The sequence below is a fragment of the Mytilus californianus genome, unplaced genomic scaffold, assembly GCF_021869535.1.
Source record: "Mytilus californianus isolate M0D057914Y unplaced genomic scaffold, xbMytCali1.0.p SCAF_7, whole genome shotgun sequence".
Taxonomy (NCBI): Eukaryota; Metazoa; Mollusca; class Bivalvia; order Mytilida; family Mytilidae; genus Mytilus; species Mytilus californianus.
Window position 1 is genome coordinate 27,481,645 of NW_026262723.1, and position 288,358 is coordinate 27,770,002.

The window sequence follows — 288,358 nt, forward strand, 5'->3', positions numbered from 1 at the left end:
TCATCATAGTTCATTCAAATTGACTTTTGGAACTTTTAAATTATAAATTAAAGTTGGTGTCTGTCCCCTCAGTCATGATCTATTGACTTCAAATGTGTTGCATAGTTTACATGTTAAAGTTTTTGTTTAGAAAAAGGGAACTACTTATAATAAGTGAATGGTATTTGGTATGCAGATGTATTGACATTTGCAAGTTTCATTTTCATGGAGATTATATGGTCCCAACCCCCTCATCATGGTTCATTGACTTTGAAACTTTTAAATCATAAATTAAAGTTTGTGTCTGCCCCCTCAGTCATGATCTATTGACTTCAAATGTGTTGCATAGTTTACATGTTAAAGTTTTTGTTTAGAAAAAGGGAACTACTTATAAGTGAATGGCATTTGGTATGCAGATGTATTGGCATTTGCAAGTTTCATTTCCATGGAGATTATATGGTCCCAACCCCCTCATCATGGTTCATTGACTTTGAAACTTTTAAATTATAAATTAAAATGTGTGTTTAGGTTTGATTAAAGTGAACGAATTATGATAAGTCAATGGTATTTGGCATGTAGTTAGATAATCATTTACCTTTCTTATTTCCATGGAGGGTATTTGGCTTTGTCCCTTCAGTCATGGTTCATTGACTTTGAATGGTTTGCATAGTTTACATGTTTAAATATTGCCATATTCAGTTATTTTCAACATTATTTTTTTTTTATCTATTTCTGAGGGTGAAGAATGCCCTTTACCGTCAGGCGTCAAACTGCAATTTTCGGCTACCGTTAGCGTCAAATTAGTTACAATTTTTGGAGAGAATTTAATCGTTGCAATGATTCGTCAAAATCAGTCGATTTTTTTTTATCGTCATAAAGAACATGTACATTTTATCGTCATGCACCAAAAATTACCGTAAACGTCTTTTGGCAAGAATTTTTTTACCGTTCTCCGTCATGAAGGTACCCCCATTACGACCCTCTTATCTGGGACTAGTATAATAGATTAGTCCCAGCTGTTATTAAGTTTTTTTCAATACAGAAATATCTTCAATTTGAAATTCCCAAAACATTATTGAAAAACTTACATATCACTAAGAGTTAATGGTTAAGGAATCTTATCTATATGTCTGAAAAGAGTGTGTTGAAGTTCCGAATTCACTTACGACGAGACAAATATACTTTTTCGTGGTCCATGTTTTATAGACGCCTTTTCATCGATTTACGTCTGTCCGTGTTTTACAGATTCCATTTTTCAAGATCATGTGACATCAATATTTTGAACAAGATGGCGGCAGAGTGTGATATTCGTCTGTACAACATTGTTATGCTAGGAATAGCATTCATGTTACTTTTCACAGCTTTTCAAACCAGCTCAATGGCTGAAGTAAGAATATTATATTTTGGGGAATTTATAAACTCCGTAAAATAACAAACAGACACACGAAATAGAACGAAAACAAACAAAACACATCGAATCGAATGCTGGCTTTTAAAAGTTCATCACAAGGTATCGAGTCAACAGCCTTTTGATGAACTTTTAAAAGCCAAGTTGCGCGACGAATTTTTTTAAAAATATATGTATATGTAACATAAAATATTGTCCCCCGTGAAATTTTGTCCGTCGGACAAAATTTCATACAAAATATTGTCTGCGGACACTATTTCATAATGAGACAAAAATTCATGAAAATCTGTGTATGAAATATTGCCCAATACCTGTGAAATATACACCACAAAATGTATTCTGAGTACAGCTAGAAAAGTTTTAAGACAGACTGGCCATGGCTAGATACAACAGAAGGTGCCAAGTTATCAAGTCTGTTGTCACCAGGGATGGGGTAATTGAAAATGTAATTGTAATTAAGTGTAATGCACTACAATTTTCCATGTAATTGAATGTAATGTGTAATTGAGCATTTTTTAAATTACATGTAATGGTAATTTAATTAATTACATTGAAAAAAGCATGTAATGCTAAATTACTTTTCAATTACATTTCAATTACAGCTGCATGTAATTTTTGATGTTAACCATTAGAAATTATGTTAATATTAATTGTAAAATAATATTTAATTCACATGAATTAATGAGAAACCAACAAGTCCTAATGAAACTTTTAGAGCAAATTGCCATCAATGTACTTCTAAAATATCTGGAAGTTTGACTTTGTGACTTACATAAATGTTTTAAATCCTTGCACACACTAATTTTGTCAAATTAGTATGTATATATACACAATAAGTTTATAGAAATAAAATTATCAGCTGTAAAAACAAATGGCAATTAGTCTAATTAATATGTGTGTAAAACAGCCTAGGGACAATGTAAACTATTACATGTATTTTATCTAATTAGCAGATGTATACAAATATATGAAGCATTAAACTTCAATTATTTTCAATGTTATGACAACTATATTTCTTTTGAAATTTTTAAAGAACAAAATAACCTAAGTTGGCTACCTTAATTAAAGAAATTCAATGGTATTTGACCAAATGCAAAAAAAAAAAACAGATGCCATAGTGATGTTTGTTGCCTTTGACATATATTTAGCTTGGCAATAGTTAAAATTGAAAAGTTTAGAAATTTAATGACAATCATGACAATAGACAATAGCTGACAAAAAATACCAGTTATCAATTAAATGAAAACACTTTACGTCCAAATTGTCACATAACATGCATAAGCTTACAACAGATATAAGATGTGGTATGAGTGCCAATGAGACAACTCTCCATCCAAGTCACAATTTATAAAAGTAAACCATTATAGGTCAAAGTACGGTCTTCAACACGGAGCTTTGGCTCATGCAATATATATATAAAGAATCAAGAGGTCAAATTCAGCTGAGGGAAGAAGATGTTAACATTGTTGGGCTAAATTTGAGACAAGTTATATATATTTACATTGTACATAACATATTGGTTTATACAATTCTGATAAAATGTAATGTGTAATTTAATTAATTACTTTGGTAAAGTAATTGTAATTTAATTAATTACATTGCCAAAACTGTGTAATGGTAATTAGTGTAATTGATCATTTTTGCAATGTAATGTGTAATTCAATTAATTACATTCCAATGTAATTGACCCCAAGTCTGGTTGTCACATGTACATTGTGAAGGCATATTTATACTTCTACTCTGAAGGATGCCTGGATACTATTTTATTCCGGTTTGACCATATGCCCATCCTTACATGTATGTCTGGCTGTCTCATGAAATTTCCTCCATATTTTAATTTGATCAGAGCTTCATGTTATCAAGCTTTATGTGAACATGCTTTATAATGTCATGCATGTTCAGATTCATCCCTCATCATCTGCCTCTTTAATTACCAAATACTTGGATTTTCTAACCCATAATGGCCACCTATGAAATTTCTGTCACATTTTCTGGAGGACTACAAGTAAGAGCTTCCGAAAATTTGTTTCCAGGTTTAATGTTAATATTATATACTGTGTAATCAATGTGTTTTCAAATTCATTGATCTTACAGAATAAATTATATTGTACTTAGGGAGATACCATTTGATTTTTATGGGGGGGGGGGGGCTAGGATGAAAAATTTTGTCCTGCATTTTTTTTTAGCTGTAATCTCTGTCCTGCATTTTTATTTTTCACTCTATTCGGTCCTGCCTTTTTTTTTTTTAGTTTATCCTGACTTTTTTTTACCTAAATTGTCGTCCTGACTTTTTTTTTGCAAGTGTCTCATCCTGCCTTTTTTTTTACTCAAAACTCCAGTCCGGGTGTATCCTTAGTGAGCATTAGCTCGCAGTTGCACTTGTTAAAAAACCAACATACATTTTGTATATATATATATATATATAAACAAGTCTAAATTGAAAACAATATATATATAACTGTCATTCAACATGGTCCGTAGATAGAACAATCAAAATAAGGTCGAAAAAAATAACAACCTGTGTTTCCTCTAACACTATACCTACCCTTATTTTCTATGCCTACCCTTAAGATTTTTTCATCATTTTTGAACAAGCACTAATTAAGTCAGACTGTTTCCCATTTTTAAACCAGTCAAAAACTTTAGTTAAAATAAAATCATTTGCCTACCTGCATGTACATGTGCCTTTCCAAATTGTTAACAGCATGTTAGCAGACTCACATGTATTATTTTTGAGGCCTTTATAAGCAATTTTTCATATAACTTAGATCTTAATATTCAAAACAACTGGTGTAATAACAACTGGTTTCATATATAACTTGTATAAGCTGATGCAAAAAGCTTTCTTACTTGATAAAATTTTTAAAAAACTACCATAAATGTCTTTTGATTTGACTCATACTACCATAAAAGAGGAGATAGAATTGAGGTTCCTATTATCTCACGAGGGAGAGATATAATAAGATATAATATTTCTGTATCATCATTTACCTGACAAAACTTGAAATATATTTTTACTTTGCATTAACAAAATTTGGGTGTCACAAAAATTCTGCAATTGATTCCACTGCTCTGGAAGGGTTTGAAGATCTTGCTCCAAATGTGGCACCTGTTGTTTTACAAATTCAGTTAGTTCAGGAAAAGAGCACAGTATTGTGACTATGACAACTCCATTGGAACATACACGAAATATTTGTGGTTATCTTTAACACAGATATCCTTAAGCATGAAATGGTAAAACAAGTCATTATTCATGTTATTGAGTCTGTAAAACTTTTGTTACATAGTTTTTCATAATTGTTCACATTTTTGTCTTTTGGTCTTTAATGCACAGTAAATAGGCTCATTGGGAATCACACCACGTCTTTCAATTATTTTAACATTATTTATGAATCTTTTTGCAGCAAAGTGTTATATCCAGTGCAAAAGCTGATTCAAAAGGGACTTTTAATGGAGATGGTTACACTAGGTAAGAACAATTATATATGGCAAGGAACACATGTACATACAAGTTTTATGTCACTCCCAAATCCATGTTAATTTTTTCTTACAACTAATGAAAATTTTCAACGCTCTTTTGGATTTAGGAAATTGAAATTAAGAAGACAATTAACAATGAGGCACATTTGAATAAATAAGACAGATGACAGACTTAAGAATAAACAAGAAAACAAACTTGTCTTGAGGTTTTTGTGTTTTTTTGGTTGTCATATCATTCACTCACTCACACACTTATTTACTGTACTGTATACCTATAACTCATTATTCAATCTTATCCAAATGTGTCTGTATAAAACAATTGCCCATATCTGCTTATGAGTCGAAAACGGTCAATAAAGTAGAAAAAAAGCTAACTCGATCTGTAAGTCATCTTATACTGATCTACCTTAAATTAGCTTCATGGACTCTTTTAACAAAAAATCTTACGACTTAAATTTATCGTAAGTTATACTGAAATGTTAATGGCTTACAAGTACTTTTTCTCGTAAGATTTTTTGTGAAATGAGTTGCAGAGCTGCAACCTTTACAAAAAACATCAAGATAAGTGTAATTTTCATAAAATTTTCTACAATGTTTTATATATGAAACAATCCACTACCATGACTACAGGGGTATTAATAAATATGTATGATGTATCAATAAAACATTGTAATACTTAGCATTTAGTTAATTAAAAAGAGTAAAAAAATAATAAGAGCTTAAGGGCATATGATACAGTTTTGATCCCATGATGAAATTTTGATGAAAATTTGCATATAGGCTATTTTTTACCTGATTAAATCAAATATGTAATAAAAAAAATACCATCATGTGCTACTTTTTGAGTAAATTGAGGTTGAGATTTCAGATATTTCCTCAAAATTCGGATTTGTGGACGTTTTTTTCTTTTCGATAGAAATACATAACATTTTTGTTTTAAAAGATAAACACAAGCTGTTTTTTGTTAAATTATTTGTAATTTCTGTTTTATATAAATGTTCTATAAATTTGTACATTTCATTTTTACAAATAACTCATATTATTCAAATGATCATGATTGTAGAAAAAAAAAACGTCTTTTTTTGCTGTATATTTATCAAATTTAAAAAAATTGCACTATTGACTTTTTCATGAAAATTGGTAAACATAATCTTCATACGTAATCAAACCAAATGTCATTTTAAAAAAGAGGGGTCCATGCACTCGTTTTCAAGTTAAATCAGTTTGAATGATAAAAATCAGTCGAAAACTGCATCTTTTCCCGATAAGTCACAGTTTGACGTCGCGAAAATAACAATTTACGTTAGCAACGTCAATACCTCTCCTGTAACTGTATCGTATGCCCTTAATATGTTTGTACTATATTATGTGAACTGAATCAAAATAAAACTTTCATATACACGTAGACATAAAAGATCCATGCAAAAAATCCCAAAAGAAGCACACTCCATAAAAAATATTTCTTATTTATTTCAGTTTATGTATAATTTATGTTGTGTTCTCCCTGGGTAATTGGATAGCGCCACCTGTTGTTGATGCTATTGGGCCAAAAATTACAATGTTAATAGGAGCTGTTATGTATTGGTAAGTATCATATGTATTCTTAACATTGTATTTTACAAATATTTCCTGTATGATGGGTCTTTTTTTTCTGGTGAAGAAACTAATCTTAGAAAAGAAGGAAGATATCAGAAGTTAAAAAAAACTGATATCTTGCAGAAAATTAATAGTACTGGCTGACAAACAAAAATTTAGGGAAACACATTGAAACAGTGTCCTGAAAATTAAATTGTGGAAAACAAATCCAACCAAAAAGTGGGGTGAACTTAATGTGATTCAGATGGCAAATCAGTTGTTGCTACACTTGTGGCCCTGTGTGTTGCTCATGAATGATAATCAAATCTAGTAATAAGTCAAAATTGGTGATGTCAGTTTATACTTATAGTGGTAAATAGAACGTAAAAAAGGTTTACTGCAAGTGGAGCATATCTGTAATCATATTTTGATTTATTTTGATATTCGTTGCCTACAAATATAGTCCCTTTTGTGGACAGTGTATAACTTTTTTTTCATACCCTTTTTGTATTAAACATAATTTATTTATGATTTTATCATGCTGATTTCATATGAATATGTAAAACAAAATATGTTTAATTATCATGATTATTTTCCAGTCTTTTTATATTGCAATTTTTGAAGCCAATGACATGGGCCCTGTATCTGGGATCTGTTCTTGTTGGATTTGGTGCAGCAAGTAAGTGATCATATATTAATTAGACACTGTATCACCAATCTGTTGGTTAACTCTTGCCACATTTAATTCTGTATGTATGTGTCTGTCCCAAGTCAGGAGCCTGTAATTCAGTGGTTGTCGTTTGTTTATGTGTTACATATTTGTTATTCGTTCATTTTTTGTACATAAATTAGGCCGTTTGTTTTCTCGTTTGAATTGTTTTACATTGTCATTTCGGGGCCTTTTATAGCTGACTGTGCGGTATTGGCTTTGCTCATTGTTGAAGGCCGTACTGTGACCTATAGTTGTTAATTTCTGTGTCATGTAGTCTCTTGTGGAGAGTTGTCTCATTGGCAATCATACCACATCTTCTTTTTTATATTATTTAATTTGAACTGAAAATAGATTTTGTTTGGATTTGTCCTGCATGGTAAACAAGCATTAACTTTTCACAAAAATCTTACAATTGAAATTGATTTCAAGCTATACTGTAACTACCTTAGGGTCTAAAGGTTTAAATACAGTACTTGTCTTTTATACCATTTCTGCCCTATTTCAATGGCAGTACAAATTTCCCTCCCTTCATTACAGATAACCATCCTCTCTGATTTATTGTAAATTTTTGGTCATGCTAGAATATGCATGAAATATTTTACACTGGCTGTAAGGCAACAATCAATTATTCATGCCAATGCAAGATCAGAATATAATCATGACAACAGGAAGCTTTAAATTCATAATGATTGTAACAAAGCAAGGAAAACAAGGTAGCATAGATGCACACAACACAAAATTGCACAAAATCATTGAGTAAAATCTCAAGTAAAAAAAAAATAGAAAGTTTTATTCCATATATGTATATGAAAATAAGTTGTATACAATTAAATTTAAAGGGTTATATATTTTATATTGCCAGCTGAATCGAAGTCTGTCTCTTGAACAGAGATTTTATTGATGTGTTGAAAACCCATTGGTGGCCTTGGACTGTTTTCTGCTCCTTGGTCAGATTGTTGACTCTGACACATTCCCTGTTTCCATTTTTAATATTATCATATTCCACCCAACAGCTTTTTCTCAAGTTCTACTGAACAAAATCAATCAATTTAGGCACTGATGGACAGTGATTGAACAAAATCAATCAATTTAGGCACAGATGGACAGTGATGAGTTGTAACCTGTGAGTGCTTTTTAGCTCACCTGGCTCCTCTCCTCTGAAACTACTCTGCCAAATTTAACAAAACTTGGCCACAACCATCATTAAGGTATATAGTTCAATAAATGTGTTTGATGATCCTGCCCGCCAACCAAGATGGCCGACATGGCTAAAAATAGAACATATGGATAAAATGCAGTTTTTGGCTTATATCTCTGAAACCAAAGCATATAGAGCAAATTTGACATTGGTTAAAACGTTAATCAAGTTGAGATCTATCCACCCTGAAATTTTCAGACGAATCAGTCAACCGGTTGTTTGGTTGCTGCCCCTGAATTGGTAATTTAAAGGAAATTTTGCAGTTTTTGGTTATCATCTTAAATATTATTATAGTATCTAATAATATCTAATATCTAATAATCTATAATATCTAATACTATTAATAATTATGATTTTAACCTTATTTTACATGATTTCCAAAACAACAGTAAATACAGGTGAGCGACACAGGCTCTTGAGAGCCTCTAGTTGTATAGCTGTCGAAACAACTTCTTTCTTCTTTTCTGATACTTAAAGTCTTTGTATTACAAGTGGGTGTAAACTAAGCACAACCACATATGTAATCTTGTTTAAAATGTTAAACCTATTGTATTTTACAGTTCTTTGGACAGCACAGGGAAATTTCCTAACAATTAATTCTGACTCAGACACTGTAGCTAGAAACAGTGGAATATTTTGGGCACTTTTACAATGTAGGTATGTATTATTGATCTCTATTCTTTATATTTCAGCCCCTATTATTCTCTATTCTTTATATTTCAGCCCCTATTATTCTCTATTCTTTATATTTCAGCCCCTATTATTCTCTATTCATTACTTATGTACCAAATTTTTTGTAATTTTTTTTATTTGTTTTGCCCATCATCGGGGGTCTCATTGGGGGGTTCTGATCCCAGATCCCGCTTACTGTTTTGTCAGATTCCCGTATCCCGCTTACACTATGTATGTAAGCAATTCTCATTTTTTTGTAATTTCCTGTGTCCCGCTAGACTTCATTTCCCATTTCACGGCACAATAATTTGACTTTCACGTGTCACGCTTACAAAAAATTGGCAATCCTGCGTCACGCTTAGACCCCGATGAGACCCACATCATCATGATCATTCTCTACATTTGACCATAATCCACTTTCTGTAAATCCAATTTACACTAATGAATTATAAGAAATGGCGTCTCAATGAAGAAGTTCAGGACCCACCCAAAAAGGTGTCAACCCCAAAAATCAGGTGTGTCATCACTAATCAGTAATAAGGTACATGTATTTTTATATGCCTTTATACTATTTAAAAAAAAATATTTTTCAGTTTATTATTTGGAAACATATACAGTTATTTTGTGTTGAAAGGAAGTGCCAACATAACATCAGGGGAGAGAACTAAGTTGTATACAGCTTTAAGTGGAGCTGCAGTCGCTGGAACCTTGTGTTTCTTGTTTTTACGGAACAAAAGGACCTCAGATGTGAATGATTTGGTTAATCTTCCTAAATCTACAGAATCGTCGGACCCTAGTTTAAATACAGAATCCAGTTTAAATATAGAGTATGTTATATAAAAATATGTAATATAAAAATAAGCTTATGTGGTATCATTGCCAATTCACCAGAGACTAAATAACTTAGATTTAAGTATCTATAGGAAAGTAAATGGTCTTCAACAATGAGCAGATCCCATACTATATATTAAGCTGCAGAACAAAATGAAAATATTTCAAATGAAAAAATCATTTATTTACTTATTTATGTACAAACTAATAAAATAAAAACAAACATGATAGACAACGACCAAAACCAACAACTGAATTATAGGTTCTGACTTAGGACAGGCACATTCTGAATGTGACAGGGTTAAACCTGTCAGCAAGTTTTCAATCCTCATCTATTCTGGGACAGTGGTGTTAACAGCACAACATTGGAACAAACAATAATAATCTGTTGAAAAAGGCTTGACTCATCAGATCAACATAAAGCACCGAAAAAAAAATTAACAGAAAGACTAAGTAAGGATTTCAGAGTACTCACAGTTACATAAAGCTAGTTGAAAGCCAATAACAACTAATGAATAAATAGATGAGTAAATAAATTGAGGGGGTGGGAGGGGGTAATGAAAGAATTTAGTACCCTAATGAATTTGATTACCCATATAGTTTATACCTATTGTAATCATTGTAAATTTTTAGTTAAATTTACTTATTTCTCTTTTCTTTGTAGTAAGAATGTTAAAAAGGACAGCCCACTGCAGTCAATAGGTAAGTTTTTGTTGCAACAGCTTACTAGCAGGGCTTCCAAAAAATATTTGAGCCAATCCAGGCATTTTTGTCTTATATCGATATTAATCCTTTAAGACTTAGTAACAAAAGACAATCATGGTAATCAGTTGGACATCATATTAACAATGATTGACATAAATTCAATGTTCTGACCTAAACTGTTAAATTGACAGTGCATCATTTGAAGTGTGCAACATTAATGTACTAGTATCTGCCTTAGAATCTTTATTGGTGCAAAATTATGTTGACAAAACTTAACTTTAGCTTTTAAAATGTACATATCTTAAAACTTGATGTTGACTTGGCAATGGTAAAACATGGACCATAGAATTCGAAGGATATATAAAATCCATGTACTGTTGAAGCCCAATTGATTTTAAGTATATGTAGTAGCTCTTTCAACGTTATTACTTCAAAAAAACCAAACTCACAATGAATGTTAGATAAAGGTATCAATGATAATTTCAGCATTTTTTAAAAGTTTGGAAGTATAATTAATTAAATCTTGCACATGCACACATGTGTACTAGTCCAAACAACGAGGTTTTGACGATATTTTGCTGAAAACTTTTATTTCCACCTTTTTAAATTTATCCTCAAAATGACATCAAATCATATTTATATTAGGGATGTCAACTCGGTGAAGATTTACTAATTGAGTACTCGTTGGATTTACAGAGTGATACTTGAGTACTCGCTCGGAAAAAAACATCTACAAAATGGAAACACAAAATTATACCCATTTTACGTATTGTGGGACGTTGTCTAATGGACGTAAAACCATCAACATTATTACCCAAGACTAGATAATAGTCCAAGGAATTTTATACCATAACTAATAGCTTAGTTACCACATGTACTAATTATGTAAACTGGCAATGATCTAATCAATTAATAAATAAATATCTATAGAAAAATGATTACTCAAACAATAGAATTGGGGAATCGTAAAAAAACACAATTAATGATCAACAAAGGGGTGATGATTAGAACTTACTGATGCCTTTAACCATTTTCTGAGGGTCGACACAGGCTGCAACGAATTTGTTCTTGTTTAGAAATATTATATTGTCAACTTTTTCTGTGACGAGTCGATTTCTTAACTTTATTACGTAACTAACCGTCCTGCTGATGAAAATATTTGCTCTGACGGTACAGAGGTGGTGGAATGACTAAGACACGATTAGCTAAAAGTGTAAGCCTTGGAAAGGTGCTTTTGTTCATAGCCTACCTACGTTCGGAGGAATTTTAAATGACAATTAAACGCAAGCATTCGAAAGTTCAAACGTATTTTAATTTTGATCAATTTTGATTAGTATTTAATTTCCTGGGAGGCACTCTTGATAAAAATATTATTTCTTTAAAAAGGCAACAACATTCTAACAGGAAACCGATAAGTCGAGTATCATTTTGGTATTCGATACTCGGTACTACCGAGTGATACTCGAGTACTCGAGTACTTGTTGACATCCCTTATTTATATACATATTTTTGATAATCTAAGTATTTTTGACTCATTTGAACAGATGTAAACTGCTGAAATTCATGAAAATAACTTAAATTGACCGATCAAATGTCCAGTATGAATAGCTTACCTGTCATCTGAACAGGTAAATTTCAGCTGTCAGACAACTAAGTAACCTTAATTATAATGAGAGGTAGTAAGAAGGTTTTGTTCTATAGAAATTATTCACCATGTCACTTTTATGACCGGTAATGCATGGCTGTTCAAGAAAAATGTCAGGTCAAAAAGATCGAATAAACTTCAATTTTTTTTCTGAATTACCCGGTAGGTTAAAATGGAAAACCCATGTTAAATGTCCAGTTAAGGCTTGGCTCAACAAGTCAACATTATAATCTAACGGTCAAGTCCAGACAATTCACCCATTATGTAATCCCTGCTTACTAGATATATTTTTTTTAATGTAAATAGAAGCAGATACAGGATATACTTTAATAAGACAGCACCAATCAACACTAAATTAACAAAACCAAATTTGCTGATGAACTTCATTTTTGTATATTCAACATGTACATTATAATTTGATAACAATAAATTATTATTTAAAAAGCATATGCAAAGTGTATAAAAATGAGGAGATGTGGTATGATTGCCAATGAGACAACTATCCTCCAGAAATAAAATGAAGTGGTAATAAGGGCTATTCCATTAAAATGTATGTGGGAGGGTAGGAAGGGAAGTTTAATTATTGAATGTGGGTCATGGGTCTTTTTTCAGTATGCGTCTATTCCATTATGCAAAATTATCTAAAAATGGTTCTTGGTTGTAGGGATATTTTGAAAGTCCCTACCTAACTTCCCACATACATTTTAATGGAATAGCCCTAAGCAATTATAGTATATATTTTTAGAAACCCTACAATATTTTGTAAACTGTGAATCAACCTTCTAATTAAAAACTGTTATGACACAACATTAAACAACATAACTGAAAGTGTATTTATGACTGACAGACGTCTGAGATGACTGTCATTGTTGAATATAGTTTGACTTGGTGTCTGTAGGTTGTATGGTGCAGTCCATGAGTGCCTATATTTGTGACTAACAAACATCCAAGATGGCTGTCACTATGGAATATAGTTTGACTTGATGTCTTTAGGTTGAATTCTTCAATCTTTGAGTGCCTATATTTAAAAATTAATAGCCTTAATTGATTCCCTACTCAGTTAATGATTGGTCACTAATTTTATTGATTTTTGTCCGTTCTTTTGCAGTCAGATCATTTCACTTATTAAAGACCAGGGAAATGTTATTGCTAAGTGTAGCAATAGCTTACACAGGTTAGTATAAAGAGTTGACGTAGATATTGTCTATTTAAAACTGGGCAGCCATTACAAATTCCCCTTTTTAATGAGAAAATGATATGCCGATCTAAAATTTAACATGAAAAACAGGAAAAATGTGAAGGCTAGACAAAAACAGAAAAATATGAAGGCTAGACAAAAACAGAAAAATATGAAGGCTAGACAAAAACAGAAAAATATGAAGGCTAGACAGAAACAGAAAAATATGAAGGCCAGACAAAAACAGAAAAATGTGAAGGCTAGACAAAAACATACATCCTAAACCCCTTTTAAAATTTGAAACTAACTATTGTAAAAAGATACTGTTTGAAGTATTGACTTTTAAATTGTATAACTTAAAACCAGTATGTGTGTAAATAGGACATGATGCACTATATTGTCCATGAAAATTAGTGAAGGGAAAGTTAACACTTTTATCTTCTTTTAGGAATAGAGTTGACATTTTTTAGTGGTGTCTATGGAACATGTATATCAAACAATGCTCATTTTGGAGATGAAGCGAAAGGCCTGCTGGGAATTTCAGGCATGTTTATTGGTGCTGGAGAAATTCTAGGTGAGTATGTATATATATATGTCTCGTGAGAGTATTGAATCCTCATACCCATATATTTTATACATTGGATGCCTCCTTCAATCCCCTCCCCCACCTAAAAAAAAAAGACCAGAATAGAAAAAAACACCACCACCACCATACGGCCCTTTATAGCTTGCTGTTCTGTGTGAGCCAATGGTCCGTGTTGAAGGCCGTACCTTGACCTATAATGGTTTACTTTTATAAATTGTAACTTGGATGGAGAGTTGTCTCATTGGCACTCATACCACATCTTCCTAAAAAAAGCCATCATTTAATGCTGGACAATATGATAATACAAAATAGAAACAATACAATATTGTTAAATTTGGACCTTTGGTTAAATCAGAATTTCTGCGAAGCTGAACACTAGATGTTTTGTAAACATTTGTGTCAGAATTCTGATGCAAAACCTGGCTACTGAAATCTATAGCTTGGCATCAAGGGTACACATATTTTTATAACAAAATGGCAGGGGAGATAATCTGACAAATTTATAATAAAATATTTGGTTTTTTTTCAGGTGGAGGTATATTTGGTTTATTTGGAAAAAGGACAAACAGACATGGTAGAGATCCAATAGTGGTATTAGGATATATTCTACACATGGCCGCCTTTTTTCTGATATTTATAAACCTTCCTAGTGAATCGCCATTAAAGTTATCAAATGAAGCTACATATTTAGTATCAAAGTAAGTTTATGAAATAAAGGCCCTAAAATTACAAATGTAGAATAATTCAAGCTAAAATAAACCTAATTACTGATTTGAATGTAAAAAACAAGAAATGAAAAACAAATATGATAAACAGTAACAAATGACAACCACTGAATTACAGGCTCCTGATGTGGGACAGGCACGTAAAGAATGTTGCAGAGTTAAACATTCTTAATTTTTCATTGAGAACAGTTTATAATCATGTTTGAAATAACTTCAGACAGTTTTAAGCTATTGAAGTGTAATAATTTCTGACTTGGAAAATTTTAAAAGAATAATTAAAACTTCTTTAAATTGCTTTAAATTCATTTGAACTTATCAATACTTAGCAATTTCACATAATTTTTTTCTTCATCCATTCTTCTTTTAAGTGATTTCATTTGCTTAATCAGTCTGCATCTCATTTACATAACTTAACATGTAAAAAGTAAATAAATGGCAAAGTTTATTTTATTTTACTATATCATGTTTTATTTCAGTAAATATATTGCCATTTTGTGTTCATTTCTACTGGGTTTTGGAGACAGTAGTTTTAATACCCAGGTAAGAACTTAAACATTTAATAGCAATTAATATAATCTTAGAGTATTAAAAATAAAAACATTTCTGAGTAGGACTTTTTTTTGCCCCATTTATGGGGCATTATGTTTTCTGGTCAGTGCGTCCATTTGTCTGTCCGTCAACTGTCTGTCCTACTTCAGGTTAAAGATTTTGGTCAAGGTAATTTTTATACGACTGCAAAAATTTTGTGGTCGTATATTGGTATCACATCGTTGTTGTCATCATCGTCCTCGTCATCCGAAGACATTTGGTTTCCGGACAATAACTTTAGTATAAGTAAATAGAAATCTATGAAATTTAAACACAAGGTTTATGACCACAAAAGGAAGGTTAGGATTGATTTGGGGGGTTATGATCCCATCAGTTTAGGAATTAGGGGCCAAAAAGGGGCCCAAATAAGCATTTTTCTAGTTTCCAGACAATAACTTGTGGAATGGTGTATGGATCTCTCTGAAATTATACCACAAGTTTCCATATAACAAAGGGATGGTAAGAATTGGCTTTGGGGGGTTATGGCTCAAACCGTTTAGGAATTAGGGGCAAAGGGGGGAAACAAGGGTTTCCAGGTTAATGGACAATTATTTAAGTACAAAACATAATTTAAAAGCAGTGTAAGGGAGTATTTAAACACAACATTGACAACATTGTGTTTGAAGTACCTCCCTTACACTGCTTTTAAATTATGTTTAAAGAAATGTTGTATTGTCTTGAGCTGATTAGCTGTCAATTTATTTTTAGAAGTTACTATTTTAAAAATGCTGATAAAGGTAATTTAATTTTAGCCATGATTATGTATGTCATTTTCTGTTTTAAGACTTTTATGATGTATTTAAATGGGTTATTATGGTTGCCATTGGAAATTTGAATTGAGATTATGACCATATCTTGAGGGAAAGAATTTTTTGGGGGAAAAGGGAGGGGAGGTAAAAAAAAAATGGGGGGGGGGGACAATTTGTTCTCAAGATTTCAGAAATTAAAAAGAAAATTTCTTAAAATATTATTTTATTTTTGCAAAAAAAAGGGGGGGAGTAAAAATTTGAGGGGAGGGGGGTCCATTCACAACAGCATAGTGTATTGCACAAAAGCAAAAAAATGAATATAAATTCAAATCACATAACGAATTCAAGTTCTTTGACTATAGTTATTCTATCTGTGTCAGAAACCTATTATGTGTCAAATATTTAATTACAATCCAAATTCAGACCTGTATCAAGTGCGAATATTGTGTCCATTTTTGCCCCAACTGTTCAGGGTTGGACCTCTGCGGTCGTATCCAGCTGCGCTTGGAGAAGCAATTTATTTATGAAGTTGAAGTCCAGTCAACTTGAAACTTAGAACACATGTTCCCTATGATATGATCTTTGTAATTTTAATTTAGTTTTGACCCCAATTTCACAGTCCACTAAACATAGAAAATAATAGTGTGAGTGGAGCATCCATGTACTATGGACACATTCTTGTTGGTGAATCATTTAATCATACTTAAAGCCAAACAATAATTTTTAGAACTGGTAAATTTTATGTTGTGGTTACTAATACTGGTAGCTGCAGAACCGTAGCATTTAGGTCCTTATGATATTTTTTGACTAAGTCATATCCTAGAAAAATATCTAACAAAACGAAATATATACATTGACAAGCTATGCACTGACGATAAACAATACATTTTTGGGAAATAAGTGTAACCTGAACCTGGGTCGCAATTCAGAACGTTTTGAAATAGGAAAAATCGGTAGCTCTATGGTCCGCAAATAGTCAAAAAATATCATAAGGACCTAAGAGCTACGGTTTAGCAGCTATAATACCGGTAGATCAAAACTTAGATTGTATGCTTGTTGCTAACTTAAAGCTCAGTAGCAACAATTTTAAATTCATGCATCAGGGTCAACTAGCTCATGAAGGCATCTGTAAAACATTATAAAGGATGCCTTCACATTTTCCACGTAGAACCCATGATTTGATAGCTTCCTTGTAAGCGGCAATCTTCTATCAAAGAAATCATGATAGAAAATACAAGATGTAAAATAATGTATCAACTGAGACATAAATACTCCATATGCATGCACTGATCAAATGTTTGCTTCAAAGAAATAGAATGCTCTCAATTAGAAAGCTGAAATCCTCCCTTTTATTGTTTTTAAAACAGGATGAATAATTTGTCATAGTGAAATCACATTGAGAGGAAAAGTTCCAATATGTCAAGCTCTAGATATTCATGATTCTCTATAAGATGTGAATATAAATTAAATCATCAAAATGTATCAAAGATCTGCCATTACTGTAACACAGAGTTCTAAAAATAACTTTATGTAGTAATAGCAGGAATGCTTCCCTCTTAACATCTTTTCATTCTTTATGTTAACAGGTCTCATCTGAGTATGCCCCAAATGTCCTTTTATTGATAACTAAGATTGAGTTCTAAATTTTTCTATTTTTCAATGTGTTTGAGATTTTATTAAGATAAATTGATATCATGTTCTGCTCAGAACCAAATCACTTCTCTATTTTAGATATTTTCTTTATTAATGTTTAAGTATTCGGAAGACAGTTCACCACCTTTTGCATTATTTTATTTTATTCAAGTAAGTTACAATTTTCACACATGAAGGCTGAGCTTAACAATATGCATTGTAAGGGCCATTTCAAAATATTAAATTTCCCAAATGAATATGTTTTTAAAGCCCTATCCTGACCTACTTTGATGAAAGATAAACAAAAGTAGATATGGATATATTTCAGTATCAATAGTTTGACACAGTTTTAATATCAAACAAACACTAGATATAACCTATTTATTTGATTAGATAGTATTTTGAGATGGTCCCTAAGATTCATCCCACAATTCTCTGAAATGTCAAAACCAATCCATTGCATTTAACACTTTTCACATTTCCTTTTTAGCTTTATTCCATACTTGGCTTCATGTTTCCAGAAGACAGCTCTCCTGCTTTTGCCTTATTTAAATTTGTACAAGTAAGTTTTTCAACTTGCAACATTAATACCTCAAATTCAGAAATTATTTTGATTTTTAAAGAATGGACATAAATGCTAGATTAATTATTGCAATTTCTGGAAAAATGCATACAGATATGTGTATCAGATATCAGAATGTGTGTTCTTATTATTGCAATACTCACCCAGTTGCATTATTCGCAATGATGAAGACCTTGTAATAATTTTTGAATTTACAGTACACTGTAAAATTTCAAAGGTATTCTAAATTTAACTTGAGATCTTCTTTGATTTTGATAGGGATAAGCATGAGAAATTTTCAGACATACATATTTACAAACATCCTGGCTTTTTAAATTTTGGTCAGATTCTCTGGGTTTTACCTCAAACTGTATATGAATTTAAAATTTTTAAATATGATTTAAAAAAAAAAAATGGTTTTAACATTTTTTACCCATTTATACTAATATGATCAGGAAAATTGCAAAATTGATCTTTAAAACTTATTGATTCAACAAAAAATCGAATTGATTTTTTTTAATTTGTGCTATTTAATATATTGTAAAACCTGAGAATTTGTCACTGCTTCAACTCTGCTATTTGAATAGATAAACTTAATCAAATTATCTGATTGGTCAATCTACATCTGTGATGTAAGAATGAAATTATATAAAGAATTGAAAACAATTATTCATTGGCATTTGATGTATATGATGGCATATTCAAGATCATAAGGCTATAAATACAGGATCCTGTTTTTTCTTTAACAAAAAAATCCATATATTTCATCTGCATTAAACATGCAGAAACTTTTCCAAAGTTTACTTTTATGATGTAGTTATACAAAATCCATGAAAACAATCTGGGTACCAATTATTCATGGGTTACGGAAAACTTGCCTTTTCATGGATATGTGATTTCTTGCTTTTGCTTAAGTCTGCTTACAACCTTGTAAAATTTATAAAATTTGTAATTATTGAAGATTTAAATTTGTGGTTCACCTGTACCCAAGAAAACCTAAAAAAATTAGTATTTTTAAAACAAATACTGTTAACCAACTAATTTTCACGACTTTTGCCAGTAGAAAAATAACGCGAATATAAATCGTCGCTAACTTGTAAAACTTGGATCTTTCCTTATAACACTACATCAAGTAAATTTGAAAATCGCAAAATTAAATTGCCGTGAAATGGGCATGAGAGGACTTAACGTGTAATAAAGTATCCGTGAAAATAAGTTGGTTTAGAGTAATGATGAAACTAAATGAAATTAATTTATTTTTTCAGTCAATAGCAGCAGCTGCTGGCTTTTTCTACAGTGACTACCTCATACTACAGTGGCAGTTATTAATTCTAGTAGTCTTAGGAACTGTAGGGACTTATTGTTTCTGTCTTGTTGAGTGGGGTAGCAATAAGGCAGTCAGAGAAGGGTACCAGACTATTTGAGGTAAGGTTTAGGAGATAAACAGGGACACAGTGTTTCTGTCTTGTTTAGTGGAGTAGCAACAAGGCGTTCAGAGAAGGGTATCAGACTATTAGAGGTAAGGTTGGTGATATCAGGAGGGACACAGTGTTTCTGTCTTGTTGAGTGGAGTAGCTACAAGGCATTCATAGAAGGATACCAGAATATTTGAGGTAAGGTTTTGAAGATAAGCAGGGACACAGTGATTCTGTCTTGTTGAGTAGCATAGCAACAAGGCAGTCAGAGAAAGGTACCAGACTATCTGAGGTAAGGATTGGGAGATTAGCAGGGATACAGTGTATCTGTCTTGTTGAGTGGAGTAGCAACAAGGCAGTCAGAAAAGGGTACCAGACTATTTGAGGTAAGGTTTGGGACATCAATAGGGACACAGTGTCTCTGCCTTGATGAGTGGAGTAGCAACAAGGCAGTCAGAGAAGGGTACCAGACTATTTGAGGTAAGGTTTGGGGGATCTGCAGGGACACAGTGATTCTGTCTTGTTGAGTAGCAACAAGGCAGTCAGAGAAGGATACCAGACTTTTTGAGGTAAGGTTTGGGTGATCAGCAGGGATATAGTGTGTATGTCTTGTTGAGTGGAGTAGCAACAAATCAGTCAGAAAAGGGTACCAGACTTTTTGAGGTAAAGTTTGGGAGATCAGCATGGTCACAGTGTTTCTGTCTTGTTCAGTGGAGTACCAATAGTCAGAGAACTTAGTTTTTGTTTGAAATTCACAAATTTTGACTTTTTTTGTTGTTGTTAGGATTAAAAAAATAATTGAAATGTGCAGTGTTCTCCCCAGATAGCATCACATTTGGCGTAAAAAAAATTGTATTTTTTTTCAATGTCATTTGTCGTGTCACGGCGATGCTCTATTTCCCATTAAGTAATGTTTATATTGTTCAATTCATAACTGAGAATACAATTAAAGTATAACAGTTGTTTCAGTTTATGTCTTCAATATTCATTTATAGTTACAGAATTATATTTTTCCTCTTGTCAGAAACTATTTACTAAATATCTAGTACAAAAAAGAACTTTTTTTATATCAAAAAGAAAAAGAAAGTATCATGTAGTATAAAATTTCAATTAAAAAACTATTCTGTGTATCATGTTTATGAAATTCATTGTTTCCTGGGACTCAATGTATTAGTCCCAGTTGTTTCTTATCAAAAAGATGTATATATTTAGCAAAGTTAAGCTAATTTAATCAGTAAATTGAAACAATGCATTTACATAGAAATAAATACATTTAGCTAGGAAATCTAACAAATAGTCTGTTAATGTGTGTGGAATGCGTAGTTTTCCCTTTTGGGATCATTATTATTCTGTCAGCTGTGCCATTTGTGCGTCTGTAGTTATTATCATAAAAATGCGGATTTTGGTCATAGCTGGTCCGCATCGATGAATCCCGCATCCGATCCATAGTTTGTACAAATATTTCAATGGAGGTCTAATTCTAATGAAGTATCTTATTTTGCCGAAAATCAAAATGTTTAATGTACGCTCTCGAGTAACAAGTACTGGAAGGGAAAGAAAATACTTCTTTAAAAGTTGTTAGTTTGAAATAACATAAGACCAATCTGTAAAGTCAGTGCTTTCACCTCTTTTCTAAAGAAATAAATTGTGAATTTCTTTACTTATAAATGAAAAATTGCTGTGTAATCGACATGAAAAAAATTGCGTTTGGTCAGCCATTTTGTTAACATCGAGGTACCCCACGTAGGTTTTTTCTTATCTTAGGAGATGGTTATGCCATGATGAAAACGTAGATTTCGAATTGTTTATGATTTTCTGATTCCATTTTCTCGATGTCAAAATTTACGATTGGACCACGTGTTATTAGTCATGCCAAAAGTGTCAGCTTGGGATATTTGTATCCAATCAGTTATCGCCCAAAGGGCAATTAACACCTATTTAATCACTCTTAATTGCCTCTATTGTCCGACTTGAAGGGATTACAATTAAATGTGATATATTTTTTATGATCACAAGCGGTAATTAGATGAAAGTTCAAAAATTAGGAAATCTATTTTGCGGCAATGTATAGAGACAGGAAAAAAATGCATCCTCAAAATAATCATGCATATTATTATAGCGTCACGGAAAAAAATTATAGCGTCGCGGTGCTGCGACACTTAAACAGCCTGGGGAGGTCACTGATGTGGAAATAAAACTTTTATTCAAAATGAATTTAAAAAATAAATTTTGAAATTTTGAAAATGTGTGGAAAAAAAATATATTTATTTTGAAATTCTATTCTTTAGTTTCTTTATATTCTTACAAAAGATTTTTTTTCCATGTAAAATCCTTACAAAATAATTTTCTATTGACATTTTGAAACATTTGCTAAGTTTAGATGTTAAACTTTGTGACAAGGTTAGTTTGAAATAAATCATGACTGCAGGGTTGAGCCCATATGATCTCCAATTGCAAATGCTAATACATCTGCACACCAAATATTTTTTCTTACCCCCTCAAATTTACATAATCAGCAGCTCACCTCCTCAAGAGATGCTGAGTAAAAGTCAAAAGTCAGAATCAAGTTTAGTTGATTAATTTAACAAAAATATATTAAAATTATCTGGAATAAGGATATGGTTACACTTTTATTGTTGTGCCTTAGTTCTTGTTTTTTTACAGCAGGCAATTTAGATGATTTGATGTTTTCAATCAAACAAGGAATTATTTGAAATCTGAAAAATTGAAGAGAAATGTTTGATGAATACTAACCCAATTTAAGAGGGTTAGCCATGCCTGCATGGCATTAACGGGAATAAGTTAGTTCATACTGAACTATTAGTGAAAGTAACCTGAACCTTAGCCATGCAGACATGGCTAACCCTATTTAGTTGGGTTAGTTTTCATTATACAATTCTAATCAATTTTCCAGAATTCAAAATTATTCCAGATTCAAATAATTCCTTGTTGTCTATAGACTTTACAACTTTTGCCTCATTTAACTGGTAAAGTTTATATGTAAATCAGCTTTTCCAACCACAAAAATGATATCAAAATATATGAATACACAGTACTTAATTGAATATTTCCACTTTTTCAGAATTGTGGAACCATGGCAACTATACTTACATTGTGCCTTATGTGACTGTGATATTTATATTGTTTGGCTGTGGATGTATATTGGTTGAGATATGTATAAAATGTGTCTGTGCAATAAATACATTGGTGCAATAAGTACAATGGAAACATATATAGTGGACCTTGATATACATTTTTATCATATACTTAGAGTAGATAACTTTTAAATTTTTACTGTATAATAATAGCATTAAATTTACGTGAATTCCATATTTTCCGAAATGGTGTTTAGCAGGCTGATATGAAAAATTTATCACATTCTTCCAAATATTATCACAAGCCTTTCAGTTACGTTATCGCATGGCATTCAGGCATTACTCGGCAAATTCCGGAAATACACCTTAATGGTAAGTTGTCAGTGAAAAACATAACAAAGGAGTGTACAAAACAATTTTTAGGAAACAGGAAAATATATTACGTAAAATGCAAAAAAAAAACCAAATGATACAATAAATGCATTCTTCAAAGTTTCCAGCATAATTTAGCAAGTTACTTTACAAATGTTGACTTTTCCAAACAGTGTTCATTATGTTTTGTTGGTTTTTTTTTTATCATCAATATAAAAATATATTATACTGTTTTTCTCCTCTGTTGAGGCATTTGATAGAAAGATTTCATATCGGATGTATTACATTTGCCGTCCGACGTCTGTAAACTTTTCACTTTTGAACTTCAACTTGAGAACCACTTAAAAAGGATGAGTATATTAAATTGTTATTTTTCTTTATTGTTGAAGCATATGATAAAAAGATAATAACATGTCATTTTTCATATCAGATGTATTATCAGACCTTGGTCAATATCAGCCCTCGAGCCTTCGGCTCTAGGTCTGATATTGAACCTTGGGCTGATAATACATCTGATATGAAAATGCAATGTAATAATCTGATAGATAGTATTACTATGATTATTGAATTTTACATAAACATGACATAAATTCCAAATATTGTGAATTTTCCATAATGAAAATGAAATTTTAACAAAAATTGATGTTATTATGGTTAAACGTATATTATTGTAATATATTATAATTATTTCTTGTTGTCAGTTTAAAAATGTTTTCCTATGTAATATATAGTTCGGAATAATTTTAATTGTTCATTCCTTGTTACTATGATGTAATACTACAGATTCCTTTATTTTCCTTTATTATGCCTGTACCAAGTAAGGAATATGACAGTTGTTTTCCCTTTGTTTGATGTGTTTGGAGCTTTTGATTTTGCCATTTGATAAGGGACTTTCTGTTTTGAATTTTCCTTGGAGTTCAGTTTTTTTGTTATTTTACTTTTTTTTCATGGGTACCAATTATCATGTCTGTACTTCATGAACTCTTGTTTAGTGGTTTTGACAAATTCTGTTTACAAGTCTTTAGGAAATTTGTTTTATATAGAAAAGTGAAATTCAAGAAAATAAGAACCCCAACTAATAAAATGAAGCCACAGTATTATGGATCTTTGATGCTGAAGTTTATTATAACAACATTACCATAAATTATGACCTTTTAGAAAAGTGGATCTTATTGGGGTCTAAGCATGACGTGTGATCGGGCGATTTTTTGTAAGCCGGACACGTGAAAGTCAAATTATTGTGCTTGAAAACGGGGAACAAAGTCAGGCGGGACAGGTGAAATTACAAGCGTTATTATTACAGTGGTAAACGGGATACAGGAAAATGACAAAACAATCAGCGGGATCTGGGATCAGACCCCCCCCCCCAGAGAGACCTGTTGAAAATGTTTAGGTCCTTGTGCTAGCTTTTTGAGAAACAAGCATTTGATGAATAAGATTTTGCAGGAAAAAGCTGTCTTTTAATTTTATATGAACTATATTAATATCAAACTATATATTTCGATGATCATTTATTTTATTTTTAAAATTGAGAATGGAAATGGGGAATGTGTCAAAGAGACAAAAACCTGACCAAAAATCAGAAAACAGCCCAAGGCCACCAATGGGTCTTCAACACAGCGAAAAAATCCTTACTGGAGGCGGGCTTCAGCTGGCCCCTCAACAATAATGTATTCTAGTTCAGCAAAAATGGACATCACACTAAACTCCGAAACATATAGATGAACCAAAATTAAAAAACATACAAGACTAACAAAGGCAAGCGGTTTCTGACTTGGGACAGGCGCAAAAATGCGGCTGGGTTAAACATGTTTTGTGAGATCTCAACCCTCTCCCTATACATCTAGCCAATGTGGAATAAACAAACACACAGCAATACTGTACTTTTGCTGTGTTTAATGGTATTGATTACTGTGTAAGTTATTTGATTTATTGGGGACCAATTTTGTTAATGTTGTGATTGTTTAAAACATTTGAATTTTCTTTTGATATGTCATTATGTTTTCAGTTAACTTGTACTTGATTTTTTAACTACTGTGGATTCATGGGGTACCAGTTTTCATAGATTTCAAGGGTATATGTGAACCAAAAATTTGAACGAATGTTCGAGGGAGTACAAATTTTCTATAGTCTTGTATGCTGACTTTGGCAAATCCATGAAATCAAATATACACGAAAAACGAAAATACAATTTTTCTACAATCCACGAAAATTGGAACCTATGAAAATGAATGAATCCACAGTAATGAATTATCCTAGAAAAGAAATGTATATTTGTTGAAGCAAGGGTGCTTTTTGTAAATATAATTTATTGCAAGTGACAATTTTTTCATAAACAACATTTCATTAATGAATTACCAGGTTAACAGAGTGTACAAAATTTTCTAATTTTGTATTAAAAAACTCAGATTAAATTTTCATGTACATATTAATTATATGATATAGGTCAATAATATTTGGTATGTTGATGTATTGTAATGAGTGTATACCTAATTACCATGATCACTTAATAACATTCTAGTATCTAGGTAATATAAATCATCAGAATTTCATCAAGATAATAAGTCAGCAAGTTTGGTACTATCAAATTTTTGCAATGTTTATTTATGCGAAAACTGCCATGAGTTAGGTTTCACTAAAACGAAAACTCATATTTTAAATTTTAAAAGCATTATTTGTATGCAGCAATTCCTTGTGTTGTTTGTCCATTGTTGTACAAAAACAAGAATGAATACACAAATTTCTTAATATACAGTACTTGGATTTATTGTGTGAAGTATTTAGAGTATATACAGAATAATGGCATTTTCACTTTTGATACTGACTTTATCAGCAAGAACAATAGGGCGAGCTGATATTCAAGATGATGAAGTCAATATCAAAACATAAAATGCCATTATTCTGTAATTTAACTTAGCTGTATGTTGTTTTTGGTTGAAAATATGAAGTTAAATGAAATATTAAATTGAGCGCTCACAAACATGTTTATCCCCACCCCATTTTTTATGTGCCTGTCCCCAAGTCAGGAGCCTGTAGTTCAGTGGTTGTTGTTGTTTCATGTCTGTCTTATTTGTTTTGTTACAAATTAGGCCTTTGGTTGTCTTTATTGAATTGTTTCATATTTTTCATGCCAGGGCCTTTTATAGTCAACTATATGGTATTGGTTTTTCTCATTGTTGAAGGCCGTATGGTTGCCTATAATTGCTTACATCCACTTTATTTGAACTTTGGTGGATAGTTGTCTCATTGGCAATCATACCTCATCTCCTTATTTTTATAACTACTTTTATGTGTACAAAACATTTGGATAGTTGTTCGGTTGCATAAATGAAGTTGCATGCATTTCATTCATAAATGGACACAGATGGACTTGAGCATGTGAAGTTGCTGCGCTGTTACATGACATCATTGACTAATATTTTCAAGTAACAAGTCCTGCCCATGATCTTAAAAATATTAGTCAGTTAGATCAAAGGGAAAAAGTGCAAATTCCTGATAAAAGAGTGTATTAGACATGTCTTTAGACCATGACATCATTTTGTTTCATTGACAAGATTTGTTTGTTAATCAGTTATGCTTTTCAGAAATAAGGCAGTATAGATAAAGTTTTTTTTGTATCATTAAAAACAAGAGAAAAAAAAAACAATCGTACAAAGGCTCTGAATCATTAGAGGTGCAGGAACTGTTGAACCTTCTGGAGTATGTGAGTTCATCTCTGTTTTTTAGTGAGGTGGTTAGTTATTAATTTTTATGTGTCATTTGGTCTCTTTTGAAGAGTTGTCTCATTGGCAATCTTACCACATCTTCTTTTTTATAATTCATGCTGCCTAATCTTAATTTAAACGTAGTGTGTTTTGAACAATTGAATCTGCTTGTACAATTTTTTTTGCCAAGAGTGTGGTCTATTTTTCTTTGATTTATGGTTTTTGATATTTTTTATATTAGCTACGTTTTTTTTAAAGAGCAGAAATATCTCATACTTCAATGTCCAACAAGGAAATTATACACCACCTTTGGATAACTAAAACCAATGTTTTAATAGTAATTTTATATGATTATCATACAAGTTACTATTAGAACAGGCTGTGATCGAACCTTATGGGTAGTAATGATTTTCAGACACTCCATAGCAGTAGTGGCAGTGGAAAGTATGGGGTTGATCAAATTAGAAAATGTTAACTTTCTGCAGTATCTTTATGCATGAATGAGTTGAGCTTTTAAAATTTAGAAAAAGCAAACTGCAACTTGTCCTAGCAATATATTCGACTATCAAACCGGGAATTTGTTAGACAATTAAACCCATTGTTAGAATGAATTGTATTTTCAAATTAAACTTTTGTTTTGTGTCTAACTTTTAATATATTATCTAATTCAATCAGAGCTCTTGCAGTCTTTTTCCCCTAGTGGCTCTTGAAGAAATCTGCTGGTCCTCACTATTATTTCTATTGCAAAATACTAAAACTGTTTGTTCTTTAAAAAATTTGGTGGTCAAAACCTTCGGACGACTGCTTTTCAAGAACTCTGATTAAATTTGTCAATACGTGTGTGTAAATTTAAGTTGGAAATCCGAAAATGTAAAAATCATGTTTACATATAACTATGTTGAGAAATCAGAAAAATATTGTGGATTACTTTTGATATATATAAAATACTATACTTAGTCGTAAACATTCCTATAACCTTGTCAATAAAATATTTGAAAAATATAGCTTTTTAAAATTTTGTATGAGTTTGCTTAACAAGGTCAGTAACTGTTATGATATGAAATATCCATAAAATTATGCTAATTAATGGATGATATTGATTCAACCTATTTGAACCATTCTCATCAAGCCTGCAACATTTTGCTACAGAAGCCAACCGTAGCAATTTTACATCCAGTCATCTCTTTAAACTCCACATTTAGGTGCAGTCTGTGGTTTACGTTTTTTATAACATCAATAACTTTTTCAAACCTATTGATAAAAAAAAAAGAATGCAGAGCAAAATTTTGAAAATATCGTTTTCATTTTCTTCTATTTTACTAATGAATGGAATAATTTTTGTTCAGTTAACATGAAGATACAGTCTGAGATTAAAGTTTTTCAGACACCAATAAGTAGGTGAAACCGTCATTGATTTATCAAAGGACAGTATCTAGAGCAAAAGTTTTCAAACAATTATATTAAAGGGTCCTACTTAATTGCAGTTAACATTTAATTAGCAGTCTTGTGTTAAAGTTGTTTAGACAACAACATTATTGTGTCAAAACTTCATAGAAATTCATGAAATTTTGTCAGAAGCTTTTTTATGATTAAGAAATTATGTCTGATGCAAATTTTGAATAAAAAAAAGTAATTCCATTTTAAAGTGCTTTACTGATAGATGGTTTTAAGTAGAGTACATATAGCTCAATCTAGTTAGCTCACCTGACCTGAAAGGTCAAGTGAGCTTTTCTCATCACTTTGCGTCCGTCGTCCGTCGTCCGTCGTCCGTAAACTTTTACAAAAATCTTCTCCTCTGAAACTACTGGGCCAAATTTGACCAAACTTGGCCACAATCATCATTGGGGTATCTAGTTTAAAAAATGTGTCCGGTGACCCGGCCAACCAACCAAGATGGCCGCCATGGCTAAAAATAGAACATAGGGGTAAAATGTAGATTTTGGCTTATATCTCTGAAACCAAAGCATTTAGAGCAAATCTGACAAGGGGTAAAATTGTTTATTAGGTCAAGATCTATCTGCCCTGAAATTTTCAGATGAATCAGACAACCCGTTGTTGGGTTGCTGCCCCTGAATTGGTAATTTTAAGGAAATTTTGCCGTTTTTGGTTATCATCTTGAATATTATTATAGATAGAGATAAACTGTAAACAGCAATAATGTTCAGCAAAGTAAGATCTACAAATAAGTCAACTTGACCAAAATCTTTTACAAAAATCTTCTCCTCTGAAACTACTAAGACAAATTTAACCAAACTTGTCCACAATCATCATTAGGGTATCTAGTTTAAAAAATGTGTCCGATGACCCCGCCCGTGAACCAAGATGGCCGACATGGCTAAAAAATAGTACATAGGGTAAAATGCAGTTTTTGGCTCATATCGCTGAAACCAAAGCATTTAGAGCAAATCTGATGAGTATTAAATTGTTCATTAGGTCAAGATCTATCTGCCCTGAAATTTTCTTACCAATCAGGCAACCCGTTGTTGGGTTGCTGCCCCTGAATTGGTAATTTTAAGGAAATTTTGCCGTTTTTGGTTATTATCTTGAATATTATTATAGATAGAGATAAACTGTAAACAGCAATAATGTTCAGCAAAGTAAGATCTACAAATTAGGCAACATGACCAAAATTGTAAGTTGACCCCTTAAGGAGTTATTGCCCTTTATAGTCAATTTTTAACCATTTTTCGTAAATTTTTGTAATTTTTTACAAAAATCTTTTCCTCTGAAACTACTAAGACAAATTTAACCAAACTTGTCCACAATCATCATTAGGGTATCTAGTTTAAAAAATGTGTCCGGTGACCCCCCCTCGAACTAAGATGGCCGACATGGCTAAAAAAATAGTACATAGGGTAAAATGCAGTTTTTGGCTCATATCTCTGAAACCAAAGCATTTAGAGCAAATCTGACATGGGGGTAAAATTGTTCATTAGGTCAAGATCTATCTGCCCTGAAATTTTCAGACCAATCAGGCAACACATTGTTGGGTTGCTGCCCCTGAATTGGTAATTTTAAGAAAATTTTGCAGCTTTTGGTTATTATCTTGAATATTATTATAGATAGAGATAAACTGTAAACAGCAATAATGTACAGCAAAGTTAGATCTACAAATAAGGCAACATGACCAAAATTGTCAATTGACCCCTTAAGGAGTTATTGCCCTTTATAGTCAATTTTTTACAATTTTCATAAATTTTGTAAATTTTTGTTAATTTTTACAAAGTATTTTCCACTGTATCTACCGGGCCAAGTTCATTATAGATAGAGATAATAGTAAGGAGCAAGAATGTTCAGTAAAGTAAGATCTACAAACACATCACCATCACCAAAACACAATTTTGTCATGAATCCATCTGTGTCCTTTGTTTAATATGCACATAGACCAAGGTGAGCGACACAGGCTCTTTAGAGCCTCTAGTTTTTTTTATGTTGTCGTTTTTGTCTCATTCACGACAAAGTCGAGGAAAGCGAGAGGAATGGATTGCTTTTTCGGCGACGGCGTCAACAATTGTAGTGTGATAGGAACTACTTGTGATAGATCATTGATATTCAATATAAAGTAGCATTACTATCAGTACATATCAGTTTGACCACTGTATTGAGGCCCTCCCCCCTAGGACATGGTCCAGTGACTTTGAATTAAAATGCAATTTTCAATGTTAAGTTTTCTGCTTAAGTTAGTTTGATAGGATCAACTTGTGATAGATCAATGATATTTTGTATGAAGTTGCATTAGCATTACAATCAGTACATATCAGTTTGGTGACTATCTTAAGACCCTGCCCCCTAGGACATGGTCCAGTGACTTTGAATTAATAAGCTATTTTAAATGTGAAGTTTTCTGCAAAAGTTAGTTTGATAGGATCTACTTGAGATAAATCAATGATATTTTATAAGAAGTCGCATTACTATCAGAGCATTTCAGCGTGGAGACTTTTGAAGCCCTGTACAGTTTATTCTATTTGGCAATGGTATTCTGTTTTCAGCTCACGTGGCTATTTACATCAGTTGGTGTCTTTCGTCGTCAATTGTCTGTTATCTTTAACAAAAGCTGTCTCCTCTGACTCAACCATTCGTTTGGTTGCATAGATTAAAAAAAATCTGATGATGCCACCCGCAAATAAACATCACATGGCAGGACAGATATGATTTTAAGATACTGCATTATATACTGCCAAAAAAAAAATCATTTCTTTAAAACCTTTAAATAATGTTGTTTAAAAGTTATGTTACGTACTGCTATGAATTTTTCCGTTTTCATACGGCCGCAAAAAAATTTCGTTGTCTGTGGCGTCTTCGTCGTCCGAAGACACATTGGTTTTCGCACAATAACTTTAGTTTAAGTCAATGGATCTCAATGAAATTTAATCTTAAGGTTCAATACCACAAAAGGAAGGTTGGGATTGATTTTGGGGGTTATGGTACCAAGAGTTAAGGAATTAGGGGCCATTAAGTCAATGGATCTCAATGAAATTTAATCTTAAGGTTCAATACCACAAAAGGAAGGTTGGGATTGATTTTGGGGGTTATGGTACCAAGAGTTAAGGAATTAGGGGCCAAAAAGGGGCAAAAAAAAAAGCATTTTTGTAACTCCCAGACAATAACTTGTGTGTTAGTGTATGGATCTCTCTGACATTGTACCACAAGGTTCCATATCACAAAGGAATGCTGGATTGATTTTGGGGATAATTGCCTCAAAATTTTAGGAATTAGGGGCCAAAAAAGGGGCAAAAACAAGCATTTTTCTAGTTTCATGACAATATCTTCTGTGTAAGTGTATGGATCTTTCTGAAATTGTACTACAAGGTTCCATATCAAAAAGGGAAAGCTGGAATTGAGTTTGGGGGTAATTGCCCAAAACGTTTAGGAATAAGGGGCCAAAAATAAGCATTTTTTCTAGTTTCCAGACAATAACTTGTGTTCAAGTTTATGGATCTCTCTGAAATTGTACTGCAAGGTACCATACCACAGAGGGAAGGCTGGGATTGATTTTGGTAGTAATTGCCTTAAAATTTTAGGAATTAGGGGCCAAAAAGGGGCAAAAACAAGCATTTTTCTAGTTTCAGGATCTTTATGAAATTGTGGGATTGATTTTGGGGGTAATTACCTTAAAGGTTTAGGAATTTGGGGCCAAAAAGGGGCAAAAAAAACCAAGCATTTTTCTAGTTTCCAGACAATAACTTGTGTTCAAGTGTATGGATCTCTCTGAAATTGTACTGCAAGGTACCATACCACAAAGGGAAGGCTGGGATTGAGTTTGGGGTGATGAATCATAGGTCCAAAATTAAACTTAATTTGATTTCAACAAAAAATGAATATATGGGGTTCTTTGATATGCTGAATCTAAACATGTATTTAAATTTTTGATTTTGGGCCCAGTTTTCAAGTTGGTCCAAATATGGGTCCAAAATTAAACTTTGTTTGATTTCAACAAAAAAATGAATATATGGGGTTCTTTGATATGCTGAATCTAACCATGTATTTAGATTTTTTATTTGTTGTCCATGCTATCAAATTGGTTCATATTGAGGTCAAAAGGTTCCAAAATTAAACTTTGTTTGATTTCAACAAAATTTGAATTAATGGGGTTCTTTGTTATGCCAAATCTAACCGTGTATTTAGATTTTTAATATTTGGTCCCATTTTTAGTCCCCTACTGACGAAGTCGAAGTGGACTTTAGGTAGTCACTCCGTCTGTTCATCTGTCCGTCTGTCGATCCTTCAGTCCGGCAAATCAGCTTTCCATACTTTTTTCTTCGTTCCTGAAGATATTGATTTGATATTTGGTATATAGTTTTATCATGAAAAGTTATAGATCAAGTTCGAATTTTGTTCCGATCTGGTGATTAAGTCCAGAGTTATGGACCAAAACATAATTAGATAATAATTTATTTTTATTAATGTAACTATATATTTCAATACATTACATTGTGTAGATAAAAGTTGTTGACATTTTATAGATAAGTTACAAATCTATATTAGTTTGTGAGAAATGAAAGAAAAAATATTTGGAATTATTAATTATATTTGATTATAATTTGAAAATAGATATACACTGTATTACATTATATCTAATTTTAGAGAACTATTAATCATATCTTATGTTTTTTTCATCATGCTTATAAGATATTGATTGATAATTGGTATATAGTATTATCATGAAAAGTTACAGATCAAGTTCAAATTTTTGTTTCGGTCTAATAATTTTGTGCAGAGTTATGGTCCTTAGACTTGACAAATTCACTCATATAATCAGTTTTCCACACTGTTTTTAGTCATGTTTGAAGATATTGACATGCTATTTACTTTTTGTTTACACCATGACAAGTTATAGAACAAGTTAGCATTTTGTTCCAGTATAATGAATTTTTACCCTGAGGGGGGCTATGTAATGCCATGCAATACTCTCATAAAGCTTGTTTAAAGTGGTCTACATTAAGGTCCAAAGGGTCCAAAATTTAACATAGTTTGATTTTCATCAAATATTGAATTCTTTGGATTCTTTGATATGCTGAATCTAACCATGTATTTAAATTTTGGATATTGGACCATAATAGGTAAATTAAAAAAAATTAAGTTCTTAAGACCACATTCATTCTGTGTCAGAAACCTATGCTGTGTCAAATATTTAATCACAATTCAAATTCAGAGCTGTATCAAGCTTGAATGTTGTGTCCATACTTGCCCCAACTGTTCAGGGTTCGACCTCTGCGGTCGTATCAAGCTGCGCCCAGCGGAGCATTTTATTATGATATAGTATATATGGAGTCATCAGAATCATTTTTAAGTAGTAAGTCTCATAAGTAGAGTTAAATGGCGTTTGCAAGACATTAAGAAATGTTATTTGTCAGTAAACACATCATGTATGTTTGTTATCCATTCGTTTGATGTGTTTGAGCTTTTGATTTTGCCAGTTGATTAGGGACTTTCCGTTTTGAATTTCCCTCGGAGTTCGATATTTTTGTGATTTTTTTTAGTATACACAGAAAGTTGTGCCATTTCGTTTTTCTTTGTTGGCATAGTTGTTTTTGTTTTAATTTTTTATAGTGATTGAGATTATAACACAATGTTAACTGTTGTATCCCAATTTTTGACATTTTTACCAATTAAGTCTGTTTGTTTTTTTACACATTGTTGTAAATATAATGGAATTCTTTTAGACTTTCATACAAGTGAGAAGTTTAGCTAGTTTTAAAACCAGGTTTGATCCACCATTTTCTACATAAGGAATGTTTTCCATTCGATTGATATCTCTGAGCTTTTGATTTTGCAATTTGATAAGGGACTTTGCCTTTTAAATTTTCCGTGGAGTGTTATTTTTGTTATGTTACTTTTTATAAGTACTTAAATACTAAACTAGTAATTTTGCAAACTAATGAAGATCTTAATCTAACTAAGACGCAACAGCATTTTACCAATTTGTTATGAATATGCAAATCAAGACAAAAAACCGCAGGTATTTATTGAGTGATCATGAACAAGGTAAGTCCCTTCTATGCGTGTGAAATCCGCCATGCCAATTCAGGCTTTAAAAAAACCATTTGATATCCGTAAAATAACAGACAAGAGAAAATCAAGTTTTTTTTTAAATCTAATACCGCGAAAAGATGTCATTCGGTAATTGATAAAGACGGGCTGTATAGCTCAACTTATTAATGATTGTAACTATGAAACTTGCGTAATCTGAATTTTCAGTAACTCCTTCTCATGACCCTGGCAAGAGGAGTTTGGATGATAATCATCATATGACAGAATATATGTTACTGCTGTTTAGAAATCGGAAAATGATATTGAGAAAAAGTGAACAAGAGCCAATTCTAAGATAGCAAAAGAAAAATAAAAAAAAATATCGATTTCCAAGGAAAATTCAAAACGGAAAGTCCCTTTCTTTTCATAGGACAACATCAAAAGCTCGAACACACCAAACGAATGGAAAACAACTGTCATATTCTTGACTTGACAACAAAAAATAAATATCCGATGAAAACAACACTATGGTAAGAAATATTTAAGACAAGACAGACTACAGACATCAAACGAAAGACTGAGCAAGTTAAACTCCAATTAAAAAAACAGGGGTGTTCTCAGGTACTATGGATGGGAAAGCAGAATCCTGTTCCACAAGTGGCATTCGTCGTGTTGCGCTTGACAAGTATAATATAAGATCACAGATTCAATTGTGAATTCGGCCATCTGTTTCAATTTCCAGGGAAGTATTCAAATACTAAGTAAACTTTAAGTTGAAGTATAAAATAGTCACTAATATTTAAAAAAAAGTTCCCTGGAATGGAGTATTCTTGTCAAAGAGAATCATAACTACTTGAATATCTGAATATAAAATAATAAGAATTTTGCAAGATGCCTTTTCCATCTGTCCATCAGAAAGTTTTGTATTATATAAAAAAAAAAGAAGATGTGGTATGATTGCCAATGAGACAACTCTCCACAAGAGACCAAATGACACAGAAATTAACAACTATAGGTCACCGTACGGCCTTCAACAATGAGCAAAGCCCATACCGCACAGTCAGCTATAAAAGGCCCCGAAATGACAATGTAAAACAATTCAAACGAGAAAACTAACGGCCTAATTTATGTACAAAAAATGAACGAAAAACAAATATGTAAAATGACAATGTAAAACAATTCAAACGAGAAAACTAACGGCCTAATTTATGTACAAAAAATGAACGAAAAACAAATATGTAACACATAAAAAAACGACAACCACTGAATTACAGGCTCCTGACTTGGGACAGGCACATACATACAGAATGTGGCGGGGTTAAACATGTTAGCAGGATCCTAACCCTCCCCTAACCTGGGACAGTGGTGTAACAGTACAACATAAGAACGAAATACAAAAATCAGTTGAAAGAGGCTTAACTCGTCAGATGGATAAAAATTCAAATACTACAAATACAAGTGGACGTTTATCTGCTTTATACGAATACAATAAACGAGCTTGCAAGATATCTTTCTTTAGACAATTTATGCTAAGGTTTGGTTTCCAATATACTGATTGAAGAATTTCATTGCCCCTTTATACATGTTATAGATTACTGCAAACAGAGAGAAGAACAGATAAGCAACTTTCTAAACCTGTCATGAATGTTGTAGGTGTGTTATATTGATTTCTAGATTTTCTGTAAATATCATGCAGCAACAGTAGTTTACATTATTGTTCAAATATCATCAAAATATTCAGAAGACAACTAAGGTTACAAACAAAAACTAGGGGATTGCACGAACATCAACAAAATGTTCCCTTCAAATCAACGGTAATACACTCATCATAGATACCAGTAGCAAAATTTGTGGAACAGACGCGTATTTCGTCTACTTAAGACTTACCAGTGAAAGTAGAATATATTTAGTTAAAAGGCCAAATGAAGATATAGAGAATTGAAGGCTAAAAGTTCCGAAAGATTCCCCAAATACAGCTAAGTTAATCTATTTGTATAATAGAACATAACTAGTTTAAAAAAAAACTCAAAGCTTTGTTAAAAGTTAATTTATCTACATGACCATATCAATGTTAATTAATGGCAACATAGAAGTGCTGACTACTGGGTCGATGATAAACCTCAACCAGCAGTGGCATCGTCACAGAAGTTGTATTTGAAGTCATTAAGATACCAGGATTAAATTTTTGTAAGCCAGAGAGGTTTCATCTACAAAAAGTACATGATATAAAAATCAAAGGCCAGGAATCCTTGAATTTTCAAACACAAAATCCAGATCTAAATATGAAATTTCTTAATTCCCTCAAGTGAAAATTTGAAGCTTTTCTATCTTGATTCAATTTATTTAGAACAATCACAACAATTTACAAATCTCCAATAAAACAATTATATAATATAAATGTTCAATTCAAAATGTCAAATTGTCAATCTTATATCTTATTTGACTACATATTTACAAATAAAACAGCAGGATGTCTTCATCCAATAAAACAATACAATTATATTTTAGAAATTCATTGTTAAACACGGAGAGTATGTTTGTATATTTACAATATGTATAGAAGTAGCTTATATAATGTTTCACAGTATATATGCCACCATATATACACTTTTTACATTGGTTTTTATCATTTGTCTCTGTTTCATAGTACAACATTTTGCAACAGAAAGGATAGAATTAACAAAATGAATATTTACACCTTCTACTTTTCCTGTCATTCCAAGAAGGAAAATCCTCTTGTAAGTATACTTTTGAAATAAATCGATTTCAGACTTTACGAACAACTCAAAAAGTATATTGAATATATACTCATGACATTCTTTCCACTTTTCATATGTTAGAAAAATATGAAATAAATCTTCTTTATCATTAGTACAGTTTGACATAAATCACTGTCTAATATACTCATTTCTTTAATTTGAAGCTCATCAATACAGTATTGATTAGAAATAATTACACCAGGCCCTTAAGCATGCATGTTAAGAAAATACAATACAGCTTTGGTCTTACAATGAATTTTTGACGAAAGTTTACAAACCAGCTATGTTTCACATATTCGGTTCAAACGTGTAATAAAAAATATAACCTTCATGTGATACTTTTAGAGATAAATTTAGTTGAATTTTAGACATTTACTGGATATTTCGATTTTTCGGAAATTTCTATCCAATGTTAGACGTCATAACCTCCCCTGTACTTGTATCGTATGCCCTTAAAGTTTTGCACGAAATGTAAGTTTTGAAAATTGTATATTTATCTTATTTTTGATACTTTGCATTTTGTTTTTACATATGTGTGTAAATATCACAAACGGTCAAAGTTTAAGTGGCAATTAATGTTTGAATTGAATATAATTAGTGCTTATGTCCTGTGCGTTAATATCAGGATGTTGTTTGAATTAATTGTTTCTCTCTCTCTCCCCCCCCCCCCCCCCCCCCCCCCCCCCCCCGTATTCTCATCTCTGTAATTCAAACAGAGAAATCAGGTTTTTAACAGCACAGTAGAACATGTAGAACGTTTACAGAGGCGTAAACTTGGACGTAGGTTAGTTATATGCCCAAAATATTACATAAAAATAAAGTTGTGATTATACTAATCTTTCCTTTTCTTCGTTAATTCCTCCGCATTGGAGCACCCGTGTCATAAGGTAGTAAATATATAAACCTTATCTATAAAATATTGAAATAATATAAAGGAAAGGTGGTAAGGGTGTATACTTACAGCCGGCCATTATTTATCATTTTAAACGCTGAAAAGTAATCACAAAAAAACTGAACCCCGTGGAAAATTCAAAAAGGAAAGTCCCTAATCAAATGGCAAAATCAAAAGCTCAAACACATCAAACGAATGGATAACAACTGTTACATTCCTGACTTGGTACACAAAGACACTAGCTATGGTAAGAACCTTTAAATCTGCTAAACTAACAAACATAAGTAAAATTTGTGCTAAAAAAATGATTGTGTAAATATATACATCAGTAGATTTAATTGCTATATAGTAACTTTTAAAGTAACTCAACCCCTAAAATTATCATGTGAAGATGTAAAAAAAACAGTAACTTCTACAGGTTTATACATGATACATGTGATAGTGTTCTCAACCTGTGGTCCTACTCTTGATTTAGATACGCAACCCTTATCTGATATGTAATCTAAATATCAAATTTATTTAAATTGAAAATAAAACGTAGAATATGCAGCCAGAAGAATTTGTGCCCATTGGAACTTAAGATCATTCCCATATAGTCTTTTGTATCAAATTGAATACTCTCTGAGTATGGAGTTCACATCACTATGGTTATGAGACCCTTTAATTATGCATTATGCTAAAACGTCAGTTTTTGGTCCAACTTTTATAATTTACAACAGTTGTTTGTATAGGTATCTTTAGCCATAACCACTGATCCAGGTTGTTGGTTTTTTTTTATGCCTGTAAGGATTTGATATAGACGTTAGTACTTTTTAGTAACAGGCCATTTGGAATCATGGTTGGGGGAAGGGTTTTCTGACGTATTCAAAAACCACAAACTGTTTGTGTTTTGACATTTCATACGAAATGTTCTGATTTTGGAGCACGTCATGTACTCTTATGAAGAAAAACAGCGAGGTCTTTAATGTGTTGACATTTAATGATAAAGTTGTATTCAAGGCCCAATCTTGGAAAACGTAATCCTGATCCACACGATGTGTAAAAGAAAGTATCATAAAAATACCAAGCTCCAAGCACTTGCTTCTAAAGGTAATGTAATGAATAGAGATGTTATCAGATTTTAAAAAAGATTTGATATCTGCACTACAGGATTGTTTATCGTCATAGACACTTATACACTCTGTTTATAATGCGATTCTTAGCTTTGAACATCGGTAAGCAACTGTCGCCTTGATTTAGCATACTAGTAACTTGCCAATCGAAATACTTTATCGTCAATGAATTTGACAGATACTTCGGTACTACTCATCAATGGTTACTCATCAATGGTTAACTGCATGAATCAATGCCATATTGTCAGAAGAACTATGCTGTCAATCATATATTTAGTAGAACATCATATGTCTCGCTTGGGCGTTGTCGTTAATTGAAAGAAAAAACACCGCTTATATATGCCTTGTGACAGAGAAAAAAAAAGAAGATGAATGCTATTTCTTTTCCCACTGTCCATGCTATGTCTGGATAAGAGGTATCTATATTAGAAAGTAAAAACATATTTAAACTGAAACTGAATCCTATGTCCACATTGTTGAGCAGTAGTTCGCCAGTCATTATATAAATTACTGCAAAATACATTAATCATTGACTTTCTTTAAGAAAAGTGTGTCAAGTATGTACATTATAATTAATCGAATAAAACAGGTTGATAAGCCAAATAAAAAAAAGTAACTGTCTTTCTTCTTTAACTGTACAATTGTCTGTTTTAGGGTTTGTATTTGATCATGCAAGAACCATTTTGTAACCCTCTTATATTTTCAAATTATGAGATTAGTTTCCTGTTATCTAACTCTTTGGCTTTGACAGATATAACAACAAGGATGACTAAGATACCCGTATGTTTAAGGGGGAGAAACAGCCTAGGTACTAAGTTTTTATTAACAAATCTCTTTATTCTTGAAAATAATTTTTAAAAGATATATTTTACATATATATATAACTGGTAAAATATTGGATTTTTTTTCTTTAGTTTAGCATTTATTTTAATACATAGAGACAGTTAGAGACATGTTTTTTTCTTCAAAATTCCAAACCAAACACATTGAGCCACCTCCAATCTTAGAAAACTTTGTAAATTGTATACTTTCAACCCAAACATATAATAAAATTGAAATATATAAATATATGATATATTAAAAGTATGTATGTTGCGAAAAAATAATAATAAATCACTTATTTCTATTCCTCGGAAGCCCTCAGCGTGAATCTATTTTTAAATTTGTGACTATGTGTCTTGTTTTTATTCGCGTGTGTTCAAGTCACAAACTGTCAAAGTTAAAGTGAAAACAAAAATTTGAATTGAATATGATTGCTTGTGTCCGGTGATTGATGGTCAGGGTATTGTTTGTTTACACTGAGGACACTCAATTCAAGTAAAATAAAAATTTGAATTGAATATTATTGCTAGTGTCCGGTGATTGATAGTCAGTGTATTGTTTGTATCTAATGAGGACACTCAGTTTTCGGACGATAAAGAAATGACAATGGAGTTTAACAATTTCCTCAATTGAATTAATAATTTCCTTTTCATTAATTAGTTTTAGATTCCCATTGACATATTACAATTTCTATATAAAAACGAACTTAAAAATCAAATTTAAGGAAGTGGAGATGAGTCATGCATATCATGCTCATGCGCAAATCGTGTTTAAACATTTTAATAAGGTTCATCTAAATAATGGAAATGCAGCGTTCGTTTTCACCTAAAATGAATTATTACGGAGTAGTGTTCCTCGTCTTCTTAAACGTTGCATTAGGTATCAATTCGTCTCATACATTGAAGGATTTATGTATTAATACAGATTATCAACATACTATACGATCGACCATCCTAAAAAGTAACGAACCGGTTCAAAAACGAATAATAAGAGTTTTGAAATACAAATACCGTCGAAATTCTCCAAAAAACAATGAATCCGAATTTCATAAAAATAAAATTTTCAGCTGTTGTCAAACGTGCAGCATGTGTAGAAATGGTGTCTTTCAGATTGATGCCAAAGGCAAAAATTGGCGCAAACATGCGTTTACTATTTGCTCGGATTATACATGTCATAGGAATGCATATTATGATTATTCGTTCCGGTATAAGGTTCCTTGCAAAAATGAAGAGCTTCAAGAACTTTTTAATGACCCTTTGGAAGTGTATAACATAACGTACGAAGAAAAGGCTGCAATTCCTTTCATTTCCGGTATTAATATATATTTTTACCCAGACAAAGAACACAAATGCCTGAAGTTATTTTCTGAATCCATGGATTCAAAGGTCGGAATTACGAACAGAGATGTTAATAGATTCTTCCTGAGATTTGAAAGCTGCGCTACTACTGTTCGCTTTATGACCGAGTACAACATACTAATATATGCATCATATGAATCATATGTTACCGCTCAGTTCGATAGGATTTTAATCAAACCTTCATTTATTGCAGAATTTAAGAATAGTGATTGTATGAAACAATTTTTCCAATTTAAACTGAAAAATAGTTTAAATGGTTTCTTATCAGCCTCGGATATTAATAATTTTTCGTTAGAAAAGCAGTGTCTTGTCAGGTTCCGATTTTTTACCGGCTATTTATTTAATGTACGCGTTAGTTCATCCGAATCTGTTTACATATCAACTGCATTTACAGGAATATTAGTCGTAGTAAACATAGGTGTATTGTCCGTGTTTCTGAAGAAAGAAAATCGTTCTCCGGTCACAATTTTACTATCATTTCTTGCAATATCCGATACTTTAACAGCTATTACGGGGATACTACTAACGTTGGTAGCTTATATGTTTTATGCGGACTATGTCATCAAAACTGAGGTTAAGGAATGGTACTTAGATTACCCAAATTGCATTGTATATAGATGTTTTTTAATTCAAAGAGAGGCTTTCAATTTCATGTCAGCGTTAACCACTACGTTATTGTGCATTCAAAAGTCCCTTTCATTTATGTTCCCTGTGTGGAGTAAAGAGCATCTTCAAATTAAATTCTGGACCATCTTTGCGGTTTCAGAAATGGTATTTACACAAATATTTTTTATACCCTTTATAGATGGCGAACGCAAATCATTACGGAATGACAACGGTATTTGTGTACATGACATGGATGGAGGTCGCAATCTTGCAAACATTTTTAAATATTATGCATGGACAGTTTCAGTCATTTACTGTTTATCCATTGTCGTTATACTAACATGTGTCGTCTATATCACATGCAAACTCAAACGTCATAGAATGTGTCATCGGCAGACTGACTCGTCAGTGATTTGGTCAAAATATCGACGATCTGCAATGACGGTTATAATAATTGGCATAATATTTATAATTTCAGACTTATTACATATTTTTAGTTGGTTGGTGGATGCAATTTCAGTTAGTCTACCACAAACAATTCGATCATTTGCACGTGTATACTTTAATTTATCAAATATTTTAGACTTGACATTACTTTGTTTATTGAGCGGATTTTTACTAAACTTTGCGGTGTATATTTTAATGAGTGAGCAGTTGAGGAGAATACTGTATAAACGTGTTGTAGTCGTCATCCAGAAATGTAGATGTCGTCAGTAACTAAATTGTGAAAAAGAACTATCATAATCCAACCAAAAATTGTAAACAACGCGTTACATCTTTACATCTAATTTGTATGTGTGTGTGTGTGAGAATAGAAACTTTGGAGAAAGTGAAGATCTTGAGAACATGTTAATGTTAAAATTACATATATGGATGGCAAAGTCTGCAAACGTCTACATTAGCTCATTATATCGATAAGGGAGCAACCATTTAACTTCAAGGGGTGTGGGGGGGGGGGGGGTATGCTTTTTTTTGTCTGAGTCGGAGTATTTTTTCCTTGTTTTTTTTTCGACGCCATCAATCAAACTATTTTTTTTCAAAATTTTACACTTATAAGTAGGGAGAAAATCTGGATTCAGAATGTTTTTTTTTGTCATCTGAGTCACCACAATATTTTTTTTCATCAAATTGGGGATCCGCATTTTTTTAAGGAAAAACTATACCCCCCTCCCTATTCTTTGAAGTTAAATGGTCGTTCCCTAATTTTTGGTGAACAAAAAGGAATCTCGGGAGTATAAGGAACATAAAAAAAGTGATTTCTGGACAATCTGAAAGGTTTTTATTTTGTTTGAAATCAATGAATCTATTAACATGATTAACATTGTAAATGAATGTAAATATATTTTTATGGTATTCAAGACGTCTTGTTATTTTTCTTTAGCCATTAAATACAGCTGAGAGCTATGACATAAAAGTAGAAATAATTGAAAATATCGATTCTTTCACATATCTTAAGGAGACTGCAAGACAACTTGTATTCACAATAATATACTTTTAGAACGTTGATGTGATTTTTTTTAAGTGAGACAGTAGTGTAACATGGCAACATAAAAAGATACACTATTAAATATCAATTGAAATGGCTTAACTCGATCAAAACGACATTTAAACAAAAACAAGTAAACATGCACTGAACGAATAAGTTTGATCTATGACACAATATAAATACAATATTAATAAAAAAAGATGTAGGAACAGTGTCAAAAAGACAACTTTAACCTAGGACAAAATGACGTTAAATAAAACAACGTACAGGTAAATTTTAATAGAATAATTTTGTTGTTAGGAGTACGGAAGTAAACATTTTTTTACAAAATTAATAAATTTGTTGTTCACAGTACGAGTACGAAGTGCAAAATTATCGTCATATTAAATACTTATCAAAGGTGGTACATTTTAAAAAATAGTCAGACGAAATGTAACACAAAAAAGTGAACATTGAATTACAGAAATACATTACAAATTGTGTCAACATATCAAATTAACACGAAAGTACAATTTAAGAGTACTCGCAGTTACTGAAAGCTAGTTAAATAAGACAAAAACAATTAATAATAAAAAAAAATCATGCATCAGAGACTAAAATCAATTAAACACATCCCAGGGATTTAGTGTTTTAACGCCATGGACAGTCAAAGAAGACATTATTTGTACAATGCCAAAATAAAAGTATCGACAGACAGTAGGATCGTTAGGATGTAACCTTATAATAAATATGTACCATGTTATATATAGATGAGCAATCTCTAAGTAGAAAAAAAACGTGAATGTGTATTCATACATCCCAAAAACCATTCGAAAAGAATACAAATGTATGCATGTTTAATCCGCCATTCGAATCCAGACTCTGTAAAAAAACCCGATGCAATCTGTAAATTAACAGACAAGAGAAAGTTCATGTGTCCTAAAATTTAATACCGTGAAATGATGTCTTTCGGGAATTGAAACTGTATCGCTAAACTTATTCATGATTGTAACCAAGAAAATTTCGTAATCTGAATTTTCAGTAATTCCTACTCATGACCCTAGCAAGAGAAGTTTGGATACTAATCATCATAGTTTGGGACATAATATATAATGCTGCTGTTAAAAAATCGAAAAATGATACTGAGAAAAAGGGGACAAGGGCCACTTCCAAGATATGAAACAGACAATCTTAAATAAATATACGAAGAAAAACAACACTATGGTAACAAATAAATAAGACAACAAGACAAACAACAGACATCAAACTAAAGACTAAGCAAATTGAACCCCAACCAAATAACAGGGGTATTCTCCGGTGCTCCGGGAGGAAAAGCAGAATCCTGCTCCACAAGTGACAGTCGTCGTGCTGCGCATGGCAAGTAAAATTGAAGATCGTTACAGATTCAATTGTGAATTCGACCATCTGTTTCAATTTCCATGGAAGTTGTCAAATATAAAGAAGTAGACCTTTACTTGTAGTTTAAAAAGTGTCACTATTATATAAAAAGAAATAAGTACTCCCTGGACTGTAGTACTAACATCAAAAAGACATCATAACTACTTGAATGTCTGAATATGAAACTAAAGAATTTGGCAAGATGCCTTTTCTATCTGTTCTGTATCAATTCTGCTTCATACGAATACAATAAACAGTGTGACCAGTTTAAGTACCCTGTGGAAATACCAACTGTTTGATGAAATATTAATCTACTAGACTCCTGAACAAATACGCTGTCCATAAAAAAAAAGTCCATCGTTTTCAAAGTATCTTCTATGGTATGTTTGCTATTCCATATCAGAGTGTTTCTACACAAATCTAGATTTTTTCTTGACATGAAGAAGAACTATATTTCTACCATTTCAATTTTTATATAAAAGACTTGTTAAATTGGAAGATGTACTCAATCCCTCAACTGTGCACTGAGAGTAATATTGTAGAGTGTGGAAAAATAAAAAGTTTTGATATTGTTGTAAATTGTGAATGAAAATTTTAGATAATTATGTAATTAGAATTTTCAAGAATCCTCATCTGATCAAATTTTACATAGACGCTTACTTGAAACAACTTTGACAAGCTTGCTAGATATCTTTCGTTAGACAATTTATGTTAAAGTTTGGTTTCCAATATACACATGGACGATTTCATTGCCCCTTTATAGATTAATGCAAAAAGAGAGAAGAACAGTAAATTTCTAAAACCTCCCCTGTCATGAATGATGTAGGTGTATATTATTGATTTCCAAGTTTTCTGTAAATATCATGTAGCAACAGTAGTTTACAAATGTTCAAATATCATCAACATATTAAAAAGACAACTAAGGTTACAAACAAAACCTCCAACTAAGATGTTCTCTTCAAATCAATAATGATAAACTCATCATAGATACCAGGATTAAAATGTGTACGCCAGACGCGTGTTTCGTCTACTAAAGACTCATCAGTGAAGCTCGAATAAAAAAAATTAAAAGGCAAAATGAAGTAGGAAGTTAAAGAGCTTTAAGGGCTAAAAATTCCGAAAGATTTGCCAAATAAAGCTAAAGTAATCTATCATCTGTAGTAGAACATCCTTAGTATTTCAAAAAAACTCAATGTTTTGTTAAAAGTTAATTCATAATCATGACCATATCAATGATGACTAATGTCAACACAAAAGTGCTGACTACTGGGTTTGTGTTAAACCTCAACCAGCTGTGGCATCGACACAGTGGTTGTAAATGTAGTCATTAAAATACCAGGATTAAATGTGTGTAAGCCAGAGACGTTTAATCTACAAAAGACCCATTAATGACCCTCGAATCAAAAAAGGTAAGAAGGCCAGATAAAGAATAAAGTTGAAGAGCATTGAGGACTCAAAATTCCGAAAGGTTTTGCTGAATACAGCTAAGGTAATCTATTCCTGGGGTAGAAAATCCTTAGTATTTCAAAAAAACTCAAAATACCTACATAAAAAAGTATATACACATTAAACAACAAAAGTTAGCTCACTTGGTAGGAAATATCCATATAGATCGTAATAAATGAGAGCTTGACATCCAGAAATGATAAAATGTTAAATCTGAACGAATAATATTATTCAAACACACTCTTAGAAAATTTTCCACGAAAATACATATTCAATATATTAGTATTAAAAAATGAGATATTTAAAATTCCAAGAAAGAAAAAAAGTATGGACAGGCAAAAGGCAAGAGTAGCACACCGATTTTCAAAACTCGCAAATTCCTATTGAACACACAAACTAGAAAAAAAAACCTAGATGGATTCGCATGATTTTTAAATGGTGCGGAACAAGGCTCATCGTCAGGGCAAACGTCTCCAGCTTTATCTTGTTGTTCTATTGAAGATGAACGCAAATGTTTCTCTATTCGTTTTCAACCAGTATTCTCTTTGCTGTAACTCTCTATGGGGCGTACGTTATCGTAAATTGAAAGAAAATAACGCTTATATGTACTACTTCAGTGAAAATGGATGTCACACTTAACTCCGAAACATATAAATGAATGAATTAAAATTTTAAAAAAACATACGAGACTAAGAAATTGTCTGTTTTAATGTTTGTATTTAATCTTGCCTTAAACATTTAATGTAAAATTTTATGTGTTCGGGGTAATAAATATGCCTGTATTGTTCTAGGTTTATAATTTTTGTCTCCTCTATTTTTCAAATTATTCATAACATGATATCGTATCACATGACTTTTTCAGGATGATTGATTTTTCATGTTTGTTACTTTTCCTTAATATTTTGTAACACCTCTGATCTTTTCAAATTATAAGACTGGTTCCCTGTCATCTATCTGTTTTGCTTTGACAGATATAACAACAAGGATGGCTCAGATACTCGTATGTTTTAGGAGGATAAAGATTCTAAGGACTTAAATTTATACTAGCAAATCTCTTTTTACTTCAAAATGATTTTTGAAAGATATTCATCATATATATATAACTGGTAAAATATTTGATTTTTTTTTAATTTTCATTTCTCGAAAGCCATCAGCGTGAATCTATTTTTAAATTCGTTACTATGTGTCTTGTTTTTATTCGCGTGTGTTCATTTTACAAACTGTCAAAGTTCAAGTGAACATAAAAGTTTGAATTGAATATAATTGCTAATGTCCGGTGCCAGATGGTCACGGTATTGTTTGAATCTAATGAGGACACTCAGTTTCCGGACGATAAAGAAATGACAATGGAGTTAATCAATTTCCTCAATTGAAATTATAAATTTCCTTTTCATTAATTAGTTTGAGATTTCCATTGACATATCACTTTCTATGTAAAATAGAACGGCATAGTGCATATTGTACTCATGCACAAATCCCGTTAAAACGGTTAATAAGGTCTAACTAAATAATGAAAATGCAGCGTTTGTTTTTTCCTAAAATGAATAATTACGGAATAGTGTTCCTCGTCTTCTTAAACGTGGCATTAGGGATCAATTCGTCTCATACATTGAACGATTTATGTACCAGTACAGATTATCAACATACTATAGAATCGAACATGCTAAAAAGTAACGAACCTGTTCATAACGAAAAATTAGAGTTTTAAATTACAAATACCGTCGAAATTCTTCGGAAAACAATGAATCCGAATTTCATGAAAACGAAAATTTCAACTTTGGCAAAACGTGCAGCATGTGTAGAAATGGTGTCTTTCAGCTTGATAGCAAAGACAAAAACTGCCGCAGTCCAACGTATTTCAGTTGCTCGGATTATAAATATCATAGGAAATATGTATATTATGATTATTCGTACCGGTATGTCATTTTGTTAATTTTCTTTGGTTACATCTTCTGACATCAGACTCGGACTTCTCTTGAACTGAATTTTAATGTGCGTATTGTTATGCGTTTACTTTTCTACATTGGCTAGAGGTATAGGGGGAGGGTTGAGATCTCATAAACATGTTTAACCCCGCCGCATTTTTGCGCCTGTCCCAAGTCAGGAGCCTCTAGCCTTTGTTAGTCTTGTATTATTTTTAATTTTAGTTTCTTGTGTACAATTTGGAGTTTAGTATGGCGTTCATTATCACTGAACTAGTATATATATTTGTTTAGGGGCCAGCTGAAGGACGCCCCCGGGTGCGGGAATTTCTCGCTGCATTGAAGACCTGTTGGTGACCTTCTGCTGTTGTCTGTTCTATGGTCGGGTTGTTGTCTCTTTGACACATTCCCCATTTCCATTCTCAATTTTATGTTTGCAAAAATGAACAGCTTGAAGTTCGTGAACTTTTTAATGACCCTTTGGAAGTGTATAACATGACGTACGAAGAAAAGGCTGCAATTCCTTTTATTTCCGGCATTAACATATATTTTTTCCCGGACAAAGAAGACAAATGCATGAAGTTATTTTCTGAAGCCATGGATTCAAAGGTCCACATTAAGAATACATATGTTAATACATTCTTCATGAGATTTGATAGGTGTGCTACTACTATGTGCTTTCACAATGAATACAACATACAAATGGATACATTATATAAAGCATATATTTCCGGTCAGCTACTAGTGGTTTCATCATCATGGTCAGATAGTCGACCTTCATTTTATGCCGAGTTCAAGAATAGTGATTGTATGGACCAATTTTATAAATTTACACTGAAAAATAGTCATAATGTCATGTTATCAGCCTCAGATATAAATAATTTTTCGTTAGAAAAGCAGTGCCTTGTCAGATTTCGATTTTTTAGTGGCTTTCTTTTTGCTGTACGCGTTAGTTCACCTTCTTTTGTTTACGTAACAACTGCTTTCACAGGAATATTAGTCGTAGTAAACATAGGTGTATTGTCCGTGTTTCTGAAGAAAGAAAATCGTTCTCCAGTCACAATTTTACTATCAGTTCTTGCAATATCTGATACTTTAACAGCTCTTACGAAGATACTACCAGATTTTATAGCTTATACTTTTTATGCGGACTATTTCGTGCCTTCTATCTACATTAACACGATGAATGACAAGATGTGGTACTTAAATTACCCAAACTGCATTGTATTAATATTTTTTTATTATCATCAAGCAGAGGCATTCAATTTTATGTCAGCGTTAACTACTACAGCCTTGTGCATTCAAAAGACCCTATCATTTATGTTCTCTGTATGGAGTAAAGTTCATCTTCAAAATAAATTCTGGACCATCTTTGCGGTTTCAGCAATAGTATTTACACAAATATTGTTTATACCCGAGATACATCATAACCTCAAAACATTACGGAATGATAACGGTCTTTGTTTACATGAAAAAGTTTATCAATACACAATTTTCGAATATTATGCATGGACAGTTTCAGTCATTTACTGCTTAGCCATTGTCGTTGTTCTAACATGTGTCATCTATATTACATGCAAACTCAAACGTCGTAGAATGTGTCATCAGCAGTCAGCGGCTTGGTCAACATATCGACGATCTGCCATGACAGTTATAATAATTGGTATAATATTTATAATTTCGGACTTATTACATATCTTTAGTTGGTTGGTGACTGCAGTTATATTTAGTGTACCTGAAACATATGAAACATTGGAACATGTATATAACAATTTATTTTTAATTTTAGACTTAACAAGAGTTTGTTTATTGGTAGGATTTTTGCTAAACTTTGCAGTGTATATTTTAATGAGTGAGCAGTTGAGAATATTACTGTATAAACGTGTTGTAGTCGTCATCCAGAAATGTAGATGTCGTCAGTAAACTAATTTTGCAAAAGAACTATCGTATTCAAACCAAAAGTTACCAACAACAACATCTTTACATATATTTTGTGTGTGTGTGTAACTTTGTAGAAGATAAAAATCGTGAGAACATTCGAAGATTTAATTACGTAAATGGATGAAAATTCTTGTCTGCAAACATCTCCATAGCTCATTATGTCGTTATATCTTGTCTGGTGAACACAAAGGATTATCGGGAGTATGAGGAACAATTAAAACAAAGTGGATGAATTTCAAAAACGTCTGCTTTTTTATTGAATTCAACGACTATTTCTTGCCATCTAATTACATGAATGACATTTGAATCTATTAACATGATGTACATTTTAGCTGAATGTTAATATATATTCTCTTGATATTCAAGACCTCTTCTTCTGTTTTATAACCATTAAAGACAGTTAGGAGCTATGATTTAAAAGGAAACAATTAATGAAAATATGGATTCTTTCACATATCTAAAGTAGACTGTAAGACAATTTCTATATACAATGATATACTTTTTGGACATTGATGTAATATTTGAACGCTGAATAACTAATGTAAATATGACTATTACCAAAAATAACTCCAACTGAACAGGATTATGTTGAACTCTAAATCTAAACCTATTGTATATTGTTGTAGTAGAATTTGCTTTGGGTATTGTCCTTTTAAAGATAAAAAAAACTCTATTTTAGGACTTAAATTACGACTCTTTTATATCAATTTAATTGCATCGTTTTTTGAAATTTAAAAACAAGTTCTTTAATCATTTTGAATAAGTGTATTATGGAAGTGGCTCATTTAACTTTATCTCTGGTTGCAGTCTGTCTGCATTAATGTCAGATATATGCTTCATGGTTTTGTATTTATAAAAGCCTAAAACTGCACATCTCTTGTCTGTATCTTATACAGATGATGAATTGAAACTGAAATATGTTATAAATTAAAGGATTTATTGTAATTTTTTAGATTTGAACTTGTTTTGAAAATCAATATCTCCGTCTTATTTGAAACAATTTTTCTATTGCGCCAAATAAGAGAAAGATATATGCATCGATGGGAGTATTAACTTGTGAACTTGAAATATTAAAACTAATTCAATTAGAATTATAAAAAAATATTTGGTAACAGAAATTCATTACATATTAGAATATAAGTGAAAAGTAACAGTGTAACCTCTATCAACTTTATAGGTTAACTCTGTCTCACTCAAAAATCAAGACAGATCCAATATAAATTGATATCGTGGAGCAGGATCTGCTTACTCTTTCGGAGCACCTGAGATCACCCCAAGTTTTTGGTGGGGTTCGTGTTGCTTAGTTTTTCTGTTTTCTTTGTTGTGTTTTGTGTACTATTATTTGTCTGTTAGTCTTTTCCTTTTTTAGCCATGACGTTGTCAGTTTAATTTCGATCTATGAGTTTGAATGTCCCTCTGGTATCTTTCACTCCTATTATTTGCTAGTTGTAAAACACGCTTCATAAATTATATATTATATATTCAAATAAACGTAATGTATATACTGCATGAGGAAGGTATTTCAAGATATAAACTGTGTTATTTTGAGATTTGAGTCACACTCACTGACACTATTGAGGAAATTATGGCTGGTGTTGTGGTTATAAAACAGGGGCGAAAGATACCAGAGGGACAATCAAACTCATATTTCGACAACGCCATGGCTAAAATAGAATACTTATTTTTAAATTTATATGATATAAACAGAATTTTTCTTAATATCGCAAAAATTAAAATCGCGTTCTAGTCTAAAATGTCCAAATCGCAATAATAAATGCAACGCACAGTAAGACAAACAGACAAACAAAAGTACATAAAGCACAACGTAAAAAACTAAAGACTAAGCAACACGAACCCCCACCAAATACTGGGTGTGATCTTAGGTGCTCAGGAAGTGTAAGCAGATCCTGCTTTACATGTTGCACCCGTCGTGTTGCTCATGTTAGAAAAAACCCGGTAACAAGTATAATTTGGTAGGTCACATTGTGAAAAGGGGACGGGATTGTACATGTTATAGTTACGACAATAGGAACACATCCGATATCACTTGTGATACGAATATTCCATAACGGTCAACCAACTCGTGATGGCGTCGTAAAATTTACGAAGGGATGATTTCAACTTCACCATTTGGAACTCTTGGTTTAAAAGCTACCTTGTGAGCAGCAACCCTCTATCAAGGAAATCATGATAGGAAATACAAGCCATAGAATATCTTATCAATTGGGAAATATATACTCCGTATGCACGCGCTGCTGTAATGGTGCTACATAAAAATGGAGAGTTCACAATTAGGAAGCTGAAATCAACTCTTTTATCGTAAAGTTTTGTTTTCAACCGCTCCGACAACAATTGGAACGTGGTCGTATGAACAGAACGTTCTGTAAACGTTCAGAAAGAATAAAAAGAAATACGTTATAGATTTATGCCCTTCTGACTAAAAGCGCATGACAAATGTACTATTTACTTTCTTTTGTTTCCACTAAGTATCCCAGGGATTGGGCTTCCATATGTCCTCAGACTTTCTTTTATATTGGCAACTGAATTATAAATTCAGATAAAGAACTAATATTGTGCCTTCGTTTACATTTTCATCAATTTAAAATCACATTTTCCCTGTTAAATTTGAATGATTTTTTGCAAATTTTTAAATGTCAACAAGAAATAACAAATCGAATATTGTATTATCGAAAATAACTACTTTTCATACAAATCTTAATTAAAGAAAAAAAGAATGATATTTGTACATGTTTATAATACGCAAAGTTGCAGCAAGTTCTTCTCATTTTGTAAATAATAAACTTTTTCAATAAACAAAAATTATGCCATAAGTTTACTCGTTGGATTTTTTTTTTTTTTACATTTGTCGTTTCGGGGCATTTAACAGCTGACTATGCGGTATGGGCTTTGCTAATTGTTTAAAGGACGTATGGTAACCTATAAGTGTTAATTTCTGTGTATTTCTTGTGCACGTTTTCCACGATTTCTTCTATCATGTTAATGTTCATTTCGGATGGGTTTTCGACACATCTGACCCTGAATAAGAAGACACAGAAGTATTCGTGTATCTCGTTCTGATTGTGTATTCGAATGCGTAATGCTTTTTATAGAACTAAAGACAGGTTCTACGATCCCTGCGAATATTTCCCAAAACATTAGAAAATGCTTGAAATTAACTTACAGGATATGTAAGAAATCATTGAGCTTATCCAGAAACAATGTATAAACCTATATTAAGAATCTAGAAATGACTATGTGACAGTGGATCATAATATGTTATATGTTTTGCATTGTGTAAATACAGACTGTTCTGAGGATAGAAGTTATCACTAGTTAAGTCTCTCTGAAACACCAAACATTAAAGGGGTACCCTGACATTTTATTAAATCGACAATTGGAGATAGGTTACCTAATTCTATGAAGGACGATAAGCTATTAACTGATTTATCCGCCTGTAATCTTAAAGTTAGGATCATGCTCGTTTCCTGTTAGAAACTTTGCAGAAGTCTGCTCGTTTTCAACGCTTTCTTTTATCATGTTTATGTCCAGTTGGAATAGGCTTTCGACCCACGTGACCCTGAAAAGAAAACACACAAGCCTCATTGATAGAACGAAAGACCAAACATTCAAGGGGAACCCTGACATTTCATAAATACGACAAGTTGAAAGATGTTATCTAATTCTATAAAGGACGATATCTTTGCATGAGAACGTGCACATTATCAAACATGAAAGATAAGAGGAAAATAATTTTATGTCAGTACGTACAAAGATATGCTTACATGTTTCGAAAGTTTTGTTTATGTACATGATAAATATTATACAAGTAGAAGTTTGAAGATTTAAAAATGCATAAGTATTGAAAAAATAAACCGGAAAAACAAATCATGACAATATCCTCACTCAGCACTACTTCTGCATTTCCAATGACAATGTTACAGACTAAAAACACTAAGGTTAAAACTTTGAAATGACCATGACATTAAGACTACAGATATATTATCAAAATCGAATTATTAAACCAACCTTAGGCCAAAAATAAAATGAGGTTGTTTTGATTAATTGATTGTTTAATTACTCACATATAAATTAAGCCACCTAGCCGGAAAGTTTTATGACCCTAATCGGTTCAATTTTTTCTTTAAAATTTGCCCTGCTCTAACGTAGTTAACTTGTCTATAACATTTAACTTATTTTATTGATAACAAAATTAATCGCTAACTAGCTGCATACCTAATCAACCCTACAAGGCATGGGTAAGCAACATGCAATAAAAAAAATAAGGGTCTTAACGATGGAGTGATAGAAATACCATCAATTGATGGAAAGATGTAGTCGTTGTGCGTATTATCAATGTCGCTATTAGTAATATTATATTGTAATTGTCACAAGGAATAAATTATCTATATAAAACTGGTAGGAAATTCACATTTCAATACAGTTTAAAAACTTTCATGGAACTTTTATTCAAGCTTAATATGAGTACTAGTTAAACAATTACACTTTGCAGCGGAAAGCAAAATCAATAACTTCTCCCAACACGCTTTTCTTATCTATCTACTTTTGCGTTCTTCACTGATATCTTATTCTTTCTAATCCAACCGTTACAGAATGTTTATTATTTTCATTACATTCTTTATTCTTGTTTTTCAGATAGATCTTGTGACTGGTGATTCATCGGAAATAAACAAACGTTTGGAAAATATAGAAAAACGAACGAAAACGATGATACTCCACTTGCAAAAGGAAATTTCCCTTCTAGAAAATGAGAACTCGAAGATACAAAATCAGCGAAATGGGCTAAAGAAAACCATATATAGTCACCGGATGAAAATTGACGATCTCAACGATAGAGTTCACAAAATGATGTCTACCAGTGAAAATAAGTTTGGCATGGCTAGAAACGAGACTGTGACAAGTGCTCCTCACACTGCAACAGCTTTGGATGATATGTTTAGCGGTCATCAACGAAGTAAGTCTATTGTTTAATTTTATCCCCTTCCCAAACTAAACATTAAATACAAACATGCATGCAAGATCACATGATGGTCCGATATCAAAGTATTTTTCGTTGTTTGTGTTGTTGGGTTGATGTTGTATTATTTTTTACTGTTTACAGGTTTAATATTCAATTTTAATGTATAAGTGATAGTTGACAGTACTTAATAGTCTGTTAAAGAAAAATTTGTGTGGTGTGTCTGGAAGAAAAAGAAACTGTATACACTGTATAATAAGTGTCTTTATTTAGTTCAATAGATAATTTAATGATAATGTCAAACATTTCATTGGCAACCCATGACATGTGAAGACCAAGCTATATTAGACATGTGCTATTTACAAATAGTTGTATTCGAAAAGCTTTCAGCAAGTATGACTCCCAAACGAATTCAACAGATGTGACTCAACAATTTAACAGAGAAGCAAAATATACCAAAGGTCGAAAATAAACTAACAACATCATGGTAAAAAGAGAAAAAAGACCAAACGACAAAAACAGTACACAAAACACAACATACAAAGCTAAAGACTGTGTAACACGAACCAATACAAAGACCTTGAGAGACATCAGATGCTCAAGTGTTGCTTCTGTAAGTACACACGCGGAGTTAAATCTAATTCGGTTGGTTGATTTCAAGGACAAAGGGTTGTGTTTACGATAATTAAAACACTTTATCAAAGAATTCATGATAGAAATCCAAGCCCTAGAATATCGTATCAACTGGGAGATATTTATAATCATTTTGAAGGTGCTGTTGGAATGTTACTACAACGAAATGAAAAGTTTGCAATTTGCAAGCTAGAATTATCTCTTTGTCAATTTCTAGATGTAGGTCAATATATGAGGCACACTGGACTGTATATGTCTTTTTGATCGTTATACTTCCAGGCAACACAGTAATGAATTATTTTTTATAAATTTCTTCATTGTTGTTCTTAATATTATTGGTTATAGCTTAATATGTCTTCTGGTCATCAGTGTTAATGATCCAAAATGTGTCTTTGTATATGTTCTTTCATAAGACATTGTGGCAATTTCATAAAATACTACCAACGACAAAGGTTGACTGTTTTTGTTTAGCTCTAGATAAGTTATAATATTAACAGTACCAATAAAACCAGTCGTTGTAAGCTTATGAGTTTAAAATGTAAACGAATAGTCGCAGACTACAAGTTTTGATTTAATTGTCTTTTACTACTTTCCAAAATTAAATTTTCTGATCATGTGTTACATTATGCTGTAACTATATTTGTTAACGGTATAATGGATATAAAATTTGTTTTGTACGATGTAATAATGATGTATGCTAATTAATTAGATTATAAAAGATCTATTTAATATGATATTTAATGCATTTAAATACAGAGCAAATTTGAGTTCTAGAATTATAAGACCTTGTCATTTTACAAAAATGCTGTAACAAGAAGGATTGAACAAGGTTTTCTCATCTGTAGTCAATTGGATGTGAAATAAAGATTTGAAATATATTTATAATTCCAGGAACTCTGGTTAGTATGCAGCAACCAAGAGCTTCACGACCAGCGTTTTATGTATATATGTCTAGTAGTGAAAATAGTCCAGGACCACATCATACACTAATTTTTAACCAGGTCATCTCAAACATTGGAAATGGGTACAACCAGTATACCGGTATTTTCACTGCACCGTCTACGGGAGTATATGTGTTTTCTTATACAATAATGCCTGATAGTGGTGCATATATCCCAGTTGAAATAATAAAAAATGCAGGAGTGATTGGATCATCTTTTACCAGGCCATACTCTAGTTACAGACATAGCGTTTCAGTTACTATTGTCGTCCATGTGAACACTGGTGACGTCTGTTATGTCAGAACCAGTACAGAATCCACACCGTCAGGGAACATTTACAGCAGTACTTCTGCTAGGACATCGTTTCAGGTTGGCTACTTTTGTAATAAAGTATGTCAATCAAAAGTGTCATGCTCATTAATCTGTCCACGAAAAAATACGATCTCGTTCAAAGATTCCAAATCTGACTTTGGTAGCAGCAATGCTTGAACCAATAACATCAATAACAAAAAACAAAATCAAAACAAGTTAGAAAAGCAACGCACACAATTCATTCAAAATGACTTGTTTTTTTTATTCTAGCGATAATAAATTCATCCAGTTATTTTTCAAGTTGCTTCTTTTGTTCAATCGTTTTCAACTATTTTCAAGCTTTGATTTCCTTTTCAATTTGCTAAATACTCTTCAGTATTTTTTTTATCACAAAGTGCCTGTCATGTGGCTGTTTAATTTTGAAAACAATCAAAACGGAAAGTCTTATAAGATGCCAAAATCAAAATCTCATACACATCTAACGAATTGAAAATAAATGTCATATTCCTGATTTGGTACAGGCATTTCGCTGTGTAGAAAACCTGGTTTTATAGCTAACTAAACTCTCATTTATATGAGAGTTGCATACGAATGAATATTTGCCAAATTAAACGTAACGTTAATTACGTTTTCTTTATGATAAACCATGATTTACCAACATTAACCGGTCTTCATCCTAGTGGCCTATTCTTTTCACAGTCTTTAAAGATTTGAATAAAAAAGGCTTATTTCTGCACACGTAACAAAATTATTTATGGATAAAGATTGCAAGAAGGGCGAAAGATACCAAAGAGACAGTCAAACTCATAGATAAAAAAACTGACAACGCCATGGCTAAAAAAGAAAAAAAAAACAGACAAACAATAGCACACAAGACACAACATAGAAAACTAAAGATTAAGCAACACGAACCCCACCAAAAAGTGGGGGGGGGGGATCTCAGGTGCTCCGGAAGGGTATGTAAATCCTGCTCCACATGTGGCACCCGTCGTGTTGCTTATGTTATTACAAATCCGGCAACAGTCCAATTCGGTAAGTCACATTCGCGAAAAGGAAGGGGACTGTAGTTACGACACAGGGATCATATCAGATATCATCTGTGAAACGGTTATTCCATAACGGTCGACCAACTCGTGATGGCTTCGTAAAATTTACGAAGGGATGATTTCAACTTTATCATTTGGAACTCTTGGTTTAATAGCTTCCTTGTGAGCAGCAACTCTCTAACAAGGAATTCATGATAGGAAATACAAGCCCTGGAATATCGTATCAATTGGGAGATATATACTCCGTATGCAGGCGCTGCTGGAATGTAGCTACATAGAAATGGAAAGGTCACAATTGGGAAGCTGAAATCATCTCTTTTGTCGTAAAGTTTTGTTTTCAACCGATCCTCATTGTCAATTTCTAGATGTAAGTCAAGATATGAGGCATAATTAACTGTATCTATAGTATCCTTTATCTCTAGTTCGATGGGATAGATTCGTTCAACATAGTCACCAAATTTTGAATTATTTAGTGAGAGAACATCATCTATATAGCGGAAATTAAGTTAAAGGATATTTCTAACTTCTTATCGTTCTTCCTAAGAAGTTCCTGTATAAAGTCAGCCTCATAATGATAAAGAAACAAGTCGACAAAAAGAGGAGCACAATTGGTCCCCATTGGAATTCCGACAGTCTGTTGAAAAACACGTCCTCCAAACGTTACAAATATGTTGTCAATCAAGAAATCAAGCATCTTGATAATGTCAGTTTCAAAGAATTTTTTGTTTGAATCAGAGTGATTCTTTACAAAGTAGGATTTATCCCTCCCTAAGACAAGATACTTGTATCTACGTTTGTCATTCTTTTTTATGAAACAAAGCAATACCAACTCTTTCAATTTTTCTTTTAGTTTGGAATGGGGAATACTTGTGTAAAGTGTAGAAAAGTCAAATGTTTTAATACTATTGCAAGATGAAAGAGTCTTAGATTGTATGTACTCCTAAAGATCTTTAGAATTTTTCAGTATCCACATCTGATTCACGCCACCTCTAGAATAGGCAGTTTCACAATAACTTTGAAGCCCGGCTTTGATTGCTGGTAAAATAGATGTTAATAATTTAGAAACTGCATCTTAGAAGTATTTAAGCACAATTTAGCTATTCTGAAATTGTAAAAGGACATTTGGAAAAACAAAATAGATTATAATATCGACAGTTTGGCTTTCTGTCACAATTTGATGTTGGTAAATGATATCCTTCATTTTATATTTTGAAAAGATATGTAAAATCTACCAACATTAATTAAATAAGACAAGAGAAGCTAACCGATGTTATGATCTCACCAATAGATTAAGAAGACAACACCAAGCCCCCAATGGAATTCACTCATAAAATCTCTAGCTGTATCGTTACATTCATTGACACTTCTAAATATATGAATGATGAAATAATATCTACAGGTCTGGATTTGAAGTTATCAGACAAACATGATTATCTTTCTACCCTGAGTTGTCATTCAAAACACTATCGTGTAAGAATGAAACCATCATTTAACTACATTCAAGGCCGTCAACTCCACAGAGAGTCAAAAAGTAAATAATCATGTCACTACCACAGCTCAGTTTAAGGTCCCCCTGAACATTTAACTGTGTACTTGTTAACAAAACTATACACCAATCCGTTAATAATGTTTCATCTCAGCATCTTGTTAGTGTTCTACTACAAATGTTTTATTATTCTTTCTGTGCTTTTAACGAGTTTCTTAACTACTATCACAGAATTTATCATTAAATTTGAAATAAAACATGATAGTAGTAAAATTGGCTATGTTTAGTGTGCTTAATTTTATTTTTTTGTTTGCCTTTTTAAAGAAAAAATACGTGATTTGGTTAACCTTTTGGTTCAGTTGACAGATTTGACTTTTCCTCTCTTTCAACTACACTTCCACACAATCTAATCACATACAAGTTTTCATATTTGATAAAATGGTGGTCTGGTAAATCTGATTGGTAATTTATTTTGCTGCAACTCATATAAAGCATTTTTCCCTAATGAAAAAGGTAAATATGATAGATGTACCTACTGGAGGTGTGTTGAGATGATTAAAGCTGTAAATTTTCTCCTGGATAACATTAACCAGATTAATATACGTTTTGGCAATAAATTTTATTGACAGGTTGTAGGTATTCCTATTGGCACAAATTCTAGAGTTGATTTAATTGATATTGTCAACAACACTTACCGTTATCTGGATGATATGTTTACGTTAAATGTTCTAGAATTCTCTAAATATACTGCCGAAATTTTACATAAAAGAACTTACTTAAAACAAATTAAATGTTATCAGCAATAACTGTCCTTTTATAGATTTCAATATTTCAGTTTTACACGAGAGACTCTACACCAAAAGTCTACGACAAATCGGAAGATTTTTTTATTCCTATTGTAATTTTTCTTTTTTTGGACGATGATTTTTCTTTGACACCGTCTTACGGTGTTCAAATATCACAAGTCGTTCTCTATGCCCGTATCCGTAATAACGTTTTGGATTTAAATGAGCGTAATCGATGTATTATTGGTAAACTTTTAAATAAGGGATTTCTTTACCTCAAATTGAAAAAAATTTTACTAAATTCTTCCACAGGTACAAAGATTTGGTTTGCAAGTTTTGATGTTCCTGTAGCAAAACTTATTTCAAACAGAATAGCACATCCTAATTGTTGTTGTTTTCCGAGCCCGGAAATTTAGATACGATCCGGGGAAAAAATCAATCCTTTAAATAAACTTATAAGGTTACCAATTCAACACTTTAAATAGATCTTTAAATATTGCTTTTTATCAGTTTGTTATCAGTAAATTAAAATCATACTAAATATTATTGATACACACATATTCACATTTGTGATATTACAATCTGTCGATACCTATATTTTGGCTTTGTACAAGGTCATTTGTTTCTCTGACTGTTAATGACATTTTTACATTTTATTCATTGGATGTTAAATGTGTACTGATTGATATTTTAATCTGCTTAGATACATGATGTTTTATTAGTTGCTTTTAGCTTTGTACAAGCTTTCAGTAACTAGGAGTACTCTTAGATATCTATTAAGTGTCGCTTTTGTTGATGAATGTACGCTGCCACATCCGGTATGTGTTTTCGTTAGATGTTTTCTGCTTTGTTCGATCTGATGAGTTAAGACCTTTTCAACTGAACTTTATAATTTGTTCTTATGTTTTACTACTTCACTGCTATCCCAGGTTAGGAGGGAGTTTTGCTCCAGCAAACTAGTTAAACCCCGCTACATGCTTTATGTTTCTGTCCAAAGTCGTGGGCCTGTAGTTCAGCGTTGATTCATTTCTGACATATTTGTTTTTCGTAAATTATTTTGTTATAAATTAGGCCGTTAGTTTTCTCAATTGAATCGTTTAATAATTTTAAGTCTGGGCTGTTTATTTCCGACTACACGGTATGGGTTTTTCTCATTGTTGAAGGCGGTACTGTTGCCTATAAAAGCTTAAATCAACTTCATTTGATTTTCGGAGGATAGATGTCGGAATGGAAATCATACCACAGCCTGCCGTGTTGAATTATCATATCTAATTTGCTTATTAGCGAAAATTAGAATGATATGAAAAAAAACTTAAGCTATCCAAAATCTGGGATGGTTAATATTTTTGACAAAATAGATAATTTCAGCTTCCCATTTGTAAACTTTCCATCATATGTATTCATATCCATATAGCAACAGCATATACAGTAAACGTTTACCAGTTTATATACCAGCTTGCATTCTAAATCATGATGTTCTTTTGCTGTGCATTGCATTTCAGTACAATCGGGATACATGCGCACGGATACGACTTTACAGAGTAGGATAAGACGTAGGTTTCATATATGGACGGCGTAAATATGGGGGTATACCGATTATAAGCCGAACCAATGTTAATGACAATAACATCAAAAACCAATGTGTGGTGGCTTTCGGGACTCAGTTAGCTGACATGTATTCATAAAAAGCTGGTGTTGCGGTACTTAACTTTGATCGTAGAAATTCAAAGTAATAAATCAAATAACCAAATAACATCTGAATATTCCACTTCTATAACATAAAAAAACCGAATTCATATCATAAAAGATTAAAGTAAAGTTTCTCAATGTCCACCGCCGATGAATGTATTTTATTTAAAAAAAAACCAATACAAATGATATTTTTAATTATTGTAAGTTTACTACTTAAAGGATGTTGAAATATTCGAAAAAAGAAGGTTTTTTTTACCCCGGGATAGAGTGCAATAACTCCTGTAACATAGTTGATACGTGCTGACTTGTGAACTTGCATAATACATGGTGATATAAATCTTTGCTATAAATCTCATTAAAAGTCTATAAGACATGTATAGGTGTTAGAGCGGTTACAAAGCAGTTTTCCATAAATAATTTATTTCGAAGGGCATCTCGTATACATAAATAATGGATCGTCAGTGATTTTCAAACTCGTCTTAGACATTGCAAATATAAAACTTTGACATACATTTAAAAAGCATTTAAACAAAGTACTCTTACAATACATTTTCCCATTCATATCTTTTTCGAAGGGACATGATTTCCTTAAAAATAGTTGATTGGCACTCATTTCCGATCTTGTCCGCGACATTTCTAAAATAAACTTTGAAATAACTTTTATTAAATCTGTCAGGAATTGAGCCCATACAAGATCAGACTGATAAACGGACAGACCAAGGGTAATTCTATGTCCCCCGCAGCTAATCAAATAAAATGCCAACATACCTCAATTCACATCCGAATTAATTTAGGTATGTCGGACCTATCTCAAACTCTCCCTGTAATAATCCAATGAAGTTTTCTTTTTTCAGATCTTTAATAGTACACCAAAATTTATCACCATTTTGATCATTCCCTGTATACAAATTTATCAGTATAAACTCTCACCAAATTTGTAGATGGCTTTAATCTTTTTTTCTAATTGACTTTTTCCCCGCCCCTATAGCATACATATTCAAGTTTGTCATGCCAAAATGATTTAAATGATAAACAGGGTTAGTCCCCAGGGGTCATCCCGACCCCCTGTACTGTCATTTGAGGATATTCTAATATCTTGTCAGGATTCCAACCCCTAAACCATATAAATGCTGGTTGTTCATGACAAGATATAGATGGTAAGACCCAAAGAGTCATCCCCACCCCCTGTCATTTGAATATGTTCAAACATCTTGTTAATTGTCGAGATCATAAACCATATATATTCCTGTTTGTCATATCATGAAGAGTTGAATGATAAATAGGAGAGTGTCATGGGGTCCGCCCTTCTCCAATGTTATAATATATTGTGAATGGTCGAGATCCCCATCCCTTAACCATATATTTTGTACTTGACTTTGCCCAATGTCAGCCTACCATTGGAATGACTAGTTATTGAAGCTTCGTTTGGGAAACTTCGTAAAAGCATCCTGTTACAATCATTTCTTGTTTTTATTTGTTGTCATCCCGAACATGAATAACATATTAGCCACTGGAAGTAAATCCAATTTCCAGCAATTATATACACCACGGAAATCAAAATATATGTATATGAAACGCAAGCCCTGAAATATTTCAATGTGATGGATGCCATTAACATAGAGACAGCATTTAAAATTAATCGGGTTACTTGATACATTGATTGATGCATGTTTAACGTCTAATGGCTAATACATTATGCATATGCAGGATGAGAACACATTTATCAATTATCACAATAGGTAGGTTATTAATTGTAGCTCGACCAAGCAACTTTTCATCATTCTTGTGAGCCTCCTTGAAATATCATTTTATTTGAGACCCACAGTGCCGCCTAGATAAATAGTTTTACATTAAAACTTAAGATTGCTGTTTTTTTTATTGTTGATGAAATAGAAGTTGGTGATTTTAAAAGGAGTTTCGTGCATTTTGAAAACCCAACTATATTTAATGAACGGTATATAATTCATGTATCCAGCTGAGTGAAAGAAGATCCAGTTCGTCAACTTTTATGAACAAACATCAGATATATCTTGGTTTCTGAATTAAGTTGTAATTCGAATAGTTATTAATTAACAAACCATTATATAAAACGTTTATTTAATGATTTACTCAATGCGCCAGCCTGTAAACGAAGTTCTCGCTTCAGTTCTACTATAAATACTGCCAGCCGTAGTGGCACCTGATCCGCTTGTTCTGACATAACAAACATCCCCAGCATTCATGTTCACAACAACGGTTGATGAAACGCTTTGTCTGTAGCTGCCGTATGCCCTTGTTAAAAGTGATCCAATCACATCGGCGTTTTTGACGATTTCGACTGGAATGGAGGCCCCACTGTCTGCCGTTATGGTGTATGAAAGCACGTACATCCCGCTTGACGGCGCAGTGAAGATACCAGAGTATTGGTTGTACGCGTTGCCTATATTTGTAATCACGCTGTTGAATATAAGTGTATGATGCGGTCCCGGGCTAGCTTCATCTGTTGACATATAAACATAAAACGCCGGAGAAGTCACTCTTGACTGTCGAGAATGAATGATACGTCCTGTTAATCAATATTAACTTACTTATACATGTTATACCTTTAAAGCTTTTTATTGCACCTTGGGTAAATTAGTGACGATGTGATTGGTCCATAGGGGGCAGTAGATTTCATAATGGTGTCATGACGTTAGATCTACCATTATTGTTATTGTATTTTATTAGGTTTTTTTTTTTTGCAAAATTGGTTGGAAAAATCCGGTGTGCGATAAATTCGTTATATGGTTCGCCTTTTTTACACTCTAAGAATTCCTAGAGGGTTATCGAAATCGATCTGATCCGTAGGTAGTCAATAGAAAACCATATAGTTTAAAGTACATATCGTCTTTGAACACCGAGGTACTTCTGCACTTTTCATACAAATATTCTGTTTGCACTTTTCATACAAATATTCTTCTTAGTTTACAACTTTTTTGCATATGTTTTATATCATATTCTGCAATCAGTTAACTATTGTACAAACACCAGGTACACAAATAATCGTTTGCTTTATTTGTACTTATTTGTACAAAAAAGGCCTCCTGTTACTCCTCGTCCATGTTGAACAAACGGTAGTGTGAATATTTTTTGGGGGGTGAGAGCTCATTTTTGAGTTCTTTTCGCGGTCCATAATCAAACTATGTTAATGTTCTTTAAAATATCAGAGACAACTCTTTGGAGTTAAGCAACTAAACCTTATCGTGCGGGTGTAAGTTGCAGGATTGCAAAATATGTACATTGTTAGACATATTAAAGGTAAATGTACTCGCTACGAAACAGTCTAAAAGCTCAGCGAGCCTCGTCCTTTTTCTAAAGCTCGTACAAATAAATTATATATTTTTCAATAATGTACAACTTTTTATACATTGGATAGAGAGTTGATTCATTGGCACTCATACCACATCTTCTTATTTATAATGAATCGTATATATATATATATATAGACAACTTATCTAAACATCAGCCCAACAATGTTAGATCTGTAAATTTGCTTTCGCAAATTTTTTGTTCTTCCCTCGCCGGGATATATATATATATATATACAAGTCTAAATTGAAAACAACGTTCAAACCTATGATTGCGTTGGATAAAAACCGCAATTTTTATACGTGTGCATGTAACAAATTTCGAGGGGTCTAAATACAGCACAAACAACATTTTCCAAAAGACTAAAAGAGTGAAAAAATATATTTTAACAAAACGCATTTGACTAACAGGTCGAACAACTGATGTTCTTAAACCCTGATGACTGCCATTGACGATTGCCAAATAAATTGATCACAAGGTGTTACAAAATGGATCTATATATTAATTTAATACCAAGTAGAAAACAATAAACATGCGGCAAAAATGGTTAACCACAACATGAGGTGCTAAATTTTTTACACCATATCCGGATTTCGACAATTTATGTCTCTTCAGTGATGTTAGGGATCGAAACAGTATTTGGAAGGCCATTTGATATACCTCAATTTAGGATAACCTCTTGAATTTTAAAGAATCAAAATAGGATGAACGGATTATATAAACCGGAGGGAAAATATAATACAAGCCCAAACGAAAAAAAATACAAACAAGTCTATATTGAAAACAACGTTCAAACCTATGATTGCGTTGGATAAAAACCGCAATTTTATATAATTCGTCTAAATAACAGCCCAACAATGTTAGATCTGTAAATTTGCGGAAGCAAATATTTTTGTTTTTCCCTGGCCGGGATTCGAACTCATGCTACTGAGATATCGTGGCACCAAATCGCCTTGCACTGTGCCCGACGCGCTAGACCACTCGACCACCTATATATATATGTATATATATATATAAAAATATTCATTTTATGTCTTTATGGTCATATACATGTACCTCATAACGTTGCTACATATTTATACATTCCTTACTTTCAAATGTTTAGGTTTGAGTATACCGGATGAAAGTATATCAATAAACGCACTTTGAACACATGAAATGTGTGGAGTGTTGCTACATTTGTAGGGATTAGATCAAAATCCCACAAAAAGCAATGAGTCTTGGGTAAAAATTTGCGCGTTTGGCGTAACAAACTATAAGACTGGTATCTTCAATATCCTTTTACTACCATTGGGTTGATGCCACTGCTGGTAGAAGTTTTACCCCTGACTGGATAGCATCTATCCAGGCAACCGCATTTTTTTGTGTACATTGAGATGGGCATTTTTGGTAAATTTTCTGTTGATATAGTTTTGAATCATTCGAAACACGAAACACGTTTTCCTGCCCAAGTCATAGATGTGCATAGCTGTATTTGACACAACTTTTTGAATACTTATCGTGAATTCTTTATAAAAAAATGTTTAGAAAGAGTGTACTGTACAATATTAATAAGTGCAATGCTTTAATGATGCTAACATAATTGTAAAAAGTAAATTTTCATACTCACTCTTTTTATGTCTACCATCGCTATTGTCAATTTTCGACTGCGTGTCAGGTCCATTTTAGGTTTCGTCTGATTTTCGGGAAAGTCAAGCTTATCAATCAGACTGTCCAGGGCTGCAATCTGTTCCTTCTGACTGTGAACGATACTGTGCAAGGCATCTCTTGATTTTGATATTTTGAAATTCTGGTTCTTTAACAAAGCTACTCTCTTTTCTAACTCAAAAAACTGTACTGTCAGTTGATCTTCAATGTTTTTAAACCTAAGAGTTTCATCAGCAGAGGTTAAACAATTGACCTGGAAAATATTAAAGAGAAATATAATAATAAAGCAAGACATATTTGTCGATTATGGATAATGTGCAAATGGTCAAACATAGTAGATAAGAGAAAGTTGGTCATTAAGTACATAGGTATGCTTTCTCGATCGGAAGGATCGGAAAGAAAAACGTACATACCATTTTTTATTGAGGGAATTGATAAGATTTATTTTTACAAAAATGAAAGTAAACATATAGACCCAAAGAGACCGAAAGAGAAATATAAAAAAGGGAATATAAAAAGTGGTAAATCTATTCTGACATCGGACTCAGACTTCTTTTAAACTGAGTTTTACTGTGTGTATTGTTGTGTGTTTGTTTATTCTACATTGGCTAGAAGTATACACGGAGGATAGAGAGCTCACAAAACATGTTTAACCGCGCCGCAGTTTTGCGCCTGTCTCAAATCAGGAGCCTCTTGCTTTGTTAGTCTTGTATGTTTTTTTTTTTAATTTTAGTTCATTAATAGGTTTTTGAGTTTGTTGTGACGTCCATTTTTAGTGAAGTAGTACACGTTTTGTTTAGAGGCCAGCTGGGTTTGCTTCCGGGTGCAGGATTTTCTCGCTGTGTTGAAGACCCATTGGTGGTCCTCAGCTTTTTTCTGATCTTTGGTCGGGTTGTTATCTCTCTTACACATACCCCTTTTCCATTCTCAACTTTAATCAAGTGATTGTTATTCCATTCAGACCTTTTTTTTTAAACTAACTTTAATATTTATTAACCTTATCTTTGAATGAAAAGTAAAATGTAAATGACTATAAGCATAATGTAGGCTTATATCTTACAAATGTAGGAAGAAAACTTTTCCAACTTTTCTTGTAAATTCTTGCTTTGTTTTATTTTAAATATACTTCATTCGTGTGAAATATATATCTCTACTTGTACTATATGTGTTCGCATGTATACAGTATATTTGTATGTCGTATGTTGATTTATCTATTTTTCTTCTGTGTATCATTGTCTTTCTAAAACATGTGTTAGCTTCTATGTAGCTATAGAAGGTCTCGTATCGGGTTAATTGTCAGTTTACCTGTTTACATATTTTTCAAAAAGTGGACGGATCGTAAGAACCAGAGAAAAAAGATTGTTTGACCATGTTGACCCTGTAATAATATTTGACGTAATACTTTGAGAGAAATTATTTGGGCTCCGCCCTATAGTGATCTGTCTGTCTGTCCGTCCGTCTGTCCGTCCGTCCGTAACAAATTGTGTCCACTCTATATCTAGAGAACCGTTATGATTTCAAAGTTTATACTTGACATGTATATCAACCAACACCAGAGGGTGTGTCATAATGTATGTTCAACATCCTAGGTCAAAGGTCAAGGTCAAAAACATAGGTTTCAGTTGACAACCCCATGTCCTATGGTAAAGATTGTGTCCGCTCTATATCTTGAGAACTGTTATGATTTCAAAGTTTATACTTGACATCTATATAAACCAACACCAAAGGGTGTGTCATAATTCATGTACGACTTCTTAAGTCAAAGGTCAAGGTCCAAAATTTTGGTTTCAGTTGACAAACCCATGTCCTATGTTAAAGATACAAATTTTGGAATGCACATTATTCACAGCGGGGCCCACAGAGATGGCTCCCATCTCAATGATATATAGTTATATCCGTGACCCTCCAAATTTCTACAAGTATTGTCAATTGGACGAAAAAACTGTCGATGGTATGTATGAACTTCCAATAATTTATTATTATAGTTTGACATAGTATTTTTATTTAACGTAAATTTGAAATTACACTTATCGCTGTTTGCATAATTCATAATGAAATATACCTATCACGTTTTTCCTATCTATCTAATTACATGACCTTAACTCATAATAGATACCAGAATTGAAATTTTATATTTTCGCCAGACGTGCGTTTCGTCTACAAAAGACTCATCAGTGACGATCAAATCAAAAAATGTTAAAGGCCAAATAAATTTCAAAGTTGAGGAGCATTTAGGAAATATAATTTCTTCCAAACCAAATCTTATAAAATAAAATGTTCAGTTTTTTCATTGCATTTTTTTGGAAACTGGTGATTAATCAAAAGTAAAAAATCGGTTGACAAATTAAAAACAATAATGAGCATGACGGAAATACATGCATAGCAGGAGGCGTGTATCTTATTGCCGCACACAATCTCTTTCGGTTTGTATCTTCGTAATGGATGTATGAGATGTGAACATATCAGTACAACACAATATCAATATATAAAAGGGCCATGCTTAATCGTTTACAATTTTTACAGTTTTAATTGACATGATTGTTTACATCTCATATAAAAAATCCCTAGTGAAATGGACAACCTTCCGATATACATTAAATGTATGATACAGAGGTTCAACTTTTATATAACATTTTTTGTGAAAAAAATCGTATATTTTAAAACTGTTAAGGATGATACAATTTCTTCACGTGACACTGGCTGCATGCCACCACATTTTCTAATCGTATTTAATGGAAATTGACTGCATGCTCATGAAATTGACAGTTTTGGTGTATGGTGTTTACATATCTCAGTTGATACTATGCTCGTGCATGTTCACACTATACGGACTTCATATACAAGAGTGTACTACTTACGCAGACACTGATCCAACAAAGTTATGAGGAGGGAAGATTAAAAATGACACTCCCTAAATTTTACGGACACCATCAACATGATCAAGAATTAGTTGATTCATACGATGTGTTTGTCTAACTAAGGACATTTTTACCACGTCTTAGATTATGGTTTACCATTTACGTCGTCTTGTCTTTTAAGTACAGAACATGACCTATTCCCGAATATGACTGTTTTGCTGAGTGTGAATTCGCATTGCTATATGACGTGTCACGTTATTTGTTTATACAACATTCATGTATTTAGTTATGATGTTGTATTTGTAATTCTGATCGGATATTGTTAAATGTCTTATCGTTTGTAGTTGTAATTGTATTTTTTTTAATTTTCTATTCGTATGTAAAAGTAAAGATAATTAATCACCCAGTTCATTTATAAGATTCTAGTTTAAAGCAACTAAACGTACACGATTTATTTGTTTTACAGTTTGATTTAGGAGAAATACCGACATAGCTAGATAATACAATTAATTATCTAATTACTAATACAATTCTATATTAATAGTCTTGTAATTGTTATAAAATACATTTAATACCGTTATTACAAACCTGATCTTGAACTATAATAAATTCTTAGAAATTTACCTGTGGCGTCGATCCAGTCGTGTGATAGACAATGTGTGGTTCTGTTGTGCTGTTTTATGTGCTGTCCTAGGTTGTTTTACGTGTTCCTTTTTATTCTGTGGTTAGTCAGCACTTCGGTGTTGACATGAATATCTGTTATATGGTCATTTTTATAAATTTACTGTTTGCAAAAGTATGATTTATTCTAAATACAAAGGACTTTCTTATCCCAGGCATAGATAACCTTAGCCGTATTTGGCACAACTTTTGGAAATTTGGATCATCAATGCTCTTCAACTCTGTACTTGTTTGGCTTTCTTACTATTTTGATCTATGCGTCACTGATGAGTCTTATGTAAACGAAACGCGCGTCTTGCGTATTAAATTATAAGCCTGGTACCTTTGATAGCTATTAGCATGGCGAAATGTACTATTGTGTTGTTTATTTGTGTATTTCTCTGTCCTGAATGCTTATTTGTACTGTAGTCCTGTCATGTAATGTTGTCATTTTAGTGATACATTTAACATTGCATAAAAGCGCGAGGTTATGCTAGCCACAAAACCAGGTTCAACTCATCATTTTTTCTTAAAATGTCCTGTACCAAGTCAGGAAAATGGCAATTGCTATCTTATAGTTCGTTTCTGTGTGTGTTGCATTGTCGTTTGTTTTTTGTTGCACTTCAGTGTTTCTGTTGTTTCGTTGTTTTCCTCTTATAGTTGATGTGTTTTCCTCGGTTTTAGTTTGTAACCCGGGTTTGTTTTCTCTCAATCGATTTATGACTTTCGATCAATTGTATACTACTGTTGCATTTATTTACAACATGTTAAGGCAGATTAACTTTATCCGCCATCTTGGATTGTAAAAACAGCAGTACACAATTGGTGTAGTTTGTTTTACTTAAATATGCCAGTTTTGAGATAGGTTGGAAATAAGTGTGTGAGAATTTTTACAAAAAAAGAGAAAATTTGTTGTATTATTTAGACCGTTTGAAAAATAACAAATATTTGTTTTTGATCAATTTTGAAGGAATTCTTATGATCTTTATAAGGAGAGATAACTCACAAGGTAAATATAGTATAAAAGAATATTAGTAAATTTTCATTTTGTAGTTGTCGACAGACAACATATATTGTATATATTTTTGTTTGCCATAGCATGTATATGCTTCTTGCTAATAGAGTATTCATTTATTCATTCATTATTCATTCATTCAAAACAAGTACGGTGACACCTTTCGTTCTTTTTTTTTTCTTAACATGCTTAACGCATGTAATAAAACCTATCTTCTCATAATCTATTTCAAAATTCTATTTAATAGATTTCTATTTGTTCACAAAAAATGTTTTGTTGGTGAAGAACATATTCAAACTGGGTAATTTTGCACGATTTATTGCTAGAAAAATAGCAAGGTAACTCTTACTTTTTATTATATTTTTGAAAAAAGCATGGTGAAATTCTACATTTGGCAACGTTTATTAAATTATATCAGAGGAAATATATAGTGATGATCCATGCACCTTAAAAAGTTTATAGTACGGCACGTCCTTGCTAAGATATTACACTCAAGTCAACGGTCTTATCATTGAAATAGTAATCTGATTATAAGACATATATGGTTTGTAAAACATGGCTCTTATTTTCAACTGTTATATATTTTATATTTTTCAGGCAACGCTTACATGTTGTTCAGCAATGGATATGCTGGAAAAGCTAGATGTTTTTGAACAAAAGTTAACACAACGGATGGCAGAACTTAAAAACGGTGTTGCAGTTCTAAAATATGAAAACAATGAGGAACAGTTCAAATGGAAAGATCTAGAAACTACATTGTCTGACCAAGAAAGAAGGATTGGCGAGATTTACAACATTTTAGGAAAAGAACATCATGTCGATGAAGTTAACCCTTTAAATCTATTCACGAATAGCTCTTTTCCAGACTACACCAGCTTAAATGAAAGTAGTATCAAATCTGAACGTGAATTTAATCTTAATTATGGTTAAGATCTGATTACTGTGGTCAAAGGGGAGGAAAGTATTTGTAATGTTTAAATGTACCAAGTTGTTATTACCAACGAAAAATTACTGAAATACCGTCAAGAAGGCGAGCCTAATGTGTGCTCTTTTGGCGGCGTTGTCAATAGTTTGTTAAAATTGATGTTAAGTCATGCATTTTAAGGAGGTGGAAGAATTGAGTGAATGTTAAGCATTGGTACATGCCATTGAGATTATTTGGTCCTGATCGATAGTCCCTTTGTCCTTATCTATTGACTTACATGTAAAGTTTGTGAGAAGTTCCGTTCAAAACAAATGAGAGATACTAAAAGGGATAGTTAAACTCGTAATAGAATAGAGACTGGAAAGTCGAATACAAACTGACAACGCAATCACAAAAAAAGATAAACAACAAAAGTATACAAAACACTACATAGAAAAATAAAGACTAAGCAACACGAACCCTTCCAATAACAGGGGTGCTCCGCAGGCTAAATCCGTCGTGTTTCTCATGTAAAAATGATATTATAAGCATTTGTACATCTCATTTCCATGGAAAATATGTTACCACCTCCCCTCATGGTAAGAATTTACTAGAATTGAAACGTTTGCATTTGTTAAATGTCAAAAGCTTTTGATAAGGTCGTTTTGGGAACCACTTATAGTAAGTCAATGATATGTTGTATGCAGTTTAATAGTCATTAGTATATCTCATATATGGTTAATTCAAATTGCAACATTTACAGTGTTCATATTTCAAACATTTTAATGAGGTCAGTTCATAGAGAACCACTTTTGCTACGTCAATGATATTGGTATGCATTTGTATAAATATTTGCATTTTTCATTTTCATTAGTTTTTTGTCCTTTCACCTTCAGTAATTTTTTCTTATTTTGAAAGTTATGCATTGTTAATATATTATAGTGTTGTCATTCGATTTTCAGATTTAGCATTATGCTATCAAAATAAAATACAGGCGAGACATATATTTGTCAACAGTTTATCATACATTAAATATTTTTGCAACTGCTTCGTTGTCCATTGATAGAATATTCTGAACAACAAAAGTAAAACGAGATGCATGTAATAAATTGACGAAAAGGGTTAAGGGTAATGGTATCACAATTCTAAAAAAAACACGAATGCTAGATTTAAGTAAAACATCATAGCTTTGTAATATCTGCGATAGTTTGATATGCACTAGGAAGTATGCTATTAACAAACGGATTCAAATGCAAAATGATTTCGCTTCAAATGAATCAAAGCGCGGCATCCGTTTGGTTGAGTGGGATGTATAGATCAAAAAAGGATTCATAAATAGAATCAAAGTTTACCTTTTGCATTAAACATTTTAAATATTCAGCTTGTCATAGTCTAGAGGGAATTTGATCCAAGTTAAATCGTATGCTGTGAAAAAGTAAAATAACAAAAATACCGAACTCCAAGGAAAATTAAAAGTCCCTTAAAAAATGGCAGAATCAAACGCACAAACACATCAAACGAATGGAAAAACAACTTTCATATTCCTGACGTGGTACAGGCATTTCTTTATGTAGAAAATTATAGATTACACCTGGTTTTATAGCTAGCTAAAATTTTCACTTGTATCATAGTCGCATAGACTCTTCCATTACATTGACAACAATGTGTGTTCAAGACCAACAGACATAATAGATAAAAATATCAAAAATTAGGGTACAGCAGTCAACATTGTATAATATTAATCACTAAAGGAACAAATACATATTTCAACAAAGAAAAACAAAATGGCATATACTAGTAGACACTCAATACTCATTTATGATTTTGTATGGTCAAAATGCTCTGTTTATGTTAGCTGCTGTACCCCTATTTTTGACATTTTTACCTTTTATGTCCGTTTGATTTGTACACGCATCGTTGTCAATATAAAGGTGATTGTATACGACTGTCATACAAGTGAGAGGTTTATCTAGCTATGAAATCATGCTTAATCAACCATTTTCTAGATAAGAAAATGCCTTTACCAAATCAGGAATATGACAGTTGTTGTCCATTCGTTTGGGATGTTTGAGCTTTTGATTTTGCCATTTGAAAAGTGACTTTCCGTTTTGAATTTTCCTCGGAGTTCGGTATTTTTGTTACTTTATTCTTTAACAATAACAAATATAAAGCCTACTTTAAATAACAAGTGTAATGGTGTGTATACACATGTATTGAAAATGAATGTCGCTCCATTAAAGAAGCAATAAAAATAATAATATATTCTTACAGTACATTCTTTGATATTTACAGGCAGCACTGCACGCATTTAATTACTTGTTTAATGACCTTGAATTTCAAGGAGCCAGTACAACAGCGCCAGCGTTTTATGCATACATGTCATCTAACGAGCTGAGTCCTGGGAAACATCACACATTACATTTTGATACCATCATTACTAACATTGGATCGGCTTATAACCGTTACACCGGAATTTTCACACCAACAGTATCTGGAACATACGCGTTATCTTATTCTATAGAGCCTTATGCTAAAGCCTATATTCCTATTGAACTAGTGAGGAACACACAAATTATTGGTTCAGCAGTTACTCGTGCACAAAGCACCTATGAACACGGGGCTTCTTCGACGGTAGTGATTCAGTTATCTGCAGGTGACGCATGCTTTCTCAGAACAAGCAACACTTACACACCATCTGGACATATCTACAGTAGTGCATATGCCAGATCATCGTTTTCAGGATGGCGTCTCATTTAAATATCAATAAATATGACATATATTATATGTTTAATAGTTATTAATTTCAACTCGTAATACGATGCAATGTTCGTTGGCAATATTGATGTGTTTCCTTGATATAACATTGATTATAACGTTAATTTTCTGTAATTTCAATACTGTTGTTTAATGATAAATTATTATAAAAAACGAAATTTGTCTACTTTACAAAGTCAACCCTGTTCTGACAAAACATGTCAAAGGTATGGTCATTTTCTTTAATTACAACTACTATTTAAGACCCGTTTTATTATTCTACAAAAGAGCACACACGCTGAAATGTCTCACCTACGTTTCTACCATTGATTTTATGTTCATAGCCCTGAATATAAAGTTTTACTACAAGTATTACATTAACTTATCATAATGCAAGAAAATGAGGTTGAGGTCAGATAAACCATGCCAGAAATGCATGTACACCTTATAATCATTCCATACATTGAATATAGTTGACCTTTTGCTTATACTATACCAGAAACAGACCAAACTGTGAAATCTTTTTATTGACCAATGAACCAAGAATGACAGGTCATGGTCAAATGAACCCTGCCAGGCAGACATGTACACTTTACAATCATTCCATGGATCAAATATAAAAAAAGAAACAAACTTGACCACGAAAACGTATCATTGACCAATGAATCATGAAAATGAGGTCAAGGTCAGATGATACCTGCCAGACTGACATGTACATCATAAAATATGTCCATACATCAAATATAGCTGACCTATTATTATAATTTAAGAAAAACAGACCAAAACACAAAAACTTAAAATTGAGTAAAGAACCGTGAAAATAAGGTCAAGGTCAATTAAAAACCTGCCAAAATGACATGTACATCATAAAATATTTCCCTACACCCAATAGGCTGACCTATTACATACAGTTTTAGAAAAAAAGGCCAAAACACAAAAAAAAACTTTAATCACTAAACAATGTAAATGAAGTCAAGGTCAGATGTCAACTGCCAGTTTTTGTATTCTTGCCTTTCATTTTTGCGTATGTGCTTTGTATATATTCCTTTTTGTGCTTCTTTGTTACATATTTGTTTGTTTTTATAGTGATTAAGATTATTACACAATGTTGACTGCTGTGTCCTTATTTTTTACATATTTACCTTTTATGTCTGTTTGTTTTGTTCTATACTGAGTTATAATCTTAATCACTATAACACTACAAAAACAAACAAATATATAAACAAAGAAACACATAAAGACATTTAGACATGGCACACTAGCAAAAACAAAAGACAAGCACAAAAATTTACCGTAGAACAATTGCACAAAATCGGTATGTATCAGTACCGAGTCACGTCAAATGAGCATCACCAAAAATAGACTAAACAGTAAAAGTAATAATTTACACAGACATATAAAGAACACTATAACACGCAACTACAATGATACACAGCGTCAGTACCTAGGATCAATATTTCAAGACCATTGTGTATTATTTTTGAAGTTGATGCCCAATGTTTATCAACAAGGTCTTGGTATCTTCCAATGAACTTTTTTTTTTAGAAAAAAGATGAGACGTTCTGTGACATAACCCTGGTACATCAACTTTCTGCTCAGACACTGGTGATTTAACAAAGTCTGAGTAGCAGCTGCCAGCTCTTGAATACGGAATGAGTTGGGAAATGTATATCACATATGCAGGTGAAGTTGGTATATTGCTACCAAGGTTGGGAAAATTGATAATTTCAAAATTAGTCTCAGGTTTGAGTGATGGTTGACTTCACTCCTTAAGCACTCATAAACATGCTTAACAATGCAACATTCTTTTTGTGCCTGTAGTTAAGTGGTCGTTGTTTTTAATTTAGGCCGTTAGTTTTCTCAACTGATTTTATTCATATTTTTCATGTCAAGGCCTTTAAAGTTGACTGAAATGTCTGGGTTTTCTCATTGTTGAAGGTGTACCGTTGCCTATAATTGCTTACATCCTCTTCATTTGAACTTTATGGATAGTTGTCTTAGTGGCAATCCAATCATACAAAATCTCATTATTTTCATGTTAAAATGTTTCTTTTAAAACATGTCTTGGATAGGGAGAAGCAATGGTTGTTTTGATTTGTCCTATTTTCCTATGGTTTGATTTATCTTTATTCGATTATCCTGTTAATTGTATCAGTAAATAATTAACTGTGCAGTATTTTTCCTGTTAATAGTCAATAAAATGTTGGAACGTTGATACCTTTTGTCAATTTTCTACAGCCGCTGGAAAAACAAAAGCCAATAATGAATATATTGAAAGTGAGCTTTCTTCCGTCAATTCTAATGGTGTGTTAAAGTTATAAGATAAATTGCTTTGCCGAGCGCAGTTGGATACGACCGCAGAGGTCCAACCCTGAACAGTTGGGGGCACAAATGGACACAATATTTGCACTTGATACAGGCCTTAATTTGGATTGTAATTAAATATTTGACACATAATAGGTTTCTGACACAGAAATAACTGTAGTCAAAGAACTAGAATTGGTTATGAGATTTGAATTTATATTCATTTTTTTGCTTTTGTGCAATACACTATGCTGTTGCGAATTGACCCACCTCCCCTTTTTTTTGGCCAAAAAAAAATTGATATTTGAAGAAATTTTCTTTTTCATTTCTAAAACCTTGAGAACAAAATGTCCCCACCCATCACCCACTCCTTTTCCAAAAAAAAAATTCTTTCCCTCAAGATATGGTCATAATCTCAATTCAAATTTCCAATGGAGTTTGCAACTATAATAACCCATTTAAATACATCATAAAATTCTTAAAATAGATAATGACATACATAATCATGGCTAAAATTAAATTACCTTCATCAGCATTTTTAAAATAGTAACTTCTGAAAAAAAAAATGACAGCTAATAACCTCTAGACAATACAACATTTCTTTATACATAATTTAAAAGCAGTTTAAGGGGGTAATTCAAACACAATATTGTCAATGTTGTATTTGAATTACCTCCCTTACACGGCTTTCAAACTATGTATAAAGAAATGTTGTATTGTCCATTAACCAGGAAACCCTTGTTTTCCGCTGTTTTTGTCCCCAATTCCTAAACGGTTTGAGCCATAACCCCCCAAAGCCAATTCTTACCATCACTTTGTGGTATGGAAACTTGTGGTATAATTTCAGAGAGATCCATACACCATTCCACAATTTATTGTCTGGAAACTAGAAAAATGCTTATTTGGGCCCCTAATTCCTTAACTGTTGGGACGATAACCCCCAAAATCAATCCCAACCTACCTTGTGTAGTCATAAACCTTGTGTCTCAATTTCATAGATTTCTATTTACTTATACTTAAGTTATTGTCCGGAAACCAAATGTCTTAGGACAACTACGACGTGATATCAATATATGACTGCCAAATTTTTTGCCCTTGTATAAAAATTTGTAAAAGTCAATTTGAGCTATCTTACAAGGACAGATGAATGGATGGACAGACGGACATTAGAATACAATAGTATGTCTAATCTTTGACTGAGGTATCAAAAGCTATGGTTAGCAAGTCTGCAATTAAAACAAAACTAGTTTAAAGTTTTCTTTATAGAGATTTTTATTAGTACGTCATCAGAGTACAACATTTATACAACATTGGCACTTTTGTTCCTTAATTTAACAACGACAAGAGATCTACACAAATAGCTATAAAATTTACAATGACATATAACTTATCACTCAGTTCACTACTAATTTAAAATAAGACTGAGTATGGCTAATTTCAAATACTGAAAACATAAAAATAGATGTTTGTTTTCTTATTTACAAACTAAGTACATCTTATCTAACAACTAGCAAAGGGAGATAATTTTGATACACAAATAACTCATTGCTTTCCAACAACTCTTTTCTTTACTAATCTATAATAGAATGCAAATTTCTAACAATGAAAATTTTTCTAATTAAAAAAAGATGTATGTTTCATCTTATTGTACTCCTTAACTCTTTCCCACCCTAATGTTCTTGAATGATAGTTTTTTTTTTATACCATACAGACATATTTCTTAAACTTGCGCATTGAATAATGAAAAGGCTTACTGTTAATCAAATTATATATTTTTCATAGTTTTATTTTTGGAAATGTTAATAATTTGATGATTTATCCACAATAATTATCAATTTCAATATAACTCTACATGCACAATTTGTATAAAAGAATACTAACTAATTTTTACTTTGAATCAAACAAGTGAAGTTTTTACAAATATCCATTATTTGTTTGTATATTATGATTTTGTTGTGTTTATCTAAAAATTTTATCTTATTACCCAACATTTTTCTTCAAGCACTTAAACTTCTTAGTTTGTTTTAGAAAAGTTTAAAACACACAACAAATGGCTAAAAAAACAAAGAAAAAACTTAACAAAATATCTTTCTTATAAACTTGAGTTTCACATGAAATTAAATTGTACCATATAATCTAAAATCAGTTCAATTCACATAAAATTTCAGATGAGAGCTTTCATTTCAAGCAAACAAAACTTGCCAGCTATGCATGTACATGTATCTTAAAACAGTCTTTCACAAATAAAATCTTATTTACAAGTGTTCTTCTAAATAAATATCACAAATATGTCATAAAATATATATATCTATTTTGGTTAAATGTCAATTTGATGACAGAAACCCTACAACAAAGTTTTAAACAAATTAGGTCGTGAAAGACAACATCACACAGCCTTCAACAATATACATGAATGCCAATACATGTGAATACCATTTCTAATGAATTTATACAGCTGAAAGTATATTCTATAATTAGTTTTCAAAATTCTTAATTTATATAGATTATTTTATGTAGTATGAAAAAAAAACAAGAAGTGTACACATTGTGCAATTTTCCATAAAATTAATGTTTCCAAGGGGCATAACTCTTCTAAAAATAATTGTCAGGACTGAATTTCGAACTCGTTCAAGACATTGTTGATATAAATCTATGATATAAGATTCATAAAAATCTGGCAAGAATTGTAGACGTGAGAGCGCTAACAAGACCGGAAGGACGCCTAGTATTTCCATGTCCCCCGCATTGCATTACGCGGGGAACAAACAAATATAGGTATAAACGTCTGAGACAGCAACATATGCTATTCCAATTGGCAAACTGGTATAAAATTTCTTTTTGTGTTTTTGGTTGTGTTTGGCTGCTGCCTAATGAGCTAGCATGTGTTTCCCACATATCTTTTTATTCATATTTACATTAAATTGGTTACAATCATTTTCTTTATTATCTGTTGATAATATATATGCAGTTATTTCTATCAATCAGTAAAGCCTTTCAATTCCTATGTAGGACCCAAGACCATAACACATACAACTTTAATTAGAAATTCAATGCGTTATTGTGTGCAAATTTGTTTTAACTCCACTACCTTGCTTCCCCCATACAATTGAGGGGACAGACTGGACAACACTTCTAGATGGACAATTGTATCCATCCTATGAAGCTGACGGGCCATTTCTTTTCTTTAAATAAAGAATTGAACATACCATACTTTGGACACTATTGAAATAATGAAATTAGAAGGCTCTTAATTGAACTTTTTACAAAAAGTATGAAATTGAATTTAACTAGGCAGGAGTGGACTGCTCACGATGGGCAAGCAGAAATAACAGGATCTACCTAAGCTTTATTATAAATTTACAATTATCTGATTAATAAATAAAGAACACATGATATGTCAACATAAAATATGTAAGGAATTCCCAAAAATTAAGTACAAAGACTAAAACTGTAAACTGACTTAAAAATATCACAATTATTTTATGAATATTCAGAAATTTTAAATATTAACCTATTTTTACTGATTTTAATACAGACATTAATTAAATAATGATATTCATTGTACTACATATTTCTTAAGTATTAAATTACAGAAATGTAAATAGGCAAAATAAAAACTACTAATTTTAATAACTATTATATATCATGATAAAATTGGCCATATAAATCTAACTAAGCTAAACAAAAAAGGAGAGGTTTCACCACCCACTTGGGTGACTAATATTTTCACAAAAAGGTTTCATATCTGTAAAAGTTTCTTGCATGAAAAATATTTAGGTTACTGAGAGATTAAATCTATGTAAGAATAAGGTCACTATTCAACTGATGGCATCAAATACTATAATAATCAGAGACAATTGGTCCAAAATATCTAAAATATACCATACATTGAGTAATTTTTTTGGAAATGAAATCAATAAAAATATTGTGTGCTATCATCTTATATATCATATAAAGCTAGAACAGCCATATGTGATACATGTCAATCTGACAATGTGAAAATTACCTCCTTTAATAGAATATTTTATACGTGGCGAAAAAAGAGGATCATGATGAAAATTATTAAAATTACAAGTATGTCCTTTTCTACTTTTTTGCAAAGATAATATTAAAACTTGAGAAGTATATTTCACTGGAAATGTGTTTATAATTTGTAGTATTTCTTGAAGGAGACTGTAAAGCCTTTACATTTTCAGCTTACATTTCCCCTGTACACGGACATGCCTTCAACATGTTAACAATATTAAAAGATAAATTAAAATCTGTTGATCATTCAAAAATACACAAATGCTGTTTAACTCCTGATTACTATCTATGGTACCGTACTTCATATACCCATTATTATAAAGCCGATTCAGTAACATACATGATTCTATATAAACTACATATACATATGTACACAATATATAGCATAAAAATGATATGATGACCATATGATACATAAACAATGTCTGTACAGAGTCGCAGAATATCATATATTGCAAGTATATTTGGTAAGAGGATAGAACGAGAATGTGTCCATAGTACACGGATGCCCCACTCTCACTATCATTTTCTATGTTCAGTGGACCGTGAAATTGGGGTCAAAACTCTAATTTGGCATTAAAATTTGAAAGATCATATCATAGGAAACATGTGTACTAAGTTGATTGGACTTCAACTTCATCAAAAACTACCTTGACCAAAAATTTTAACCTGAAGCGGGACAGACAGACGAACGGACACACAGACAGAAAAACATAAGGTGGGCATAAAAATGTACAATATTGAAGGGGTGTTTCCTATATATCCTTCAAAAACATTGTTTGCAAGTGGGTATATAATGTACTGTGGATTTATAAATCATTTGTAGGTATATATGAACCATTAATTTAAGTGGTCAATATTTCACATTGCTATGTCTGGGTATAATGTATGTGTAAAGAGTTGTAAGGGTAGATATGTGCATGGACAAATAAAATTAACATCTGGTTTCAAGGGACATAATTTTAAGGTCTGAAATTTGCACTTTTTTTTTTATTTTTTCACCAAAAAAAATGGTGAAAATACCCATTTACATGAAAAACAAGTGCAAAATAAACAAAACAACAAACGAACAAAAAACGCCAAAATAATTATTGCACAAAAATTTAATACTATACTCCCTGTTTTAAATAGAACAATTCTGATTTTGCACTCTTTTCACAATGCCTCTTTTTTATTCCAAACAATACTTACACATATATATACATAATATAGCACAAAAAATCGATATTATACAATTAATATATAACCCTACAACCTTTCATAATAAAACTATGCCATTATTAGATTTTTAAGGAATAATTGATGTAATAGCCATTTAAATGTTTAATAATTCAGTTTTTTATTTAGAAATTTGTATAAATATTTTCTTTATCTCAAAATTTTATACATACATTTGCATGTGTATCTATTATTTCAGAATATGAAAATAATCAAAAAAAATCTATCTGGTTCATATGGAGTTCAATCCTGTCATTCTCAAGTGTAACTTTCATGGTTGTTATTTGAAATAATTTACTGTTAGAAATCACAAAAACTTTATAAACCAATAAAATGTGACTAAATAAATTTTGATTTCAAGGTAAACGATATTTCTGTTCACCGTGAAACTGACTGAAAGAAGATATGCCCATAAAAACACCTGCCCCATACACAACTTACTAGATTCATGTAAAAGAATTTTGAATTGTAATTTCACAAAACCTAACACTAATAAAAGTATATACAAATTACATAAGTGTTTAACTGACCAGTTATGCAAACAGATAAAAACTATGCAAAAAAGATCTTGCCTTGGTTTAAAAAAATATTCAGCATACAGATATTCAACAATCTTAGCAAATCAAAAATGCTTTAAATGACTAAACACATAATCTCTAATAGCAACTAAAATAAATTCATGCTTATTTATATATGATTGGTTGATGAATATAAAAATAATATTTGTGACAATCTGCTTAAAAATGATAAAATGGCTTGTACATTGAGACTTTTCTATCTTGTATTTACTTTAAAAGCCAACAGACATGCCATTATATAACAAGTACACAATTTTATTTTTTTAAATTGCTTCAAACAAATCTTTCAACCATTAAGATGAAAAAAGGAAATCCTGGGGTATACATAGATGAGACAGCAACCCAAAATAATTTATATCAACATAGCAACTAAGTCTTCAATAATAGACAGGTGTGTATACAATATATTTCAAGCACTAAATTGTCCCATGTCTATAAAGGTTGTGAACAAATTCAACAGAAACAATAGAAACTTCAGCAAAACCGCTGATTCAAAACTTTAGAAGATATTGGTCAGATAAACTGTAACAATTAATAAAATAAACAGCTGCGCCATGAGCGCATGATACGCCCGTCGTATTGTGTGTGAATTTTTATGCAATAATCATAAATAGTTTCTGACATACGGCGCAACCTGCGAAAACCCCCCTTTTTTTACAAAAAACTCAATATCTCTGAAATAAAATTTTGAATCAAAACCAAAAAGTATACAGATCTTTAGATTAATATAACTAAAAAGTGTGTAAAATTTTAAGCAATAATCATAAAATCGTTTTTGAGATACGGTGCGACATGTGAAAAACCCCTCCCCCTTTTTTTTACAAAATACTCAATAACTCAAACATAAAATTTTAAATCATCACCAAAAAGTATACAGATCTTAAGATTAATACAAGCATTCTGAGAGTATTGCATGGCAATACATAGTCCCCTACCGGATAAAAATTCGTTTTACTGGAACAAAATGCTAACTTGTTCTATAACTTGTCATGGTGTACTACGTGTCTTGTTTTTATTTGCGTGTGTTCGTTTCACAAACTGTCAAAGTCATTTAAACATAAAAGTTTGAATTGAATATGATTGCTAATGTCCGGTTCTTGCTGGTCACAGTATTGTTTGTATTAAATGAGGACACTCAGTTTCCGCACGATAAAGAAATAACAATGGAGTTAAACAATTTCCTCAATTGAAATTATTTATTTACTTTTCATTAATCAGTTTTTGATTCCCATTGATATATCACACTTCCTATAAACATCAAATTTTAGGAAGTGGAGATGAGTCGTACATATTATGCGCATGCGCAAATCGTGTTAAAACGTTTTAATAAGGTTTAACTAAATAATGGAAATGCAGCGTTCGTTTTCACCAAAGATGAACAATTACGGTATAGTGTTCCTCGTCTTCTTAAACGTGGCCTTAGGGATCAATTCGTCTCATACATTGAAGGATTTATGTAATAGTACAGATTATCCACATACTATAGAATTGACCATGCTAAAAAGTAATGAACTGGTTCAAAAACGAATAATTAGAGTTTTAAATAACAAATACCTTCGAAATTCTTCAGAAAACAAAGAATCCGAATTTCATGAAAACGATAATTTCAACTGTTGCCAAACGTGCAGCATGTGTAGAAATGGTGTCTTCAAGGTTGATAGAAAAGACAAAAACTGCCGCAGTCCAACCAGTTGCTCGGATTATACATATTATAAGGATCATGAAAATTACGATTATTCGTACCGGTACAAGATTCCTTGCAAAAATGAACAGCTTCGAGAACTTTTTAATGACCCTTCAGAAGTGTATAACCTAACATACGAAGAAAAGGCTGCAATTCCTTTCATTTCCGGTATTAACATATATTTTTACCCGGATAAAGAAGACAAATGCATGAAGTTATTTTCTGAAGCCATGGTTTCAAAGGTCCCAGTTACGAATACAGATATTAATAGATTCTTCATGAGATTTGATAGCTGCGCTACTACTATTCGCTTTATGAATGAGTACAACATACAAATTGAATTTCACACGTTATACGAAGCATATATTACCGGTCAGTTACTAGTGATTTCATCATCATGGTCAGATAGCCGACCTTCAATTTTTGCTGAATTTAAGAATCTTGATTGTTTGGACCATTTTTATCAATTTACACTGAAAAATAGCCTTAATGACCTCATATCAGCCTCGGATATTAATAATTTTTCGTTAGAAAAGCAGTGCCTTGTCAGGTTTCGATTTTTTACCGGCTATTTATTTGCTGCACACGTTAGTTCACCCTCCTTTGTTTACATAGCAACTGCTTTCACAGGAATATTAGTCGTAGTAAACATAGGTGTATTGTCCGTGTTTCTGAAGAAACAAAATCGTTCTCCGGTCACAATTTTACTATCATTTCTTGCAATATCCGACACTTTAACAGCTACTACGAGGATACTACCAGAGTTGATAGCTTATATGTTTTATGCGGACTATTTCATCAAAACGTATGTTAAGGGATGGTACTTAGATTACCCAAACTGCATTGTATTAAATTTTTTTTTATTCAAGGTGCGGCTTTCAATTTCATGTCAGCGTTAACTACTACAGCCTTGTGCATTCAAAAGACCCTATCATTTATGTTCCCTGTATGGAGTAAAGTTCATCTTCAAAATAAATTCTGGACCATTTTTTGCGATTTCAATAATGGTATTTACACAAATATTTTTTATACCCTTGATACATGGTAGCCGCAAAACATTACGGAATAATAACGGTCTTTGTCTACAAGATATAGATGGGCACCACAATCATAACAAAATTTTGGAATATTATTTATGGACAGTTTCAGTCATTTACTGCTTAGCCGTTGTCGTTGTACTAACATTTGTCGTCTACATCACATGCAAACTCAAACGTCATAGTATGTGTCATCAGCAGACTGACTCGTCAGTGGTTTGGTCAAAATATCGAAGATCTGCAATGACGGTTATAATAATTGGCATAATATTTATAATTTCGGACTTTTTACATATTTTTAGTTGGTTATTGGATGCAATTGCATTTAGTGTACCAGAAACATATCGAACATTGGGACATGTACACAAAAATTTATCATTAATCTTAGAATTAACAAAATTTTGTTTATTGAGAGGATTTTTGCTAAACTTTGCAGTGTACATTTTAATGAGTGAGCAGTTGAGGGGAATACTGTATAAACGTGTTGTAGTCGTCATCCAGAAATGTAGATGTCGTCAGTAACTTATCATAGATTGTGAAAAAGAACTATCATAATCCAACCAAAAGTTGCCAACAACACGTGACATCTTGAGATCTAATTTGTATGTGTGTTTGTGTGAATAGAAACTTTGTAGAAAGCGAAAATCTCGAGAACATGGCAAGGTTAAAATAACATATATGGATGGCAATCCTAGTCTTCAAACGTCTACATTATCTCATTATATCGATAAGGGAACAATCATTTAACTTCAAAAAGGGGGGGGGGGGTATTGTTTTTTGTCTGAGTCAGAATTTGTTTTTTGAGACGCTATCAATCAAACTATTTTTTTCAAAATTTAACACTATAAGGTATGGGGAAAATCTGGATTCAGAATTTTTTTTTTGTCATCTGCTTGACCACATTATTTTTTTCATCAAATTGGGGATCAGAATATTTTTTTAGGAAAAAACCATACCCCCCCCCCCCTCCTCCTTGAAGTTAAATGGTCGTTCCCTAATGTTTGGTGAACAAAAATGAATCTCGAGAGTATAAGGTACACAACAAAAGTGATTTCTGGACAATCTGAAAGGTCGTTATTTTGTTTGAAATAAATGAATCTATTAACATAATTAAAATTGTAAATGAATGTAAATATATTTTTATGATATTCAAAACCTCTTGTTCTGTTTTTCTGGCCATTAAAGACAGCTAAGAGCTAAAATTCAAAAGGACACAATTAATGAAAATATGGATTCTTTCACATATCCAGAGGAGACTGCAAAACAATTTGTATTCACAATAATATACTTTTAGAACATTGATGTGATTTTTTACATAAAAATATTTGATACTGGTGAAAATAATTTATTACGACTCTGACTTAAATGCACAATGATGATGAAAATAGCCAAAAAAAAAACCCCAAAAAAAACACTATAGATAGCAACATACAGTCTTCAACAACACACGGGATTCAATACAATAAATATGTCGAGCTCTAAAACCTATTGTATTGTGTTGTAGTGAAATTGGGTTACGGCCTTTTAATGATAAAAAAATCTATTTTAGTAATCAAATTATGATTCTTTTATACCAATTTAATTGCATCTTAAATTTGAAATTTAATTAAGTCGTTCATTATCTTAGATATGTGTAATTAGGGAAGCTGCTCGTTATACTTTATCTCTGGTTGCAGTCTGACTGCATTAGAGTCAGATATAGGCTACACGGTTTTGAATTTGTAAAAGGCTAAAACTGAACATTTCCTGTCTGTGTCTTATATAAAGACGATGTGTTGCTTAGAACTGAAATATGTTATAAATTAAAGGATTTATTGTACTTTATTTTAGATTTGAACTTGTTTTGAAAATCAATATATCCGTATATCTTGAAACAAATTTTCTATTCTGACAAATAAAAGAAAGATAGGAGTAATAACTTTAAAATGATGATCAGGGAGTAATAACTTGTGAACTTGAAATATCAAAACTAATTTAATTAGAATTAGAGAAACATACTTGGTTACAGAAATTCAAAACATATAAGAACATATACTACGTGAAAAGTAACAGTGTAACCTCTAACAACTTTATGTATAAACTCTACCTCACTCAAAGTTCAAGACGGCTCCCAGTATCAATTGAGTAGTATTCTTTGCTAGTTGTAAAAAACGCTTCATAAATTATATATTATGTATTCAGGTAAAAGTAATGTATATATATGTTACAGTGAATTTGTAAAATCAGCGATTTTGTAAAATCCCTGGAATGATTAGTGATTTTGTAAAATCAGTTTCAGTGATTTTATAAAATCCCTGAAATTGTCAGGGATTTTATAAAATCACTGAAAATATTGTCAGGGATTTTGTAAAAACCCTGATTACAAGTTTAAACTTGATATTAGGAATGTGTTTTTCATAATACAAATAAACTAATGATTTTGAAATATATTTTTTAATAAATAATACTAGTTAAAACTATTTTACAGTGATTATGAATAATAGAAATGTATGAGCTGTTATTAGGACTACAGTTTGACTTATGGCCACTGGATCCCTGTGACATAGCTTAAACAAATCAATGTCTTACTCTTTCCATGTTGTTTTCCTCTCATTACGGCAATGACTCCAATGTTTGTCTTTGTATCTGATTATAAAATTTGATATACTTGGTTGGCACTATATAATAAATATTAACTTAGTTTCGAACAAGGTAATAATAAAGAGCTTGTTTTGTCTTTTTTCTGTGGATTTTTAGCAAAAGGTTTTAAAGTTTCTTCATATATTTTCTTGGTTCCATATGTTACATTTTATTTTTTCTCCAATTATTTGAAGTGATTTTTGTGTGTAAGTTTGTTCTTGATGTAAAGACATCTGTACCCGAGTCACTTTTCTACAGTATGTCAGTTGTTTGGTGAAAATTGCTCATTAAGTATTAAGTATTCAGTACTAAGGCTAAATTAACCTCAAACTTGTTTAGTGTAACTACTGTAGACTTTTTTTTAAAGAATTGTTTAATCAAAAAGAATCATTTATTTTACAAATTCACTGAATTCAATCAGGGAATCTGTAAAAAAAGATCTTAATTATTTCAGTGATTTTGTAAAATCACAGGTCAAAATCAGTGATTTGATAAAATCACTAAACAGTTCAGTCATTATACAAAATCCCTGAAATTTCAGGGATTTTATAAAATCCCTAATTTTACAAATTCACTGTAACATACATACTGCATTGGGAAGGAAATTTTTCATGATAGTAATCAATTAAAGAATTCTAGAAAATAAATGTTAAGAAACATAAATTCTGTAATACTGACTTTTAACATACAGGTTTTTATAATAGCTATTTTGCGTGTAAAAATTCATAAAAAAATACCAGGCTAACATATCACGAGCGTTTCGTCCACATTAATCTTATCTGTGGTGTTCGAATCATTCTAGTGCAAAGACCAAATCAAGTACGAAGATAAAGAGCATTGAAAAATAAAAACTCCAAAAATATGTACAAAACCATGAATGTTCGGAGTGAATCGGTTTTCTAAACTTTTCATTTTTTATGATTCTATTAACGAACTATTGAGGTCGAATATGTAGTCAAAGCGAGGCGAACGATACAAAAGGATTATTTAAACTCATTAGTCAAAAACAACGAAAAATAACCAGGTGACAAGCAACAGTATACAAGACACAACATAGAAAACCAAAGGCTTAGCAACACGAACCCAACGAAAAACCGAGGAGAAAAGTAAGCGTATCTTGCTCCATATGTGGTACGCGTCGTGTTGTTCAAGGAAGTACAAAACCCGGTGAAAGTCTAATTTGGTAATTCACCTTCCTGGAAAAGAGGGCGGGATTATGGTTACAACTACTAGTACTTATTGTGACACAGATAATCCATAACGGTCAAGCATCTAGTGATGGCGTCCATAAAACTTTCGAATGGATGACTTCGACTTTCCCACTTTGAACCCTTAGTTCAATAGCTTCCTTTTGTGTAGCAACCCTCTATCAAGGAAATCATTATAGGAAATGCAAGCATAGAAAGCTCTTAAAGAATAAAAATAGGCGGAAGATATAAAGAAGACATTCAAAATACATACTTCGCAGATAAACCAACAAAACCATTGTATGCATCATTTTATTTTGCTCCATTTCTTTAATTCTCTTGTATATTCTTAGCATGTCTTAATCAGTCTCTATTGACACAGGTGTCTTTATTACTAGCTGTAGTGGTTAGTATGTTTTTTCTTGAAGGCATCTACAATAAAATGTAAATGAAATACATATTTCAATTTACAATTTTTACAAACGTAATCTTTTGAGTCGTTAGCCCTTACGCAATGAAAGGGGGTCGATAATGTCACTAAATCCATATAATTCAAAATACAATCTCAGCGTTCATATTCTAAAATATTTTAAATTTTATATATAAACTTAGATAAATAGATTCTATTTTGCCTACAATTTAAACAATGTTTGAAACATTTTTATTCTAAATCATTGGTTTTGTAATAAAATATATGAAATGCACGATTTTAATTATATTACTCCTGATCCTTTTCTAATCCGCTTTTCCTTTATCTTCTTCTTCAGTTTGTTCGTCAGAAAGAACCTCATACTCCTTTAATTCGCATAAAGCCTTAGTTTATGAATCTATAAAAGAAATGATTACCTCTAAGTGCTACTTATGTTCCTACAGTCTTTGTCATTTGAAAATGAAATTTAATATCTATTTAAATATCTAAATAATACTAGAATTCGCGCTTTGAGTTCAATTTAAGTATACATAATATATGAACAAAAACATAACTCAAGGCCAGCAACTGTTTGTGTTCGTGTAAATATGTCACTCTTCAGCACCAGGATTATGTATTTCACCATTCGCGAGAAATGTGTGTCTCAACATTAGGATCAATGCATGTATGTCACCTATCTCAAATACCAGGATCTATTCATGTATGCCACCCCTATCGAATTCCAGGATCTATACATAAATGACACTCATTTAGAGCACCATGATATGTATAATTGCATTGAAATTTGAACACACGTTTTTCAATAACTAATCCACTTCATGCACCTAAATCATTGGGCAAACTAAAATTAATTCATTAGTTGTCGCCGGAATGGGGTGAATTTTTCTTGAAACAAAGCTTTTGTTTCAACTCTAATAAAACAAGCTGTCATAATATAATATATTATAGTTAATTATATATCAAACATAAACAAGAATAAAACAAAATATTAATGTAAATTTTATTTACAAAAAGGAGTGTATGCCATGTTTTGATCATGTGATCAATTAATATCACATGATTTTGTTTATATTATGACCTCTTATCAAAATAAATAATTCCGCGCTTTTATCACATTAAATACCTCACCTTCATAAATTTGAATATCAGTCCACTCTCTGCATTATTTAACCGGAAACCAGCCAAAAACAAGAACCATAAACCCCTGTGACAACCTCTCCACCTGACGCATGCGCGCCATAAACCCTCATCAGTTTTTCCGGTTCCATGGTTCATGCTGCACGCTTTTGAGAAGGAATACGTTTTTTTCAAAAACCACGTTTTTTCTTTATAGAAAAATTGATATTTTGTCATAGTATTTTGTAGTAGAGAATTGATAAGAAGTAGTGGATTCGTAAACGATAATCAACGAGCGACTTTAGTCGCAAGTTGATTATTGTTTCCGAATCCACTACTTCTTATCAATTCTCTAGCTTAACCCATTTCTAGTAAAACGACTGACTGTTTTTTGTTTTGACAATGAATCAACGATGTTTCATAAAAATAGTTTCGTATTTTGTCTTTTTTATTCTATAATAGCTGGAAATGATTATATCCACACGGTTCGCATCTATATTTAGACATTTGACAAGTTAACATAAGTTTAATATAACTTAAATGGGGTGTTAGCTCCCCTTTTTAACACCAGATTTTATTTTTGTATATACATATTTCATTAAATGTTTAATCATTACAAATTATTTAAATTGAATAGATTTTGGTATATTAAATTTATTCAAAAAGACATATATTAATATACAGAATTTATTTATCTTGTTTTGATAAGTTAAAAAATTTTAATTTCCAAAATTTAGAATCTGTAAAATTTATCTATATAATATTTAGCAACGTGATTTGGTATACTGAAACCTAACACCGTTACGCCGTTCTTAGTCAAATAAATATTATTAGCGTAGATGCCATAAATCTGCCATTTCATAATGCTCAAATTCATGTTGTTTTTTAAAGTATTAAAATTTTGTGCTTACGATTTACGATTTAAATTGAACAATTATATTTAAATTTTGATTAAACTGTTTCCGTTTCATTAAGTTAAGATTATTTTAACGATATTACATTTGGCATATATCGTTCACCGGTCAATAAACTAGTTTTATCTGTGGTACGCATTCTGAATCCCCATCAGAATTGCTCTTGCTACGGATGTACAATAAATAATTATGTTGATTTGATTTTCATAAACTTACCATCATGCTGTTCATAGCCGTGATCGTCTAGTCGTTGGTAACGAATGTGAAAACGGTGATATTAACAGTGCAAAGTTCGAACCTTGTACCCGGAATGAATTTTTTTCATTGTAATTTTTTTTTTCTGGACCAAAATATTGTTTTAATCCTAGAACATGTAGAAGTATTATATATTTCATTTTCATATTATGGCGATGATTTTGTTTCTGTTTTTACTGTCAAAGAAGTAGTTTTAACCCATTTCTTAAAAAAAAATAACACCCAAAATAAAACAAATTCAATAAACATGAACAAACCAAGATATATATATTTCATTAGATTACAAAAGCGAATTATCAATGAGACAGAAATACAGTTAAATGACATGTATTGACAAGTAAGCGCTTTAAGAGTACTATTCATATAATGATTGATGTCAGCTATCGTGGTCTAGTGGTATCATGCATAGACTGATGACTTTATTGATTATGAAGAAAATACGCGCGGGTTCGAATCCACATGCCACTCGTTTTTGAGAGGATAAAAGATCGTAAGTTAAAAGTTTAAAGTTAGTTATAATATAAGTTCTCTTAAGTTATAATGTGGTCAGTGGATTCTTGAAAAATAATCTACAGTCAGAACAATAGACTGACGTCAGAGAAATGGGTTAAGTAATATTAATTTGTTTTATTTAGGTAATATAATTTGATTTAAGTTATCTGAATAATGGTTGATAGAACACCAATTTCGTCAACGCAAGAGGTAAGTGACACACACACACAAGTGGTTTGTTGTCCCCTTGGCGTTTGGCCACTCATTCGGATGAGTTTTGGGATAGAGATATGGACTCTCAGTTTATCCCTATTGTTTCTGGTGTGAGTCTGGAACAGGACCCAGACCATGTTAGTACTTTGCCTTTCACTTCTGATGCTAATCAATTTAGGTTATCTAGGCCTAGCAGAGTATCTCATACCGTAACTAGGCCTGCTGAGATGCCAAAATCTCCTGTTTCTTGCACGACAAGTATGCAGGAAACGCTAACAGCTGGCCTCAAGAGTGACCCCTTTTCCAGGACTAGGTGGCCTATGAATTTTGCCTACCCTCCCATATCCTTAGCTCTTTGATCCGTACTCGGTTCAGTCAGTCTCGTCTGGTCAGGGGTTCGGTGGAAAACCGTCTTCAGAATTATCCTCTTTTAAGGATGAGATGAGGACTCTTGCCATTTCCATCCAAAAGATGCAAGCATCTGTTAACTTAAAATTCATTGAGTTTAGTAACAGGCTTGCTCTTATGGAGTGTAGAGGTCTGTCTCTGGATCATCCACAGGACCCTCCCAGACCTTCTAGACATCTGGTGGAAGATGATTCTGTTTCCTTGGCTCCAAGAAGCCAAGAAAGTAATTTTCTTGAAGACCAAGGTGCTTCGTCTGATATTGACAGTGTTGGGAGCAGAGGGAGATGCTTCCAGTGAGGGTGGGGGGGGGGGGGGGGGGGCAGCCTTTTCCACTTTCTAGATCAATGGTCTCTGATAACTTCAGACAAGTGGGTACTTTCGATTTTACGGAAGGGATTAGAGCTTCAGTTTTTGGAACAGCCTCCTCTTTTTCCTGTTCCAATCAATCTGTCAGTGACAAAGGATTCTCGAAAGAATCAGTTGTTTCAAGACGAAGTGAACATTCTGATACAGAAGGGTGTGTTGGAGGAGGAAAATCCTCCTTTTCATCTAGGGTTTTATTCCCGGCTGTTCTTGTTTCCCAAAAAGAAAGGGAAAATGAGACCGGTTCTAGACCTTTCTGTTCTGAATCAATATCTGGTGGTCCCACATTTCGATATGAAAATCAACCGGTCAATCAGGTCGACACTTCATTCAGGAATTTGGACGACCTCTCTAGATTTGATGGATGCTTATTTTCACATCCCTATTTCTCTCAAGTTTCGTCATTTCCTGAGATTGGTTTGGGCAGACAAAGCGTACATTTTCAAGGCTATGCCTTTTGGCCTTTCTACTGCCCCCCTAGTTTTTACCAGAATCTTTTAGGCTGTTGTGTCTTATCTTCATACTCAGGCGGTACTCATTCACTCCTACCTAGACGATTCTCTAATCAAGAACCATTGCCGATCTCTTCTGGAGGAACACACCAATTTGGCTATCTAATTACTCCTGAGACTGGGTTTTTTATTTCATGAGAAAAATCAGAGATAATTCCCAGTCATAATTTCACTTTCCTGGGAGAACATTTTCGAACAGATATGGGTTTAGTTCTTCCTCTAGAAGAGAAGGTAATCAAGGTACATCAGTAAGTCAGTACTCTGATGCAGTTTTCAACTGTCCCAGCTCGTCAATTTCTTCAGCTGGTGGTTTCTATCATGGACGTCTACACATTCGTCCAATCCAGTGGTATCTGTCGGAGTTTTGGCACCCAATTTCTCAGCTGTGGCAGGCACCCGTTCCAATTTTTCCACGGTTGTTACATCATCTTCACTGGTGGCTTCAGGAGAAACATCTTCTGAAGGGAGTTTTGTTGGATCCTCCAGACCCCATTCTATCTCTGTTCACAGATGCGAGCTTGATGGGTTGGGGAGCTTAACTGGAGGGTAGAACAGTTTCATGTCAGCCGTTTATGACTCCAAATGGTCAATTTGCTGTTCTTGGTGTCAGTCGAAACAGATTGATCCTCTTTCAGTTACTGTGCAACAGTTTGCGGATTTTTTCCTTTATCGTTTTGACGAAAAAGGTTATACTCCGTCTACTATAAAGGGATATATATCTGCCATAGCCAGAACTATATGTCTTTCAGGAGGCTCAGATTTTGGTGATAATGAGTTTTTGTCCTTGTTGATTTTAAAAAACTTTTGCCTTAATAGACCTCGTCAAAGGCGTTTGGTTCCTTCTTGGGACTTAGGTTTAGTCTTGAAGGTATTTCAGTTTCCTCCTTTTGAACCTTTGCATTCAGCCTCCTTCAAACATTTATCTTATAAATTTTGGAGGTCAGATAGTGCCTTTTACAACCACTATTTACGCTCTATGCCTCTCCATTGTGACAACCTCTATTCTTTAGGAACTTTAGTTGCTGCTCAACAGGTTGTTTTTCCTCCTCCTAGTGAGGGGGATTCAGCGCTTCGTTAAATTCTGTTTATCTATATTTATGAAGGTGAGGTATTTAATGTAATAAAAATCTAATTTTTAGAATTAAAATTCAATTTTGTAAATTAAATACTCACTTTCATAAATCAGAGGTCCCGCCCCCTTTCCTTCATCCCCCATGGTGCCTGGCAATTCAAGGAACAAATGGTGAAGGTTTATGGCGCGCATGCGTCAGGTGGGATAGGCCGTCACAGGGGTATGGTTCTTTTTTCTGGCTGGTTTCCGGTTGAATTATGCAGCGAGTGGACTGATATCTAAATCTATAAAGGTGAGTATTTAATTTACAAAACTTAATTTTAATTCTAAAAATTTGATTTTCATTTAAAAAATGCAACGCCATGTTTATCTCAAAATAAATATGAGTCCCATGCTTTAACAACGATTACGGTTCCGGTTTTATCAAAATTATTTTGATATTAAGTGCATTAGAAAATACTATATCTTTCTCAATATAATTTGTTTATTTTACCGTGTGGAATATAAAAGATAAACATATCAAACACTCTGTATTTTTCGGTAGGTTAATTATTTTAACATGTGTAAATAAAATGCTCCGCTGGCCGCAGCTTAATACGACCGCAGAGGTCGAACCCAGAACAGTTGGGGCAACTATGGACACTACATTCAAGTTTGATACAGCTCTGGTTTTGGATTGTGACTAAATATTTGACATATCATGGGGTTCTGACACAGAATGAATGTGGTCAAAGAACTGGAAAAATTGAAATTGGACTTTTACCTATCATGGCCCAATTTCCAAAATCTAAATACATTGTTAGATTCAGGTTATCATACAACCATAAAAATTAGATTTTTGATGAAATAAAACAAACTTTAATTTTGAAAATCCTAAATCTAAATACAAGGCTAGATTTAGCATATTAAAGAACGTCATATAAATAATTTTGGAACTTATATTTGGACAGACTCAGCATATTCAAGTATACTAAGAAATCAATATAGGTGTAAGATCACTAATGGTTCAAACTGGCCCTAAGAATTTGATGTTTTTTTTTTAAAAATACTACAACTTTCAAATAGAAATAGTTGCAAAGTAACTATTCATATACGGTAACTTCTTTTGGACACATCACATTGAAAATAACGAATAAATTATCCCTCAAGTATGCCTTATTTGTGTGGAAACGTCAGTTTTTGTTAAAATTTTCAAAATTTCCAACAGATTTTTACATAATTTACTTTGGACGCCATCCCTGATCAGAATGTTTTGTGTCTAGGAATTGAATATCATGATTGTCAACTTTTGGCTACTGAACATTTTTGATCCTAGGTAGCGGCCAAGGGTGGTTAAAGTTATTGTCATGTCTCAAATTCCAGTGGTTATGCATGTGTCAAACACTTCGAAAAGTTGAAGCGAGTATTTTTAATTAAAACGTATTGCAGGTTACATTTTATATATATTGAAATTATAAAGAGCTACTGTCGGGGTAGATTTGGGCACTTTTATCCACAGATTAGGCAAAAATTTCTGAATATTCAATTTTCACTCCCAGGGGGGAATTTAGGTTTTGTTCTTTTTCTAGTTGCCTTTTATAAACTATTTATCTGTAAATGACAAACTGAATAGGTAAAACAAATACAAATAATTTAGTGTACATCATACTTATACTAGTTAAGGTGGCACTGTAGTATATCCTGGCCCATAGAGATAATGATAGCCTTTTTAGAATATTCCCCACTTTCTAACACTGCCTAAAATTCTACATTCAATAATTTAAATATAATAATTAGAAATGAATGACCGTTTACTTTTTTTGCTATCTTTTTGAACCTGAGGCCACTTGTTGTTTTTATGTTTTTTATCATGCAGTGAATATAAAATTCTCAAAAATTCTTTTTCACCTGTATGTAAAATTATTTTATAATTTTCTGCACGTCATTCATTCCTCAGTTTGGGAAAGTCTGTTTAGTAGAAACTGTATGTTTTGTCCAATCACACTGTTCAGATACAATGACTTTATTAGGGTACACAAATGAGCAACCTAAATATTGGAATGTAAATACTAGAAATGTTTGGAAATTTGTATTCAAAGGGAGATAATTTTATGTATTTAATATGTAAATTATGATTTTATTGAATTTTGAGTTATTTCCCTTTGAACAGAAATGGTGTAATTAATAAGTATATGGATAGATAGTGTATCAGTGATTGTATCTGTTTTATTGATTTAAGTCAGGAGTTGTCAAACGTTTCTTTATAACTATTCATGTGTGTTTTGAAGGTAGATCTCATAGTTGTTATGTGGTATTCAAATTTTTGTTGTATGTGTTAATGTTTAAGCATGAATTATAATTTCAGGTTTGGTTACTGATAAGTTTTATAAACATACTTCCACCAATTAGAGTTGTTTTTTAGTTGAAGATATATTTGTTTGTTATAGATAACTATCAAGCATGAGTTAATGGATTTTTGTAAATATAGGGTTTTCTGTTGATTTGCATGGGAATTATGGTTATAAATGTTTGGAAATTTGTATTCAAAGGGGGATAATGTTATTTATTAAGTGTGAATTATGATTTCATTGTTTTTTGAGGTATTTCCCTTTGAAAAGAAATGGTGTAATTAATTAGTATTATGGATAGATAGTGTATCAATCATTGTATATGTTTTTATTAGTTTTAGTCAGGAGCTGTCAAAAGTTTCTTTTAAACTCTTTTTTTTTTTTAAAGTCATGTGTGTTTTGAAAGTATATGTCATAGTTGTTGTTAATTTATTTTTGTTGTAGGTGTTAATTTTCTTGTCTTGCCGACTTGTTTCTTTATTATTATGAGGCTGACTTCATACAGGAACCTCTTAGGAAGAAAGATAAGAAGTTAGCAATATCCTTTAACTTTACGTTCCGCTATATAGATGATGTTCTTTCACTAAATAATACAAAATTTGGTGACTATGTTGAACGAATCTATCCCATCGAACTAGAGATAAAGGATACTACAGATACAGTTAAGTCTGCCTCATATCTTGACTTATATCTAGAAATTGACAATGAGGGTCGGTTGAAAACAAAACTTTACGACAAAAGATATGATTTCAGCTTCCCAATTGTGAACTTTCCATTTCTATGTAGCAACATTCCAGCAGCGCCTGCATACGGAGTATATATCTCCCAATTGATACGATATTCCCGGGCTTGTATTTCCTATCATGATTTCCTTGATAGATGAGTGCTGCTCACAAGGAAGCTATTAAACCAAGAATTCCAAATGGTGAAGTTGAAATCATCCCTTCGTAAATTTTACGGACGCCATCACGAGTTGGTTGACCGTTATGGAATAACCGTTTCACAGATGATATCGGATGTGTTCCTTATGTCGTAACTACAATACCCTTCCTTTTCACGAATGTGACCTACCGAATTAAACTATTTACCGGATTTGTAATCACATAAGCAACACGACGGGTGCCACGTGTGGAGCAGGATCTGCTTACCCTTCCGGAGCATCTGAGATCACCCCCAGTTTTTGGTGGCGTTCGTGTTGCTTAGTCTTTAGTTTTCTATGTTGTGTCATCTGTACTATTATTTGTCTGTTTGTCTGTTTATTTTTGGCCATGGCGTTGTCAGTTTGTTTTCGATCTATGAGTTTGACTGTCCCTCTGGTATCTTTCGTCCTTCTTTTTTAAATCATGACTTATAATTTCAGGCTTGGTTACTGATAAGTTTTATGAACATACTTTCGCCAATTAGAGTTGTTTTTTAATTGATGAAGATATTTTTCTTTTGGGATAGATAACTATCAAGCATGATTTAATGAATTTGGGTAAATACAGGGTTTCCTTTTATTAGAAAAAAATGTTTAATAGCAGTTGATTTGCATGGGAATTGTGGTTATAAATGTTTGGAAATTTGTATTCAAAGTGAGATAATTTTATTTTTTAAGAGTGAATTATGATTTTATTGTATTTTGAGTTATTTCCCTTTGAAAAAAAAATGATGTAATTAATTAGTATTATAGATACTGGAAAACAAATAACAACAAAAATTAAAGAAGGCAAATAAATTTTAGATCGTGTAAAAGCACTTAGTGTAATCAAACTTTATATATATAATTGATAGTTCCCAATATTTTTTCTTTCATTTGTCACAAACTAATATCTGCAACTTATCTATCAATGTCAACAACTTTATCTACACAATGTATTGTAATGAAATATACCCTTTAATATAAATAGATTATTATCTAAAAATAACATTTTTTTTATGAAGATGTAGCATAACATAATGTTGGCACAATTGTATTTAAAAACTTCACTTACCTACACTGCCACTTCAACAGATGGACAAAGGTCTATTTCAATTTCCAAGGGAATTTTCCACCATAAGAAAATATTCAATCATGTAAAAAAATCTTTAAATAGAACACAATGCAAACACAATTATCACCACAATTAAGTTATCTGAATCAGCAAATCTTTTTTAAACTATGACTCAATTTAAAATTTCTCTATTAGTTGTGCAAAAATTCTATAAATGTAGAGCTTGATTAACTATTTAATATCTCAACCCTCCTATTGTGGTATGGAACCTTGTGCTAAAATTTCTTACACATCCATACACTTATACTTAAGTTATTGTCTGTGAACCCATTTAATTTCCATGAACCTATTTATTTTCCATGAACCAGTGATGTAAACCACAAAAATAGTTCTCTAAAATTATATATGATGTTATATCTATTTTAAACTATGACCCAACTTAAAATTTCTGTTAATTGAGCAATAACATCTCTGAATTTAGATTCTGAGCAAATATATATTAATAGCATAGTTTCTGATATAGAATGAATGTGGTATAAGTTCTTAAATAATTTTAAAATTGGACATTTACCAATTATGGTCCAATATTCAAATTCTAAATACAGGTTGGAATCAGCATATCAAATAACCACATTGTTTCATTTTTTGTTAAAATCAAACTAAGTTTTATTTTGGATACTTTGGACCTTTATGGGGTCCAGTTTGAAAAACGGGCCAAAATTTAAAACTTTAAAACACTGTTAGATTGCACACATTAAAGAACACCATTGATTTAATTTTTGAAGAAATCAAACACAGTTTAATTTTGGACCCAAATTTGGGCCAACTTTGAAAACCTAGCACAAAATTAAAAAGTGTAAAACTCTGTTGGATTTACCGTATCAAATTACACAAACAATTTAATGTTTGATGAAATCAAGCAATGTTCAATTTTGGACCCCAATTTGGACCATCTTGAATATTGTGCCCAAAATAAAAAAATCTCAATACATGCTTAGATTCAGCATAACAAAGAACCCCAACCATTTTTATTTTTTTTAAATCAAACAAAGTTTAATTTTGGACTCTTTGGACCTTAATGTGCACCGACCATGCCCCAAATAAAAAAAACTAAATACACGCTTAGATTCAGCATATCAAAGAACCCCAAGAATTCATTTTTTTTTAAATAAAAAAAAGTTGTATTTTGGACCCTTTGGACCTTAATGTGGACCATTTGAAGACAGGCCTCAAAATTCAAAATATCTAAATACACAATTAGATTCAGCATATCAGGGAACACCAATAATTTAATTTTTAATGAAATCAAACAAAGTTTAATTTTGGACCCTTTGGACCTTAATATGGATCTTTTCAAAAAACAGACCCTAAAATCCAAATTCTTAATACCCAATTAGATTCAGCATATTAAAGACTCCCAGGAATTCAAGACTTTTGAATTAAACCCCATTGAAATTGCTCAAGAAATAAGCAATGTATACAAAGTATTGGTTTTGGCCCCTTTTAACTAAACCAATAGGGTCATAACCCCTAAAATCAATCCCAAACTTTATTTTATGGTACAACACCTTGTGGCACAATTAGATAGCAATAAATAGACTTATACTCAAGTTATTGTCCAGAAATCAGAAAATCCTAGTTATTCGGTCCCTTTTCAGCCCCTTATTATTAAACAGTTTGGACCATGACCCCTAAAATCAATCCCAACTTTCCTTTTGAAGTATGAAACCTTGAGTAAAATTTCATAGAAATCCATACTCTATGTTACTTTAATTAATCTTCTCTTAATTTATTTATTTTGTATATACATTATATCATAGGTCAAATTTATTTGTTCAGTGTATGTTCACTGGTGTTAATATGTCTTTTGATTGAGTTAAGCCATTTCAATTGATTTTTTATAGTGTGTCTTTCTATGTTGTGATGTTACATTATTGTTTTAGATAAGGGTGAAGGTTTGGTACCATTAAAACGTTTAAAACCACTGCAATTGTTTGCACCTGTCCTAAGTCAGGAATCTGATGTTCACTGAGTAGTTGTCGTTTGTTGATGTGGTTCATAAGTGTTTATCGTTTCTCATTTTTTATATAGATTAGACCGTTGGTTTTCCCGTTTGAATGGTTTTACACTAGTAACTTTTTGGGCCCTTTATAGCTTGCTGTTCGGTATGAGCCAAGGCTCCGTGTTGAAGACCGTACTTTGACCTATATTTGTTTACTTTTATAAATTTTTACTAGGATGGAGAGTTGTCTCATTGGCACTCATACCACATCTTCTTATATCTATCTATTAGTGTCCTGAAACATGAAAAATGCTTGTTTTTGACCCCTTTTTGGTCCTTAAATACAAAACAGCTACAACAATAACCCCCAAAATAAATTTAGTTTAAACGTATTTTACCAAAATAGTCAAATTTAACTTCTGTTGGGTTTTAGGGGCGTTTTGGGGAAAAATATAATATTAGTTTAACTCATTCGACCCCAAGATTTTTCTCGAAAATCCGGCATTTTCGAAAATTTGCAAACATATGCAAATTATATGCAAATGAGTTGACTCTTGATGCTGTAACTGATGCTGGTCTATTAAACTATGTATTGAGATTTGGGGGGCGGATGCCATGGGTGGGGGTGGGATTGGAGGTGGTATATTTTCTGGTGGGTATGAACCCACCCTACTGAAAAAATTGTCATTTTCAGTCTATTTTTCGATTTTTATACGACCTTAAGAGGTGAACATTGACCAAACTGTGTTTCTTTGTCATTCACTTATTACCTTATAGTTACAGCAGTCCAACCATACTGACTGGAAGTAAATATGACTTGAGTGCCTTGCTGGGGAATTATTATTGGCAAGCCAGGTCTGCCTAAATGTCCGTTTTTTCAGATTTCTGACAAATCGGGCACCTAGATTTTACAGACCAGATTTCGTCTGGCCATATTATACTTCCTTGTGTTCCTGTACCACCTATGCATGCATTTATGATAATAGTTAATACCTATTGCCCATACCAGTAAGGTAATGGCCATCAAAAGACTCCCACTCCCACCTGATTTTGGCTACTTTTCACGTTTTTCCGATTTTGAACTCTAAAAAGGCCATTACAGTTGTCATATTTTCATAAAAACACATCTTGGAAGGGTTTATGGACCATGAATTACATGATTGAACTCACTGCTGTCAAGACAGTTCATCTGGGGCAGTTTAAAAAAAGTATGGAGGGTCATACGGGCCATCAAAGAATGGTGGTTGCTATCACGACTACTGGGCGGGATTGGGGGCGAAGGGTTAATATGGACCATTTCAAAAAAGATCCAAATTCTAAATACCCAATTAGATTCAGCATATTAAAGACTCCCAAGAATTCAAGACTTTTGAATTAAACCCCATTGAAATTGCTCAAGAAATAAGCAATGTATACAAAGTATTGGGTTTTGGCCCTTTTTAACTAAACCAACAGGGTCATAACCCATAAATTCAATCCCAAACTTTATTTTATGGTATATCACCTTGTGGCACAATTAAATAGCAATAAATAGACTTATACTCAAGTTATTGTCCAGAAATCACAAAATCCGAGTTTTTGGGTCCCCTTTCAGTCCCTTATTATTAAACGGTTTGGACCATGACACCTAAAATCAATCCCAACTTTCCTTTTGAAGTATGAAACCTTGAGTAAAATTTCATAGAAATCCATACTCTAATACACAAATTAGTGTCCTGAAACATGAAAAATGCTTGTTAGTGACCCCTTTTTTGACCCCTAATTACAAAACCGCTAAGACAATAGCCCCCAAAAACAATTCCAACCACTCTTAAGTGGTATGGAACCTTGTGATAAAATTTCATAGAGATTCATGAACTTATACTCAAGTTATTGTCTGCGAACCAAAATGTCTTCAGACGCAGACGCAGACAACACCATAACATAATAAGAATAAGAAAAAGAATATTTATTATTCCAATTAAGGGCCCTTGATGGGCAGCATGACATATACACATAAAACAATACATCATGATTTGTAACAGAAAAAACATTTTTTTTTATACATTGAAATGAAACATTAAAAAGTTCAGACATGTTATTATCTCCATTCTATATAAATCACATATTACATTTAATTCCAGGCAGGACCAGAACCATACAATCATTACAATTATCATTGTTATTACATACATTAATTTATATTTCGTCTAACATTTAGACATGTAATAATATAGTTCCCTAAATATTTAAGTACAGAAAAATTTTCATTAGTAAATAACCAAACAAATTTTGCCTCATTTGAGAGATATAAAAAATTAGGACAAATACTGTTTATCTCCTTGAAAAATATCTCCCTATTATCTTTGTATGCACGACAACTAGTAATAAAATGTTCAACCAGATTTAGACTATTTACCGGATTTGTAATAACATAAGTAACACGACGGGTGCCACACGTGGAGCAGGATCTGCTAACCCTTCCGGAGCACATGAGATCACCTATAGTTTTTGGTGGGGTTCGTGTTGCTTAGTCTTTAGTTTTCTATGTTGTGTCATCTGTACTATTATTTGTCTATTTGCCTAAATTTTATTTTTGGCCATGGCGTTGTCAGTTTGTTTTCGATCTATGAGTTTGACTGTCCCTCTGGTATCTTTCGTTCCTCTTCTTAACCAGATTTAGAGTACATTTCTTACAAAGCCTTTGGTCTCTTTCTATATATAAAGTTTTATACCTGTCTCTTTCTATTTTGAGATCATGGGCACTGATTCTGATTTTACATATGGCACTTCTCAATTGAAAATTGTTTAAAGATAGATATATTTCTTTAGAAAAACAAGTTTTTAGTTTGAAATAAGTATCTAATTTACTACTCTTTGTATCTGTTCTTTTTGTGTTCCAAAATTTTACAAAACTATTACAAAGTTTTTGCTTAACTGACTTGATAAAAAAGTTAAGCTTTACCTCCAAATTATGAATATTCAGCTTTTTAAAAATGTAATGTATGGATGAATACCTGCATTCAATATTATTAGTAAACATGTTTTTGTTACACATATAGGTATCGTACAGTAAACCATCTTTCATATTTTTTTTATTCTAAACCAATATGTCATCATTGATAATACAACTGAAAAATATAAAGGGAATCTACCAAGCTCTCCTAGCACATTTAGGTTAGAAGACTTTTTGTTTATACCTAAAATATACTTCATATATCTTAAATTGGATTTATCTAAAAAATCATTCATAAAAATGTGCTGTAATAAATATTCATTTTCTTTCTGGCATGCTGCAGAGCTAGTTTTAAACATACCTAGCTGTAATTTCAATCATGTATAAAAATCTTGAAATGGTTGGGACTCAAAACATCCCCCTGGTTTATTCCAATTTGAGAATAAAAAGTAGGAGTAAGCACATTGTCTATTTTACAGCTCTTCTATAAAAGCATGCAAAGCAAACCTTTGATCTACTTGCTTGCTATGTTTGTTTGGATGTTTGTAAACATTAGGTAGGTAGTCTGTTTCAGTCTGTTAACTATATAATGGAATTTGATTGGACAATAAACATTAACTTCATTGCATGTCAATTTTTATTGTCCAATCAAATCCCAGTATATATAAAACAGACTGAAACTCCGCCTACCTATTTTTCTATGGTTTGAATTTAGTATTTTCAACTCGTATTTTGATTATGGTTTGATCTATCTTTGCTTGGTTATCCTGTTATCTACATTGGCTAGAGGTATAAGGGGAGGGGGAGATCTCAGAAAACATGTTTAACCCCGCCGCATTTTTGCGCCTGTCCCAAGTCAGGAACCTCTGGTCATTGTTAGTCTTGTATGTGTTTTTAATTTTAGTTCATTTATATGTTTTGGAGTTTAGTATGACGTCCATTTTCACTGAACTAGTACACATTTAGGGGCCAGCTGAAGCCCGCCTCCGGGTGCGTGATATTCTCGCTGTGTTGAAGACCCATTGGAGGACTTCGGCTGTTTTCTGCTTTTCGCTCGGGTTGTTGTCTCTTTGACACAAATCCCCATTTCCATTCTCAATTATATCTGTATCAGTAAATATTTAACTTTACAGTATTTTTCCTATTGAAAGTTGATGAAATGTTGGCATGTTGATACTTTTTGTCAATTTCAAATGCTGCCCCAAGAGTGCATGATACACCCTTATTGTGCAATTTGAAATTGTTGCAAGAATAAAATAGGATATTCCCAAAGCATTTAATCATAAGGAAATAAAATGGCTCTGTAGAAAAACATGCCTGAGGATACCATATTCTTAAATCAAACAGTTTTTTACATTCACCAATTCCAACAATTATGTAAAGTTTCCACTAAATCAATTCAAGTAAACTCAAGTTATGGTACAATGTGAAAAATTTACTAAAATCTGACAATTAAATTCCCACAACTCTGATGCAACAAACTGTATAAACTGCTTCGCTGAGCGCAGCTTGATACGCCCGCAGATGTCCAACCCTGAACAGTTGGGGCAAAAATGGACACAATATTCAAGCTTGATACAGGTCTGAATTTGGATTGTAATTAAATATTTGACATATTATAGGTTTCTGAATAAATGTAGTCAAAGAACTTGAAATTGGTTATATGAAGTGAATTTATATTCAACAAGAAATGATTGTAACAGGATGCTGTTACGAAGTCTCCCAAACGAAGCTCCCATAATTCCTAATTCCCAGGGTCGCCTGACATTGGGCAACGTCCAGTGAAAATTGGTTTGGTCCAGTAAAGTTATATGCATTAGTGATGCCTGGGGACTAACCTTGTATATTATTCAAATCATCTTGGCATGACAAACCAGAATATATATGGTTTAGGGGTGGGGATCTCGACCATTTACAAGATACTAGAACATTGGGGGTGGGGGGAACCCCTGGGGACTGACCCAATACGTCATTCAAATGTTCGTTACATGACGAACAGGAATATATATGGTTTAGGGGTGGGGATCTCAACCATTTACAAGATATTAGAACTTTCCCAAATGGCAGGGGGTCGGGATGACCCCTGAGGACTAATCCTGTATATCATTCAAACCATCTTCGCATGACAAACCAGAATATATATGGTTTAGGGGTGGGGATCTTGACCACTTACAAGATATTAGAACTTTCTTAAATGGCAGGCGGTGGGGGTGACCCCTGGGGACTAACCCTGTATTTCATTTGATGTGCTTTATCATGACAAACCAGAATATATATGGTTTAGGGGTGGGGATCTCGACCATTTACAAGATATTAGAACTTTCTCAAATGGCAAGGGGTCGGGGATGACCCCTGGGGACTAACCCTGTATATCATTCAAACCATCTTAGCATGACAAACCAGAATATATATGGTTTAGGGGTGGGGATTTTGACCACTTACAAGATATTAGAACTTTCTTAAATGGCTGGGGGTGGGGGTGACCCCTGGGGACTAACCCTGTATTTCATTTGATGTGCTTTATCATGACAAACCAGAATATATATGATTCAGGGGTGGGGATCTTGACCACACAGAAGATATTAGAACTTTCTTAAATGGCATGGGGTGGGGGTGACCCCTGGGGACTAACCCTGTATTACATTTGATGTGCTTTATCATGACAAACCAGAATATATATGGTTTAGGGGTGGGGATCTCGACCATTTACAAGATATTAGAACTTTCTCAAATGGCAAGGGGTCGGGATGACCCCTGGGGACTAACCCTGTATATCATTCAAACCATCTTAGCATGACAAACCAGAATATATATGGTTTAGGGGTGGGGATCTCGACCATTTACAAGATATTAGAACTTTCTCAAATGGCAGGGGGTCGGGATGACCCCTGGGGACTAATCCTGTATATCATTCAAACCATCTTAGCATGACAAACCAGAATATATATGGTTAAGGGGTGGGGATCTTGACCACTTCCAAGATATCAGAACTTTCTTAAATGGCAGGGGGTGGGGTGACCCCTGGGGACTAACCCTGTATTTCATTTGATGTTCTTTATCATGACAAACCAGAATATAGGGGTGGGGATCTTGACCACTTAGAAGATATAAGAACTTTCTTGAATGGCATGGGGTGGGGGTGACCCCTGGGGACTATCCCTGTCTTACATTTGATGTGCTTTATCATGACAAACCAGAATATATATGGTTTAGGGGTGGGGATCTCGACCATTTACAAGATATTAGAACTTTCTCAAATGGCAGGGGGTCGGGATGACCCCTGGGGACTAACCCTGTATATCATTCACACCATCTTAGCATGACAAACCAAAATATATATGGTTTAGGGGTGGGGATCTTGACCACTTACAAGGTATTAGAACTTTCTTAAATGGCAGGGGGTGGGGGTGACCCCTGGGGACTAACCCTTTATTTAATTTAATGGGCTTTATATCATTTAGAACATTTTCAATTAAAAAGATTGTGTCTATCACAAACGGTTTTTAATTTATAATCATTTGAAAATTTTAAAAAATAAAATCCCATAGGGTTCTATAGTAAAACCCTCTTTTCTTTTTGCCCCTCAAACTACCCCTTTATAAACCCCATTGCACAAACAAAACCCTGATTGCACCACTAGACATGTTAGTCTAACATATTGTGAAACCCTAAGTTAATCTGACAAGGGGTTTTGGAGAACGGGTGCAGACTTTTCTTTGTCATTCACTTATTACCTTATAGTTACAGCAGTCCAACCATACTGACTGGAAGTAAATATGACTTGAGTGCCTTGCTGGGGAATTATTATTGGCAAGCCAGGTCTGCCTAAATGTCCGTTTTTTCAGATTTCTGACAAATCGGGCACCTAGATTTTACAGACCAGATTTCGTCTGGCCATATTATACTTCCTTGTGTTCCTGTACCACCTATGCATGCATTTATGATAATAGTTAATACCTATTGCCCATACCAGTAAGGTAATGGCCATCAAAAGACTCCCACTCCCACCTGATTTTGGCTACTTTTCACGTTTTTCCGATTTTGAACTCTAAAAAGGCCATTACAGTTGTCATATTTTCATAAAAACACATCTTGGAAGGGTTTATGGACCATGAATTACATGATTGAACTCACTGCTGTCAAGACAGTTCATCTGGGGCAGTTTAAAAAAAGTATGGAGGGTCATACGGGCCATCAAAGAATGGTGGTTGCTATCACGACTACTGGGCGGGATTGGGGGCGAAGGGTTAATATGGACCATTTCAAAAAAGATCCAAATTCTAAATACCCAATTAGATTCAGCATATTAAAGACTCCCAAGAATTCAAGACTTTTGAATTAAACCCCATTGAAATTGCTCAAGAAATAAGCAATGTATACAAAGTATTGGGTTTTGGCCCTTTTTAACTAAACCAACAGGGTCATAACCCATAAATTCAATCCCAAACTTTATTTTATGGTATATCACCTTGTGGCACAATTAAATAGCAATAAATAGACTTATACTCAAGTTATTGTCCAGAAATCACAAAATCCGAGTTTTTGGGTCCCCTTTCAGTCCCTTATTATTAAACGGTTTGGACCATGACACCTAAAATCAATCCCAACTTTCCTTTTGAAGTATGAAACCTTGAGTAAAATTTCATAGAAATCCATACTCTAATACACAAATTAGTGTCCTGAAACATGAAAAATGCTTGTTAGTGACCCCTTTTTTGACCCCTAATTACAAAACCGCTAAGACAATAGCCCCCAAAAACAATTCCAACCACTCTTAAGTGGTATGGAACCTTGTGATAAAATTTCATAGAGATTCATGAACTTATACTCAAGTTATTGTCTGCGAACCAAAATGTCTTCAGACGCAGACGCAGACAACACCATAACATAATAAGAATAAGAAAAAGAATATTTATTATTCCAATTAAGGGCCCTTGATGGGCAGCATGACATATACACATAAAACAATACATCATGATTTGTAACAGAAAAAACATTTTTTTTTATACATTGAAATGAAACATTAAAAAGTTCAGACATGTTATTATCTCCATTCTATATAAATCACATATTACATTTAATTCCAGGCAGGACCAGAACCATACAATCATTACAATTATCATTGTTATTACATACATTAATTTATATTTCGTCTAACATTTAGACATGTAATAATATAGTTCCCTAAATATTTAAGTACAGAAAAATTTTCATTAGTAAATAACCAAACAAATTTTGCCTCATTTGAGAGATATAAAAAATTAGGACAAATACTGTTTATCTCCTTGAAAAATATCTCCCTATTATCTTTGTATGCACGACAACTAGTAATAAAATGTTCAACCAGATTTAGACTATTTACCGGATTTGTAATAACATAAGTAACACGACGGGTGCCACACGTGGAGCAGGATCTGCTAACCCTTCCGGAGCACATGAGATCACCTATAGTTTTTGGTGGGGTTCGTGTTGCTTAGTCTTTAGTTTTCTATGTTGTGTCATCTGTACTATTATTTGTCTATTTGCCTAAATTTTATTTTTGGCCATGGCGTTGTCAGTTTGTTTTCGATCTATGAGTTTGACTGTCCCTCTGGTATCTTTCGTTCCTCTTCTTAACCAGATTTAGAGTACATTTCTTACAAAGCCTTTGGTCTCTTTCTATATATAAAGTTTTATACCTGTCTCTTTCTATTTTGAGATCATGGGCACTGATTCTGATTTTACATATGGCACTTCTCAATTGAAAATTGTTTAAAGATAGATATATTTCTTTAGAAAAACAAGTTTTTAGTTTGAAATAAGTATCTAATTTACTACTCTTTGTATCTGTTCTTTTTGTGTTCCAAAATTTTACAAAACTATTACAAAGTTTTTGCTTAACTGACTTGATAAAAAAGTTAAGCTTTACCTCCAAATTATGAATATTCAGCTTTTTAAAAATGTAATGTATGGATGAATACCTGCATTCAATATTATTAGTAAACATGTTTTTGTTACACATATAGGTATCGTACAGTAAACCATCTTTCATATTTTTTTTATTCTAAACCAATATGTCATCATTGATAATACAACTGAAAAATATAAAGGGAATCTACCAAGCTCTCCTAGCACATTTAGGTTAGAAGACTTTTTGTTTATACCTAAAATATACTTCATATATCTTAAATTGGATTTATCTAAAAAATCATTCATAAAAATGTGCTGTAATAAATATTCATTTTCTTTCTGGCATGCTGCAGAGCTAGTTTTAAACATACCTAGCTGTAATTTCAATCATGTATAAAAATCTTGAAATGGTTGGGACTCAAAACATCCCCCTGGTTTATTCCAATTTGAGAATAAAAAGTAGGAGTAAGCACATTGTCTATTTTACAGCTCTTCTATAAAAGCATGCAAAGCAAACCTTTGATCTACTTGCTTGCTATGTTTGTTTGGATGTTTGTAAACATTAGGTAGGTAGTCTGTTTCAGTCTGTTAACTATATAATGGAATTTGATTGGACAATAAACATTAACTTCATTGCATGTCAATTTTTATTGTCCAATCAAATCCCAGTATATATAAAACAGACTGAAACTCCGCCTACCTATTTTTCTATGGTTTGAATTTAGTATTTTCAACTCGTATTTTGATTATGGTTTGATCTATCTTTGCTTGGTTATCCTGTTATCTACATTGGCTAGAGGTATAAGGGGAGGGGGAGATCTCAGAAAACATGTTTAACCCCGCCGCATTTTTGCGCCTGTCCCAAGTCAGGAACCTCTGGTCATTGTTAGTCTTGTATGTGTTTTTAATTTTAGTTCATTTATATGTTTTGGAGTTTAGTATGACGTCCATTTTCACTGAACTAGTACACATTTAGGGGCCAGCTGAAGCCCGCCTCCGGGTGCGTGATATTCTCGCTGTGTTGAAGACCCATTGGAGGACTTCGGCTGTTTTCTGCTTTTCGCTCGGGTTGTTGTCTCTTTGACACATTCCCCATTTCCATTCTCAATTATATCTGTATCAGTAAATATTTAACTTTACAGTATTTTTCCTATTGAAAGTTGATGAAATGTTGGCATGTTGATACTTTTTGTCAATTTCAAATGCTGCCCCAAGAGTGCATGATACACCCTTATTGTGCAATTTGAAATTGTTGCAAGAATAAAATAGGATATTCCCAAAGCATTTAATCATAAGGAAATAAAATGGCTCTGTAGAAAAACATGCCTGAGGATACCATATTCTTAAATCAAACAGTTTTTTACATTCACCAATTCCAACAATTATGTAAAGTTTCCACTAAATCAATTCAAGTAAACTCAAGTTATGGTACAATGTGAAAAATTTACTAAAATCTGACAATTAAATTCCCACAACTCTGATGCAACAAACTGTATAAACTGCTTCGCTGAGCGCAGCTTGATACGCCCGCAGATGTCCAACCCTGAACAGTTGGGGCAAAAATGGACACAATATTCAAGCTTGATACAGGTCTGAATTTGGATTGTAATTAAATATTTGACATATTATAGGTTTCTGAATAAATGTAGTCAAAGAACTTGAAATTGGTTATATGAAGTGAATTTATATTCAACAAGAAATGATTGTAACAGGATGCTGTTACGAAGTCTCCCAAACGAAGCTCCCATAATTCCTAATTCCCAGGGTCGCCTGACATTGGGCAACGTCCAGTGAAAATTGGTTTGGTCCAGTAAAGTTATATGCATTAGTGATGCCTGGGGACTAACCTTGTATATTATTCAAATCATCTTGGCATGACAAACCAGAATATATATGGTTTAGGGGTGGGGATCTCGACCATTTACAAGATACTAGAACATTGGGGGTGGGGGGAACCCCTGGGGACTGACCCAATACGTCATTCAAATGTTCGTTACATGACGAACAGGAATATATATGGTTTAGGGGTGGGGATCTCAACCATTTACAAGATATTAGAACTTTCCCAAATGGCAGGGGGTCGGGATGACCCCTGAGGACTAATCCTGTATATCATTCAAACCATCTTCGCATGACAAACCAGAATATATATGGTTTAGGGGTGGGGATCTTGACCACTTACAAGATATTAGAACTTTCTTAAATGGCATGGGGTGGGGGTGACCCCTGGGGACTAACCCTGTATTACATTTGATGTGCTTTATCATGACAAACCAGAATATATATGGTTTAGGGGTGGGGATCTCGACCATTTACAAGATATTAGAACTTTCTCAAATGGCAAGGGGTCGGGATGACCCCTGGGGACTAACCCTGTATATCATTCAAACCATCTTAGCATGACAAACCAGAATATATATGGTTTAGGGGTGGGGATCTCGACCATTTACAAGATATTAGAACTTTCTCAAATGGCAGGGGGTCGGGATGACCCCTGGGGACTAATCCTGTATATCATTCAAACCATCTTAGCATGACAAACCAGAATATATATGGTTAAGGGGTGGGGATCTTGACCACTTCCAAGATATCAGAACTTTCTTAAATGGCAGGGGGTGGGGTGACCCCTGGGGACTAACCCTGTATTTCATTTGATGTTCTTTATCATGACAAACCAGAATATAGGGGTGGGGATCTTGACCACTTAGAAGATATAAGAACTTTCTTGAATGGCATGGGGTGGGGGTGACCCCTGGGGACTATCCCTGTCTTACATTTGATGTGCTTTATCATGACAAACCAGAATATATATGGTTTAGGGGTGGGGATCTCGACCATTTACAAGATATTAGAACTTTCTCAAATGGCAGGGGGTCGGGATGACCCCTGGGGACTAACCCTGTATATCATTCACACCATCTTAGCATGACAAACCAAAATATATATGGTTTAGGGGTGGGGATCTTGACCACTTACAAGGTATTAGAACTTTCTTAAATGGCAGGGGGTGGGGGTGACCCCTGGGGACTAACCCTTTATTTAATTTAATGGGCTTTATATCATTTAGAACATTTTCAATTAAAAAGATTGTGTCTATCACAAACGGTTTTTAATTTATAATCATTTGAAAATTTTAAAAAATAAAATCCCATAGGGTTCTATAGTAAAACCCTCTTTTCTTTTTGCCCCTCAAACTACCCCTTTATAAACCCCATTGCACAAACAAAACCCTGATTGCACCACTAGACATGTTAGTCTAACATATTGTGAAACCCTAAGTTAATCTGACAAGGGGTTTTGGAGAACGGGTGCAGACAAGTTCAAATTTAAAAGCGGCTGGAGAAGAAGAAGAAGAAGAAGAAGAAGAAGAAGAAGAAGAAGAAGAAGAAGAAGAAGAAGAAGAAGAAGAAGAAGAAGAAGAAGAAGAAGAAAAGAAGAAGAAGAAGAAGAAGAAGAAGAAGAAGAATAATAATAATAATAAGAATTGAGCAAAAACAATAAGTCTTCCCAAACTTCGTTTGGGAGACTCAATTAAAGATTTCTTGCTGTTGTGCAATACACTATGCTGTTGCACAATACTTAGTAAATCTGTTGTCAGACTATAAACAAATAAAATTTATAAAATTCTAAAGGGAGCTTACATCAATAGATATAATCAATTCACCAAAGTTTCATAAGAATTGCTGAAAGCATTTTTGAGTTATTGTCTGAAAACTGGAAAATCCCCCCTTTTTTAATGAATAAAACCCCATAACTCGGAAATGTAAAATCTAAAATTTACAAAATTCTAAAGAGAGCTTACATCAATAGATATCAACAATTCATCAAAGTTTCATGAGAACTGCTGAAAGCATTTTTGAGTTATTGTCCGAAAACTGGAAAATCCCCCTTTTTTTTATGAATAAAACCCTGTAACTTGGAAACGTAAAATCTAAAATTTATAAAAATCAAAAGGGAGCTCTTGTCAATAGATATTAACAATTAACCAAAACTTCTTGCAAGTTGGTGAAAGCATTTTTGAGTTATTGTCCGAAAACTGGAAAATCCCCCCTTTTTTAATGAATAAAACCCCATAACTCGGAAGTGTAAAATCTAAAATTTACAAAATTCTAAAGGGAGCTTACATCAATAGATATCAACAATTCATCAAAGTTTCATGAGAACTGCTAAAGCATTTTTGAGTTATTGTCCAAAAACTGGAAAATCCCCCTTTTTTTTTATGAATAAAACCCTGTAACTTGGAAACATAAAATCTAAAATTTACAAAATTCTAAAGGGAGCTTACATCAATAGATATCAACAATTCATCAAAGTTTCATGAGAACTGCTAAAGCATTTTTGAGTTATTGTCCGAAAACTGGAAAATCCCCCTTTTTTTTATGAATAAAACCCTGTAACTTGGAAACGTAAAATCTAAAATTTATAAAAATCAAAAGGGAGCTCTTGTCAATAGATATTAACAATTAACCAAAACTTCTTGCAAGTTGGTGAAAGCATTTTTGAGTTATTGTCCGAAAACTGGAAAATCCCCCCTTTTTTAATGAATAAAACCCCATAACTCGGAAGTGTAAAATCTAAAATTTACAAAATTCTAAAGGGAGCTTACATCAATAGATATCAACAATTCATCAAAGTTTCATGAGAACTGCTAAAGCATTTTTGAGTTATTGTCCAAAAACTGGAAAATCCCCCTTTTTTTTTATGAATAAAACCCTGTAACTTGGAAACATAAAATCTAAAATTTACAAAATTCTAAAGGGAGCTTACATCAATAGATATCAACAATTCATCAAAGTTTCATGAGAACTGCTAAAGCATTTTTGAGTTATTGTCCAAAAACTGGAAAATCCCCCTTTTTTTTTATGAATAAAACCCTGTAACTTGGAAACGTAAAATCTAAAATTTACAAAATTCTAAAGGGAGCTTACATCAATAGATATCAACAATTCATCAAAGTTTCATGAGAACTGCTAAAGCATTTTTGAGTTATTGTCCAAAAACTGGAAAATCACCCTTTTTTTTTATGAATAAAACCCTGTAACTTGGAAACGTAAAATCCAAAATTTATAAAAATCAAAAGGGAGCTCTTGTCAATAGATATTAACAATTAACCAAAATTTCTTGCAAGTTGGTGAAAGCATTCTTGAGTTATTGTCCGAAAACTGGAAAATCCCCCTTTTTTTAATGAATAAAACCCCATAACTTGGAAACGTAAAATCTAAAGTTTATAAAAAACGACAGGGAGCTCACGTCCATAAATATAAACAATTCACCAAAGTTTTATGCAAATTGGTTAAAGCGTTTTTGAGTTAATGTCCGATATGTTGACGACGGACCGACAGACAGACAGACAGACAGGGACAGACGGACGGACAGACGGACAGAGGTATACCATAATACGTCCCGTAAACGGGCGTAGAAAAATAAAAAGAATAAAAAGGGGCTGTGCTCACACATTGTTGTCAATACAATTTAATTTTATGTGACTATCATACAAGTGAGAGATTTAGCTATAAAACCAGGTTTAATCCACCATTATCTACATAAAGAAATGTCAAGACCAAGTCAGGAATATGACAGTTGTTTTCCATTCGTTTGATGTGTTTGAGCTTTTGATTTTGCCATTTGTTAAGGGACTTTCTGTTTGAATTTTCCTTGGAGTTCAGTATTTTTGTTATTTTACTTTTTTCATCAATCCTCAGAATTTTGTAAAGTTTGAAGGAAAACCGGAATCAGTAAGTGATTTGTGAAAAATTGCCTTAAATAGAAAAGTAAGTTCCACAAGTCAAACTGAAAAATTCAAAAATTCACAAGAGAGCTTCTTTTATTACATTCCCACAATAATGTAAAGTTTAGAGGAAATCAATTTACGAACATTGGATTAAGTGTACTATTTGTGAAAATTTGTCTTAATTCTAAGGGTCAAAGTTCAGTAGCTCTGGAATTACGAAAGCCAAAAATAAAATAATATCAAAAGGGTGCTTCCTGCCATCAATTCTAATGTTGTGTTAAAGTTATAAGATAATTGATTAAAGCAAATTTGACTTTTCATACGAAGGACAGACGATTGGATGGAGGGACGGACATTGGAATACCATAATACGTCCAGTCTTCGAATGAGGTATCAAAAGCTATGGTTAGCAAGTCTGCAATAAAAACAAAACTAGTTGTAGGTTTTCTTTATAGAAATTTTTATTAGTACGTCATCAGAGTACAACATTTATACAACATTGGCACTTTTGTTCCTTAATTTAACAACGACAAGAGATCTACAAAAATAGCTATAAATTTTACAATGATGTATAACTTATCACTCAATACACTACTAATTTAATCTAAGACTGAGTATGGCTAATTTTAAATACTGAAAAAATAAAAATAGATGTTTGTTTTCTTATTTACAAACTAAGTACATCTTATCTAACATTTAGCAAAGGGAGATAATTTTGATAAACAAATCGATTTCCAACAGCTCTTTTCTTTACTAATCTATAATAGAATGCACATTTCTAACAATGAAAATTTTGCTAATTAATAAAAGATGTATGTTTCATCTTATTGTACTCTTGAACGCTCTCCCACCATAATGTTCTTCGATGATGATTTTTTTTTTCATACCATAGAGACATATTTCTTAAACTTGCGCATAGAGTAATGAAAAAGCTTACTGTTAATCAAATTATATATCAGTTTTATTTTTGGAGATGTTAGTAATTTGATGATTTTTCCGCAATAATTATCAATTTCAATATACTTATACAAGCACAATTCATTTGATAGAATATTTACTAAATTTTACTTTGAATCAAAAAAAGAGAAGTTTTACAAACATCCATTATTTATTTGTATATTATGATTTAGTTGTGTTTATCTAAATTTTTTATCTTATTACCTAACATTTTTCTTCAAACATTTAAACTTCTTAGTTAGTTTCAGAAAAAGTTTAAAACACACAACAAATGGCTAAAAAAACAAAGAAAAAACTTAACAAAATATCTTTCTTAAGTACATAGACCAATGTAAATACAAGTGCTCTGACAAGCAATAATGTTGAATTGAATCTCAAAAGAAAGCTAAAGCATGAAGCTCGTTTGAAAAATTTCATGGTTTCAAATTTGATTTTTTAATCATACTATAAGCAATCCCTTACACAGTATAAAAAGCCTTTAAACAAATCTCACATGAATTTCAAATAATAAATTTATATAAAATAAACTTGAGTTTCACATGAAATTAAATTGTACCATATAATCTAAATTCAGTTCAATTCACATAAAATTTCAGATGAGAGCTTTCATTTCAAGCAAACAAAACTTGCCAGCCATGCATGTACATGTATCTTAAAACAGTCTTTCACAAATAAAATCTTATTTACAAGTGTTATTCTAAATAAATATCACAACTATGTCATAAAATATATATATCTATTTTGGTTAAATGTCAATTTGATGACAGAAACCCTACAACAAAGTTTTAAACAAATTAGGTCGTGAAAGACAACATTACACAGCCTTCAACAATATACATGAATGCTAATACATGTGAATACCATTTCAAATGCATTCATGCAGCTGAAAGTATATTCTATAATTAGTTTTCAAAATTCTTAATTTATATAGATTATTTTATGTAGTATGAAAAAAAAAACAAGAATTGTACACATTGTGCAATTTTCCATAAAATTAATGTTTCCAAGGGCATAACTCTTTTAAAATAATTGATCGGGACTGAATTTCGAACTCTTTCAAGATATTGCTGATATAAACCTATGATATAAGTTTCATTAAAATCTGGCAAGAATTGTAGACGTGAGAGCACTAACAAGATCGGATGAATGCCTGGTTTTTCCATGTCCCCCGCATTGCATTACGCGGGGGACAAATAAAAATATAGGTATAAACATCTGAGACAGCAACATATGCTATTCTAATGGGCAAACTGGTATAAAATTTCTTTTTGTGTTTTTGGTTGTGTTTGGCTGCTGCCTAATGAACTAGTATGTGTTTCCCACATATCTTTTTATTCATATTTACATTAAATAGATATAAGAATATGTGGTATGAGTGCCAATGAGACAACTCTCCATCCAAGTCAAAATTTATAAAAGTAAACCATTAAATCTGTTTCAATCATTTTCTTTATTATCTGTTGATAATATATATGCAGTTATTTCTATCAATCAGTAAAGCCTTTCAATTCCTATGTAGGGCCCAAGACCCTAACCCATACAACTTTGATTAGAAATTCAATGCGTTATTGTGTGAAAATTTGTTTTAACTCCACTACCTTGCCTCTCCCCATACAATTGAGGGGACTGACTGGACAACACTTCTAGATGGACAATTGTATCCATCCTATGAAGTGGACATGGTGTTTCTTTTTCTTTCAAGAAAATAATTGAACATACCATACTTTGGATATTATTGAAATAATGAAATTAGAAGGTTTTTAATTGAATTTTTTACAAAAAGTATGAAATTGAATTTAAATAGGCAGGAGTGAACTGCCCACGATGGGCAAGCAGAAATGACAGGATCCACCTAAGCTTTACTATAAATTTACAATTATCTGATTAATAAATAAAGAACACATGATATGTCAACATAAAATTTGTAGGGAATTCCCAAAAAATAAGTACAAAGACTAAAACTGTAAACTGACTTAAAAATATCACAATTATTTTATGAATATTCAGAAATTTTAAATATTAACCTATTTTTACTGATTTTAATACAAACATTAATTAATTAATGGTATCCATTGTACTACATATTTCTTAAGTATTAAATTACAGATATGTAAATAAGCAAAATAAAAACTACTAATTTTAATAACTACTATATACCATGATAAAATTGGCCATATAAATCTAACTAAGCTAAACAAAAAAGGAGTTTTCACCACCCACTTGTGTGACTAACAATTTCACAAAAAGGTTTCATATCTGTAAAAGTTTCTTGCATGAAAAATATTTAGGTTACTGAGAGAATAAATCTATGTAAGAATCAGGTCACTATTCAACTGATGGCATCAAATACTATAATAATCAGAGACAATTGGTCCAAAATATCTAAAATATACCATACATTGAGTGATTTTTTGGAAATGAAATCAATAAAAATATTGTGTGCTATCATCTTATATATCATATAAAGCTAGAACAGCCATATGTGATACATGTCAATCTGACAATGTGAAAATTACCTCCTTATAGAATATTTTAAACGTGGCCAAAAAAGAGGATCATGATGAAAATTATTAAAATTACAATTATGTCTTTTTCTACTTTCTGCAAAGATAATACTACAACTTGAGAAGTATATTTCACTGGAAATGTGTTTATAATTTGTAGTATTTCTTGAAGGAGACTGTAAAGCCTTTACAATTTTTACATCCCCTGTACACGGACATGCCTTCAACATGTTAACAATATTAAAAGATAAATTAAAATCTGGTGATCATTCAAAAATACACAAATGCTGTTTAACTCATGATTGCTATCTATGGTACCGTACTTCATATACCCATTATTATAAAGCCTATTCAGTAACATACATAATTCTATATAAACTACATATACATATGTACACAATATATAGCATATAAATGATATGATGATCACATTATACATAAACAATATCTGTACAGTCGCAGAATATCATATATTGCAAGTATATTTGGTAAGAGGATAGAAAATGTACTATATTGGATGGGTGTTTCCTATATACCCCACAAAAACATTGTTTTCAAGGGGGTATATAATGTACTGTGGATTCATAAATATTTTGTAGGTATAAATGAACCCTGACTTTAAGTGGTCAAATTTCAGAGTGCTTTGTCTGGGTATAATGTATGTGTAAAGAGTGGTAAGGGAAGATATGTGCATGGACAAATAAAATTAACATCTGGTTTCAAGGGACATAATTTTAAGGTCTGAAATGTGCACTTTTTTTTTATTTTTTCACAAAAAAATTGGTGAAAAATACCCATTTACATGAAAAACAAGTGCAAAATAAACAAAACAACAAACAAACAAAAAACGCCAAAATAATTATTGCACAAAAATTTAATACTATACTCCCTGTTTTAAATAGAACAATTCAGAAATTGCACTCTTTTCACAATGCCTCTTTTTTTATTCCAAACAATACTTACACATATATATATATACATAATATAGCACAGAAAATCAATATTATACAATTAATATACATGTATAACCCTACAACCTTTCATAATAAAACTATTATAGATTTTTAAGGAATAATTGATGTAATAGCCATTTAAATGTTTATTAATTCAGTTTTTTATTTAGAAATGTGTATAGATATTTTCTTTATCTCAAAATTTTATAAATACATGTGCATGTGTATCTATTATTTAAGACGAATACACTAAAATATGACAATAATCAAACAAATCTATCTGCTTTAAATTGAGTTCAATCCTGTCATTCTCAAGTGTAACTTTCATGGTTGTTATATGAAATAATTTAGTTAGAAATCACAAAAACTTTATAAACCAATAAAATGTGATTAAATAAATGTTGATTTCAAGGTAAACGATATTTCTGTTCACCGTGAAACTGACTAAAAGAAGATATTCCCGTAAAAACTACTGTCCCATACAAAACTCAAATCTGACTAGAATTCGTGTAAAAGAATTTTGAATTGTAATTTCACAAAACCTAACACTAATAAAAGTATATACGAATTTCATAAGTGTTTAATTGAACAGTTATGCAAACAGATAAAAACTATGCCAAAAAAGATCTTTAAATGGCTTGGTTTAAAAAAATATCCCGTATACAGATGTTCAACAATCTTAGCAAATCAAAAAAGCTTTAAATGACTAAACACATAATCTCTAATAGCAACTAAAATAAATTCATGATTATTTATATATGATTGGTTGATGAATATAAAAATAATATTTGTGACAATCTGCTTAAAAATGATAAAATGGCTTGTACATTATGAATTTTCTATCTTGTATTTACTTCATAAGCCAACAGACATGCCATTGTATTACAAATTACACAATTTGTTTTTAAAAAGTGCTTCAAACAAATCTTTCAACAAATAAGATGAATAGAGGAAAAGCTGGGGTATACATCCATGAGGCAGCAACCCAAAATAATTTATATTAACATAGCAACTAAGTCTTCAATGATAGACAGGTGTGTATACAATATATTTCAAGCACTAAATTGTCCCATGTCTATAAAGGTTGTGAACAAATTTAACAGAAACAATAGAAACTTCAGCAAAACTGCTGATTAAAAACTCTAATACGATATTGGTCAGATAAACTGTAACAATTAATAAAAAAACACAATATTTTTACCAGAAAAGAAGGTCAGTCGTAATCATGGCAACCTCATTAAATAGATATGAATAATCCTTCTCTCTAATTTCAGCAAAATGCCTTGAGTGTGTAGGTATAGGTAATATCTTTGGCTAGCTTGCTTGTTAGTTGAACCGTGAAATCAATATAAGGTTAACTATACTACCCTCCTTTCGGAGTAGTTTAGTCCTACAGACAGATAGATTGGTTATCTGTCAGACTAGTCTACTCTTAAAGGAGGGTAGTATACCTAACCTAATAATGACTTCACGGTTCAGCTAGCAAGCAAGCTAACCAAAGATATTACTTTTACCTACATACTTAAGTCATTTTGCCGTAACATAATAGGGTAGTCTCTTAGACTGCACATACTGACAAATGATCTCGAGGAGTATATGTACTTATCAACACAAATAAAAGTAGGATAAAATAAAAATGACCTTTCTTTTCATTTACACAATTATTGAATTTTATCCCAGAAATTATCATTTGTAATTCAATTGTACAAATTTCTTTTGAGATGAAACTATATAACATTTTTTTTAAATAGATGAAATTATACTCTGCTGTAAAATAACTCATGAAATGAATCAAAGGTTTGTTTCCTATTATATACATAACAATTTGCAAAGCTACAACAAAAAATAGTATGTTATTTTGAAGAAAAAAAATTAGAACAGTTTTGTTCTTTAATGTCACAAAAAAACTGACTGTCTTTTTGTAAAAATATTCAATCTATAAATACATAAGACTCTTTTTGTTTTGAGATTTCAGCCTCAACATATAATTTTACAATGCTGTCATATAAAATCTCTGCATCAAATCAGTCCTTCACTAATTTAAAGATACCATTTCATCAGTACTTTACTGGAACTCGTCATCAGATGAAAGAAGAGTTGTCTTTTCATTATGGGACCTACGGTTGGGTGGTGGTCCCCTATGTACACCTCCGGCAGGTGTCGTAGTTGACAGATTGTGTTGTCTTGTCTGTATGACATTATTGGCAGGCGACACACCGTTTTGTGTTGGCCTGTTTTGGTACTGATCACGATATGGCCATCCGTCTGCTGCTTCTTCCTCTTGTGGGATTTTACTTCCCTGTTGGGTGTATTGTGAATAATTTGGATGAAAATTATGGATTGCATCCTGCATGATGTCACGTGGATTCATTGTTTCCTTCAGACTACTAGAAATGCTCTGAAGTGACACTGTTTTGCCTTGGCTGGAGGTAGGACCAGAACTATATATAGAATGAGGGAAGGCTAACCTGAGGGCCACAGCAGCCAGTAACATCTCTATACAGATGAAGAAATTCTGGTACCCTGCTGACACTGTTCCCACTCCTGCCTTTAACAATCCATTGTCAGAGTAAATAGGACTTATAACTTGTGCTTTCTCAAGGATAGCCAGAACAACACCTGTACAAAAATAAAATAACTTTGTGACTAAAGATTCATAAATGTTTTACTATTGATTTCATTGAATGTAATATGGACATTTTTCTTAAAAATACTTTAGGTAAAACTTTATAACATACATGTTTATGTGCAATCTTTTTTCCTTGTTCAAGTAGGAAGCAAACTTTCTGGTATCTGGACTGTGCAGGCTTTTAATTGTATGTTCTACTTTTAAACATATTATCCACATAGGTAAAAGACAGTTTTCATGTAGTTACTCCATTACATTTTGTGTCAGTACCAGTTATTCTTCATTGTTGTTTATACAACTTTTTTTCCTGGAAGAGTCTAGGTTGTTTGTGGTTGGTGTGCTTTGTCAACCTCACTTATATTTCTAATGAATCCTGTTATTAATTTTTTTCTTTATCATAAACTAATGATTAATAATGGCTGATCTATTCAAACTTGCTAACAATAGGAATTTATTTTTCTATAACAGATGTTAATCTAATTGTATGATGTTGCCTACAGTCTTTAATGGAAAGAAACACAAATCTGACTAAATCAATCAAAACGTTAACTTTTTTTGCTGGTAATAAGCTTAAAATTGATGGATTGATTAGATATAAGAAGATGTGGTATGAGTGCCAATGAGACAACCCTCCATCCAAGTCAAAATTTATAAAAGTAAACCATTATAGGTCAAAGTAGGTCTTCAACACGGAGCCTTGGCTCACACCGAACAGCAAGCTATAAAGGGCCCCAAAAATTACTAGTGTAAAACCATTCAAACGGGAAAACCAACGGTCTAATCTATATAAAAAACGAGAAACAAGAAACACTTATGAACCACATCAACAAACGACAACTACTGAACATCAGATTCCTTGTTTGTTTTGTCGCCTATGGAGGACCAATACTACGGTTTTCCCTACACTGTTTGTTTCAGGGAACATTTTTATCTTATTAAAGTATTATTTAATTAAAATTATAATTAGTTCTACATGAAATCTAAAAGATAAGTTTTTAAGGTTCATCAGAAGGAATTGAAAATACATAAATTAGACCTGTATTCAAAATGATGTGTTAAGAGGGTCCAAAAGCTGTCATCACACCTCTTTACTATAAAAATTGAATGATCAGAACACTACATCCTTTATGTTTTACAACCCAATGAATCTTTTAAAAAGTATCAACAGGCACTGTCTATTCAGTATTACCAAGTACAGACATTCATACACAAAAATATTCTACTTGCATGATGTTGCCATTACAATCATTGACAGAAAGAAATCTGATTGCTACCAACTTTGCCAGACTGAATTACTCTTGCCTACTAACTTTGCAAGATGAAATATGTATGCCTATTTACTTTACAATGATTACCTACTAAAGTTGCCCATTAACTTTGCCAGGATTAAACCAGATTACCTACTAAAGTTGCCTATTTACTTTGCCAGGATTAAACCAGATTACCTACTAAAGTTGCCTAATAACTTTGCCAGGATTAAACCAGATTACCTACTAAAGTTGCCAATTAACTTTGCCAAGATTAAACCAGATTACCTACTAAAGTTGCCTATTAACTTTGCCAGGATTAAACATATTGCCTACTAAAGTTGCATGCTAACTTTGCCAGAATGAAATCAGATTGCCTACTTAAGCTGCATGTTAAAATTGTCAGAATGATATCTGATTGCCTACTTACTTTGCAAGAATTAAACCAGAATGCCTACTAAAGTCTTATACTAACCTTGCCAGAATGACAAGAAAATGACAGATTTGATCGTACAGAATTTCAGTATTGGTTCGTAAGGACTCAAGAGCTCCTTGGTACCAAAGTAAAACAGGAACAGGGCATACAGCGCCAAACTGATGGATGTGTTGTAAATCAAGGTCACATACAAATATCCTGAATCTGGTCTGAAAAATAAAGTGTTCATAATGAATCTGGGTCAGCAACTGATGTATATCTAAAAAATACATGTATAGTGTTCATGAAATTTATGCTGATGCAACACAGGCAAACTGATGGTGATTTTCTACATGAAACTTGTGTATCAATATTCTTAAATATTCTAAAGCGTTCATAGTAAAGGATTTGAAGGTATAAAATATCTGCACCTAAGTCTTCAAGATAAAGTATTCATTACATTTGTCCTCTAGCAACACATTCTTACATCTGCATGATGTATAAATGTCATCACTGAATCTGTGAAATAAAGTGATAAAAAACAATGATTCTGATGCTATATATGGTGATCACAGACAATAATTTAAGTAATTTCACGGGAAACTGTAATGTCTATCATTGTGATGTCCTTATGATCAGAAATCAGTCATCAGAGGCAATTCAACTAGATATATGATTTAAAATTTAAAATTTTATAATCTATTTATTTATATATATTAAATGGTGAAAATATACTCTAAAAATGTTTTGTTGCATATTCAGTGAACTATGACATTTGTGTGCATTCACAATTCCTGTCTTGGTTTTCTTTAGGGCTATTCCATTAAAATTTATGTGGGAGGGTAGGAAGGGACTTTCAAAATATCCCTACAACCAAGAACCATTTTTTAGATAATTTTGCATAATGGATAGACGCATACCTAAAAAAAGACCCACGACCCACATTCAATAATTAAACTTCCCTTCCTACCCTCCCACATACATTTTAATGGAATAGCCCTTATTGGTAGGTTACTGTATTTTATTAAATAGGAATTAAACTTTTGGTAAAATTTATGTTATTTCTGGTTATCAAAAGATGATAAAAGTGTAGTCAAGAAGATATGAAGTAAGAGGCTCAACTATCAAAAGAAGGACACAATTCTATAAACTAATTCTGACTAATTCAATCAAATGTTGTTTTTTTTTAGGGGTGGTAATACAGCATTTAATAAAGTATTGTCTCATTTTTTAAATCTTTTTAAAGTATTCAAATCAAATTTTTGGTTGCTGGGCCATCTGGAAAATCATAAAATCAAACGCTTAAAAAAATAAGAGTTGTAAAATAGCTATAAATCAAATTCAATCCTTAAATAATTACTTACGAGAAGTTTCCATCTTTGTACAGACTAAAGGCTTGAAGTACTAATGTGATTACAGCCATCACAGGTTTAATTACACAGAACTGTAGTGTGGCCTGAAGAAATAAACAAACAAGAGTTTGACAATAGCTTAATTTGATGATCTTAAACTTGCTTATTTTTCATACAATTTGCAAATTGTTATACAAATGTTACAGCTCACATTTAAAACTCATAAGTGCATGCTGAAAAGACTTGTCTCATTGGCAATTATACCACATCTTCTTAATTTTATATGGATAAACAAAAAAGAAAATTGTTTATTGATAGAACACCATGATATGCCCCACTCAAACTATCGCAAGTCCATATTCAGTGATCTTTTAAATTCGGGGTCAATTTGGCATAAAATTTAAAACATTCAACTATAGATGTCTATTTATTTTTTTTTGTGTTGTTTGGTTGCTGTCTCATTGATATATACCCCAAATATTCTTTTCGTCATATAAATAACTTTTTGAAAATTTGATTTATTGTACATTTCTTAATAATTTCAAACAATTTTTTCTGGGAAATGTTAAATTTATGGAATGCCATGTCTTTATTTCACCTATATCTTTGTCCACAAAAGAAATAAATCACATTTGTGTAATTTCTGGGGTTGTTTCCCCTTTTATCAATAATCTGTTGATAGCAAACAATTAAAAAAATGAGTTTTAGACTAGCACATTTGGATAAAAATCTCAGCAAAACATCTTAAACGTACTACTTGATGATTTTTTTCTTAATAATCTATATATTTCAGAGCAGACAGCAAATATGTTATTTCTTCAATTTGGTTTTTACCTTCATTTGTATCTTTTTAAGCTCTTAATGGATTTAAACATTGGTACACTATTGCTGCTTCTAATTTAGAAGACTGGCATAGACAATATAAACGGAAGAAAAATGAACATAAACTATTTCTATTTTTTAAAGTAACAATAACTTTTTTCAAAACCCTTCATCCTATATATGCGTGTACCTGTTTACAAAACCTGAGAAATCCAATGGTGTACTGCCTTCCAGACAAACAACAGGTACAGTAAAACCAACTAGATCTGAAATATAACAAAAATTATAATTAAATTACTAATCTTCTTGGTGGCAACATGTATAGTAAAAGCAATTGAATCTAAGATATACCGGTACTAAAATACAAGATACAGTCAATGGGAAGTATTAAAAGACACCGCTCCAGAGAGGTGACATTTCAATAGAGGATCTGAAAAATTCTGATTCGAACAATGCCTGTGTCCTGGATTGCAGCAAATTGTTTTTGGGTTTACAATTGGTAGAGTTATTGTCCTTGCAAGTAGTGAAATAAAAATGGCAGATTCTGGTGTAGTAAATTGGAAGTAAACTTACGAAATACGTTAATAATTGTGGAGAAATAAGTCGGTGATACGGTTTTCACTGGAAACTGAAAGGAGTTAAACTTGAGGAATTGAGGAATTCACCTTCTATTGTGTGATCTCAGTTGCACACAAGTTTCAATTCTCATTCTGACTAAGATACTGAACACACTTATTTTTTGTCATAATTATATTGGTACAAATGTAGTTCAAAACATTAGAATGACGTTTGTTAAAAGTTGAAATGACGATTTTGTGAGAAAATTGGGTAACCGTTAGAGACAGGTGACCACTAAAACAAAGTGAGCATTTATGCCGGATTGACTGTAGTACACATAAACTATTTCTGTTAATAAACACTCAGATGAAATTTTTTTAGTCACTGCTAGTTATGTTAACTTACACTGAAATACCCCTATTGGTATTAAAACTAAATACTGTAAATGCAGAAATTATTGATAGTTTTTTCTTAATGCAAATAATGCAACTGGGTCAGTTTGGCAAAAATAAGAACTTGCATTCAGATATCTGACACATATATCTGTAAGAAGATTTTTCCTAAAATCGCAATAATTAATCTCACTTTTTTGTTCATTTTTCAAAAATCACAATAATAAAAGGACACAATAATTTCTGAATTTACAGTATATTTTAAGAAAGGAGCACAAATCAGGTTATCATATCATATATCACTAGAAAATACCCGCGAAATATACTTTGGTTCATAATTTGAGGATATATAGTTTTGGTGCAAGGCGATATTAAGATCTTAAATCTTTTTGAAGCGTGTCACAGACGAAATACCACCACTCAATATGACACCCAAAAGAATAGTCTTCCCGACAGAAACTATTGGCATTTGTGATCTAATCATAGGATATGTCATTGTTATACCCTGGATGCATTGCACTGATCAAAATAATATGTGTTTATAAATACCTTTAATTGGTGACATATAGAGTGAAAACTGACTGGGATTTTTTACAAAAAAATATCCTGACCCTGATTTGGTAAAAAAAATAACCTGTCTAGCACTTCTAGCAGTTTTACCAATCCCCCAAAAAATTTAGGAAATAACTTTTGAGTACTGAACACATAAGGAAAACATTGAATGATAAAAAACCCAGGTGGGCATGACAATCCCAGCCCCATCCCATGGAAAATCAAATGGTCCGTGCCTAATACAGGATGTGAACGTGGTGTCATTATACCAACCCTCTATTGGGTGACCTCTTTGGTGCTTCTAAATGTGGAAGAGTACAAATAACCATTATCAATAAGTGGTGACAGTAACACAGCTGCACATTTGGCTGAATTGATGCGGTTCCCAGGAAGGAAAAGCTCTTGACGTGTAAAAATCTGTTGTTAAATTGCTGAAAGCGTCAAGGGAATGTGTATCACAAAGTGTTTCAGTGTAAGGTCAATATTTACCGTTTCTGCTACGAAATAATATTTAATTTTGCTGGGCAGACATGCAATCACGGAAATGATGATGGCACATAAATTTCAGAGCCGAACGTCGTGAAGGACGGTCGATCCGAACTGGTTTTTTTCCGATTTTAACCCCGAAATACAACCCAAAAGATCTTGAAATGAACACATAATAAACTACGCTGGTCATTACCTCTTTGTGGTATAAAACAATATTCGTTGATTTTATGTGAAAGAAGAAAACGCAACACCCAATTTCAACTCTATTCATTTAGTAATATAGATAACCTAAAATCACCTGGTTTCGCTGTAATTTACTGAACACTGAGTTATCACAGAGCAAAAGCTTGCACATTACTACTAGTTTAAGCTCCCCCATCCTCTACACTATACAAGTTTATGCAGAATTCTACAGATTTAACAAGTTTGTGTCATCACACTACATGAATCTCTATTTTACTTTATAGGTTTCCCTCTTATCTCTGACATAATAGAGCTCTCTCCACCAAGGTATTTATAACTTACTTTATAGGTTTCCCTCTTATCTCTGACATAATAGGGCTCTCTCCATCAAGGTATTTATAACTTACTTTATAGGTTTCCCTCTTATCTCTGACATAATAGGGCTCTCTCCACCAAGGTATTTATAACTTACTTTATAGGTTTCCCTCTTATCTGTGACATAATAGGGCTCTCTTCACCAAGGTATTTATAACTTACTTTATAGGTTTCCCTCTTATCTCTGACATAATAGGGCTCTCTCCACCAAGGTATTTATAACTTACTTTATAGGTTTCCCTCTTATCTCTGACATAATAGGGCTCTCTACACCAAGGTATTTATAACTAACTTTATAGGTTTCCCTCTTATCTCTGACATAATAGGGCTCTCTACACCAAGGCATTTATAACTTACAGTTACTTAATAGGTTTCCCCCTGATCTCCAACATAATAGAGCTCTCTCCTCCAAAGTATTTATAACTTACTAAATACTTTATAGGTTTCCCTCTTATCTCTGACATAATAGAGCTCTCTCCACCGAGGTATTTATAACTTACTTTATAGGTTTCCCTCTTATCTCTGACATAATAGGGCTCTCTCCACCAAGGTATTTATAACTTACTTTATAGGTTTCCCTCTTATCTCTGACATAATAGGGCTCTCTCCATCAAGGTATTTATAACTTACTTTATAGGTTTCCCTCTCATCTCTGACATAATAGGGCTCTCTTCACCAAGGTATTTATAACTTACTTTATAGGTTTCCCTCTTATCTCTGACATAATAGGGTTCTCTTCACCAAGGTATTTATAACTAACTTTATTGGTTTCCCTCTTATCTCTGACATAATAGGGCTCTCTCCACCAAGGTATTTATAACTTACTTTATAGGTTTCCCTCTTATCTCTGACATAATAGGGCTCTCTCCACCAAGGTATTTATAACTTACTTTATAGGTTTCCCTCTCATCTCTGACATAATAGGGCTCTCTTCACCGAGGTATTTATAACTTACTTTATAGGTTTCCCTCTTATCTCTGACATAATAGAGCTCTCTCCACCGAGGTATTTATAACTTACTTTATAGGTTTCCCTCTTATCTCTGACATAATAGGGCTCTCTCCACCAAGGTATTTATAACTTACTTTATAGGTTTCCCTCTTATCTCTGACATAATAGGGCTCTCTTCACCAAGGTATTTATAACTTACTTTATAGGTTTCCCTCTTATCTCTAGACATAATAGGGCTCTCTCCACCAAGGTATTTATAACTTACTTTATAGATTTCCCTATTATCTCTGACATAATAGAGCTCTCTCCACCGAGGTATTTATAACTTACTTTATAGGTTTCCCTCTTATCTCTGACATAATAGGGCTCTCTCCACCAAGGTATTTATAACTTACTTAATAGGTTTCCCCCTGATCTCCAACATAATAGAGCTCTCTCCTCCAAAGTATTTATAACTTACTTTATAGGTTTCCCCCTGATCTCTGACATAATAGAGCTCTCTCCACCAAGGTATTCAAAACACAGGCTAAGGAAACTGTAGATGACAAAGGCTGAAATCAAACAATGAAGGCATAAAAATAATTCAAATTTGTACAAAATCTTGTAATTGTAACCTAGCCAAATGAGATTTACCACTTCATTTATACTTCTCATGAGCAACAGGACAACATGAAGAGTGCCACATTTGGAGCAGGATCAGCTTACTCTTCCAAAGCACCCTGGTCTTTGTTTGGGCTCGTGTTGCTCTGTCTAGTTTTCTCTATATAGTATTCAGAGGTTTTTTTTCAACCTTTTTTATTTGCTTTTCCTTTTTTTGACGGTTGTTCTTTGACTTACAAGTACATGTATGAGTTTTGATTATTCCTTTGATATTTTACACCTCTTTTTCATGTATAGAAACTTGAGGATTGTGACGTCAGTTTAAGATAAATTGCTTCGCAAAGCGCAGCTGGATACAACCACAGAGGTCCAACCCTGAACAGTTGGGGCAAAAATGGACACAATATTCGTGCTTGATACAGGTCTGAATTTAGATTGTAATTAAATATTTGACACATAAAAAGTTTCTGACACAGAATAACTGTAGTCAAAGAACTTAGAATTGGTTATATGATTTTTTTATTATATATTAAATTTTTTGCTTTTGTGCAATACACTATGCTGTTGCAAATTGACCCCCCCCCCAAAAAAAATTTTTTTTTTTTATTACCCTCCCCTTTCATGCCTTTTTATTGCAAAAAAAATATTTGAAGAAATTTTCTTTATTTCTGAAATCTGAAATGAGAAAAAATTGTCCCCCCTCACAATTTCTCCCCCCCCCATTTTTTAATTTTTTTTCACCCCCCCCCCCCCTTTTCCAAAAAAAAAAAAATTCTTTCCCCTCAAAATATGGTCAAAATCTCAATTCAAATTTCCAAAGGAGTTTGCAACCATAACTACCCATTTAAATACATCATAAAAGTCTTAAAATAGAATTTTTTTTTGCCGTCGTATAAAAAATTAAAACAAATTATTATTTACAATTGTTTAATTCACATCCTGTCTGATTATTGATTACAAAATCAGTCGTGTTTCTACGAGAGGTTCATCAGGTAATTTGAATGGAGATACTACCAAATTAATAACAATACTTTGAATATGGTGTTTCTACGAGAGGTATACATCAAGAAAATGAATGTCCAGAATTACTCACAAATGAATAATAATTCTTTGATAATGAATGTGGTCTTTTTTTTTTCGATCTTGCAATATGCCTGATTGTGTGATATGCCAGGCAAATTAAAATATCAACAACAAGATTTCACATAAACCTGGATTCTATTATCATGATTATTTAAAAACTTCTAAGAGAATGTTGGCATTTGTATTTTGACATTTATACAAAATATCTTAACGCAAAAGTGGACAGCCCACTGTGAACACATGCTAAAAGCAAAACTTATATAATATGCAGTATATCTCTGTACATGCATAACTGTCAAAATACACAGAATCTAGTACCTTACCTTCATAACAGTCCCGTATACTGTCAAAGTACACGTAATAATTGTCATTACTGAAAAACAGTAAACTCAGGAATGAGTCAAATGAGTAAATTGGTACTATAAATAGAATCCTTATAATCCAACGTTGTTCATTTGGACATGTGTAATACCGCAGATGCAGGTATATCTGAAAAGAAAAAAAAAATTACAATATTGTCCTAACATATCAATCATTAATTCATCTCAGGCATTTTTTCTGAATTTGATCTGCATGAAAGGTCATAATTAAAGAGTTGAAAAACACCAAAAATAAAACCATAACCGGTTATTTAATGTTATTTAAAATTTGGACATTATAAGAGAGTATGTGTCTTGATCAAGTTGATCAAATGACTTTTGGAAGCAATATTGACCTCTGCCTATGACCTCTGTCAATACTGATGTATTAGAAATTCATATGAGTCTTTAAATGTACAATACATTTGCAATAGTCATAGCTCTTTGAGACAAGAATACTTACAAACTTATAAAAAATCATTCAAACCAAAGAAATTTTTTTGTGATTGGAATTCTTTCACATTTTACAATTAATTGCATACACAAAATGATAGCTCCCTAAATTGACAGACTAAATGTACCCTTTTAAAAAATTAGGCCAGTCTGTACATGCAGACATTAAGTCTGCTGCAGTTTACCTGTAGAAATGGTGATATAATAAGGAAGGAAACAATTTTTTTTTTTTATGGAGGGGGGGGGGGATCTCCTAGAAATTATTGACACTGAAAATCACACACTTTTCTAAATCAGAGCGATTTTCTTAGCAAGATTCAACCTTCTTATATTTTTTGTTGATAAACTTGTACATATATACGCAAACAACTTAATTTCAGTTCAACAAACCCTTAATTAACATAGGATGAGAAAAGAGCATTTGTCATTGTTCTTATTTCGCCCTGTATATCTTTACGATTATTAGAAAAGAAAAATATGATGTTACTGAGCATGATTCTCTGATTAATCTGACACGATTTGACACGTTAATGCTTTCTACATAACAGAGATTCCAAATCAGACAATCTATAGAAAAAAACATGGTTGTTTTGTTGTCGTGTTGAAGCCTTAAATTATATTGTAAGTACTGAAGACACATAAAATGAATTGACGAGATTGTCACTGGGAAATAACCATACAGAATCTAATCAATGCTATACATCTCTATGAATTCAGGAAAATAGCTGTTCTTATCTGTCCTTCTCAACTCCATATCAATACAGCATATAATTATATAGACTATTTCTTGTCACTATTTAAACTATTGATACATTAATCCTTTTTTTCCAACTTTAAAGAAATGAATTCCAAATATCGATTAGATAATGATTGTGCAGTGAAATAGTCGTTACAAGTTCATTTATGCTGTGATTCCTGGTTTTAAAAAAAGAGGAACCCAACTTTTGTTGAACAGGAATGTCTCCTGAAAATAACTGAAGTGAAATTGTGAACTAGATTTCCGGATCCTTGTTCTTATCTTCATATTTTAGCATCACATCAGTCAACGCAGCGTGAAAATCCCACACCCAGAGGTGGTCCTCAGCTGGCCCCTAAATAAAATTGTTTACTAGTTCAGTGAAAATGGACACTATTTTTCCTCAATCCATGAAAATAAATTAATCCACAACAGACCATTTTTCTTCTTTAATACTGTACTTAAACTAGTGCTTAAAATTTGGTTAGCATACAGGTTTAACCTGGGCCAAGTTTTTCCCATTTAGAAAAAAAAACATTGTAATGTCATCATTATGGAAATTCTGAATATACCTGGTTTCAGAAAAAAACTCATTAAGCATGTTAAGCTTGCAGACTTTCAAACTTCCTAATTTACTACACATTTTATATACCTAGTATTTCTGCTAGCTTTGAAAAGTACAAGTTGTGTATTTATTATTGAAGGACAGTTCCTTAGTGTGCAATATAGACTACAGAAGTGCTGCTACATTTTCTCTCAGGAAAATGCAACATTTACATGTATAATGAATTATAATATTAGAATAAGTAGATGTGGTATGATAGCCAATGAGACAACTCTCCACCAGAGACCAAATGACTTAGAAGTTTAAAACTAAAGGGCTTAGGTCACTGTATAGCCTTCAACAACGAGCAAAACCCATACTGCATAGCAAAGGCTTGTGGAATGACATATGTAAAACAATTCAAAGGAGAACACTTAATGGCCAGAATTATCTAAAAAACAATAATCAAAATTCAAATATGATGAACAGCAACTAAAGACAACCACTGTCTGAATTACAGATCACTAGAATCTGAGGGTCAGAGGGAATAATGCAGTCCTATATCAATATCATTAATTTAAGCCACTTTCTCATTAAAGCTACCTGACATCCAACTTGTTAATTTCCTGTATTTCAATCCTATGACAATTAAGAGAGATACCCAATATATATATGATATGACAAATTACTGGATCTCTATTGATGTTTTTATTATGTTTATCGATTGATGTTTATAATTACAGTATAGATGCTACAAACATGACAATGTTTTCCAATTTACACTACAGAACAAGACTATCTTTATACAGCTTCTTGTTTATCACGTTTATAAAAATTGTGATTTCATGTAAGCCTGAGTAAAAGAAGACGTTGGGTCTAGGCAATGAGACATCAACTAAATGAATAACCAAAAGACATCTCAAGAGATTGGTTATTTTGTATTATTGAACCAATTTATTATTACACCTAGTTAGACAGAGTAAAATATCATAATGTCTAAACATCTCCCCGGGGCATTAAAACAGTAACTCAGAAAGCCTTTTGGATTATTATACAATACCCAGTAACAGTTTAAATTACAGGAAAAACATTTCATACAAAAAAATTAGTGCAAAATGGTGATTAAAAACATTGATTTCAATGAATATGAGATGGCCAGCTAATTTACTTCTTTTATCTAAATTTCTGAGTACCATTGCAGTCTTTGCTTATTACAATCAGTCATGTCTGGTAAATATGACAGTTCCCTGACCCTTGGTCTAAACTAATGCAAAAATAAATGCCAGGATTTTCCAATGAGCTCAGACTTTTGAGTAAGCAGATATTTTAGTAGGTTTCCCAAGCAAGTGAGTACCATGGCTATTTTCTTCAAAATAGTTCCATAATGTACTATGCCTTTTTTCAAGTGATCAAAAACAAATTCCAAAGAATATAAACCTATCCCAAGTCAGAATCCTGTAATTCAGTGTTTGTCTTTTGTTGCTGTATATCATATTTGATTTTTGTTTATTATTTTGAACATTAATTAGTACATTGGTTTTCTCGTTTGAACTGTTTTACATTTTTTTTTTATGTTACAGCTTTTTATAGCTTTCTATGTGATATATATATATGCTTTGCTCATTGTTGAAGATGGTACAACGATCTTAACAGTTTCTGACTTCTAGGTCATTTGGTCTCTGATGAATAGCTGTCTTATTGGCAATCATGCCACATCTTCTTCTTTCTTACAAGCTGTTTATTTGTTGATGTTTAATGCAAATATCAGCAATTTTGGCTATTTCATATGACAGTCAAGTTTTAATTGGTACAGGAAGCTTGAGGGCCTTATGAGAACCACTGACATTTAGCAGTAAAACTGGCTATCTTTGTCCATTAATATCAAATTCCAGATAATTGTAATAGTCATGGAAGAACATAAAACTTAAATTTTCTGAAAAAACTTAATGTATTTGCCCAATTTTGTAGCAATTATCTGTGGGAAAACCTGAGTGTCTAAATGTCTTTTAATTATTTGAATCTTTGGGCTGCTGTCTAATTGACATATACCACATTATCTATCCAAAGTACTGTAAACCAACTTATTTTCGCGCATACTTTATTTGGCGTTAATTTCTTTCTAGCCCACTTGGCAATCATACAACATTTCCTTTTTTTTATATTTTCAGCAATATTTTTTTTGCGATCTTATTTTCTTTACATATTTAAATAAAGAAAATCCAAGTCTCACATATTTGCAACAATTCAAATTTGAGTTATTTTTCTACTCGGAAAATAAATCACTCGCAAAAATTAGTTGGTTTAGAGAAACTATATATTTATCACGTCATTCAGCTTTTTCAGGTTAAACTTGTATATTTTTCAGATGAATGAATATAAGTCTCAAATCTAAAATCTCACCAGAGCACGATTGTGTTGGAACGATACATAAAAGCTAAACCAACACCTTTTACAATGTTTGATGAAGCTTAATGACAACAACATGTTTATTTCTGCCTTTAAACTTGTTTAACATTTAAAACGTTTTTGTTATTATATATTTACGATCTAGTAACTTGTAGTTTTTGCAAATGATTGAGAATACGACTTTAATCTCCACATAGCACATGATTGTATCAGGTTGTGAGGACGATACATATTATAAGCTAAACTACTGCCTTTTTATAAAGATTAACGACTAAAGTGTACATTTCTTTAAACACGTTCAATCTATATTTGTCAGAAATATTCATATTTAATGAGTTTTTGTTATTATATAATTATAATTATACCTGTGTCTCCATAATTTGCTGTTACTGTATTAAGACAAATGGAGTTTTTTAATTTATGACATATGAAGTTAATTACTTTTTCTCACGATAAAAACCTCATAAACACATAATTAAGAATGAAAATTACTCTTGAGGATTAAACAGAACAAGGCTAAGCTGTAAAAGTACATGTAATTTCGACTGATAAAGATCAGTTAATTTTCCACTGTTTGTTATAAGAAAGTCTTACTGGTAGTAATATAGGTTATCGTTTTACAATTCAATTAAAGAACCTTTGAGAGCGCGCTCACATTAGTCACATACCCCATGGCCCCACATTGTCACTTGGCAAACAAAATCTCAACAGATTCTTAAGTTCAAAGACTCATTAATTACTCCTACAAAAGTCTGAGACAACTAATAAAAAATTCTTGTGGATATGCACATCTACATATTTTGTCCTTATTATCTATAAAGTTTCATGAAATTCTGTCGTATCATTTCAGGAGTTGCATTGGGACAAAACTTTTGCAGTAGTATATTAAGGTCAAAATTCTAAGTTCAATGGGGCATAACTCCTAGAAAAATAATTGAATCATAATTTCCTGTTGATATGCACATCTACATAGTATATGTCCTTATTATCTAAAAAGTTTATGAAATTCTATTGTGTGGTTTCAGAGGAGTTGTGATGACAAGAACAGGACTGACAGACAGGTCAAAAACATTATACCCCATGGAACTTTGTTCTGTGTGGTATAAATTATTTCTTTCTCATGCATTTGTTGCACAAAATTGGTAAAATTCATCATTAAAGGGCAGTATATATAACTCCTATAAAGTTGTCCAACAGTTCTACTAATGGATGTAAGGTAAATCTTGTCATTTAAACATTTCTGTTCATGTCAGATTTTCTCTTTCAATAAAGGATTTAAAAATTATGGACAATACTTTTGTTTTATTCCCATTAATTTTAACTTTGAGTCAGCTGATGACTCACTGACGTAATGTTGGTTACAGTAGCAGGCAAGATCATGGAACCTATTTTTAACGATTGTGGTCTAGTTTGGTTCCTACTGGCCCACAACCAGGAGTTTAAGAAAAGAAGATTTTTGTAATTTTTAAGTTAGACAATGACTAACACCAATTGATAAGAAAAGCTCAGTTGGCAAAATTTAAATACAGTATTTGAAACATGAAACGTAAAATTTTTTCAAACAATTCCATAATAACAGGTGCATAACTTCAACATATATATGTGCAGTCTTCCTTCCTGTAAAGTTTTAGGGATCTGGGTTAACAACTGTAGGAGGAGTTGATTACACAAATTATGTAACCACTTTTCCCTGCCCGCCCACCCAACATCACCATATTTAATTAGATGGTTTTAAACTTTCGATCCTGTCCATTAATAAGTGAAATCCGTAACCCCAAAAATAATTGTGTTGCAGATAATATTTGCTTCAAAGTTTTCTGCATCAATGAAGACTCTAAAAAAGTAAAAATCTAAAAATAACATCAGCTGACATCATGGTTTTCTGGACTAACAAATCCAATACTTTATAAAACAAACAAATAAATATATACAGAAATAATTGCCATTTTCTCACAGTATTGATTTTGTACCTACTGGTTATAGACACATTGTACTTGTCAATGCTTGTGTCAAGTCTGTTTTCTCATTCATCAATTTAATAGTGATAAATTTCCTTTTCTTCACATCATTAAGTAAAAATTTGTTAAATGAGGCGATAATCATGATAATGAAGTTAATTTTATAACCTTCAAAAACAAAAGTACATGTATCCTGAGGGTCTGCTGGATAATCAGAAGATATTACTCAACGTGGTTCAGTATTCCAGTCCAAAATAAAAATGTTTACCTTCATAGATACTACCTACCTATCCTATTATTACCATTACCACTCCCCCCTCCCCCCTCTTCTCTGACTTTTTGTTTTGCCATTAACTAAATAGCACTTTTACGGGAAAATAAACTGTTATCACAGAGATATGTCTCGCCTTTTTGTAATTTTGATAATGCAAATGTTGAAATTAAAATAGCAATACTTTAACATGTAAGTAATGCAAATATTCAAAATTTATGAACCATGACTGAAGGTACATGGCTAAACAATCTCCATGGAATGAGATGTGCCAATGCTTATACAACTGCATACCAAATACCATTGACTTATTATAAGTCGTTCCCTTTAAACAAACCTAAACACAAACATTAACTTGTAAACTATGTAAAAGTTTCAAAGTCAATGAACCATGATCAGGGGTGGGGCTATATAATCTCCATGGAAACGATACTTGCAAATGCCAATACATTTGCATACCAAATATCATTGACTTAACATTAGCAGTTCATCTTAAACTGATCTAATCACAAACTAATACATGTAAACTAAGCAAAAGTTTCAAAGTCAATAGACCATGACTGAGGGGGCGGGGCCAAATATTCTCCATGGAAATAAGATGCGCTAATGCTTATACAACTGAACACCAATTAACATTGGCCTACCACTAATGGTTCCCCTTGAACTGATCTAATCACAAACTAATACGTATACATGTTAACTTAGCAAAATTTTCAAAGTCTATAGACCATGACTAAGGGGGCGGAGCTAAATAATCTCCATGGAAATGAGATATGACAATGCTTATACAACTGCATACCAAATATCATTGACCTACTACTAGTGGTTCCCCATAAATTGACCTAATCACAAACTAATACATGTAAACTATGAAAAGTTTCAGTCAATAGACCTTGACTGAGGGGCGGGGCCAAATAATCTCCATGGTAATGAGATATGCCAATGCTAACACAACTGCATACCAAATATCATTGACCTACCACTAGTGGTTCACCATGAACTAGACCTAATCACAAACTAATACATTGTTGACGCCGTCGCAGCCGCCGGAAACAGCATACCTATGTCTCGCTTTTTGACTCAATCAAGGCGAGACAAAAACTAAGATATTCCATCTAGGGCCCAACCTACCCCAGTATGAAGAATTAACATATGCACATTATGGATATTTTTAATTACAATTTCAGTTTCAGGGCCCAACCCAACTGACCTGTCACAATGTATCCCAAATGAATCACAAGGAAAATAAAATGCTCCGCAGGGCGCAGCTTGATACGACCGCAGAGGTCAAACCCTGAACAGTTGGGGGAAGTATGGACACAACATTCAAGCTTGATACAGCTTTGGATTTGGATTGTGATTAAATATTTGACACAGCATAGGTTTCTAACACAGATTGAATGTGGTCTAAGAACTTAAAAATTTTAAATTGGACATTCACCTATTATGGTCCAATATCCAAAATCTAAATACATGGTTAGATTCAGCATATCAAAGAACCCCAAGAATTCAATTTTTGATGAAATCAAACAAAGTTTAATTTTGGACCCTTTTGACCTCAATGTGGACAAAGTTGATAACGGGGCCCAAAAATCAAAAATCTAAATACATGGTTAGATTCAGCATATCAAAGAACCCCATATATTCAATTTTTGTTGAAATCAAACAAAGTTTAATTTTGGACCCCGATTTGGACCAACTTGAAAACTGGGCCCATAATCAAAAATCTAAATACATGTTTAGATTCAGCATATCAAAGAACCCTAAGAATTCAATTTTTGTTAAAATCAAACTAAGTTTAATTTTGGACCCTTTGGACCTTAATGTAGACCAATTTGAAAACGGAACCAAAAATTAAGAATCTAAATACACGGTTAGATTCGGCATATCAAAGAATCCCAATAATTCAATTTTTGATGAAATCAAACAAAGTTTAATTTTGGACCATTTTGACCTCAATGTGGACAAAGTTGATAACGGGGCCCAAAAAGTAAAAATCTAAATACATGGTTAGATTCAGCATATCAAAGAACCCCATATATTCAATTTTTGTTGAAATCAAACAAAGTTTAATTTTGGACCCCGATTTGGACCAACTTGAAAACTGGGCCCATAATCAAAAATCTAAATACATGTTTAGATTCAGCATATCAAAGAACCCTAAGAATTCAATTTTTGTTAAAATCAAACTAAGTTTAATTTTGGACCCTTTGGACCTTAATGTAGACCAATTTGAAAACGGAACCAAAATTTAAGAATCTAAATACACAGTTAGATTCGGCATATCAAAGAACCCCAATAATTCAATTTTTGATGAAATCAAACAAAGTTTAATTTTGGACCCTTTGGACCTCAATGTGGACCAATTTAAAAACGGGGCCCAAAATCCAAAAACTAAATACACGGTTAGATTCAGCATATTAAAGAACCCCATGAAATCAAGAACAAAACCCCATTGAAATTGGTCAAGAAATAAGCAATTTATAGGAAGTATCTTCTTTTGCACAATCCTGTGCTATTAAAGATTTCTTGCTATTGCGCAATACTGTACAATTGACAATTTCTTGCTATTGCGCAATATTGTGCTATTGGATATTTCTTGCTATTGCGCAATACTGTGCAATTGAAGATTTCTTGCTATTGCGCAATACTGTGCAATTGAAGATTTCTTGCTATTGTGCAATACTGTGCAATTGAAAATTTCTTGCTATTGCACAATACTTATTATATAATAATTTACACATTCTGTTTGGTGTGTATCTCCTACCATATCATTATTATTTGATTTTAAATATAAATCAGAAATAACCAACTTAAAATGGAAAATTTTAAAAGAAACAAAAAAGGAAAAAAAGAAAAAAAAGGAAAAAAAAATAAATCCCCCCCCCCAAAATTTTTTGAACCCCCATTATGATTCATCACCCCCAAACTCAATCCCAGCCTTCCCTTTGTGGTATGGTACCTTGCAGTACAATTTCTGAGAGATCCATACACTTGAACACAAGTTATTGTCTGGAAACTAGAAAAATGCTTATTTTTGGCCCCTTTTTGGCCCCCAATTCCTAAACGTTTCGGGCAATTACCCCCAAACTCAAACCCAGCTTTCCCTTTGTGATATGGAACCTTGTAGTACAATTTCAGAAAGATCCATACACTTACACACAAGTTATTGTCATGAAACTAGAAAAATGCTTGTTTTTTGCCCCTTTTTTGGCCCCTAATTCCTAAAATTTGGAGGCAATTACCCCCAAAATCAATCCCAGCATTCCCTGTGTGATATGAAACCTTGTGGTACAATGTCAGAGAGATCCATACACTAACACGTAAGTTATGTCTGGAAGTTACAAAAATGCTTATTTTTGGCCCCTTTTTGGCCCCTAATTCCTTTACTGTTATTACCATAACCCCCAAAATCAATCCCAACCGTCCTTTTGTGGTATTGAACCTTGTGGTAAAATTTCATAAAGATCCATTCACTTAAACTAAAGTTAGAGTGCGAAAACCAATGTGTCTTCGGACGACGCCAGACGACGACGACGCCAACGTCATACCAATATACGACCACAAAAATTTTTTTGCGGTCGTATAAAAATGTTAAATAAAAAATTCCTTACCTACCCACCCTATTTTTTTTTTTCATCATACATTTTGTACATTATAGTCAATAAACAACAAATTTTTTAAGACCTCATTTGAAAATACAATAAAATGCTCCGCAGGGCGCAGCTTGATACGACCGCAGAGGTCGAACCCTGAACAGTTGGGGCAAGTATGGACACAACATTCAAGCTTGATACAGCTCTGAATTTGGATTGTGATTAAATATTTGACACAGCATAGGTTTCTGACACAGAATGAATGTGGTCTAAGAACTTAAAATTTTTAAATTGGACATTCACCTATTATGGTCCAATATCCAAAATCTAAATACATGGTTAGATTCAGCATATCAAAGAACCCCAAGAAATCAATTTTTGATGAAATCAAACAAAGTTTAATTGTGGACCCTTTTGACCTCAATGTGGACAAAGTTGATAACGGGGCCCAAAAATCAAAAATCTAAATACATGGTTAGATTCAGCATATCAAAGAACCCCATATATTCAATTTTTGTTGAAATCAAACAAAAAAAAGTTTAATTTTGGACCCCGATTTGGACCAACTTGAAAACTGGGCCCATAATCAAAAATCTAAATACATGTTTAGATTCAGCATATCAAAGAACCCTAAAAATTCAATTTTTGTTAAAATCAAACTAAGTTTAATTTTGGACCCTTTGGACCTTAATGTAGACCAATTTGAAAACGGAACCAAAAATTAAGAATCTAAATACACGGTTAGATTCGGCATATCAAAGAACCCCAATAATTCAATTTTTGATGAAATCAAACAAAGTTAAATTTTGGACCCTTTGGACCTCAATGTGGACCAATTTAAAAACGGGGCCCAAAATCCAAAAACTTAATACACGGTTAGATTCAGCATATTAAAGAACCCTAAGAATTCAAGAATAAAACCCCATTGAAATTGATCAAGAAATAAGCAATTTATACGAAGTATCTTCTTTTGCACAATACTGTGCAATTGAATATTTCTTGCTATTGCGCAATACTGTACAATTGACAATTTCTTGCTATTGCGCAATATTGTGCTATTGGATATTTCTTGCTTTTGCACAATACTGTGCAATTGAAGATTTCTTGCTATTGCGCAATACTGTGCAATTGAAGATTTCTTGCTATTGTGCAATTGAAAATTTCTTGCTATTGTGCAATTGAAAATTTCTTGCTATTGCACAATACTTATTATATAATAATTTACACATCCTGTTTGGTGTGTATCTCCTACCATATCATTATTATTTGCTTTTAAATATAAATCAGAAATAACCAACTTAAAATGGAAAATTTTAAAAGAAAAAAAAAAAGGAAAAAAAGAAAAAAAAAAGAAAACCCCCCCCCCCCCAATTTTTTGAACCCCCTTATGATTCATTACCCCCAAACTCAATCCCAGCCTTCCCTTTGTGGTATGGTACCTTGCAGTACAATTTCAGAGAGATCCATACACTTGAACACAAGTTATTGTCTGGAAACTAGAAAAATGCTTATTTTTGGCCCCTTTTTGGCCCCCAATTCCTAAACGTTTCGGGCAATTACCCCCAAACTCAATTCCAGCTCTCCCTTTGTGATATGGAACCTTGTAGTACAATTTCAGAAATATCCAAACACTTACACACAAGTTATTGTCATGAAACTAGAAAAATGCTTGTTTTTTGCCCCTTTTTTGGCCCCTAATTCCTAAAATTTTGAGGCAATTACCCCCAAAATCAATTACAGCCTTCCCTTTGTGATATGGAACCTTGTGGTACAATGTCAGAGAGATCCATACACTTACACACAAGTTATTGTCTGGAAGTTACAAAAATGCTTATTTTTGGCCCCTTTTTGGCCCCTAATTCCTTAACTGTTGGTACCATAACCCCCAAAATCAATCCCAACCTTCCTTTCGTGGTATTGAACCTTAAGGTAAAATTTCATGGAGATCCATTCACTTAAACTAAAGTAAGAGTGCGAAAACTAATGTGTCTTCGGACAACGCCGGACGACGACGACGACGACGACGCCAACGTCATACCAATATACGACCAAAATTTTTTTAATTTTTGCGGTCGTATAAAAATAACTAAAATCATAAATAAATTGTTCTTATATACATAATTGTTCAATATCAATGACAAATCACATCTATAATCTGGTCCAAGACAAACTTAAATAAAATGCTCCGCAGGGCGCAGCTTGATACGACCGCAGAGGTCGAACCCTGAACAGTTGGGGGAAGTATGGACACAACATTCAAGCTTGATACAGCTTTGGATTTGGATTGTGATTAAATATTTGACACAGCATAGGTTTCTAACACAGATTGAATGTGGTCTAAGAACTTAAAAATTTTAAATTGGACATTCACCTATTATGGTCCAATATCCAAAATCTAAATACATGGTTAGATTCAGCATATCAAAGAACCCCAAGAATTCAATTTTTGATGAAATCAAACAAAGTTTAATTTTGGACCCTTTTGACCTCAATGTGGACAAAGTTGATAACGGGGCCCGAAAATCAAAAATCTAAATACATGGTTAGATTCAGCATATCAAAGAACCCCATATATTCAATTTTTGTTGAAATCAAACAAAGTTTAATTTTGGACCCCGATTTGGACCAACTTGAAAACTGGGCCCATAATCAAAAATCTAAATACATGTTTAGATTCAGCAATTCAAAGAACCCTAAGAATTCAATTTTTGTTAAAATCAAACTAAGTTTAATTTTGGACCCTTTGGACCTTAATGTAGACCAATTTGAAAACGGAACCAAAAATTAAGAATCTAAATACACGGTTAGATTCGGCATATCAAAGAACCCCAATAATTCAATTTTTGATGAAATCAAACAAAGTTTAATTTTGGACCCTTTTGACCTCAATATGGACAAAGTTGATAACGGGGCCCAAAAATCAAAAATCTAAATACATGGTTAGATTCAGCATATCAAAGAACCCCATATATTCAATTTTTGTTGAAATCAAAAAAAGTTTAATTTTGGACCCCGATTTGGACCAACTTGAAAACTGGGCCCATAATTAAAAATCTAAATACATGTTTAGATTCAGCATATCAAAGAACCCTAAGAATTCAATTTTTGTTAAAATCAAACTAAGTTTAATTTTGGACCCTTTGGACCTTAATGTAGACCAATTTGAAAACGGAACCAAAATTTAAGAATCTAAATACACAGTTAGATTCGGCATATCAAAGAACCCCAATAATTCAATTTTTGATGAAATCAAACAAAGTTTAATTTTGGACCCTTTGGACCTCAATGTGGACCAATTTAAAAACGGGGCCCAAAATCCAAAAACTAAATACACGGTTAGATTCAGCATATTAAAGAACCCCATGAAATCAAGAATAAAACCCCATTGAAATTGATCAAGAAATAAGCAATTTATACGAAGTATCTTCTTTTGCACAATACTGTGCAATTGAATATTTCTTGCTATTGCGCAATACTGTACAATTGACAATTTCTTGCTATTGCGCAATATTGTGCTATTGGATATTTCTTGCTTTTGCACAATACTGTGCAATTGAAGATTTCTTGCTATTGCGCAATACTGTGCAATTGAAGATTTCTTGCTATTGTGCAATTGAAAATTTCTTGCTATTGCACAATACTTATTATATAATAATTTACACATCCTGTTTGGTGTGTATCTCCTACCATATCATTATTATTTGCTTTTAAATATAAATCAGAAATAACCAACTTAAAATGGAAAATTTTAAAAGAAAAAAAAAAAGGAAAAAAAGAAAAAAAAAGAAACCCCCCCCCCCCCAATTTTTTTAACCCCCTTATGATTCATTACCCCCAAACTCAATCCCAGCCTTCCCTTTGTGGTATGGTACCTTGCAGTACAATTTCAGAGAGATCCATACACTTGAACACAAGTTATTGTCTGGAAACTAGAAAAATGCTTATTTTTGGCCCCTTTTTGGCCCCCAATTCCTAAACGTTTCGGGCAATTACCCCCAAACTCAATTCCAGCTCTCCCTTTGTGATATGGAACCTTGTAGTACAATTTCAGAAATATCCAAACACTTACACACAAGTTATTGTCATGAAACTAGAAAAATGCTTGTTTTTTGCCCCTTTTTTGGCCCCTAATTTCTAAAATTTTGAGGCAATTACCCCCAAAATCAATTACAGCCTTCCCTTTGTGATATGGAACCTTGTGGTACAATGTCAGAGAGATCCATACACTTACACACAAGTTATTGTCTGGAAGTTACAAAAATGCTTATTTTTGGCCCCTTTTTGGCCCCTAATTCCTTAACTGTTGGTACCATAACCCCCAAAATCAATCCCAACCTTCCTTTCGTGGTATTGAACCTTAAGGTAAAATTTCATGGAGATCCATTCACTTAAACTAAAGTAAGAGTGCGAAAACTAATGTGTCTTCGGACAACGCCGGACGACGACGACGACGACGCCAACGTCATACCAATATACGACCAAAATTTTTTTAATTTTTGCGGTCGTATAAAAATAACTAAAATCATAAATAAATTGTTCTTATATACATAATTGTTCAATATCAATGACAAATCACATCTATAATCTGGTCCAAGACAAACTTAAATAAAATGCTCCGCAGGGCGCAGCTTGATACGACCGCAGAGGTCGAACCCTGAACAGTTGGGGGAAGTATGGACACAACATTCAAGCTTGATACAGCTTTGGATTTGGATTGTGATTAAATATTTGACACAGCATAGGTTTCTAACACAGATTGAATGTGGTCTAAGAACTTAAAAATTTTAAATTGGACATTCACCTATTATGGTCCAATATCCAAAATCTAAATACATGGTTAGATTCAGCATATCAAAGAACCCCAAGAATTCAATTTTTGATGAAATCAAACAAAGTTTAATTTTGGACCCTTTTGACCTCAATGTGGACAAAGTTGATAACGGGGCCCGAAAATCAAAAATCTAAATACATGGTTAGATTCAGCATATCAAAGAACCCCATATATTCAATTTTTGTTGAAATCAAACAAAGTTTAATTTTGGACCCCGATTTGGACCAACTTGAAAACTGGGCCCATAATCAAAAATCTAAATACATGTTTAGATTCAGCAATTCAAAGAACCCTAAGAATTCAATTTTTGTTAAAATCAAACTAAGTTTAATTTTGGACCCTTTGGACCTTAATGTAGACCAATTTGAAAACGGAACCAAAAATTAAGAATCTAAATACACGGTTAGATTCGGCATATCAAAGAACCCCAATAATTCAATTTTTGATGAAATCAAACAAAGTTTAATTTTGGACCCTTTTGACCTCAATATGGACAAAGTTGATAACGGGGCCCAAAAATCAAAAATCTAAATACATGGTTAGATTCAGCATATCAAAGAACCCCATATATTCAATTTTTGTTGAAATCAAAAAAAGTTTAATTTTGGACCCCGATTTGGACCAACTTGAAAACTGGGCCCATAATTAAAAATCTAAATACATGTTTAGATTCAGCATATCAAAGAACCCTAAGAATTCAATTTTTGTTAAAATCAAACTAAGTTTAATTTTGGACCCTTTGGACCTTAATGTAGACCAATTTGAAAACGGAACCAAAATTTAAGAATCTAAATACACAGTTAGATTCGGCATATCAAAGAACCCCAATAATTCAATTTTTGATGAAATCAAACAAAGTTTAATTTTGGACCCTTTGGACCTCAATGTGGACCAATTTAAAAACGGGGCCCAAAATCCAAAAACTAAATACACGGTTAGATTCAGCATATTAAAGAACCCCATGAAATCAAGAATAAAACCCCATTGAAATTGGTCAAGAAATAATCAATTTATAGGAAGTATCTTCTTTTGCACAATCCTGTGCTATTAAATATTTCTTGCTATTGCGCAATACTGTACAATTGACAATTTCTTGCTATTGCGCAATATTGTGCTATTGGATATTTCTTGCTATTGCGTAATACTGTGCAATTGAAGATTTCTTGCTATTGCGCAATACTGTGCAATTGAAGATTTCTTGCTATTGTGCAATACTGTGCAATTGAAAATTTCTTGCTATTGCACAATACTTATTATATAATAATTTACACATCCTGTTTGGTGTGTATCTCCTACCATATCATTATTATTTGATTTTAAATATAAATCAGAAATAACCAACTTAAAATGGAAAATTTTAAAAGAAACAAAAAAGGAAAAAAGAAAAAAAAGGAAAAAAAAATAAATCCCCCCCAAAATTTTTTGAACCCCCATTATGATTCATCACCCCCAAACTCAATGCCAGCCTTCCCTTTGTGGTATGGTACCTTGCAGTACAATTTAATAGAGATACATACACTTGAACACAAGTTATTGTCTGGAAACTAGAAAAAAATGTGTTTTTTGGCCCCTTTTTGGCCCCAAATTCCTAAACGTTTAGGGCAATTACCCCCAAACTCAAACCCAGCTTTCCCTTTGTGATATGGAACCTTGTAGTACAATTTCAGAAAGATCCATACACTTACACACAAGTTATTGTCATGAAACTAGAAAAATGCTTGTTTTTTGCCCCTTTTTTGGCCCCTAATTCCTAAAATTTGGAGGCAATTACCCCCAAAATCAATCCCAGCATTCCTTAGTGATATGGAACCTTGTGGTACAATGTCAGAGAGATCCATACACTAACACACAAGTTATGTCTGGAAGTTACAAAAATGCTTATTTTTGGCCCCTTTTTGCCCCTAATTCCTTTACTGTTATTACCATAACCCCCAAAATCAATCCCAACCTTCCTTTTGTGGTATTGAACCTTGTGGTAAAATTTCATAAAGATCCATTCACTTAAACTAAAGTTAGAGTGCGAAAACCAATGTGTCTTCGGACGACGCCGGACGACGACGACGACGTCATACCAATATACGACCACAAAAATTTTTTTGCGGTCGTATAAAAATTCACTACAAATCTGGTGGATGGATCTTGTTTTCCCCATCTAATCTGTATTTCTATTTGCTGCCATGACAAAGGCATGATGGAAAGTTTTGATTACTATAGTAATTTTAATTTAATTGATTAACTATCCAAATACATGTATGTTCATAAAACATGTAAAATATTTTACAGGGAAGGCATTTCAAAATTTCATATCTTGCTATGCGGTATGATTTTTAGATCAGGGTTCTCACTAAGGCGAGTCAGTGAGTCCTGGACTCATGAAAATCTGTCTGGACTCATCATTTTCAAAACTGGTGTGACCAAAGATGCATCAAGCTTATAAAATGTTGTAACCACATCTGAGCACAAACATCATCATTTTATGACAAAAGTTTAAAAATAACTAAAACTTGATGACATTTCCTTGCTCTATTTTGTCATGGGGACTAAAATAATAAATTATGTAGAAATAAAATTTCATCTCCTCACTGCTGGACTCACCATGGTAAAAAATGACGAGTCCCTAGACTTGCCTTCAAAATTCCTAAGTAAGAACCCTGTAGATACATGTATTGTTGAAGGCGTTACAGAGACCTATATATGGTTGCTAATTTTTACATCATTTGGTCTCCGGTTGAAAGTTGCCTCAATGTGAATTGGTAATCATACCACATCTTTATATTTTATTAAGGAAATTAAGGGTAGGGCAGGAGGCAGGACTCGAAACTATATTTTTCTTGGCCTTAAACACCAATCAATTATTCAATTATTAAATTTTACCATCAGATATTGTGGTAAACTCTTAATCCCTGATACATTTGTATATTATATTTGAACGTTAATCATGAATATTTTAAAATAAAATGAACAAAAGTTTATTGAATGGTGAAAATACATTGTTATATAACATACATGTATAATATATAGCTGTGTTTTCAAGTATTCAATAAAACACCTTAAGCCATCTATATTGTTTTAGCTATCAATACAACCACATAACAGCTCAGAGTAAGCTCTGTAATGCTCATTTGATGATACAATGATATTTAAATATTATACTGAAAACAGCAATGTTGATTACTTTTATTTATATCGTCTTCAGAACAAATTTTCAAAATTTGAAATGCAAAGTTTATTGAGCATTTTAAAATCCTCTTGAGAGTGGCATGGATAAATATTGTAAACAGCAAGTTTAAACAGTTGATTTTTTTTTCTCCAATGATTTCATTAAAAATGTTGAGTGCATTGTTCCGAATGGATATGTGACTAGAAACTACAAGAGACAATGCAAATTTAATCAATGTATAGTTTTATTTATTATATCATAATATAATAAATCACCAAACTGGTTAGAACCAGACTAAACATGCTAAATGCACACAGAATAACAGAATAATTTATATCATGAATATTCAATAACTATAATTTTACTGTTTTATGACGGTTACTAATTTTGTCTCCTTCAATCCTCATATTTATTTTTTCTTTTCTTGAGACTGTATGACCAATAGATGCATTTACACTTGTATGAAAATTTGTCCGCCATTCCTTAAAGTCAAACAAGTTCTCACAGATTTTGCTTCACATTTGAAACCATTTGACATCATAATTTAAAAGTAATTGTTGCATGATGCCTAAGAAGGTTATTCTGAGACAGATCTTCATATGTAGGGTCATAGGTAGAAAAATCACCTTAATACCCAAAAGTGTACATGTAAATACCTCTATGTTTACCCTTCTTTTCTATACATGTTCAAAATGAATATCGTGCATGCATGTACATTTTTGTGTAGTTTGCAGAGTGACAATGTATGGATATTTATACATGTATAAGCACAGTAATTTTCCAATTCAAGTAATGAGTAGATCAATCAATTAATTAGCCTCGTGTTTGACTGCAGTCATTGGCACTGATTTGGAATGAAGTGAAAATTCTAACAAAAGCTCTCGTGCGCTGAATAATAACCAAATCAGTTTTATAATATCAACAATCTCAAAATGTCAAGTTCCTTAAATTGAAAATCTATAACATAATTGTGTTTACTATTCTCTGTAAAATCCAATTGAGATCTGACATACAATATTATTACAACAATCAAGGATCATAGAAATCCTTGCTACATCTGATTCCATATCTTTCTTAATAAGTTTTCATCATGGAAAATTGGATATTGCTGATATTTACATGTAATTGTCTTTATTAACTGTGCCTGATCTAGCAGAAAATCTTTAAAAAAATTCGTAAGGGTTCCGCGGAACCCAGTGTCTCGCCTACTTTTGCTGTTAATCGCAGGCTCAACAAAAATGAGGAAAAAAATTAATAAAAATATTCCTCTCTATACTATGTTTTGATTGTAAGTAGCTTCTGTCCAAGTTTGGTAAAAATCCAGGATAGTTTATGAATGTAATAAATGTTTTAAAAACTTAAACTGCAGACTGTATGTAATGTTAACTTGAAGAAAAACTAAGTCCATTTATAAGTAAAATACGGAAAAAATGGAACAAAATTTTAACAAAATTTCCTTCTAGATACTAGCTTTTAATCGTAAACAAGCTTCTGTCCAAGTTTGGTACAAATCCAGGATAGTTTAAGAAAGTTGTTAAAATTTTAAAAACTTTAACCACAGAGTGAAAGTAATGGTTCCTGGCAGAAAAACTAAGTCCATTTATAAGTAAAATACAGAAAAAATGGATTTTTTTTTTACAAAATTTACTTCTGGATACTATCTTATGATCATAAACAAGCTTTTTTCCAAGTTTGGTAAAAATCCAGGTTAGTTTAAGAAAGTTATTAAAATTTCAAAAACTTTAACCACAGAGTGAACGTAATGTTTCCTGGCAGAAAAACTAAGTCCATTTATAAGTAAAATATGGAAAAAATGGAATTTTTTTTTTACAAAATTTACTTCTGAATATTATCTTATGATCATAAACAAGCTTCTTACCAAGTTTGGTAGAAATCCAGGATAGTTTAAGAAAGTTATTAAAATTTCAAAAACTTCAACCACAGAGTGAATGTAATGTTTCCTGGCAGAAAAACTAAGTCCATTTATAAGTAAAATACGGAAAAAATGGAATTTTTTTTTTATAAAATTTACTTTTGAATATTATCTTATGATCATAAACAAGCTTCTGTCCAAGTTTGGTAGAAATCCAGGATAGTTTAAGAAAGTTATTAAAATTTCAAAAACTTTAACCACAGAGTGAATATTTGTGGACGCCGCCGACGACGACGACAACGACGCCGACGGAATGTAGGATCGCTATGTCTCGCTTTTTCGACAAAAGTCGAAGGCTCGACAAAAAAGGTCTCTTTGTCTTTGTTCAACTTTTTTTTTCACATGGTAATTTGGATGAAAGTTGACAAATTTTTAAATACAGAAACCATTAGTTAGATGGATGCATAGTGTAAATTTACTGGAATTTTTGCTTCATATTTCTCAGGGCAGAACATCATGAACATCAGCCAAATTCTCAGAAGAAAAATTATTTTTTCCCCCAATTCTCCAAGAAGTTTTACCTAATACCAATAGTTTCACACTTGCTTTAATTTTTAATTTGTACCACCTGAAAAAAATATACATACTGTGTCAATGCTTTCCCTACAAGGATCTTACATGGTCCATCACATTGTACATGTTGTATGATGATCAAGCAGTACTTTAATAACATTCGTGATTGGAAACCAAAGCTGAGATGGACGGACACAAGCATTACTATATAGATGCCTCTCTCTTCCAGGCTGGGGTATAATAAACATGATAAAAGATTATGCTCGATTTGATTAAACAACAATGTGTCCACAGTACACGGATGCCCCACTCGCACTATCATTTTCTATGTTCAGTGGACCGTGAAATTGGTGTCAAAACTCTAATTTGGCATTAAAATTAAAAAGATCATATCATACTCATAGGGAACATGTGTACTAAGTTTCAAGTTGATTGGACTTCAACTTCATCAAAAACTACCTTGACCAAAAACTTTAACATGCCCACTAGCACTATCATTTTCTATGTTCAGTGGACTGTGAAATTGGGGTCAAAACTCTAATTTGGCATTAAGATTAGAAAGATCATATCATAGGGAACATATGTACTAAGTTTCAAGTTGATTGGACTTCAACTTCATCAAAAACTACCTTGACCAAAAACTTTAACCTGAAGGGGGACAGACGGACGTATGAACAAACGCACAGACCGAAAAACATAATGCCCCTAAGTGGGGCATAAAACTAATGCAGCAAATCGTCAGAACTTGATAACTAAATTCTTCTGTCAGGTGTGAACACGTGTATTGAAATTGATTAGTTATCATTTATTTAGCCTCAGGGCATTAAAACTGTTACACTGTGGATTATCATATAATTCAGAGTGCAGAACAATTAACAATAAACTGCTTCGCTGAGTCAGCTAGATACGCCCGCAGAGGTCCAACCCTGAACAGTTGGGGCAAAAATGGACACAATATTCAAGCTTGATTCAGGTCTGAATTGGAATTGTAATTAAATATTTGACATATTATAGGTTTCTGAATAAATGTAGTCAAAGAACTTGAAATTGGTTATATGAAATGTGTGCAATAGTCCCCAATACTTAGTAAATCTGTTGTCAGACTATAAACAAATAAAGTTCAATTAATTCTCAATGTCATATTAGAAATTTATGAAAATAAAAAGGGAGCTTACATCAATAGATATAAACAATTCACCAAAGTTTCATGAGAATTGGTGACAGCATTTTTGAGATATTGTCCGAAAACTGGAAAATCACCCCTTTTTTTAATGAATAAAACCCCTAACTCAGAAATGCAAAATGTAAAATTTAAAGAATTCTAAAGGGAGCTTACATCAATACATACAAACAATTCACCAAAGTTTCATAAGAATTGCTGACAGAATTTTTGAGTTTTTGTCCGAAAACAGGAAAATCCACCCTTTTTTTATGAATAAAACCCTGTAACTCGGAAACGTAAAATTTAAAATAATCGAAAGGGAGCTCATGTCAATAGATATAAACAATTCACCACAATTTCTTGCAAGTTGGTGACAGCATTCTTGACTTATTGTCCGAAAACTGGAAAATCCCCCTTTTTATAATGAATAAAACCCCAAAATTCGGAAACGTAAAATCTAAATTTTATAAAAAACGAAAGGAAGCTCACGTCAATAGATATTAACAATTCACCAAAGTTTTATGCAAATTTTAAAGATTTTTGAGTTAATGTCCGACATGTTGACGTCGGACAGACGGACGGGCGGACAGACGGACAACAGTATACCATAATACGTCCCATAAACGGGCGTATAAAAAAGCATGGCAATCAGGAATTAGATATTGATAGTATTAAATAAAATTGGCAGTTTCTGATAAAAGGGCATTGAAAATGTCCAATCTTGACAAATTTTCAAATTGAATTTGACCAAACTTAGGAATTTCATTTCAATTAATTGGATTTTATTGACCATGTTGACCATTTCCGGACCCTTGACCTCAAATTTCAACTTTTCTTGATAAAATATGTCACTGTTCCAAATCTATTTGAAAAACAATTAGCCTGGTCAAGCTGCATATAAAGTTAAACTAAATGCAAATCTGATGACAGCTTAATTTAGACAGGCAGAGGTATTCAAGTAAAAACAGTATTTGTAAGTATTTAACTTAATGGTTTCAAGAAATGCAAACCAGAAACCCCTTTTCAAACCGGACAATATATCCAGGAAAACCAGCATTGAAAAATGTTTCAAATCAACAACTACTGCTTTTAAGTTTGCAAACAAGAATGATGGATAATCCCGATTCTATCAAAATAAATGTACATTTATGATGTTAGCCTGAAACCTATGGAGAAATGGGTGTTGACCTCTTTATGTCCCTTTTTGTATTGTGTCTACAGATATATAAAGCATTTGACAGTACATCTATCAAAAACTATGAACTCCGGTGGATTGCTGTTTCATTGGCAATTATACTACATATACTACATCTCCTTATTTTTAGAGGGTTTACAAAAATACTTTAGTAAAAAAGATCAGGGGCGGATCCAGACATTTTTAAAAGGGGGTTCCAACCATATGTCCCCATTCAAAAGCATTGATCGTCAAAAAAAAAGGGGGGCCCAGGGTTCTGGGTTGGATCCGCCACTGAAGATGTTGTGATCACCATGGCCAGTTTGTACTTGTAAACTTAATCAACATGGTCTAAATGATAAGTTACAGCTAAGGTTGATCTTGTGACTCGTAATTTCAACCTGCACATGGTTGTTAACCCTCGCCAGCCCATTCAAATTTTACTTAAGATATTGTAATAATTTTGAAAACATTTGATTAAGAATAACTAATTTTTCCAATAACCATGATAACAAGTTGTATGTAGAAGTCTTATGATAAAAAAAAAGAAGAAATAACATATCCACTCCTCTGGATGGACACAGTTGATGGGTGGAAATGATTAAATTCACTGGCATGTACATAAAATAATCACATAAACAACAGACATAACTAACCTGATGACATGTGATTATCAATGCCAATACTGCAAATGTTCCTCCTATTCCTTGGGCAGCTGCTGTCTGTAGAAAGATCAGTGGATGGTTATGGGTAGTGTTCCCTGTCGTAGTGATGTTAGCAGTGGTGACTTCTCCTGGTGTTGTAATGACAGGACTAGCAGTCGATGACAAATTTGTTTGATTAGTCTGAAAAAGAAAATGATTAAATTAATGAGGAAATATCAAATCCATAAGAAAACCAAGTCCAAGATTTTTATACTCTTTATTTTAAACCAGAAAATAAAAAAAATAACAACAAAAAACAAAGCCTGTGATCAGTGATACAGTGTGATGATTCTATGTGCAATTAAACAATTTCAATTACCTTTTTTAATAAATAAATAAAATAAGCTCAGTAAGGGCTCGCACTACTTTAGAATCATAGGGAAAAGTGACTTCTCTTTTTAAACTGATAAAGAATATGGTAAGACTTAAAAGAGAAGTGCTTTTTCTATGGCGATACACAATGTTTGGTTTTTACAATGATATATCTTGACATTTGCATCCTATTTATTAAATTCTTGTTTGTATTTATGGTATTGTACAAATCTGATTTGATTTTATGCCTTACATCCTTAGGCATGTTAGAATTATACCATTAATTACAGTTGTCTCAGTTTTTTTCTTTAAGGGGCTGTCAAATTCATGTTCCCCCCCATTTGACCCTATTTATCCATTGGGATGACCTCCAAAGACGACAGAATGTAAATACAATAGAGTATTAGACAATGTTAGACATACTAGCATGTGCAATTGTATAATGACAATTTTCTAGGTCTATTTGATTTCATGATATGGATCAAAAATTTATTCAAATCTATCATTTTAACTGCATAAGAATCTTTTCTTTTTTGTTTTAATGAATGAACATGCTGACCGCATGCTTAACACATGCACAATCGTCTCCGCTAATTAATAAGGTTCAAATTAAAGGTAGCATGATTATAAGACTCAAATGAGGTTGAGTTATTGACTTCAGTTTTCCCAATAAAAACTTTTAAATCTACTGACCTGAAAGCAATTTTACAAGTGTGAAGACTTGACTTGCAAGCCAATAATACATTGTACGTTTGTTTTTTCTACATTGGCTAGAGGTATAGGGGGAGGGTTGAGATCTCAAAAAACATGTTTAACCCCGCCGCATTTGTGCGCCTGTCCCAAGTCAGGAGCCTCTGGCCTTTGTTAGTCTTGTATCATTTTTAATTTTAGTTTCTCGTGTATAATTTGGAGTTTAGTATGACGTCCATTATCACTGAACTAGTATACATATTTGTTTAGGGGCCAGCTGAAGGACGCCTCTGGGTGCAGGAGTTTCTTGCTGCATTGAAGACCCATTGGTGGCCTTCGGCTGTTGTCTGCTCTATGGTCGGGTTGTTGTCTCTTTGACACATTTCCCATTTCCATTCTCAATTTTATCAGTGATGTTTTTAGCTATTTTTGACGAAATTGAACAAAACAGAAGCTAATAGCGAAATGTTATTTCTGTAACATGTATAATCTGCTTTTATGCTTTAATAAATATTTGAAAATAAAAGTATATTTTAATTTTTGTCAAATTCATAGATTATGCCTCTTTAAACCTTTAAATTGTAAATTGCCATTTATAGGTACACACAGGCGCTCCGCGCTCCACCCCCCCCCCCCCCCCCCCCCCACTTAAAATTTGCAAAGCATGGGTTGTCCTCAGCTTAATAAAAAATATTTTGATAATTTTACCTCAAAAATATTTTAGTTTGCATCCCCCCTAACCTAAAATCCTGGATACGCCCCTGACACAATTATATTAATCCACTTGTCAGGATATGGCAACTCAATATCTTGAACTGTCATTGACTGTTGCATGTATATTAAAACAGTGGTATTGACTGCAACAGCGATAATGACCTCGCCTACGGCATCATTATCACTGTCTTAGTCAATACCACTGTCCTGCGGGCAGTCCATATATCACGATAATGACCAGTTCTTCAATCAGTATTATATAATTCATGCAATGTTAAAGGCCCTTTCCCCCTTTTCTTCCCACATAGGATTTGTTTCATGTGATGGTAAAGGCTAGTCCAAATAATTATGACGTCTTTAATTTTTAATTTTGTAAAATTTGATGGACCAGAATTTCCGGAACGTTCGATTTGTATTATCCGGAAATTCGAGTCTGCCAAATTTTACCGAGTTTGATATTTTATACTCTTCGGAAGTAAAGTATTTGGGAAATTCTGGGAAACAATTTTGAAATAAAAGTAAATATTTGCTCACCTCAAATGGAATCATATCTTATTTTATCATTTCTGGAAATATTTTGCATCAATAAGCACAAAAAAGGTAAGACTTTGTAACTAAGAAAAAATTTCTAGCCAGCAATGAAGATTTCATGCCAAAATTGGGTCTCAAAATTCTCTCTCAAAGACCAGACGTAAAAAGTGGCTTCAGCGTTATGACGTCGTGAGAAGGCATCACAGAAAAAAATTAAAATAGCCTTGCAAGACGTCATAATTATTTGGACTAGTTAAAGGCCCCCTCCCTCTTCTTTGCACCAGGGAGCGGTCCTTTACCACCACTTGAAACAATTGCCTGTGGGGTACATGTACAATGTAGATGCATTATATCATAATTTACTGTGTTCTATACATCATGCATGTTTTATTGTTTATCTCTTTTTATCACGAACTGTCTCTATGATAAATTAATGAAAGCTTTGTTATAAAATAAAGATTACGTTCACTATGACCTTTACCCACCATTTCAATAGCTAATATTTAACACTATCTGTTGTTAAAGATCCACATATTGTAACAAATATTTCTATCAGTTATAATGCTTGCAAATAATGTCAATATCTCTTATTCCATTATTTACAGGAAGTGACGTTTTAATCATCTGATAATGACGTAACGCACCACTGAAAATGTTAATTTTACAGTATATTCCGATATATCTCAGAAAGTTGGCGTTGCTTTACTTTCCATGAAATTATTTATAATTATTCAGTGTGGATATAATATTGAAAATTCCAGACAACAGTTTTTTGTAGCTAAAAAAGCACCTGCAATATTATGAAGAACTCTTTCGTTCAGAGATAAAATATTGGTCACTTCCGGTTTGTCAAAAGGCGGCAAATGGAAAGTTGATCAGATCTGTGAGAAAGAAAACATCAACAATGCAAAAATCTATAACGTAATCATTTTGTATTTATACTCCACCCATCTTTTTCTCTTCCTCGCATTTACAAAATATCCAAATTGAACGAATACCCAATTGATTATAAACGCATTTTGGTCTGTCAATACAAAAGTTTATGTTTTATTTCGGCCACACTGCCAGTTCAGCTATACTTTGTTAAGTCGTTTCGGCCTTGGTTTTTATTGTTATAAAGTGAGGAGAATATAATTGTTTTTTTTTTATAGAAATCGGAAACAATAAAAAAAAACATTTTAATCATTAATTTATATTCATACTCATAGTCATACCTGGGAACAGTATATCTAACGGGAAATGAATCTGATACGCTTTTCAGTATAAAATTGATAAAATCTCGGACTCCCCGAGATTTACGGATTTTGGTAGCGTCTGACTGAAAAACTATCAGAACTGCTCAACAAATAAACCACATAACTCTAATTGTAAATAAATACAAGTTTTATCATTTAGTAGATATATTTTGTCATATAAAATTACCAAAATAAGTTTGATTTATTTGATGTGAAGTGTTTTATAATAGTTTGGGAATTTGTAAATCATCGCGGCAATGGCCGCCATTTTTTTATTACCTGGTTTGCATTCTGCACAATTCTGTGATAAAATGCTTGCGATTTTAACAAATTTGAAGTGACAGAATACAAGTTTGATACACTAGCATCACTATAAAACTAGTTTGAATGACATTTTATTGATAATATCAGAAATTATTAGGATAATAGCGAGTCCGTTTTTTACACATATCCGTTTCTGTATCGTATCTTTATTAACTATGGCACGACGATATAATCCACTACAATCAGGTAGTGTCAAGTCCCGTCAATATATATGTTCCTGGTCATACTAGATAAAAATGTTCTGATTTAAGAATGTTGTAAAAATATCTAAAATGTTGATTTCTAATAAAAGACGATGATTTTAGTGAAAAGTGATCTATAATATAATAAGATGTGATAGTTGTTAAAAAGGTTTAGAGATGTTTCTGCCACAGTACCAGTTCCGGCACAGTTGTTTTGGCCATAGTCGATTCAGCCACATTTTTTCTCTATTGTTCTTAACCATGTAAACAAGTATGCATTAATTATTTTGACAGAAGTTTGTTTTGAAAAGGAATATTATTCAGCAAAAAGTTGTTTTTGTCATGAAGTGTGCATCTGCTCTGGAACAAGAGGTCACAAGACTTTCTTCAGTCACACATGATTAAGGCATTAGCTTAATGATATACTTTTTTTATAACAGAGTTAGAAAATAATACATCATTTGTAAATGAAAGAAAGATTTCCCATTTGAAAAATCGAATCAATTATGTAAATATTTGTTCCATAAGGCCACTTTTTTTATAATAGTTGGTTTACGGGATTCTTCTTAAAAAAGGAAGGGTAGGAGGTAAAAAAAAAAATGAAAATAATGAAAAAGGATAGGGTAGGAGGTCGAAAAAAAAATAAAAATTGGAATTGATACTTTTTTTTTACCAAAAATCGAGAAACAAACAATGACATTACTCTATAGTATAATACTAACCATGTATGCAGATAGTTTCATGAACTGGTATTAATTCTTGCTGTTTAAATTAATGTGTTACAAGGAGTCCAGAGTTCCAGCTAGGTCGTTTTCACAGGGCGGTCAGCCCGCCTTTTCCCGAGTGCCGCCCTGTGCCCTTTTTACAGTTTGCAGGGCGCCCTGCCTTTTTTGAAGATCGATTGGTATATAATTTTGTTCGTATTGATATGATCAGCCAATTACGAAAATTTACCTGGCGACAAGTATATGACTTTTGTTTACGACCCCAAGCTAATCAACGGTTACAACAGGTGTCATAACCTGTTGTTATAGGTAATCCGTTTATCGGATGGGTCATTTAATGATCATCAACATTAATTCATTCAAATAGAATCGGTCAGTCGCCATTTGTCTATGAACTTGAAGAAATGTTCATACAACTTGGGCACAATTTATTAGCAATGTTTACCGTAGTTTTATGGAGAAAACGTAATTGACAGAAAGTCGAAAACCATAATCAACTCGTTAAAAACATTGCTCTTATTGTTTTCCGTGAAATAAATAGCAAATTAAGACGTATTTTTCATTGACTGCCTTCATTTTTTATACGAAAATAACAAAATCGGCCGCCATATTGTTGATCGTATTTACATCTTCTACGTACTGTTTATTATCCTCCAAAGAAGGAGCACACCCAAATAAAGAAAGATAACTCAATCATATTTTTTCCTAGCATTGAGTAACCTACTAAGATGTTATAAAATATGTCTTCATACTTCTGGCTTTAGAATTTATATGTTTAGGTGTTTTGAGTTGTGGGAAAAGTTAAAGAGGGTCTTAATAGCAGGGTTGGTAGGGTGCCTTGGTCATCTTTTTCTGTATTTTTTATTTTCAATCCAAATTTTCACTGTTCACTATATCCTAACATTGTGCATTTACAGCTGTTTTGTGCTGTATTGCCATTAAAGGCACAGAAAAGGTAGAAAGGTGAAACTTGTAAAGTGTGTCAGACCATAGAAACAGAATGAAGCAGGACATTTTTCAAAAAATACTGCATATAAAGCTTAACTGTGCCAAGCAATGATTTAAAACTTGTGTGACAAGCTGCTTGATAAGTTTTCAGCCTAAAAAGTAGAAAGATAGTTTTTCTCTTGGCTAATGATGTTGTTCTTGTATATATATAACCAGTGATTCAATGAACAAACAATGTTTGATTATAATCTCTATTAAAACATGCCCTTTTCATATTATCATATCACGCGTTAAATGCCCTTTTTATACGACCGCAAAAAAATTTTGTGGTCGTATATTGGTATGGCGTCTTCGTCGTCCGAAGACACATTGGTTTTCGCACTCTAACTTTAGTTTAAGTGAATGGATCTTTTAGAAATTTGACCATAAGGTTAAATACCACAAAAGGAAAGTTGGGATTGATTTTGGGGGTTATGGTACCAACAGTTAAGGAATAAGGGGCCAAAAAGGGGCCAAAAATAAGCATTTTCTAGTTTCCAGACAATAACTGTGGAACAATGTATGGATCTCTCTGAAATTATACTACAAGTTTCCATACCACAAAGGGATGGTTAGGATTTGCTTTGGGGGGTTATGGCTCAAACTGTTTAGGAATTAGGGGCAAAAAAGGGGGAAAAACAAGGTTGTCCTGGTTAATGGACAAATACTTTAGTACAAAACATAATTTAAAGCAGTGTAAGGGAGATAAATCAAATACATCATTGAAATTATCTCCCTTACACTGCTTTTAAATTATGTATAAAGTAATGGTTAATGAACAATAAAGATAATTTAAATCAGTGTAAGGGAGGTAATCCAAATACAATGTTTTGGTTACTTCCCTTACACTGCTTTTAAATTATGTTTAAAGAAATGCATATTTATAAAGGAAGACCAGTAAAAATATCTGCAAATGTTGCATCTTTTTTTTTTTACAAAAAAATCCATATGAAAGATTTGACACTATATTTTTAATTCTATTATAAAATAGATTAAGTTAGCACTATGGTAAATTTAAATGGGTAATTATGGTTGCCAACTCCATTGGAAATTTGAATTGAGATTATGACCATATCTTGAGGGAAAGAATTTTTTGGGGGAAAAAAGGTGGGGGGGGGATAAAAAGAAATTGTGGGGGGTCAATTTTTTTCTCATTTCAGATTTCAGAAATTAAAAAGAATTATTCTTCAAATATTATTTTTTTTTCAAATTTCAAATATTGAAAAATTTCAAGAAGTAATCTTTAATTGCACAGTATGGCGCATTAGATTTTTAAAAACTTTGATCACATTTATTTATTTGTTATGCCGTATCTAACAGTGTTTTTAGATTTTTAATTTTGGGTCCAGTTTTCAAATTGGTCTACATTAAGGTCCAAAGGGTCCAAAATTAAACTTTGTTTGATTTCAGCAAAAATTGAATATATGAGGTTCTTTGATATGCTGAATCTAAACATGTATTTAGATTTTTGATTTTTGGCCCAGTTTTCAAGTTGGTCTAAATTGGGGTCCAAAATTAAACTTTGTTTGATTTCAACAAAAATTGAATATATGGGGTTCTTTGATATGCTGAATCTAACCATGTATTTAGATTTTTTATTTGTGGACCCCGTTATCAAATTGGTTCATATTGAGGTCAAAAGGGTCCAAAATTAAACTTTGTTTGATTTCATCTTAAATTGAATTATTGGGGTTCTTTGATATTCCAAATCTAACCGTGTATTTAGATTTTTAATTTTGGGTCCTGTTTTTTAATTTGGTCTACATTAAGGTCCAAAGGGTCCAAAATTAATCTTAGTTTGATTTTAACAAAAATTGAATTCTTGGGGTTCTTTGATATGCTGAATCTAAACATGTGTTTAGATTTTTGATTATGGGCCCAGTTTTCAAGTTGGTCCAAGATAGGGTCCAGTATTTAAACTTTGTTTGATTTCAACAAAAATTGAATATATGGGGTTCTTTGATATGCTGAATCTAAATATGTATTTAGATTTTTGATTATGGGCCCAGTTTTCAAGTTTGTCCAAATTGGGGTCCAAAATTAAACTTTGTTTGATTTCAACAAAAATTGAATATATGAGGTTCTTTGATATGCTGAATCTAACCATGTATTTAGATTTTTTATTTGTGGGCCCCGCTATCAAATTGGTTCATATTGAGGTCAAAAGGGTCCAAAATTAAACTTTGTTTGATTTCATCAAAAATTGAATTATTGGGGTTCTTTGATATTCCAAATCTAACCGTGTATTTAGATTTTTAATTTTAAGTCCTGTTTTTTAAATTGGTCTACATTAAGGTCCAAAGGGTCCAAAATTAAACTTAGTTTGAATTTCAGCAAAAATTGAATTCTTGGGGTTCTTTGATATGCTGAATCTAAACATGTGTTTAGATTTTTGATTATGGGCCCAGTTTTCAAGTTTGTCCAAGTTGGGGTCCAAAATTAAACTTTTTTTGATTTCAACAAAAATTGAATATATGGGGTTCTTTGATATGCTGAATCTAACCATGAATTTAGATTTTTTATTTGTGGGCCCCGCTATCAAATTGGTTCATATTGAGGTCAAAAGGGTCCAAAATTAAACTTTGTTTGATTTCATCAAAAATTGAATTATTGGGGTTCTTTGATATTCCAAATCAAACAGTGTATTTAGATTTTTAATTTTAAGTCCCGTTTTTTAAATTGGTCTACATTAAGGTCCAAAGGGTCCAAAATTAAACTTAGTTTGATTTTAACAAAAATTGAATTCTTGGGGTTCTTTGATATGCTGAATCTAAACATGTGTTTAGATTTTTGATCATGGGCCCAGTTTTCAAGTTTGTCCGAATTGGGGTCCAAAATTAAACTTTGTTTGATTTCAACAAAAATTGAATATATGGGGTTCTTTGATATGCTGAATCTAACCATGTATTTAGATTTTTTATTTGTGGACCCCGTTATCAAATTGGTTCATATTGAGGTCAAAAGGGTCCAAAATTAAACTTTGTTTGATTTCATCAAAAATTGAATTATTGGGGTTCTTTGATATTCCAAATCTAACCGTGTATTTAGATTTTTAATTTTAAGTCCCGTTTTTTAAATTGGTCTACATTAAGGTCCAAAGGGTCCAAAATTAAACTTAGTTAGATTTTAGCAAAAATTGAATTCTTGGGGTTCTTTGATATGCTGAATCTAAACATGTGTTTAGATTTTTGATTATGGGCCCAGTTTTCAAGTTTGTCCAAGTTGGGGTCCAAAATTAAACTTTGTTTGATTTTAACAAAAATTGAATATATGGGGTTCTTTGATATGCTGAATCTAACCATGTATTTTGATTTTGGACATTGGACCATAATAGGTAAATTAAAAAAATTCAAGTTCTTAGACCACATTCTTTCTGTGTCAGAAACCTATGCTGTGTCAAATATTTAATAACAATCCAAATTCAGAGCTGTATCAAGCTTGAATGTTGTGTCCATACTTGCCCCAACTGTTCAGGGTTCGACCTCTGCGGTCGTATCAAGCTGCGCCCCAGCGAAGCATTTTATTAGGAATTGGGGGCCAAAAAGGGGCAAAAAACAAGCATTTTTCTAGTTTCATGACAATAACTTGTGTGTAAGTGTATGGATCTTTATGAAATTGTACTACAAGGTTCCATATCACAAAGGGAAATCTGGAATTGAGTTTGGGGGTAATTGCCCAAAAAGTTTAGCAAAAAGGGGCCAAAAATAAGCATTTTTCCAGTTTCCAGACAATAGCTTGTGTTCAAGTGTATGGATCTCTCTGAAATTGTACTGCAAGGTACCATACCACAAAGAGAAGGCTGGGTTTGATTTTGGGGGTAATTCCCTCAAAATTTTAGGATTTGGCGCCATAAAAGGGCAAAAAAACAAGCATTTTTCTAGTTCCATGACAATAACTTGTGTGTAAGTGTATGGATCTCTATGAAATTGTACTGCAAGGTTCCATATCACAAAGGGAAAGCTGGGTTTGAGTTTGGGGGTAATTGCCCTAAACGTTTAGGAATTTGGGGCCAAAAAGGGGCCAAAAAACAAGCATTTTTATACGCCCGTTTACGGGACGTATTATGGTATACCGTTGTCCGTCCGTCCGTCTGTCTGTCCGACGTCAACATGTCGGACATTAACTCAAAAATGCTTTAACCAATTTGCATAAAACTTTGGTGAATTGTTTATATCTATTGACGTGAGCTCCCTTTCGTTTTTTATAAATTTTAGATTTTATGTTTCCGAGTTATGGGGTTTTATTCATTAAAAAAAGGGGGATTTTCCAGTATTCGGACAATAACTCAAGAATGCTTTCACCAACTTGCAAGAAATTGTGGTGAATTGTTTATATCTATTGACATGAGCTTCCTTTCGATTTTTATAAATTTTAGATTTTACGTTTCGGAGTTGCAGGGTTTTATTCATAAAAAAGGGGGGATTTTCCAGTTTTCGGACAAAAACTCAAAAATGCTTTCAGCAATTCTTATGAAACTTTGGTGAATTGTTTGTATGTATTGATGTAAGCTCCCTTTAGAATTTTATAAATTTTACATTTTACATTTCTGAGTTATGGGAGTTTTATTGTCGAGCCTGTGACTTTTGTCGCAGAAAGCTCGACATAGGGATAGTGATGCGGCGGCGGCGGCGTTAGCTAACTTCTTAAAAGCTTTATATTTTAGAAGGTGGAAGACCTGGATGCTTCATACTTTGTATATAGATGCCTCATGTTACGAAGTTTCCGTCAGTCACATGTCCAATGTCCTTGACCTCATTTTCATGGTTCAGTGACTACTTGAAAAAAAAGTTCAGATTTTTTGGAATGTTAAATTCTCTCTTATTATAAGTAATAGGATAACTATATTTGGTATGTGCGTACCTTGCAAGGTCCTCATGCCCGTCAGATAGTTTTCACTTGACCTCGACCTCATTTCATGGATCAGTGATCAAGGTTAAGTTTTCGTGGTCAAGTCCATATCTGAGATACTATAAGCAATAGGTCTACTATATTTGGTGTATGTAATGATAGTAAGGGGTACATGTCCAACTGGCAGGTGTCATCTGACCTTGACCTCATTTTCATGGTTCAGTGGTCATAGTTTAGTTTTTTGTGTTTTGGTCTGTTTTTCTTATACTGTATGCAATAGGTCAACTGTATTTGGTGTATGGAAATATTGTACGATGTTCATGTTAGTCTGGCAAATTTTATTTGACCTTGACCTCATTTTCACAGTTCATTGCTCAATGTTAAGTTTTTGTGTTTTGGTTTGTTTTTCTAGTACTTTATGCAGTAGGTCAACTATATTTGGTGTATGGAAATATTTTGCGATGTACATGTCAGTCTGGCAAATTTTATTTGACCTTGACCTCATTTTCATGGTTCATTGCTCAATGTTAAGTTTTTGTGTTTTGGTTTGTTTTTCTAGTACTGTATGCAGTAGGTCAACTATATTTGGTGTATGGAAATATTTAATGATGTACATGTCAGTCTGGCAGGTTTTATTTGACCTTGACCTCATTTTCATGGTTCATTGCTTATGTTACGTTTTTGTGTTTTGGTCTGTTTTTCTTACACTTTAAGCAATAGGTCAACTATATTTGGTGTATGGAATGATTGTAAGGTGTACATGTCTAGCTGGCAGGTGTCATTAGACCTTGACCTCATTTTCATGGTTCAGTGGTCAAAGTTAAGATTTTGAGTTTTGGTCTTTTTTTCTAACATGTCTAATACTATATGCAATAGGTCAACTATATTTGGTGTATGGAAATATTATGATCTTTATGTCAGTCTCGCAGTTTTTATTTGACCTTGACCTCATTTTCACAGTTCATTGCTCAGTGTTAAGTTTTTGTGTGTTGGTCTGTTTTTCTTAAACTATAAGCAATAGGTCAACTATATTTGTTGTATGGAAGAATTGTTAGCTGTACATGCCTGCCTTGCATGGTTTATCTGACCTTGACCTCATTTTCATGATTCATTGGTCAATGTTTAGTTTACTTGGTTAATGTTAAGTTTATGTGGCAGTTGTAATAAAGCTTTATATTTAGGACTATCAACATAATATCAATGATTAGTAAAGAAGGCGAGACATTTCAGCGTGTGCACTCTTGTTCATTAAAAAAAGGGGTGATTTTCCAGTTTTCCGGCAATAACTCAAAAATTCTGTCACCAATTCTCATGAAACTTTGGTGAACTGTTTATATCTATTGATGTAAGCTCCCTTTTTATTTTATAAATTTCTAATATGACATTGATAATTAATTGAACTTTATTTGTTTATAGTCTGACAACAGATTTACTAAGTATTGCACAACAGCAAGAAATCTTTAATTGAATATAAATTCAATTCATATAACCAATTTCAAGTTCTTTGACTACATTTATTCAGAAACCTATAATATGTCAAATATTTGATTACAATCCAAATTCAGACCTGTATCAAGCTTGAATATTGTGTCCATTTTTGCCCCAACTGTTCAGGGTTGGACCTCTGAGGGCGTATCTAGCTGCGCTCAGCGAAGCAGTTTATTCTAGTTTCCAGACAATAACTTGTGTTCAAGTGTATGGATCTCTCTGAAATTGTACTGCAAGGTACCATACCACAAAGGGAAGGCTGGGATTGAGTTTGGGGGTGATGAATCATAAGGGGGTTCAAAAAATTTGGGGGGGATTTTTTTTTCATTTTTTTTCTTTAAAATTTTCCATTTTAAATTGATTATTTCTGATTTATATATAAAAGCAAATAATAATGATATGGTTTGAATAGGTAAATTAAAATTTTTTTTAAGGTCTTAGACCACTTTCATTCTGTATCAGAAACCTATGCTGTGTCAAATAGTTAATTACAATCCAAATTCAGTGTTGTATCAAGTTTGAATGTTGTGTCCATACTTGCCCCAACTGTTCAGGGTTCGACCTCTGCGGTCGTATCAAGCTGCGCCCCAGCGGAGCATTTTATTCAGGATTGGCACCCTGCCCTTTTGAAATCCTAGCTGGAACACTGGAGTCCAATGTCAATGTAGATTGATGAAAGCAGATACATATATATGTCTCTGATGAAAGGGAATGGTGTTTTCCAATTGCATTTCTTTTTGTTCTGTGTATTTATTTATCAAATTTAAATCAGGGAGTGACAAAATTCCTCAAATCATAATACAATCTTATTGAGGAAATACCATGCTCTCTGCATGTCATATGCCTTCATATGTGGTACATATAAACATACAATTTTTGTCCTTTTTATGCTATTTTACACTGCTAAGTATTAACTTATATCTCGAATTGTCCTGTGATTGTCCCTTTTTATAAATGTCTAAGTGATATTGTCGGGCATTCTATGACAGTAATACATGTTCTGATTTTGTGTTGGGATCTTGTTCACCATATCCCTTCTTTATATCAATTTAAATAAGAAAAACACATGGATCTTATTTAAATTCCTACTCAATAGGACTGTTCCATTAAAACATATTAATAGGTACCGTGGGAAGGTATTTAGGTATTTATATAATAAGGCCAATTAATCAGACACCCATGAACACTGACGTGCAGAAATTTGTACCTGAATTTGGCTAGTACTTCACATGGTGTGTCCAAAGGGACAACGCTGGCATCGTCAGTCAATTTGTCTTTCTTGGAAGCTTTCACGGTGTCAATAACAAAAACGCTTTCACTAAGACATTCAAGAATAATGTCTTTTACAGTCTGTAATGGTTTTGTGCGGACAAACTGCCCTAAAACATCCCCTTTCAACGGGTTTCTGATCAACGCTTGAAAAAAAATTGACCCACCGTCAACCTCCATTTTCAACTGGTTCCTTTTCACTGCATTAGATCATGATGAAACGTTGATTGAACAGGGAACTGCACAGGATTTTCCAATCCACTCCGAGGGTATTCCGACTAGAGGAAGAAAGGCCGATTTTTTTTATTATATTTTTATTTTTATTTGTACTTCTTCAAACAGAAAAGGGTCGGCGGTATTAAAAAAAATCTTCAAATCTTTTTTTTTATTTCAAAATCAGGAAAAACAGGGTCTGCGGATCCGTAAACCAACAAATATAAAAAAAGTGGCCTAACAAACACAAGTATGAGAAACATATAGACACCAACGACTGCAGAAAATCCAAAAGCCATCAACTCTTTGGATATGATTATTCATTTGTTTTATTAACAATCACCATGTAACATGTGTAATGAATATTCTAACATGCTTAATTTGATACACTTTTTCAATTTGTTACTTAAACTGCCTGTGTGGCCGAAACGTCTTGCATCGTTAAAAAGTGAAGAATAAAAAAAATAAAGTTAATACCTCTGATCATTTGTTAATTGTTACTTATCATTTCTTTGGTATATCTAAAGTATTAATTATGCTTTTTTCAAGTAATTGTTGAGAAAATACCAGACTAGATAACTATAAAACTGCAAGACCCAAGCTGATAAGTGTCCAGAGCTCCAGATAAGCTGCGTATTTGTGTGATCATGTAATAAAAACAATTGAAAATCCAATGCATTTGACGATTGCAGTGTTCAAAAACCCAATTCATGCAAAGGAAAACCCAATAAATGTCAAAACCATGCGTTCTCAACCCTTATAGTCGTTTTCGTGTGCATTATTTACCCTATCTATATATTATCGTTGGGTAAATCTATTTTTGTAATATTGATAATTGGAAATCTCCTTTCGTTCTAAAAATAGAGAGTTACATCAAGTAGTGGATCTGGGTCCCTGTTGGAATTGTCTGTTACTCTAAAGATAAACGTGCTGATGTATACATATTTCGATCTTCTCTGCATTTATCCAAATGAATTAGCGTAAGCGATCATTATTATTTTCGTATTGCTCAGGATTTATGTCAATGAATGAATTAAAACAAAGTAAATTTCCAGTAGTAATATTGAATAGAAGCTTGTTTTCATATGTTCAGCTTCTTTTTGATAGCTGAGGGATAATTTTGATAACACGACTCAGCTAGTGTTATCAGGAAGCGTTCTTCGGACACACGGGTTCATGCATAGCATGTCTAGGGCGAGTATACGTGCCTTAACGAGAACATTGTTACTAGTCCGACAAAAACGGGTTTTTATCTCAGTGGTGCAAGAATTAAATCAGTTGAAACAGAGAAAGGCCAAATCAATTATATATTTGAAAAGCATTAGAAACCACAAGTTCTAATAAGGGACAACTAATGACCAGATAATTTTATGTAAATACAATTAAACAAAAATATTCAAGTATTTTTTAGTTTAAAAGAGTTTTGTTTTTTAGCTCACCTGGCCCAAAGGGCCAAGTGAGCTTTTCTCATCACTTGGCGTCCGTCGTCCGTTAACTTTTACTAAAATCTTCTCCTCTGAAACTACTAGGCCAAATTTAACCAAACTTGGCCACAATCATCATTAGGGTATCTTGTTTAAAAAATGTGTCCGATGACCCCGCCTGCCAACCAAGATGGCCGCCATGGCTAAAAATAGAACATAGGGGTAAAATGTAGATTTTGGCTTATATCTCTGAAACCAAAGCATTTAGAGCAAATCTGACAAGGGGTAAAATTGTTCATCAGGTCAAGATCTATCTGCTCCAAAATTTTCAGATGAATCGGACAACCCGTTGTTGGGTTACTGCCCCTAAATTGGTGATTTTAAGGAAATTTTGCCGTTTTTGGTTATTATCTTGAATATTATTATAGATAGAGATAAACTGTAAACAGCAATAATGTTCAGCAAAGTAAGATCTACAAATAAGTCAACTTGACCAAAATGGAGTTATTGCCCTTTATAGTCAATTTTTAACCATTTTTCGTAAATTTTTGTAATCTTTTACAAAAATCTTCTCCTCTGAATCTACTAAGACAAATTTAACCAAACTTGTCCACAATCATCATTAGGGTATGTAGTTTAAAAAATTTGTCTGATGACCCCGCCCGCGAACCAAGATGGCCGACATGGCTAAAAAATAGTACATAGGATAAAATGCAGTTTTTGGCTCATATCTCTGAAACCAAAGCATTTAGAGCAAATCTGATGAGAATAAAATTGTTCATTAGGTCAAGATCTATCTGCCCTGAAATTTTCAGACCAATCAGGCAACACGTTGTTGGGTTGCTGCCCCTGAATTGGGTAATTTTAAGAAAATTTTGCAGCTTTTGGTTATTATCTTGAATATTATTATAGATAGAGATAAACTGTAAACAGCAATAATGTACAGCAAAGTTAGATCTACAAATAAGGCAACATGACCAAAATTGTCAATTGACCCCTTAAGGAGTTATTACCCTTTATAGTCAATTTTTTACAATTTTCATAAATTTTGTAAATTTTTGTAAATTTTTACAAAGTATTTTCCACTGTAACTACCGGGCCAAGTTCATTATAGATAGAGATAATAGTAAGGAGCAAGAATGTTCAGTAAAGTAAGATCTACAAACACATCACCATCACCAAAACACAATTTTGTCATGAACCCATCTGTGTCCTTTGTTTAATATGCACATAGACCAAGGTGAGCGACACAGGCTCTTTAGAGCCTCTAGTTTCATTTCTGTTGATGAGTGAACACACATATTCGTTTTGACGTAAATGTAGCTTGCCACTTTCTTTGTTTTTGACATAATTGTTCTTATGCCAATAATACAACTATAGATAGTTATTGGCAAGAGTTGTACAAGATTGTCAATTATTTATTTGGGTCTCATTCATTAATCCACCCCATGGTCATCAAGGTTTTAAGGTGTATCTTAATCCAACTGGGAACTATTTATTATTTTTAAAAAAGTAGGTCTGACGAACAGTTGACAGGATTGGCAAAACTGTCTTACAGGATAAATGTTCACAAGAACTACAAAAAAAATCTAAAAACCTAGCCACACCTACCTAAATAAACCGAAGGGTGATCGAATGTGCTCTAGGAAGGCAATTAGTTAAATGCCCCACTAGTGACAGTACATCAGTTTATATAAATTTAGAGAAAATACAAAACTGGCAAACAACTAAAACAAACCAGATACAAATTAAACGAACAATTGCTCGTCAGGGTATAAAACAAATAAAACAGCCATGACATATATAATGAAAGAAACATATTTACGGTGGATGAACATCTCATTTTGATATAATTTCATTATAACATGCCTAAATTCAATGTCTTGATGACTACAAAACCCAATACATTAAGGAGCTTGGTGGTGAAAAACCCAATTTGATATTTGCTTGAGGGGTGAATTGGAATTAGTAATGCAATTGAAAAAACTTTCACTCAATTATATAAAAAAATGGTGGGTAAAAACCCCAATTTGTGAATTCTTATCTGGAATGTATTGACATGATTGAAGGCAATTTGTTTTTATTAAATTTTCCATTCATACAGTATGTAATATATATGCAAAATTAAAAGCTCATCAGAAGGTGTGCAATTGACAAGTTTTAGGTAGATTAACTGTATACAGCCATCTTGGATTGTAAAATAGCTGTTCACAATTCTAATTCTTTGCCTAAATCTGCAAATTTTGAGACAGATTGGTTATTATGTGTTAGTACTGTTTAAATTGGAATAAAGAAAAATAAGTGATTTATTGCATTATTCAGACTGTTTTAACAAATGCCAAATGTTTGCCTGTGTTTGAATCAAATTGTCAACTTGGTCATTTAAGGGGAGATAACTCAATTAGTAAAATTTTTATGAAGGAATGATAGAAAAATATTCAATTTTTACTTAAGCAAGAAAACAAGGTCGGTGAGACCATTTTTTGTTTTTATTTTCTTAAATATAAAAAAGAAGATGTGTTATGATTGCCAATGAGACAACTCTCCACAAGAGACCAAATGACACAGAAATTAACAATCAAAGCATATTCTAAAACCTATCTTCTCATATTTTATTTCAAAAGTCTATCTCATAGATTTCTTTTTATTCGGACACAAAAAAGTGTTTTTTCATGAACAATCTATGCAAATTTTGGCAATTTTGCATGACTTGTTGGTTGAAAAATAGCATGGTGACCCATACTCTTTATAACGCTTTTGAATACAGCATGGAAAAATCTACATTTTGACCAAGTATAAGAAATTTCTATCTTAAGAAATATATACCAATGATCCACCTTAACCATGTTAACTCGATTGTGTGCACAAAATTTACTGATTTATGTAGATTTATTTAAACTTTTCTTTTACAGATCTTTCTTTACCTCGCCAAAACCCAAAAATCCAGAACCAATCTGTAACTCTGACAGCAAAAAGACCGAAAAGAGGTAATTAACAGAAATAGCAGGTGAATTAGGGTAGTTCACGTTAGACATTATTGTTATTTGAAAATAATCCAATCTGCTTATTACATTTTATAAACAAGAATATGTTTTCTTGAAAAATTATGTTTGTATGTACTTAATGGAGAATTGAGTTGAAATATCATGATATATGAACACAATGAAATGAAATCATATTGACAGATATTTCTGCTTTACAAATGTAGGTCAAACTCATTATCATTTAGAGTCTATTTAATATTATAATAGTGTCAACAGTCCTTTGTTTAAAAAATACAGCAACACTTTTTAGCATTATTATGCTTAGATATTTCTGTAAATGAAAACATTTACTCACGTCAAAAAATAACTGAAATAAACATATTTTATTACTTTGCTTTTGATTATTAACTTTTTTACTTCTTTTTATTTCATGTGTTTGCAGTTCAGTTAAAAAAATTAAGTCACCACTGAAACCAAAAAATACCTCGCCAGGAAAAGATGCAGATTCACCCGTGAAAATACGTGCTAAAAGAAAGAGTAAAGCCAGAGTTATTGAGAGTGATGATGAAGATGAGTGTGAAAACAATATGGATACCAGTGAAACTTCTGAGGCTATCACTAAAGACCAGAAAGAGGACAAATCAGAATGTACAGAAAAGAAAGAGGATAAATCAGAGAGTACAGAAAAGAAAGAGGATAAATCAGAAAGCACAAAAGATAAAACAATAGAGGATAAAAAAGTTAACAAGAAAGAAACCCCCGTAAGGATTTTATATCATAAATGTAAAACTTTATAGCCTCCCTTATTCCATTTTGTGGTGATGCAATCACATTTTAGTAATAAACTAGTAATACATCAACAGGATAACAGGAATCACCAAAAAATATTACACAGTGCGTCAGACAACATGAATCACCAACAAATATTACACAGTGCATCAGACCACATGAATCACCAAAAAATATTACACAATGCATCAGACCACATAAATCACCAAAAAATATTACACAGTGCATCAGACCACATGAATCACCAAAAACTATTACACAGTGCATCAGACCACATGAATCACCAAAAACTATTACACAGTGCATCAGAACACATGAATCACCAAAAACTATTACACAGTGCATCAGACCACATGAATCACCAAAAAATATTACACAGTGCATCAGACCACATGAATCACCCAAAAATATTACACAGTGCATCAGATCACATGAATCACTCAAAAGTATTACACAGTGCATCAGACCACATGAATCACCCAAAAATATTACACAGTGCATCAGATCACATGAATCACTCAAAAGTATTACATAGTGCATCAGACCACATGAATCACCAAAAAATATTACATAGTGCATCAGACCACATGAATCACCAAAAAATATTAAACAGTGCATCATTCCACATGAATCACCAAAAAATATTACACAGTGCATCAGACCACATGAATCACCAACAATAAACTCTCTCTGAATAAAAGGCATTATATCATACCACCACAGAAAATGGTCCAGGTAACCTAACAGTTATAGAACTAAGTAAAGAACTGCTGAGTCAATGCCTTTTAAATTTCGTGTTGGTAGAGTTCCCCTGAGTGGATACGATGATATGCAGGGTTGCCAAATAAAATAATTTAAAACCGCTAAATTGACAACAACACTTCAAGTAAGCTTATACAACATGTACAATACATATAGTATCCTACGAAAACATGGACAATGAACACATTTGATGTCATTATTTTGTACTCCAGGGATGCATATTTCTGTTTAACTTGTCCGGAAGATGTCTATCTAATCGGCGATACATGTCAACCAATAAAAGTTGCAGTTTACTTAAGTGTTGTCAATTTAGCGGTGTCATCATGTTATTTGATATGATATAAGCAGACATATTGTTGGTTCTCTCTGCGCACTCTTGCTTCCACCACCAATAAAACTGACTGCCATGAAAAAGCCAATGGTGCTGACAGTGGCATTAAACATCAATCAATCAACCTGAAGGTCAAAATATAGTCTTCAACAATAGACAGATTTCAAGCTCTTAATAGCTTTATAAAAGTTGTGTGAATAAATTCAGCAGAAACAATAAAAGATCTGCCATCAGAAATTGTTCTTTGCTGTTAAATTTTTGCTGCTAAACAAGAATATCATAATAGAAAAATCGTCAACAGATGTTAGAAAATTTCAAAGTACAAGACAGGTGTGGTTTTAATTTATAGTGTAAAAAGAACTATAAAGAAAAGATATTTGTAGTTTCTATTGCTATTATTTTAGTTGAAGTCAAAGCCAGAGTCTGTAGATTCAGGAGTTTCCTCACAGTCATCACAGGAAGGACCATCAACACCTATTAGTTCACCATTTGGTTTACCTGTCAGAAGAACAGGTAAATACATTCTAATAAACCATCAGTTAAGTTTTATGGAAATGTTTATAATTTATTGCATGGGTTTTAATTTTCAAGTTTTAAGAACACAAGATGTAAACTTTTAGCTATATTTACAAATTCTTGTATATTTATGATTGCACACATTCATTTTGGATATTCTGAATTAACCATCATGTGTGATTTTCTCATCAGTAAAAATGTGTGTACCTGTTTTTAAAATATTGACATTTAACCCTGGCTTACAAATATGAATAAAAGGAGTTTGGTATACGTCACAAGACAGCACAATTATTGAGTAAAAGAGGTCAGCATACAGTCTTTAACAATAGTCAAATATCTTGACCATATGCGAGGCTCTCAATAGGTCCAAGTCTTGATAAGTTATGTAAATTAGATGAAAAAAATAAAACAAGAAATCTACAATTAAAATGAATAGACTACTGACCATTTGGATTATGCCTTTTCAACCTGCCCACAGTGGACAGTCCATTCTTGTACCTACATTAAACATGCAGTTTGTAAACACATTGAATACAAGAACTAAGAATGCTCCATAAGGTTGACATGACAAAATCAATAAGACAGCAACCCAACGACAAAAACAACTAAAAGGCATCATACAATCCTCAATCATAGACAGATGTCTGTATACATGTATATGTCAATCTCTAAATCATCTTAGAGTTGATAAAAGTTACAAATCAATTAAACAATATTAACAAAAGATTTACTGTTAACACCAAATTCACTTAACAACAGAAAAAACATTAAGGATGTTCGCTACTCTGGTTTCAAAATAACAAGCTTTTTAAAAGAATGTTATAAATTGATAGTATATAAAAAAAGGAACTAAAAAAGCAGATAAAAATGAAGGGTCCGTGTGCTTGTTTTCGAGATATAAGGCATTGAAAATTTGGCGGGAAATGATTCTCTCTAGACTTTTCATACATTTAACATTGGCACCTTTTTTCTGTCTAAAAGTATGAAAAAATAACAAGGATTTAATAAGATTTTCAAAGATGGCATTTTTAACAATATTTAATCAAGTTATGAAAAGAAAAGTAGGGGTTAGTGGGCAAAAATTTTTAATGGCACTACATGGATAAAACCAGAGGGTTCCGAATATCTGGCAAAAATTCAAGAACGAGAGGAGCGAACATCCTTAAGATAAGACATAAAACAACCAACCACTGACATAATTCCTGACTGGATAGGCACATGAATACTCTTAAATTCAGAAATTATTGTGTGTAAACTGTATTTATTATTGTGATTTTTGAAGAATGGACAATTATAGGAGACTAATTGTTGAGATTTCAATTCTCTCTTATAAAAATCTAGTTTATTTAAGGCATGAAGCTATTGAAATGATGTCTGTATAATATTGTTTAAACCTTACTTTTGTAGCAAGAAAAAGTATGGGAGCTACACCCAAAAGAAAGACATTAGACTACAAAGAAGAAAAATCATCAAGTAAAAAAAGACGGAAGACAGAAGATGAGGAAGAAAAGACTGAAAAAGAAGAGGTTAGGGCTGTTCCAATCAAAAAGAATCTGGTACATAGGGAAGGCAATTTGAAAGTGGGGAAACAGCCTAAAGAGGCAGTTTTAGGATTTATGTTATTGATAACTGTACAAATTCACCAACTCATAGTTGAGACTTTGACATACTTTACCTGGGTTCCCTGTATGTTTTGAATGGAATATCCATTCATAGAAAATTGAATTATTAAAATGACACTACCTTTAGATTTGTACAAACACTGATGAGAATATAAGCAGTGTGTCAACCATGCATGACATCCTGACAATTGGTTATCCACTCCGGCAGACTTTACAAAATTCATCTGACTTGCAAAAAATCAGGCGGACATTTAATATCGAGAAAAAATTGTCTAGTTGGTAAAGCCTGGAAAATAGCAATTTTCCTGAAAGTGGGTTTGATTTTCACTCGATATTCACAGTTAGTGCATTCTTGGCCAAAATACACAAATCATATTAAAATGCATGAGAATTTTCCATCAATTTTCATGCCCCCGCTGTAGCGGAGGGGGCATAAAGTTTTACTCTTGTACGTCTGTCTGTACGTCCCAAAGTTGGTTTCCCTTCTCTAACTTTAGTTTTTTACAGTATAAATTGTGACTATTTAAAAACAGAAAAGGTTTACCGTTACTGTTTTTAATGTTCAATCAAAATGATGGTGGTGACAAAAAAAAATAATAGAACTTTTGTTGATTTTGGCTTCAAAATATGTGATCAGACATTTTTGTCCCCTGCGTGACATGTACTGGACGTCTGTCTGGTTGGTCTTGTAAGTGCTCTCATGTGTACAATTCTTGCCAGGTATTTCTGAAATTTATATCAGCATTGCCTGGGAGGAGTTTGAAAATCAGCTCTCAATAATTATTTTTAAAGGAGTTAAGTCCATTTGAAATCTTAATTCAATATAAAATTGCATTGTTAGCTCTATAAAGTGTTTAATTCTTGCCAGATATTAATGAAATTTATGTCACAGGGTTAGATCAAGAATGTCTTTGACAAGTTTGAAAATCAGCGCCGATCAACAATTTTCAAAAGAGTCGTGCCTCTTGGAATTTCAATTATATAAAAAAAATTGCATTTTAAGGACTCTAACACATTCATTTCTTCTAAGATTGTTACGAAATTTATATCATAGGTTTACATTAGCAATGTCTTGGGTGAGTTTTGATCTTTATATTTTTACAGGAGTTATGTCGCTTTGAAATGTAAATTCTTTTAACATTGTATTGTTAGCACTCTCATACCTACATTTTTTGTTGATCAAAGTTTATATCAAAGACTTATATATTATATGTTATTATTGTGTCATTTATATAACTTCAGAGCACGACTAAAACAAATGATACAAAAGAGACAGTTACAGACCAAGAAGAAGAAGAAATGGAGGTAGACGCAAAAGAACCTGATATGTCAGAAGACACGAAGAATACAGAATCTGACAAACAAGATGACAAGAAGGAAAAAGAAGAAGAGGAGAGTGACAAACAAGAAAGCTATGGTCCAAAAGTCAAGAAAGAAAAGAAAACACCTAAAGGGAAGAAAGAAAAACAAACTAGTAATAATAAAGGGAAAGCAACCCCTAAAGAAAAGAAATCAAAGAAAGAAGAAAAATCTCCTGAAGTCAAAAAAGGTAGTTGATTGTGTTCATATATGTGCAGTTTATGTTATGTTAAATTCATTATTATGTGGGTTGATTTTAATTAATGATCCAATTGTGTGTATTACAAGTTCTAGAATAAATCACTAAAGATCACCAGCATTCACAGTAAAAAATCACCAATAAGAGGGATTTTAATCTGAATCATTCAGGAGGTATTGCATCTTCTTTTTCCATTCATTGTCATTTTGTACTAAGATGGTCTTTATTTCTCACATACCATGTATGACATCAGTAATTAGTAAACAGACAGAGATGTTAACAAATATAGGTATTAAACCAAAAAACCTTCAACAATGAGGTAAACCCATGTTAAACCTATACCGTAAAGTAAGCAATGTCGGAAATTTTTTATTGTTAGCTCACCTGACCTGAAAGGTCAAGTGAGCTTTTCTCATCACTTTGCGTCCGTCGTCCGTCGTCCTGAGTCCGTCGTCCGTCGTCCGTCGTCCGTAAACTTTTACAAAAATCTTCTCCTCTGAAACTACTGGGCCAAATTTAATCAAACTTGGCCACAATCATCATTGGGGTATCTAGTTTTAAAAATGTGTGGCGTGACCCGGTCAACCAACCAAGATGGCCGCCACGGCTAAAAATAGAACATAGGGGTAAAATGCAGTTTTTAGCTTATAACTCAAAAACCAAAGCATAAAGAGCAAATCTGACATGGGGTAAAATTGTTCATCAGGTCAAGATCTATCTGCCCTGAAATTTTCAGATGAATCGGACAACCCGTTATTGGGTTGCTGCCCCTGAATTGGTAATTTTAAGGAAATTTTGCTGTTTTTGGTTATTATCTTGAATATTATTATAGATAGAGATAAACTGTAAACAGCAATAATGTTCAGCAAAGTAAGATTTACAAATAAGTCAATATAACCGAAATGGTCAGTTGACCCCTTTAGGAGTAATTGCCCTTTATAGTCAATTTTTAACCATTTTTCGTAAATCTTAGTAATCTTTTACAAAAATCTTCTCCTCTGAAACAACTAGGCCAAATTAAACCAAACTTGGCCACAATCATCATTGGGGTATCTAGTTTTAAAAATGTGTGGCGTGACCCGGCCAACCAACCAAGATGGCCGCCACAGCTAAAAATAAAACATAGGGGTAAAATGCAGTTTTTGGCTTATAACTCAAAAACCAAAGCATTTAGAGCAAATCTGACACGAAGTAAAATTGTTTATCAGGTCAAGATCTATCTGCCCTGAAATTTTCAGATGAATCGAACAACCTGTTGTTGGGTTGCTGCCCCTGAATTGGTAATTTTAAGGAAATTTTGCTGTTTTTGGTTATTATCTTGAATATTATTATAGATAGAGATAAACTGTAAACAGCAATAATGTTCAGCAAAGTAAGATTAACAAATAAGTCAACATGACTGAAATGGTCAGTTGACCCCTTTAGGAGTTATTGCCCTTTATAGTCAATTTTTAACAATTTTTCGTAAATCTTAGTAATCTTTTACAAAAATCTTCTCCTCTGAAACTCCGTGGCCAAATTAAACCAAACTTGGCCACAATCATCATTTGGTTATCTAGTTTTAAAAATGTGTGGCGTGACCTGGTCAACCAACCAAGATGGCCGCCACGGCTAAAAATAGAACATAGGGGTAAAATTCAGTTTTTGGCTTTTAACTCAAAAACCAAAGCATTTAAAGCAAATCTGACATGAAGTAAAATTGTTTATCAGGTCAAGATCTATCTGCCCTGAAATTTTCAGATGAATCGGACAACCCGTTATTGGGTTGCTGCCCCTGAATTGGTAATTTTAAGGAAATTTTGCTGTTTTTGGTTATTATCTTGAATATTATTATAGATAGAGATAAACTGTAAACAGCAATAATGTTCAGCAAAGTAAGATTTACAAATAAGTCAATATAACCGAAATGGTTAGTTGACCCCTTTAGGAGTAATTGCCCTTTATAGTCAATTTTTAACCATTTTTCGTAAATCTTAGTAATCTTTTACAAAAATCTTCTCCTCTGAAACAACTGGGCCAAATTAAACCAAACTTGGCCACAATCATCATTTGGTTATCTTGTTTTGAAAATGTGTGGCCTGACCTGGTCAACCAACCAAGATGGCCGCCACGGCTAAAAATAGAACATAGGGGTAAAATTCAGTTTTTGGCTTTTAACTCAAAAACCAAAGCATTTAAAGCAAATCTGACATGAAGTAAAATTGTTTATCAGGTCAAGATCTATCTGCCCTGAAATTTTCAGATGAATCGGACAACCCGTTGTTGGGTTGCTGCCCCTGAATTGGTAATTTTAAGGTGATTTTGCTGTTTTTGGTTATTATCTTGAATATTATTATAGATAGAGATAAACTGTAAAAAACAATAAATGTCGGCAAAGTAAGATCTACAAATAAGTCAACATGACCGAAATTTTCAGTTGACCCCTTTAGGAGTTATTGCCCTTTATAGTCAATTTTTAACCATTTTTTCGTTAATCTTAGTAATCTTTTACAAAAATCTTCTCCTCTGAAACGACTGGGCCAAGTTAATTATAGATAGAGATAATTGTAAGCAGGAAAAATGTTCAGTAAATTAAGATGTACAAACACATCACCATCACCAAAACACAATTTTGTCATGAATCCATCTGCGTCCTTTGTTTAATATTCACATAGACCAAGGTGAGCGACACAGGCTCTTTAGAGCCTCTAGTTTTTCTTTTCTCGTGACACATTTTGCATAACAGTTTTGCCATGTAAGGGAGATAACTTTAGTTTTCAGATTGAAAAAAAAAACATTTGTTGTGCTTGTTTCTATTGCATAATTAGTTAAGTTTTGTCAGTACTCTAAATTGTTCATTTGATATGTATTTTGATCCCATTTGCTAATTTTATCAATTTAGTTCATATGTGCATGTCTGTATTGTTCATTTGATTACATTTTGATAGTAATAACTGCATTTAATTTTTAGAAATAAAAGAAGAAAAGACTGACGAGAAAACTGAAACAAAAGCAACAAAACCTGTACACAGTTTCTTTGGTAAGCTATAAACAACAGGGATCCATTAGACCAATGCCCTTGATTTATAACAAGATGCTAAAATGTTTTAGTTGTTGTCTATAGGCTGCCAGAATATTTCTCTTCTCTTACTTGAATTTACAGGAAAGGTTCCTTGAAATGTAAACACAGCTTTTTAATCCAATCTGTTAGGATAATAATTACTGTAAATTCAGAAATTATTGCGATGTTTTTATTATTGCGAAAAATGTGACAGGGTTATAATCGCAATAATTTAAACTCGCATTTTGAAATTTTTTATATGAAACAGGATTTTTCTCAATATCGCAAAAATTAAAATCGCATTTTAGTCTAAAATGACAAAATCGCAATAATAAATGCATGCAATAATTTCTGAATTTACAGTACTCATGTCATAAAGCTCTGCAGTCTCACATTAGTATGACCTGATTTCAATCAATGAAGATAGTCAAGATATGTATTTGTTCCAGATGACATTTTATAAATTTATTTTACCTACCTACCCCATTTTTCTTTCTGTCAGGAGGCAGGAAATCAATATTTATTTTTTGTCCCTTAGTAAAGGTATATCATTCAGAACCCAATACTAAAAAAACTCACAGAGAAAGTACTAAAAACAATATTTGTATGTATTATTTTGCAAATTAATGATTTTCTTATACTACTTGTTAAATAAATTATATTGTTATATATTTAGCTCCGAAAAAAAGCACCAAGTCTGAAACAGAAGAGGATAAAGCTGTGGGCAAATCAAGTGTGACTCCTTCCAAAGATACCAAAACAGAGTTGAAAAAGTAGGTATAGTATACCCTGAAGCCAATAAGAACAAAATGTTGTCATTACAGGTACCCATGGCCTACGTGTATGCATACGATTAATGGAAAGCCCTAGAGCAATGCGAAGAGTTATCTTGCAGGGAGCAATGGATAAAACATACAATGTCATTATCCTTGTTTTGCCAAATCCAACAGTTGTTTAGATGTGTTTTTCTCATCACTTGGCGTCCGTCGTCGTTAACTTTTACAAAAATCTTCTCCTCTGAAACTACTGGGCCAAATCTAGCCAAACTTGGCCACAATCATCATTAGGGTATCTAGTTTAAAAAATGTGTCCCATGACCCCGCCTGCCAACCAAGATGGCCGACATGGCTAAAGATAGAACATAGGGGTAAAATGCAGTTTTTGGCTTATATCTCTGAAACTAAAGCATTTAGAGCGAATCTGATTATGGGGTTAATATGTTCATCAGGTTAAGATCTATCTGCCCTGAAATTTTTCGACGAATCAGACAACCCATTGTTGGGTTGCTGTCCCTGAATTGGTAATTTTAAGAAAATTTTGCAGTTTTTGGTTATCTTGAATATTATTATAGATAGAGATAAACTGTAAACAGCAATAATGTTCAGCAAAGTAAGATCTACAAATAAGTCAGCATGACCATAATTGTCAATTGATCCCTTAAGGTAGATCATAAGTATATATTTTTTGAGACAGAATTTTCTTATAATTTTCCAAAATGAAGATTTTACTATGATGTTTTCAAAAATATAATAAAAAGTATAGGTCACCGTGCTATTTTGCAAGCTATGAATCGCTGAAAATTGCTTCAATTTGGTTAGATTGTTCATGAAAAAACACATTTGTGTGCATAAAAAAAATTCTATGAGATAGAATTTTGAAATAAATTGTGAGAAGATAGGTTTTATAATATGTTTTAAGAAAATAAAAAGAAAAAATTGTGTCACCGAACTTGTTTTCTTGCTACAAGTAAAAATAAAAAATTTCCCTATTAGTCCAGTATAAATTTTTTACTAAAAGAGTTATTTCCCCTGAAATAGCTCATTTAAAAAAATGAATCTAAAAACAAAAAAAAATGATATTTGTTTAAATATTTTGAAAAATACAATAAATCACCAAGTTTTCTTTATATAAATAAACAGTCTAACCATTAAATTGCAAATCTGTCTCCAAATTTGCAGATTTGGGCAAATAACTAGACCGATTTTGTACTGCAATTGTACAATCCAAGATGGCGGTATACCATGAATCTACCTTAAGGAGTTATTGCCCTTTATAGTCAATTTTTAACAATTTTTCTTAAATTTTTGTAATCTTTTACAAAAATCTTCTCCTCTGAAACTATTGGGCCAAATTTAACCAAACTTGGCCACAATCATCATTAGGGTATCTTGTTTAAAAAATGTGTCCAATGACCCCGCCTGCCAACCAAGATGGCCGACATGGCTAAAATTAGAACATAGGGGTAAAATGCAGTCTTTGGCTTATATCTCTGAAACTTAAGCATTTAGATCAAATCTGACATGGAGTAAAAATGTTCAGCAGGTTAAAATCTATCTGCCCTTAAATTTTTAGAAGAATCACACTATCCGTTGGGTTGCTGCCTCTGAATATTGGTAATTTTAAGGAAATTTTGCAGTTTTTGGTTATTATCTTAAATACTATTACAGATAGAGATAAACTGTAAACAGCAATAATGTTCAGCAAAGTATGATCTACAAATTAGTCAATATGACCAAAATTTTCAATTGACCCCTTAAGTTATTGCCCTTTATAGTCAAATTTTTAACAATTTTTTTCGTAAATTTTATTAATCTTTTACAAAAAATCTTCTCCACTGAATTTACTGGGACAAATAGAATTAAACTTAGCCACAATTTTCAATAGGGTATCTTGATTTAAAAATGTATCCGATGACCCTGTCATCCAACCAACATGGCCGCCATGGCTAAAAATAGAACATAGGGATTTACTATAGAAGTCTAAGGGAAAATTGTAAAAAAACAAATTTCAAATGGTCACAACTTGAAAACAACTTTAAAAAATGATATGGGGTCTTCGGTAACTATTGTAAGTCTAGTTACTAGTAGGATGACCTGCTTTTAATTTAACTACTGGGCCAAATTAAACCAAACTTGGCCTCAATCATTACTAGGGTATCTAATACTATTTATTATGATTTAAACCTTATTTTACATGATTTCAAAAACCACAGAAGATACAGGTGATCGACACAGGCTCTTGAGAGCCTCTAATTTTGTTTGTTAACTTACATGTATGCCTGTTGAAATTGTGTTGATGTTTGGTTTATTAGTATATGACAGTGTTAGTGCTTTAGAAATCATGCTACCTTTTGCAGAATTAGGACTTTCAAAATTTTGGTAGCAGATGGGGTCATTCCAAACAACTGTAGTTTGTCTGAATCATGGAATATAGGCAAATTTCTCTTATTAACGGCATACTATAGTAAATGTAGTTGTTTCCTCAGATCAATTTTTGACATAATTGTACATACATCAGAGTTTTTTGTGGCCTTGTCGAAAGTCAGTGTCCAACTTATCCAGAGTCTGTCCAACCAAACATATATTATTTTCAATTGGGAGACATTGTCTATTGGAATTTCAGATATTGTCTGTATTGAATTGCAAAGTATAAATACTAATATTGATTCTGTACGTTTTAATTTGGTTTTTTTACACATAGTGAGGTAGTTTAAATTGTTGGGTTAATTTTTCTTATATGTTGCAGTGCAGAGCCTTTAGTTTCCAAGCTAGAATATTTATATTTGCAGTGAGTGTTTTTTATACATATTACTTATGTATATATTAGCCATGTTAGCAGGATGGTTTAGTTAATCAATTATTGACATACTGTATATATTCCATAAAATAATTCCAGAATCAACCGTTTCCTCAATAATTTTGATGAGACATAGCAATGGTAGATTTGTCTTGCAGACACAGCATATGTGCAGGATAGACAATAAAACTGTCTCCATGCATTAAATTTCAATGTACACTTAGATCTATATGAACAAAATTGTCAATACCAAAGGGGTGTCACAGGAACATGCATGTAGTTTTTACTGAATATGAGTAAAGGAAGTTTGGTTTCAGACGTTTACATAGATAGAAAACACAGATATTTAATCCTTTCTCTTTAATTACATACCTAATTGTGATGAATACAAAATGATGTTTGGTGAAAATTGATGAAAATACCTACCAGAATCATGTAGGAATTTGAATTACAAATGTACAAAAAGAGTGAATGATGAAGAGTGAGTTAGTGCTCAAAAAGTAAATATCCTGAAAAAGTAGAAAAATCATTCAGAAGTGATGAATTCTTAATGAGTTGTATCCAAACATGGTCCTCCTCAAAAAGGGTGAGAATTATGGTATTACTTCCTGTTCCGTATCCCGATCTATGATCTCCGTGAATCGGGACTTTGTGTTGTCCATTTACCATCAGCCATGCATAAGCATCATTTATATTGTTGCTAAGGAGATGTACAGAGAAAAGATATGTGCCGTTCACTTTGCAGATGAAATGTGAAGAGTATGTGTCAAAACTTTCTGCGATATTTGTAAAAATGTTGTCAAAAATTATTGTTGTATCTTCCATGACCGGACCAAGTGGTGATGTTCGGCAGACGGAGAAAGCAACTTTTGCTGGAGACTTCCCTGGTTCACCTGAAAAATTAAGGTTGCAGTAAATAGAAATAAGAAGATGTGGTATGAGTACCAATGAGACAACTCTCCATCCAAGTCACAATGTATAAAAAGTTAACAATTATAGGTCAAAGTATGGCCTTCAACACAGAGCCTTGGCTCACACCGTACAACAAGCTATAAAGGGCCCCAAAATGACTTGTGTAAAAACAATTCAAACAGGAAAACCAACGGTCTACTCTATATAAAAAACGAGAAACACCAATGAAACACACCAGCCTGTTTTATCATGTTTACTTTGGATTCATTTATTTTTCTTGGATATTTGATTTCTTGGTTTTGCAAAAATCTACATACAAGCCTATAGAAAATGTTTGTTTTGATGAAACGTTTAAAATCATGGTACACCTGTACCCATGAAATTCACAAAAATTGGTATCCTACAAATAATAATAAAGCCACAGTATGTTAAATTTAGTGTTTTTGAATAATTTCCTCAAGAGCACTGTTTATGTAATATGACTTTTGTATTGCTATCAGTTGATTGATTGGTGTTTAACGCCACTTTCAACACTATTGTGCTATTTCTTGGCCTTCAGTTTTTATTGGTGGGGTGGCGGAAACCGAAGTGTCCGGAGAGAGAACCTCTGACCTTCGGTAGGAAAACCTATATATCCATGGATTTTTCTAGCATTCCACAGGGTCCGGTATTCGGACCCATTCCCAATGGCAAAAACCCTACATTTTTTCCCAATTTTGGAAGCAAAATTCCCAAAAGATCTCAAAATTTATTTTCATCTTTATTATTCATAACAGCGATGTCCATTCTTTTCAATCGCTAGCTTTATGCCGAAAATGGCCAACACGTAATGTGTAAATCCGAGTAAAAACATTTCTGACTGACAAAAACGACATTGACAAACGATGGCTGACATAAACCGGAAATGTAGACAATTACAATACCGCATCAGATTCGATCAAATAAGAAAAATAATTTTTGTCTCGCCTTGACGGAGTCAAAAAGCGAGACATAGGTATGCTGTTTCCGGCGACGGCGGCGATGGCGTCAACAATGTATTAGTTTGTGATTAGGTCTAGTTCATGGTGATCCACTAGTGGTAGGTCAATGATATTTGGTATGCAGTTGTATTAGCATTGGCACATCTCATTACCATGGAGATTATTTGGCTCCGCCCCCTCAGTCAAGGTCTATTGACTTTGAAACTTTTCATAGTTTACATGTATTAGTTTGTGATTAGGTCAATTTATGGGGAACCACTAGTGGTAGGTCAATGATATTTGGTATGCAGTTGTATTAGCATTAGCACATCTCATTACCATGGAGATTATTTGGCCCCACCCCCTCAGTCAAGGTCTATTGACTTTGAAACTTTTCATAGTTTACATGTATTAGTTTGTGATTAGGTCAGTTCAAGGGGAACCATTAGTGGTAGGCCAATGTTAATTGGTGTTCAGTTGTATAAGCATTTAATAGCACATCTCATTTCCATGGAGAATATTTGGCCCCACCCCCTCAGTCATGGTCTATTGACTTTGAAACTTTTGCTTAGTTTACATGTGTTAGTTTGTGATAGGTCAGTTTAAGATGAACCACTAATGTTAAGTCAATGATATTTGGTAATCAAATGTATTGGCATTTGCAAATATCGTTTCCATGGAGATTATATAGCCCCACCCCTGATCATGATTCATTGACTTTGAAACTTTTACATAATTTACAAGTTAATGTTTGTGTTTAGGTTTGTTTAAAGGGAACAACTTATAATAAGTCAGTGGTATTTGGTATGCAGTTGTATTAGCATTGGCACATCTCATTCCATGGAGATTGTTTAGCCATGTACCTTCAGTCATGGTTCATCGACTTTGAATATTTGCAGAACTTACATGATAAAGTATTGCTATTTTAATTTCAACATTTGCATTATCAAAATTACAAAAAGGCGAAACATATCTCTGTGATAACAGTTTATTTTAAAATCCAGGCAGATGACAAAGTACGGCTATGAAATATAAACACTAGAATTGAAAACCAACAGGTATATGAAAAAGAAAGAAGAAACAGAAAATGTTTAATACAGAAACTCAAAATTATTTTTTGTTCACAAATTTTCATGTCAAAATCCAATAAATGTGACATTACTTTTCTTTATCACTAAAAAATGTTGATATAAGTTGTTTTTATAATAAAACAAATAAATACAGATCAATGAGGTATTTTTTTCTTCTCAACTTTGAAGGGCCAGTCAAAATCTGGAAGAGCAAGTGAATTAAAAATGTGTTAGCCTGCTTGGCCAGGTAAAATACATCTTATTTCTATCCCTGAATTATTTATTATATTAACCATGTTAACTGTTACTGTCTTTGAAGATAAAAAAAGGTGGTAAATTTTTATCACATGTGTGCTTTAAAAACTACGATATTTTAATACTATGATAAACTTGAGTGCCTTATTCTTAAGTTTCAAAAGAAAGAAAGAACAGAAAATAAAATTATAAATAACAATCATGTAGTTTCTTACTTTATTTTCACAAAAAAAGATTATTTTTAATGAACTTAACACACTAAAACTCACATCTGGTATATTTGTAGTTTTTCAAATTTCATTGTAAATCGTGTAAAAAAATCCCAAAACTGGCCAGTGTCCTATTTCCCAAAATACCCAGATAAACCCCTGCTATCAGTTGATACATGTAGCTCATGCGGTTGATAAAATTATTTTTCCTGTAACTTTAAAGTGAAGGACAGCAATGAAAGTGATGTTCATTTCATATTTAAAAACATAAGAAGATTCTTGTCCTATAAAAAAAATCTTCCAGTTTTTGTCTCGCCTTGATGGAGTCCAAAAGGGAGACATGTAAGCTGTTTCCGGCGTAGGCGGCGCCGTCGTCAACAATGTATTAGTTTGTTATTAGGTCTAGTTTAGGGTGAACCACTAGTGGTAGGTCAATGATATTTTGTATGCAGTTGTGTAAGCATTGGCACATCTCATTACCATGAAGATTATTTGGCCCCGCCACCTCAGTCATGGTTTATTGACTTTGAAACTTTTGCTTAGTTTTTCGTGTATCAGTTTTTGATTAGGTCAGTTTAAGGGGAACCGTTAGTGGTAGGTCAGTGATAATTGGTGTGCAGTTGTATAAGCACTAGCGCATCTCATTTCCATGGAGAATATTTGATCCTTACCCCTCAGTCATGGTCTGTTGACTTTTAAACTTTTGCTTAGTTTACATGTATTAGTTTGTGATATAATTAAGTCAGTTTAAGATGAACCACTAATGTTAAGTCAATGATATTTGGTATGCAAAAAATGTATTGGCATTTGCAAGAAACATTTCCATGGAGATTATATAATACCACCCCCTCATTATGGTTCATTGACTTTAAAACTTTTACATAGTTTACAAGTTAATGTTTGTGTTTATGTTTGTTTAAAGGGAATGACTTATGAAAAGTCAATGGTATTTGGTATGCAGTTGTATTAGCATTGGCACATCTCATTTCCATGGAGATTGTTTAGCCCTGTACCTTCAGTCATGGTTCATTGACTTTGAATATTTGCATAACTTACATGTTAAAGTATTGCTATTTTAATTTCAACATTTGCATTATCAACATAACCAATAGGCGAGACATATCTCTGTGATAACAGTTTATCTTTCTTTTCAAATGAATTACAGTATTTTTCCTAGAAGTTGGTTGTTCTGCCTGCTACCCTGCTTGCCCTTAGATTATATAAAGAGAATATTTGCTTTGCTTTCTGAGGGCTATTTCATCATTAATTGTAATTTGGGGAAAGGTGGGGGGATAGCATAATAAAAATAGGGTAGCAGGATTAGAAACATGTTTTCACACAATGGAGCACTTAATTTCAAATTAGAATTTTATGGGTAAGGGTCTTAAGAATTAAATGACGTCCAATCTCCTATAAATTTAATTTTGGAATATCCCTTATGTGTAAGTTTCTTGAGACCGGTTTCCAGTTGTACTTTGTGTCACTTAATTATATATGCTGGTTTTCTGTAAAATTTAAAATATTTCTTATTAAAACAAAAATTCTTGTCTATTTTAAATAAAGTCTTATTTAAAGATTTGAACATTTGCATCATATTTTTATACCTGAGTGAAAGAAAATGTGCCTAAGAGAGTTATCAATGACATGTAAAAAAAACTTTTGTTTCATATTGAAGGTATGAAGTTCAAGATTTTATTTGACATGAATTTCAATAATAGTTCAAGACTGAAATTATATTTACCTTTATGTCCTTTATGTCCCACATGTCCCATTAGTCCTATCTCCCCTTTATCTCCATGGACTCCTTTGTCTCCAGGTTGCCCTTTATGTCCCTTTTTACCTCTGATCCCCCGAGCACCAGTGGATCCTTGAGTACCAGTTCTCCCTGAAAATAAAAATGATTTAAAATCAATAAATCAGTAAAAACACTTGCCATCATAAATGAAACAATGTGTCAGCTTTCAAAAATAGTGTCTTTGTTTACAAAGAAATGCATCATGAACAGAAATAATATTTCTTAAACAAGGGACTTTCTATACTATTCTATAGTATAGAAAGTCCCTGCTTTAACTAAAGCAATAAGAGAAAAACTGACAGTAAAAATTATCAGTGCATCAAATTCTATCTTCCCTGAAAATTTCGGAAAAATCTGTCCTGTTATGAAGTTATTGCCATTGAAATGTTGAATTTTAAGGTTTGTCGGCATTTTCTTGCCATTGTTTCAAAATTATAGATGCTAAAGTTAAAAGTGTAAATTGCAAAATGAACTGCATGACAAGATGTATCCACCCTTTTAAATTGGAGAAAAAATATGTTGACCTATTTTGGAGTTATTGCCCCTTAAATATTCATATTTTGCACTTTTTAGCAGTTATCGGCTGTTATCCTAAAAACTCAAGGAGCTAGGTTAAAAGTGTAATTTGAAAGAAGGATCATCACAATGAGATGTTTCTAACTTGGAGATTGGAGAAAAATTTGTTGACTTGTTTCACAGTTTAGAAAGTTATAACCCCTGAAATATCAATGTTTAACAGTTTTTAGCTGTTATGGTGAATAATATAGGAGCTAGGTTAAAAGTGTAAATTGCAAAAATGATCAACATATAAAATCTATTCCAACAAAAAATTTCAGAAAAATCTGAACAACCGTTTTGGAGTTAATGCTCTGAAATATACATTTTTCACATTTTTTGCTGCTATTTTAAAACTTAAAAGTGAAAAATGCAAAAATTATCAGCATGACAAGATTATCTACTCCTTAAATTGACACAAAATTGTATGTTGACACTAAAATCTAAGCAAGAATTTTAAAAGAGGCATGAGAGGATGAAACAATGTAAATGAGAAATCCAATGGTTTTATTTCTGCTAAAAACAATACACAAAAAAAATAATTCCAAACAACACTGGACAGTATATTTAAGTAATGATATACTTCTCTCTCTCCAAGATTTCCCTTGAAAAAAAAATACAAGTGAAGATAAGAAGAATTTTAGAAACTATTGTCAGTAAATACTAAAAGTTGCTCTTTTCCATTTTTTTGGTCTCTAAAAAATTCAAAGAACTTTAGCCTAAAATACATATAACTACTTACCAGGAGGGCCCTGTGGCCCAGGCCTCCCATCATCTCCCTTTAGACCTTTTTGCCCTGGTATCCCATTAGTTCCATGAATTCCATTTATTCCAGGGGTACCAGGTGTACCCTGTAAACCAGGTTGCCCCTGGCAACAATGTTTACAATAGGGGTCATGGCTGTTGCTTATTTGGTTACTTTTGCTGTAGATAGAGTTGACTATCAAACTCAGGAACAAGTATGGAATCAGTCTATTTTCAGCCATTTTTCATTGGTGTCGTCTGCTGATCATTTATACTATCTGCTGTAAATGAATGAAGATTTATCTCCCATTTAGTTCAAAGCCAATCAATGTGATTAACTATCCTGAAAAGTAATTAAAGCTAGTTCACTTTTTATTTTATTTTTTAATTTATAAAACTTTTTTTCATCAAATCCTTAAACGATTGAATGTTAAAATTTGGTAATGTCTTTCATTAAAGAAACAATATTGGTCAATTCCTTTTTAAAGAAAAATTTAAAGTTTGCTTTGTTATTTTTTAAACAGCATAAATGTGTCTAGACATTAGTTTCTTGCAAAATGGTCATATGTATGTAACATTAAGTGGTTTGTGAGGACTTCATGTGGGATTTTATTGCTCTCAATAAGCTCATTTTAAATTGACCGCAGCCTACCTGTCCACCCTTAAAAAAAATAAAATGATATATTTTTGTGAAAGAGTAACAATTTTTTTGAAATAGTCAAACAGAAATATTAAAATTATTCAAATAATGTTGTTAAAACAGAAACCCTTTAGTGAGCCCCACATTTATCAATAAGAAAGAATAAATCTTCTGTCATATAAAAATTGGTTGTTATTGCAAGTTATCTAATTAATGTAGATAATGACACTTAATTTGCCCATCAGTATTGTCAATTACAACGGAACATCTTCAATTCAGGAGACTTCAAAGGAATTGACAGAATGGTCTCAATATTTAACAACAAACGACATTTACTACACATTTTATGAATTAATGTAGGTGATAATTATTTGCTAGAATTAATCAATAAATTTTCTTTTTATTTAAAAATTGTAGCTTGAAAACTTGTTGTAGGAAGCTTTTCATTTAAAAATTATGTTCACTTTGCGAGATTTGAAACTTTAAACAGGAAGATGAAAAAGAGCATATTGTAAAGAATTATTAAAAGAAAACTACAAATCTAAAATAATGGATATATGTATATGATACCTTTATTAAAAATAGGATTGAATATGATTTTGATTCAAAATTAAATAGAAAAATAAAAAAGGTAACATTAAAAAAAAATGTTAAATAAAAAATGAAATTTTTTTTCTTACCTGGCATTTATGGTTTAGTTGCAAAAAAAGCAGACTATGTATATTGAAGAAGAATACTTCCAGAACAAAATGTCCAAATGTTTTGAACATTTATTGCTGAAAGTGTGAATTTCAAATTAACACCATCACTATTTAGATGTTTCAGACTGAGGGAACTTTATTTATCGTCATGGAGACAATAGTCTGCTAGTGAATAGAAGTCTCAAATTGTCATCAGGAAGAAAATGAGATGCTTTTAAGCAAATACAGTTTGAGATTTCATCCTTACAATTTTGTCTTTTGCTTTTATATGCTTTGTATAAGTTACATCAGAACAGTTTACCGTTCCAAAGGAATGATTGGGGAAAGTGGAAGGAATTCAATGGGACTCGTTAAAAATGCCATTAATGGTCGAAAATAGATCACATTTGTTGCTAATAGAAATTTGATTGACCAGATTTAGATGGAAAATAGGACTAAAAGCACTTTTACATTGAAAAAAGAAAGGATAAAGAATTTAACTATCTCTTATTTTGGAAAAAGAAATTGGTGTATCGATATGTTTTATATAAGATAAATTACATCCAGGGGTAGTAACAACAGATTGATTGATTGGTTGATTATTATTTGCTTAATGTCTAGCAAAAAATGTTACATGATTATGAAGTTAAATTTGATCGACATTATAAACACACTTGAGGCTATAAAACAGAAGGACTCACACCATAGCTTTGTCACAAGTCAATTAAAGATCACTGTGGAATCATTTATTTTCGAGGATACCAAAGAATGTGGAGTTAGGAAAAATGGTATTTTTGTGGATATTTGATTTTTGATATAGAAAATTTGTACTTTGTTGAACATTTGAATCTGTGGTTTACCTATCGTCCATAATAACCTATCCATCATAATTAGTATATCTTGAATAATATGATTGATTGTTGGTTGCTTAACGTCCACTGGCAAATATTTCATGCATGTTCAGGACTCTTGAATAATAATGAATCCACATAAATGTAAAGTGTTTTTTTTCATTTTATTTTGAGATTTCTGAGGTTAACCATGTTTGTTGGGGTTTCATTTTTACACTTTTTTTTACCTGTCTCTGATCATTGTTATGCATGCTGTCAGTTAGTTAGCAATGGTCTCCTTGTGGTCTTCTGGATCAATGTCCAACTTCCTTGGACTGTTTTTAACAGTTCGTCTTGACAATGCATGGTACGGCAACCATAGACTCTTCAAGAAAGTATTGTTTTTAAAAAAAATTGTCTCCCTATGACAGCATCTTCTCCAGCAGATGTTGTGGTCTTATAGCCATTTGCCTTCTTTTAACGGCATTCTTGAGTTGATCCTTCTGTACCAGAAGACTAATCATTTCTTGATGATGTCCTGTCTGCTGTGCAATCTGTCTCGGTGACATACCAGTATTTCAAATCCCAATAGTCCTTTCTCATTTGAGTGTTGGAGTGGACCCATGACTTTTATTTTGTAATTCGAATTGTAAAACTATTAAGTTACATAGTATTATAAACTGCAAACATGTAACAATAGTTAGTACAATAATGCATACATGTGCAAATTATGATTTTTACAATAGTCAAAAAGGGATGTGACACGGGTATGATATAAACAATGGTAATCATATATCCATTTTGAAATAACCATGGCCTTAATATTGTATTTTCAGAGAGTCAGGATCTGATAAGAAGACAGACGATTATAATCCTGCCAAATCACGGTACCATCCAATTGATGATGCCTGTTGGAAACATGGGGAAAAGTAGGTTTTTATTTTATCTGATTAGGAAATTAACGTAGCATCCGTGTTTAAAAGTAAGACTAAGCAGTTATCTATGAATACCACTAGTTTCAATCTTTGATTTTGTTGTATATTTATTTGTTGAAGACCTTCAATGAAGAACAGCAATAAAAAGTAAAATCACAAAAATACTGAACTCCGAGGAAAATTCAAAAAGGAAAGTCCCCAATCAAATGGCAAAGTCAAAAAAACAAACACATCAAACGAATGGATAACAACTGTCATATTCCTGACTTGGTACAGGCATTTTCTTATGTAGAAAATGGTGGATTGAAAAAAGCACTGTTTTTATCATCATTGATTAGATTTTTTTAGCTTACAAGAAGATTTAAATGAAGGACAGAAACAAAGCACTGTTCTTATTTATATAGATAAGTCTTTGATATTAAAAAATCTGTTTTTCAATGATATTTATCAGTCAGTTTGTGAATTTTATGGAACACAGTTTACTTATTTACTCATTTAACTATACTTTCAAGTTTTATAAGTTGATAAATTTTTCTTGAAAGTTTTTTTTTTCTCTCTCTCCAGAATACCATATCTTGCCTTGGCTAGGACCTTTGAAGCAATAGAAGCTGTCTCAGCTAGGTATGTATTGAAAGAATTACAAAAGTCTTCCCATTACTGTACATTTAGAAATTTTTGCAACGTTTTAATAATTGCGAAAATTGCGTCTGGATATGATTCAGAAAAATAAAACCTGGCATTTTGAATTTTGATAGCATTTTCTAGAATTAGCATTTTCTAGAATTGCAATTATTAATCTAGCATTTGTGTACATCTTTCAATTATCACAATACTAAATGAACCCAAAAATTTATGAATTTACAGTATTATGCAAATTAAGCTGTTGCTGTTAGTGTCACATGGGCAGCAGGATATGCGATCCGTTGTGGAGATTGTTTTAGGATTTCAAATTGCAAACAAAATGCAGATAAAATTTCTCTGATGTCCCTTTGAAAGTTTGGGACACAAGAATGGTTTCAGTATAGACATGATAGATGCCTGCTAGATGAAATGAAAAGATATAATTTAGAGTTATTTCTCTTAGAATGTAAAAATTTATCTTTGTGATACATTGTTTTGTAGCTTATTTCTTTTTATTAAAACTATTTTGAACAGACTTTGAATAAAAACAACTTAAATAAAAAACATAGAACAAAGAAGGTCACTATCCATGCACTTTCTTAATTCCTGATATAAGATTGTTATTATTTGTTTATGTCTTTTTCAGATTAAAGATTATGGAAATGCTTTGTAATTTTTTCCGTTCTGTAATTGTACTCACCCCAGAAGATTTATTATGCTCTGTGTACCTGTGTCTCAACAAGTTGGCTCCAGCTTATGAAGGCATTGAGCTTGGTATTGGAGAAACAGTTCTGATGAGGGCTATAGCTCAGGCAACAGGTATGCATTTTAGAACTATTAAGTCAACTTCAATAGGTCTATTGCATCATTGCAAGGTGTTGTTATTAATCTTGATAATTACATTTTCAAGAATTGAAAAGAAAATGATATTTGGAACCAATTCATGACATAAATAACTATATGATGTGAAAAAAAGCAAAGGAACAGGTCATTTATTGCTATTCTTTAATAAGAACCCCCATAACTAAAAATAAAGATGCTTATCTCAAGCACAGGGAAACTACACAGACCCCACGATAGACCATAAATAATTATATAGAGTATGAAATATAAAATGATTGGGTGTATGCATGCTTTCTAGCACCTTAATGAATATAAGTTGAAATGTAACTTCTTCCTTGTTTGTGATGTCATTATTCCCCGTTGACCAATACATGTCATAGTTAACATTGATTTTAGGTAGAAGTGTTGACAAGATAAAGCTTGATGTACAAGAGAAAGGTGACCTGGGAATTGTAGCAGAGGTTTGTATGTTCTGTTACTATGGTAACACCAAATACTGAAAAAATAGACTAAATTTACTAGAGGGACATTAGAAAATAAGAATTCCAATGGAAAAGACACCATGATGAAAAAAGTAAAAATGTCATAGAGGCAAACAACATTAACAAAATATTTTGCAAAAATCTAGAGATTGAGCGACGAAATTCCAAGTTATTTTAATTAAGATTTATTTGACAGTTCTAATGTAACCAATTCACTGGTTCCCAGTGGATCATTCTTTCCCACCATAGAAATAAACAAAGCAGATCCAGCAGTATTTACAATACACCACAGCAACATTAATATTAAAGCTGTTAATGCTGTCATTTAATACTGTTGAAATGAATAATCCATTGGGGGTACTAAGCAATATATACTCTTAATCAGCTAGTTTTTATGATTTGTCAACTGAATCTTAATTTGCACTGTTTTGAATTCCTGATTTTCAGGTGAACTGTATAAATTGTGATAATTTTGAAGATGTGCAGTTTAACATTTACCATTAGTTCATGAACCATTTTTGTCATGTCAATTGTTACTTGACATGAAAATGGATAAGAAAAACTAGGGATACAGGATAAGAATGATATCATGGTTTGTCCTCAATGAGCTGTTTCATAGTATTCCTGTAAAACACTAAAAACAAGATAATTAACAGTGCACAAAAAATATGTCACCTGGAGATGAATCACCCACTTTCACTTAAAGATAACCACAAAGGGTGATTTTCAAATGAGGTCTTTTCCATGATATTACTTGTAAACCATGGAAGGCACTTCCGTATCTCAACTATCGATTGATTTATATATTGTACAGTGAAAACTATGAAAAATGCTAAACTTCTATAGATGGTTACTCCAATTTCAAAATGTGCCTTCCCTTGAGTATTTTTAGATGCTAATTTTTTATTGCATTTAGAGTTAATTATTGCCTTACTTTGTGATATTTCTACTTTAGTCCAGTAGAAGTAACCAACGAACAATGTTTGCTCCTCCAAAGTTGACAATACGAGATGTGTTCAAAAAGTTGACAGAAATCGGGCAGATGTCAGGCAATTCTGTAAGTTATACATTTAACAATTGAATTCAGATTTTATAAGTTTTTAAACGCAACATTATTCAGGATAATAGTCAATGCATTTAGTCATGTGCCTGACTGTTATGTAATTAGACAGCAGAATTTTTCAACAAAATAAAAATGAGTTGTAAATAAAGAGCTTATTTATTCAAATGACTAATTAACAGCCAAATGTGTGATCAGTCTTCCTGCCAAATGTTCAGGGGAGATAATTATTATATTTCTGTGTTCAGGGGAGATAACTGAACAATGTATCAGATTATTTTTGGTAACACATACATTATTGAATTATTTTATCTTCCTTAAGGCTCAAGCAAAGAAAATTGAAAAAATAAAAGGAATGTTTGTAGCCTGTAGACATTCTGAAGCCAGATATCTTATTCGATCCCTTGGAGGGAAACTGAGAATAGGTCTAGCAGAGCAAAGTGTCCTCACAGCACTTGGTAATGCTGTATACCTTACACCCCCTGGGCAAGGTAAGTCAATTTTATTTCTACCATCAGTAGGAGTTATCTACCTTTTAGGTAGGATATCAAAATAAAGAAATGTGGTTTGATTGCCAATGAGACAAAACTAACTAGTGATTCTTTTTATGCTTTTAAGAAAGACAGGTTGAGAAATCTTTTGCATAATCTCAATATTTTGCTTTATATGAATATTGATAATAAGTAATGAAAACAAAAGAGTACAGGTCACAGTATTGTTTAGAGTGTACGATACGGTATTCCATAATATGTTATACTGTAAATTCAGAAATTATTGCCAGGTTTTTATTAATGCAAATTATGCGATCGGTTGCGTTTTCTGCTGATATATATATCTGTATGCAGATTTTCATGAAATCGCAATAATTAATCTCGCATTTTTGCCCATTCTTCAAAAATCGCATTAATAAATGCATGCAATAATTTCTGAATTAACAGTACCATAAAAATAAAAAATGAAAACAAAAGAATTCAGGTTTCAGTATTGTCCTTTGTATAGAGTACTGAATTCCGTAATACATGCAAGGAAAAAAAGGACTAACCAACAGTAATGAATAGTACAACAGATCCCATCAAATACCTACATCTAACTAAAACAACAGCAAACAACAATGGTCCAGACAGTCTGACTAGGTACAGAAAAAGAGGGACTAATCCAGTGATCATATATTAAAAAAATTAAAACACTCAAAAAGACCTACACAGTGCAGCTACCAACAGGACGATGATATAAACTTGGACCAGGGAAATGAAAAATGGCACTCTGGAAAAAGGTGTTTCAAATATAATTTTACATCTACCGTTATACTAATTTCCATATCTATTGTAGATTATCCTCCAGAAATATTGGATGCTGGGAAAGGTCAGGGTTCAGAATCATTAAAAAAGAACATGGAGGAAGCAGCTCTAGTCATTAAAACAGTTTATAGGTAAACATTAGTATTAGGGGAAGTGGTTATTGAATATGAACAAAAGTAGCTGTCAGAATAACAGCAATCCAACCACAGAAACCAAACAAAATCTGTCAAAGGTCAATGTATGTTCTTCAATAATAAGCCAAAAAATCTAAAAAAGATACCAAAGAGCAGTAGAAAATCAAAAGTCCAATATAAACACACAACACCATGTCCAAAAATAAAAACGTAGAAAAGGTCAACAACATAAACAAAACATTACACTAAAAACCAACCCCACCTAAAAATCTGCTGAATTCTAGTGTTTCTAAGTGATAAGCAGTTCCTGCTTCACATGTGACGCTGGTCAGGTTATTCCTAAAAAATATTGATTAGTCATGATTGCTTAGGCTGATTGTTTCTATACAGTATGTCAAGCTCCAAATCTATGTTGTTGGCCTTGTGTCACATTTTTTTTTCTAACCAACTTCACAGAGTTTATTTTTACCATTTTCTAACTTTTTTTTATGTTTTTGTACAATGAATATCAAAGTTGGACATATTTGTGACGATTTATAGAAATAAATTGCTTTGGAAAAGTAGTCAGTAATTAGACAGCTATTAAATTATCTTTATTTTTGCAGTGAATGTCCAAACTATGGTGCCATAATCCCAGTATTATTAAAGGAAGGTATACAGGAGTTACCCAAACATTGTAAACTAACACCAGGTAAGGAATGAATACTAATAAACCATCAATCTGTAAACTTATGTATGTGTATGTGTATGTTGCATGAATCTTTTACCTAAGTCTTGTCATTTTATGATAAAGTAAAAGTGTTCCTTGGGAAAGACTGTTCAGGGTCAAAACTAAACTTTCAAAGCATTAATTGATTGTCTCATCGAAGCAAGTATTCAAAGGGAAATAACTGCAGTATTGTATCTGATAAATTATGAAAACTGAATGAAATGATCAAGATCATTGAAATTTGATGGCTTGGGAATATTTTTAATTTGATTTTCCATCCGTTATCAATTTTAAGGTTGTTCTAAAGGTGGGTGGGGGAGCAGCCTGACGGCTCCAGTCGAATGTCTGTGCAATAACTCTTGAACCTTTTAACCAATACTTTTCAAATTTTGATGTTACTGATTATTTTCACTTTTGCTGTTCAGGAGTAATGGCCCTCTAATGCTTTAACATTACTCTTATAAAGGTAATAAAATCCTGGTATGCTGTCATATTGACAACCTCTTTATCTTTACTTTAGTTGACGCATTGAAAAGTCTTCTCTAGGTTATCTTTATAAATTTGGAAATGATTTAATTGCATTAGATAAAAGAAACTTGTACTTAAATCAAGCAAATGTTCCGTATATATTTTTCAGGTGTTCCACTCAAACCTATGCTTGCCCATCCTACAAAGGGTGTTAGTGAGGTATTGAAACGTTTTGAAAATGCAGAATTCGCCTGTGAATATAAGTATGATGGTGAAAGAGCACAGGTAAGTTTTTGTCTTGCCTATGTCGCAGAATGTGAGAGATAGGATGCTACTCTGGAGGCGGTGATACCTCTTGTATAAACCTTTATATTTTAGAAGGTAGAAGAGCTGGGTACTTCATTCATGATATTCAGACACCTTATAATCTCCAGTTTCTTTCTGACAAATTTCTGTTGTCCTTAATGGCATGTACATGGTTAAATTATTACTTGAAAAATTTGAAGTTAATACCTTTTTTTTTTTTTTTTTATATAAAACAATTTTCAATAGTAGTAATGAAAAACCTGACAATGCAAATATATACATAAATAAAAGTAACTTGCAAAAATAAACACATTACATTTATTTGAATTTACTTGTATATTGATGTAAATGTGATAACCAAAAAAAAAGAAGTTTAAAGTGAAAGACAAACAACCGTAAGCCTGACAGACAGACAGACATGTGATTTTTAGCTCACCTGGCCCATAGGGCCAAGTGAGCTTTTCTCATCACTTGGCATCCGTCGTCCGTAGGCGTCGTCGTTAGCTTTTTACAAAAATCTTCTCCTCTGAAACCACTGGGCCTAATTTAACCAAACTTGGCCACAATCATCATTAGGGTATCTAGTTTTAAAAATTTGTCCGATGACCATGCCAACCAAAAAATAGAACATAGGGGTAAAATGTAGATTTTGGCTTATATCTCTGAAACTAAAAGCATTTAGAGTAAATTTGACAAAGGGTAAAACTGCTTATCAGGTCAAGTTCTATCTGCCCTGAAATTTTCAGACAAATCTGACAACCTGTTGTTGGGTTGCTGCCCCTGAATTGGTAATTTTAAGGAAATTTTGCAGTTTTTGGTTATTATCTTGAATATTATTATAGATAGAGATAAACTGGGAACAGCAATAATGTTCAGCAAAGTAAGATCTACAAATAAGTTGTCATGACCAAAATTGTCAGTCGACCCCTTTAGGAGTTATTGCCCTTAATAGTAAATTTTTAATAATATTTCGTAAATTTTTGTAATCTTTTACAAAATTCTTCTTCTGAAACTACTGAGACAAATTTAACCATACTTGGCCATAATCATTATTAGGGTATCTAGTTTAAAAAATTTGTCCAATGACCCTGCCTTCCAACCATCATGGCCGACTAGGTTAAAAATAGAACATAGGGGTAAAATGCAGTTTTTGGTTTATATCTCTGAAACTAAAGCATTTAGAGCAAATCTGACAGGTGGCAAAAATGTTCATCAGATTTAGATTTATCTGCCCTGAAATTTTCAGACAAATCCGACAACCTGTTGTTGGGTTGCTGCCCCTGAGTTAGTAATTTTACAAAAAATTTGCAGTTTTTTGTTATTATCTTAGATATTATTATATTATCTAATACTATATATTAAATATGATTTTAACTTTATTTTACATAATTTCCAAATCATCAGTAAATACAGGTGAGTGACACAGGCTCTTGAGAGCCTCTAGTTGTTTACCTATGTGAATTAGACATATTGCTTTGAACTTTCAAGGGACAATTAAGGTACATGACATCCACCTTGGTACTAATTTTTTTAAGGTATTAGGTTTATTTGGTTGTTTTTATGATCAAAAGCAAGATGGATTGTTATATATTTAATATGTTTTATTTTCTTTTTCTCTAAAGATACATATATTAGAAGATGGAAAAGTACATATATACAGTAGAAACTCTGAGAACAATACCACTAAATACCCAGATATAATAGCCAGAATACCTAAAGTCAAGAACGATTCTGTCAAATCATGTGTACTTGACTCTGAAGCTGTGGCGTGGGATGCAGAGAAAAAACAAATACAGCCTTTCCAAGTATTAAGTCACAGAAAAAGGAAGGTATATATATCTTATTGACTAATTGCACATAACTCAACTCCTTTACCATGGAATAAATGAAAAACAAAGTGCTTTTCTAGATTTACCTTCATCAGGAATGCTGAAAGCCGAATATTGTAAAGCCAATGATGTATAAGAACCCAAGTATTTACTACTGAGCTGATGAAACCCTCAGGACTGATAGTCCACCAGCAGCAGTATAGGCCCAATGCTGTAAAAAATGAAAACAACTATTATGGAAGATAGACTGGTATTTGAAAAGCACATGTACCTGCTCCATAATTGGCACCAGGTGTCTTGCTCATATATACAATGAGACCCATAACTTCAGGCTGATTCCCTTATTTTCATGCCCCACCTAGGGGCATTATGTTTTTCGGTCTGTGCGTTCGTTCGTTCATTCGTCCGTCTGTCCCGCTTCAGGTTAAAGTTTTTGGTCAAGGTAGTTTTTGATGAAGTTGAAGTCCAACCAACTTGAAACTTGATATGATCTTTCTAATTATAATGCCAAATTAGAGTTATGACCCCAATTTCACGGTCCACTGAACATAGAAAATGATAGTGCCTTCAGGTTAAATTTTTGGTCAAGGTAGTTTTTTATGAAGTTGAAGTCCAATCAACTTGAAACTTAGTACACATGTTCCCTATGATATGATCTTTCTAATTTTAATGCCAAATTAGAGTTTTGACCCCAATTTCACAGTCCACTGAACATTGAAAATGATAGTGCAGTGGGGCATCCGTCTACTATGGACACATTCTTGTTTTTATTATATTTCACATTAACACCTTCAAATAAAATTTCCCAATTCGTAGCCATTTTACATATAGGTTCTTAACTGAAAAAAAGAGGTCTTCTGATATTCAGGTTTGCTTGCTAAAAAAATCATCAATCATTTTTTTACTGTTCTTTTCTAGGATGCTGATGCTTCAGATATAAAGGTCCAGGTCTGTGTGTATGCATTTGACTTATTATATTTAAATGGCGAATCTCTGGTCACACAGCCTTTCAGAAGGAGGAGAGAACTCTTACATCAGTCATTTGAAGAAATTGAAGGAGAATTTGTGTATGCTAAGTCTAAAATTTTATCTGATACAGAAGAAATTGCTGAATTCTTAGATGAGTCTGTTAAAGGTATTTTACTTTAAAATGATTCAGTTTAGAGTATATTTTGAATTTAAGTGTGGTATGATTGATTGCCAATGAGAAACTATCCTCCAAGAGACTGAAGAAATGGGATTTAAACAACTTCAACAATGAGCAAGCACATACCACAAAGTAAATTATAAAAATCACTGTATAACAACATATGAAACAATGCAAATAAAATAGCCAGTAAATCAATAAGTCTATTTTGTTATTAGGATCAGAATAGATAAAAGGGTGGGAAATTTATGTGAAATTTCCTATCACATATTTACTGTACCAAAATTATTTGACAACCATCAATTGCTGTTATTTTGAAGTGCCTTTATTGTGCCAAATGCGTGTTTTTATGGAACTGCCCTAATATGATTTTTTGTCGAGCCTGCGACTTTTGTCGCAGAAATCTCGACATAGGGATAGTGATCCAACGGCGGCATTGGCTAACTTCTTAAAAGCTTTATATTTTCCAAGGTGGAAGACCTGGATGCTTCATACTTTGTATAAATAAAGATGCCTTATGTTATGAAGTTTCTGTCTGTCATATGTCCTTTGTCCTTGACCTCATTTTCATGGTTCAGTGACTACTTGAAAAAAAAGTTAAGATGTTTTGTAATGTTAATTTCTCTCTTATTATGAGTAATAGGATAACTATATTTAATATGTGCGTACCTTGTAAGGTCCTCATGCCCGTCAGATAGTTTTCATCTGACCTCAACCTCATTTCATGGATCAGTGAACAAGGTTAAGTCCATATATCAGATACTATAAGCAATAGGTCTTCTATATTTGGTGTATGGAATGATTGTAAGGTGTACATGTCAGTCTGGCTGGTTTTATTTGACCTTGACCTCATTTTCACGGTTCATTGCTCAGTGTTTAGTTTTTGTGATTTGGTCTGTTTTTCTTAAACTATAACCAATAGGTCAACTATATTTGTTGTATGGAATGATTGTAAGGTGTATATGTCTGTCTGGAAGGTATCATCTGACCTTGACCTCATTTTCATGGTTCATTGGTCAATGTTTAGTTTTCCTGTTTAAGTCTGTTTCTTAGAAACTATAAGCAATAGGTCAACTATATTTAGTGTATTGAATGGTTGTATTTAAAGGTGTACATGTATTTCCAGTTTGGTTTATCTGACCTTGACCTCATTTTCTTGGATCATGTTAAGTTTATGTGATACTTTTAGTAAAGCTTTATATTTAGGACTATCAACATAAAATCAATGGTCAGTAAAGAAGGCAAGACATTTCAGCATGTGCACTCTTGTTTTTAACAGTGATAAGATTTCTTTATTTTCATCAATTGCTTGTTACATTATGTTTAAAGGGAAATAAAATTTTTACAAGGCCTATAATTTGTTTTGCTTTTTCTTTTCAACAGGAAATTGTGAAGGCTTAATGGTGAAAACTTTAGACAAAAATGCAACTTATGAAATAGCAAAACGATCTCATAACTGGCTGAAGGTAAGATTAGATGATAAAAGTTTAAAATGTGCTAAGCTCCTATTTCAAGTCAAGATAAGAAGTAAAATGAAATCTATCAGGTTAACATTATTTCAAATGATCTTATACCATTTATCAAATGTAGTGCAGTTAAAAAAAATAAGGTAGTAACAAGAAATTGTGGAAGAAAAACTCATCAATGATTCCAGGCTTATATTTTGTAGGCCAGAAGCATGTTTGGTCCACATAAGACTCATCGGTGACACTGGAATAAAAAAAGTATGAAGCTGAAGAGCATTTGAAAAAAGGGAATTTTGTTATATTATACCCTGGCTTTGAGAGGAAGATAGTATAATGGTTTACAACTGTCCATCCTTCTGTCCATGTTCCCGCATTCTGTCCGTCTCATAAAATGTTCACTGTTTTCATAGAAACTATAAATCAGAGCAATAGTTCACAGTTCAACTTATTTTTTATATGATTTTATATAAATAAAAACTTTTAATGTGATTTTACAGTTGAAGAAAGACTATTTAGAGGGAGTTGGTGACACATTGGATGTTGTGGTGATAGGTGGTTACATAGGAACAGGAAAACGAACTGGGAGATACGGTGGATTCTTATTAGCTTGTTATGATGAAGAAAATGAAGAATTTCAAAGTATATGTAAAGTAAGTGAGATTTTTAAGCAGTTCTCTTGGAATGGCTCCTGAAATTTACAAGATGCTGGATTTTGTCACCAGAAGAAATTTAAAGTAGTCTTTTGATAAATTGGTGATGCCCAGTGTGAGACCTGGTTCTAATTATCTATTGAAAAATATTTGCCATAGAAATTTTGAAAAAGTTATTAAACGGTGGTTATTTGCCATAGAAATTTTAAAAAAAGTTATTAAATATTGGTTATGTTTTATTATTAAATTTTCCTTGTAGATTGGCACTGGTTTTACTGATGAGGATTTAGAACAACATTCTACCTTCTTTAAAGAACATTTGATTGATAAACCTAAAACATACTATCGCTATGACAACTCTCATCTGCCAGATCATTGGTTCGATGCTGTACAAGTATGGGAAATCAAATGTGCAGATTTATCAATTTCACCAACACACAAGGCAGCATCTGGACTGGTATGTTTATTTAACTAATGCAATTCTTTAATTTTTCATTGCAATTTTCAAACAATTGACAAAATTGTAAAATTAATTATTGCAATTTCAAAATATGCTACATGCAAATAGTGCTAATTGCATGTGTGTAATTTTGCTAAAGCTATCCCACCACAATTTTAGCAATAATAAAAACATTGCATGGTATAAATATTCAATGTTTGACATAATTATATTTAACAATAAGTTGTTGATGTTACATGGTTCAAATGGAATTAGTTTCATATTCAATTCAAAATAATCAGAGGTATCTTTTCTTTTGACAATTCTGTGGTGAAATATGTTGGCTTGGAGACCATGTATAATACAATAGCTTGGCAATTATCACATTTGACACATATAGTAAATTTGTATTAAATTTTTTTATGGTCGAACATCTTTATATCTGCCAGGAGTTATTTTATGATTGTATGCTTTCATTGTAGGTGGATCCAGAGAAGGGAATTTCTTTAAGATTTCCACGTTTTCTTCGCATCCGTGATGACAAAAAGACCGATGAAGCTACCTCAGCCTCTCAGGTATAATAACAATGAAATATTATTATACCCCATGCAATGAGTTGCCGAGTTTTTGACCCGTCTGTCCGTCGTCAGTCCTATTTCTTGTCATCGCAACTCCTCTCAAACCACACTACAGAATTTCATGAAACCTTTTTAGATAATAAGGACATACTATGTAGTTGTGCATATCGACAGGAAATTACGATTCAATTTTTAAAGGCAGTGCTTTAATGCCTTTCTAGTTGCCGGGTTAATCCTTCCTTCCGCGATATCCAACTTATCTACGTGGGGGGTCGTTAGGCTCCAAGTAGATCCGGAAATGTTGAATTCTCTCCTCTTCTTATTGTGATATAAAATGTTTTTTGTTTCATTTCATTTACATTGGGAAATAGAGAAACGATCATTGTGTTTTGTTAGTTTTAAAAACTTGATATATTTGTATTTTGCATTATAAGCAGTCAACCGATTGACAAACTAGAATTATTTGAATTCCGTGTGGAAAGAGCTCGGGTTAATTTCGAGTGTTATCTGCAATCTATATGTTTATAAATCATTTCAGTCGTTGATATAATAATTAAAGGTCGACTGAACATGAATTATATTATACAATTTAAAGCGCATTTCTGATTATGCAGTGAACCCGTCTAACGTTATTGTTATTTCGCAGTTATATAAAGTAGCAAATTATCGTTCCTGAATAGGTGGCGCCGTGGTAGCCGATCCTGTTCCTCAACTTCCGGTTTCTGCACTGTGCAACTATTTCAGTTACATTTTTGTCGAGCCTTCGACTTTTGTCGAAAAAGCGAGACATAGCGATCCTACATTCCGTCGGTGTCGTCGTCGGCGGCGGCGGCGTCCACAAATATTCACTCTGTGGTTAAAGTTTTTGAAATTTTAATAACTTTCTTAAACTAACCTGGATTTCTACCAAACTTGGACAGAAGCTTGTTTATGATCATAAGATAGTATCCAGAAGTAAATTTTGTAAAAAAAAAATTCCATTTTTTCCGTATTTTACTTATAAATGGACTTAGTTTTTCTGCCAGGAAACACATTACATTCACTCTGTGGTTAAAGTTTTTGAAATTTTAATAACTTTCTTAAACCGTCCTGGATTTCTACCAAACTTGGACAGAAGCTTGTTTATGATCATAAGATAGTATCCAGAAGTAAATTTTGTAAAAAAAAAATTCCATTTTTTCCGTATTTTACTTATAAATGGACTTAGTTTTTCTGCCAGGAAACACATTACATTCACTCTGTGGTTAAAGTTTTTGAAATTTTAATAACTTTCTTAAACCGTCCTGGATTTCTACCAAACTTGGAAAGAAGCTTGTTTATGATCATAAGATAGTATCCAGAAGTAAATTTAGTAAAAAAAAAATTCCATTTTTTCCGTATTTTACTTATAAATGGACTTAGTTTTTCTGCCAGTTAACATTACATTCACTCTGTGGTTTAAGTTTTTAAAATTTTAACAACTTTCTTAAACTATCCTGGATTTGTACCAAACTTGGACAGAAGCTTGTTTATGATTTAAAGCTAGTATCTAGAAGGAAATTTTGTTAAAATTTTGTTCCATTTTTTCCGTATTTTACTTATAAATGGACTTAGTTTTTCTTCCAGTTAACATTACATACAGTCTGCAGTTTAAGTTTTTAAAACATTTATTAGATTCATAAACTATCCTGGATTTTTATCAAACTTGGACAGAAGCTACTTACAATCAAAAGATAGTATATAGAGGAATATTTTTATTAATTTTTTTCCTCATTTTTGTTGAGCCTGCGATTAACAGCAAAAGTAGGCGAGACAGTGGGTTCCGCGGAACCTTTACGAATTTTTTATTAACGATACCAAGTACTTGTTGTTGTGTACCTGGATGTCCTTTAAGAGGAGGACATGCATTTCCAAATGACTTAAAAAGAAGGAAAAGTTGGATCAACGCCATGGCCCATACGCAGATTGGACGAGAACACGATGAAATCGTGGAGTCCATCTCAATCAGCTGTTGTTTGCAAGGCACATTTTACTGAAAAAGACTACGTGCAGGAAACTATTCATGGTAAAACTCTATTTTCTTTTTGAAATATATAGTTATATATGTAATCGCCATGCGAATAAACCAAAGTCTGTTTACAACCGCAATTATCGTTTTAGAATAAAAGGGGGTGGTTAATTCAAGACGTCATAATTTTTTGGATTACGATTCAATGTGATCTGTTTGAGATTTTTTGGTGATTGCTACAATTATAATGATTTCTTACAAGAGGTATATCATACTGAGAATTATTTTAGCAGTAATTATGCTAATGTAGTAATGACAGGAATGCATAAGCTATGCCTCATAGACTTTCTTGAAAAATATCAATGACAATGTTAACAGGAACAAAACAATGACATGCTCTCATCTATATTATAGTTATTTAGGTACAAACAATGTACGTTTGTTGCATAAGTCTCTCATTGTTTGTCCTTTGGATTTACATAACATACATTGAATCAGGCAAACATAGTTTTATCCAGATTGTAATGAATAAATCTAGTTAATATTTCGCCAGGTAATACAAAGTATACATTGCTAATGGAAGTTCATTTAATTATCAAAAAACTAATGTTTTATAACCTTTTTCAGGGCACAAACCCACCATTCAGAGACTTAAGTCTACTGCCATTCCCAGCCTATTTTCCTGGACCAAGCAAGAGACTGAATCGTCCGCAAAAAGAAAAATCAGGGCAGTTTCCTGTGAAAACAAAAGAACTAAACTTGATGAATATTGTAGTAGAAATCTAGAGGAAAGTTTTGATTGTAAAGTTGGTTTTCCTGAAGAAGTCATTCATACTGCAGAAAGGATTTATGACTGTCCACCACCAACTGCCGAGCTAATGTTGAGCTTCACAGATGGAATTATGCAAACACCATCAATGCCTATGTTTTCAGCAGAGAATTTTGAAATGAAGACACGTGACACAGCCATGCATTTTTATACCGGTTTAGAGTTGTACACTAAATTTTTATTTGTTTTGACCACACTTGGTCCAGCAGCACATTGTTTGAGATACATACAATGTATATTTTCAAATTGATAGGGTGTCAGTTGAAAATCAGTTTTTTTATGACTTTGATGAAATTGAGGCATTATACAACCAACTTTGAACTTTCTAGATTCTAGATTGAATCTAGTGTTAAGAATATTGTGTATACATGGATTGTTTTTATGTCTAAACAGTGGTGTGAGGCTAACACTTGGCCATCTAGTGGTTTAGTCAGGTATTTTTCACCATCCAACTTCAAATTAAAGTTTCCTACGACTTGGATTATTATTGACAGCACAGAATATCCCGTGATAAAACCTAAAGCTCCTAGAGCTCAGGCAACCTTTTCATCATATAAAAACAGAAACACTGAAAATACTTGTATGTTCGACACCTGGTGGTTTAGTCAACTATGTCTCTAATGCATATGTTGGTTCTACCAGTGACTATGAAATAGTTGAAAGATGTAGAATAGTTCAATTATGTGATCCAGGTGACAGTGTGATGGCAGACAAAGGTTTAAATGTGCAAGATTTGTTTGCTAACTTTTTTCAAAAAAAGAAACAGAATTAGTTCCAAAACTCTTATACGGGATAGAAAAGTCTCCAATTAACATGTGCACATAGAGCGAATTATTGGACTTGGCAAAACATACAAAATTCTAATAAATCCTATGAATGGAACTGAAACAAAACTTTCATCTGAAATAACATTTAGTTGTACTATGTTGTGTAATTTTAGAACTTGTATTGTGCCAAAGGATTCATAAATAAAAGTGACGCAATGAATTTTGTTCTGATATATATTTATTTATAATTACATGCACATGTAAATTGTAATGCATATAAAATAAGGAGATGTGGTATGATATTCAGTGAGTTTATCGAACTAAAGTGCATAAGAAATGGGTTTAAGCAGTTACAGGTGTTACTGTCACTGTACAATCTCCAACAATGAGAAAAACTTGTACCGTGTAAAACATTTCAGAGATCTTACCACTAAGTTTTGTTGTCTCACCTTGACTTTGGTGAATTGTTTATATCTGTTGATGTAAATATAAAAAAGAAGATGTGGTATGATTGCCAATGAGACAACTCTCCACAAGAGACCAAATGACACAGAAATTAACAGCTATAGGTCACAGTACGGCATTCAACAATGAACAAAGCCCATACCGCACAGTCAGAACTCTATAAAAGGCCCTGAAATGACAATGTAAAACAATTTAAACAAGAAAACTAACGGCCTAATTTATGTACAAAAAATGAACGAATATAACAAATATGCAACACATAAACAAACAACAACCACTGAATTACAGGCTCCTGACTTGGGACAGGCACATACATGTACATACAGAATGTGTCAGGGTTAAACATGTTAGCGGGATCCCAACCCTCCCCCTAACCTGGGACAGTGGTGTAACAGTACAATATAAGAACGAACTATAAAAATCAGTTGAAAGAGGCTTAACTCATCAGATGGATAAATACAAATACAAGTGGACGTGGTCGGGTAGTTGTACATCCAAACAACAAAAAGACACTAAGTACAGATCTGAGAGTACTCAAAGTTACTGACAGCTAGTTCAAAGCCACTAACAACTGATAAAAAAATCTTGCATCTAAGACTAAATTATCAATCCGTAAGCTCCCTTTAGAATTTTATAAATTTTAGATTTTACATTTCTGAGTTATGGGGTTTTATTCATTAAAAAAGGGGGGATTTTCCAGTTTTTGTCGAGCCTGCGACTTTTGTCGCAGAAAACTCGACATAGGGATAGGGATGTGGCGGCGGCGTTAGCTAACTTCTTAAAAGCTTTATATTTTAGAAGGTGGAAGACCTGGATGCTTCATACTTTGTATATGGATGCCTCATGTTACAAAGTTTCCGTCAGCCACATGTCCAATGTCCTTGACCTCATTTTCATGGTTCAGTGACTACTTGAAAAAAAAGTTAACATTTTTTGTAATGTTAAATTCTCTCTTATTATAAGTAGTAGGATAACTATATTTGGTATGTGCGTACCTTGCAAGGTCCTCATGCCCGTCAGACAGTTTTCACTTGACCTCGACCTCATTTCATGGATCAGTGAACAAGGTTAAGTTTTGGTGGTCAAGTCCATATCTCAGATACTATAAGCAATAGGTCAAGTATATTCGGTGTATGGAAGGACTGTAAGGCGTACATGTCCAACTGGCAGGTGTCATCTGACCTTGACCTCATTTTCATGGTTCAGTGGTTATAGTTAAGTTTTTGTGTTTTGGTCTGTTTTTCTTATACTGTATGCAATAGGTCTACTATATTTGGTGTATGGAATGATTGTAAGGTGTACATGTCTAGCTGGCAGGTCTCATTTGACCTTGACCTCATTTTCATGGTTCAGTGGTCAAAGTTAAGATTTTGAGTTTTGGTCTTTTTTTCTAATACTATATGCAATAGGTCAACTATATTTGGTGTATGGAAATATTTTATGATCTATATGTCAGTCGCGCAGGTTTTATTTGACCTTGACCTCATTTTCACAGTTCATTGCTCAGTATTAAGTTTTTGTGTTTTGGTCTGTTTTTCTTAAACTTTAAGCAATAGGTCAACTATATTTGTTGTATGGAAGAATTGTTAGCTGTACATGCCTGCCTGGCATGGTTCATCTGACCTTGACCTCATTTTCATGGTTCATTGGTCAATGTTTAGTTTTCTTGGTTAATGTTAAGTTTATGTGACAGTTGTAATAAAGCTTTATATTAAGGACTATCAACATAATATCAGTGATTAGTAAAGAAGGCGAGACATTTCAGCGTGTGCACTCTTGTTGGACAACAACTCAAAAATGCTTTTAGCAGTTCGCATGAAACTTTGGTGAATTATTTATAGCTATTGATGTAATCTCCCTATAGATTTTCATAAATTTCAAATATGACATTGAGAAGAAATTGAACTTTATTTGTTTATAGTCTGGCAACAGATTTATTAAGTATTGCGCAACAGCACAGTGTATTGCACAACAGCAAGAAATCTTTAATTGATATAAATTCAATTCATATAACCGATTTCAAGTTCTTTGACTACATTTATTCAGAAACTATAATATGTCAAATATTTAATTACAATCCAAATTCAGACCTGTATCAAGCTTGAATATTGTGTCCATTTTTGCCCCAACTGTTCAGGGTTGGACCTCTGCGGGTGTATCCAGCTGCTCTCAGCGAATCAGTTTATTTCTTAATTAAGAACTCCTTTTTTCATTCATAAATTACTTTAAACTTGGAAATATAATTTTGCTTGGAGTTATAGTTTCTTAAAAAAGTATTGTCATTGAAAGAGTTGACATGTTGCAATGTACATTTATTCTACATAGTTCTATGGTACCAAATCAAAAGTTTATATAAAAGAAAGAAGTCAAAGGTTTCCCATCATAGTTAAGTTACATACATTTTTTTTGTACCTGAGGTCGTTGAATATAGATCATTATATAAATAAGGAGATGTGTTATGATTGCCAATGAAACAACTACAAATGTATCATTCATACTTAACAGTAACAAACCACATTTGCAGAGTTGAATAAAATACAGTTAATAACATTTACTTATTACTAAAAAGAAAATGCCTAACTATTTTAAACAGTATTTGAATATCAATTATATGGTCATTTTTATAAACTTCCTGTTACAAAACTTTGAATTTTTCGAAAAACTAAGGATTTTCTTATCCAAGGAATAGATTACCTTAGCCGTATTTGGCACAACTTTTTGGAATTTTTGGTCCTCAATGCTCTTCAACTTTGTACTTGTTTGGCTTTATAACTATTTTGATCTGAGCGTCACTGATGAGTCTTATGTAGACGAAACGCGCGTCTGGCGTATTAAATTATAATCCTGGTACCTTTGATAACTAATTTGACTATAAACATAGATAAAAAAGGTACAAACTGGACATAATGCACTAGTTCATAAACAAGTGAGAACAATCACCTTCATATAGTGCTCAGAATATGACATTCATATAACTTGTTCTATATCATTACAGAACTCTAAATCTTAAATACTGAAAGCCACCTCTGATAAGTACACTGTACTATGCAAGATAATGATATAACTGGACTAAAAGTACACACAACCTGTAATTAACTGCCTTTACAGCGCTTTCGCGCTTTGATTTTTCTAGGAGTTACGCCCCTTTGAACTTATTTACTTTAATGTACTACTGCAACCTTTTGTCATAGCAACTCCTCTCAAACCACACAACAGAATTTCATGAAACCTTTTCAGATAATAAGGACATACAACGTAGATGTGCATATTGACAGGAAATTACAATTCAATTTTTTTTCCAGGAGTTACACCCCTTTGAACTTATTTGCCCAATATACTACTGCAACCTTTTGTCATCGCAACTCCTCTCAAACCACACAACAGAATTTCATGAAACCTTTTCAGATAATAAGGACATACTACGTAGATGTGCATATCGACAGGAAATTACGATTCAATTTTTTTTCCAGGAGTTACACCCCTTTGAACTTATTTGCCCAATATACTACTGCAACCTTTTGTCATCGCAACTCCTCTCAAACCACACAACAGAATTTCATGAAACTGTGTAGATAATAAGGACATACTATGTAGATGTGCATATTGACAGGAAATTATGATTCATTTTTTTTTTTTTGATACAATTTTTTTTTCTTACACTTATTTTATTTCTCCAATGACAATGTGGGGACGTGGGGTATGTGAGCGTGCTCACTAAGGTTCTTTAATTTAACTTTAACAATTTAGATGTATTTGACTTATCTGATGAATAAAATGTAATGCATTTTTAAGGATGAAAGATTAGGAATTTAGGAATTGGTCCATTAAAAAAAACCTTCTCAGAGAGTTACAAAAAAATGTATGTTACCAATAAAAAAAATACAAAAAACTTCTTCAGCTCTCAACTCCAGCTTTCTCCATGGTTTTCATGATATATCCAAGACTGCTAAAAGTGGCCCTTAACACCAAAAATCTATAAATCAATCAATTAACTTGATGATTAATCAAGATCAAACACTTAGAATTTATGTTTTTGAAGAGTTTGTCTTGACCTTCACTAGTAGAGCTTAAAGTTAAAGTATTGGAAAAATCATATGCTATAAATTTGGGAAAAAAATTCATATGCTATAATTTGGGAAAACAGTCATATGCTATAAATTTGGGAAAACAAGTCATATGCTATAAATTTGGGGAAAAAAGTCATATGCTATAATTTGGGGAAAAAAAGTCATATGCTATAAAAATGTGGGAAAAAAAGTCATATGCTTATAAATTTGGGAAAAAAAGTCATATGCTATAAATTTTGGAAAAAAAGTCATATGCCATAAATTTGGAATGTAAATGAGTCTCTAAATTGCCTATGATTGACTTTAGAAGGTATTTTTCTTACAAGTCTCAAGGGTAGCAAAATATATTACTTTGGATTCATTATTATCCGTGGGTATACACAACATATTTAACTCTTTCAGCACTATGACCCGGTTTACTGGGAAATCAATTTTACTTCCGTAAACACTATAGCCCGCTATACCGGGTTGCACATGCTACTTTTTTTAATCCGAGATTTTCAGTGGTCGGGAAAACCCCTCTGAAGTAACATACTATCGTCATATACATTCATTCGAGTTTCCCTGGCTTTTTCCGTACTTTTAACAGAAAATCAGGGTTTTCAATAACTTTGCAATGAACAGGCTGTTTACAAATTTGAAGTGGCTGACCAAAAAAGGGGGGGTCAGGGGGGGCAGGGATTTTGTCTTTTTGCTGGTAAAGAAATCATTTACTTTTGGTCTTTCATTTCATTCAGTTTCATTTAATTTATTGACATGCAGTTTAAAAAATTGCCTTCTAAAACTTTTTAATTTGGTTTCTCATGTGTTATCCATTGATAACATACGTTTTTATTTCGATATCTCTCTTGACTTTACCATTGACAATCTTGATCATTCAAGCAACTGATTGAAGATCGTATTTGAATGCAGGCAAATGTCTTATTGATGCCGATTTTAAGTTTACTTTCAGTCAGACAAAATGGTCCAGTCGGTTATAGAAAAGCCATCGTTTTTGAAAAATCTATAAAACTAACAACTCCATGAGACAAAAGGTTAATAAAACTTTTTTATTTTATTCTCTTCAAAAATATTTTTTGTTTAAGCATTTGAACCGGCGATTTCCGTCTTTTGAAACGGCGACATTCCGCCGGGTGCCGGCTCTTAATGAAAACCCTGAAAATAAATTAAATATCGGTCGTTTATTAGCGATGAACATTTTTTGAAATTTTGTACTCAAAATGGCGAATATCGATAGTGAAAACGAACTGTCAGGAGACGAAATTATTGATTATGTCGGCTAATTTGACTTAATAAATGTTAATAAAGCTGACAGAAATGAATTAGAAAGGCAATGGAGAAATATAGTAGGGGACAGTGATGATGAAGATGACTTAAGAGTGGTTTGAAGCCGCGGACATGTTGACAAAAATTCAAACTCAAAGAAACATTCATGAATTTAGGGAACGTGTGGGCCTAGTTAGAAATTTTGACACTTCAGCATCTGCCCTAAACTATTTTCAATGTTTTTCATAAAGAAGTCTTCACTTCTATCGTCAATTTAACTAATTTGAACGCAATCCGAAAATCGTACATGAAAGTTGACACATTTACCTGTGCTCACGAAGTACAAATACTTTGTCAATTGAGACAATATAACATTTATTTTTTTAATTATCATAAACTATTAAATAAATATAAATTCAAACAAAAATAAAAGAGATTTCATAGTTTAAACACCAGTTTATCAAAAATTACCTGATTTACCTGTATTTTTACCTGTATCTCACCTGTATGTCACCATAAGTCTCAATAAGACAAACAGGTACAGCAAGTACAAAGTATGCTGATTATTTTGATACCTCATATGATGGAATTGGATGACTGAGTACAAATATACATCAGTTTAAAAGTACCTACCCTAAGTAAATGAAAATTCTCAAAGTTACTTAGTGTTGAAGGGTATAATACATTGAAAGTTATGCAGTGTTGAAAGAGTTAAGGATGTACTTAGGTGATCTAATGTAAAATTAAATAAATCAAGAATTCAAAATTGATACTTTAAGCTGGAAGAGTATTAGTTAAGGATCAAAATAAGCTAAAAATATTGATAGGTCATGGAGCTCCTTTTCGAGATATTTGATTTATAAAATATGGCGGGAAAAGGCTGACTCGGACTTTTACCTTATATTTGCATTGGTATTATTTGGGTCTCAAATCAAAAGAAAGAAAATCAAGAATCTGCTTAAAGTTTGTCAAATGACCTTTTATGAGCTATTAAGTCTTATGTTAAATGATAAATAGGTGTTATGGGGCAACATATTTTACCTTGTATCGTATGGAAAAACACAAAGGAGTCCGAACATTTGGCACTCATTCCAAAACCTCACCTAAGTACATCCTTAAGTGTCCAATGAAGTAAAAAAAAAATATTGGCTTGAATGCAGACTATGGCAGACTGAATTATCTGTTATTATTTTGAATTTAATTATAATTATAGTTTTAAATTTTGAATTGAAAGTAATAAACTATGGCTTAATGTACATAACAACCATCTGAATTTAATAAATCACAAAAATGATCAAGTGTCTCCCTGAACAGTAGAAGAATATAAGACATGGGATAGAGTAGATTGTCTCCCTTGTATTAACCAATCAAAATCAGGATTTCTCTTGTAGAATGGAATTCAAGGTTATGACATAGTTCTAGACAACCGAGTCATGAGGTTGACCCTCGTAGAATAAGGTAATGATATAGTCCTGCGAGTCTTTTCACAAAAAATCTTACGATTAAAATTGATTGTAAGTTATACTGAAATGTGTATGACTTACAAGTATTTTTACTCTTAAGATTTTTTGTGAAAAGAGCCGCTGGTTAGCATTTTAACGTCGAGTATAATAATCCTTTATTTCAATGGTATATTGTAGGTGGCAGAGATGTACAAAGGCCAACAACAAATACAGAACCAAACGAAGGATGGTGGAGACGAGGAAGATTTCTATTGATTTTGTATATAACAATTTATTTAAAATTAATTTTTATGTAAAATTTTCAACCTAATATATCAATGAACTAGAAACAGTGTTTGTTTTTAAAGCCAGATGTTTCATTTATTGGCAAGGAAATAAAATTTCCCCAGTTTGTTTAGCTCTAAGTTTAGCATTACCCCGTAAAGATAGTTGATCAACAGTGATTAATTAACTAACACCCAGTATGTCCATATGTCTATGTCCCCTGCACCAAGGTCAGTCAGTACTACTTGTACAAGTTATTTTTATTTACTTGAAGAAGCAAATAATAATATACTTATACAAGTAAATTTGTTATATTCATATTTTCATATAAGGTGTGAATAATCTCCCCTTAATTTTCTAAAAAAAATTGTATAAGTAATTTTTTTTTACAATCCCTAAAATTCTCAAGTTTTGGGATGTAAAAACATGCCTTAAACAATTTTTCTCTGGTTAGCTCATAATTTTTTTTATTAGAGTTCAACCTTCATTCTCATTAATTCAACAGAGAACTTAATTGGACAAAGATCTTAAGCAATTGCAATTGGTCACAACATTTTCATGTGAGTAATCGAATTAAATAAAATACTTACATGTTAATGGAGTGCTTGTAGTTTTGAATATATAAATATAAAGAATATAGAAAAAAAGTGGCATAAACAATTCAAGAATATGGACCCCCTCCCTCAACCATCCAGATTATAAACTACTACTTATTGTGGTGGGAGGGTACAGTTCACCCTAAATTGTTTTTTTTTTATATATATATATATATATATTTATATTTAAAAGGTCTTGATTGGATATGATACTTATCTTACATCTCGGGATGACATTAATGAAGACCCAAGTACTTTTCCATATGCTGTAGTTGCAAATATTAAAATAGTCAACAACGATTATTACTATAGATTTTATATTCATTAACTATTAGACCAATTGGTCGTCAGAATAACGGATTCACTGCATCGTCTAACAAACTAAGCACCGTCAAAATCTCTTAAAATCACATATGTTGTGTGAAAATTAATAGGGGCAAGGTGCTTTTTCATATGGTTCAACATTTTACAAATTCAGAAGGATTAAACATATATATATTTGATAGTCATTAACCGAGAAACTAATCGATCGCCTGAATCAAACTGAATCTCTGCAGTGGTCAAAATCTGCTATCTCATATTTTCATGCTACCGCCGTAGGCAAGGGGGACATCAAGTGTTACCCTTGACCGTTCTGCCATCTTTCTGTCCGTCTGTTCCATTTTCATTGACACACTCTAACTTAAGTTTGCCTCATGCAAATTTATGAAACTCGTACACAATGCTAAGAACTACAACATGCAGACAGAGTTTGAATTTGGGTTGTGAGTCATTTACCATTTCAGAGTTGTGTCCCTTTTTAACTTGGAAAATTGCAAAGCTTAAGGGGGGCATTCGTGTCCTCAGACACATTCTTCTTTTATATTTGTAAGTTTTAACTATTGAATTTACAGATTTAAATGTAATTATCATTGAAAGAACAAATGATGACATGGTTTGGTTTTGATCTTATTAATACTTATCGAAAGATAACAAACAGCATACGAAAATATAGTGTAATCTTTGAAGTGATAATGCCATTTCCTTGATGACAAACTTGCTGGTTGCTGTCTGTTTCTAGTTCTCATTTTTTACGCAAAGCAAGGAATGTAATATGTGATTAGACATAACATGAAGTCTGTTTTAGTAGTCTCGGGTTCAGTGGATTTTAATGAGGTAGCTAAGCAGATTAAAAATAAAAGATATGTACAAATAGGCCTAAGTCAGAAATTGTTTCTATCATGTGAGGTTTGTCACGTATGCACCTTTTTTCCAATTATACTAGTCAAGCAAGCCGAACTGTGTTGCCAATAGACTCTACTTTTTCGACATATCAAATAGTGAATAGTTTATTGTGTTAGTTTGCTGGCTCGATGACTTTATAACTCAATATCTTCTTATTAGGGCCCAGCTGAATGGCGAACGCCCTTTAGTGATCAGTCTGTCCGTCGTACCGTCCGTCCGTCCGTAACAAATTGTGTCCGCTCTATATCTAGAGAACCGTTATGATTTCAAAGTTTTTGTGTATATTAACCAACACCAGAGGGTGTGTCATAATGTATGTACAACTTCCTAGGTCAAAGGTCAAGGTCAAAAACTTTTGGTTTTAGTTGACAACCCCATGTCCTATGGTAAAGATCGTGTCCGCTCTATATCTTGAGAACCGTTATGATTTCAAAGTTTATACTTGACATGTATATAAACCAACACCAGAGGGTGTGTCATAATTTATGTACAACTTCCTAGGTCAAGGTCATAAACTTGGTTTCAGTTGACAACCCCATGTCCAATGATAAAGATACAAATTTTTTACCACACATTATTCACAGCGGGGCCCACAGAGATGGCTCCCATCTCAATGATATCTAGTTTATATCTATCAATTTGGGTTATTATATATCAAGACATTATGAATAGAGAAAAACTCAAAAACTTTAGATATATTAAAAAAACCAATACCAATGTATGATACTGGTAACATACATGTACATGAAAAATAAATCGTGGTTAAACATTTTTGTTATTAATCAGGATAACATACCCATGAAAAGATTTAGTGTTCGCAAAACCCAATGTCCTCCAATCGTGAAATCAAGTATAAATTAGAATAACATAAGGTTTGACCTCTCCCGTAACACAAATCTCATGTAACCGTGCATTACAACCCCTTTGTAGTGGGCCCTGACAAGATTAAGCTGAGCGAAACAAAATAGGGTTCTGTGAATGACCTCTTCACCTCTTCACCTAGAAGAACTTAGACAGACGACTGAAACAATTGTTAATATAAACATTGTATAAAACACACGAATTTCACAAATTGATTGATACAATTCAACAGAATTGCAAAATTTACAAAAAGAGCATCCACTCCATTTGAACTTTGGTAGATAGTTGTCACATTGGCAATCATACCACATCTCCTTTTTATACGGTCTTACTTTAAAACTAAGAACTATACTAAGAAATAATCAATATACATATAAGACTGTTAAGAATAAGAAAGGTCCAATCTGTGAATTTTTAAGGAAAAGGAACACACGCATACTATAAACACAAGTATAAATTTATGATCAATTTGACAGTCAACTAGGAAGACATATTCGGAAAAGGAGGGGTGTCTGTTTAACTGTGTTACATAGAGGCACATTCGATGCATTTGTTGGATACATAACCAAGTGCCGTTCAAACATTGCCTAGCACATTTCTCTTTTATCAGTCGCTTTTTGACCCACTGTGACCACAGAACATTAGACATTAATTTACACTTAATATCGCTCTAGATGTGTGGATGAGAATAAAAAAAACTTGTAAGTTACTCTAAAATTCTACAGGGAGATGGAATTCTGTATGAAATATTTGCAAGGCACAGGGACAGTCTATAGGTTAGTATAGACTGTCCCTGCAAGGCATCATAATTCAGTCAACCGAGTTAGCAGTACGTCAGTACTTGGATTGAAACAATTAATCGATACAATGTATGCATAGCTGACATATTTCTTATCTATTCATACACAACACATGTTCATATCCGATACACGCTTCGTTGGTTTTATTTTCATCAACCGCTGAATGTAAGACCTGGAAAAATATCAGAGTATAAATACAAAATAAGAAATGTAGAAAACATGAGGACAAGTGGTATACATGTTACTAGGGATCAAAAGACTATTATAGGTGCTATAGAAGAAGGATCAGCATTTAGTTGAAGAGGACTAACGAAAGTGATAGTCAAGGATGAGGAAGGGAATCGTGTGAAGGAATATGAACTAGATAGTAACAACAAAAAGTTATTTACAATTCCTCGTAGAATAACCAGTACCAGTAATGGTAACATCTGCGTGGTAGATACGTTAGTAGATATAAGAAGATGTGGTATGAGTGCCAATGAGACAACTCTCCATCCAAGTAAAAATTTATAAAATAAACCATTATAGGTCACATTACGGTCTTCAACCGTAGATATATTTAACAGAGGTAGAGTGGTAGTGTTGGGACAAGCAGGAAACATTGTACAAATATATGCTGGTCATCCTGATATCAACAATCAGAACAGACCATTTAAACCTCTAGACTTGCTGACAACACCAGCAGATAATATTGTTGTGACTGACTGTAACAATCATACACTGCATATACTGTGATGGAGTATTCATAACATACATCAGAACTAATGATGTAGGGATTAGGGGCCATGGTCTATTGCGTTGTCTACACCTGGCCATTTCTATATAGGTTATGTTGCTTCAAAAGTAAGTCCTGACAAAGCTAAACTGTCTGGAGTGGCGTACTCTGGATTTTTAGGACTAAGAATTTACTTATTTTGAACTTCAGAATTTAACGCATACACTTTGAAATAGAACTATACGACTTGACCGTTGTTTTAGTAAGGCATTGCACAAAAATGACTATTGCATGCAAATTAGTACAAAGAATATGTTTAAGGATTTACTTTGTATTGAATTTTGGAATCTAGTGCATATGCTATGGAATGGAACTATATGACTTGACCATTGTAGTATGAAAGTAGTTGTTCACGTTATTGAATTTTTGTATTTGAAATAATGGTAACTTATGTCTGAAACTTAGTGCATGGAGCTATATTGATTGAAATGTTATAAAACTATTGTTGTAATGTGTACACTTATCATTCTTATAACTAAATAACGCTCAGTGTAAAATATCGACAAATATAATGCCCACCCATGTTAAAATGACCACAAAGCATGACATGAAGGAATTAATTCTGAACACGAGTGACTGAACCAATGACTCATAATAATACTTATATTTAATCCTGTTAGACTGTAGTGATTGAACATTTCTATACTTTGTGTATTCAAAACAATCAAAGAAAAAACAAAATGAAAAATGTCTTCATTTGTTTTAATATAAATGAAAAACATATGTTAGTTAGATAAGTAGTATAATTTCCACCCCACCTTCCTCCCCAAAAAGATCGGAATCGTGTAAGATATGTTTTTTTACTTAAGTTATGAATCTTTTGAACATAAAAATTCAAACTTAATTGATTACTGATATGAAGGACCTGTTTTTATAAGAAAAATAAATATTTTTTGAAGTGGCATCGGTGGCTGAGTGGTCTTGGTAGCTCATCTACAGCATATACTAGCCTGTCAACACGGAGGTTGTGAGTTCAAACCGAATCCGGGTCCGTTCGCGCCCATTCACGTTCGCCCCCTTTCACGTTCGCACCCCGGGTCCGTTCGCACCCTTTTTATTGATTTTGTCTTAAATAATTTTTCAATCGTATTTTGGTTAGTGTATTGCTATAAATATTTTTTTTGTTCATTGTTTTAAAATGAAGTGACTTTCTAAAAACGATTTTTGTGTTGAATAATTTTTTAATCGTGTTTTGGTTATTGTATTGATATAAATAAGTTTTTTTTCATTGTTTCAAAACATGCCAAATAAAGTGACGTTTTTTGTGTTGAATATCTTTTTAATCGTGTTTTGGTAAGTGTATTGCTATATATTTTTTTTTTCATTGTTTCAAAATAAAGTGACTTTCTAAAAAGGTTTTTTGTGTTGAATATTATTTTAATGTTAAGATACCAAACCGCTTTAAACTCAACAACAATAACATTTTGAATCTTAATTGTTTTTACTCATACCAAGTTAAATACATGCTAATATAACTACATGCAGAATTTACATCAAGTTTAGCTGTGTAAACACCATACATAATTAACAGTAATCGTACATAATTAACATATAATAATTAATCATCAAATAAATTTAAAACAATATTTCATTTAAAAAATTTAAAAATTGCCGAATTTTTCTTTATTTTGAGATAAACATCTTAAAAAACATCTTATAATTCATCGGGTTTTTGAATAAAAAAAAAAGGTGCGAACGGACCCAGGGGGCGAACGTGTGGGGTGCGAACGTGTAGGGTGCGAACGTGTATTGGGCGCGAACGGACCCGATACCGTTCAAACCTCGCTCATGGCAGGTGCTTTCGATCCCGATCTCATAATTGAGTAGGATTGTCAATTTTCCTACCGGAGGTTGGAGGTTCTCTCTGTGCGCTATGGATTCCTCCACCAATACAAATTGACCATAATGACATGAAACACTTATAATCAATCAATTATATTTTGAGAGAAAAAGGTATAGATTCAAGACAAATTGCTTATCAGTGTGAAGTTTTGAAAAATTGATAGTTTCAGTCTCGATGAAGTTTAAACTCTTAGAGCTTCGACAACAATTTTACATAGACGAAATGTACAGTTTTTTAAAGAAAGAGACCAAAGATACCAAAGGAACTTTCAAACTCATAAGTCGAAAATAAACTGACAGCGCCATTGCTAAAAACGAAAAAGACAAGCAAACAAACAACAGTGAATCTTTCAAACTTTCATTTAAACGCTTACAAAAGCATTTTCCGTCAAAAGTATTTATTTTTAGCATAAGTGTTCTAAAATTTCGACATATAAAAAAATGACTCATACTAGTATATGTCCAAGAGACAACAGCCAGCAAACAAGGATATGATCATCAACATCGAGTACACTAGGAACGTTATATAGTTCACGAGACAACAGCCAGCAAACACGGATATGACCATCAATATGAAGTACACTAGGAACGTTATATATAGTTCACGAGACAACAGCCAGCAAACAAGGATATGATCACCAACATCGAGTACACTAGGAACGTTATATAGTTCACGAGAAAACAGCCAGCAAACAAGGAAATGAACATCAATATCGAGTACACTAGGAACATTATATAGTTCACGAGACAACAGTCAAGAAACAAGGATATGCTCATCAACATCGAGTACACTAGGAACGTTATATAGTTCACATTGTATAGCTAGCTTTAAATGGCCCAAAATAAAAAAGACTAAGAATCAACAAGTTAGACCGAAAAAAATGCCGAAAAATTTAGGTGTTGCAGAATTTTAATCCGCCTCTGTCTCAGACTTAGTTGTGCATATAATAGACCCATACGGAGATCCAGAATAGGAGGCTAGGAATATGTCTGCCGAGTAGAGATTGAAAAATCGAGATAACGTTTTAATCTTATTTTTATATGCGTCCCCTTTTAGCTTCCGTCCTTAAATGATTTACACTTAATTGTTATAACAAAACTACTCTGTAGACTTTTCGTCAACATAGCCATGCTTACCATTAAATCTATAACAGATATGCTCGTATGTATACACAGACCTTTGCTTATTTCTTCATTTTGAGTTGTCAGCAAGTAACGGTTTTATTTAATTAAGAATTTTCAAAATAAAATTGTATACAGCTTCAGTCAGGAGCCTGTTGTTCAGTGGTTGTCGTTTGTTGGTGTGGTTCATAGGTGTTTCTCGTTTCTCGTTTTTAATATAGATTAGACCGTTGATTTTCCTGTTTGAATTGTCTTACACTAGTAATTTTTGGGCCTTTTATAGCTTACTGTTCGGTGTGAACCAAGGTTCCGTGTTGAAGGCCGTACTTTGACCTATAATTGTTAACTTTTTATACATTGTGACTTGGATGGAGAGTTGTCTCATTGGCGCTCATACCACATCTAGTTATTTATATCATATGGAAATACAAATCCAACATGTCCAATATATTTAGTTAGTGTATCTGAAGTGCTTTTTTCAATTTTCCTCCATAAGGAACGCTCTAAGACCAAAATTTGAAAAAAAGGAAAAAAAAAACATACTTCAGGGGCGACATGACTAAGAGAAACCTAGTAATGAGTCAAAACCATTCAATATCAAATTTGCCATATGGAGTTGGAACCAAGGTTTCTTTGGAATTTCTTTGTTTATAAATTTAATCAAAATACTGATCCTGTGTCCCGAGCTTCTGTGACAAGGATCTGACAACACTCCGTTCTATTTTTTGTTCTGGTACTTTTTTACATCAGCCAATGAAATTCCTACCTACAATTTTTTGGTGGTATGTATCTGCAAAACAAGAGAATTCCAAAAGGTACTTAAACAGAAATCCTTACGGATGATTGTCGGATCCTTGAAAACGAAGCGTCGAAGTCAAAGCTAACTATAAACCAAAAGATAGAGAATACTCTAAAAATTAATTGAGTGCAAATTGACAACAAAACTATTAAATCAAATGATTTTTATTTACGTTTTAGACTGCTGTATTTGTTATTTGCCATGTGTTCTTATATGACGAAATAACGGATGTCTGTAATTGATCTTGCTGCAATGTTCAGATGTAGTTGAATGTTCAGGAGTAGTTGTTGTTGTTTCAGAGGTAGTTGTTGTCGTGGTTTCTGTCGTTTGACCTGGACATCCCGAACCCTTCGGGATGATGTCATTCGAAGTACATACTGTACCAGGTGGAGAACACATTGATGGTATATTACAGTCAAGAGACTGACTGGGGGGTACTGAAAACATATTTTAGATATCAAAAATTTCTGTAATATTATTGTATAGAATCCAATGTCTTTTTCTTTATTGTGTTTTTTTTTTCTCTTGCATAAATCAATAGTATTAAAATAATAATAATAATGATTATTATACTAATAAGTGTAATAGAATCAATGGTGGTGGTTATGGTGATAATAAGAATTTAAAAAAAACCATAAAAGCTTTCAAAGAAAACACAATTAAAATAAATATTATTTTTAATTAATGAAATCATTGAAGGAAACAGGTATGAATACTTAAATGATTTTGCAAGACAGTACAGAATCATATATATATCATATCTGAAGTTAGAAAATCCGGTTGAGGGTAAATATGTTAGAGGTTTATTTGAACTGAATCTTCAATTGTGTTTTCTATTGAATATTTCTGTGCATGATAACAATTCTTTTTTTAATTTTAATCGTTATATTTTGTGATTGTTATCGACAGTGGCCTGGGCAGACACTTGTTGGAATAAACCACCTCCTTCGTGTTGAAAACAATAGAGCTTTCCTCCACACTGTCAGTTAAGTCAAGCTAGCGAATACACAGGTGGTGAGTTCATTTTGTAAAAATATTTATGTTGGTCTGAATTTAAATTAAAACATTTATGCACATACTTACCAGGCGATCCTGCTACTGTAAAGAAAACAGTTAAGATTATACAAAGGTACCAGGATTTATCATTCAGCCAAACAGACATGACGTATCGTCTGCATTAGACTTATTATTTGGCTCAAATAATTACTTCCTTACGACCTAACCAATGCAGTAGTGCATTGAAAATGAAATCTTTTTTGAATCTTTTTGATGTTTTTAGTCTTGTTTCTCTGAGAGCCATATACGCAACAATTAAGGAAACGCACCGCCTCCATTAATTGCTTTGATTAATTACAAAATTAAAGAACATTGCAATCCAGACATTTATAAAAAATGTGCCAAAACATGCTATGGTCATCTATGTCTGGGGTGGTTAATATTAGTGTGTCGAATAATTTTAACATTTTGATGACGACTAAATTTACAGAAATTAACACCAAATCAATGATTTGAATAATGTTGTATCAAATAAGAAATATTACTGCCATATCTTCAGATTATGCTGAACTGAAAGTACACACAAACAGATATGTTTAAATTCGAAGTCCTTTTGGATGTGCATGTTTAAGCTCTAAAGAAGTCTTCAAGATGTTATGTAGGAATCTACCCTATTAGATTGTTTCTTCACCAAAAAGTGAGAAGTTACAGATAAAAAAAAAACGAAGAGCGTCATGATTTATCAGGCAGTTTTATGGAAAACATAAATACGACGATAAAGCCATACACTCCCCAATAACACAATTCCTTTTTATACCGTTAATTTGAGATTCAGGGGCATTGGAAAGTTTTATTTAAAAAAAAAATAGACTTTTTTGTACATGTATTATGTGTTTTCTGTGTATGCTATATGGTATGTTAAAACACGAACAGTTACAGTTTCAAGACAGACAATGTTTTAATGCTGCCCTTACCTACAGCTACCGCTTCTGCATTTGGTTCTTTGCACATTTCACATATATTTGTAAACTCTCCTGTCTGGTTGACAAATGTTGTGGTGGAAGAATCTAAAAGATATGGTAGAAGAGTTTTGTTAAGTGCACTATGCATTTATATCATCTTCAAAGTTTTATATGCAAAAAAAAAAATAAATAAATAAAAAATAAAAAAAAACATTAAAAAAATCATTAAAAAGTCCAACATTATAACTGGTTTTGGGTAGAAATCCGGTAATATTTAAACTAATATGAATAGTAAAATTATAAAACTGCAGCTTATGCAATGTCAGAACCAGAGTGTTGACTTCTTAGGTGTTGATCACCACGGGTTCATAACATCCACTTGCAGAAGCAGCAACCCATTGATAAATGTAAAACCAGGAAAAGCGATTGGAAAGGCAAAGCGTTATACATTTATTATTTTTAGTATAGTTCTTTTTTGCCTATTCTGTATCATTAGGCACTACGCGCTCGATTGTGCATGATGCCCAGCTTGAACTGTAATTTAGCCGATTTTGTTCTATTCTTAATCTTAAATTTGTATAAGAAATCAAAACGGACAAATAGACTGATATTGCTACAAGGAACCTAGTCGGTATGGTATTATAAGATAGTCAGATCCAATGGCATTGAACGATTATAGCCCTATTCACCAACAAAAGAGAACCGGAATGAGTCATGCAAATCCAGTATTTGCTATACCAATTAAAAGTATAAATTATTCTATGATCAAATAATGGTTTGAACGTTTTCGTAGCATCGGATCTTTCACGATCCTTTTCACGATCTTCAAAAAGCGGTACGCGATCTTCAAAAAGCGGTACGCGATCTTTCACGATCCGAAAAATCAATTTTTTATAAATATTCATTTTTTGCAAAATTTCTGATTATGCTAACACAAAGTAACTTTAAGAACCATTTGAATCATTAAGATGAAATAACATTTTACAAAGAAAAGGTGTTTAGTCATTCGAGTTATGAAAAAAAATCTTGTTTGTTTACGTATATTTAATGTCATTGAAATGTCGAGGAGCAATCTGCCTTTTGTAGTTTTGTAAAAATTGTGTACTTTTAAACTTTGATTTTTCTCAGATACTGATCATAATGTTGAACCATTTTGACAGACAGTTTTGTTTTTTTGTAAATTTGTCCGTATAATTCATTAAATTAGAAAAGTTATTGACCTTGCATATATCTTCTCGATAAAATTTCCTTCACGATCCTATACCAGAGCTTTCCCGATCCAATCACAATACTTGACTAGTATTCTTTCACGATCATTTTTCTCGATATACCGAATGACACCCGTGGAATAGTGCTGCTGATTACTAGTATATCTAATTGATCCGGTGCAATACTTCATTACATGTACTCCTTTGATTTACTGTGATATTTTGGTAACCACTGTTTATCCCTTAAACACCATCACATGCATGTACCTAAACCAAATAATGACCTTGACAGTTGTATGTTCTTTTGACTTTTTATTTAATTATTTGGAGAATTTGATGTTGATGGCAGGTTTTTGACCTGTTACATATTTTAACCTTAAGACTCGGGTTGATTCATGTCTTTTGTTGAAGAATGAATGTTGACCTCTAAATGTCATTTCTATAGTTGGGCTGCCCTCTCATTGAAGTATACCCCTCATCATTTCATTATTGCATAGTAAAAATATAAAAGCTTGAACGATGTTTACAAGTAAACGATAAATAACCAAGATAAAGTAATGAGCTAAGTAGGTTCATTATCACTGAACTAGTATACATATTTGTTTAGGGGCCAGCTGAAGGACGCCTCCGGGTGCGGGAGTTTCTCGCTGCATTGAAGACCCATTGGTGGCCTTCGGCTGTTGTCTGCTCTATGGTCGGGTTGTTGTCTCTTTGACACATTCCCCATTTCCATTCTCAATTTTATTAATCACAGAAATAAACCTTTTCTAAGTGAATAAACTCATCATAGATGACAGGATTAAAATTTATACGTCAGACGCGCGTTTCGTCTTAAACAGATTATCAGTTACGCTCGAATCAAAAAAGGGGGAAAAGGCCAATTAAAGCACGAAGTTGAAGAGCATTGAAAACAAAACGTCCGAAAGGTTTTGCGAGAAACAGCTAAGCTAATCTGTGTTTCTGTAACTAACAGACATATTACTGGAATTGTTGTTTTAATATTTTTGTTGGTATCATGAACAAAATAAGAAATACTGTTATAAATGAGCAAAATGCTTACATAAGAAATGCCAAAAACATTCTGATATATTTTGACTTCAACATAAACAACAACAAATACATGATATATACGTACCAGAAAATGCAACCGTAAACGTCACAGGAGTTGTAAGATCATTGTAAAAGATCAGGAAACACAAAAATTTGTCAGTACCCTGTACCCTGAAAAAATTATTCATAGAATGGTGTTTCCCTCTTCAAAATCATTTATACACAAAAATCATTTGCTATCAAGATTTTAGATTTAAGCGTTTTTAATGAAACAGAACCTAAATCAAATGTAATTTAATACATCATGGCATACTTCAAAACATATCAAGAACTAACAGACTAAATGAAAACAATAAAAACACAGACCGTCAACTGACATTTAAAAGTATAACACGGCAGTTAATATAATAATCTTTATTGTCATATAAACAAATGAACATGTTTGTGACAAAAACATACATATATATATATATATATATATCAATGCAATAAAATTGAACATGAATTATTAATCATTAATGCAGTCAAGAAATATATATGTTTTTATCCAACGCAATCATAGGTTTGAACGTTGTTTTCAATTTAGACTTGTTTATATTTTTTCGTTTGGGCTTGTATTATATTTGCCTTCGGGTTTATATGATCCGTTCACCTTTTTTTGACTCCTCAAAATTCAAGAGTCTATCCTAAATTGAGGTTAATTGTATGCCTTTCCAAATACCGTTTCGATTCCTAACATCATTTAAGAGACATTAATTGTCGAAATCCGGATATGGTGTACAAAAACCTTTGCACCTTTTGTTTGCGGTATACCATCTTTTCCGCAAGTTTATTGTTTTCTGTTTAATATCAAATTTATAATTAAGATCCATTTGTTACATCGGTGATCCGTTTATTTGGCAATCGCCAATGGCAGTCAGCAGGGTTTAAGGACATTTGTTGTTCGACCTGTTAGTCAAATGCGTTTTGTTAAAATATACTTTTTCACTTTTTTGGTCTTTTGAAAAATGTTGTTTGTGCTGTATTTAGACCCCTCTAACAAGAAATTTGTTTTGCATGCACACGTATGAAAATTGCGGTTTTTATCCAACGCAATCATAGGTTTGAACGTTGTTTTCAATTTAGACTTGTTTATATCTTTTCGTTTGGGCTTGTATTATATTTGCCTTCGGGTTTATATGATCCGTTCATCCTATTTTAACTCCTCAAAATTCAAGAGTCTATCCTAAATTGAGGTTAATTGTATGGCTTTCCAAATACCGTTTCGATTCCTAACATCACTGAAGAGACATTAATTGTCGAAATCCGGATATGGTGTACAAAAACCTTTGCACCTTTTGTTTGCGGTATACCATCTTTTCCGCAAGTTTATTGTTTTCTGTTTAATATTAAATTTATAATTAAGATCCATTTGTTACATCGGTGATCCGTTTATTTGGCAATCGCCAATGGCAGTCAGCAGGGTTTAAGGACATTTGTTGTTCGACCTGTTAGTCAAATGCGTTTTGTTGAAATATACTTTTTCACTTTTTTGGTCTTTTGAAAAATGTTGTTTGTGCTGTATTTAGACCCCTCTAACAAGAAATTTGTTTTGCATGCACACGTATGAAAATTGCGGTTTTTATCCAACGCAATCATAGGTTTGAACGTTGTTTTCAATTTGGACTCGTTTATATTTTTTCGTTTGGGCTTGTATTATATTTGCCTTCGGGTTTATATGATCCGTTCATCCTATTTTGACTCCTCAAAATTCAAGAGTCTATCCTAAGTTGAGGTTTATTGTATGGCTTTCCAAATACCGTTTCGATTCCTAACATCACTGAAGAGACATTAATTGTCGAAATCCGGATATGGTGTACAAAAACCTTTGCACCTTTTGTTTGCGGTATACCATCTTTTCCGCAAGTTTATTGTTTTCTGTTTAATATTAAATTTATAATTAAGATCCATTTGTTACATCGGTGATCCGTTTATTTGGCAATCGCCAATGGCAGTCAGCAGGGTTTAAGGACATTTGTTGTTCGACCTGTTAGTCAAATGCGTTTTGTTGAAATATACTTTTTCACTTTTTTGGTCTTTTGAAAAATGTTGTTTGTGCTGTATTTAGACCCCTCTAACAAGAAATTTGTTTTGCATGCACACGTATGAAAATTGCGGTTTTTATCCAACACAATCATAGGTTTGAACGTTGTTTTCAATTTAGACTTGTTTATATTTTTTCGTTTGGGCTTGTATTATATTTGCCTTCGGGTTTATATGATCCGTTCATCCTATTTTGACTCCTCAAAATTCAAGAGTCTATCCTAAGTTGAGGTTTATTGTATGGCTTTCCAAATACCGTTTCGATTCCTAACATCACTGAAGAGACATTAATTGTCGAAATCCGGATATGGTGTACAAAAACCTTTGCACCTTTTGTTTGCGGTATACCATCTTTTCCGCAAGTTTATTGTTTTCTGTTTAATATTAAATTTATGATTAAGATCCATTTGTTACATCGGTGATCCGTTTATTTGGCAATCGCCAATGGCAGTCAGCAGGGTTTAAGGACATTTGTTGTTCGACCTGTTAGTCAAATGCGTTTTGTTAAAATAAACTTTTTCACTTTTTTGGTCTTTTGAAAAATGTTGTTTGTGTTGTATTTACACCCCTCTAACAAGAAATTTGTTTTGCATGCACACGTATGAAAATTGCGGTTTTTATCCAACGCAATCATAGGTTTGAACGTTGTTTTCAATTTAGACTTGTTTATATCTTTTCGTTTGGGCTTGTATTATATTTGCCTTCGGGTTTATATGATCCGTTCATCCTATTTTAACTCCTCAAACTTCAAGAGTCTATCCTAAATTGAGGTTAATTGTATGGCTTTCCAAATACCGTTTCGATTCCTAACATCACTGAAGAGACATTAATTGTCGAAATCCGGATATGGTGTACAAAAACCTTTGCACCTTTTGTTTGCGGTATACCATCTTTTCCGCAAGTTTATTGTTTTCTGTTTAATATTAAATTTATAATAAGATCCATTTGTTACATCGGTGATCCGTTTATTTGGCAATCGCCAATGGCAGTCAGCAGGGTTTAAGGACATTTGTTGTTCGACCTGTTAGTCAAATGCGTTTTGTTGAAATATACTTTTTCACTTTTTTGGTCTTTTGAAAAATGTTGTTTGTGCTGTATTTAGACCCCTCTAACAAGAAATTTGTTTTGCATGCACACGTATGAAAATTGCGGTTTTTATCCAACGCAATCATAGGTTTGAACGTTGAATGCCAAGAATATGTACCGTTGTTGTCAAGTGATTTTGGCAACCCAAAAGTCTCTTTTAGAAGGGGGTTTATGTTTTCAGGGTAAAGTCTTGCTAGATAAATCAAAGATTGAATTGAGATGAAATGTTCTACTGGCAATCTTCCCAATTCAGATCGTGCTAGAGTGAAACACAAATGACAAGGGTTAAAAAAAAACCATAATGGAATTCATATATATTACAGGTTTGCAAATATCCTGACAGAAAATTAAAAACCCATTCAGTTATTTTTCAGTTTTTGGATATGCAATCTGCTACATCTCAATTGGATGTGAAATGATTATTTAATTTGTATAAATTTTAGTTTCAGTAGTCAATGATTTATCTATATGCTAATTAGAAAAGTTTGGCCAAGAAGACGAAAGATTCGGACCCAATGACATATAAATTACTATACCCATTGGTATATTTGACTAACACAAAGTTATCTATACCAGCACCAAGTCTTGATATACTTCATATAGTAAGAGACATCTCACTTGATCTACCCCCACCAACCATTCCATCCCCATGTACAAATTCCACTTCCTCTTCCACTTAAGTTTATTCCAGATACTATGCTTGGTTCGTGTTGCTTTATCTAATTTTTTAGTGAAACGTTCTGTTGAAAAATGATTTTTCTTTGCTAGGATTGGGTTGCCCAACCAGTTTTGTCAATATAACGGAACTATAAACAATTGGCATACAACTGGGAGGATTAGCTAGCTATAAAATCAGGTTTGACCAACCATTTTTATTCTTCGCAAAATGTCTGTACCAAATCAGGGATATGGCAGTTGTTTTTCATTTGTTCTGTTGGTTGATAGCGTTTGCATGATATTGTCAGTTTTTATGGACTTCTCCGTTTTAAAAGTGCCTTGGAGTTCAGTATTTTGTAATACTTTTTTGATATCGATCTGTAATGTTATACCGTACTCATACAAATATTAAGTTTCCTATAAGATTTAAAAGGGTTGATTATGCACTTACACTGGTACAACACCAAGAACTAACACTGTTTTCCCAAACCATGAAAAGTGATATGAATGAAAGAATGCACATCCAAAGAAAAGAACCTCGCATAAAGAAATAATATTAACGGTATTGAAGTTACTGCTTGATTTGTGTTTAACGCCACTTTCATCATGCACTATTGTGCTATTTCGAGCGGTCAGTTTTTATTGGCGGAGGAAGCAGGAATGCCCGTGGAGAACCACCAATTTTCGGTAGGAAAACTGACAATCCTAGTAATTAATATCGGAATCGAGCACACCTGCCACGTGCGGGATTCGAAATCTTAACCTCAGTGTTGAAAGGCTAGTGAGACAGTAGTTTGACTACTTAGACCGCTCGGCAACCAATGCCCCCCCCCCCTCCCTACGATGTTACTGCATCAGATTCGTGGTTCGACAACTGATGTAGCTTCAGTGATACCCGTGGCCAAAATATATGAAAATCCAGAACCCAATATAAATGTTGATGAAATGATAAAACAAAGAAAAGACCAAATATACAACGAGGAGGAGACGACAAAGAATCAGAGCTTTGCATCAGGGAGATGAAATGATAAAACCAAGATAAGATCAAAGGTAGAACAACGAGAAGAAGACAAGGAATCAGAGTTAAGGAAGAGGGAGATGCATTCCTTAAATGATAAAGATTTCATAGTTTTAAAACAAAAGTTCTATAATCAATATCCGTTGTTTAATGTCATTACCGAAGCACTTGCTGAATGACTTGTGATACCCTCGGGAATCCACCGTCTAAGGTATCGACCCCAGTAAAGAATTTTTTTTTTTCTGTTTTCCCAGTGCCTCATTTAATGCTACAATGAGTTTTCAAATGATATGCAGATTAAACGTTAATTGATCACATACCGAACAATAAGGAAGCGTTCTGTTATTTGATGACAATTCCATGTTTGTGTCGGTCCAGCTGGATTTAGTACAGTGATTGTTTGGCAATCAGAGTTAAATATCCAAGTCCAAGCAAAAAAATCAAAAGTAATAGCAAATGTTTGACCTGTCCATGGGCTTGGAAAAGTACATGGAAATTCCGTCATGCCTACAATGTAATGAAGATTATGTAGGTAAAGTGGGACTAAGCACATTGTTTAAATAAAAAATAAGGCGTATTTCAATTTTTAACCAGAAGAAGCATTAGAGTATAGACATATAATGTTTTATCGTACCTAGGGTAAATTAGTGACGTTATGATTGGTTTAAAGTCGTCACGTGATGAACCCTATTGATCCTTAAGGGTCATTAGATTTCATAATGGGTTCACGACGTCACGTCTACTATTAATGGTGATGTCATCTTTTAATGTTATTGTATCTCATTGTTTATTTTTACACAAAACTTAGCAGGAAAAGTCCCGTGTGCGATAAATTCGTTATACGGCTCACTACTGCCCATAGACTGAATCTCCTGTCTAAATAAATTGTGTATATTACATATTTCATAGAACAAGTATGGATTTTACTATCCCTCTTTGTATCCGTAGGTAGTCAGTAGCAAACCATATAATGTTGTATTTGGCAATAGACAGGAAGAAGCACAATTTGCATAGTCATATAATTTTAAGCCGATTTTTTGAGGAAAAGTAAAAATTAGTCAGAGGGAACATCAGATTAGCTTTGTTAAATCTTGAATATACAAACCAAGAAAATAAAGCCGAGGAAATTGCATGGAGTTACAAAAAAAGCAAGACCGGATGCGTCGCTATATCAAACATCTCTTAGACTAGCAATGCATGCATCACAGTATAGTCTTCAGTACAATAATACACAATTAGATCAGACTATCACACTTGTACTTTTAGACCGCAAAAATCATGTATCCCGTTTGTTCAAACAAAGATACATCGTGACGGTCCACCAATTTGTGATAATGACAATAAAATGTTTGAAAATATGTATTGGTCGTGATGCATCCGTTTTTGCGTAATGATCAGAGCCAGGTAAATGAAGTCCGTTCTGTAATATAAACAAGCATGTATGTAACGGATGAGTTGCTATATGGCAGAGGGTATATGATTGTTACAATTTAGAATAGGACACAGACAGTGTGGAATTTAACATTTGTTCAAGAAAAAGATCTTCTCAATTCAGTAATATTCTTAATACTGCGGTATATGAGATGTAGGCACTCGCAGAAATTGAGGTTTTTGAGTGACAGGTTATCATCAATATATCGGAATGATAATTTAAAGAAATTTAATTAAAAGATTAAAAACATTTACAGTTTTTAGCACTAAATCTGCTTCAGGAAAGATGTATTTGATCTTCCAATCGAGCATCAAGACTAGCAGACTAGGTGAGAGTCGAGAAAAAAATATGTTTATATATAGTAGAATTATAATAATTTTCGTCATCCTTTTTATGCAAATAACCATGGAAAAGAAGAACGGATTTGTGATTGATTCATTTATACGTGGTTGCTAAATGCCGAATGGCATATATTTAATGCATATTCAGGAATGGAATACATCAATAATTTATGCAATTGGTAAGCGCTACATACGGACAAAGAGTTGCTGCAATAATCATTTAGCGTGCAGAGTTCGTAGCACTCTTACTTCAGTAGGCATCATACGTCCTCACTCCAACCGGACGAGACTATATATTTATATATGATGTATAATCAAACAGACGCCTCGCTTTAGCAAGTGTTTCACTGTCGGTATGGAGAAATCCAAGGGATGACCATGTTTTTTTTACCATATCAACCCTTGATGAAGACTGAATTTTGATTTTCTTAAAATCTCATCTCTCTTGAACTATGTATTACCAGGTATATGACTTGGATTCCAAATTTGTTTTGAATTTGAAGTTCCTTTCTAAGGAAATCTAGATAATATTTTTGTCTGTAAACATCATATCGTGTGAGACTTTTGATTGCTGACACGTCAGAGAGTGTTGTTGTTATTTTTCATTTGTCAAATACCTAAATGCCTTCAAAGAAATTGTACTAGAGTTGAAATTTATTTAATATTCTAAAATATGACACAACATCATATTGCGACTTTTAAGCCCTCACTGCTCTTCAACTTCGTACTTTATTCTGCCTTTTTAACTTTTTTTACTCGAGCGTCACTGATGAGTCTTTTGTAGACGAACGCGCGTCATGCGACTTGTTTATAATCCTGATATCTATGATGAGTTTGTTGATATATGTATTAATGCATCAAATATTTGACTTTTACTTTTAATCAAAATAAGAATAACCGTAACAGAAATAAGGAATCATTGGGACAAAAAACACTAATAAAAAATTTCGAACGAGCTTTCAAAAGAGGTGCATGTGTGAGGTTTGCCCACATTTTGATAGAAACACTAGAATTTGTATGTATTTATCATGTTTATACCATATTTTTGCTTTTGTAATTCAAAGTGGCTATTATATTTAATAAGAACATGATTCAAACATTTATATCAAGATCATGATAATCTCATTATACATCCAACTTTCAGTGAATGCATAGCAGGGACAATATATTTTCGTTTCTCTACTTTATTATAACTGATTTTAAGTGGAGAGTTAACATTATCCCCAACAATCTGTATTAAAAAGTCTGAAAATTCCTGGGTGCCACACGTGGAGCAGGATCTGCTACCTATTCCAGAGCACATGATATCATTACCAGGTTTTGTCGGGGTTCGTGTTTCCCAGTCTTAAGTTTTCTTTGTTGTGTTTTTTATACTGTTGTTATTCTGTTGGTCGTTTTTTTGTTTTGTTTCCCATGGCGTTATCAGTTTTTTTTCGACTTAGTCATTTAGTATCTTTCTCCTATCTTTTTCTGTACTATCATTGATTTCAAATATAATAAAGGTAGAGAAAATAGTTCAATTAATTCAAATTAAAAAAAAAAATGTTGAGACATCTCTGACAAAGAAAACAACATTTACTTGTTTACAACGCTGAAAAGAATATTTAAAAGCGCAAATATTACAAATATTAAAAACTTAATATAATGTGTTACGTTTGGTTGAATGTCTTCAAAGTAAGCATAGCAAACAAAACAAATGATTCGTAGCTGTATTGATGTCATACACATGCATTTATATAAAAGTTCGTAGCCGGATATTTGACATGTCAAGTCAATATCTTAATTTCGAAAGAAGTTGTGTGGATCCGTTGATTGACTCAGCATCAACAATAACGTTATTGTTAGATTATGTGTGCATATATGGATACATGTGATAATATGATATGTGAAAAGTAAAATAACAAAAATACCGAACTCCAAGGAAAATTCAAATCGGAAAGTCCTTTATCAAATGGCAAAATCAAAAGCTCAAACACATCAAACGAATGGAAAAACAACTGTCATAATCCTGACTTTGTACAGGCATTTCCTTATGTAGAAAATGGTGGATTAAACCTGGTTTTATATCTAGCTTAACCTCTCACTTGTATGACAGTCGCATAAAATTCCATTATATTGAAAACAATGTTTGAACAAAACAAACAGACATAATAGGTAAAAATGTTAGAGTGATTGTCGAACCATTGTTTAACCGGTTATATTTCTTTGGGAACATAGGCATGATAAAGTTAAGAATTTCCTTTCAAAAGGCAAAGTTCACCTCGAGTGCATGTGGATATGGCTATATTTGTTGGGCCTTTTTGAACTATTGACAAATATGTATTGAAGTATTGATACATATGTTGTTTTCAGAGCTGGATCTGCTACCTATTCCAGAGCACATGAGATCACTACCGGGTTTTGTCGGGGTTTGTGTTGCTGTAGTTCAGTGGTTGTCGTTGGTTCATTTCTGTCATATGTATTTTTCGTAAATTGATTCTGTTATGAATTAGGCTGTTAGTTTTCCTAATTGAATTGTTTCATAATTTTCATGTCGGGCCTTTTATAGCCGACTATGCGGTGTGGGTTTTTCGCACTGTTGAGGGCCGTATGGTTGCTTATAATTGCTTACATCCACTTCATCTTAACTTTGGTGGATAGTTGTCTCATTGTTAATCATACCACATCTCCTTATTTTTATATTAATATTGAAATAAATAATTCCCCCAGCATATTTTTCAATGAATTTTGAAATACATGTTGAAATGTTGTCTTATTATGTTAATTTTCTATATAAAAAAAATCATATGCATATAATAAAAATCAATCTTATTTGACCGATACATTTGATTTGAAATATATTGAATTTCAAGGGCAAATATTCTTTCAGTTTCAAATGTGCTCAATTTCTGTTTTTTAAAGTTACTTTTATTACTTTTACAAACACGTCTAGATATTAACTACAAAATAAGGAAAATGAATACCAACGAAATAATATTATGAGTAACGCAGTGCTCTAGGCTAGTGACCTAATACGATACATACGAGGTCAGTAAATTCCATATTGGCCGAGAGCGGGCGAAACACGAGTCCCAAATGGAAAAAGTAACATAAACAAAAATACCAAGGAAAGTTCAAAACGGAAAGTCCTTTATCAAATGGCAAAATCAAAAGCTCAAACACATCAAACGAATGACAAACAACTGTTATATTCCTTGGTACAGGCATTTCCTTATGTCGACAATGGTGGGTTAAACCTAGTTTAATAGCTAGCTAAACCTCTCACTTGAATGACAGTCGCACATAATTCCATTATATTGACAACAATGTGTGAGCAAAACAAACAGACATAACATGTAAAAGTAGGGGTACAGCAGTCAACATTGTGTTATAATCTTAATCACTATAAAATAACTATAAAAGCAAAGAAAAACAAAATGGCATAATGTAATTAAGAATGGCATGAATTTACTGACCCAGTGTATATCGTATTAGGTCACTAGCACACTGTGTTAGAAATTGGTCTTACCGACTAGCTGATATGGGAAATTAATACATAACATTTCAGTTGTTGTTATACTGATTAATATGGGTCAGTTTCTCTAAGAAATGTTTTTGTCTAAAAGATTTTAAAAATATGTATATTTACAATGGATATGATTTGAGAACAACACCCTGTTTTTTTTATAAAGAACTCTACTACTAACTACTACTAACCATGTATTTTAAATTAACCACTTACTTAATTTTAAATATACGTGGTTCCCACGTCTTCGATTTAACAAATGATATTCCTAGAAGTTCAGAAAATGTTAGTTACACAGTGTGGTAGTGACCTAATATGATATATACTGGGTCAGTAAATTCCATATGGGGCGGGAGCGAACATGTATTAGGTCACTAGCACACTGTGTAGCGAATTTATCTTACCGACCATCTAACATTTGTGAATTTAGACGTAGTTGTAAACCTTGATATCACAATTTTAAGACAACATTAAACAGAACATTCAATTATTTACAATGAGAAAGTCAACATCTCTTAGACATGTTTTTTTGTAAAAAAGCATGAACACATTATAATTACGTATGTTTAATGTATGTTAATTTGAGAAAATCGCCGATTTGTTTTTTAAAGGAACGTAATTCTTCTGCAAACCACATAACTAAAATAAACCGCGACCACTGACCGTGTTTATAAAATAAAGATTCCGACCGACCTAATATTAAATATACGAGGTTCCCGCGTGGTCGTTTTGAACCAATTATATTCAAAGAAGTGTATAAGCGGTAAGATATATTTAAGCATTTTGTAACACATTGCGATTAATTGGAAAACATGCAATAATTAAATAGAAGAAATATAAGAAATGTTATTGAACAACACATGGTTGAATAAATTTCTTACTATTGAATCATTAAAAAATAACAACTTTGACTTAAACTCATGCCAGTATCATACTTATTGGTATTTGAAACCACATATTTTATAACAAAATCGAAAATCTTATGTTTCTCTTTTCTTCGCTCAAAAAAAAAAATCCTTATTTAATAAAAGAAGAAAGGTTCTTAAAACCTGTGACTGACTGCTTATTTAAATTTATCCACAAAAGAAAAGGGTTACACAACTAGTAAAATTTAATCATATATAACAACTACGCTCATCAAAACATAGCATATCTTCAAATAAGATAATTAAAAAGTGAAACTATAATATGTAAGAACAAGATACACACCAACTAGTGCAATCAATCAAAGGACACACATCAAATAAAATATGTCCAATACTTGAGTTGACAATTCCGAATAAAGGAACCTTCTACTACAATTCAACTTTTCGGAGACAAGAAGATTTATTTATTTACTCTTTGATGTAACTATTGTCATATCTATCCGACTTATGTTGTTTAATGTATCATGTGTATGTCAAGCTCTGAAGGTTATAACTATACACTTCTGAATCTGAAATGCAATCCGTCAATATGCACTAGTAAATTAATTTTAGTTTTAAACAGTTATTTTGTGTTTAAGGTATTAAAAGATTGAACTTCGAAACGTTTATGTCTAGTAATGAGTTAAAATTATTTTTTTAGTAATTTTCTTAATTGATGTGAATTCAGTACATTTCAGTCTTTTACACGAACATAGACAATTTGCTTGTAATCAATCCAGTACGGTTCAGTAGCTAACAAATAATTCAGATATTTGTTGATTTGTACAGGTGAAAAACGTTTAAGATAATCTGAATTTTGACTAAAAAACTGATCGTTTCCTTTTAATCAATTTGCAATATTTTTGTACCTGTTCAGATCAAAATGTTCTTCCAGTTCAAAATTGATATGCTAGTGACGCCAACATACAAAGTACCTTCATATGTATATTTTGTATCATTTTAACATTTTTTTTTTAAAGTCTGAAAGGTATAGATAAAACTATTTGCATATTGCCTATGAATTTTACATATTAAAAAAATATAGTGATTTCTTACCTGCAGAAATGGTAAAAAAGAAGAACGTTAAATAAATGATATTTTTCCAGTGATTGTTGTCTGTTCTATACGACATGTCTCCCACAATTTAAAATGTATCTTCTTCTTATTCAAATAAACAAATCGTGTTGCTTGTATGTCTTTTTCCATATGTTACGATGTGACCAGATGTGACGATTAATATTTTTTTGTGTATTTTTGTACAAATAAAACTACAGTCAAATCTGTATGAAGCAGTCACTCATTGGAAGTATTAAAAGTCACTTCTCAAGAGAGGTGGCCTTTTAAGGTATAGAACCAATAATTCGGCCCGGTCAGAAAGAACATACAAGAAAGGAGTACATATTTTAAACACAATAGTTCATACGCATAGCTTTAACTTGTTGCATAGGTAAAATGTTTTAGTAATTGTGGTATCAAAATAAAGCTAAAGGACTTGGGGTAACTGTAAAACCCTTGTTTAAAACGTTTCTTTTGAATAATAAAAAAATAAAATAAATTAAAATAGGAGGGCATATTTCCCCCGTTGCTGCGATCAGAATTACCTGTTTTTTTACCCAACTACCGGGAACCAGTGCGCTTTAAAACGCACTTAAATATATGTTGATTTTTAATAAAAAGTCAGGATCAGATATAGTTTTGATAATAAATGACTGTCACTTTATTTCAAATTAAGACAAAATAGCTACGAATGCTTGAAATCTAACAATGAAAGCAATGGGGCTATAGATTAGTGGTGTTATTCCTTAAAGGAGGTTCCGAAACATGTCGATTCCGACATCACACATGGCCGCAATTGGAGCAAATTGCTTTAGCTTTTTCACTCGGTAGAGTTATCGCTATTGGGGCAGTGAAATAACAATTTGTAAATCGGAATAAATTAAAGAAAAATGTTAATATTCGATGAGAAATAAGTCGGTGATACTGTTTCCCAAAGGAAAGAACACAAGGAATTCACAAATTCGCCTCCTAATGCGCAATCTCGGTAGCAAAGGTGTTCTGATTCTCATTTTGACTTCGATACTACGGAACATATATATTTTTTGGTCAGGATTGTATTGGAAGTTAATATATTAAAATGTCCGTTGTTAAAAGCTGAAATGAAGTTTTCGTGCAAAAATAAGGTGACCGCTGACAATTTAATACTGCTGAAAAGAGTTAAATTAGAGAAAGCATTTGAAAGGGCCTGAAAGTGACTGTTAGAAACAGGTGACCGCTTAAGCGAGGTGCCCGTTAAGGCAGGTTTGACTATAATAATATTTTACTTGCTCTTCAACTTCGTTCTTTATTTGGCCTTTTAACTTTTTTGATTAGAGAGTCTTTTGTAGACGAAACCTGTGTCTGGCGTACAAAATTATATGCCTGGTATATTTGATGAGATTTTGTAAACCTAAAACACAAACCGTATGAAACCCCATGTTGAAATATGGAAGGCGTGATATGCAACGCATATCTCATTTTTACAAAAATATATCAAAAGTTCAAGTAAACAATGAAAACACAAAATAAACAAAAAATAGGAACGAATGACATAGTTACAGTGCAAACAGCACGTATAAAATTACTGTGTTCGCGTATGCGTGTTGCTAAACTTCTAAAAAAAAACACCAAAGTTTGATGGAATAAGCATGAAAAGGACCGAAAAAGTATAAACGAACTAGTCTTAAGTCAATTTTGAGTAAGAGAGAGAAATACGTTTCACCAGATGGCAGTATATAAATAACACATATCTGAGATGGTGATAGAGCAGATTATTATCCCGAGATGTTTTTTCGAGGTGTACCACTGGTGCCTTCTGTCTTTCTATTACAACTAAATATCAGCCACTGCAATTACAAATTGATTACAGCAAAATATAATCATCTATCTGTAATATTCATATACGCAGTAGCAGATCAACAGGATTAATGTATCATGGAATCGGTCATTCATACAATGGTTCAAGTCACGAAAGAAAATGCTGGAACAATTCTCTTGGACGTCTCGTCCTTTTTCTAAAAAAGTTCATCGGAAGGTACCAAGACCTTGTTGATAAATATTCCGTATCAACTTTACAAATAATACATGATGGTCTTGAAGTAGAGATTCTAGGTACTGACGTAGTTTATCAACCTAATAACGTTTTATAGTGTTCTTTTATTTGTCTTTGTAAATTATTAACCTTTTCTGTTTAGTCCATTTTTATCAATATCTTTTTGGCGTGGCTCAGTACTTATACATCCCGCCATTGTGTTATGGTACAATGGTTATTTTTTGTATTCTTGTCTTTCATTTTTGCTTATGTGCTTTGTCTACATGCCATTTTGTTTTTCTTTGTTGACATATTTGTTTGTATTTATAGTTATTAAGATTATAACACAATGTTGACTGCTGTACCCCTATATTTTGACATTTTTACCTATTTTGTCGGTTTGTTTTGTTCACACATTGTTGCCAATTTAATGGAATTTTATGCGACTGTCATACAAGTGAGAGGTTTAGCTAGCTATAAAATCAGGTTTAATCCACCATTTTCTACATAAGAAAATGACTGTACCAAGTCAGGAATATGACAGTTGTTTTTCATTCGTTTGATGTGTTTGACCTTTTGATTTTGCCATTTGATAAGGGACTTTCCGTTTTGAATTTTCCTTGGAGTTCGGTATTTTTGTTATTTTAGTTTTGTTTCTTTGTTTATTCGCAATATTTGTTTTTTTTTTCGGTGGTTTTCCCCGGTTTCTCCGGCTACCTCAACAAAACAAAACTTACCTGCATGATATAGCTAAGTGCGTTGAATGTAATGTTAAACATCTTCAACCGATCAATCAACGTTAACATTTTTATTAATCAAATAGAAATTCGATGTGAATTCAACTTTCGGTTATACATGTATGAAACACTTTGAAAAATTGAGTAGAATATAAGTTTTCATTTATTTTATAGTTCTTGATGTATTGAGTACATGGTCGTTGATTTATCTGAACTTGTCATATTTTTACAGGTCATTGTATTTCATTTTTGTTGTAAGTACTAGTTTTCATATCTATTCATACATATTTGTAAATCGATATCAACAATTAAGCAAGAAAACTAAGTTGTTGAATACATTGAATGGGTTAAATATTTTCTTATCTAAGAAAGCAGAACATGTTCTGACTCTTTGCAATGTACAGAAGACAGGATTAAAGATATGTTATTGGGCACATATTCTTATACTAAGATGTGCATTTGATGATAGAAATATATATGATTTTCAGAAAATTACTCAACAGGTTGTTAGATTTTTCAGCGACAGCGTATCGTCTTTTAGTTAATCCTATTTCAAGAAGATCGTCAATCTAGGAGTCATTTTAATTGTAATATTTTACTGATGATAACTGATGGCTTTTATATATGGTTTCGAAGTTATCTATGTTTTATGTCAAGGTCGCGTGTATTAATATTAGGTCATTAAGAAGGTGCCATACTAAAGATCACTTGTGAAGACCTAAAGAATATAACCGGATATTAAACATACAATTGACCAAAAATGTATTCAACATGAAAATAACATTGATTTTGATGAACGATCCCAATTGCTAGTTAACTAATTCTTCATTATTAACTAATTATTTGCTTTCCTGAGATTTGAAGCACATGTCACAATCGACATGAAGTAAATGAAAGATTAATATAGATATCGTTAGGAAAAACTTAGTATTGTTGATTAGGTATCATTTTCATTCTACAAACGGATACGTTGTAATGAATCATTTTTACTGTACATTTGATTCGAAATATTTTTAGAGTAGATTCAAACATTTAGAAAATAAGTGGCGGAACAAATTATAAGGTGAAACCGAGCTATCCGCCTATTATCATTCTTATACATTGGGTTTCATACCAGTTCATATAATTTGAAAAGCTTTTTACCAATGAGTATAAAAGAACAAAACCAGCTCTGATCTTTTACTGAATGTTAATCAACTATCCTACATTAGTACGACCCCCAGCATCTACGCCTTGAGACTGGACTAGACACCCATATAAATTAAACTATTTCAAATCTTTTGTCTTGTTGCAAAAAAGAAATATAAAACATTGGGGGAAATACATATAATTATGAATTTCGAAAGAGTCTTTCCTCTTGGAAAGCTATTTTTACACGCCTTCAAAGACATCATTATAACTTTTTGTACTGATAAATAATGTATTTAATTGTCTCATAGCATAAATATGAAACCTTTTTCCAAACATGAACATGAATGAAATCTTGTTCTTAACTTAATATATAGAAGCTCGAAGCGATAGAACATTATGGTCTCATCAGCAAACCGTCACTGCATTTATGTGTGATTGTTAAGGTCTGGGTGGGGTATTTTCATTTTTGAATTATTTAATTATTTAGCCCATTTTTCTCTATTTGTTATTTATTTTGCCTATTATTCTCTTTTCTTTATATTTTAGGCTCGATTTTTTCTGAATACTGTAAATACAGTCCAGACCTCATTGTGTTTATTCGTAATTTTTCCTTTTCATTACCGTTTTTGGTCCCCTTGGCATATTCTCAATTTTGTTTATACTTTAAACAGTAAATCGATCTTAATTCAACAATCTAAAGTATGAAAAATATACTCAAAAGAAATATAATAATCAGAATTAAAACGTATTTACTATACATACTCGCGCCAAATATAAAAAACGCAAACATAATATATAAGTTTGCCGACAGTCCGTCATGCTCGATGGAAGCCAGATTGTATCATGTAAATATTCACAAATATTGTTATTTCAATGCATACATACAATTCCTATATGTATACAACAATCCTGAATTCAACATAACAAACCAAAACCAAATTTGACTAAATACAAGCTTTCATAGACCGGTCAGGGCCGGCCAGGAACAATTAGAGATAAAAAAAACCCAACATAATCGATCAAAACGCTCTCGACACATGTGCCAACCTATGCCAAGTTTTGGACTCGGATCCTTAAAAATGTGTGTATTGATAAATCAAAAAGTAATCATAAAATATGTTATATATGTTATGCGTATACACATCAAAAACTTCAGCTGAGTGTGCAATCGTTGTATGACAGCTAAAAAGTGACCCTGTCCTTTATTACCAGAAGGTACACCCATTGGTCACTATAAGTGTCCCTATTATATATTCATACCCCGTCAATACAATGATTTCCCGCTATACGTAAACGAAACTCGGGAAAAAACAATGTTTACTTCTCACTGTAATATTTTCGAGGTACTAAGTAAATTGAAGTTCATTTACTGACTGGCCTTGTCATATTTTCTCAGATCATTGCATTCTATCATCGTGTAAACATCTGTTTTCACATAGATCTTTGTCATATTTTCTCAGTTCATTGCATTCTATATATATCTTGTAAACATCTGTTTTCAAATAAATCTATACTTACTTGTATAAAGTTGACATGACAAATTTATTTTGTTTTCTTTTTTCAAATTAATGGTCACAAAATTGGTAGCTACCCTGCGCAGGTTTTTTTTATTGTGTATTAAAAAAAAAACTATATTTTGAATCAAGTATATACGTTGTTAGGTTTTTCCAGTCTGTAATGACTTCTAAAACTATAAAAATGTCGTTTTTGGTTAAACATTGTACTCGGTGAGAACAGTGTTCACTAAGTCTTGATTTTAAAAATATATAATTACACACAGGAACTCGACTTTAACCCAATAATCTATTATTTGAAAAAAGTACACAACATATGTATGAATAAAAATAGACCTGATAATTTTTTATTTAATTTAATATTCTCCAGGTACTAAGTACATTGTAGTTCATTTACCGACTTGCCCTGTCATATTTTTCTCAGTTCATTGCATTCTATTATCTTGTAAACATTAGTTTTCATATCGATCCATACTCACATGTACAACATACACATGAAAAATGTACTAGGAAACATAAAAGTTTAAATTAACTATTTTTATTTTCCTTGTTATAGTTAATGGTCATCAAATTGGTATATGTAGCTGTATTGTGCAGGTGTTTTATTGTGTTTTCAAAAAAACAACCTAAATAGGTAAAACTGTTGATGGTTTTGCGCTCATCAAATTGTGCGTCTGAATTAAGTCTTGCTTAAAACACGCGTGGTGAAACCATAGCATTGACTATTGGAATTTGCGGCTTCTCAGCTGATCACGCAGCATTTAGGAATAATATCTAAGACTGGTCAGCCCAGAGTCAGAATGATGTGTCCGGTCAGGTAAACACATTTTCCTTTGAACTGTTACCTTGTGAATTAGCACGTTAAATGTTTTTCTCAGTGTGGCAACCAAGTACACAATAGTATACCTTATCGTATCAAATATAAAATGTTCTATACTGCTATGCATGTAATATTTGTCAAATTGATGTCAAACACCAATACATCCATCGCTTTTGATATATAATCAAAGTTTAAAAACAAATTATTTGATTTAACTATGCATTACACGTGTTTCTGGAATAATAAGGTATACTTGTGAGCAAAGTTGACAAGGAAAAAATATAAAACATTTGAAAACATAAATACCAAATTGGACCAATAAGGACCATCTAAAAGAGTTCAAGATGGGATTTTAGCACACTTATGAACTGGAAATTTATTAGAAAAAAACTGTCAGTGGACCATGACTTAGTGTTCGGGACCAAATAATATCCATGAAAATGAGATGTGCAAATGCTCCAATAATTGAATACAAACATTAATTGACTTACCCATAGTATGACATAATCACAAGCTTAAGCAATTGTTGACGCCGCCGATGACAGAAAATTTGCGTTGGTGTCTTTGTTGCAGACAAAACAATTATGTCAAAACAGAACTACTAGTTATCAACTATACAGTAAAACCTAAGAATTATAAAGTAGGGAACATTTCAAGCTTCAACCAGATTTATTTTCTGTATGAAAACTTGAGCGATATTTTCAGAAATCAATATGACATCAAAAACAGAAACTTAACTTTTATGGTGTCAGAACTCTCACATCATTATACGGGAATCCTATAGGGATTTTAAGTGTTTCATAACAATTGTAGAGAATGGTCTTTACAAAAGGATTTTGAAGTTTTAAATTTCCACTAAGTACAGAATGAAGGGCTAACAGGATGGTGATATTAGAATTATGGTTTTTGGCTTGGGAGTTGAAATATACTTAACAGTGTATATGATAGTTCAAACAGTTATATTTTTGTTTACTAGCACTGGGTAAACAGCTGCTGGTGGACTTATAGTCCCCAAGGGTATCATCAGCTCATAAGTCTGAAATTCGGTATTGACACTACATACTATAACATACTTTTCTTAAATTTTCCTGTCATTAATCTTACAATTATAAAGAAACTAAGGTTCTTATTTCCTCAGGCAAAGTTGATCTTAGATGTATTAGCCATTCTTTGTTTATTCTTTTTGCTCATACATCCTCCACGTATTCAAGTATCTATTCATTCTTTAGGTTTCAACTGTTTTGCGTGTGGCTGACTTTTTTTAGTACTACGTGAGTCGGCTCTGTTTAATATTTTGAATTTTGACAGTTGCTATTCTAATTTGAATGTTTGATAATTGAAAAAACTGAGATTTTTTTTTAATCTTTTTGATTTTTCAAATTGATTTTTTTAACAATAATCCTGGAAAGTTAACGTTCGATGATAAATGAAAAACATAGATAACCTAAAACTTTTTTTCTGTTTCAATCGATCTATTTAAATTCTAAAAACGAGAACAAATATCTTTTGTTCAGAAGTTGGAATGGAAAGTCCAAAAAAACCAGGATGATAACTTTAAAAGAAAAATCTTGAGTGTAGTGCTACTGAATCTACAAAAATTCCTATTAAAAGAAGAACACACATCAGTGGACAGACACCCTTGGTCTTGTGATTTCAAAATTCATAAGAAATAAATACATTTAATTGACCTGTTGTGGCCCATCGGAAAAGTTCCATTTGATTTGGATAACTATTGTCAAATCTGTGTTTTTGACGGTAAAATGTTGGATAGTCGCCAATAGAGATAAAATACTTTGATGTTATAGATCAATAATAAAAGTAACTTTTTTAAAATTCATCAATCGAGAATAATTTGTCCATACCAATTTATTCAAAGTATATAAATAACATAGAACGTTAACTCTATAAAAGTCATTTACACTTAGAAAAGAAGATAAAAGACTGATGAAAAGAAGAGGCAAAATTTTTATAATTTTAAAACGTCATTTAGATAGAGTCGAATATAATTTTTAGACATGCACATATGCGTGTTTTAAAGCTCAGATGAATCTGTACTATCTGCATTACTAATATTCACGAAGGACATGAGGCAATCGATGAGAAGAAATATATAGCTTATCTAAAAAAAAACTAAGAGAATCGGAGAATAGGTTGAGCTACTTAACTTTGTCCGTTGGTTTGCAAGGGAAAGTCAGGTCACAGAAATTAGGATAGGATCAAAGAAACCCGAACCGAAAAAAAAACTACCGGAACCTAACATTAAAGTAGTCAGACAAGTTACCAACGCTATTAAAAGTATTACGTCGTTGATAAACTATTCTCAAGATTCATTGTGGATAAGAGATGATAAATTTGATGTTATGGAGCACGTGAAACTGACTGAATACAATATTCAGCTTATTTCACAGTTCGATATTCCTGTGTATGACATGGCAGTTACTTCATATAACAATCTTCTACTATCAGTGCTTAGTGATACAAAGCTTAGGTTGCTTAATGTTAAAACAGGACCACGGTCAGATTCCAGATACAATGAAGAACAACTGTGGACCTTTGGCATACATATTACCAAGGACCAGAAAGTCATCTTTGGAGCAGTAAGACTACCATTATTACCTGGTATATGTCGAAAGGTAGTGATAGATATGGATGAGTACGGGAAATGACAGTAACAATAAGCCATTATTGAAACTTTCTCATATGATAGCCAGCACCAGTAATTATAATATCTGGGTGGTATATAATGTAGAATTACCCGGCAAAGGTAGAGTGATCGTGCTGCAGCAGACAGGAAGCATCGTACAAATACACGACGGTCATCCAGATAGTTACTCTCGGAACAGATCGTTTGATCCACAAGAAATACTTACAACACCTGGAGATAATGTAGTTGTTGTTGATTGTAATAATCATACACTACAAATACTAGTACTGGACCATGATGAAGTTTTTTCACAAACATTAAGAATAAGATCCCCATTTTCTCTTGCTTTGTCTAGACAAGGGTATTTCTAAAAAGGGTGTGCTTTCTATGCTAAGTCCACTACTTACGAACATGTCAACGCTTCTCTTCATGAAGTTCAGTACTCTGGATTTTATAATTCTATTGTGGTGTAAATGGGAGGTGTCCTTTGTTATTCTGTGGTTTACATGTTGTAATGTACTATTATATTATTTATTTATGTAAGTCTCTGTCCTGTGTGTTCCTGCGTTTAGTTGTAAATTGTATTCCTGTCACGTAATGTTGTCATTTTAGCGGTATTTTTTTTTTACATTGCCATATAAGCGTGAGGTTTGGCTAGCCATAAAACCAGGTTCAACCCACCATTTTTTTCTTTAAATATCCTGTACCAAGTCAGGAATATGGCAGTTGTAATCAAATAGCCCGTTTCTATGTATGTTGGCGTTTGTTTTTGTAGCAGTTCAGTGTTTATGTTGTTCCATTGATTTTCTCTTATAGTTGATGTGTTTCATTCGGTTATGGTTTGTGACCCGGATTTGTTTCAGTTAAATCGATTGATGACTATTGAACAGCGGTATACTACTGTTGCCTTTAATTATCCTTTTATCATTTTGAAATTTTTGCATTAAATATATATTTTCTTTAAAAGTATTTCCAAATGTTAAAATAGCTGTCTTTTTTTACTTCAAACTCAAATTCTCGTTAATACTTTTTCCTTGATCTGGTAGAGCATTCCAGTACTGTACTATCAAAATAACAAAAAAGGCGAGACAAATCCCTGTGTTAACAGTTTATTAAGTTTTGTCACTTATCAATTTGAACAATAATAAATTCTGCATAGTACCAGGCTCAAAATTTTGTACGCCAGACAAAAGACTCATCAGTGGTGCTTGAATCAAAAAAGTTAAAAAAAAAACAAATAAAGTACGAAGTTGAAGAGCATCGAGGATCCTAAATTCCTAAAGGTTTTACTAAATACAGCTAATGTAATCTATTTCTGGGGTAGAAATACTGTTAGAATTTCGAAATATTCAAACAGCAAAAACTCAAACCAGATTGTAAGCTAAACCAGGCAGCCGGATGTACAGCAAAGCATTTACGGAAAGACACGTTTTAATTTTAGTTCATTCATAGTTTGACGTTTTTAGTTACACAAAGATAAAATTAGATTTTTTTACACCTTCATCCGTTTACAACACCTTGGCCAAAAGATAAAAATACGAAGAGACAAACAACATTCCACAAAATGCTTTTCTGAAAACGAAAGTTCTAGTAAAAGGACCTACTCCAAAAACATATTAATGCCCTGATTGTTTATTATATTCAATATATACGCAGTGATATTCTTCACTTTAGCATCGTTCAAATGATGATAGAGTTTAGATAAACGTAAAAAGATTCCAGGTTGATCATGCTGTTGTGACAGGAACATTTTTCTGATTGTATGGTTTGCTTAAGATTAATCGGTGATTTCCTGGTCCTACAGCCTTTCAAAAGGGGGCGAGAACTTTAACATCAGATATTTAAAGAAATTGATGAATGCTTACTAAAATGTTATCAAATACAGGATATATTACTGAATTCTTAGATACATCTGTTCAGGGTATTTTACTGCAATATGTGTAAAAGAATTCAGATAGAGTGACAGCGTTTAAGTGTGGTATGATTGCACTGATAAGAGATCTGTCTAGGAGATGGGTTTAAACAAATACAGGTTGCAGTCTGATTTCCTTGCAATATCATATACATGATGTAGTAAGCTGTATAAGTTATGTTTAACAAAATGTTGAACAGTTAAATACTAACGGTTTGTTATGTTTGATAAGTCAATTTTGATATTAGGATCATGATAGATAAAAGGATGGAACACTTTTATGTGGAAATTTCTCTTCTGTCTTTTTGATATTTTCATTTGGTAGTGATTAACGTCTAGCTACAGTGAATGTTGGCACTGAATAGACATTTATTGTCACAATCTGCATCCGGTGCAGAAACAGTGGTACCATTTATGTTATTACTACCACTGTCTCGATAACTTTGCTGATAACTGTTATATCTCAATGGTATCACCAACCAAGTAGCCAGTACTTTGATACCGTCATGAAAATACGAATATTCTGTTACTAAACAAATTTAAAAAAACTATTCTAAATTAAGGAATATATCTCCCGCATGCAACTATCTGATTTCCTGTCTGGTTTGGGCTTTATTTTTTGTGCTTTTTGGTTTATAAACTCGTTATTTTTCAATTGTTAATAAGTTTTTGATTTTCAAAAATTTGGCCTCGAGCATTACTGAAGAGACATTTGTGTTATATATTACATATAATTGATATATATTTTTATTCTCAAACAGCCAATGCTTGTTCGAACTGTGCATCTGGTGCAGAAAAAATCTTTAGTGTTATTTAAATGTTCGAGCGATGATATCACATTATTTGTTTTGTTGCCGTTATGAACAATTGTTGTCTTTTTGACATTGTTTTACATCCTCTTTTTTTATTAATATCGTATTTATATTGTGTCATAGATCAAATTTATTCGTTCAGTGTATGTTTGCTTGTTTTTGTTAATATGTCTTTTTGATCACGTCAAGCCATTTCAATTGAAATTTTATAGTGTGTCTTTCTATGTTGTAATGTTACACTACTGTTTTAGGTTAGGGGGAAGGTTGGCGCCTGTTAAAACGTTTACAACACGCTGCTTTTGTTTGCACCTGTCCTAAGTCAGGAACCTGTTTTTAGTGGTTGTCGTTTGTTGATGTGGTTCATAAGTGTTTCTCGTTTCTCGTTTTTTATATATATTAGACCGTTGGTTTTCCTGTTTGAATTGTTTTACACTAGTCATTTTGGGGCCATTTATAGCTTGCTGTTCAGTGTGAGCCAAGGCTCCGTGTTGAAGGCCGTACTTTGACCTATAATTGTTAACTTTTTTAACATTGTGAATTGGATGGAGTGTGTCTCATTGGCACTCACACCACATCTTCTTATTCAAATGTAATGAAATATGCAATAAGGAAACAAAGATTTATTGTGAGTGGCTTTACTCCCTCTTTAGCAAATCCGATACAATCCCGTCCTAAGTTTTGGTCTTGCCTAGAACATGGTAATTTATGCTAATCTTGCGATAAAACTGCATGAAAGTGATTAAAGGACTAGCATACATACATACGTCAGGAGCCTGTAATTCAGTGGTTGTCTTTTGTTACTATATATCATATTTGTTTTTCGCAATCAGGCCGTTAGTTTTCTCGTTTGAATTGTTTTACATTTGTCTTTTCGGGCCTTTTATAGCTGACTATGCGGTATGGGTTTCGCTCATTGTAGAAGGCCGTATGGTGACCTATAGTTGTTGAATTTTATGGCATTTGGTCTCTTGTGGATAGTTGTATCATTGGCAATCATACTACATCTTCTTATTTTTATATGAAAGCATTATGTTTATTGCTAAGTGGTCTCTCTTTACTTAGATATGGAACGAAAAGTAAAAAGATTAACAAGGGGCTTATAAAACATCAGAACAAAGACAGGAAATACCGAAATACCATGGAAAAAATAAATAACAATAAGACAAAACAACAGTCCATTTCTACAGATAAAAAGAAAGAATGAATAGCATAACTTGTAACTCGTCTTCTTTGGAGGAGTTGCCCCCAGAAGTAACACATGTTATTTTGTTTATGACAAGCCAAATTTCATTGATGATTGCTTCTTTTTATTATTTATTAGAATCATTATGATGTCTGCTCGTATAATGAAAGTAAACAAGTTTGCGAGACGAGGAGACGAAAAGACCGACCAGTTGGTTCTTGTAGGAATGTCAACTAAAAAGTCATCTTATTGTTAAAATAAAAAAAAACATGTAACCTGCCTTCTCAAAGCTTTTGATTTTTTATGTATATTTTAACACTCGTTAAGAATCAAGAATCAATTAAGAGTAACACTTCTTTTTGATAAAGGGCATAAATAATTTTTCATAGAATTACCCCCAAAAGAATATAAATGACTTGAAACTTCCAAACTTTAACCTGATGACGAACAATATTTTTTCCTGAATTCCCATTGCGAAAAGGATGTGAGGATAATGATTTTACATACGGATTACACGCCTTTTAACGGTAGGCAGATTGGCTTACAAACAATTCCTTACGTAACTTTCTCAGAGTCTCATGTTTCCTGGTTCATCACAACCATTTGACAACAAACTTTTGACAAGAATGGCTGTTTTTACACCATGAAATTATCTCTGTACGCATAATTACGTGCAATAAGAAAATATTTAAATGTCTGAATTTGCCAAGTGCTATAAATACAAAAATAAACTGATTTGCAACTAAGAATTATTTAAGATTGTTTCATTTCATCTGAAATGGGGTACAACGATGGACATCTGGTTCCTATCATCCTGCTTAAACATGCCACGAGCTCTTCATTGTCACTGAAGTATGTCTTGAGTGATTTCCTTCAAGCTGAAACAAATCATTAAAACAATTGTCTGTATACAACTTGCTGATTTTTTATTTGTCTTTCAGGATAATGCGAGTTTATCTCTTCGAAAAATAATCAATTTCACATGTGCTATTTGAATTTGAATATGCCCTCAGTGATTTCAAAATTTTCAATAGTAAGCATTTTTAGTACAATGATGAAAGTAAAATTCGTCGAAATCGGTGATCTAGTACAGTTAAACCATCTGTATATTAAGGTCAACCGAGTACCAGATGAAAAAAGACTTTATAATAGTAGTAACCTTTTAACTGCGGTACAATATGTATCGGTATTTCAAGACAAGACGAGACGATGGTGACATGATAAAACAGGTATTTTCTGATTGGAAAAGACCCTTATAGTAGGTTTGACCGTACGTAATTCAACATTCTCTAAATTATAACGGTCGTAGTTTTATGGTCTTAATATGTTTTAAGTATTTTCACTTTATTTGTTATCTTAACGGGTTGGTTAAGTAAGTTTTACTGACAAATATGTATGGTTATTAACTTAATCATTTTACGTTTCTCATTTCACCTTAGTTATATCAACCTCTCCTGGCCACCCCAAAACCATATATATATATATATATATACATGTTTGAAATGACAAGAGCTTTTCAGTGAAACTGAGGATGATGCCATAAACCACGTTAAATTTCTGAATTTATCAAGTGTTCTGATTCCTACCCTAATGACTAGTTTTTATTCACTTGATCATCTTAAAAACTATTCAGATGCTTACCCCTGAAAGTTGTATTTACTTCATTATTATGTTATCTTTATAATTCCATGGTATCCTGCCTTTTTTCAAATTGTCATGCCAGATTTGTTTTTAGATATGACAAACTATTCACATTCTTAATCCTTAAATATATGTATTCTTATTATGAATTGATACTAGAACGTGCTTTCTCTTTGCTGTAACACTTCAATAGATGATGAGAATATAAAAATTTATAAGTCAGCTAAAAAATTTAAAATAGTTTCATTGTTTTTTTCTGAATGAAAAAGGATTTTGTCATATTCAAATAATTGAGTGAGTGACATCATAAGTGGTGAGTTCTGTAAATACTTGTAAAATGTAGTCCACTTTATTTTGGAAAGATGCAATCTGACAATTATCTTTGTTACAATTTCGGATTTTGAAATGAAGAAATTCTTGAAATGTTTTGACCTCGATAAGAAAACACGTTTTGCTTGAATAAATTATGTTTACGTATATAGGCGTCAATAAAATACAAAACTATTGTGAGGCGGTAAAAAGTGTGAACACTTTGTTAAGTATCATGTTTAGCTAGCTTTGTAAGGATATATTGATTATATGATTAAGAACAAATGAAGTTTAATAAGTCATTTGAAATTCTCTCAAAGACATTTGCAAGTGATCTTTTGACAATAATTATTTGTTGCATTACGTTTAAAACTAAATGGCATCTAGAAAGTCAATGCGAAAGGCACAAATTCCACTTGGATGCCAACTTTGTGGCAGCGGAACCAAAATTCAGTGGAAATGTATAAACTGTTTGTTACTTTTGTGTAGTAAATGTAAAGAAATTCATCTGAAAATTAAAGGTGCAAAAAATCATACAATTGTTGACTTTAAGGATGTGAAGCCGCAAGAACCATCTGAGGAAAATTTAGACTTTAGTGAAATAAACTGTCAAGAACATGAAGATCAAACCTGCGTTTTTTATTGAAAAACTTGTGAACAATTTATATGTACCAAGTGCATAACTAAAGTACACAAAGGTCATGATGCATCTGATGAAGAGGAATACAAAGCCGAACTTAACACACTGCTAGAAATTCAGAGGGAAACAGAAAACAAACTGAAAAAGTTAGCTTTGTCTAAAACTATCTCAAGTACAATTAATGTACCACACTTCGAATCAGAGAAGAGAGAAGTAAGCGAGCAAGAAACCAAACCAAACATTGAACTCACAAGACACTTTACGTTAGATTTAAGGAATATTCATACTGTGATATCTTATTCTCAAGGTTTATTATGGATATCGGATGCTTCAAATAAAGTTATTCAAAATGTAAAACTGAAAAAAGAAGATACACAGGTCTTGTTAGAGTCTAATACTAATGTTTATGACATGGCAATAAACTCAACTAACAATCTTCTTTTATCAGTTGTTGGTGAAACGGGACTGAAGCTGTTTAATGATTATAATGGAGATATATCAGATTCGGAATATAATGTAGCACTACTGTTGACATGTAGTATACATGTTACAAGGGATAAGAAAGTAATAATAGGAGCAAAAACACAAACAAATGAACGAAGTGCAAAAAGGAAAGTAGTGATAGTTATGGATGAGAAAGGCAATCATATAAAACAATATGAACATGACAGTAAAAATCAACCCTTATTTACTTTTCCGGACAGGATAACTAGCACCAGTAATGGTAACATATGTGTAGTGGATGAGTTAGATGAATTAGGAAGAGGTAGAGTGGTAGTGATAGAACATACAGGAAATATCGTACAAATATACATTGGTCATCCTGATGTTAACTCCCAAGACAGACCATTTACACCTATAGACATACTAACAACACCAGCGGATAATTTGATTGTTGCTGACTGTAATAATAGTACACTGCATATTCTCAATTATAATGGAGCTATTATAACAACCATTTGGACTGATGATGTAGGAATATTATTACCGTATTCTCTTGCATTGTCTGTACCGGGATTTTTCTATATAGGTTGTGCTACTCTTCATAGCTGTCCACAATGTGTAAAAGCTAAACTTTTTGAAGTAAAATACTCGGGTTTTTAAGAAATTAGAGAATTTACTAAGTTTTGAATTTCTGAATTAGTACATATGGATTGGAATGGAACTACATGTTTAATCACGTGTTACAGAAAAACATTTTTACACACAATTAAATCTGTAAATCTTTTATGATTGAAGTAATCAGAATTTATGTAGGTATTTATTTCAAAATCATTCAAAGAGAAATCATTGTATCTATGTATGAGTGACCTTTCGTTCTTAAACTACTTTAAACTGTACAGTAATTTGAATAGTCATCATTATTTTTAATCTATTATAATATTAATAAATAATATGCTTATTTGATCGGGAAAGTAAATTTCAACACAAAAAATGAAGTGTGAAACTTTTGGTTTTGTTTATATAAGTAATTGTATTCAGATATAAAAAAAATGATCATCAGGCCCTTCAAATTGAACACTTGTTATTTTGAATTCTATGTACAAATATTGGAGCTAGTGAGTGTTTTTTTTTTATTTTATTTTAATATTTTACCAAGCGATACCTACAGTGTAGAAAGCTGGAGCGCATGTTAAATTTTATAATCCAAAATTTTTCAAAACCAAAAAAAAAAATGTTTTTTTGTGAATTTGCAAGCGATGACTGTTTAAAAATAATTTGTTGATTTGATATAAATATAGCGATAAGTCAGGCAGTCTTCAGGAAATGGCGGTATTTTTTTTTACCTCTCTAAAATTTTGGAACAAGCGAATACGAAGAACTATTAATCAATTTGGCCAAAATCCCGATAAGAAATCAGAGCTTTCCATGAAAGAGATATATCAATTAATATGAATAGATTAAAAAAAAACAACAGCAAATAAATTTAAAGAGATATGGAGTAACTATTTATGAAACGGCTAGCTACCAATACTTTAGAACTACTGTTGCAGATGGAAACTTAACTGTTATATAGTATACTGTATAAAGGGCCTTTATTATATCTAAAAACAATTACATAAAACATTTATGATGTTTAGTCAAATTTGTATAAGAACATGGGATATCACCGAAAATGCATCATGTGTAATGTTAAGTGCAGATAGCGGATATTTTAACAAGGAATTTTGGCACAATAGGTGCTTTATATTTTTGCTATGGATATGTTTTAAGGAAAACATGATGCAGTTTGCCATATGGCTGAAAGAGATGCCAATGCGGCAGAGGCGATATTCGCATAAAGCTTTTTTGTTGCAGAATGCACATGATTCAATTTTTTTTATATAGTTACCTTAAGGTTTGAAGTTTCTATCTGCACATGTTTGTTCTACACATTTTTTAATGGTTCAGCAACTGCTTAAAAAATCGTATTGTTTTCACATGTTTCAATCACAGACTTTTTCAATTTTTGCAAATTGTTTTGGTATATATAATCATTGCTAGGTATTCATGTCAGTCAGTCAGGGTACACATGAAATTGACGACCTCATTTTATGGTTTATTGTTAATTCTTAAGTAACAACCTTGGTGTTGTCTTGTTAGCTAAAGTTCATATTTTGGCCATCATTATATGTTGGAAGAAAAATAATGCATTTTATGTCTTGCCTTAGACAAATGCGATAGAATATAGAAATATGGATAAACACCACTCAGGAATAAGTTGTTTGATGCGCCCTTTGTTATAAATGTCAAATAAACAGATTATTTTGAAAAATGTGTTATAAACCTTTACTTATGATTCTTTAAACTGGGTCTCAAATCGTATAATTTTGAAATATGGTAAAGAAAGTAAATAATTCTTTTGATTTCACTTTGTTGCTGTCTCTTATGACATATTTGTACTCATTCAAATCTTTGAATTATTAATTTAAGATGTTATTTATTGCATTTAATTTCAGTACACACAAAAATCGCTGCACTACTTAATTGTATTATTTTGAAGCAGTTTGCTACGGGCATAGAAATTGAAGGATTGTGTTCTTAATGCAATCTTAAGAGAAGTTGGTTCATAATCAAGTATAATAGTTTTAAAATACCAGACAAAAACTTTATTTTAGATCGATTTTTCAATAGTTTTTTTTTCAAAAATGACTGGGATTTACCTTATATTTTCAGCTATATATATCCTATTTATTATTCATATATATAAAAAAACAAATGGGTTGTTATTATGATCGATTTAGATTTCACTTGATAAGAGATGTTTAAAATGCAATTAAATTGATAAAAATATATTTTAACGATCGTTTGAAAAGTTTGACTTGCTAACAGATTATGTGTTAATTTTGTTACAAAAATGATCAAAAGTATAAGTTTACATTGGTCATCTGTGATACATATATTGACAGTACCTGCACAGTAAGACCTTAATCAGAGATATGTAAATAAAGAGAGGTCGTATGATGTTCAACATCAAAGATACATACATATCAACATGATCAAAGTATAAAACAAAGATGAGAATAAAATGCATGTATTGTCTATTATCATATAAGCTGTTATAGATAAAGCCAGTCAAGACAGAAATGATCGAAACGTTAAGATCTACCTACAGTACATTTTAACTCTAATTGGATTGTGGTTACAACAAATGTTCATTGTGTACTGAACCACAGAAATTCCGTAACGGTTAACCAACTCGCGATGGCGTCCGTAAAACTACCAAAGGGATGACCTCCATCTGACCACTAGGAACCCTTTGTACAATACCTTATTTGTAAACAACAAACCTTTATTAAGGAATTGATGACATAGAAGAAAAGCACATAATGCGAATCAATTGTCCTCGAAACGTGACAGGTTTGTTCTCACTCGATAAATCAAGAAGCCTATAATGTTAGAGAATCTTGTTGAAGAAAAGAAGTTTTTTTTACAAAACCTGCTTTATCCCTCTAATAACCAGATATCTGTATCTACATTGGCTATTTTTTTTAAGTTAGTGCAGTCCCTTCAATAAGTATTTAAGGCAAATGCTTATACTATTGCAAAAGGAAATAGATAACGATTACATTTTATCTGACAGATCTTTGGAATTTCGTAGTATCCGCATCAGATTCACACCGTCCATAAAGAAGGTAGTTTCATAATATTCTATAGCCCGGCCTTGACAACTGATACAATTGATGTTCATATTTTGAAAAGATGTTTCGGGGAGCTATTTCCTGACCCAGAAATGTAACGTCGTTTGTAAGGACTGCAAATGAAGATTATGTTGGTTATCTTTGTTTGAAAATCCAAAAGAACAAAGAACGCGCAATAGTTATATTGTTAATGGATTTTTCTGATCTGATTCCTTTTAATTATTACCTTTTATAAACTTGGTTAATTAGCCATTGTTAGAATATGTAGAAGATCATTAACAGTTGTAAAATAATCGTTATTTATTGTTTTGTATATCATTCGAGTGATTAATTATAATGTCCTACTGTGTATTCTATGTCTACAATTACTTCTGAAGCAACATTTTTATTGAAACTTGAATAGAAAACGAACATGGGTGATTTGAGATAACTTTGTCATTGTTCAATATAATGATATGTTTTAAATTGACAAACAGTTTAACAAATGTTTAAATAGAACTGTTTTGCCAATAATGCATGGAGAATATATAGTTTGACCTACATGTTCACTATTAATTGAAATATATATATTTACATAGTTGACCCGTAATGTTACCTTTTATTACAAAGGACCTCGTTAGTTACTTATATCTGCTATAATTTACTATGTAAAAATTTATTGAAATAACGATATTTAAAGATAAGAAGATGTGTTATGATTCCGATGTAAAAATTATCAATCAGAGACAAAAAGATAAAAAAGTAAGTCCAAACTGACACAGTAATGTAAAAAACGTAAAAAAAAAATTGATAAATCTACCAAAAAGGGTTCGATGGACACGTAGCACAAAACAACTAACAAAAGTGAAAATACAATGGACAGAAAGTTTTTTCTAAATGTTATAGAAACGCACAATTTCGGAAAGCTAGATTTTTGCTGATTTAAACTCATTATTAACTTATATTTCCAAGACTGAAATGACAATCAGTACATATCTGTGGTAGACTGTATTTAATAGGTTTTACAGTAATGGTTAATAGTTCTATGTTTAGTTAATAGTATTGTTTCTTGTATAATAACAACAACAACAACAACAACTTAAATCTTTATTTGTCAATCAAGACGCCCCGAGGAGCAGAACAATTACAGTTTAAATTAAAGTGTACAAGTAATTGTGGATATTTTTGCGATTTAACTTTTACATGTATTACAATACATGACAATAATACTAATACTATATAGGAAAAGGGAGACATCGTTATATTATTGAAGGAAGAGCTTGGGGCCACTCATGTTTTATTATTTAATTTTGCGCTTCTAGTTTTTATTAAACTATCTATTAATTGTATCATTATATTATTAACCATTGGATCTTCATTTGACATCAACCATATAAATTTTGATTGGTCATTCAGTAATTTAAAATAAGAAAAAAATTAGAAGATAAATCTAAAACGAAACTGGACCTTTCCGTTTTAAGTGATGGACATTGAAGAAGAAAATGAATTTCATCCTCAACAGTGTCATTATTACATAATTTTCAAAATCTTTTGTCTGGAGGTATTCCTTTGTGTCTTCCCTTTGCCATTTCAAGTTCATGTGCACTGATTCTAAATTTGGTTAGCTCATTTATTGTTTTACAATTATTTAACAGTAAACAGTATTTCATGGCCAATATTATTTTCAAATAGTCTATAAGTTCGTAATTTATTTCCTTGCACCATGCCAGGTTTGTCATTATTTAATTGATTGAACCAAATTTCATCATATCTAATTCTGAGTCTTTTAATGGTAATTGACTTTATATTAGATTTGAGACTTAACAAATATTCTAGGGTTAAACTAAGACATTTAAATAATGAATAAATGCTACCAAACCAATTGTCGTTATATTTTTTGATCAAATTTTAGACTCTTCAAATGCTTCTTTAATGAGGGAGTTATTTTGTTCTAATAGTCTGACAAAAAATTTAGACATATTAAGAATAACCTCAAGATATAGGGGGTATCGCCCCAAATCTCCCATCTCTGCTAGGTTAGTTGATCTTCTAGGTACCTGTAGAGACTATTTACAAAATTTAACATGAGATTTGTCAATAACTAAATCTTTACACATTTAAAAAAAATAGTTATCCCCTTTTGAATTGGTCCAAATTTCTGAGCCATATGATAAAATTTGCTTTAGTATGTGGCCAAAAAGATGTAAAAGAGTTTTAATATTAGGTTTAAAATGAGTAAGATATCTTTTTAATTTAAAAATGCTATAAAGTGGGATAAAATAGATAAAGTACGTTTAAAGTATTGCCTGTATGATTAGATATGTTATAAGACAAGACACTATTTTCATATTTTCATAATTAAGGTTTATTTTTAACCAATTTGGTAAAATAGTACAGTAAAACATGGATTAAAATTTGTGTATTTCGTTATCCTGGACAGATATGAAACTATTTTTATGTAGAAGTATTCTTGCGAGGTCAGCTAAGTTTTATTTTTGTAATGCTCGTATTTTTGTTTGTTGCTCTTTTTATGCTTAACGATTTTATTCAGCATGCAACTTTTGCGTTTAGTTTGGTTAATGTGCTTATGCTAAAGTTTGCTATAACCACTTATTGTAATTTTTCGTATACCAGATTTTTTTAAATGATATAGGTCATTAAGTGAATATGGACTTAACTTGGTCATATACCCTCATGAATATAAGCATCAAGTTGAAAACACACACAGAACTAATCTATTCATATTTTAATTAATCCCTTCTGGAGCATGTGCGATTGCACCGGGTTTTGATGTGGTCGTAATGCGTATTCTTTATTTTTTTAAGTGCGTGATTTTGATTGTTGTTTGTCATTTTGACACATGGGTACCACATCCATAAATGGAGTCAAATAGTTTCCAAATTAATTAAGTATATTTGAATTACATTGCTTATAGATTCCATTAAATTTCAATGACATTTACTATTCTTTTTAAAAATATTATGTAATATATTAGTAATGTTACACCAATAACATATGTTCAGTCATGCATATATCTTAAACTATAATTAATGTAAATTATTTAAATTGTATTGATGTAGATGATTCAATACTTTCATTTATATTGTTAAAGATTTTTGAAAGGTTATTTTGATAATAATTAATATGTACAAAAGTCAATTAAATCATTTAACAGGTGTTATAATCCCTTCAGTCTTCAATTTTCTGTCAGTCATGGACATGAATCCCAAATTTGTGCATTAAATATATTTTCTTTGAAAGTATTTCCAAGTCTTGAAATAGACGGGGACAGTAAAATATGTATTGTGTACTATATATAATATTATTTCTTTTTACTTATATAAGTTCATCGTCTGAACAATGATAATTCAGTGGTCACCGATGATATGAGTAAAGTAAAAAAAAGTTATAACAAGAATACCAAAATCTAAGGTAAATTAAAAAAAGGGGAAGTCGATAAAAACGATTGACCCTTTCAACCAACGATTGGAAATCAACTATCATCCTCCCTCTGTTTATTTCAGTTACCTTGATATGAGAGTCTAGATAAGGTTTACAAAATAAAGAATAGTGGCAAAAAAAACCAAAACAAAACAAACCATATAATGAATAGAGTAAAACGAGCAAAAAATACAAAGAATAAAAATTAATTTGGTGCAAAAGAATAAGGAACAAACGAGGAAAATAAAAAATCTAGGCCGTATTTAAATGCTGATTACAAAAATGAACGATTTTCAGAGTAAAAAAAATCATCTAATTCAGAATAAAAATCATAGAAAAATTATTTTCAGGAGAATTTTACAGAGATAAGGGTTATTTTCAAAGATAAAGAAAAATGCCCTAAATTAAAACAAAATATAGAAATCGAACAAACCATGACATCAAATTCTTTTATCATTGATATGTAAGTTCATTGACTATATTTCGGCCGGCTTATATTCTGTTTTACCAGAGATCAAATGATCAATTAGATGTCAATTACTATGTAGCCGTATCGCCTATTTTTATCTATCCATATTTCAATTAAGCCAAAGGCATAAAAAAGTATATGGATAAAATTTACTTGCTTTTACTTTGTTTAAATGTTTTCGAATGGAATATTAGCTTCAAATAATCTGAATCACAACTTGGACTGTCATAAAAGGGAAAAATGTTGTGTACATAACCTTGCTAAAATAGTTCAAAATGTGGTGAAGGGGAGATAAACATTTTCTATAAAAAGCATACATGTTATATGAAAAAACCTGTTAGGACAAGTTACCGTGTACACGGTGTATATTCAGAACGCTTGTTTTTCGATTCAATCGTCGGTAACGCTTGTTTTCCTATTCATGAAACGCGTACTTTCCGACATCGCAAAATATAATTACAGTGAGTGTTTTAAGGTAGGTTGATAAAATCTTCAAAAAATAATGAATAACCAATATTCTTGAATGGAATTGAAGTTGACGCAACAAAACAAATAGACAGGTATCCAGTTTCATAATTCATTGTTTTTTCGAATGATAACTGAAAGTGATTTCGTTTACACCAAAACTGTGTTGTCTTGTAAAACAGACTTTATAGCCGAACATATCCAAATTTTAACAATCTCATCCACAATTATCAACTTTATCACCACCAGTTTTCTTTAAAAAGGGTTGATACATCATATTGAGAAATTATACAAAATATAGAAAACAAATAATCTTATCAGTTTATTCGCCGTTTTTCTGAAGATGTGTAACGCTTACTTTGAGATTCAGGAAACGCTTACTTTAAGATTTAAGGGATACAAGTTCAGTGAAATATATTATGATCATAATATGGTAAAAAATGTTTCATTGTATAAAATCTTTCCTTTATGGAACGATCTTTTAAATCTGAGGGGGTTGATGGGTTTTTTCTAAGATATATTATGATTTCCAACTTTGAAGAAACAAATATTTTGGTCAGGGAGGACACAAATATTCTGATTAAGAGTTTTTTCCATTAAATTTAAATCTAAGTTCTCAAAATTTTAAATAACTTGATGTTTGTCTGGTACGAAAAAGAATTTCAGAATTAAAAAACCATCCCCACTTTTCAAAGCTATATGGTTGTTCCCTTACGTAATGTTACAAGTTACATAACTTTGTTATCTTAGGACCTTTTTTTATAATAGCCACACAAAACACACATATTTTTTTAACAGTTCCTCTCAGGTCTTCAATATTTGTCATTGTTTCTTTTTAATTTTAACACACCAAACCACCCTCCCCCGTCACATCCTTTATTGTCCTGGTTGTCTCTTAGTTCTTTTTCACTTTTCCAGCTCTGACCCATTGGATTTCTTTTTTTTTTCTAAAGTACGTATTTTCAACTCAAATGAAAGATGTATTGATTTTTCATGTTTTACGTAGAAATAAAGGTAATATTCCCAGAGAAAATGATGTTAGTCTTCATATTACACATTTATATCTAAAATCAAAAAATGCAACCATATAGAAACCTGTCTTAAACAGTTTAAATTCTATCAATTCTATTAATTATATTTTTCCGAGTCTCATGTCTATATGCATAAACACGGATCATCAATAGATATGACAAAAGTAAGTGATGCTTACAACTTTCGTCCGACAGAAGATTACCAATTGATGATTCTGGGAAAGGGGGATGTGACATTGCAGCAACTTGCAAAAGTGTCGGCCGACAGAATAGGCACCAAATGGACGTCTAATTTTGGTATAGGTAGAAAAAGGGTTCTGACATAGCAGCATCTTGCAGAAACAAATAATTTGTCCCAAACGCTGTCTATGAAAAATGAAAATACTTGTTTTTCTTCACCGTACTAAATTTCATCAAATGGAAAAAACACGTTAAATAATTTAATGCGTCCGAAGCGCTTTTCTTAATATATACCTTCATCAGGAACGCTCAAAGACGAAATGACAGAGAAATCTCCGGTTCGAACAAGCATGCATTTTTAAAAGTTAGAGGGACTCCCACCTAACCCATCCCATCCCACTGGTTATGTATTGAAGTCCACAATAACTTTGTATATACGCATGAGAAATAGCAGAATTGATTTTATTTTGGTACTGTAAGCTGTCAGTTTCAATTGGCATTCTGCTACGGTGAATATGGCCACTTTCCCTGTATGTTCAATTCACATGTTAACAAAAATGTGTATTCAAATCCTATATACTGGAATTTGAAAATAGTATATCATATTCTTTAAATAATTTGTTCAACAATTTTACATATTTCGATAAATTCATTTTGCTATTCGGCCATATATCACGATCCGAAATCCGCGGAGTGGTCCAAATCCAGAGCATAATCCTCCGTGGGAATCGGATTAAGACTTTACTTACCCACCGTTTGTGGTCTCGTGTAGTTGCTTCTCGGGATTCGGATCCTTCCGAAGATTTCGGATCGGGATACCCGGTGTGTATATATTGCTGTTCAAGGCATTTTGATAAAACAATATTGCAAATTTTACATTTTTAAGCTCAGTTTTGCATCGAAATACATCGCTAACCAATATGAATTATTTTGTTTCCAAAAGACAATACATAGCATAACATCCAGTTAATTAACATAATTTTGGTTTTGATAAACAATGTCCTTCTTATATGTTTTTGGTATAGCTAGATACCCAATATTTGCCAAAGCTGTCAAAACCAGGGTATTGGATTATCTTCTTGCGTTTATAATTAGGCGTTCTCTTTAGAAATAAACTAAAACTTGAAGTACATACATTGGGCTATGGTTATTATAATGTGAAGTAGACTAAACCATTATAGGAAAAAAAACCGTTCGAAGCATTGGTCAGATAACAACTATTTGGTGTATAAGACCTTTACTCTTATGCGGGTTTAGTTATATTTAGATTAAATCTTTTTTTTCCGGCAAACAAAAGTAATCATTAAAATGTTTTAATTCAAACACGCAAGAACCGGAAATCATTTACTCTTCCGGAACACATGGTTTTCACCCTGTTTTTACGTATCGAATTTTTTTCTCGTGTCCTTATATAGTTTTCATGCAGTGCGAAGTTGCCATTATTTGCTGTTGTTTGTTTTTCTTGTCCGAGTTTTAGTTGTCTTTTGTTACATAATTTCACCGTTCATCATTCAAGATATTAAAAATAGCTATTATGTACATGCAAAAAGTATAATAGTCTGATAATGTAGATACTTACTCAATTGAAGTTATCGGGTACCGCTGCGTGTTCTATAGTCTTTGTCGTAGGAAGGTCTGGATGGTGGCCCTCCATTTCTATAATTTTAGACCTTTTTTCTACATTCTTTATTTATTTTGCCCATTATTATCTATTTTTTATGGTTTGCCATTTTTTCTGCACTTTTTCCCAATATTCTCTATATTGTTAACCATATCAAGATCCTCTCGTAGGGTGTTACTTAATAAACATTAAAAACAAAAACATATTTTATAATCTGCATTAGATTTGATGTTTGGCAAATCGTTCCATTCGAAAACAAATGAATTTTAAGATATGGAACAGTTGTAATGAAAGGAAGGCAAATAAATGATTTGAAAACTGGCTTAATTTAAATGTTTTAAACAGAAACATACAAAAGAAATGCATTCTTGTGTTCAATCGTTTACAGTGTTGCGTTTGTGGTACCGTTTACGACCTGAATAAACACTTTCATAATTACATGCATAACTTATTTATCAATTAAAATAGCTATAGTGTTCCGTGGGATACAAGAGAGAACACCACAAACAACGCGTTTGGAGCATTATCCATCCTCAGCACCTATCTTCTGCTTCTTTGTCAACAAAAATCTGAAAGCAAGCGTTACGCGTATCGGAAAGCAAGCGTTTCCGCCGATTGAATAGGAAAGCAAGCGTTCCGAATATTCACCGTGGTGTATGTACAAATTTGGAGAATATCATTAATATCTATATTAATACATGCTAACTTACAGAGGATTTTTAACGGCAAAGTAAATCTCTCTGCTACATACTTATACATTAGCATTAAACTTTAAATGTTACTCTTTTCATTTTTATAGATAATTCTTGTCACAATTCTATATATGTAGTTAAAAGAAGTGACCAATCAACTAGTGCTGAAAAAGCATGACAATCCAGAATTTACCCGACAATAGTTGCAAAAAAAATTAAAATATTTTCAACGCCTGTTACCACCAAGCGATAACGGTAACGGATTAACAATAGGTCAAACATGTCATATAGTACGGCCTTTAACAATGAACAAAAACCTTACTAATTAGCACTACAAGGGCAATTTGAATTAAACTTGCCACAACTAGCCTTGGGGTATCTGTCTGCCAAATATGTCCGATGATCCCAACATGACCCCAAAAGTTTAAACCAAACTATAAGGTATTAATGCACATGATGAATGTATCGTTTATTATCTTGAAAACAGTTTTAACATTTCGACTTCGAATTTGATTTTGGCTTCCCACTATTTTAAATCGAATGCCGCTGATGACCCTTATGTAGAAAAAAAAACGCGTCTGTGGTACAAAAAATATAAGTCGGGTATCTTTGGTAAGTTTTAAACAAAAATCAGAAAGGCTAGACGTTTTTTGAGTATGAAGATATTCCTACTATCTATTTTGTTAAAGAATTTGTTAGACGACACCTTATTAGAGTTATTTACCAGTGATAATTTCCACCATTTTTTTTTTCATTTTTGCCTATTATCTTGAAAATGTCGATAGATACTTTGTAAAATTCAAAAGTTAGACAAGATCTACAAATAAGTTAAATAGACAAAAACTGTCAGTCAACTCTTTGAGGTTCTGTCCTTAAAATGTGAATTTTACCTATTTTCTGCCTTTTGGACATAACTAAAGTTTATGGAAACAAACTGTAAGCAGCAAAATAAGATCAACAAGACAAGATCTACAAAGCTGTCATCAAATTCTCATTGAATCAGTTGAGCGAAACAGGCTTAATTGTTAATGCAATATCTCCATTCATTATTACCCATCCAATGCAAAGCCCACTGAACGTTTTGTCTTCCCTGGTAAAGATATAACAGAGTGATGTTATGTATGCCAATCTCGCAAAAAAGCTACAGAAACCTTCACTTTAAGGTTATTATAGCAAATTCAAAAGGAAAAAAACATATTTTTCTATAGATTTGTTATGATTGACCTTATCTATATACCTGACATTAATGAACTTGGCATGGTTTTTTTTCGTTTTGTCGTTAAATGTTTTGAATGAATTCTGTTTCATATGAGTAAAAAAATAAGTTGGCCAGAAGTGCTGCACAACTAGCACAGATAGGAATGTTCAATAAATATGTTGTGTTGATAAAAAAAGTCCACCATTTTGATGTATAGTTGTGAAAATTAGCGCGGATAATTTCAGTTTTTTATTTAACCTTAAACAAGAAAGTTGTATCTACGTTTCCCATTCTTGTAGAAAAAGCTCCTTTTAATGAGGCGATGTAGTCGATCTTTCAATTGAGCATGGGAATAGTAGAGTGAAGAGTAGACAATTCCAAGGTTTTGATATTACTGCAAAATGGTTAAGATCGTGAATCAGTATTTTGGAGTAGATCGCTTGAATCCACACATCTGATAAACACCGCTGGTTGAATGTTCCACATCAATATTTTTGAAGGCCATCTCATTCTATAGAAAGAATAGTGGTAAGAAATGTAGAAAGATGTTTTAGTTAAACATCTTGACAACTCGGGTATATTTCTTTTTGTTTATGAGGATTTTTGTGAAATTTAGGTTTACAGTATAAAGACGGGATATTTTCATTGTCCCTTTTATATTAATATCAAACGAGAGGACGGATTTCTGATTTTCAAGAATTTTGTCTTTTGGGAATGATGTAGGGGTGTGTACATATTATATAAAATACAGGATGAAAACATGGGATTTTGATGGAAACAATCCAGCGTGCATGTGTAGAGCTGGTAAAGTTTACTTCAACTAGGAAGGTAGGAACAAAATGTGTTCTTTATTCAGGGCGTCACTATATTTTCAACGAAACTGATACAGTTTTCATCTTTCCTGCTACATTAAGACATTCCATGCGGACATAGTGGATACTCGTGTAAAAATTTATTTTTTTAAAAAGGTAGAATACCTGAACCATTCAACAAAATAATGTCATCTTTATAGTTAAATCAGGTTAAAACATGGATTTGATTTAATCTTTAAATGTTTAAAAGTTATTATTTTGTAGCTGGGGTGAACGTAGCTTGCTAGATTTTATGAATTCTAAATTTGATATAAATGACTTTTTAAACTGCTGGCATTAGTATTTAGACTAATATTAGTTTATGATACCACAAATAAAAAATCAAGATCATAATGCGTTTATTAATCTTTGTATTTTAAATACAATACTATCATGAGTGTAATTATTTAAATGCTGGATAGTTCCGACTATAAAGGTAAAATATCTGTTATCAATTTATCAGTACATACACAACAATAGATGACGCGTTAAATATTTTGATCAAATAACGTAGAAGAATTGTATCATTTTAAACTATTATAAATATTTTGTAAATTATCGATAGACAAGGGGGCATTTTTACATTCATACACTTTGAATCAAAATGGCGTTTGCGCAGTCAGCACAAAAGGCACAAATTCCAATCGGATGCCAGTTTTGTGACAGTGGAACTAAAATTGAATGGAAATGTGTTTTCTGTTCATTATTACTGTGCAGTGAATGTAAAGATATTCATCTGAAAGCTACAAATTCAAGCGATCATAAAATTGTAGACATAAAGGAAGTGAGACCGAAAGATGAATCAAAGGGACTCGTGAGCTTTAGCGAAATTAACTGTCCAGAACATTACAACCAGCTCTGCGTGTTATACTGTAAACGTTGTGACCAACCCATCTGTATTAAGTGCGTTACCAAAACTCACAAAGGTCATAATTTAATTGATGAGGATGAATACAACGATGAACTTAACGAAAAAATTTATAAAATGAAGTTGAATGAAAGTATGCCGACCAATCCACATTTGCCTAGGGTCGTTTCAGGGAAAGCAAATCCACAGAAATATGATACAAAGATCTATGAATTAGGCGAGCAAAAACCGACCATTAAAGTAACTAGGAAATATACCACTGATTTTAGGCAAATTTACGCAATGGTTTCATGTTCGTATGATTCATTGTGGATTTCAGACTTGTTACAAAATGTTATGAAGAATGTGAAACTGAAAAAGGACAATATTCAGATCATAACTGAGTTCAATATTCCGGTGTACGACATGACTACTAATTCAAATAATAATCTACTTGTATCAGTAAGTGATGAATCAAGGCTTAAGATTTTGACGAAAGGATCAGGGCAAATATCACGATCTAAATACAATGTAGAACCATTGTGTACATGGGGTATACATGTAACTATGAATCAAAAAATAATTATTGGAGCAAAAACGCCAAGATCAGGATATCGTACAGGAAGTCGGTTAGTGATAGTAATGGATGAGACAGGAAATAATTTACAGAAATATGAACATGACAAAAACAACAAACTATTATTTACACTACCGTATAGGATAACCAGTACCAGTAATGGTAACATCTGGGTGGTAGATGTGTTTGATGAAGATGGCAGTGGTAGAGTGGTAGTGCTGGGGCAGACAGGAAACATTATACGCATATATAATGGTAATCCTGATGTTAACTCTAAAGAAAGACCATTTAATCCTACATGCATACTAACTACACCAGCGGATAATATTATTGTGGCTGACTGTTTAAATCATGCATTGCATATACTGAACAGTGAGGGAACTTTTGTTTTATACATTAGGACTGATGATGAAGGAATAAGATTACCCCATGCTCTTGCTCTGTCTGGACAAGGACATTTTTATATTGGTTGTAGTACTCCAAAGAGAAGTCCTTATTCTGTTAAAGCTAACCTGTATCAAGTAAAATACTCAGGATTTTAAGAAATAAAAGACGTGAGCTTATTTGGCTATTCTTTTAAGATCCCCTTTGGTCATATAGCTCCTTATGTTTTCATGTCTTATACATTCTTGGCTTTTAGTTATCAACTAAGGTTAGGTCACCTTGCGGCCTTCAACAATGAGTAAAATCCATACCACACAGCAAGAAATAAAAGGCACCGAAATGACAAATGTAAAACAATTCATACGAGAAAACTGATTTATATACAAAACAATAAACGAAAGATAAATATTCCATTACATGTTTAGGGTGTACAAGATGGACAAATAGAACTAAAAACATCAGGAATATCTTCTGTATCAGATATAAGCTTTTGATTTAATTTGATTTTACGTTTGATAATAATTTCACAAAATCCCATTTTTTAAACAGTACTTGCCTTGTTAGAGAAAAAAGTAAAACGTTATGGCCCAGTATTTGAGATTATGTTCACCTTGAATATGTGATGGACTTTGTGGGTTTAAGTAATGTCAAAGAAAATCAAATGCTTGGGAGATTTGAAAAAGAGCATACTTTGACATATAATGGTTTACTTTTACAAGTTGTAACTTGGATGGAGAGTTTCATTGGCACTCATACCACATATTCTTATATCTATGAAGATACCGATGGTTCAACGAAAAATCATACCCGGAAAAAAAAAAAAAAAAAAAAAAAAAAAAAAAAAAAAAACACAGTAAGATCATAAAAAACGAAACACCAGAAAAATAAAAAAAACAACAATCTTCCAAACAATACTAATCTCACTAAAAACTCACAGGATTTTGCATATTACATTAAAAATAATGAGTGTCTGTCAAAGTTCTTCCTCGATTTGTCAAGTTTTTTTCATATCGCCTTTATTAAATTCAGAGTTGTCTCTCTTAGGCTGATTATAATACAAACATTTTTCAAAACATTTTGAAATTTATATATATCAATTTAAAGTTAAAGTAGTTGAACGATGTTCAAGTCTCATAACTCCTTATAAAAGAAAACAAATCAAGATTACATCAAAACCTGAGCGAATCGTAAAAACTCTGAAAAGAGTGAAACCGGGCGCGTCGACAAGGTAAGATTTTTCGATTGATGCATCACATACCATGCGGATACTCACTTAGTCAAAATTTCATAATCGGAAATAGGATACAACCAGTACCTTCACAGATCAGATGACGACTGTTATTTTACTGTTCTTTGCTTTACTTGACTTTTTAAATCTTTTTAAATGATTTTATGCAATAGACATTTCATAATTCGTGCAAAGTGCGCAGGCTAATCGGTAATTTATTTTTGGAACATGTTCAACTTAATTCAATACATTTCTGAAATATATTTTATGAAAGAGAGGTTGAGCTCATAAACATGTACTAGAAATTGCATATAGGATATTTTTGCGATCTTTTACATCTATTTGTATAGATAAAGGCAACAGTAGTATACCGCTGTTCAATAGTTATAAATGGATTTAACTGAAAAAATCTACTAGAAATTGCATTTGTAGTTTCAAATACACGCACATATATATGTTCCTATAGGATATTTTAGCGATCTTTTACATCTATTTGTATAGATAAAGGCAACAGTAGTATACCGCTGTTCAATAGTCATAAATCAATTTAACTGAAACAAATCCGGGTCACAAACCAAAACCGAGGGAAACACATCATCTATAAGAGGAAAACAACGGAACAACATAAACACTGAACTGCTAAAAAACAAACGCCAACATACATATAAACGGACTATTTGATAACAACTGCCATATTCCTGACTTGGCACAGGACATTTTAAGAAAAAAATGGTGGGTTGAACCTGGTTTTATGGCTAGCCGAACCTCCCGCTTATATGGCAATACAAAAAATACCGCTAAAATGACAACATTACGTGGCAGGAATACAGTACAAATAAAAGCAAGAACACTCAGGACAGAAAAATACATAAATAGATAATATAATAGCACGTTACAACATGTAAACCACAGAATAACAACGTACACCACAATAGAATTATGAACTGTGCGAACGTATCAGCGCAGGTAAATTTCTAAAGAAAGAATATAAAATTTGGATTAAGTTTGTAATGGTGTTATTTTATGTATTTTTTAACCATTACAAGAAAATTAATATAGAATTGTGTTAGTAATGATGTAATTATTTGTATTTGCTAACCATGTCGGTTTTTCATCTAAATCAAAACTGTGTAAAAACAAATAAATTCTGTGCTTCTAGTTGCTTTAAACTAAAAATCATATAAATGGACTAGCTGATTAATTATCTTAACTTTTACATATATATAACTTGATAAAAATAGAATTCAAACCACAAATGATAAGACATAACACAATATCGAACCAGACTTACAAACGAAACATCATAACTAAATACATGAATGTTGGATGTATAAATACCGAGACAAGTTTAAAACATTGCGAATTCACACTCGGGAAAACAGTCATGTTTGGGAATAGGTCACGTTTGGTACATAGCAGACGAGACGACGTAGATGGTACACCACAATCTAAGACGTGGTAAAAAAGTCGTTAGTTAGTTTAGACACAGACACATCGTAAAGATAAACCAATTCGTGATGGTGTCCATAAAATTTACGGAGTGTCATTTTTAATCTTTCCTCCTCATAACTCTGTTATTCTAGTTTCTGCGTAAGGAGAACATTCCTGTATACGAAGTCCATATAGTGTGAACATGCACGAGCATAACGTATCAACTGAGAAATGTAAACACCATGCGATAGTGCTGAAGGTATGTTACTACTGAGAAATGGGAAATTGATAATTGGGAAGTTGAAATCGTCCCGTTTGTCATAGATTTATGTGTGAATTCGTCCATCTGTGTCAATATTGCGGAAAAGATCAAGGTATGAAGCTGTCCTTCTAGTATCAGTAGTATCCTTAATTTTAAGATCACTGGGATATATGAGATGTAAGAACTGACTGAAATATGGATTATTTAGTGATAGGACATCATCAATATATCTGAAAGTCGAATTAAAGAATTTCGCAAGGTGCTTTTTCTTGTTATCTTTTAGAAGGTTCTGAATGAATTCTGCTTCATCCGAGTACAAAAACAAATCGGCAAGAAGGGGTGCACAATTAGTACCGATTGGAATACCGACTGTCTGTTGAAATATCAATGCTCCAAACTCAACAAATATATTGTCAATCAAAAAGTCCAGCATTTTGATAGTATCATCCTCAGTATATTTTCTGATAGAATCAGTGTGGTTCTTCACAAAACAAGAATTATTATAACCCAAAACAAGAAATTTATATCTACGATTCCCATTTTTATAGAAAAAGCTCTGTTTGATGAGATGGTGAAGTCGATTTTTCAATTGAGCATGGGGAAAAGTAGTGTAAAGCGTAGAAAAATCAGAAAGTTTAAATGTTGCTGCAAAATTGCAGAGATTGAGATTTAAGACTTAGCAGTAGATCTTTAGAATTTTTAAGAATCCAGATCTGATTGACACCACTGGTTGAATATATTTGATCACAATATTTTTTGAAGGCCATCTTTTACTGTAGAAAGAATAGCAGTCAGCACTTTAGAAAGATGTTTAGTTGAACATCTTGATGATCCAGCTATGTATCGTTCTTTATATGGAGTTTTGTGAAGTTTTGGTATACAGTATAACGACGGTAGGTTTTCTTCGTTTTCTTTGATGTTAATACCAAAAGAAAGAAGGACAGATTTGTGATTTTGTAAAATTTCATTCTTTGTAAATGATGTTAAAAAATTTGTAGGATTACTAGTTTTGCTGTTTATTCCAAGCTCTTTTATCAGAAATTCCAAGTAATGGATTTACATATGAAGACAATATTATTGGAGGCTTTATCTGCTGGAACAACGACACTTTTGTTATGCAAAGAGGATAAAGCATCCACAACCTCCGAGTTCTTGAATGGGTTAGACACCCTTGTGCTAATAGTACATAGTAGTTTCTGAATGCGTTTCTGAATGCATGATCAAATAGCTTTGATCCATTTAGACAAAGTGTCCAGTTCTGGTTCATCTGGCTCGCGCTTTACCTATTTTCTGGCATAGTCTTCAACTGCATCCATCAGTAACTTAAAGTTCTTTTTCCAGTTGATGGGCTTGGGAATTCTATATTTTGGTCCCTTGGCTAACAACTCTCTTAGTTTTTCATTGGTTAGGATGCCAAGGTCGCCAGTAATAACATGACCAGTTGGACTGTAATTGTACTTAAGTATTTTGACGATGCACATGAGCAATCCGGAGGTTTGGATTTCCCATCTTTGGGGTTAAAGGTTCTAAAACCCTCTTTTGGTTGAAAATCTTGGATGCAATAGGCTTGGTATAAGTATATGAAATAACAGGTGTAATTTTATTTTTGAAGTAATCAGGTATAGTTTTTGTACAGATTTCTGGTGGAAAATATTGCTAATATTTATAAACTTTTATTGGCGAATTCTACTTTAACAAAAATACGTTTTTTCTCATCTTTGGAAGTAATGGATACGGGTTTGAATAGTCTATGGTTAGCAATGTCCATGTTAATTGCAACTAATCTATACAAAACAGAATTAGAATCAATAATGGAAGTATTTTTGGCCTCCTGAAATAGTAAATAAAGTTTAGATAATGGAATGGAGTATAATTTAGTTCTGATATGGTGTATTCTTAAAGGTTTTTGAACAGACGATAGCAGACTATCAATTGTCACGGTTTGAACAGCAGGTGCTGTAAAATTTCTGTGACCATGACTTCTATTTCGTCGAGCAGAAGTGTTAAATAATTGTAATGTATTGACAGTACTACACCTAGACAAAATACCTACACCATCAATTTTGTCATTGCATCCATAGGGAATGGCTGTTCCCAACTTTTTAATCCAAAAGTCTTCTCATTGTAACCAATATGGTGTCCTCAATATGGGGTCATTTGTTGAATGATAAATTTTCTCTATAATCCGGACTTTCATAGGTACGCTTAAAGATCACGTACCCGAAGACTTAAAAGCAAAGGTTTTAGGAGTACTCTACATACACTCACTGGTCAATGTTGAATTTGAATACTCCTGATTATCTACAAAGACATCACAAAAAAACGTCAAGACTTCTATGGTGTAAATGCTAGTCTTGTGTCGGTACAAATGATTTACAGTCTGGTAGATTTAAAGAGAACATACAAATTGGTGCCAAATAAGCCCTACTAAATTTAACTGTATTTAAAGTTACTCAATTAAACATAATTTAAAGTTAGATCTATGTTTGTTTTTTTATATATATAAACGAATCAACAATACTAGGTTGCTAATTTGGTACGCCAGACGTGCTTTTCTTCTGCAAAAAACGTTTTGATGTTAAGGCCAGTGCACTCGTCAATCAATACCCACATTGACCATAGTTGGAATCAATGTTTGAAACTGCTTCTTAAGATTTCATTCAGAATTTTCGGACATCTGGATCTGACACTTAGTATACCACCTGAAAGAAAACACCATTGCCTGCTGTGTTAAATTGATAGTTTAAATATAGCTTCAGACTAGCAGGTGCGTTTAACTTTTGATTAAGCCTTGTACCTACAGTATCCACCTTCCCTAAATATAAATAAACTTCGCTTCGTTGCAGAAATTTCCATAACAAACAAAAAATCAAAATATTTATATTTCATATTTACATATCACGAATAGTTCATGAATTTTTCATTCAAAATCGGAACACATAAGACGTCAACTGTTTTTTAATTTTTAAATTTTCCAGCTTTGCGAATAATAAACAGGCCTGTTTTATAAACGGCTGGAATTAAAATCTAAATTTTGAATTTGATTCAATGTAGTCCTGTTTTCCTACTAATAGATGGTCTTCAACTGTTTTTCGGAAAGTGTAACGTCAGATAAAACCACCACATTAGATTTACCTTCGTCAGAAAAGCTCAGCCCTAAACATTTGAAAGCCAGGAATAATTAAAAGAAAATATTAGGAGAAATATGATTAACTTCGCCCGAGGGAGTTTTAATAATTTCTAAATTCATAATCTCGATTTTAAGAAAAGTATTCTATAATTCAAGCCAGACCCGAAGAACTAACTACTAGACCGATAATAAAATCGCGGACTAACAGTCCGCCAGCAGTGGCAACGACCCAGTGTTTGTTTTTAACTGAAGCTGAAAGCTCTGATTCCTTGCCCGACTTTGGCTATACTTTTTTGTCCCTTTTGGATTATAGCTCTTCATCCTTTAAATAAGCTTTGGATTTTCAAATATTTAGTTATCGTGCATCACTGAGGAGACATTTATTGTCGAAATGCGCATCTGGTGCAGAAAAATTGGTACCGTTAATGTTATTATTAAAATAACACTTGCTATTTTTTTGTGCATACAGCGCGTTTCTGAATTTACTTTCATTAGGAACGCCCAAACTATACATTTGAAAGGCAGGGATAATACACACAAATTTATGAAGCCATCTGACCTTAAAGAGAGGCGAATGTTACCAATGGGAAATTCAAACTCATTAGCGGTCTTAACAAAAACAACAAAATTCATCTAAGGGGAACTTTGACTAAAAGAGATAGAACTTTGGTATTTTAAACAAATATCTAAATCTATTAACCTTGATGCAATTAAAAGTATGTTATAAATCTATCAACACCAAACAACTGAGCTGATGAGACCCTCGGTGCTAACATTTTAACTGCAGTGTTAGCGACCAACTTTTAGTATAAAATGAAAATTACACATTTTCAAATTGCATGAGCCCAAAGTGCTTTTCCGGATTTTCTACATCAGAAACGTCCAATCCTTACCATTGAAAATCCAGAGATAATTACAAAAAAACGTAAATACTCATTTGACTAGAAGGGAAGCTAAGAAAATAGTCAAATTCATCTAAGGTCAAATTTGGCTGAGGTAGTTGGTTCTTATTTTCTTACGTTGTTTCAAAACTGAACAAAAATCATACGAGTACAGACTCATTGATCAATAGGCTGATTGTACTTGCAAAATGCAACATGAGGGTAGCCACGTGTGGAGCAGGATCTGTACATAATATCTAAGGGCATGAAATTATTCCCGGTTTCTGGATTTGATTCCTGTTCAGTATTTAGTTTTCCATGTAGTGCTCTGTGACGTGTGTAAAGAGTATGTCGTTTCTTCGTTTTTAATTTTTTGATTGGTATTGTCCTTTTTTCTTTTAACGATAATAATTGCTTGATCCTTTAATATATTTTGCCTCTTAGTCGAGTGTTTATTCGTAAATATTCATATACTTTTATTAACAGATTTCTTTTCCTGTTGTTTACAGAAAGAAACATACGCCGTAGATCGTTCATCTCACATTGGACACATATGTTATGTCTTAAAGTAAGATCATATAATAATGCATAGTAGGAAAGTAAAGGTGAAGCAGTTAACTTTACAGTTCGCACATAAAACAAAATTGTCAGAGGTTTCTTTTCTTTTAAATGTTGTCTTCTGCTGAGATTTAGATGTCGTCTGCTGGGAGAAATTTGATAACTGCTGACAATAATCTACGCAATAGTAATAATCATTAAATTATTTTATTTTTGTATTATATCTCTGTTAAAAGTTTTCAAGATATCAGCAGAAGTCATACAATTGCCAGCTGCTGCCATTTTAGGATAATGCAGAGAAAGGAATCTGATTAAAGTTTCCAAGCTTCCCGTGAAGCCCTGATGACAAAAAAAGGCGGAAGAAGCCACACCATCCTCCAAGGTATCATAATAACACATTAAATACCATCCTTAAAATTATCTTTAAAAAGCAATTCAATCCTTCCTTCACATCTCAAACCTTATAAAGTTAGTTGAATTACATGGTTTCATAATATTAATTTTCAGATTGTGGGTCGAGACATGGTTATAGAACTCTCAGTCTTAAGGGTTTGAAAAATAGTTCAGTTTAAAATGGTTATTGATCTATCAGGCAAAAGGATTTAAAAAAAATGTTGTTTTTTCATTACTACAAATCTCTGTCTATTTCTAATATTTTTAAGGGTCTTGCCAAATATGTTTGATCAAAAATAATATTTCAGTCATAAGAGTTGACAAATATTTTAGTTTGAGTAATGTTATTGATCATGTTTTAGTCTCGAGGCTTTGACTTTTTATTTGGTTAAATAATGGTTCTTAAAGGGACACTAGCTGTCAAATTCATGTTCACTGATTTGACTCAAATTCTCATATTTGAATTATAACATACTAAAACTTATGTCAAAATTACAATAAGTCTGAAATAAACAGTTAGGAAAGCATGTACTCGATAATATATATCAGAATTTCGTGTGTATTTTAGTCTACCGACGGTTACATAACCTGATATAAACATAAACATAAATATAAATAAATTACGACCTCGTGCAATTGGATTTTTGTAGGTCTGTTTGATTTCATGTTATAGGTTAAAAAAATAAGCTTATTAACGTTTTTACCAGTATAAGAATGATATATTGTGGATCGAATCAGTCAACTAAATGGTTCACCTTTGTTTCACTTTCAATGTTGACATTCTTTTACTTTTAATGGCTGAACACGACTAATGCATGCGTAACGAATCTCTAGCTAATGGGTTAAATTGAAGGTCACATGAATACGGATTTAATGAGGTCGAATTATTCACTTGCAAGTGAATAATTCAATAGCGATATTTCTTTGCTTATTTTGACAAAATTATACCAAATTGGATGCTAAAAACGAATTATTATTTCATTATTTCACTTTTATTAATGATTTAACCAAACGAAATCATATTCTAATTTTTTTCGTATCTCGTAGCTAGTGCCCCTTTAAAATATTGGTCCCTAGATTTGAGAAGCATTTTAATTTATGTTGATCTCTATTAAAGCACACACTGCTGTCCATCAGGAGTTTATAATTTTATCCCTGTGTTGGAGTTTGTGTTACTCTTTTCTTATATCATGTATATGTAGTTTTTCTACTACTACTATTTGTCTTGTTAGTCTTTTGCCATTAACCTACGATGTTTTTAGGAATGGTTACTGAGCTCTAATTTCTAAAGTTTTAACCAACCACAGTCAAGCAAATAACACAATTAAAGCTCAAACTTAATTAAAGTAGGTTGTTGGTCATTGTTGCAACTTATATGTATAAGTGAAATGTACATAATTTTTACTTCTTTTTGATTTTCTGGTTCGTTTTAAGTCGTCTTAGATTTCGTTTGGCTAACATCGGTAAGATTTTTCTCCCGTAATATCGAAAAGTGATTACAGTTTAAATATTTACCGTGTGTAACCGAGCACTTATTTGACCCATTTGGATTTACATGTACCTCTTCGTGTACTGTTTTTTTCTGAAAACGTTTAAGGCATCGATTCAGAGTTTTTTTTTCTTCAAAACTGCACAGTAACACGAGCAAATTAAGTCGAGATATTTATGAGTAAAGCAAAGTAACACAGTAATACGATATCAGTTATTGAGACCGAATGGTCGTTTATTGAAAAAGCGCCGACGCCAAATTTGTTTTCTGATTAAATGAACTTTAATAATATCACGATTAAACCACCATCGGTAGTGTTTACTAAAGACTGTTCATTGACTATACCATGAGGATGATTGCAAATCTACTTTATACCGGTGGATGATTGACATTCGTCGATAAGACAACAATCCTATTATTAAACAAACTAAGTTTACAACTCCCTCATGCAAATTCGACCTTAGATGAATTGGGCGATTTTGTTTAAGTTCTTTTTGATCATATAGGTCCTAACGTTTCAACATATATACGCATCTATGGCGTTCAAATATTAAGTTTGAGCGTTCTTGATGAAGGTAAATTCAAAACATCTCATTCGACGCACGGAATTTGTCAAGTGTTTTTTATTCGTCGCCTTTTTTTTTTTTGTAACCTCTGTCTTTAAACCTGTTTCTTAATATAATCACGAATAATAAAAACATAATCTTTTATCAAAATAGTAGTGGTCTTAAACCATTGAAAGTAGAAAAAATTAAGCAATCATCCTTCGTGATAAAACAAAATAATATTAAATTTTACAAAATGCAAGCACAGCAATTTTTTTTATTTACGTAGAATGCAAAAGGGCCTGAACGGATATTGAAAAATGTCAACGATAATAAGATGACACGTGCTAATTGAAAATGAATAATAAAAAGACCAATATTTATACTCTCTAAATACCAATGGCAACAATGTATGACTTACAATGTGGTGTGTAGGTAGTAGTTCAATAACCCTATGATTTATTTGCATTTTACTGGTAAATTTCAATATATGAATGCAACGTAGGACGGATTTAGATTAAAACCTTAAGTGGCAAAATCAGCAGCTGTAATATTTACGATTGTTATTAATGCTAAAAATAAAAAATTACATAGGGATTTCCAAATTCCTGTTTTTGATCTATAAATTTATTGGTAAAACACATTTATATGGTAATGTGCTTTCAAAATCAGAATGAAAAGTGGAAATATCATTTATTTCTAAGATTAATGTTGCATATTTCTGCTTTTATTTGAAGTGTTCATTAGCAATCATACCTCATCTCCTTATTTTTATGTAAAAATGAAAAAAGAAATCTTATACAAATTAAGAGGATTATGCGAGCTATTTTCGTCACTTTGTATCCTCTGGCATTTGGTTTATACTTCCTCTTCACAAAGCAAAAAGAGCTAGGTTATTGCATTTCATGTTTTTTTTTTGTTTTTTTTTTTGCTTTAGATAATCAAGAATACACTTAATGTACTGCCGACATCTAATCTTTTCATCAATCTTTTATAAATAGCAATTATAGTCCTTTCTAGTTTTGGATATTTCAGTTTCATACGACAAACTCTATACAAAAATTAACGACAAAAGAAACATATTTTCGTTTCCTATTGTTTATTTCACTTTCTTGGATGGTGATATTCCTTTGACCCTTACATGCGAGGTCAGAATACTCGAATGATTACACTGTACCATAGTCTGTAGTAACGTTTTAGATGGACGTACGCTGATAAATTATTAAGTCAGGAATTTCGTTACCACAATTTATTAAAAAGTTAATTCGTCCATAGATACAAAGATTTGGCGTTCACGTTTGGCATTCCATGTCGAAACTTTATTCAAGCGAGGCATCCCATTTTTATTTTTACTGTGATGTTGTTTATAGAGCTTGTCCGTGTAAACTGATGATCATCTCAATAAACGTATTCTATAGGATAATCATTTAATCACTGTAGTAAGATTTTAGAAAATTGTGGTATAAGCATTGATTTTTTTATATGTCAAAACATACATAAGTACAGTTATGGACAATTATTGCGCAAGGACAGGCTTTTTTTAACAGACTGTTTTAAACTAAATCTGTTGGAAGTATACTGATGAAGATGGAAGCCTGATAATATATTATTTATTTTTTAGTTGTTAATAAATTGGAGCTTCTTTTAACACTCCAAGATCGGTATTTTTTGTTTTTTTTTTATATAAGGTGATTCGATCCGTCCATGGAAAGAACTTTTGATTTTGTTCTGATTATTATTTTCTTTTCTTCCGCTTTGTTATTTTCTTGTAAAGTACTTTTTAATTGTAAGATGTCGATACCATATTTGGTGTATGATATCTTACAGTATTGTGTTTTTGAATATCACTCTATTTAACAGAACAGTTATCAATGTAAGAGTCATCTCTTCCCAATTAAAGAGACATTAGTTTACCGATGTTAAATCTCGATAATCAATTAGGAACAGACATATCAAGATGACTAACCAAACCGAGGGAATCGCATGAACTCTCAAAATGAGTGTGACTGGGTGCGTCGACATGGTAAGTGATTTCTGCTTTACATGCACCACCCACCATTTAAGTATTGCTTTTCCTGTGAGTGTATCTTCTCCGTTGTAAAAAGATATCCTCAAAATACTTTTATCAGATTGTTCGTTACATCCTTCTGAAGTTTGGGTTAATATTTAAAGAAGGTCTCATGGTGAGTGTTTATAAAAGTTTCTGTCCTTCACTATTTCAACGCACATATTAAATTAAATCTCTTGTGGATAGTTCTTGATTTGCAATCGAACACCGCCTTATTTTCATATTTTCATATTGAAAGGATGTTTGTTATGTGAATGTTAGAAATCGCAAAACCTATCCGCTGGAGGACTAAGAAATTATTCATGCTAATGACATCCATATACTATGAACATGCACACCGTCTTGCGAAAGGTATCATCGTTGAAGATATGTAAATCAATGAAATAGATAGTATGGTCCTACTTTACTAACGGAAAATTGAAATCGTAACTTTCAAGATAGAATGCAGACCCACCAGCCTGTAGCATCTTTATACGGTATATCTGAACAGTTTTTGAATGAAATTACCTTTTTATAGATACAGATAAATGGTTTATTAGGGGGTGAACAATTAGAAGGGATTTAATGGCCATTAAATTACAAATTAGAATATTGGAAGCTCCTATTTAAATCAATTATCACGTTTAATGTCAACCCAGGCAAATAAATTATAGGCAACAGTAGCCTACCAATATTCAAATATCATAAATCCATTTAGAAAATACAAATCAAGGCGAAAACAACAAAAACTGAGGAAATCGCATGAGTTAAAACATAAATGAGGCATCGGTATCTCGACAGGGCAAGCATTTTCTGCATGGATGCATTACTTGTCATACAAATCCGTACTTGTTATGAAAAAAAACGTTAACAAGATTAAACATAAAAAAAAAATTTAACAAATACCGTTTTAAAAGTTATAAGTAATGGCACAATTGTATGACTTACGAAGTTAGACTTATTCTTTTTCAAAAGAACACTAAAATCTATTTAGTTCTGTCGTTATTGGGAATATAGGATTTGCGTTGTCATAGGATTTTTTTCTTGTTTAATTTGTGCTTTCACTTGGATTATCTGATCAAGTATTTCATTACCTCGAGTTATAAACAAGCTTTTTATAACCATTTGCCTTATTCTAAAGCAGTCTGTGTTGCGTAGGAAGACAATTTCATTTAATTTCTTTTTTGAGAAGATGTAGAAATTGATATGGCATTTTTTTTGTGTATAAAAGTATTTTATCATATTACTTGTAAGACTTCAACAACATATATCCGACACCTAAGCTTTTAACAGTGTTAAACGATTGATTCACAAGAACAGAACTCCAGATTGTAATTAGATATCTTTGTTTTTAGCTGACGTGATTTTAACTGTAGGGATTCCTTATATTGCGTTTAAGTTTGTTTCAGAAACAAAAAGCCGATCAAATAATCGTAAATGTCAACGGTAGCTTGCAGTAGGTTTCTATAAATTGGTACCAATTTATAGCAAATTTCTTGACATTTTGAGGAGTAAAATCATTTTGATTTTGTAATTGCGGTTACTGTTCAAAAGTGCAGTAAATTTACTTAACATTTTTATAACTTAAGCGTCTATCATTCCTGTTCAGTTTTCTTTACCATATAAGAAATAGATTAAATTATAAACACTGTAAAATCCTACTTAAAACCAAATATTTCTCCAACTTAAGTTTTCATTTTTATTTCAATCTCCACTTAACTTTGATAAGTTAGGGAGATTTGCTGCTCAAAATAAATGTGTCCTACTTTTTTAGTAAATTTTTGTATACTTAACGATAGACTTATGAGGCTATATATCATTGTGTTTAAGATTGCTTCTGAA

At 32.4% G+C, this 288,358-nt stretch overlaps 7 protein-coding genes and 2 long non-coding RNA genes across 9 annotated transcripts; 5 read left to right on the forward strand and 4 right to left on the reverse strand.

Annotated features, from left to right (window-relative positions):
- Positions 1-1,246: 1,246 nt before the first annotated feature.
- LOC127707945 (UNC93-like protein MFSD11) lies at positions 1,247-27,810 on the forward strand. Its single transcript, XM_052212703.1, has 14 exons — positions 1,247-1,366; positions 4,792-4,856; positions 6,344-6,451; positions 7,042-7,121; positions 8,913-9,009; positions 9,618-9,851; positions 10,520-10,557; positions 13,314-13,379; positions 13,831-13,956; positions 14,498-14,666; positions 15,170-15,233; positions 18,153-18,224; positions 19,490-19,649; positions 22,722-27,810. The coding sequence occupies exons 1-13, from the start codon at positions 1,268-1,270 to the stop codon at positions 19,646-19,648; spliced, it is 1,377 nt and encodes a 458-aa protein (XP_052068663.1). The 5' UTR covers positions 1,247-1,267; the 3' UTR covers position 19,649; positions 22,722-27,810.
- Positions 27,811-63,956: 36,146 nt separating this feature from the next.
- On the reverse strand, positions 63,957-70,725 carry LOC127708325 (complement C1q tumor necrosis factor-related protein 3-like). Its single transcript, XM_052213178.1, has 2 exons — positions 70,707-70,725; positions 63,957-64,416 (listed from the first exon to the last, which is right to left on the reverse strand). The coding sequence occupies exons 1-2, from the start codon at positions 70,723-70,725 to the stop codon at positions 63,977-63,979; spliced, it is 459 nt and encodes a 152-aa protein (XP_052069138.1). The 3' UTR covers positions 63,957-63,976.
- Positions 70,726-82,230: 11,505 nt separating this feature from the next.
- On the forward strand, positions 82,231-120,619 carry LOC127709684 (uncharacterized). The gene is made up of 2 exons (XR_007985708.1): positions 82,231-82,333; positions 120,522-120,619. It is a non-coding gene; the product is annotated as an uncharacterized LOC127709684 (long non-coding RNA).
- Positions 116,758-159,044, reverse strand: LOC127709670 (transmembrane protein 184B-like). The gene is made up of 8 exons (XM_052215302.1): positions 158,916-159,044; positions 156,136-156,324; positions 132,707-132,872; positions 131,161-131,251; positions 127,391-127,466; positions 126,391-126,482; positions 125,087-125,256; positions 116,758-123,354 (listed from the first exon to the last, which is right to left on the reverse strand). The coding sequence occupies exons 1-8, from the start codon at positions 158,916-158,918 to the stop codon at positions 122,801-122,803; spliced, it is 1,341 nt and encodes a 446-aa protein (XP_052071262.1). The 5' UTR covers positions 158,919-159,044; the 3' UTR covers positions 116,758-122,800.
- A 155-nt stretch (positions 159,045-159,199) lies between these two features.
- Positions 159,200-219,090, forward strand: LOC127709657 (DNA ligase 1-like). The gene is made up of 24 exons (XM_052215271.1): positions 159,200-159,351; positions 174,038-174,112; positions 174,552-174,870; positions 176,396-176,504; positions 177,915-178,033; positions 179,372-179,678; positions 182,638-182,706; positions 183,404-183,500; positions 195,789-195,881; positions 196,452-196,508; positions 197,155-197,327; positions 197,748-197,812; positions 198,789-198,890; positions 199,216-199,384; positions 200,223-200,322; positions 200,931-201,016; positions 201,672-201,787; positions 203,431-203,637; positions 204,556-204,772; positions 206,168-206,250; positions 206,748-206,900; positions 207,160-207,357; positions 207,822-207,914; positions 218,939-219,090. The coding sequence occupies exons 1-24, from the start codon at positions 159,335-159,337 to the stop codon at positions 219,014-219,016; spliced, it is 3,102 nt and encodes a 1,033-aa protein (XP_052071231.1). The 5' UTR covers positions 159,200-159,334; the 3' UTR covers positions 219,017-219,090.
- Positions 186,663-193,137, reverse strand: LOC127709673 (complement C1q tumor necrosis factor-related protein 2-like). The gene is made up of 3 exons (XM_052215309.1): positions 192,801-193,137; positions 191,450-191,593; positions 186,663-187,196 (listed from the first exon to the last, which is right to left on the reverse strand). The coding sequence occupies exons 1-3, from the start codon at positions 193,042-193,044 to the stop codon at positions 186,790-186,792; spliced, it is 795 nt and encodes a 264-aa protein (XP_052071269.1). The 5' UTR covers positions 193,045-193,137; the 3' UTR covers positions 186,663-186,789.
- On the forward strand, positions 209,742-211,720 carry LOC127709675 (uncharacterized). Its single transcript, XM_052215311.1, has 2 exons — positions 209,742-209,961; positions 210,532-211,720. Exons 1-2 carry the CDS (start codon positions 209,877-209,879, stop codon positions 210,981-210,983), a joined length of 537 nt encoding a protein of 178 aa, XP_052071271.1. The 5' UTR covers positions 209,742-209,876; the 3' UTR covers positions 210,984-211,720.
- Positions 219,091-227,197: 8,107 nt separating the features above from the next.
- On the reverse strand, positions 227,198-229,102 carry LOC127709687 (uncharacterized). The gene is made up of 3 exons (XR_007985711.1): positions 229,015-229,102; positions 228,128-228,142; positions 227,198-227,481 (listed from the first exon to the last, which is right to left on the reverse strand). It is a non-coding gene; the product is annotated as an uncharacterized LOC127709687 (long non-coding RNA).
- Positions 229,103-273,226: 44,124 nt separating this feature from the next.
- LOC127709669 (uncharacterized) lies at positions 273,227-274,731 on the forward strand. The gene has a single exon (XM_052215301.1). It carries the CDS (start codon positions 273,349-273,351, stop codon positions 274,708-274,710), a length of 1,362 nt encoding a protein of 453 aa, XP_052071261.1. The 5' UTR covers positions 273,227-273,348; the 3' UTR covers positions 274,711-274,731.
- The last annotated feature ends 13,627 nt before the right edge of the window (positions 274,732-288,358 follow it).

Bases quoted from the DNA above. Each gene is read 5' to 3' on its own strand.
- LOC127709670 (XM_052215302.1), bottom strand. The intron at 127,467-131,160 runs GTAAGTTATAAA...GTTATATTTCAG, and splicing joins ATCAGGGGGAAACCTATAAA to ATCTAGTTGGTTTTACTGTA. The intron at 126,483-127,390 runs GTACACGCATAT...TTATTTCTTCAG, and splicing joins TTCTCAGGTTTTGTAAACAG to GCCACACTACAGTTCTGTGT.
- LOC127709657 (XM_052215271.1), top strand. The intron at 174,113-174,551 runs GTAATTAACAGA...ATGTGTTTGCAG, and splicing joins AGCAAAAAGACCGAAAAGAG to TTCAGTTAAAAAAATTAAGT. The intron at 201,017-201,671 runs GTAAGGAATGAA...TATATTTTTCAG, and splicing joins ACATTGTAAACTAACACCAG to GTGTTCCACTCAAACCTATG.
- LOC127709675 (XM_052215311.1), top strand. From the start codon at position 209,877: ATGAAATCGTGGAGTCCATCTCAATCAGCTGTTGTTTGCAAGGCACAT. The intron at 209,962-210,531 runs GTAAAACTCTAT...AACCTTTTTCAG, and splicing joins CGTGCAGGAAACTATTCATG to GGCACAAACCCACCATTCAG.
- LOC127709673 (XM_052215309.1), bottom strand. From the start codon at position 193,044: ATGGCTGAAAATAGACTGATTCCATACTTGTTCCTGAGTTTGATAGTC. The intron at 191,594-192,800 runs GTAAGTAGTTAT...TTTTATTTTCAG, and splicing joins TGGGCCACAGGGCCCTCCTG to GGAGAACTGGTACTCAAGGA. The intron at 187,197-191,449 runs GTAAATATAATT...TTAATTTTTCAG, and splicing joins GGGACATAAAGGACATAAAG to GTGAACCAGGGAAGTCTCCA.
- LOC127709669 (XM_052215301.1), top strand. From the start codon at position 273,349: ATGGCGTTTGCGCAGTCAGCACAAAAGGCACAAATTCCAATCGGATGC.
- LOC127707945 (XM_052212703.1), top strand. From the start codon at position 1,268: ATGGCGGCAGAGTGTGATATTCGTCTGTACAACATTGTTATGCTAGGA. The intron at 10,558-13,313 runs GTAAGTTTTTGT...GTTCTTTTGCAG, and splicing joins CAGCCCACTGCAGTCAATAG to TCAGATCATTTCACTTATTA. The intron at 15,234-18,152 runs GTAAGAACTTAA...TTTCCTTTTTAG, and splicing joins ACAGTAGTTTTAATACCCAG to CTTTATTCCATACTTGGCTT.